The sequence below is a fragment of the Orcinus orca genome, chromosome 12 (assembly GCF_937001465.1).
Source record: "Orcinus orca chromosome 12, mOrcOrc1.1, whole genome shotgun sequence".
Taxonomy (NCBI): domain Eukaryota; kingdom Metazoa; phylum Chordata; class Mammalia; order Artiodactyla; family Delphinidae; genus Orcinus; species Orcinus orca.
The window spans coordinates 48,085,635-48,373,992 of record NC_064570.1 but is presented as its reverse complement, the minus strand read 5'-3'; the positions used below and the strand labels follow the sequence as shown (position 1 = coordinate 48,373,992).

General features: G+C 39.2%; 2 protein-coding genes, 1 non-coding gene and 2 pseudogenes across 5 annotated transcripts; 3 read left to right on the top strand and 2 right to left on the bottom strand.

Annotated features, from left to right (window-relative positions):
- The first annotated feature begins 2,305 nt into the window (after window positions 1-2,305).
- Window positions 2,306-2,670, top strand: LOC117199349 (V-type proton ATPase subunit e 1-like; annotated as a pseudogene).
- An 8,344-nt stretch (window positions 2,671-11,014) lies between these two features.
- LOC117199400 (U6 spliceosomal RNA) lies at window positions 11,015-11,119 on the top strand. Its single transcript, XR_004480637.1, has one exon. It is a non-coding gene; the product is annotated as a U6 spliceosomal RNA (small nuclear RNA).
- A 55,177-nt stretch (window positions 11,120-66,296) lies between these two features.
- Window positions 66,297-67,159, bottom strand: LOC101282275 (D-aminoacyl-tRNA deacylase 2-like; annotated as a pseudogene).
- A 39,470-nt stretch (window positions 67,160-106,629) lies between these two features.
- On the bottom strand, window positions 106,630-286,370 carry CDK19 (cyclin dependent kinase 19). Of its 3 annotated transcripts, XM_033418654.2 has the most exons (15): window positions 285,991-286,100; window positions 249,518-249,582; window positions 249,106-249,167; window positions 224,310-224,385; window positions 156,304-156,414; window positions 154,702-154,842; window positions 130,202-130,259; window positions 124,512-124,643; window positions 120,415-120,558; window positions 120,177-120,246; window positions 116,382-116,454; window positions 115,890-115,987; window positions 115,046-115,124; window positions 114,166-114,432; window positions 106,630-110,950 (listed from the first exon to the last, which is right to left on the bottom strand). In XM_033418654.2, the coding sequence occupies exons 1-15, from the start codon at window positions 285,992-285,994 to the stop codon at window positions 110,819-110,821; spliced, it is 1,512 nt and encodes a 503-aa protein (XP_033274545.1). In that variant the 5' UTR covers window positions 285,995-286,100; the 3' UTR covers window positions 106,630-110,818. The 3 variants fall into 3 exon arrangements, with proteins under 3 accessions (XP_033274545.1, XP_033274546.1, XP_004264771.1); XM_033418655.2 differs by lacking the exon at window positions 249,518-249,582 and having other exon boundaries at window positions 285,991-286,131; XM_004264723.3 differs by lacking the exons at window positions 249,106-249,167; window positions 249,518-249,582 and having other exon boundaries at window positions 285,991-286,370.
- On the top strand, window positions 142,180-142,662 carry LOC105748958 (proteasome maturation protein-like). Its single transcript, XM_033418658.1, has one exon. It carries the CDS (start codon window positions 142,180-142,182, stop codon window positions 142,627-142,629), a length of 450 nt encoding a protein of 149 aa, XP_033274549.1. The 3' UTR covers window positions 142,630-142,662.
- Window positions 286,371-288,358: the final 1,988 nt, after the last annotated feature.

Sequence of the window (288,358 nt, the reverse complement as noted above, 5' to 3'; positions counted from 1 at the left end):
TACTAGAGAATGGACTTGAGGCTATGGGGAGGGGGAAGGGTAAACGGTGACAAAGCGATAAAGAGGCATGGACATATATACACTACCAAACGTAAGGTAGATAGCTAGTGGGAAGCAGCCACATAGCACAGGGAGATCAGCTCGGTGCTTTGTGACCGCCTGGAGGGTTGGGATAGGGAGGGTGGGAGGGAGGGAGACGCAAGCGGGAAGAGATATGGGAACATATGTATATATATAACTGATTCATTTTGTTGTGAAGCTGAAACTAACATACCATTGTAAAGCAATTATACTCCAATAAAGATGTTAAAATAAATAAAAATAAATAATAAAAAAAAAGGTAAAATCATGACTCGCATACAAATATACAATGAACACATCAATGATTTTATTTTATTTTTAAAATTTATTTTATTTATTTTTGGCTGCGTTGGGTCTTTGTTGCTGTGTGTGGGCTTTCTCTAGTTGTGGCGAGTGGGGGCTACTCTTTTTTTTTTTTTTTTGCGGTACGTGGGCCTCTCACTGTTGTGGCCTCTCCCGTTGCAGAGCACAGGCTCCGGACGCACAGGCTCAGCGGCCCTTGCTCACGGGCCTAGCCGCTCCGCGGCAATGTGAGATCTTCCCGGACCGGGGCACGAACCTGCATCCCCTGCATCAGCAGGCGGACTCTCAACCACTGCGCCACGAGGGAAGCCCGGGGGCTACTCTTTTGTTGCGGTGTGTGGGCTTCTCATTGCAGTGGCTTCTCTTGTTGCGGAGCATGGGCTCTAGGCGTGTGGGCTTCAGTAGTTGTGGCTCGTGGGCTCTAGAGCGCAGGCTCAGCAGTTGTGGTGCACGGGCTTAGTTGCTCCGCGGCATGTGGGATCTTCCCAGACCAGGGCCCGAACCCGTGTCCCCTGCATTGGCAGGCGGATTCTTAACCACTGAGCCACCAGAGAAGCCCCTCTTTTAATCATTAATTAATGAGGGAACTAATAAGATGTTACAATCAGTTCAAAGAAGAATTCAATGAAGCCCAAGTATTAAAGCAATAAAGAATGCTAGAACAGATTTACAAATAGATGCAGAACTGGTCTATCCACAGGGTAATTGCATTCCACCAGCGCAATCAGTTGCATTCCACAGGATGCAATTCATTTCTGTGGACAAGAATCATTGGTTATGATCAGTTTTCCACAACTTAAAAAGTTATAAAATAGCTCAAAGACAATGAAAGATGAAGATAACCCTAAAGGGTATACTAGACAGACATTCTATTTGGCAGGTGGGGGCGGGGGGGGCGCTCATTTCAAAATCTTTCACAGTGTTTACTGGCACCACAATATCATATTGTCCTTCTTGAAACATCTTCCTTTGCTTCTGTGCCAGCCCCGTCTCTTGATTTTCCTCTTACTTTGCCACTTTCTGTATCTCAGTCTCTTCGATCCTCCTCTTCCTCCCATTTTCTCTATATGTTGGAGTGCCCCAGGGCTCTGAGCTCTCTCTTCTCTTTTTACACTCTCCCTAGTAGCATCATGTAGCCCAAGAGTTAGTAAACTACAGTCCATGGGCCAAATCTGGCCTGCCACTTGCTTCTACAAATAAAGTTTTATTGGGACATAGTCATGCTCATTCATTCATCGATTACCTACAGCTGCTTTCATACTACAGTGGCAGACTTAAGTAACTATGACCGACTGTATGACCCACAAAGCCTAAAATATTTACTATCTGGACCTTCTGTTTGCCCTTCTGCTGGCAAACAGAAAACAGCATACCAACCAGTGATCTAGTCCTATGGCTTTCAAAACTTACATTAATAACTCCCAAATTTTTATGTCCAAGCTGACCTCACCCCAGCACTCCAGACTTGTTAATACCACTACCTTCTCCATGTCTCCATCACCTATCTAAAAGCCACCTCAAACTTACCATGGCCACCCTCAATCCTGCTTCTCTCCAGAACTTCCCACCTCAGTAAATGGCACTACTTTCACCCAGTTGCTTAGGCCAAAACCCTTGGTATCTTCTTTTACTCCTCTCCCGTTTTCACACTCCACATCCTTTTTCATCAGAAAATTCTAGTTGCTCTGCCTTTATAATAGAGCTTGATTCTGAACACTTCTCTCCACCTCCACTGCTAACCTCTTTATCCAAACCATCATCCCTTGCTAGATTATGCAACATCCTCCTAACTGATCCCCTTGCTTCCTCCCTCGCCCCACACAGCAGGCAAGCATTTCTGAAAAATATAATTCAAGTTGACACTTCCGGATGGGACCAAAGTGAAGTGGCGGGGCAGGGGCTGACACCTCCCGCAGCAACCATGGCGTATACTGGCTTCACAGTGCCTCTCCTCGTGATGAGTGTGTTCTAGGGCTTCCTTGGCTTCTTGGTGCCCTGGGTTCATCCCTAAGGGTCCCAACTGGGGAGTTATCATCATTATCATCACCATCTTGGTGACCTGTTCAGTTTGCTGCTATCTCTTTTGGCTGATTGCAGTTCTGGCCCAACTTAACCCTCTCTTTGGACCACAGTTGAAAAATGAAACCATCTGGTGGGTACCTCAAACATCATTGGCCTTGAGGAAGAAGACCTGCTCGCCAGGGCTCAGTCATTGAGGTCACGAAGAGAACTCCTCTAGATGCAAAAGCACCTCCATACCCAGACCACCTTCCCTGACTTGCCCACTTTGGCCTTAAACATTCACACCACATTTGAATATCTTATTCTAGAATGCAGTATTTTTTCCTGTCTCCTTCTTTACATTTTGATGAATGATGTGTCTATTTAATCTAAACTGTGCTGCCTCCACAAAATGTTTATGTACTCTTCCGAGATAGAAAGTACCATCCTTCTGAGAAATAATGTTACTGTGTCTCCTGCCTGCTCACAACATGAGAATGAGGGAAGCGTTTGAAAACTGTTATACACGGTAAGACTGCAGTGGGGCAGTCAGTAGGAGAACATGTTCAGAGGGAAAATCTGTCTCACCAGAATTATACCAAAAATATATACCAAAGTATATTTTCAGGATGAATTTCTTATTTCTGCCATCTTTTGGAATAAATAATTTTTCTGCTTTCTATGGGAAAAATATATATATATATAAATAAAATTCAGATCACGACACTCCCTTGCTCAGCAGCTTCCTAGCACACTTAGAATAAAATCAAAGTCCTTCCATGACCCTGGCTGCTTCTCTGACTCATCTCCTGCCTCTCTTTCTCAACCACTCTTCACTCCGGCCACACTGGCCTCCTAGCTCATTCCTCTAACACAGCAAACACATCCCGGTCCCTGCACTTTACACTTGCTATTCCCTCGACTTCAGAACTTCTTTTTTTTTTTTTTTTTCACTTTGACTTTCTTTTTATTTTTCAATTTAAGATTATGTCCCAAATAAAACAGCCACAACAATAAAACCAAACAGGGAATTCCCTGGTGGTCCAGTGGTTAGGACTCCACACTCTCACTGCCAAAGGCCTGGGTTTGATTCCTGGTTGGGGAACTAAAATCCCACAAGCCGCAAAGCACGGCCAAAACCAAAACCAAAACAACAAGAGAAAAAAAAAAAAAACCACGCCCCGCCTGCCACAGTCTGGAAACTTTCCTGTAACTTTTATTTTCCCTGCTTTACTGAGATATAATTGACATATAACGTTGTGTAATTTTAAGGTGTACAATGTGATGACTTGATATATGTATAAATGGCAAAATTATTACTGTAGTAAGGTTAGGAAACACATCCATCACCTCACATAATTTTTTGGTGAAAACTTTTAAGATCTACTCTCTTAGCAACTTTCAAGTATACAATACAGTATTGTTAACTGTATTCATCATGCTGTACATTAGATCCCCATAATTTATTCATCTTGTAACTGGTAATTTTACCCTTTGACCAGCTTCACCCATTTTCCCTACCCCTACCCCCACCCCCTGCCCCTGGTAACCACAAATCTAGTCTCTGTTTCTGAGTTCAATTTCCTCTACCTGAGACCTCTTTCCCCAAGAACCATATGGCCACTTCCTTACTTCAGTCAGGTCACTGTTCAAATGTTGCCTCTTCTGAGAAGATTCCTCTGCTCCTCCTCAAGTATCAGTCTTCATCACTCTCTAGCCCCTTACCATGCCACCTTGTTTTATTTTTCTTCAACCTTATATATATATATATATATATATATATATAACTACTATATTATATATATATATATATATTATCACTACTATAGAATATAATCTCCATGACGGCAGGAACTTTGACATATAGCAGGTGTGTTGAATGACTGAATACAGTCAGTATGTATTGAATGACTGAATGGACATAATCCAAATATAGGGAATAATGAAACAAAATTTAAGCAGTTTCCTAAGGGCACCAGTTTCTCCACAAATGAATGGAAGAAAACTAAAAGGGCCTGGCTCAAACATTACCCACCACTCAGACAAGTCTTGGGTTTTCCTAAAGAGGAGCCCACTAACAGCACACTTTCCATCTTAGAAATACAATGAGGTTATTTTAACACAAATACAGTGCAGATGTATTTCTGCCAGTGGGTGGAAGGGACATGGGCAGATAGGGAGGGGATAAAGGAAGGGGCCTAAGAGAAAACAGTGTTCGTGCATCCTTCTAAATCTAAGAGTAGTTGTTAGATTGGGTGACTTAGGGTCCCTGGCATGTGAGAAAATATTCTGATGTCCTGTGGTCCCACAGCCTCCAGATCCCAGCCCTCATCCCAATGTGGACCGTCTTGTTCAATGTGGACCATCAACCATGCAAAGATAGATGGTTTCTGGGCTTCCCTGGTGGTGCAGTGGTTGAGAGTCCGCCTGCCGATGCAGGGGACACGGGTTCGTGCCCCGGTCCGGGAAGATCCCACATGCCGCGGAGTGGCTGGGCCCGTGAGCCGTGGCCGCTGAGCCTGTGCATCCGGAGCCTGTGCTCCGCAACAGTGAGAGGCCTGCATACCGCAAAAAAAGAAAAAAAAAAAAAAAAAAGATAGATGATTTCTGTTCTCATCACCTACCTATAGACTCCCCCAGCCCACTGCTCTCCCATAGCTCTAGCCCCTTATCCCAGCTCTCTACTGGACAACTCCACCCATCACGCCTCAGATTACCAGAATGACCTCTCTAAAATTCCCATGTAAATAGACCATGCCATCAGTAAAATCCTTCCATGGCCCCCTGGCTTTCAGAATTGTTTCATCTCCTCAGCATGGCCTCCAAGGCCTTCCAGGACTGGATCCCTGCTTACCTCTCAAGCATCACTTCCAGTCATGTCCCTCTTCTCCAGAATTGTAAGTTTCCATTGGATCCTGTGATGAGGGATGTTCATTCACACCACCATCCCTTTGCTCATGCTGTTCTTTCAGCCTAGAAATCCCCCCCCACCTCCCCAACTTACTGGCTAAATCAATTAATTCTTCGGGACACAGCTCAGGTGCTGCTTGATGTCTGATCCTTGATGACAATCAAATGAAGTTCCAAGTCCTTTCTCCAGTTTAAAAAAGGTGGAGTCAGAACAATCACTTAGTACCTGCGTGATCCTGGGCAAGTCATTTAACCTCTCAAAGTTTTCTCTTGTAGGTAATAATAGTGCCAACTTGGTTATGAGGGTTAAATGAGATCCGTGTCTCCTCAACTTTAGTATCCAGCCATGGGTGATCATCTTCATGGTAATTTCCATATCTATATATCATGTTTATAAATATATTTTAAAATAAACTTTAAATTGACTAACATTTTAAAACTAATTTTAATATGCTGTTTTAAATATATTATATGTATTAAGCAGAAGTTAGTGCTGGAAACAGAAACCTCTCTAGGTATTTCAAGAAGAGAGGGATACAATAAAAGGGATTATATGCTTTCAATATTGTTGGAAGGGCTGGAGGAGGAGTCAGGGGCCACAGCTTGAATATTTGTTTCAAGGTCACACCACCATAGTTGCAGCCCAGAAGTCAGCAGGCTGCTGCAACTGCAGGTGCAGCTGCTGCCACCACTGTAGCACGACCGTCTCATGCCCACTTATAGGAAGAGGATTGAACTGGTAATGCTGCACAATTCCAAAAGATAATGGAGCCTATGTCATTGGCTACCTCACCTGATGTCCACTGAGAGAAGACAAATAAGGGATGAAGGAAGGGGTGGTCTAAGGAACAAAAATAATTCTGGTTTTTGATTACCTTCGCTGCTCTTATGATACTCTTTTTAAGATTTTTGTTTTGATGTGGACCATTTTTAAAGTCTTTATTGAATTTGTTGCAATATTGCTTCTGTTTTATGTTTTGCTTTTTTGGCCACAAGGCATGTGGGATCTTAGCTCCCTGACCAGGGATCGAACCCACACCCTCTGTGTTGGAAGGTGAGTCTTAACCACTGGACAACCAGGGAAGTCCCAGTACTCTTCCTTGAAAGGGGCTTTTATTTCCTGACCCCCATCTTCCCTCTTCCTTCCCACCCCCCCACCTCTCTCCTGCTGCTTCCAACTGTCTTTCATTTCCTCAAGCAGCTGTAATTGGTCACTTGCTATAGAAGCCTGGGAGAAGGTTTAAGGGAGTGGATATTTGTAAGACTGGTCCTTCGCTTAATAAATACATGTTTTACTTGTGTCTGCTCTGTATGAGGAGGCAACATGAGTAGAAGCTATGATCCCTTACATAAAAACTTTAGATAGATAGACAGATAGATAGATAGAGATATATGCTATATGCCAGATAGTATGCTAAGGCCTTAACGTTAGTTATCTCATTTACTTCTCACAGCTCTCTAAATCAATGCTCTTCTCATCTCCGTACTCAGATAAGAAAAATGAAACACCCAGAGAACAAGCAATCTGTTTAAGGTTGCCGAAGCTTGAGAGTTACAGAGCCAGGTTCCAGCCCAGCCCTGTACACTCTAAAGCTACCACTCATGACCACAACACTGGCGCTGCTTGCTACAAAACGTGTGGGTTTTGCAGAGTTACCGTTGAAATGACTGGAGCGGAAATCTGGTGACTTCAAACCACAAGTCCCCTCAACCTCCATAAGAAATGCCCACAAGTTACTGTGCAGTAAGCCCCAGAAGACACTCATTTGGCCCTGTGTTCAAGTCAAAGTCTTTAAAACTCAAAGGAGGAAGTAATTTCTTCTGGGTGAGGCCTTTGAGGACAGGCCTCCAGAAGGATTTGACATTTGATTTCAGATTTGAAGGCTCAGTATATATGGCCGGGCAGAGGTGGGGTAGGGAGCATGCTCAGGTGGAGAAGATAGCCTGAGTAAAGATCCAGATGTAAAAAGTCAGGACCTGCGTGAGGCCATAGTGTGCAGCACATGAGCAGATGGGATGGGAGCAGGCGTGTGTTGCACTCAGCCTCCTACCTGGCACACAGGAAATACTGGGCATGTCTTCCTGAAGGGCCTTAGAACACACCGTAAGAGCTCTGTAGTCGGACGCCTGGTCGTAAATATCTCCGCAATAAAAGCTGCGAGACCCTGGGAAAGTCACATCTCTCTAGTGTCACTGCCTCATCAAAATGATTGAAAGTGACAGTCCTACTTCACCGGGCCATGGTAAGGGTCTAATGAGCTAAGTCCTGTAAAGTGCTCCAGTCATCGTTTCAGTTGCAAATAACAGCAAACCTAACTCAGAAAAGCTTAAGTAAGGAACGGACTTTTTGACTCATTATGGTAAAAGGCCGGACATATAACTAGCTGCCTGCGTGGTGGGATCCAGAGGGACAATGTCATCAGGTTTCCCCCTCTCTCATTCTCCATCTCTTCTCCTCTCTGCTCTTCTCTGCTTTTCTGTGTAGATTTCAACCCCAGAAGAAGAGAGAAACCCACTCTCTCTCGTACCTTTAAGTCAAATTTCCTACAGCTGGGCTTGGAGATGGGGGAGAGTAGAATGCTCTGATTGGCTGGCCTGCGGCTTGGGGTGGAAGAATGCTCTGATTGGCTGGTCTGTGTCACATGCTCAGCTCTCGTTAATGGCCACCCGACGGGATCTCACTAACGGGGGGACAAACACCTTTCCTGGAAAGAGATTCCAACTAGACAAACAACATTTAGAAGCTTTTAACAGCGTGCCTGGCCCTTGGTAAGTGTTTACTAATAGCTAATGCTATGAAGCTAGGCCAAAAAGAATAAGTTAGGGCCACATGCATGGGGCCTTGAATTTTAGGCTAAAACTAGCGAGCTTTAGTTAAACGTCTGTGGGGAGCCGCCAAGGCTTTGTCCAATGTGGTGGACAAAGTATGTTTTAGGAAGATTGGTCTGATAATGGGAGTGTGACAGAGGGTAGAGAATTTGGTGGTAGGAAGGTCAGCGGGAAGCTGATAAATTGGTCCGCTGGGAGGCTGATATACTCCGAGCTCAGTGTTCAGGATCCCGGTTAAAGATGTGATAGTAAAAACAGAATGAAGGAGATTATCACTTAAAAGGCAGAGAAGGAAGAATGGCAGGCTTTGGCAACTGGCTGCCTGGGGAGGGCACATAAATGTGAAGAGGTGAGAAGTCCCTGAGGTTACAAACCTGGCTGACTGGGAAGGTGGTGGCCTGGCCCCTCGGGCTCCTCTCTTTCCTCCTTCCTCTTTTTCATCTTCACCCTCCCTCCCACTCTCTTTCGTGAACTATGCAATTTTCTCTTATCCTAGACAGCACAATCTTTCTCTCGTGCATTTCACTTGCACACCCAACCAAGGGATCTACCTGGAGCAGCTTTAAAAGGATTGACTTATAAACAAATGCAATGTGTTAAGAAAGACTCAGGTGAATGCAGTGTTCCCCCATTACCGTAAAAGAAAACAAGCAAACAAGAGGGAATTTGTAAAATGGACAAAAGATTTGGAATAACTTAGGTCTCTTTTAAGAACATGAAATGAATTAGAGTTTTGGCTAGGAGCCCTGATCTGTATCTGTGTCAGAAATGTAAAGAGTGTAGCAGAAGATGGATTTCACCCACTTCAGGAGAGAGGTACAAGAGGTCTGTATATATGTGTGTGTGTGTGTGTCTGTCTGTCTGTCTGTCTGTAAGTGAGCTAAATGAGAACCACTGACATGTCAGAGACAGATGTATGTCAGAGTGATACTGACCCAAGTGGTCAAAAATTGAGGAGCAAACGTGAGGAAGGGAAGAGAGAGACTTCCTAGTTCTACTTCCAAAGTGTGTTTCTGGGATGTTAAGGGGAGGCTTGCACAATGCGGTGTCTCAAAGCCAACTGGTAGCAACCTGTCCCGTTCCAGGAGCCCTCACCCATGACTCCAGCTGGCCCAGGCAGTAGCCTTGATGGATTTCTTCTTTTAATCAATGATGAAAATTTTGTCTTTGTCCTTCACTTGTAACCTGGGTGTGTTACTGAGTCTTGTGAAAACTTCAAGGGCGATTCCAATCCCCTACTCCATAATCTGGGAAGTAAAACTAAGTATAAAACAACTGAAGAAGTTATGGCGTGGTCGGTTATTTGTCTGTCACTTTTCATCTTCTTTCATAATATAGCCCCTTTAATAAAGGACCATATAGGGATGGTAGAGGAGCCAGTCAGAAGGAGCCTAGGACCCCAACAATCTGGCACAGACCTGAACAAGGGAATGACAAATGATGTTATCCAAAAGAGGTTGAAAGGCCCCTCTGCCCCAAAGTTTCTCTCTGACAATCTGCTGCAGACAACTCACTGCACCTTGCGTCCCACTTTAAGGTGAAGTCTTTTCTCCTGAGAGCACTGGCCCTCCCTTTCTTTATGCCAAACACCTGCTCATCCTTCCTAGTTCAACTTCAGCGATGTGCCTCTCCTGTGAAGCTTTAGCTGATCCCCACTCCCAACTCTCCATCCTCCCATCTATCTCTCTCTCCAGCATGGAGCTGACCATGTGGCTAGGTACTTATCTTCTCCAATGGCTGCCAGACCCCAAGAGGGCAGGAGCCTCATCTTTTCAATTTTGTATCCCAGCACCGTACACTGTAGTAGGGGCTCAAAAGATGAAGAAACGAATATGATGTGGAAAGGTCACTGAACCTGGACTTAATGATCGTGTCAAACAGGCTCCTTGCCTGATGATCTTGGACAAGAGACCCAACTCTTTCGAGCCTCAGTTTCCTCATCCGACAAGTAAGAAAAACAATCCCCTCTCCCCTTGTCACACATCCCAGTTTTTCCATGGAACAAACGAAATAAGGTATTTAGCAGAGCAGTATTTAGGAAGAAAATCTGAGGCGACACTGGTCCAGCCCACTCATTTTACAGATGATAAAACTGGGCCTTAAAACTTTGTTTTTTACCGAAATTTACTATCCTTAGTCCCATTCCTCTAGGAGCTTGCTCTTGGAATCTGACCTGGAGGTAGGAACCTAATAAACTCATTTTTTCAGGCGGAGTTAATAATGGTTGTTCAGAGTGTGAGAGTACCTCTCTTAGAAATATTTGCATTTCTCTTAAGAGGTTTACAGTAGTAGGATTTCTTTCAGGTCTTTGAACAGACTAGTAGAGAGGTATTTTGTATGGGATGGTTTCCAAGTCTTTCCCAATTTGCATGATATAAATAACTGTCTCTGTATACTATGTCTTGCACTGATCATTGGAGAAAAACTACATTAATGTTGATCTCCCACAAGTGTCCCATGCCCCAAAGTCTGGAGGACTCTTTTTAAAGAGTCCTTTTTAAATATGAAAACTAGAAATCTTAGACCCCTGAAGTCACAAAAGCAGTAAACATCTTCAAAGAGATGAAAAAATAATCATGACACATTGTAAAGAATCTTTAAATAGAAGTAAGGAAATCTGAGGCCCAGGTCTCACCCTAGCAAGTTATGTGAACTTGGTTAACTCAGGCTTTTTGAGCATTCCCCCCTCTTCAATATTTTAATACTATTTAGTGTGTGTGTGTGTACATAGGTCAAAATTCAAAAGGTATTGTGGGGGACTTCCCTGGCGGTCCAGTGGTTAAGACTTTGCCTTCCAATTCAGGGGGTGCAGGTTCGATCCCTGGTCGGGGAGCTAAGATCCCACATGCCTCACGGCCAAAAAAAACCCAAAACATAAAAAACAGAAGCAGTGCTCGCTTCAGCAGCACATAGACCCAAATTGGAACAATACAGAGAAGATTAGCATGGCCCCTGCACAAGGATGACACAAATTCATGAAGCGTTCCATGTTTTTTCTTCCTTCCCCAGGTGATGGTATAATTCAGTAACGGGTGCAAAGGCAAAACTGCTGCGGTCCTTGTAGACCATTCAGGGCCTAGACTGGCCCTTTGTGCTGCCCTTTGGACCTTGTGAGGATTGGGGCGGGGGTCCTTTCCTTACCCCCTAGAAGTGATGAATTTCAATTCTGTCTCCGTCGTCAGCCTCAGGTGTGACCTTTCTGTACAATCATTTCCTCTGAGGTTTGAGGATAAAAATAAGTTAAGGAGAAAGGGGGTTTTAATCTTCAGGAAATTAAGAGTTAAATACAGCAGAAGCTGGAAGGAAAATATTAGGGAAGTAGAGATAAAACCGTACATTTTTTGAAAAGCACCAGGTAATTCAGCATATTCCTAGTCCTTTATTATTAGTGTATATAAGATCGTTTGTGTGCATAATTAATATATAATCAATTTGACATATTTTTCAAAATAGAGGGTTTGAGATGTATAGTAATGGGCAAGAATCATCCATAAACTATTGGGACCTGAATGGGGTTTGTCATGTGCATGAAATGTTGTTAAATGCTTATGAGAAGTGTTGCTATTTTATTCACCAATTCAATCAGTGAGTGACTTGATCAGCCAGTTCTAAAACCCATGTGAGCTGGGTGCTGGCGAGATGTGGAGAATTCAGATGTTACTCTTCGGTTCTTTACCTTTGTTTAAGGGGTTTAGTTCCTTCCCCATGGGCTGAAAATCTTCAAGGGGGCATCTTGGCAGACTTCTCTGTTTCCTCCTTTTTGCAGTCTCTGTTTTTTCAGCAGGCAAACTACTTTAAGCCATTTCAAGATAATGAACATTAAGTATGTCAGTTTTTCTGCTTTGTCTCATTTGGATCTCACTGTTTTGTTAAAATGCAATGTTTTACCAGGGTAGTTCATTTTTTCTCTTTACACTTTCTGGTGGAAAGTGCCTTGAAATAAATAAAATGTGAGAATATTCTGGTAAAAAAAAAAAAAAAGAAGAAGAAGCAATATTGTAACAAATTCAACAGAGACTTTAAAAATGGTCCACATCAAAAAAAATTTAAAAAGAAAAGGTATTGTGATATTATAGGAAATATATATTTGGTCTTTGTGTCCCCCTCCATGCCCTTCTTGATACAGAACTCCTAAAACCCTTGGAATTTTCTGAGTGACAGAGTGTCTTTTGTTATCCATAACAAGCCCCTTTCAACCGTGTCTGAGTTCGTGCTAATGAGGTGATTCTTGGTGGACCTCTAGATAGCTTCAGGATCAGGAGTGGTCTCCAAAAAGACCAAGCCTTGATTAGAGGGTTGGAACTTTCAGTCCCACCCCCCAACCACTGGGGAGGGGTGAGGAGAGGGGATAGAGATGGTGTTGAATCACCAATGGCCAGTGATTTGATCAGTCATACCCTTGCAATGAAGTCTCCATAAACATCCCTAAACAGGGTTTGGAGAGCTTCCAGGTTGGTGAGCACATCCACATGCTGGAAGGATGAAGCGCCCCAGCTCCACAGGGACAGATGCTTTTGCACTCAGGACCCTTCTGGACCTCTCCTATGTGCCTCTTCATTTGGCTGTTCATTTGCCTCTTTTATACTTAACCAGTAAATGTTTTCCTGAGTTCTGCGGGCCATTTTAGCAAATTATCGTACCTGAGGAAGCGTCATGGGAACCCCCAATTTATAGCTGGTTGGTCAGAATTACTGGTGGCCCAGGAGTTGTGATTGGCATCTGAAGTGGGGGCAGCCTTGTGGGACTGAGCCCTTTCACTTGTGGGATCTGACACTAACTCCAGGTAGATAGTATCAGAATTGAATCAAATTGTTGGACATCCAGCTGCTGTTGGGGAATTACAGAGGTATAAAGAGCAAACAGTGAAAAACCACCTTTACTGTCCTATCCCCTAGCTCCTGTTTCCCTCCTTGGGCCAAGAGACAGCTGCTATTATCAGTTACTTAGTGCTATGGACTGAATTGTATCCCCCCCCACCAAAATTCATATGTTGAAGCCTTAAGTCCCCCCACCCCAATGGGATGGTACATGAGATGGAGCCCTTGGGAGGTAGTTAGGTTTTGATGAGGTCATAAGAGTAGAGCCCCCATAATGGGATTAGATTAGTGCCCTTATAAGAAGAGATACCAGAGAGCTTACTCCCTCTCCACCATGTGAGCACACAGGGAGAAGAGAGCCATCTTCAGCCAGGAAGAGAGTCCTCGCCAGGACGTGAGCATGCTAACACCCTGATCCCAGACTTCCAGCCTCCAGAACAGTGAGAAAATTCATTTTTCTTTAAGCTATCTAGTCTGTGGCATCTAATCTAGTTGCAGACTGACCTAAGATACTGGGGATCCACTCAGAAATACTTTATGAATAAACAAGCAAAGCTAAATATATTTCTATTAATTTCCTTTTTTCACACAAATGGTTCTGCACCTTGCCGTACTCTATCTTGAAGAATAATCCAAGTCACTACATCTCTTTTTTCAATAGTTGCATGACATTTTTTCCATTGGATGAATATACAGTAGTTCATTTAACCAAACTTCTGTTGCTGAACATGTAGATTGTTTCCAGTATTTTGTAATTACAAATTATACTACAATGAATAACTTTGCACGTATACCATTTGCACATATGAGAGCTATTTGTTGGCTAATTTCCTAGAAATGATTGCTGGGTCGAAGTATATTCATATCTATAATCTTAATAGATATTGCCAAAATGCCCTTCAGAGTCATTGTGCCAATTTACACTCCATTCAGTATGTGTAATAATGTTTATTTTTCCCTCACTTTCACTTGCATAGTATGTTAGCAAACTTATGAGATTTGCCAAATTGATATATAAAATGTTCTTTTTAGTTGTTCTTCTTTTTTTGCATTTCCTTATTATGAGATTGAGTATCTTTCCATATATTTAAGAGCCTTCTGTGTTTTCTTCAACAGTACATCCTTATTTATTTATTTTTAACATCTTTATTGGAGTATAATTGCTTTACAATGGTGTGTTAGTTTCTGCTTTATAACAAAGTGAATCAGTTATACATATACATATGTTCCCATATCTCTTCCCTCTTGCGTCTCCCTCCCTCCCACCCTCCCTATCCCACCCCTCTAGGTGGTCACAAAGCACCGAGCTGATCTCCCTGTGCCATGCAGCTGCTTCCCATTGGCTATCTATTTTACGTTTGGTAGTGTATATATGTCCATGCCACTCTCTTACTTTGTCACAGCTTACCCTTCCCCCTCCCCATATCCTCAAGTCCATTCTCTAGTAGGTCTGTGTCTTTATTCCCATCTTACCCCTAGGTTCTTAATGACATTTTTTTTTCTTTTTTCCTTAGATTCAATATATATGTATTAGGATACGGTATTTGTTTTTCTCTTTCTGACTTACTTCACTCTGTATGACAGACTCTAGGTCCATCCACCTCACTACAAATAACTCAATTTCGTTTCTTTTTATGGCTGAGTAATATTCCATTGTATATACGTGCCACAACTTCTTTATCCATTCATCAGATGATGGACACTTAGGTTGCTTCCATGACCTGGCTATTGTAAATAGAGCTGCAATGAATATTTTGGTACATGACTCTTTTTGAATTATGGTTTTCTCAGGGTATATGCCCAGTAGTGGGATTGCTGGGTCATATGGTAGTTCTATTTGTAGTTTTTTAAGGAACCTCCATACTGTTCTCCATAGTGGCTGTACCAATTCACATTCCCACCAGCAGTGCAAGAGGGTTCCCTTTCTCCACACCCTCTCCAGCATTTATTGTTTCTAGATTTTTTGATGATGGCCATTCTGACCGGTGTGAGATGATATCTCATTGTAGTTTTGATTTGCATTTCTCTACTGATTAATGATGTTGAGCATTCCTTCATGTGTTTGTTGGCAGTCTGTATATCTTCTTTGGAGAAATGTCTATTTAGGCCTTCTGCCCATTTTTGGATTGGGTTGTTTTTTTTTTTGTTATTGAGCTGCATGAGCTGCTTGTAAATTTTGGAAATTAATCCTTTGTCAGTTGATTCATTTGCAAATATTTTCTCCCATTCTGAGGGTTGTCTTTTGGTCTTGTTTATGGTTTCCTTTGCTGTGCAAAAGCTTTGAAGTTCAATTAGGTCCCATTTGTTTATTTCTGTTTTTATTTCCATTTCTCTAGGAGGTGAGTCAAAAAGGATCTTGCTGTGATTTATGTCATAGAGTGTTCTGCCTATGTTTTCCTCTAAGAGTTTGATAGTTCCTGGCCTTACATTTAGACCTCTAATCCATTTTGAGCTTATTTTTGTGTATGGTGTTAGGGAGTGTTCTAATCTCATACTTTTACATGTACCTGTCCAGTTTTCCCAGCACCACTTATTGAAGAGGGTATCCTTTCTCCACTGTACAGTCCTGCCTCCTTTATCAAAGATAAGGTGACCATATGTGCGTGGGTTTATCTCTGGGCTTTCTATCCTGTTCCATTGATCTATATTTCTGTTTTTTGTGCCAGTACCATACTGTCTCGATTACTGCAGCTTTGTAGTATTGTCTGAAGTCAGGGAGCCTGATTCCTCCAGCTCCAGTTTTCATTGTCAAGATTGCTTTGGCTATTCGGGGTCTTTTGTGTTTCCATACAAATTGTGAAATTTTTTGTTCTATTTCTGTGAAAAATGCCAGTGGTAGTTTGATAGGGATTGTATTGAATCTGTAGATTGCTTTGGGTGGAAGAGTCATTTTCACAATGTTGATTCTTCCAATCCAAGAACATGGTATATCTCTCCACCTGTTTGTATCATCTTTAATTTCTTTCATCAGTGTTTTGTAATTTTCTGCATATAGGTCTTTTGTCTCCTTAGGTAGGTTTATTCCTAGATATTTTATTCTTTTTGTTGCAATGGTAAATGGGAGTGTTTTCTTGATTTCATTTTCAGATTTTTCATCATTAGTGTATAGGAATACCAGAGATTTCTGTGCATTAATTTTGTATCCTGCTACTTTACCAGATTCATTGATTAATTCTAATAGTTTTCTGGTAGCATCTTTGGGATTCTCTATGTACAGTACCATGTCATCTGCAAACAGTGACAGCTTTACTTCTTCTTTTCCCATTTGGATTCCTTTTATTTCCTTTTCTTCTCTGATTGCTGTGGCTAAAACTTCCAAAACTATGTTGAATAATAGTGGTGAGAGTGGGCAACCTTGTCTTATTCCTGATCTAAGTGGAAATGGTTTCAGTTTTTCACCATTGAGGGCAGTGTTGGATGTGGGTTTGTCATATATGGCCTTTATTATGTTGAGGAAAGTTCCCTCTATGCCTACTTTCTGCAGGGTTTTTAAAATAAATGGGTGTTGAATTTTGTCGAAAGCTTTCTCTGCATCTATTGAGATGATCATATGGTTTTTCTCCTTCAATTTGTTAATATGGTGTATCACATTGATTGTTTTGCATATATTGAAGAATCCTTGCATTCCTGGAATAAACCCCACTTGATCATGGTGTATGATCCTTTTAATGTGCTGTTGGATTCTGTTTGCTAGTATTTTGTTGATGATTTTTGCATCTATGTTCATCAGTGATACTGGCCTGTAGTTTTCTTTCTTTGTGACATCTTTGTCTGGTTTTGGTATCAGGGTGATGATGGCCTCGTAGAATGAGTTTGGGAGTGTTCCTCCCTCTGCTATATTTTGGAAGAGTTTGAGAAGGATAGGTGTTAGCTCTCCTCTAAATGTTTGATAGAATTCGCCTGTGAAGCCATCTGGTCCTGGGCTTTTGTTTGTTGGAAGATTTTTAATCACAATCTCAATTTCAGTGCTTGTGATTGGTCTGTTCATATTTTCTCTTTCTTCCTGGTTCAGTCTTGGCAGGTTGTGCATTTCTAAGTATTTGTCCATTTCTTCCAGGTTGTCCATTTTATTGGTATAGAGTTGCTTGTAGTAATCTCTCATGATCTTTTGTATTTCTGCAGTGTCAGTTGTTACTTCTCCTTTTTCATTTCTAATTCTATTGATTTGAGTCTGCTCCCTTTTTTTCCTGATGAGTCTGGCTAATGGTTTATCAATTTTGTTTATCTTCTCAAAGAACCAGCTTTTAGTTTTATTGATCTTTGCTGTTGTTTCCTTCATTTCTTTTTCATTTATTTCTGATCTGATCTTTATGATTTCTTTCCTTCTGCTAACTTTAGGTTTTTTTTGTTCTTCTTTCTCTAATTGCTTTAGGTGGAAGGTTAGGTTGTTTATTTGAGATGTTTCTTGTTTCTTAAGGTAGGATTGTATTGCTATAAACTTCCCTCTTAGAACTGCTTTTGCTGCATCCCATAGGTTTTGGGTCATCATGTCTCCACTGTCATTTGTTTCTAGGTATTTTTTGATTTCATCTTTGATTTCTTCAGTGGTCACTTCATTATTAAGTAGTGTATTGTTTAGCCTCCATGTGTTTGTATTTTTTACAGGTCTTTTCCTGTAATTGATATCTAGTCACATAGCATTGTAGTCAGAAAAGATACTTGATACAATTTTAATTTTCTTAAATTGACCAAGGCTTGATTTGTGACCCAAGATATGATCTATCCTTGAGACTGTTCCATGAGCACTTGAGAAGAAAGTATATTCTGTTGTTTTTGGATGAAATGTCCTATAAATATCAATTAAGTGCATCTTGTTTAATGTATCATTTAAAGCTTGTGTTTCCTTATTTATTTTCATTTTGGATGATCTGTCCATTGGTGAAAGTGGGGTGTTAAAGTCCCCTACTATGAATGTGTTACTGTCGATTTCCCCTTTTATGGCTGTTAGTATTTGACTTATGTATTGAGGTGCTCCTATGTTGGGTGCATAAATATTTACAATTGTTATATCTTCTTGGATTGATCCCTCGATCATTATGTGGTGTCCTTCCTTGTCTCTTGTAACATTCTTTATTTTAAAGTCTATTTTGTCTGATATGAAAATTGCTACTCCAGCTTTCTTTTGATTTCCATTTGCATGGAATATCTTTTTCCATCCCCTCACTTTCAGTCCGTATGTGTCCCTAGGTCTGAAGTGGGTCTCTTGTAGACAGCATATATATGGGTCTTGTTTTTGTATGTATTCAGCCAGTCTGTGTCTTTTGGTGGGAGCATTTAATCCATTTACATTTAAGGTAATTATCGATTTGTATGTTCCTATTACCATTTTCTTAATTGTTTTGGGTTTGTTATTGTAGGTCCTTTCCTTCTCTTGTGTTTCTTGCCTAGAGAAGGTTCTTTAGCATTTGTTGTAAAGCTGGTTTGGTGGTGCTGAACTCTCAACTTTTGTCTGTAAAGGTTTTAATTTCTCCATCAAATCTGAATGAGATCCTTTCCGGGTAGAGTAATCTTGGTTGTAGGTTTTCCTCCTTCATCATTTTAAATACGTCCTGCCACTCCCTTCTGGCTTGCAGAGTTTCTGCTGAAAGATCAGCTGTTAACCTTATGGGGATTCCCTTGTGTGTTATTTTTTGTTTTTCCCTTGCTGCTTTTAATATGTTTTCTTTGTATTTAATTTTTGACAGTTTGATTAATATGTGTCTTGGCGTATTTCTCCTTGGATTTATCTTGTATGGGACTCTCTGTGCTTCCTGGACTTGATTAGCTATTTCCTTTCCCATATTAGGGAAGTTTTCAACTATAATCTCTTCAGATATTTTCTCAGTCCCTTTCTTTTTCTTTTCTTCTTCTGGGACCCCTATAATTCGAATGTTGGTGCGTTTAACGTTGTCCCAGAGGTCTCTGAGACTGTCCTCAATTCTTTTCATTCTTTTTTCTTTATTCTGGTCTTCAGTAGTTATTTCCACGATTTTATCTTCCAGGTCACTTATCCGTTCTTCTGCCTCAGTTATTCTGCTATTGATCCCTTCTAGAGTATTTTTAATTTCATTTATTGTGTTGTTCATCGTTGCCTGTTTCCTCTTTAGTTCTTCTAGGTCCTTGTTAAATGTTTCTTGCATTTCCTCTATTCTATTTTCAAGATCTTGGATCATCTTTACTATCACTATTCTGAATTGTTTTTCAGGTAGACTGCCTATTTCCTCTTCATTTGTTAGGTTTGGTTGGTTTTTATCTTGCTCCTTCATCTGCTGTTTTTCTGTCTTCTCATTTTGCTTATCTTACTGTGTTTGGTCTCCTTTTTGCAGGCTGCAGGTTTGTAGTTCCCATTGTTTTTGGTGTCTGTCCCTAGTGGCTAAAGTTGGTTCAGTGGGTTGTGTAGGCTTCCTGGTGCAGGGGACTAGTGACTGTGTTCTGGTGGATGAGGCTGGATCTTGTCTTTCTGGTGGGCAGGTCCACGTCTGGTGGTGTGTTTTGGTGTGTCTGTGGGCTTATTATGATTTTAGGCAGCCTCTCTGCTAATGGGTGGGGTTGTGTTCCTGTCTTGCTAGTTGTTTGGCAATAGGGTGTCCAGCACTGTAGCTTGCTGGTCGTTGAGTGAAGCTGGGTGTTGGTGTTGAGACGGAGATCTCTGGGAGATTTTTGCCATTTGATATTACGTGGAGCTGGGAGGTCTCTTGTGGACCAGTGTCCTGATGGTGGCTCTCCCAGCTCAGAGACACAGCACTGACTCCTGGCGGCAGCACCAAAGGCCTTTCATCCACATGGCTCAGAATAAAAGAGAGAAAAAGAAGGAAGGAAGGAAGGAAGAAAGAAAGAAGTTATTAAAATAAAAAATAATTATTAAGAAAAAACTTTTTTTAAGTAAAAACAAAACAAAAGAAAACGAACGGACAGAACCCTAGGACAAATGATGAAAGCAAAGCTATACAGGCAAAATCTCACACAGAAGCATACACATACACACTTACAAAAAGAGGAAAAGGGGAAAAAATAATATATCTTGCTCTCAAAGTCCACCGCCTCAATTTGGGATGATTCGTTGTCTATTCATGTATTCCACAGATGCAGGGTACATCAAGTTGATTGAGGAGATTTAATCTGCTGCTTTTGAGGCTGCTGGGAGAGATTTCCCTTTCTCTTCTTTGTTCGCACAGCTCCCGGGGTTCAGCTTTGGATTTGGCCCCGCCTCTGCATGTAGGTCGCTGGAGGGCGTCTGTTCTTCGCTGAGACAGGACGGGGTTAAAGGAACCGCTGATTCGGGGGCTCTGGCTCACTCAGGCCGGGGGGGAGGGAGGGGCACGGAGTGCGGGGCGAGCCTGCGGCGGCAGAGACCGGCGTGACGATGCACCAGCCTGAGGCGCACCGTGCGTTCTCCCGGCGAGATTGTCCCTGTATTACAGGACCCTGGCAGTGGCGGGCTGCACAGGCTCCCCGGGAGGGGGGTGTGGATTGTGACCTGTGCTCACACACAGGCTTCTCGGTGGCGGAAGCAGCAGCCTTAGCGTCTCATGCCCCTCTGTGGGGTCCGCGCTGTTAGCCGCGGCTCGCGCCCGTCTCTGGAGCTCCTTTAAGCAGTGCTCTTAATCCCCTCTCCTCGCACACCAGGAAACAAAGAGGGAAGAAAAAGTCTCTTGCCTCTTCGGCAGGTCCAGACTTTTTCCCGGACTCCCTCCCAGCTAGCCGTGGTGCACTAACCCCTTCGGGCTGTGTTCACGCCACCAGTCCTCTCCCTGCAATCCGACCGAAGCCCGAGCCTCAGCTTCCAGCACCCCCTCCCGCCCCAGCGGGTGAGCAGACAAGCGTCTCGGGCTGGTGAGTGCCGGTCGGCACCAATCCTCTGTGCGGGAATCTCTCCGCTTTGCCCCCTGCACCGCTGTGGCTGCGCTCTCCTCAGCAGCTCCGAAGCTTTCCCCCTCCGCCACTCGCAGTCTCCGCCCGCGAAGGGGCGTCCTCGTGTGTGGAGACCTTTCCTCCTTAACAGCTTCCTCCCATTGTTGCAGGTGCCGTCTCTATTCTTTTGTCTCTGTTTATTCTTTTTCTTTTTTCTTTTGCCCTACCCAGGTACGTGGGGAGTTTCTTGCCTTTGGGGAGGTCTGAGGTCTTCTGCCAGCATTCAGTGGGTTTTCTGTAGGAGTTGTTCCACGTGTAGATGTATTTCTGATGTATCTGATGTATCTTCCTGTGAGAGGAAGTTGATCTCCGCTTCTTACTCTTCCTCCATCTTCCCCCTCTCCCGTTCACATCCTGTTTTAGTTGTAGGTATTTTTCTTATTGTTTTGTAGGAGCTCTTTATTATAACAGGAAAATAAAACTTATGCGTGATAAGAATTGCAAATTCCCCCCAGTTTATTTGTATTTTGACTTTCCTTATGGTAATATTTTTCATACTGAACTTTTTCATTTTTATATAGTTCAATTTATCAAACTTCTTTTCAAGCCTTCCAGGTTTCATATCATACTTAGAAAATTCTCCTACTCCAAGATGAAAATATCTCCATACTCCTTTCTACTTCTCTTTACTTCTTATAGTTAAGTCTTTGACCCACCTGAAATTTATTTGGTGTAAGGTATGAAGTATGGGTCCAACGTAGTTTATTTCCAGAGAGTTACCCAATTTGTCCCAATGCCATTGACTGATAAATTTATTTTTCCTCCTCTTATTTGAAATGCACCTTTATCATATACCAGAACAACAGTAAATGTCATATACTATGTCATATATAAGTTTTGGGGTCGAGTCCAGGACTTTATACTCTGTTCCACTGAGCTGCTTATCATATGCCAACACTGCACTGTGTAAATTGTTTTGACTTTAAATGTTTTAATAACTGGGTTGGTTTTCCCCTGTTATTTTTTATAATTATCCTGGCTCTTCTTGCCCATTTATTTTTCATATTAACTTGAGAGGTATCTTAATTGGTCTCAAAAAAGTTCCTTACAGTATTTTTACTGAGGTTGCCTTAAAGTAAGGAAAGGTTTTTGTTTGTTTGTTTTTTAAACCTTTTGTTTTTTTGTCTTTTTTAAAAATAAATTTATTTATTTTTGGCTGCATTGGGTCTTTGTTGATACACGTGGGCTTTCTCTAGTTGTGGCGAGCGGGGGCTACTCTTTGTTGTGGTGCACGGGCTTCTCATTGCGGTGGCTTCTCTTGTTGTGGAGCATGGGCTCTAGGAGCGCGGGCTTCAGTAGTTGTGGCACACGGGCTCAGTAGTTGTGGCTCGCGGGCTCTGAAGCGCAGGCTTAGTAGTTGTGGCGTACGGGCTTAGTTGATCTGCAGCATGTGGGATCTTCCTGGACCAGGGCTCGAACCCATGTCCCCTGCATTGGCAGGTGGATTCTTAACCACTGCGCCACCAGGGAAGGCCAAGTAAGGAAAGTTTACATGACTCCAATGTTGAGTCTTTTTACTCAAAAGCAGAATATGCCTTTCCATTTGTCCACATTCTCTTTTGTATCCCTCAGTGGTGTTTTAAGTTTTTCTTTAATTAGAACTTCCGTATTTCTTTTCAGCTTATTTTTTCAGTTACAATGCAAGTAAGGTCTTCCGTTACATCCTGTAATTGATTATTGTTTTTTATTTAAAAGACTGGTTTTTCAAAATAAATTTATTTACTTATTTATTTATTTTCAGCTGTGTTGGGTCTTTGTTGCTGTGCATGGGCTTTCTCTAGTGGCAAGTGGGGACTACTCTTCTTTGCAGTGCATGGACTGCATTTCTCATTGCGGTAGCTTCTCTTTGTCGCAGAGCATGGGCCCTAGGCACGCAGGCTTCAGTAGTTGTGGCTAGCAGGCTCAGTAGTTGTGGCACACGGGCTTAGCTGCTCCGTGGCATGTGGGATCTTCTCGGACCAGGGATCGAATCCTTGTCCCCTGCATTGACAGGTGGATTCTTAACCACTGCATCACCAGGAAAGTCCCAAAGGACTGTTTCATTCTGTTGGGTTTTTTGTTTTTGTTTTTTACCAAGCCAAATTACTTCCCATATTGTTTGACATCATTTTTCATGTGACTCAGACTTTCTAGGTATAGCATTACCTCATCTGCAGATAGTGACTGTTAGCTCTTCTTTTAAAAAATATATATATATATATACCTCTGGTTTCTCTCTTTTATCTAACTGAATTAGTAAGTACCTGCAGAATAATGTTAAATAATTGCAGTGTTACTAGACATCCTTGCCTTGTTTCCGATTTTAATGGAAATGTGTATTGTTTCTCCATTAAGCTCAGTTCTGGCTCTTAGACTGTGATAGATATATTTAACCATTTTAAGAAAGTATCCACCTATTGCTAGTTTACTGCATCTTTACCAAGAATGGATATTGAATTTTATCAAATGCCTTCTTAGTTCCTGTTGGAAAGATAATATTAATTTTCTCCTATCATAATAATAGATTCCCAAATATTGAATGGTCCTTGCATTCCTGGAATTCCTAATTGTTAGTGTTGTTCTTTTAATGTGCTACTGAAATCTGTTTGCTAATATTTATGTTGGATTGCTGTATTGATATTCATAAGTGAGACTGCTCTATAGTTTTCTTGTACAATAATTGTATATTTTTATCAGTGTTATCTTAGCTTCATTTAAATAATTTGGATGCTTTATTTCTCTCTCTTTATTCTGGAACAGTTTAAATAGCATTAGAGTCATCTGAATCTTTCATAAAATTCCTCTTTTTTTTTTCGATTCCTTGCTTTACCAACTTTTTCAGTTAATCAACCATCTGTTGGTCACAGCTGCCTCAGAAAAAAATGTTTTTAGGGCTTCCCTGGTGGCGCAGTGGTTGAGAGTCCGCCTGCCCATGCAGGGACGCGGGTTCGTGCCCCGGTCCGGGAGGATCCCACATGCTGCAGAGCGGCTGGGCCCATGAGCCATGGCCGCTGAGCCTGTGCATCCGGAACCCGTGGTCCGCAGCGGGAAAGGCCACAACAGTGAGAGGCCCATGTACTGCAAAAAAAAAAAAAAAAAAAAAGTTTTTATTATTTCTAAGTTTTATAAACACACATTACCCTCATAAACATAAGGATATAAAAATATCATTAAAATAAGGAAATAACCATAGAAATGTGAAAATGTCTATATGCAAAATTTTTCAATACAGTGTTACTTATAATACAGGCAAAAGATGAAGCAACTTAAAGGCTAAATGTTCACAGGGGACTGGTTAAATTATGGTGTTCTCTACATAGTAAAATACGCTGCAGCTATTAAAAATGATGTTTTGGTATGGGAAAATAAGACTTTCTTTTTTTATTGATGTATAGTTGATTTACAATATTTTATTTGTTTCAGATGTGTAACATAGTGATTCAGTTATTTTATTTTTGCAGATTATGTTTCATTATGGGTTATTACAAGGTATTGAATATAATTCCCTGTGCTATACAATAAATTCTTGTTGCTTATCTATTTTACGTGTAGTAGTTTTTATCTGTTAACACCATGCCTGTAATTTGTCCCTCCCCCACCCTTTGGCAACCATAAATTTGTTTTCTATGTCTGTGAGTTTGTTTCTGTTTTGTATATAGATTCATTTCTATTACTTGTTAGATTCTACATATAAGTGATATCATATGATATTTGTCTTTCTCTGTCTGACTTCACTTAGTATGATAATCTTTAGGTCCATCCATGTTGCTGCATGGCAATATTCCATTCTTTTTATGGCTGAGTAATATTCCATTGTATATAAATACCACATCTTATTAAGCCTGTTGTCTCTTGATAAGCACTTGGGTCGCTTCTATGTCTTCGCTTTTCTCAGTAATGCTGCTGTGAACATCAGGGCACATGTATCTTTTTGAATTAGCGTTTTTGTTCTTCCTGGATACATACCCAGGAGTGTATTGCTGGATTATATGGTAGCTCTAATTTTATTTTTTTAAGGAACCTCCATATTGTTTTCCATAGTGACTGTACCAATTTACATTCCCAGTATAAGAGGGCTCCCTTTTCTCCACACCCTGTCCAGCATTTATTATTTGTAGACTTTTTGATGATGGCTATTCTGACAGGTGTGAGGTGATAACTCGTAGTTTTGATTTGCATTTCTCTAATAATTACTGATGTTGAACATCTTTTCATATGCCTATTAGCCATCTGTATGTCTTCTTTGGAGAAATGTCTTTTTAGCTCTTCTGCCCATTTTTTGATTGGGTTGTTTGTTTTTTCAATATTGATTTGTATGAGCTGTTTGTATATTTTGTATTTTAATCCCATGTCAGTCACATTGCTTGCAAATATTTTCTCCCAGTTTGTAGGTTGTCTTTTCATTTTGTTCATGGTTTCCTTTGCTATGCAAAAGCTTTTAAGTTTGATTAGGTCCCATTTGTTTATTTTTCCTTTTATTTCTTTTGCCTTGGGAGACTGATCTAAGAAAATCTTGCTACAATTTATGTCACAGAATGTTTTGCCTATGTTCTCTTCCAGGATTTTTATGGTATCATGTCTTATAGTTAAGTCTTTAAGCCATTTTGAGTTTATTTTTGTATATGGTGTGAGGAAGTGTTCTAATTTCATTGATTTACATGAAGTTGTCCAGCTTTCCCACTTGTTGAAGAGACTGCCTTTTCTCCATTGTATATTCTTGCATCCTTTGTTCTAGATTAATTGACCATAGATGTGTGGGTTTATTTCTGGGCTCTCTATTCTGTTCCATTGATCTATATGTTTTTGTGCCAATACCATGCTGTTTTGATTATTGTAGCTTTGTAGTGTAGTCTGAAGTCTAGAAGGGTCATGCCTCCAGCTTTGTTCTTTTTCCTCAGGATAAGACTTTCTTTTTTATATGTTCCTGATTGTCTGAAGCTTTTACAGTAAGAAATTGTTACTTTTATAATCAATAATATATCATTTTAAAATTAAAATTAAAATGATGGCATAATTGTGTATTTATTAACATGGAAAAATGTTCACAATAGATGGTGATGCATGTTTCAGAGCAATATGATCTCATTTTTGTAATCTGTGTTTCTATAGTTGTCAAAAAAACATTTGGAAGTGGTTTTCTTGGGCTAATTGAATTTTGGATGTTTTTCATTTTTGTTTACATCTATTTTCCAGTTTTTCTAGGGTACTTATGAATTATAGCTGAATGGCTGGGCAAATAGATAAATAGATGGATGAAAAGCCATATTTCAGGATTAAACAAGAATCTTTTTATAATTAACTGGATGGAAGGTCAGGAATGCTACCTGGCTCCAGTCCACCCAAATAAGAAGTCTCCCAGTACAAACCACTGGTGAAAAGAAGAAAGTATTGTCTAGTCCCCCTCCATACTTCAGGCCAGAGATTAAAAATTGTGCACCCACCATCTGGCTGGGCTGCCTAGTATCACAGACTTGAGTTTCCTGGCCTGCGTCAGTACGATGTGGTGCAGGGAGAGAAGAGGTGTCTTTAGGGACAAGAATATGTAAACCACATCCTACATAATGGCCACAAACCTTAAATGTCCTCCACCCTTCAAGGGAAGGGTCAACTAAGTGGGTGAATGCTGTAAACCATTGGTTCTCTAAGTTTGGTCCCGGACCAGCAGCACCAGCATCACCTGGAAACTTGTGGGAAATGCACATTCTCAGGCCCCACCCTAGACTAGCTGAACTATAAGCTCTGAGAGTGCATACCAGCAATCTGTGTTTAATAGACCCCCAGGTGATTCTGAGGCCTTCCAACCACTTCTGTAAATATTCCCAATCCAAGATGATTTCTGAGGCAGGGTGATGTAACTGCTGAGGGGAAAGAAAAGTCTCCTCCTTTCTAAAATATCTTGGAGAACATTACTTGTTCCCAGAAAATTTCCAGAAAAGTTTAAAGTCAATACATTCACAATACGTTGAAGAAGATTCCTGAGTTTCATGGAACTATTTCCCGTGTTAATCAAGTCTTTAACATTTGTCTGAGTATATATAGAGTAGGATCCTAGAATAACAGAATGTCACAACTGCTTAGACCTCAGAGATCGTTCTGGAACAGCCCCCTTGTTTTCACAAATGAAGATGCTGTGCTGAGAGAGGTGACTTGGCAAACGGCAAAGTACAAAAGATAAATGCAGGCTTGTTTGGATTTGTTCCCAATAGACCCTAAGAAACCCAAAACTCTGGTTATTTAATAATGTACCAAAGTGTCACTCATAACTGACAAATGAAGAAGTTCTGGAAGAAGCCACAGATGCTGCAGGAATAAGATATTCCCCTCTCCAGAGCAGTGACAACAATCTCTAGACAAAACTGACAAAATTCATTCTCACAAACTTTCTCACTGAGGATGAATTTCAGTTAACGACAAAACAACATGAATCCCAAATCTCTCCTGGAAGTGCTAGGGTGAACAGTATAACTCAAATATTTCCTTCCTGAGTAATTTCACATTAACTCTTTCCTAAAATGCATTTTTCTAGAGCAACCTCTAAAGTAAACGTATGCTGGGGAATTCCCTGGTGGTCCAGTGGTTAAGACCACATTTCCAGTACAGGGGGTGAGGGTTCAATTCCTGGTCAGGGAACTAAGATCCCACATGCCGCGAAGCACGGACAAAAATTTTAATAAATAAAAAATAAAAATAAATAAAATAAACATATGCTCTTCAAGGATGCTAGAAAGCACTGGGTTACATTTAATACTTCTCGAATTTATAAGAATCTTATCTCAGGCAAGGTTTCTTACTTTATTTAAAGCTGTATTTCAACAAATACCAGAGACATAGCCGATAGATAATTATTCAAAACGAGTAGGTCCATGGACAAGGCTTAGGTCATTGTGTTGTTCTATAAAAATGTTTTGCTATTGTTATAATAGTATTTCTATATGGGGTTTTTTGAATTTATGGTTTAACTCCTCTGTGGAGCTTGGACTTTTGTGTATGTTCAAATAAAAAGAAAGTATAATCATTTTGGAATCAGAGTACTGGAAAGAAGCATTAGTAAGTCAGTATGTTTTTACATACAAATTACTTTGCTGATCACTGGAAGTACAGCCAGACAAGGTTTTAACACATAGTCCCTGCTTTTAAATAGCTTCATTACCAACAAAACATTTATCAGACTCATATAGGCAGAACTGAAAGCTAAGAAAGTTGAAATTAGGGACTTCTCTGGTGGTCCAGTGGTTAAGAGTCCACGATTCCACTGCAGGGGGTGTGGGTTCGATCCCTGGTCGGGGAACTGAGATCCTGCATGCTGCGTGGTGCACCCCAAAATTTTTTTTTTTTAAAAAAAAAGGAAGTTGAAAACAGATTTAAAACTTTAGTGGTCATGTTTTTGTCATTAGATGTCCTTTCACCCTCATTTTAATAACATATTTTCTTCTGAGAGCAACCTTCTATCCTCTCCAGCAGGGACAGATCCAGGTTTTGTGAAGCTTGAAGTTTATGCAATTTGCAGAAACCACTTTAGAGGATAAAAATTATGAATACAAAATTACTTAGAGTAAGAAAAGATATGACAATACCTTACGATTTTCAAAAAGCTGACTAATACAGGACTTCCCCAGTGGTCCAGTGGTTAAGAATCCGCCTGCCAATGCAGGGGACATGGGTTCTATCCCTGGTCCAGGAAGATCCCACATGCTACAGAGCAACTAAGCCCATGTGCCACAACCATTGAGCCCACACTCTAGAGCCCACAAGCCACAACTACTGAGCCCACACACCACAACTACTGAAGCCCATGCACTCTGGGGACTATGTGCCGCAACTACTGAGCCCACGTGCTGCAACTGCTGAAGCCCGTGCGCCTAGAGCCTGTGCTCCGCAACAAGAGAAGCCACTGCAATGAGAGGCCCGTGCACCGCGACGAAGAGTAGCCCCCACTTGCTGCAACTAGAGAAAGCCCGTGCACAGCAAAGAAGACCCAGCACAGCCAAAAAATTAAAAATATAAAAATTAAAAATTTTTTAAAATAAATAAATAAAGCTAATTAAAAAAAAACTCACAAAATCTGGAAACCAACCTAATGTTTTTTCCTGAATGTTCTGACACTCTCTAAAATTCTTTTCATGACATTGTTTGCGGGACCAAACCTTACCTGAAGCCAACTACCTCTGGACTTTTCTGTTACATAAACTGACATTTCTCTTTATTGTTTAAGCTACTTTGAGTTATTTGCAACATAGAATCCAGAATCCTAATTCATACAAAGATATTTGGAAAGCTCATAATAAGCTTTAAGGATAGATGGACCTCAGCTGAGGAAGAAAAGCACTGGAGGATTTATCCCAGCTTGCAAGATATAGAAGGTTTGGGCAGTCACAAAGAAATTCCCTGTGTCGACTGAAAAAAAATGCACAACCTGAAAGTTGAGAATTATGTTTTATTTGGCAGACTTTCTGAGGACTTCAAGCCCAGGAGGCAGCCTCTGAGAATAGCTCTGAGGGAACTGCTCTGAAGAGGTAAAGGAGGAGCCAGGATATATAGGGGGTTTTGCCAGGAAGACCAGGTAGTTGGTACATCAAAATATTACCATTAATTAAAGAAAACTAGAAATCTCAAGTTAATGAATTTAGTATTTTTCTATATATGGGAAGATGCAAGAGTCTGGGCTCACTGAAATCATTCCTTTGATATGCATTTACCTGTCTAGGCCAGTATCCTGTTCTTTCCCATCCTGAGTCCCCTCAAGGTGCACCGTTGGGGGTGGCTGCAGTGGCTGAGGCGATAGGCAGCCCATTTGTCTCCTTCTTGAGTTCCCTCACGGCTCACTGTCAGGGCGGCTGTAGTGGCTTGATGGCTGCAACATCCTTTGTTTACTGATATGGCCGGTAACATCTTTCACTCACACCTCCAATTGCAGAAGGAACTTAGAATCGCTTAATTTTTAGCACTGTGTGATAAATATAATTGAGTCACAGAAGAATATGGGAAAATAAAAACATTTGTTAGGTCAGAATAAAACAAAAAGATTATTACTGCCTTTACTAAGTGTTCAGCAATTAGCCCTGAATGGGAAATGGTTACACGGCTCCTTTGATGTGATTGCCTAAAATTAATCATTACCTAGAACTTCTTTGTTTCCAGTAGAATAAAGAAATAATTAACCTGTATAAAGATGAAAAAAGGTGGAGCAAAGTTTAATTAGCTAAAAACTGTATTTACTTAAAATCCATTAAGAGAGGGCATTTGAAAGAAGTAAATGGAAATCGTAGCATGCAATAAACATCAAGTGATGTAGCTTTGAGACGTAAACGTGCCATGGGAAAACAACAATAGATCTGAGATAGAAAATTCTGTACAACTTTCTGTAGTGTGGAGAAACAAATGGTCATTTTGAAAGTGTGTGAGCTCAGTGTGGTTCTCTTTGGAATAATGACAGAAAGAAGCCAAAACAATAATTGCATTTGGAACAGAATTGATTTAGAACAGAATCCTGCTATGATTGATTGTTTTATTTTTGCCAGCTAAGGAGCAGAAAAGGCCAAGCCCACTATGCTTTAGCGTATCTTTTGCAATTGTGGTTTATTCAATGATGACCTCTCAGGATTTATCTGGAACCATAAGAGAGGAAAGAGGCAGGATGACTTTGATCTTGGGGGTGGGCCGCAGTGTATGGTGGCTTGAAGTGGGCTCTAAGCTCCCTGAGTGGGAATTGAACCTGGACCATGGCGGTGAGAGCACCAAATCCTCACCATTAGACCACCCAGGGACTAGTGGCTAGAAGCAGGGCCCTGGCTCTTGTCTTCTTTGAAAAAAAAGAATTTTAGCAAAGAGACAGAGAATAGTGAAACCGGTAAAGTGTTTATTAAGAGACAGGTGCATGCAGATAGGCACAAAGGCAGGCTCGGAGAGAGAGTTGCACCTTTCGGGTGGCTTAAATCACATATGTGGAGGCAGTTTCCCAGGGTTCCTCTGACCAGTCATCTTGCTTTGTCTGGCTCTGGGTCCATATTTAGTCTGACTAAGGGCCTTTCCCTGTGTGCACGTGCGTCTTTTAGCCAAGATGGATTCCAGTCTCTGAGAGTTTGGCAGAACATATTGTGGGCTAGCACCCCCCCCCCAAGGAATCTTGCTGCACATGTACAGTCTGGGAGGTCTTCTTGACCCCAAGAATGAGAACTATGTGGCCTCTTTATCTTTTACCTAAGCAGGGCTTAGCCCATCTCTGTTCCTGCCATTTCCATTATCTTGAATTGTCCGCAGGAGACAAAGTCAAGCTGCTTATCCTATTCCTGTTATTATCTTTGTCTCAAAGCGCAAACAGGAGGCAAATTGTAAATGTCTAACCTGAGGCCCATCTATCTCCTTCCTCAAATTGAGAGGCTTACAAAAACAGTTAATATTTTGGATGGATTTTCATTATAGTTTGACAAAACACCTTCCCTTTGCTACGGAAAAATAGTTTCCGTGACAGAATCATGGCACTGTTGCTGGGGCCTCAGAGAACAACTCATCCAGGATACTTTTGCCCATAAATTAAGAGACTTGTTGAAGACCACACCATCAAGCTGATGGCAGGGTGGGCAGCAACTAACTCTGCGTAACAGGTAAAAAGGAGAGCCGAGTCTAAGGAGGAATGTTTGTGTCTGTTCCGAGTTGTAAAATGTATGCCTCCCATCGCCCTGCCTTTGCATTCGTCAGTTCTCACAACCTTCCTTCTCTGCACCTACTCTCACTAGATACCTGAGACCATCCCTTTGTCCCCCATTTACTTCATTGCTAAAATTGAGACTTATTCTTACAGAAAATTATACTTCCATAGGTTATATGATCCATGAGGGATCTCTTCCACAATCACATCCTGACCTCCTGGTCTGGTGTGGGCTCTCAGTCAGTGTTTGTTGAATGAATTCAGTGCCACAGAAGGTAACAATTGCTCAGTAAAGGCCCACCCCACATCTCCCCACCCCTCCACCCGCTGCTCAGCTGTCCTTAAACTGCTTTGGTTTTCTAAGACGGCTTACCAGCCTGCCTGGTCGGTAGGCATGATGGTCTTGCAAATTCACTTCTCTTTAATGGCACAATTTGACCAGCTGTCCTCCATTATAGGCAAAAGTTCTCCGTCACCTCTTGTGTGACTGCCTTCAAGCAACCAGCCCTCAGTCTCAGCTCTTACTCTTATTGCACTGAGAACATAGCAGAGAAAAATTAGAGAACTTTCACCCACGGCACCACATCTAACCTCTCTTCCGCTTTTACCCCTGCTTTTCCACCATGTGAAAGATAAACTGTTCTAACTCAGGCAGCCCAGCAATGTGTGTGTTGGGTGCCCATCTCCTCTCACCTACTCAGGAACATCAATCATGCAGTTACCTCCTCTCTCTTCTGCATTCCCCTCTCTTCTTGGGATCTCCCACTGGCATACAAGAAGGTTGTGATATCTTGATATTAGCATCCTCACTTGATTCCATATCCCTTCAGGTTAATGTCCCTTTTTTCCTCCTCCCTTTTAAGGCAAAATTCCTCAAAAGACTGATTATAAAATCAGTCTTCAATTCTTCTCCTCCCATTCTCTCTTAATACCAGTCCTGTCAGGCTTTTGCCCACATCAGAGAGCTCCACACTGTCAATTCCTATAGTCGATTGTAAGTCTTTATGTTACTATTGGATCTGTCAGCAGCATTTATCAAACTGGAAACCAGGTCTCCTTCTGTCTTGATGGCTATATCTTCTCGGTATCCTTCTCTGGATCTTATTCCTTTTTCCACTTTCTAATGCTGGAATGCTCTAAGAAGAGCCATGAACCCCATCGGTCTCTGCACTCACTCCCTCTTGGTCTCATGGTTTTAGATACCATCCTTATGCTGATGACTCCTAAGTCAGTATCTCTGGCACTGAGCTTTTCCCTGAACTCCAGTTTCTTGACATCTCCACTGGGAAGTCTGATGGGCACTTAACCTTAATATTTCCAAAACAGATTTCATGATATTGATCTTGTCCCTAAAGCTGCTCATCCCCCAGTGACCCGTATCTTAGTGAATGGTACCTTTAATCTCTCAGTTGTTTAGGCCCCAAACTTTGGAATCTTCTTTGACTCTTCTCTTCCCCTCACATGCTATGTGTAAGCATTGGCAGGTCATGTTACCTTTACCTCCGAAATGTATCTCATTTCAAACACTTGTCACCACTATCCTTGCCACCACTAAACCACTTAACCCCTCGTCTGGACTATTTCAGTGGCCTCCCAACCAGTCTCCCTGCTTTTGTTCTTGCTCCCTAACCCAAGTCTACTCTCAACACAACAGCCAATATTATCCTTTGAAAATATGAGAACTGCTACCTTCGAGAAACTCTCACAAGAGGACATGGGCTAGAAATTTTATTGTTTGTAATAGAGAAAAATTGGAAACAACCTGTCAAGGGATAAAGAAATTTTGGTCATGAGTATATGTATGCATGCACACACATAGGCACACACATACTTATATATGTATGTTTTCTTCTGGCATTTTAAGGTTTGCTGGTTGGTTTGTGTTTTTCTCTTATATACAAAGCTTCATTGGAAATTTTCATCAGTATAAAGAGTGAGATAAGGATACTACATTCTTCCAAATGATTGACAATTGTCTCAAACCTATCTACTGGCTAATCCACTTTTTCTCCACTGATCAAGTGCTACCTTTATTATATACAACATTTCTACTGTTACTATTTTAATTATTAACCCCGTCAGCAAGTTTTTAAAACCCAAGTTAATTACTAGTTCAAATTTTTTTCCTTGGATTTGTGCTACACACTTATAAAAAACTTATTGGCCCAAACACACTTATAAAAAAAATTATTGGCCCAAACCAAACCATATGTATATACAATGCATCAATTATGTATTAATTTGTTTTAATAAAAAATGTGTCCCAAACTGTAAAGATATTTGAGCGTAAATATTGGCCTTTTCCTTAAAAAAAAAAAAAAATGCAGGGGAGATCCTCTATTTCTTTGATAGATAGCCATGTTATTAATCCTAGAAACTGTGCCCACCCTGCTTATTGCTGCCTACATGCTTTCCACCCAGCACTGTGGGTATATAATCCTGTGTTTAACAAGCACTCATCTGGATTTATAGTCATCTTGTATGAAACTGCCTCAGAACCAGCATGTGGTTAGGATTGTTCATCTCCCATTTAAATGCTGCTGCATATAGCACTGCCCAGCTGGGAGCTAGGCTTACTGCTCACAAGAGGTACATTTAAGGGTTGAAAAGGACTTGGAAAATTTCAGGTTTATTGAGTTCTGAGCACTTCTCTTCTTCCCCAATATATTCAGAAGGCGAAGTCTTCCTTCATTTCTTCCACCTCTCCAAGTAGGAAAGTTCTATCTATGTTCTGTGGTGCAATTGCACTGCAGAGAAACAATTTGTACATTCCATACAATTAATTTATAACTCTAATGGTAACAGGAAGAGGTTAGTGGCAATCCTGGGATAAAAAATAACTGCAGACTTCTGTTTCTGGTAGTATTGCAGACTTGATTCCCTGGACAACCCTCCCCCTACAAAACAACTAAAAATGCTAAATGAAATTATTTAAATGTTTTAATTTATCTAAATTTAAATGTATAACAAAATGTTAAATTCGAAGTTTGAGTAAGATGCCAAGATATAACTATCAGACATATAAAGCAAGTTATGAGACAGACCAAGATGAAGATGTTCAACACAGCGGGCCAAGAATACAACCCACACTGAAGGCATAAAACAGTCCAGTGACTTTCCACCTGGAACTCCACTGACTGGGCTGGTGGATAGGGTTCCTTGTCAAGAGTGGCTACTACGTTGAGAGGGGCAATGGCACCTTCTCACAACCCTAGTAAGAGGAGCTTCCAGGAAACCTCGCAGAGAGCTTGATATGGGTTCCCTGAAATTGTGAGACACAGAGGCAAGTAATATAGGGCTGGGGAAGCTCCAGGCAGAGGCTGTGGTTTTTGGTGCGGGACAGGGCATACTGATGAACCTGCTTTCTAAAGTTTATATGGAAATGCAAAGCACCTAGAAGAGCCAAATTCTTTGCAAAAAAAAAAAGAAAAAGAAGAAAGTTGGAGGAGTTGCAACTTTCTTTAAGAATTATTTATATAGCTACAGGAATTTAATAATTATTATATAGCTACAGTAATTAAGACAGTGTACATTGGTTTAAAGGTAGACAGACAGAGCAACTGAACAGAAAGTTCAGAAATAGACTCACATATATATGGTCAGATGTCTTTTGACAAAGATCCCAGGGCAATTCAGTGGACAGAGGATGATATTTTCAACAACTGGTGTTAGAATAGTTGGATTAGTCATATGAAAAAAAAGAAAAGAAAAAGAAAAAGAAAGACCTTTACCTTACACCATCTATAAAAATTAACTTCAAATAGATTAAAGACCTAAACATGAGAGTTAAAATTATAAAACTTCTAAAAGATAACTGTACTATTTATCTATTGCAGAGTAACAATATTACTACCAACTTAGTGACTTAAAATAACACACATTTTGTTTCTGACTCAGAATAACAAAATGTGGTCAGGAGTCCAGGAGTGGGTAGGTGACATCTCAGCTTAGGGTCTCACAAGGCTGCAGTCAAGATGTCAGCCAGGCTGTGGTCTCATTCGTGGCTTCACTGGGGACATTTATTGACAGAATTCAGTTTCTTGTAGGACTGAGGATTTCATATCTCGCTAGCTATTGGCCAGAGGCCACCCTCAGCTTCTAGATGCTGCCCATAGTTCCTTACCACATGGGGTTTCACAACATGACCATTTGCTTCCTCAAAGCCAGAAAGAGACCCTAGCAAAATGGATGCTAAAGTCTTAAGTAACATAGTCATATAATCACACATACTCGTGAACATCCCATCAGCTTTGCCATATTCTATTGGTTAGAAGCAAGCTGCAGGTCCTGCCCGCACTCAAGGCCAAAAGCAATAGCAAAAGCAATTGAAGAATGTACATAGCTTTTCTGCATTGATGGGGAAAAATGTACACGACCATACAGATCCTTTGTTTGTTTAAAAAATAGTTCTACATAGATACTCCTTGTATACTGCATTGTATGGTGGCTTCTTTTCCATGTATGTTTTTAATCCCTTATTTAGGCCATAAATTCCTGAAGAATGGAGAGTATCTTACACTTTATAAGTCCCAGGGAGCCTGGCAAGCAGTGTCTCGCATGTATTAAGTACTCAAGAAAAATTTGGCTAGAGAGTCAAGTTGGCACAATGGGAAACGTGCAGGCTTATGGAATCAGGGGAAGATTAATTCAAATCCCAGCTCTGCCATTTACTAACTGGATAAACACAAACAGTTACTTAATATCTCCAAGCCTCTGTTTCCCTATATAACCTCATAGTTTTGAGTCAAAATGAGGTAATGTGTACAAACTGCCTGCCACGTTTGCTAAATGATAGCAGTTACTGTTGTTTGTAGATGTGGATAACTATAAAATGTTAAAAGTGAAAAAAGTTTAATATCAAAATTTAAACTCAGGTTTCTGTGATGAATATTTCTTTGCATCTGTGAAAACATTGGGGTTCCTTTCAGCTGCTGCTCCCCTTGTGTAAGGACAGTCTCACCCAGATGTACATGCTCTCAAGTGCCCTAGAAATGACTCTTTTTGCCAAACACCTTCTGTAAACCATCTTTTCCCTTGAACAAACTTTCCCAAATGTATCTGATCATTACTATATAAAATACAGCAGGGTGTGTCTTCTAAGTTCTAGTTGTAATAATACTTTTGCCACAAGAGGGCACAGTGTGACTGTGTATACTGCACAAAACAATTTACAATCCTAAAAGTTAATATTACAAGGCAGGATAAACTGTGCTCCAGTAACTTTTCATTTGAAGACTGTTTTTTTGTATATTTGAATTAATTTTATTCTTTAAAGCAAGAATAATTGAAAGCAGGAAATTTCCACCATTTCCTTCTGGAAGATCTTTTCCAAGGCTATAACTGGTTAAGCACAAACTTAGCATCATTCTTCTCTGTTTAAAATACTGCAATTCATCTCCTTTCTGGGAGTCATTTCCTGTAGGTCCTTAAGAGGCCTTCTAGCTCCAAATTACTGTACATTCCCAGTTCTTGGTATGTTTCCTGCAGGCCATCAAGTTCACGGGTTTTATTATAGCCTTGCAAATTAGTAGAAAAATATTTACTAGCCCATAAACATTTTATCAACCTTACTTGCTCCTGGGGTCAGATTGGTAACAAAATAACTGAAAGCACTGTTATGAATAACTTACTCAGCTATGAAACTAATCATTGTCATGCAAACAGTTTCTAGCTATTTATTTTCTCCTGGCGAAGAGTGTGCATGTACACTGGATGTGGGCATAAATGTAACGAAGTAAACCTGTTGTGCAACACCACATGCAACCTGTGGCATGCATGGCAAGCATGACACACACAGGCAGATTTCACTGACAGATGGAAGTCACCCACCTGTGAGAAGTTGCACTGGCCCCTGCTCAAGTGAATTACTGGCCAGAATGTGCTTGTTCCCTCCTCCTTCTTGCCCCTCTGCTCTCCCTGACCTCCCCTGGATGCCCAGTGGGAGAGTGGGCAGAACGTTGGCACATGATCTTACAAAGGCTTCTGATGTCTGGACTGAAACGGATGCCTCCGCACTCAGGAAGTTGGTGCCTGTGTGGCGTGATGCAGTGGTCCAAGTCACTGTCTACTTTTCCCCCTTTGCAGAGTCACATGTGTTTCTTTGTGGTTGCCAGGCCCATTTCAATTTAGACTTCATGTTCCATGCCAGCCTAATGTGGCTAAGGGTAAATGCCCTTACCCCTATATTTTGGGAATGCCTGCCCCTTTCTGTAAGTGTAGCTGTGGTTCATCATCCTTCTCTTTCATACCAATTATGGCTCTGCCCACCACATAGAACAAGGTGGCAGATAGACCACGCAATTACTAATAATGGAAGCAGGTACACCACAAAAGAGAAGCAGCCCGCAGTAAGCAAGAGGGCAGGTGAGGACAGCAATGCAGAAGGAGCAGATTCTTTATCAGCCACTGGCACTTCTCCCCTCTCAGTTCAAGCCTCTGAGAAGTCAATGGGAATCTGACTGACACCATTATTGGGTGTTTGCTTCTTATTTGAACCCTGCCCCATAAGCAAAGGGAGTTGGTGAGGTCAGTGGAGAGGTGGCAGCAGGAGGATAGGGTGGCTGAAATCAGGATTCCTGGTGGTTCCTAGGCCTGGGCTGCCAAGCAGAATGTGAGGATGCCAGCAACGTGAACTTCACGACAGATTTCAGAACCAGTTTTTCCCAGTGGAGGTACTGAGAGAGCTTAAGAGTTGTCCCGTGAAAATAGAGTTTCATAAAGTTTCCTTAGTACAGGACTTCTCAGAGTCTTTAATATATCAAACTTTATCTCCCAAAGAGGGATATTATTTATTACAAATCCTGTTTTTGAAATAATGTCATACAAACCTAGGGTTTGGAGTTATATACATGGGAACTGGTTTTCTAATCATCTAATTTGGACCAATTATTCTAAAAGAAAAAATCCTAATGTGTTATTCCTTATTAAATAAGAGCAAATATTTAATTTTATGTGACAAAAAGTAAGATTGAGGAGTAACTTTAGGGGATTATTAGGGGATTGGAGGTAACAGTATCATTGTAGATTTGCAAATACCTAGGGTCCAAGTGAAGGATACAAAGATTGTCTTTCATCCAGGTGCGTCTTTATTTCAACAAGCTTACAATGCTTTGCAGATGTCACCTTGTAAGAATTCCTGAGTTCTAGACACTGGGTTAGAGGTAGCATGGCCCGTGGTGTGATGAATGAATAAATGAAGGAGCTCAGTGTTCATTAGGCAGGATTTAAATATCTGATATCTCAGAGAGATATACCCAGCAACTGTCTATTCTTGGTGAGGTATAGGATGCTACCCTTTCCAAACATCGTAGGCTAGACTATTCTCCTGCACAGAATCAATACAAGTTGATGACCTGAAGAAGCTAAACTGATTAAAAGGAAGCAGGCTGTGGGCAAATAAAACCCCAGGAAAACCTGAAATAACATGTAACTTGATGTTGTTACCATTGTCTTATGTGAAAAGAATTGCTATGGTAACACATGAGATGAGGATGCAAGAAGACGTTTTGACTGAGTCCCTTTGCAGGCCAGGGTGTGTTTTTCTCTCATCTACAAAACTTCCCCCTGCTGATCTTGCTTTGCTCTGGACAGTGGGGGTGATGATGAATGACGGTGACCTTAGAGCATGTCCAAAGAAGTGGGGATTGGCAGGAATTATCTTCTGAATTACAAATAGTGGAAACCACCCATCAACGTTTAGGGGTGAAGAACAGATGACAGTCACTGAGTCAATAACTAATTCTGTTCATGTGATTTCGCCACAAACGATCAACACTTTGCACCTAAAGAAACTTCCTTTAGAGTGTCTGCTGTGAGTACTTGTGTCAAGTTGGTCCAAAAGTTGACCTGCAGCGTTCTGACCTGATACCAAACTCAGCCATCTATCCTGAGAAACCCAAGTCTGAATTTAAAACAAGAAAACCAGACACAAGAAAAAAAGGGGGAAAAAAACCCCATAAAACCTTAATCTCCTCCAGAAACCTAGGGAGAGAGAGGAGGTGCATACCAATACTTGTGGCCACACGGAGAGAAGACTTAAATGGCCCGAGAAAAAATGTGCCATTCTAAGTGGAGAAGAAAACAGCTATTGTCTAACACTTAAATAAAAAATACTGTATAAACAGCTAACAGCTGTTTTTCAGCCTTTGCTTTTTAGAGCAAAAGCCAATAAAAGAAAAGACATACTCTTTTAAATGTGGTTTTTGTTCAGAGCCCAGATTTTTTCTTCAATTAATTCCCAGCCCAGAAGCAGGCCCTGTTTCAGATCATTCTGTTTTGAAGGCTACAAAGTTCAGTAGAGAGCTGCAGATCTGGGCAGAGCCAGAGCCAGACAGACTTTGCTGTACCAGGGGGGAAGGTGTATACACATCAGAGGGGATTTTAGTGATAAAAACCGAAACCAGTCCTCTCAAAACCTTCTTCAATAAGTGGATATTGAAAGGAAGAAAACGTTAACTTTGCATGCAGAAGTAGAAAATAAGATGCATCTCTTTGAGCTATTGTTTGATTTCAGCACCCTTCACTACAAGATCATTAAGGAGAGTAAATGACATGGTCCATCCGTTCGTTGTCCAGGGATAAAAGCCACCTGATAAGGCCAGGAGGACTCTAATGAGCACCCATCTTGTAAATAAGGAAATTATAGAGGACTTTCAAAAGGGATATTCATTTGAAAATTACTAGCTAAGTCATAATTATGAAGCCAAAGGGATAAAATAACAGTAAGGCAAGGCCTGGTTTATAAACAGAGACTCAAAGATAAGGTCTTACTGATTCCCTCTTGGTGCCTCTGTTTACTCCTCTCTGAATACCAGTTGCTGTTCCTTAAAGCCTAATACTTAACTTCACGTATCAGCTCTTCACCCATCTCTTTTTTATTATATATATAAAAATATATGTGTGTGTTATACATATATGCATGTATACACATACATACATATATATAAAGAGAGGCAGAGAGAGCTTTGAAATTTTCTCTAATTATTTCTTATATCTTTATCTTAAAATTTTGAAGTACAGGCTAGGCCTCCTTCTGCATGTGCATATATTGCTGTTGTGTCCAAATGCCTTGAACCTTATGAACACGTGACATCCATTCCCAGCATTACAGCAGAGCCGATCATCTGAAGACCCTCCTGCCACAATTCAATTAGATCCTGGATACAGCGTGGTTTTTAATGCGTGCTGCTGGGCTTGCAGATAGCAAAGAAACCCTCCAGAGTCCAAAGAAACAAGCAGTGAGCTGCAATCCAAGCAGGAGGTGGGAAGCGCAGACCAAACTAGAACACTAAACCCTGGGCCCATTGCAAGGGACAAAGGCTAAACTAAGTCTCCCGCTTTAAGCCGTGACACTTGAAGGGGGCTACATTGGCCCTCTGGGTCCTGGAGGAAGCAAAGGGAGACCTCCGCTGAAGTAAACACCTCCAAGTGAGACCTTCAGGATTCCCACAGATGGAGCAAAGTGAGCTCAGAATCAAAGATCGCCAAAGAGCAAGAAAATAAGCCACCACAGGTAAGAGAAAGCAGAAACGACAAGCAATGCATTTATACTCCCAGGACTTCGGTACTGGAATTATTAAATACAGAGTTTAAAATATTGCATATGAACTATTTAAAGAAATCCACGATGGAATCATAAGTGTGTGCACGTACGGAGAGACTCTGGAATATGGCAGATTTGAAACAGAGCCAAGTAAAACATTTATAAATGAAAAATATAATTGTTGAAATTAGGAACTCAATGGCTAGATTAAACAGTAAATAAGACACAGTTGAAAAGAGAATCAGTTAACTAGTGTGTCTGAAGAAATTACCCAGAATACAGTACAGAGAGACAAGAAGATAGAAAATATGAAAGAGTGACTAAGACATGGAGGATAAAGTGAGGTTTAGTATACTGATCATAGGAGTCCCAGAAAAGACTGGAGAGAATAGGTGAAAAGGCAATATTCAAAGAGATAATGGATGAGAATGTCCGGCACTGCTGAGCAATTTGAATCCACAGATACAGAAAGCATCATATATGTATACCTTGCAGGATAAATGTTTGAAAATCTACACCCAGACACGTTGAAGTAAAACTGCAGCATGCTAAGCTCAGAAAGGAAGATCTTAAAGGCAAGAAACAGAAAAAGAGGCAGATGTCCTACAAAGAAACAATTAGGTTGTCAGCCAACACCTTTGTACAGCAATAGAAACCAGAAAACTAGAATAATATCTTCAAAGTGATAAGAGAAAATAACTGGGAAAACATGTGCAGCAAAACTACTTTTAAGAATGAGTTGAAATAATCTTCAGATAAACATTATATTTGAACAAAAAAATGAACAATATGATGAGTGCTATGCTTAAGCTCCTTTTTGGGCACCATACCAGGAATGCTTTTTTGTGAAGAAAAAGAAAGATTTAAGTATGAGATTAACATTTACTTAGTTGAGTGACAAAGAGGGTTTTTCGTGTTCCCTGACTCTCTGGGAATTCAGGAAACAATTGAGTTATTGGTGGTTTAAAATGTCAGAGAGGGCTTCCGTGGTGGCGCAGTGGTTGAGAGTCTGCCTGCCGATGCAGGGGACACGGGTTCGTACCCCGGTCCGGGAAGATCCCACATACCGCGGAGCGGCTGGGCCTGTGAGCCATGGCCACTGAGCCTGCACGTCCAGGAGCCTGTGCTCCGCAGTGGGAGAGGCCACAACAGTGAGAGGCCCGTGTACCGCAAAAAAAAAAATGTCAGAGAGCAGTAACCACAATATGCTTCCCACTCAATTACTTCAAGCATTGTCAGATTTTGAGGCTATTCTTGAGAACTAAAATGTTTTTCTAGTATATATTGCGTAGTTTCCACGCTCTCAGTATGACTAATGCATTAGTCACAAGTTACAATATGAGAGACCCAAGAAAAGACAGTCTTGGTCTCTGGAATGACTTTCTTCCCAGTGCTTCCCACTCCAACCAGTTATTGCCCCTGGTCACTGAGACCGGTTCTGTTCCTGGGAGGAGTTACTTCCTGAGTAGAATCTGCTGCTTCTTGAAGACTTTACTTCAGTAAAAGCTTCATCCTCCTTCTTGGGCAGACATTCCCCCTGTATTTCTCATCCCTTTTCCTATAATCTGTTGTCTACCAGTGGCAACATGTGTGAGCCCAGCTGTTAGAGAAGTCAGAAAGGGAGAGACAAGAGGAAAAATCACATGAGGCTGATGCAACTTGCACAAAGATATTTCAAGCTGTGCTTTTTGTAACATGGAAAAGCAGGAACCAACCCAAGTATCCCATGATCAAGAACTAGCTAAACAAATTTTAGCATATAGAAAAATGGAATATTATATTGCCATGAGTGATGATAAACGCAAGACTATGTGGACAGTGGCTACATGTGGATTATGGGACTACATCAAACTGTTTAAACTGATGTCAAACTGGTAAACATAGAGCACAGACTCAGTTGTGCACAAGGGTTGCAATCATGTAAGAATCATGCGGGTATAGAGCTAAGGGTTGAAAGAAGACACAGAGCCTTCTAACTTATTAGTAAATGTATTATTTAAGCATTGGTATTTACTGTGCAGGTGTTTTTATGTTCTTATGTTGTTTTTGTTTCTTCCATGATTCTTAAAGGAGGCTACATTTTTATTTTAAATGGTGGACTAAAAAATATAGTGAATGTATTAGTTAAGAGTCCAAACAGGAGACAGAAACCACACAGTAATTTCTACAAGGAAAGTTAACTCTAAAGAATTACTGAGGGAATTCCCTGGTGGTCCAGTGGTTAGGACTTGGCACTTTCACTGCAAGGGCCTGGGTTCAGTCCCTGGTTGGGGAATTAAGATCTCACAAGCCGTGCTGCATGGCAAAAAAAAAAAAAAGAATCTTTGAAAGGGAATTAGAGTACGTGAGTTTGGCTAGTAAGTGGTAAAGATAGCACTAAAGAAAAACAGGAATAGCAAACACAGAGAGCAGCTATCACTCCTAGGGCTGAGATAGAGCATTCACGAAGAGGCCATCTCCTCCCAGGGCTGAGATCTAGACCTCATTGGAGAGGTTATGGCCATGGCTCTCTGGATGGTAGAAAAGTTCATAGGGGACCAGACTGGTGAAACGTTGCAGAACCTACTCTCTGGAGTGCTGAGGAAGCCATCCATAGAGTGGGATACCAGGCCCCAGAATTCACTGCGAAGCTACCCAGTGGGGTGCCAAGGAAGCCATCCACCCATTTTGGTGCTCTACTATGAAGCCTCCTGTGGGGATTGCCCCAGAAGTCATTCACAGGGAGGTGCCCAGGGAAGCTACCCACAGAGGGCACCACTGCTGCTGGCTACCTGGCACTGCAGGAAGAGCTATGCCCACTGCAGGAGCCTGATGAGCAAGGCCACTGGAACCACGAAGAGAAGCCCCTTCTTCTCACGGTGTCCCTTCAGGACCCTCTACTGACAAAACTTAACACCACACTAGCTGTCAAAGAGAACTGCTTTTCCGTTATTGCCAAGCAGGTAATGAAGGGTCAATGTGGCGCCAAGAGGTAACAAAATGATAAATGTCATAATGAATTAAGCAGACGGGTGGAGCTTGAGCTATACCCATGTTCATTCCAGGTCAGAAGTCCCAGATTTTCCTGTCAGAGAGCTAAGCTCATGCCAGAAGCTTGAGCTGCTGATCAGACAGCTGAGTGAGCTGGTCTTCACCTTCTTGGGTGCAATATCTTTTATGCAAGCCCACTGGCTTTCCATAGTAATCATCATGTCTTGTCTGCCCCAAGGCAGGCTGGGCCACATGGGTCTGCTGGGTCTTATGATTTAAAATATGCATCTTACAATACAAAAATGTCGTTCAGGTATATTAAGGTAGATCATGAGTTAAGAATACTGCATATATGTATAGTAGCTAAATAAATGCCAATCATGGTTTAAAAATTTCTGCAACTTCCTCTTTGACGATATAGTGACCAAGGACCTGGGCTCGGAGCCATTTACTGACTGTTTAACCTTGGTGACAAATCATGTCACCTCTCTGTGTCTCAATTTCCCCATCTGTAAAGTGCAGATAATGAGAGTACCTGCTTCAGAGGATTGTTGGGAGGATTAAGTGAGTTACTACATGTAAAGCTCTTAAGACAGGATAGCACATAGCACATAGTAAGCACTGTATATATTAGGTATTATTATTAATATTTGAGGACAGTAACACCTAGACTCATTTATGCTAGACTCTTCAGTACCCTACAATGTCTCCCACGCTCCTTCCTTAGAATTTTGACCTTCCTCACAAATGCTGCTCCTAAGGGGCACATGAGCATGGTACAACAGCTGAATCCTGCTGGGTAGCCCATCAGTTCCACTGGTCAGTAGGACACAAGCTTCCTCTTCTATCATCAACGCTGGACAGAAAGGCTGAAAGCCAAAACAAGTAAACCTGCCCCCACATAACTGATCCAAACAGCTTGGGGCCTGGCAGTACCAGTGGAAGAGCTTGAAAAGAAAAACAACCAAAAACAACGCACAGACTTGTCTTTGTCATGGCTGACCCAGCTCGCAGCCAGGCACGGAAACAGAGCGGCTTTATGAGAAAATGCCTTTCTTTCCACGCGGTAATTGAATCCAGTTGTGGATTGAGGTTGTACATTAGTGGGGTTTAAGAAAGGTTTGCTTCTTAGATACATCTACTCCAGCTAAACAATCATTCATTTCTGTTAAATTCTTGTTAATCAGGGTGCTAAAGCATCCATGAGCAATATAATCCTCTGGAATCTGGCTCTCACAACTCATCCTACAGATATGCTGGGAATCTTTTAGGCTCTTCAAAAACTAAAACCTCTTGGGTGGAGTCCAAGACAGCCCCTCTGGACGGTGAATTCTACTTTGTAGCATACAGCGTTTGCAGCAGTTTTAAGGCAGCTGATTGTTCGGGTCACTTTAGATTGACTTCACCATAATTCCTCTTCAAGGGGGCTCTCCTTGTGTGATTCCCATCTTTCTCCTGGAGAACCCGTAAAGGGGAAGAGTTTGCCTGTGGCTAGAGCAAGATGGATCAGAGTCAGATTTGGTTGCATCTTGTACCGTGGCTATTGCTGCCTGCTGAGAGCATACTTCACTGTGATAATGAAATTAAACAGTCCCTGTTCTAACAACTGCCACCCACGTCAGGACACCAAGGCTTACACCACCCAGCTGGAGTCCCGCCCTGGAGCCTTCAGGGGCACAGATTCAAAGGCCTTAGCCAGCAGCTCTTCAGTAAAGCATGGTTTTAAAAAAAATTTTAAATTACTTTGGTAGTTTTGTAATGATGAAACGCTCCATGTGGGAAGTGGAGTGGGATATGGGTTAAGTTAAATAGAGTTAAGTTTCTGCTATAGATGTAAAAACAAAAGACGTTACTGGGCATCCACTGTGTGTGTGGGACTCCAGAGTGCAAGGCTATCATATGTGGCACAGGTACTTTATGAGCTTCTGCTTTCCAGCTTTTCCCTGGGAAAGGCTTTTCCACCATATATATCAGCTTGCTCGGCAGGGAATAAATGGCTCATTCAAACACAGAGGAAAGTTGACTTAAAGGGACAGTCATCTCTCCCTGGTTGTTAAGCGCCCACCCCTCAGTGAGGCCCTCTCTGTCACTGGAATTTGGAAGGATTGGGATGTCTAAGCAACTAATACGCATAACATTTATGAGGGGAAGGCCTGTCTCCAGGCCTCCGCAGGGCGCCATCCTTCGCCACCTGCCGCCCAGCTCGATCGCAGGCCCCCAGGTCGCTTGGCCTGTGCAGATGAGCATGAGGTGTAAGATCCCAGGAGAGGTTCCCCCTAGAAGCCCCTGGGGACCATGCTGGCGCCACTGTCACAGCTCAAAAGATGAAAGGTGGAAGAGAAAGACATCAGGACTGTGAGATCTTTGTTGATTTTTCTAAAATTGAGAGGGAATGAGAAAAGAAAAAGTGAAGACAAAGGAAAATGATTTCTGTGAGTGAAATTCTCTTCTGTTTATTTAAGCCCCAAATTTCTAAACGAATCACTGAGCACCTAGCTGTGGTCTCCCTGGGCTCGGCACAGAACACTAAGATGCCTGAGACACAGCCCCAGGTCTGTTTCAGGACCTCAGACTGTGGCCAAATGCCTTCCCCACCCCTGTATAGTTTTCTAGGCTGCATAACAAATAATCACAGACCCGGTGGCTTAATATAATAGATATGTATTCTATCATGTCTGGAGGGCGGAAGTCTGAGATTAAGCTGCGGGCAGGGCCATGCTGCCTCGAGGAGTTGTAGGGAAGACTCCTTCGTTGCCTCTTCCAGGCATTCCTTGGCTGTAGCTGCATCACTGCCGTCTCTGCCTTTGTCTTCACATGGCCTTCTCCTATTCTCCCTGTGTCTTCTCTTCTGTCTCTTATAAAGGCACTTGTCATTGGATTAGGATGCACTGGATAATCCAGATGAACTCAAGACCCCCTAATTACACCTGCAAAGACTCTCTTTCCAAATAAGGTCACATTCATTGTTCCGGGGTTGGGACATAGACATATCTTTTGGGACATCACCACTCAACCCACTACATGCCCTCCCCCCAGCCCATCTTCATTCTCTCCCTGCCTCTGGATCCTCACACTGAATCTAGAAACATGTTCACGCTGCCTCTTCAAAAGAAAAATAAATTCTTTGTATCTCATTAACCTTATCAAGCATTGCCATCCATCCTTTTGTTCCTTCACTCAGCTATCAGACTCTTCTGTATTTGCTACCTCCATTTCTGACTTACCACTTAATTTTTTCTCCACTTACTTTTTTAAAAAATAAATTTATTTATTTATTTGGCTGCACTAGGTCTCGTTGCTGCGTAGGCTTACCCAGGCTTTCTCTAGCTGTGGCGAGAAAGCTACTCTGCACTGCAGTGCATGGGCTTCTCATTGCAGTGGTTTCTCTCTGTTGCGGAGCACTGGCTCTAGGCACGCAGGCTCTAGTAGTTGCGGCACGTGGGCTCAGTAGTTGTGGCTCGCGGGCTCTAGAGCGCAGGCTCAATAGTTGTGGTGCACGGGCTTAGTTGCTCCACGGCATGCGGGATCTTCCCGGACCAGGGATCGAACCCGTGTCCCCTGCATTAGCAGGCGAATTCATAACCACTGCACCACCAGGGAAGTCCCTCCACTTACTTTTTAAAGCAATTTATTATGATGTATTTCAAGCGTAGGAAAAGTGTAGAGAGCGATATGACTTTTGAGATGTTTAAATTTTTCTCCCACTTTTTTTGTGGTAAAATATGACAAAGTTTGCCATTTTAACCATATTTAAATGTACTTTTAAATTTAATTTTAATTTCTGTTTGGTACAGTAAATACTTAGAAATTATTTATTTAATTAATTTAATTTAAATATTATATTTAAATATACATTATACTATTACAGTGACATTAAGTACGCCCACATACTTTTCAGTGCTTTATAATTTGGCTTTGACCCTCACCACTGTCCTTAATGATTCTCTCAAAGATCACCAGCTTCCATCCTCCACCTTCTCAGCCCCTTTACCAAAGTGGATACTACTGACCACCTCCTTCTTAAAACTCTTTCCTCAGCTTCCCAGACCCCTGCTCTCTTCCTGTTCAACTGTTTCTCTAACCCCTTCTCCCCCTGTTCCCGAAGTCAGGATTCTTCAAGGACCTGCCTGGTACCCCTTAGTTTTGATTGCTCCCTTGGAAACCTCCCATGTTCTCATCCAGTGTTATGGCTTCAACAAACTCAATTCAGATGACTCATTTAAGCTGAAGCTTGGACCAAAAGCTTAGCTAATAGCTTAAGCCTCCAAGGCTTTGTTGTCTTCTGATCTCCACCTACATGTCCCATTAACCCCTCAAACTCAGTATGTCCCAAAAGGGGACTCATGGTCTCTTCTTTCAAACTTGTGCTTCCCTTGCCCCATGTTCTCCCCAGATCTCTACATGGCACCACCATCCTCCCACTCACCCAGTGCCTTCCATAGCCACTCTGACCCTGTAACTTTTATCTCTACAGTAGCTCTACCACCTCACCTCACCCCTGTGACATCTTTTCCATCCGACATTCTCCTGCTCCCCTTCTTCAGCCTGGGAGACTGTAGTGGACGTCTCTTGGGTTTCCCTGTACCCACTCTCTATCTTCCACTCCATTTCACACATTGTTTATACATTATTCTCCCTAAAACACAGTTCTTATCAAAAACCCTCAGTAACTTCCACTACTTTGAGAAAAAAGCCTAAACTCCTCAGCTGAGCCTTCAAGACCCTCCCTGAACTGGCGCTGACCCTCTCCTGACCGTCACATACCCTTTGCTCCAGCCAAAGGTATGAACTGTCTGTCCTCTGGACACATCCCACGCTTCCTTTCTTACCTTTTCCCATTCGAAATATGGGTTTCATAGTCTTCTAAAAGACCTCTTTTCTTTCTGTTAAAATATGAGTAACAAAATAAGAGATACTGACCAAAGAGATGATTGCCAAATTCCACAAAGTGGAATCACCCACCTCTCATTTCCTGTACCAAAGAGAAAACACACTGCAGATTATTCTTATCTGACAGGGTTACAAACAGAGCTTTGTTTGCTCATGAAATTCACCAGCTTGGAGTTGAACCATCACCTTTTGGGAACTCAAACATTTTCTTGGTAACTCTCCTGTTGGGGAAAGCATCAACTTTCCTGCTCTGAATTTCTGTAACAGAAAAGGGGCTCTGGTAGCAGATAAGGTGGTAACAAAAGCTATCACTTCAAACCTGAAATCTTGTGACTGAGAGTTCCAGGAAGTCAAACTGTGCTAAAGATGTGATGCAAAAATTAAAAGGAAACTTCAGCCTGTAGAAATCATTGGAGGCACAGAGAGGATACACTGTAAGGTACTTGTTTCTCATGTATTTCAGTTCCCAAGCCCTTGGCCATACCAGGAGATGGCATCAGAATGCTTCTGAGTAGCCCACACATGCACCTCACCAGTCCCAGCATGCCAAAAGGAAATAGCTCTTTTGGAAAACCTAAGTGTGGCATCCTTTAACCCATTTGAAAAGACCCAAGTAGTATATCTTTCTATCTATGCAATATCTGAAACTTTAGTCTCTTCTTTTGGACTTCTTCTGCCATTTAGTGCTACTCTGCCCCTGTGGCCATTGAGATGTTCAAAAGCAAACTGAAGCTGCAGCTTCTGAAGGCACAAAAGCACTCTGGGCACTAAAAGCCCTCAGAAATTCAACTGAACACAAGTTTAAGGAACTTTATGTTTTCTTATCAGAGAAAGAGGTGCTGGTATATACAACCTGGGTTTGAATCAATTGGTGGGAGCTACTAGTTGTATCACCTGGGAAAGTTATTTAACCTCCCTCAGCCTCAGTTTCCTCATCTATAAAATGGGATTAGTAAGATTACCTTGCAGAGTTGTTGTAAGGATTAAAAATAATAATATTTTTATTATTATAATAATAAAAGCACACACGCTTTAGGGCCTGTGCTCCACAACAAGAGAGGCCACCACAATGAGAAGCACGTGCACCACAACGAAGAGTAGCCCCCGCTCGCCACAGCTAGAGAAAGCCCGCGTGTAGCAATGCAACCAAAAATAAATAAATAAATTTATAAGAAAAAAAGAAGATTTGCCCCTATGTTTAAAATAAATAAATAAAAAGATATTCTTAAACAAAAATTAAAAAAATAAAAAGCTCAAGACCTGGAATGAAAAAGTTCTCATTAATAGTAAAATTATTTTTAATGCTGTAAATTTGGGTGAAAAGGAAGACTGGGTTGTTCTTCAAGTAGAATCCTTTTTGTGTTTACAAGAGACATGAGAGATTTTTTTTTTAAGAAACAAAAAAAGCCCTGTAGTATTAGATAAGCTACCGTGTACCCTTCAGACTTGTGTCCGTTTAATATTCTTATTTATTTAGTATTCTTTTCAGTCACTCTTTAGACATGACTCTAGCACTTATTACATTTAAAAGCAAAATAAAATGCAAGGAGCATTTCACTATTTCCTAAGATAGATGTTCCCAGCATAGAGCTAGATTCCCAGAACAGAGCTTGATTTTCATCTAAGGGTCTCCCTCCCCCACTTTTAGTTCCTGTGGGCTGGGTGAGGCTTCACCCCAACTCCAGGGCTGCAGCAAGTGGCCCAGATATAACCAATAAAAACATCATATTCTTCAGCCACAGTCACTGGTTCAGAGGTGAGCATGTGACCTATGTCAATCCAATGAGAGGTTCACAGAGGAATTAAGGGAGCCACTGGAAAAGACACTCACTCTTCCCTGCAGGTCTATGTAGACCCAAAAGGATGTAAAGCTGAGGTTGCTGCGGCCATGTTGTCACCACATGGCACTTGGCCAGGAAGCCAGCACAAAGGCAGGCAGGTTGAGCAATGGAGAGAGCTCAAAGCCCAAAAACAGAATGGGATTTGAGCACAGAGAGGAAAAAGTCCAGAGCTGAAATGGCAGAAGGGGCAAAGGATGAAGGAATTAAAGGGTGAAAGGGGAGAGAGAGAAGAGGGGAGCCTGGAGAGGGGAAGGGTGGATACAATAGGTAAACAGGAGGAAAGGACAGGGCAGCTTCTCTAACCTATGGGGTCCAGCTTCTCCTGTTCCTCTACCTTCTTCTCAAGGTCCTCCTCTATCACAGAAATCCAGTTACTTGTGTAGAGGAGGAAAAATCATTTTCCCTCTACCCTTCTAGGTTCTTGGCTGAGAACCCCTGTAATAAAGGAGAGATTAACGAGAAAAACTAATTTAATTATGTACATATATACTAACGTGAGCCCGGCAAAGATATGAGACTCAAAGACTTGACCAAAGCAGGAAGCTTTTATACCTTTTAGACAAAGAAACAATAAATTTGTGACCAATTAACAAGACAAAGGGATTTGAGCTTGGGATAGTAAGTTGGTGATGAAGTAACGAGGTTTGTTTATATAGCCTTCTCAGTCCTAAATTCCCCATCTCAGTTGACAAGAATGTTTTCTACCTTCCTGGTCAGGGGAGGTACCTTTCACATGGGAGATTTATCTCCTGCTTTCAGGAGGACAAAGGAGGGTCAGAGTGTCCTTCTTGTCCTGGCTGTTCCTCAAGTTCCTTTAATTCAAAATAATCAATATGCCAAAGTGGTATATTTTGGGGTGACATATTCTGAGCCACCACTACACTACCTGTTAAAACACTACCTATTAAAATACTACCTATTAAAAATGCACAGCCTCCTTGGTACAGCTTTCTTCTTGGAATTTATTCAAAGGAAATTATAAAGAATATGTACAAAGATTTGTGTGCAAGGGTGTTCATTGGACATTATTTAAGCGAACAGAAGGTTGTGAAGAATATAAATGCCCCACAATATATGTGCATAATATTTATCCATTTTCTGTTTGTGTGCCTGTATATATATATTATATATACATATATACTATATTATATATATATATATATATATATATTTCATACACTCACCCAATCTGAGAGGAGATACTCAAAAATGTTAGTAACTATTTGGTGATGAGATTATGGGAGGTTGTTCATTCACTTACCTGTATGTTCTAATTTATTCCATTAAGAACATGTATTACTTGTGGAGTGAAAAAGAAAGAAAATAACCAAGTGTCAAGGTTTCAACCAGGGTAGGGCTCAGCTGCTGCTGACTTGTTGCCAAGAGCTCTTCCCAGGAGAGCCAGGTAGGATGTCCCCGTCCCATCCTCAGGCAGAGACAACACCTGTGGCCTTCCTATGGGACCAACCTGGACTGCAACTGCAGAGCTGAGCTTGGCCCCAGAAATCATCCCTCTGCTGAAAAGGGACACATAGCTCCTGAGGCTTTTACTCACTGGGCCAGGTCATCACTCTCTCCTGTTTTCCTTCCAGTCAAATAGACCACGGCCCAAAGACCAGATGTGCTGGGAGTGAGCTCACCAGGAACAGGGTGGTGACAGTGGGGGGCTCTCCTGAGTGCCTCCCTGGCCTCATTAGCACCTCACTCACTTCTGGGGATCAGAGCACTAAGATGAAAAGCATCTTCACAGAAGTAATTGTACCTGTGGGGGAAAGACAGTTTTGTTTTTTTGTTTTTTTAAGACATAAAAGCTTTTTATTTTTCTTAAACACTCTTCCCAAATGTACTATACCAAGTCTACCTTCTCCAATGGTTAGTAGCTCTCTTAATGGCATCTTAGGCAGATCCATAACTTTCCAGTTGTTTTCAGATACTAAGTCTCAGTGCAGTTGAAAACATCAATTCCAAACTTGATTCTATTCTCACTTCCTTCCCTCTCCCGCCCTAAGTAATGTAAGCTTGAACCTAGACCCTGAGTGATTGGAGGTGTATTTCCAGGAGCCCCTGTCGCTACTCTACCTTTCCAGTGCTGGTTCCTCTAGTTGGGCTACGAGGTAGGACAGGGAAGGGGCAGCAGGCCTTATAATTGCTATGCCTGGTAGTAGCTGCTGCTTCTCTGGCCAGCCTGGACTGACTGCAGATGCTCTCTGGAAGGCAAGCACCCGAATGCTGGCTTCCTCTGGGTGATACATGTAGGTTCTTTAGAAGGACTTACAGAGCAGAGATATGGCAACTCCAGGTTCAGCCCATCCATGCCCCCTTAGCTCCTGTCACCTGTGGATGTATACTCTACAAATTCTTTCGGCTTAAGCTTCCTGGGGAGGAGGGGAGAACTGTCTTAGGATGGGGATGGCACAAATCCAACTACTTTCTAAGCAGCACGCATTTGAACCACAGGGAACTCCTTCTCCAGCCTTGACAAACTGGGTGCGTTCAGACTACCTTCTGCAACCCTTCTTTCTCCCTTCTTTTCTTTCTTCAAGATTCTTCTCTGCTCCTAATGATGTACTGGTAAATCAAAAAACCCTTTTCCTAATTAAATGTCCAAATGGGGAACTAATTTACACCCTATCTTTATGAATGATTTTCTTAGAACCCCCTCACCAGAGACCAAGTATGGCTACTCCCATTTCCCATCCCCACAGGAAGGGGAGGAATAGCATCACCTCATAATCATTACACTCCAGACTTTTAGACTGATTTCTCTCTCTCCTTCTCTCCTTCCTAGTCTTGTTAGGTAGAAGATGGTGGTTGGTGGAACATCGATCTCCTCGTATGAATGCTTGGTTCTCTGGTTCCTATGGATGTCAGCTCAGGTATAGAGAACTTCTCTGTCTTTACTCTTTGTGTGTGTGTGTGTAGCCGTGCCGCATGGCTTGTGGAATCATAGTTCTGAACCAGGGATTGAACCTGGCCCCAGGCAGTGAAAGCAATGAGTCCTAACCACTGGACCACCAGGGAATTCCCCTCTGTCTTTACTCTTGAGTCCTAGTAGTCAAGCCCAACACAACAAAAAGAGTCCCACTCAATAGCTTGTAATGTGTTTAAAGTAAATAAAATTCCATTTCCGGAGCTCTTCATTCCTTTGTGTCAATCCAGAATTTTATTTGGTATCATTTTTCTTCTGCCTGAAGGACTTTCCTTCTTTCATTTTTTTTAAAATTGAAATATAGTCGATCTACAATATTGTGTGTGTTTCAGGTACACAGCATAGTGATTTAGTATTTTTGCAGATTATACTCCATTACAGGTTATCACAAGATAATGGATATAATTCCCTGTGCTATATCCTTGTTGCTTATCTATTTTATACATAGTGGTTTGTATCTGTTAATCCTATACCCCTAATTTGTCCCTCCCCACTTCCTTCTCCCCTTTGGCAAACATAAGTTTGTTTTCTGTATCTGTGAGTCTGTTTCTGTTTTACATATACATTCATCTGTATTTTTTTTTTAGATTCCACATATAAGTGATATCATACAGCATTTGTCTTTCTCTGTCTGACTTATTTCTCTAAGCATAATATTCTCTAGGTCCATCCACATTGCTGCAAATGGCAGTATTTCATTCTTTTTAATGGCTGAGTGATATTCCACACATATACATACACATGTACCACATCTTCTTAACCCAGTAGTCTGTTGATGGGCACTTGGGTTGCTTCCATGTCCTGGCTGTTGTAAATAGTGCTGCTGTGAACACTGGGATGCACATATCTTTTCAAATTAGTGTTTTTGTTTTTTCCGGGTATATCCCAGGAGTGGAATTGGTGGATCATATGGTAGTTCTGTGTTTAGTTTTTTAAGGAACTTCCATACTGTTTTCCATAGTGGCTATACCAATTTACATTCCCACCAATAGTGTATGAGGGTTCCCTTTTCTCCACATTCTCTTCAACATTTGTTATTTATAGATTTTTTGATGATAGCCATTCTGACAGGTGTGAGGTGATACCTCATTGTGGTTTTGATTTACATTTCTCTAATAATTAGTGATGTTGATGTTGAACATCTTTTCATGTGCCTGTTAGCCATCTGTATGTCTTTGGAAAAATGTCTATTTAGGTCTTCTGCTCATTTTTTGATTGGGTTGTTTGGTCTTTTTTTTTTTTGTTTTTGATATTGAGTTGTGTGAGCTGTTTGTGTATTTTGGATATTAACCCCTTGTCAGTCACATCATTTGCAAATATTTCCTTCCATTCTGTAGATTGTCTTTTTGTTTTGTTGATGGTTTCCTTTGCTGTGCAAAAGCTTTTAAGTCTGATTAGGTCCCATTTGTTTATTTTTGCTTTTATCTCTTTTGCCTTAGGAGACTGATCCAAGAAAATATTGCTATGATTTATGTCAAACTGAAGGACTTTCTTTAACATTTCTTATAGTACAGGTCTACCAGGGATCAGTTATTTCAGTTTTTGTATGTCTGCAAAAGTCTTTCTTTTGCATTCATTTTTGAAAGATATTTTGCTGGGTATAGAATTCTAGATTGACAATATTTTTCTTTACGTACTTCAAAGATTATTGTTCCTCTGTCTTGTCACTTGCTTTGTTTCTGACAAGAACTCTGATATAATCCTTATCTTTGTTCCTCTTTTCATGTCATAACTTTTTTCTCTACTTTTAGATTCTCTCTTTATCACTGGTTTTGAGAAATATGATTATGATGTGCCTTAGTATTTTTTTCATATTTCTCTAGTTTGAATTTTACCTTGTTCAATATTTTTAAAATATTCTTGTGTGTTGTTCTGGGCATCATAAGTTACTTGGAAATAGTTTGATCCCTTCAAGACTTGCTTTTAAGCTTTGTTAGGAAGGACCAGAACAGCTTTTAGTCTAAGGCCCCACAACTGAAACAATGCCCTTGTGAGTACTCTACTCAATGCCCCATGAATTATAAGATCTTCAACTCTGGTTTGGTGGGAATGGGGTCTATTCCCTGTCCTGTGTGATCTCCAGGGATTGTTTTCTCTAATCCTTTTGGGTGACTCTTTCCCTGACCTCATGCAGTTCCCTCATTTGCATGCACTGATCAGTATTCATCTGAAAACTCAAAGGCGTTCTGTAGAACTCCAGAGTTCTCTCTCTGTGTAGCCCTCTCTTCTCCAGTATTCTCTTCTGTTAATTCTAGCTTCATTGGTCTCTCTGGGATCCCAGCACCATCTTCTCTATGAAGGAATACTGCTGGGGTCCACCCATATTCCCTTTCCCAATGCTATGGCCTGTAAGTTCTCTCCAGGCAGTAAGCTGGGGGCAATCATAAGACTCACCTCATTTTTTCCCCCCACTCTCAGGAATCACTGTCATGCACTACTGTGGTCCAATGTCTGAAAATCGTTGGTTCAAGTACTTGGTCTGGTTTTTCACTTGATTCAGAATCCTGGTTTTAGTGTGCATTTCCTGGAATTCCTGGAATCATGGATGTTAGCTCTTAGGTGAGCTTTTTAGAAATCATCTAAGTCCATACCTCCCATTTGCCAGGGAAGAAACTGAATGGGAGAAGGGAGCAGGCTGAGTTTGTGGCAGACTCTGAACTGGGCCAGGTCTCCTGACTTCTGATGGAAGTTGTTTTCAAAGAAGTAAGCTCGTGGGAGAAAAGGGGAACTTCAAATAAAGACTCCTTTGTGTCAAAGAGAAAGTAGAGTTAGTTGCTCTCAGTGTCTCACTGTCTTCCTCATTTCAACATTTGCCATTTTTTGTGCCTTCAGTGTTGGCCCCTTACCTCAATTTCTGCATTGATAATGTAGAGGCTTCCATTCCCTCCAGATGTTCTCTATCAAGTCAATCTCCTAGAAAAATTGCAAGATATTATGGAATCTCAGAACCAGGAAGGAGGCAGGTAGCAGAACTGGAATTTAAGCTCATATCCCAAAGACTTCCCAGGGGAGCCTGAAGAGCATCTGGGCCAACATATCATCTTATAAACAAGGAAACTGGGATAAGATAGGTTCACTGGTGCACCCAGACAGGGCTAAGGTCTTGGTTTTGCACTCAGATGCCCACCTCTGAAAGATGATGTGCTTAAGTGTTAAACAGTCAGCTCTTAATGGTGTTGAATTTATAATATACATTCAGCTCACTACATCATTTACCCACAAGAACTACTCCAAACCCAGCTGGAATTTTGTATCAGAAACTTTTCCAAGTCTTTTTGTCCATGTTTTCAGAGGACATATGATAGTTTGTTTTGCTTGTTCATCCACGCAGCAGGGTGAGAATTCCCAACAGGAACCTGGGGTCACTATGAGAGGAAGTTTTTGGAAAGGCAGACAAGTGTCCCAGAGAAGGAGGAGGAAGAAGGAAGGAAACAATGAAAGCAATAGCCCATTTTTCAGGTCATTTAAAAAGCCTCCAACTTGGACACAGCAGATAAGTAGCTATTTTTCTTTGCTTTAAGTACTTTTAAAGGAAATGCCCCCTCCCCATTTACTTGAACACAATACTAAGCACACACTTCTCAGCACGTAAAAAGGCAGGACGTTCCAGGTTTTGATGCACAAGGCAACCTTGGCTTTGCCTTGTTGATTAGTCATTACAATGGGGGCCTTTCACTGCAGGACCACATGGTTCCGGGCAACGTGACCCAAGGTCTGGCAAAGGCTCCAGGCAGCACAAAGGAACGGAACTTGTCTTTGTGCTGTGAGTTCAGTGTTGGTGTTTGGAGTTATTTGCGATTGCTCCTGGGTTCAGAGCTCAGTTGCACTTTTTTACCTCTCTCCTACACCTGCAGTTCCTCAGTGGCCAGAGCTAAGCCCGGCTCCCAGGGCAGAGGAGGAGGCGGGGCCAGGACGAGGCCCACCTGGGGAAACACACAATATGTGCATATAAAGATATTTGATAGCAGTCCAAAAACACCCCTCTTTACATACCTTGGTAATTGTTTTAACTTCTTTTGTGAACTTGTAAATTTTTCGAGATTGTTGAATTAAACACAGTCTGAAAGTAGAGGATTTTCACATAGATAAAACCGTGGGAAAATGAAATCGTTTACTCAGGAAGAACCTCATGGCAAAATACACCTTGCATCCAACTAAAGGAAGAACGATTTCAACCATTGTCTTTAAGGCAGATTCACTGTGTGTTACTTAATACTCCCCACACTGCCCGTACAACCTGAGGTGATGCCTCCAGAGAATTTTTATCTCAATCCAGCGGTCCCCAATCTTTTTGGCACCAGGGACCGGTTTCGCAGAAGACAAGTTATCCATGGACTCGGGGGTGGGGGGATAGCTCAGGAGGTAATGTGAGCGACGGAGAGCGATGGGGAGCGGCAGATGAAGCTTTGCTCCCTTGTCCGCTGCTCGCCTCCTGCCGTGCGGCCCGGTTCCTAACAGGCTGTGGGACCGGACCCCTGTCTCAGTCCATAGGAAAAGCCTTCAATTTTGGCAGGAAGGAGGGAGCAGGGTACAGCTGGGCTGGCGTGGCATTCTGTCCATTGATTAGTCTTCGCCTCTTCATGAGGGCAGTAGAATGCTACCCAGACGTTTTAAAACAGCAACCCCAGAGTATGGGAAGGTCGTGATGTGCTTTCCAAACCACGAACAATTCCTTATGTTCAGCACACTTTTGGGGGCTAAGTGAAAATGGTACTCATCGTATGGAGTCTATTGAACTATGTGTACTCCGGACACACTGCTATCCTCCATTATCACAGTTTCACTGAGGACCAGTCACCAAAAAAATCTAGAAAGCCATGAGAATATTAATGATAAGATAAACCATGTTTGTCAAATTCTTATTCTGTTCTCGGCTCTTCACACATACAGTGTCTCATTTAATGCTGAAAACAATACCCTGAGGAGGGGACCAAGCACATCCCCTACCTTACAGAGGAGGAAACAGGCTCAGCAATGTTAATGAAGTGGCCCAAGATCGCAGGATGAAGACCCAGGATTCAAAGCCAGGCGATGTGGACCCACAGACCATGCACTTATCCACCAGCTGTTGTGGGTATAGTCAGGGAACAGAACAGGAGGCAGAAAAAGGAGAGGCATAGCAGGTAGGGTTGGATAACATGCCCCGTGAATCTCCCGAAGCCGGGGTGGAGAATTCCAGTCCACTTCTACAGACTGAGAAAATGCAGAGAAAATTAAAAAAAACAAAAAACCTGCTCCAAAGGAGGGGAGAGAAGAATACGGATGTAAAATATCAATGAGATGCTGTGGTTTATGCTCTTTGTCTTTTCTCTCTGGCTCCCCTAGCAACAGTGAAGTAGCATCAGTGTTAACGCAAGTAACGTGCTGACTTTGTTCCTCCAGGCAGCATCGCTGCTAAACAGAAACGCATGCTGATTTCCGCTCTGTTAAGCAAGGGAAACATCATCAGAGTCCACCCAGTGGAAAAAGACAAAAAGCAGACAGAAAGATGTTTAAATTTCAAAGTTATGCAAGAACAGAGGAGAAAGAACAGATTGTAAATTAGTTTTTGAAATAGTAAGCTACTAACAAGATCCTAACCCCAATACAGAGAGCAGAGGAAGTTAAGGCGGAGGAGAGTCGTGACTGAGGCTGTTTTGCCACGGCATATTGCTGCTGCCACATTTTTCTCGAGTGTCTGAAAATATCAGGCTTTAAAATACACATGCATTAGTTTTTGAGACGTGTGTGACTATAGCCTCAGGGTTGAAAAACAACTCTATTGCCCTGAGCTCACGCTGGAGTTGGTGTAAATTGTTTCGCCTCCTTATGTATAATGTTTCTAATTAGGACAATTACGGAGGATGAGCTTTGTGTGCTGTTGAATTGGCTCTTTGTGCTAATTGCGGAGGGCTCTGTACCGGCCTGTGCTCAGCTGACCTGCTTCTCAGAGGCATCACTAGATGGGGAGGGTGACCTCCGATCCCGCTCTCTGACGTCCCATATTGAGAAACACCCGAGGGGGTGTTGTCTCATCCCCTCACCACACCTGTCATTAAAACAAGACATCTTTCCAAGATACATGAATAGACAATGACTGGTATCTAGTTTGCCCTTTTACTCCTATAAGACCTTTATGTTATGATGTGATTTCTTTTGCATTGTGATTCCTACTCATCTTGTGCAAAACATAGGATTTAAGCTACATTAAGTAGTTCAAAATGGAGTCACAGTGGCCAGCGTGAACTTGCATGTTAGTTGTTTTGAAACGTCTGCTGTAGGACTGCTAGCATCTTTGATAAGCTAAGAGTGTTACTTTAGGTAAGGAATTTATTTGGTAACATTTGCAGAAAGATTTCACTGGAACAGAAGGAGCAACTGATAGAGATAAGACCCTGGGGTGTATCCATTACACCCTACTGGCAGACTCCTTAAAAAGAGACCACTGAGGACTTCCCTGGCGGTCCAGTGGTTAAGACTCCACACTTCCAATGCAGGGGGTGCAGGTTCGATCCCTGGTCTGGGGATTAAGATCCCACATGCCGCATGGCCCGGCCAAAAAATAAAAAGCGAGAGACCACTGAGCCTAGAGATTGGAAGCCTCTTCACTGGAGGACCCAACTCCATGATGCTGAGAGCCATTGGAGGGGACACTAGCGAGGCTCTGCTGGAGCCGAGGGAGACTTCTTCCCACTCACACTTATCATGGACCCGCTGCCAGGCTGGGGCTGCTGAGACACCTCCTTCCCGGACTTCTCCTTGGAGTGGTCGTTTTCCTCTTTTCTGTTTCCCCTACTTTGACAATCCTGTGTTGTGTGCTAATTGTGTACAAGAAACCGAGTGACTTGTGAATTGAATGTTGGCTACATTTCTTGGCATCTCCGGTTCTGGGATTCTCACCTGGCCTCACTGCTGGGCCCTATGACAAACACTTTAATTAACAAAAGTCCAATTTGAGATCATTTCTGTAAGAGGGAACGACTTACCTAAAAGGAATAAGGTCAACAATAAACCCTGGCTCCTCCCTCTGCATTGAGTACTTGGGAAATGTCCCTCTTCACCGTTTGTGGCGTGAAAGTGGGCTAGGCCTCCGCTCTCCGAAACGCTAAGGCCTTGGAGCAGGGGGTGACCCAGAGGGTATGGGCCTCCCTGGCTGGCACTCTCCTACTCCCCACTTGTGACATGCTTGTCTGTGCAGGTCAGAGACACTAGGGAAATCAGTCCTCAACCACCTGAGGAGCTGGTTGTGAGCAGGTGACTTCCTTCCACAGGTCAGCCTCAGTCATCCTTTTAAGAACAGCCTCATTGATGCCAGGCCCTCTGCCCTTGCTGGGTCTGGCTGTGGTGGGAGAGGCAGAAAAACAGCATTGACTTGGCTCAGAGGTTTCCACATCCTGGGTCTCAGAAGATCAAGTAAAGGTCCCTTGTTGATCTAAAAACACATTTCCACTGTGGAACCTGGAGACACCATAGTACCCAGGGGGTGTCGGGATTTCATGGAGGGTGGGGGCCGGTGCTGAAAGTCTCCCCCGGGGATTCTGCTAAGCTCAGACGGGGTGATGGCAGAGGCCTCAGGCAGGCTTCCCACATCTCAGGCTGCTTGTATCACTGCCTTGTCCAGGCCTGCGGCGTCAGAAGAGCCCAGCTCACAGAGCGAAAGCCACATTGGAAGAAGCCCAAGATGGGGCCTGAGAGCCTGACACTGCCAGAAAAAAGCCCTGTCATGGAGGCCCCAAGGCAAACCTCAGACAATAGGCAGAGCCTTCTGCCCGCTTGCCCGTTGGCAGCTCCCGGGGGACTGGAAATGGACTAGGGCGGTAAGGCTCCAGAGCCAGCAGGACACAGGGTCGTGGATGTCTGGCTGCACACCAGACAAGGGGGTGGCAGTGGACTGTTGCTCTGAACCACAGAAGCACTCGTGCCTTATGCCTGGTGGTTTCCCAAGACCCATCTGGATGCCCTATCCATGACCTAGTTTTCTAACCTAAGCTGAAATGAGAAAAACAAGCATAGCATAGTAAGTTTTTCACTAAGCAAATTTGCTGAATTTTAAAGAACTGCCATTTGCTCTGGTACTGTGTCCTTTCTACTTTTTTGGTAGAAGAAAAGTATTTTTAAGAAACAGATTGAAGATGTTAAAAAAAAAAAGAAACAGATTGGATAATATACTACATGATAACATTTTTGGTTTTGCTTTTTCATATTCCTGTTTATCAAAATAAAATATGACAGTACTATGTTATTCCTCCATTTTGTTTGTGTGTTTGTGTGTGTGTGTGTAGTAGATTAATGATGGTCACAAATTCTTTGGTGCTTCTCCCCCTGAGAGGTGCATCTAATTTTCTTCCCCTTGAATCTGGGAGGATCTTAGAGACTTACTTGGCTAAAAATATACATAAAGTAATAAACTTACTTTATTAAAAATGTGATCAGTGTGACATTCTAGAACTTCTGAAACGAGGTCATAGGAAGCTTTGCAGCTTCCTCCCGGGCCTCTTGGAACCCAACTGACATGCTGTTAGGAAGCCCAAGCAGCCATGAGAAGAAGCCCATAGAGAGACGAAGCAAGGCCCAGGCCAATAGCACTGGATGAGCTCGTAGCTGATAGCCAGCACCAACTTGCCAGTCACTGAGTGAACCCTTCTGGAAGTGGATCCTACAGCCCCAGTTGAACTGCCACAGCTGATACGACATGGAGCAAAGATGACTCCCCACTAAGCCTTGCCCAAATTACAGGTTTGTGAGGGAAATAAATGATTTCTGTTTTTTTTTTTATTTCTGTTGTTTTAAGCCACTAAATTTGAGGATGATTTTGTTACACAGAAATAGATAACCAGACAGCTTGTTTGTTTAAATGGTTTGTGAAATTCAAAAGTCAGAGAAATGCTGACTCGCATTGTTTATTTAACATCTGTATTAGGCAAAATAATGCACCCCCTCCAAAGATATCCAAGTCCTGATCTCCAGAATCTGTGAATATGTTATGTTACATGGCAAAAGGGAATTACGATTACAGATAGAATTACAGATAGAATTGCCAATCAGATGACCTTGAAATAGGAAGATTTTCTTGGATTCTCTGGGTGGAGCCAGTGTAATCACAAGAGTCCATAAATGCGGAAGAGGGAGGCAGAAAAAGAGGACAGAACGATGCAATGTGAGAAGAACTTGACCTGCTCTTGCTGGCTTTGAAGACAGAGGAAGGGGGCCACCAGCCAAGGAATGCGGATGGCCCCTAGAAGCTGGAAGAGGCAAGAAAACAGATTCTCCCGTAAAACATCTAGAAAGGAACATAGCCCTGCCGACACATTGATTGTAGCCCAGTGAGACCTGTGCCAGACTTCTGACCTCCAGACTGTAAGAAAATAAATTTGTATTGTTTTAAGCCACTAAATTTGTAGTCATTTGTTGACAGGCATAGAAAACCAGTACAGCACCTAGCCTACTCTGCTATATACTATTGACTTTTAGAGTCAGAATTGATGGTTAAAGCTGTCTAAGAGCTTGTATGGTGTGAATTTTAAAGATGGGAACATGTAAGTCCATAGATTCCAAGGTCAAACAGCTAATTTGTAATATATACAGGAGTAAAACTTAGGTCTTCTAAAATTTAAACTCCATGAGGAAAGGAAATTTGAGGCAGCATCTGTTTTGTTCACCATTGTATCCCCAATATCTAGAACAGTGCCTGGCACATGGTAGGTATTTGTTGAATGAAAAAAAAGAAAACTAATTCCTAACTTCTGGTTTAATCACTTGCTCTAGTAAGGTTACCAAAGGACAAAAACTACAGCTTTTTTAAAGGCCAGAAAAAATTACCATTGTATCTTACAATTTACATCCGATTATTTGGCTTTTAACAATGTTCTTTTTTTTTTTTTTGCGGTACGCGGGCCTCTCATTGTTGTGGCCTCTCCCGTTGCTGAGCACAGGCTCCGGACGCGCAGGCTCAGCGGCCATGACTCACGGGCCCAGCCGCTCCGTGGCACATGGGATCCTCCCGGACCAGGGCACGAACCTGTGTCCCCTGCATCGGCAGGCGGACTCTCAACCACTGCGCCACCAGGGAAGCCCTAACAATGTTCTGTTTTAAAATCTCACCATTTGTTTTATTTTAATTATAAATTATTATATTTGTATACAGATACATGGTACAGATTCAATGATACAGATACAAGTTCAAAAAGTATGAAAGAAGACAATGAAAAATAACTTCTATTTTCATCCCAGCCACCCAGAGGTAACCACAGTTACCGCTTTCTTGTGCATACTCCCAAAGATATAAAGCATTTCTTTGAGAGTTGAGAGTGTGAACAGTTTTAAATATGTCTAATGTAGTCATTGGATTTTTACACTCCCCTCAGCACCTCTGTCATGATTCATCACTCTGGGCTTCAAGGCACTGTAAGAGTCTGAAATATTCCACATAAATGCTCAGGACCCATCCAACAAGGCTCACCCCACCTGCTGCAGAGGTCAAGGTCTCCTCAGGCGCCAGCCTCAAGGGAGTCAGGGCCTCACTGACACAATCAGCCTCAGGGGAAACTGCTGACACTCAGGCACACAGGTGACCCCAGGCCCTGCCCTCAGTGGGCTTCTGCAGCCTCCTCTAAGGCCAATCCTCATCTACCTGTCCCAGGCTGCCCTCAGCCACCCCGCACACTCTCCCCTAGCCCAGGGCCTCTCTCACCTCTGATTCTTGTCCTGTAAATGGACTGCTCTCACCCTCAATTTCTGTCTCATGTCCTCTTCCCAGTCAGCCAACCTCCAGCCTCCTGCTGTACTTGTCGGAAGCTCGCAGCCCAGTAGCAGCATCCTTCATAGAATTATTCCTCCTGATAAATCAGGCCTGGCACCTTCTCCTTTTGATTCGAGATACACTGTGTGTGTGGTGCTTCTGGCACTTTGTTGTGTGCCCTGAATGAGAGCTGCAATTTGGTAATTATTTGTATGAAGTCAGCCATGTTGCATCATAGAATTCTTGGTTATGTTATTTAGCTCAGAGACCCCAAGGATCCAAAGCTGTGCTTTGACAAGAATATAGAGGCAGTTTTCAGGTCTGGTGGAGAGATGGCTTCCAAACATGGGCAAAATCCTGTGGGAAGAATCCTCCATTCCTCCTTTCAGGGACCTTGAACTCTCAGCAGTCAGCTCTCTGACACAGCTCTCTATCAGTCGTTTGCATTTTAGTTTGAATATCAGCCCATGGTTGTCCTTTCCTACAGTTATTAGCATTTTGGACCTTCTGTCTCTAGTGTAAATGCTCTTTTTAAAGGAATTTGGGGCATTGTCAAATACGTGGGGAGGTTTTTGGGGCCCAAGTAGAGAGGGATCCCACGCATCTCAGGCCCAGGCAGGCCCAAGGGTAGAACCCTGCTCCGTCGCAGCACTGGTACCAGCTCAGTGGGTCTGCCTCAACTGTCTCAAGATTTAGTCTCCAAATGTGCCACTCTGGTCCAAACTGAGGGAGAAGAAGTTGTGTCACCAGAGCTGTGAACCAGAGCTTCGGGGAAAGTGGGAGATTGATACGGAGAGAAATTGCTCTGTTTATCAACCACTGTTTCCTTCTGCAAACTGCAAAACGAAATATAAAATGAAATAAAATTACATTTTAAATCTCCGCCGGTGCTTTCAGAGGTAGGCCAGTTCTGGTCTCCCATCAGCAGAGACCAAATGCACAATAACCTCATTCAGTACCTGGTGCTAGAGCAACTGTTTACTTATAATAATGTTCAAGTTCCCAGCTAAGAACAGGGAATGAATTAATACTTAGGAATTTCTCTTTTCTGCACATGACATGCCATTTTAAAAAACTGCCACTTTGAGGACTTTGTCATCACATTTCCTTCAAAGAGGAGCTAAGTGCCATGCAAATTACAAAGCCTGATTCATGTTCACATGCAAAAGCCCCCATCGTGCAGGGAAGGGCTTGGGGGCTGAGGCCCCTGGTTTTCACTAAGAACTCTGCTTGACTCCTGCTTGTTTGTAGGAAAGGGGAGGGGGCATCACATATGTAAACATTTACTATTTTTTTGTTTCATGCTTTCATTTCATCTTTTACTTTGTAGAAAGTGAGAAATGTTTTTACTTTGTGACTCTTTCACCCAAATCAGTGTTTCTTCCACTTCCTATATACTCCAGGAAACACTGGAGGAAAATTCTTTGTATTTCTTTAAAATAATAATATTTAAATTCTTTTTTTCCCCTTTTTATTCCTTTTATAGCAATCTAAACCAACAAGAAAGGAACTTCCTAAAAAAATTTATGAACATTAATTTAATGAAACAGTAACTTTTAAAAACCAAAGACAAAATGCAACACACATTGCTTTGGTAAAAAACTGAGAAACAGAATATTAAGCCATTAGTATTAAGCCATTAGTATATTAAATAAAAACAACTTTTAGTCCCCCATACCTTATTGCTATATCAACTAAAGATTCTTAAAATAATTTAAAGCACTTGGATGTCCTTGGAAAATAATATTAAAATGTACAATAACATTTTTGTATTACATTTTCATAGATATTATTAGAAGGAATAGTAAATTGCATATTTCATTCAAAATATGGAAATCTGAAATACTAAAACAAAATTGACAAAATTATAATTGTAACCGTAACACAAATAGTGATTTTTACTACATATTACATACATTTGAGGGTATAAGAAACATATTTTTCTTGATTTTGCAAAATGCTTAAATACAGCTCTCTAAGAACATTTCCATGTTCTTATCAATGACCATAAAGCAAATACAAGGCATTTTTCAAAATTTTGAGTGTGAGTTTAGGGGAAAGCAGGATGGAAGGTGACTGAGATCCAGTGTTTAGGTGACGTGGCGAGGTCGTCCAAGTAGCAGGCTGCAGAGGTATGGATGGGACCCAGGATTTTCTTGTCTAAAAATGCTGCAGATTAGTGTACTCAAGCAGAAGGGGAAGAGAATCTAATTACAACTGTAGCAACTTATAATTTTTCAAAACTCAGTTAGGTGTGTGTATGGTCCATTGGTGTCGAGCTTTAACACCTGTTGCCGTAAGTACCATGTTCCACCACAACCCCAGCTTCGGCACACTTGCTGTTAGCAGCTAATTCTTTTTTGGAGAGTCACAAATTGGGAATAAAGTTCTAACCCCTCTTCTTTTCCAGAGTTAGAGTGATACTGCATGCTTCTTCCTTTTACTCTCCCCCCAAGGGTGGCTTGAGGGATGATAAGAATGTTGCCAGGTAGATCCAATACAGAGACACGCTTGCCATTTTCTGTTTCACTTAATTTCACATTTAACAGTGTATTAACCATTTTGGGAAGAAGCTCTTTATCAGCTCCCTTGAAAAAGCACAGGTGGATCACTAATCCTCTCTGGACCTCCACCCACTGGGCCGCGGCGTCCCCTTCGGCGGGGCGTACTTGCAGCCGGGCGTGCAGGCACTGCTGCAGGAGGGCCCGGGCCTGAGGTGCCCGGCCACTTTCAGCCATGGCTCAAACCCGCGCGGATATCCCCCAGGTTCCAGCCACGCGCCGCACAGGCCCGCCCCCGGCGCTCAGGGAGCGTTGGGCGGGGCGGGAGGCCTTAAATTCTTGTTGAAGAACTAAGCTATGTTCATTATTGAAAATTTAGAGGAAAACAAACTACCCATAATCCCAGGATCCAGAGACAATTATTATTTATAATTTTGATTCCCAGCATAAAACCCACTAGGTTGTGATGTATTATCCTTTTATATATCCTGTTGGATTTGATTTGCTAATGTTTTGTTAAGGATTTTTGCACATACATTCATGAGGAATTTGAGTCTGTAGTTTTATTTTTTGTAATATCTTTTTCTAGTTTTGTTACCAACCCTCTCAAGTTGGTCTCCAACAAGGGTCCTTCTGCCCGGTGTCCTTTGTGCCAATAGAACGAGACCGAGTTTGGTTCAGAAGCAAAGGAAAGCTTTACTCTTTGGTCAAAGACAGGAGAGGCGCGAGCTTGCGCTCTAGAGCACGCATGCTCCTCACAGGCTGTGGGTGGGGCTCCTTAATAGGGTTCTCCTTAATTGGGAAGGGGGCAGAATTCTCACGGAGCCTGCGCAGCTGCTCACGTTCTAGATCGCAGTGCCGGGCTGGAGCAGCGTCTCTGCACACGGCCCGTGGAGCTGAGGTGTTGGCTGCAGGCATTTCGCAGGAACCCTGGTCTGATGTGCTGGGTGCAAGGCCTCTGCATGCGGCACCCTGTGAGCGAGTGAAACTAGAGAAGCCCAAGGAAAAGAAAGAGACAGGTTAGACTTTATTTTATTTCCCAGCTTCTATTTTTATTTCCCAGGAATTGTTAATTGGCTTTGCTGGTGAGAGTTTTGGTATCAGGGTAATGCTGCCCTAATAAATTGAGTTGGGATGTGTTTCCTCCTCTTCTTTATTCTGGAAAAGATTGTGTAGAATTGGTATTATTTCTTCCTTAAATGTTAGTAGAATTCACCAGTGAAATTATTTGTTTGTTTATGCAACTTAAAACAAAACTCCTTTGCTAACTCCCAGTTCTGTAGGCCAAACATCTGGGCATGGCATGGCGGGGTTCCCTGCTCAGGTTCTTATAAGGCTGAAGTCTAGGTGTCCTCATCTGGATCCTGAGCTTCTCTTCTGAGCTCAATTGACTGAGTCAGAATTCAGTTCCTTGCAGCTATAGGATGGAGCTCCGTTTCCTTGATGGCTGTCAGCTGGAGGCCACTTTCCATACTCCTCGTCACATGACCCTCACAGTCTTCAAAACATGAAGTGGAGAATATTTCTGTAGTAGTCTGCTAGGGCTGTCACTACAAAACACCACAAACTGGGTTGCCGAAACAGAGGAAATTTATTTTCTCACAGGTCTGAAGTCCACAAGTCCAAGATCAAGGTGCTTTCTGAATTGGTTTCTGGTGAGAGCCTCTCTTCGTGGATTGTAGATGTCTGCTTTCTTGCTGTGGCCTCACATGGCCTTTTCTCTTGAGTGTGCAGAGAGGGGGTGGTCTCTGGTGTCTCTTCTTCTTATAAAGACGCTAGTTATAGCACATTAAGGCCCCAGACTTATGATCTCACTTAATTTTTATTACTTTCTTATGGGCCCTGTCTCCAAATATAGTCACATCGAGGTTAGTGTTTCAACAAAGGCGTTTTGGGGAGACACAGTTCAGTCTGTAATACTTCCTTATGTCAAATTCCTCTCATGCTTCAAAACTCTCTCACCAGGGAAAGTCTATCATCGTTTAAGGGCCCATATGGTTAGATCAGACCCACTGAGAATATCTCCCTATCTTAAAGTCAACTGATTTGGGATCTTAATTACATCTGGAAAGCCCCCTCACAGCAGTACCTAGACTAGGTTGTTTTGGATTTGTTTTTTAGTTGAAGTATAGTTGATCTACAATATTATATAAGTTACAGGTATACAATACAGTGATTCACAGTTTTTAAAGGTTATAATCCATTTATAGTTATACCAGTGAAATAATTTACTAGAGTTTACTGAAAGGTTTAAACATCAATAGTTACTTTACTTGTTATAGATTTATACAGAATTTCTATTTCTTCTTGAGTAAGTTTTGGTAATTTGTGTCTTTTATGTTATTGCCATAAAATTCTTTTAATTTTTATCAGATTGGTAGTGATGTCCCCTCTTTTCATTGTTGATTTTGATAATTTGTGTCTTCTCTCTTATTCAGTCTAGCTAAAGGTTTTTCTTTTTTTTAATCTTTTCAAAATACATACTTTTGGTTTAATAGAATTGATTTTGTTTTATTTTTGTTTTTTTGTTTTATTGATTTCTACACTGATCTTTGTTGTTTCCTTTCTTCTGCTTAATTAAGGTTTAATTTATTCTTTTTCTAACTCTTAATGTGAACATATGTAACTGACTTGTAATATTTCTTTTTTAATATAGCTATTCAGTGTTATGAATTACCCCCAACCACTGCTTTAGCTGCGTCTCATAAATTTTGATATATTTTGTTCTGTTGATTTTAAATTCATGTTTTTAAATTTCCTTTTTGATTTCTTTTTTTGTCCATGAGTTATTTAGAAGTGCATTGTTTAACTTCCAAATATTTGGAGATTTCCCAAGTTTCTTTATGTTGATCTCTAGTTTAACTCCATTGTGGTTAAAGAACATCTTTTAAATAATTTCAGTCATTTAAAATTTATTTAGATTTGGCTTTTGGCCTAGCATATGATCAATCCTGGAGAATGTTTCATATGCACTTTAAAAGAATGTGTATTCTCCTCAATTTAAGTCTTCTCTACCATTATTCATTTTCTGTCCAGTTATTCCGTCAATTATCAAAAGTTGGGTATTGGAATCTCTATAGTTACAGAATTGTCAATTTTTTTTCAATTCTGTCAACTTTTGCTTCATGTATTTGGGGCCTCTGTTGTTAGATGGGTATACACTTGTAATTATTATATCTTTTGGATGTATTGACATTTTCATCATTATGAAATACCTCTTTGTCTCCAGTGTATCTCTTGTTTTAAAGTCTATATATCCTGATATTAATATAGACATTTCAGCTCTCTTATGGTTATTGCTTACATAGCAAATATTTTTCCATTCTTTTACTGTCCGTCTATTTTTATCTTTGAGTTGTGTTTTATAGCCAGTGTGAGAATTTCTGCCTTTTCATTGAATGATTAATAATGTAATGAAATTATTGATAGGATTGGATTACGTCTATCATTTTGCTCTTTAATTCCTATATATTGCAGATTTGTTTTGTTCTTGTTGCCCTTTTACTCTCTTCTTTTGTGTTAAATATTTTAAGTGTAACATCTTTATTGCTGATTTTTGTCTGCTTTCTTTTCAAAGTTGTTTTAGTTATTCTAAGTCTTTTTCATTTCCATATAAATTTCAGAATCAGGTCATCAATTTATTTTTTTAAAACCTGTTGGGATTTTAACTGGGATAGTAAATCAATTTCAGGAGGATTGATGCTTTAACAATCTCAGGTCTTTTGTTCCATGAACATGATATATCTCTCCATCTTTCTAGGTCTTCTTTAATTCCTTTCACCAATGTTTTCTAGTTATCATTATATAGTTATTGTACATCTTTTGTCAAATTTATTTCTATTTCATATTTTTATGCTATTGTAAATGGTATTGCTTTTATAATTTTGGATGGAATGTCCTATAAATATCAATTAACTCCATCTCGTTTAATGTATCATTTAAAGCTTGTGTTTCCTTATTTATTTTCATTTTGGATGATCTGTCCATTGGTGAAAGTGGGGTGTTAAAGTCCCCTACTATGAATGTGTTACTGTCGATTTCCCCTTTTATGGTTGTCAGTATTTGCCTTACGTATTGAGGTGCACCTATGTTGGGTGCATAAATATTTACAATTGTTATATCTTCCTCTTGGATCGATCCCTTGATCATTATGTAGTGTCCTTCTTTGTCTCTTCTAATAGTCTTTGTTTTAAAGTCTATTTTGTCTGATATGAGAATTGCTACTCCAGCTTTCTTTTGGTTTCCATTTGCATGAAATACCTTTTTCCATCCCCTTACTTTCAGTCTGTATGTGTCTCTAGGTCTGAAGTGGGTCTCTTGTAGACAGCAAATATATGGGTCTTGTTTTTGTATCCATTCAGCCAATCTGTGTCTTTTGGTGGGAGCATTTAGTCCATTTACATTTAAGGTAATTATCGATATGTGTGTTCCTATTCCCATTTTCTTAATTGTTTTGGGTTCGTTATTGTAGGTCCTTTCCTTCTTTTGTGTTTCTTGCCTAGAGAAGTTCCTTTAGCAGTTGTTGTAGAGCTGGTTTGGTGGTGCTGAACTCTCTCAGCTTTTGCTTGTCTGTAAAGGTTTTAATTTCTCAGTCCCTTTCTTTTTCTCTTCTTCTTCTGGAACCCCTATAATTCGAATGTTGGTGCGTTTAATGTTGTCCCAGAGGTCTCTGAGACTGTCCTCAGTTCTTTTCATTCTTTTTTCTTTATTCTGCTCTGCAGTAGTTATTTCCACTATTTTATCTTCCAGGTCACTTATCCGTTCTTCTGCCTCAGTTATTCTGCTATTGATCCCATCTAGAGTACTTTTAATTTCATTTATTGTGTTGTTCATCGTTGCTTGTTTCATCTTTAGTTCTTCTAGGTCCTTGTTAACTGATTCTTGCAATTTGTCCATTCTATTGTCCATTCTATCTCCAAGATTTCGGATCAACCTTACTATCATTATTCTGAATTCTTTTTCAGGTAGACTGCCTATTTCCTCTTCATTTGTTAGGTCTGGTGGGTTTTTATCTTGCTCCTTCATCTGCTGTGTGTTTTTCTGTCTTTTCATTTTGCTTATCTTACTGTGTTTGGGGTCTCCTTTTTTTTTTTTTTGCAGGCTGAAGGTTCGTAGTTCCTGTTGTTTTTTGTGTCTGTCCCCAGTGGCTAAGGTTGGTTCAGTGGGTTGTGTAGGCTTCCTGGTGGAGGGTACTAGTGCCTGTGTTCTGGTGTATGAGGCTGGATCTTGTCTTTCTGGTGGGCAGGTCCACGTCTGGTGGTGTGTTTTGGGGTGTCTGTAGACTTATTATGATTTTGGGCAGCCTCTCTGCTAATGGGTGGGGTTGTGTTCCTGTCTTGCTAGTTGTTTGGCATAGGATGTCCAGCACTGTAGCTTGCTGGTCGTTGAGTGAAGCTGGGTGCTGGCGTTGAGATGGAGATCTCTCAGAGATTTTTGCTGTCTGATATTATGTGCAGCTGGGAGGCCTCTTGTGGACCAGTGTCCTGAAGTTGGCTCTCCCACCTCAGAGGCACAGCACTGAGTCCTGGCTGCAGCACCAAGAGCCTTTCATCCACAGGGCTCCTTAATTTGGGATGATTCGTTGTCTATTCAGGTATTCCACAGATGCAGGGTATATCAAGTTGATTGTGGAGCTTTAATCTGCTGCTTCTGAGGCTGCTGGGAGAGATTTCCCTTTCTCTTCTTTGTTCTCACAGTTCCCAGGGGCTCAGCTTTGGATTTGGCCCCGCCTGTGCGTGTAGGTCGCCGGAGGGCGTCTGTTCTTTGCTCAGATAGGACGGGGTTAAAGGAGCCGCTGATTCGGAGGCTCTGGCTCACCCAGGCCGGGGGGTAGGGAGGGTCACGGAGTGCGGGGCGGCCTGCAGCGGCAGAGGCTGGCGTGACGCTGCAGCCTGAGGCGCGCTGTGCGCTCTCCCGGGGGAGCCGTCCCTGGATCCCGGGACCCTGGCAGTGGCGGGCTGCACAGGCTCCCCGGAAGGGCGTGTGGCTAGTGACCTGTGTTCGCACACAGGCCTCCTGGCGGCGGCAGCAGCGGCCTTAGCGTCCCATGTCCGTCTCTGGTCTCCGCACTCCTAGCCGCGGCTCGCGCCCGTCCCTGGAGCTCTCTCAAGCAGCGTTCTTAATCCCCTCTCCTCGTGCACCAGGAAACAAAAAGGGACGTAAAAGTCTCTTGCCTCTTCGGCAGGTCCAGACCCCTCCCCGGACTCTCTCCCGGCCAGCCGCGGCGCACCAACGCCCTGCAGGCTGTGTTCACGCCGCCAACCTCAGTCCTCTCCCGGCGCTCCGACAAAAGCCGGAGCCTCAGCTCCCAGTCCCGCCCGCCCAGGCGGGCGAGCAGACAAGCCTCTCGGCTGGTGAGTGCCGGTCGGCCCGATCCTCTGTGCTGGAATCTGTCCGCTTTGCCCTCCGCACCCCTGTTGCTGTGCTCTCCTCCGCGGCTCCCAAGCTCCCCCACTCCGCCTCCCGAAGTCTCCACCCGCGAAGGGGCTTCCTAGTGTGTGGACACTTTTCCTCCTTCACAGCTCTCTCCCGCTATTGCAGGACCCGTCCCTATCCTTTTGTCTCTGTTTAGTTTTTTCTTTTGCCCTAACCAGGTACGTGGGGGGTTCCTTGCCTTTTGGGAGGTCTGAGGTCTTCTGCCAGCGTTCAGTAGGTGCTCCGTAGGAGTTGTTCCACGCGTAGATGTATTTCTGGTGTATCTGTGGAGAGGAAGGTGATCTCCGCGTCTTACTTTTCCGCCATCTTCCCGGAAGTCCTCCTATATCTGTTCATCATTTCTATGTGTTTTCTATTGCTGATTTTTAAACTATTTTTAAAATGTATTTTATTAATGATTGCTCTAGGGATTAAAATATACCTCTTACCTTGTCACAATCTAGTTCAATCTTAATTCCAGTAAAATACAGCAACTTTGCTCCAATATAACTCCATTTCAACCCTTCCTTTATGCTACTATTGTTTATATATATATGTATAATAAGCTTAAATATAGTGTTATAATTACAGCTTTACAAACCATTATGGTTTTTAAAGAAATTAAGAGAAGAAAATAAATATATTTATAAGAACTTTATATTTACTGACGTATTTACCATTTCCTGTGTTCGTCATTCCTTCTTTGGATTCAAGTTACGATCTGGTGTCAGTTCCTTTCAGCCTGAAGAACTTCCTTTAGTATTTCTTGTAAAGCTGGTCAGCTAGCAACAAATTCTCTCAGTCTTTATCTGGAAATATCTTTATTTCATTTTAATTATTAAAGAATAGTTTTACTAAATAAAGAACTCTTGGTTGACAGGTGTTTTTCTTTCAGCAATTTGAATATGTGATTCTACTCTCTTTTGGCCTTCGTGGTTTCTGACAAGAAGTTGATTATTAATCATATTGTTCTCTTGTACATGATGAGTCATCTTCTCTAAGTGGTTTCAAGATTTTCTCTTGTCTTTGCCTTCCAGTAATTTGACTATGATGTGTCTAGATGTGGATCTCTTTTTATTTATTCTCCTTGGGGTTTGTTGAGTTTCTGTGGTCTGTAGATTGTTGTTTTCATCAAATCTGAGAAATTTTCAGCCATATGTCATTAAATATTTTTCTGCCGCTTTCTCTTTTAGCCTTCAGGGACTCCAATGACATGTATGTTGACATGCTCATTGTTGTCCCACCAGTCTCTGAGGCTCAGTTTATTTTTCCTTAATCTTTTTCCTTTCTGTTCTTCAGATTGAATGATTTCTAATGAGCTACTGGGCTGGCCAAAAAGTTCGTTCGGGTTTGGTCTGTCAAATGTTATGGTAAAAGCCCGAACGAACTTTTTGGCCAACCCAATATGTTCAAGTTCACTGACTCTTCTATGACCTCCTCTCATAGATTATTAAATTTCGGCTATATATATTTCAACTCAATTTCCGTTAGGTTCTTCCTTTATAATGTCTGTTTCTTTGTTGAGATTCTGTTTGTTGAGTCATTGCCATTACCCAGTGCTTTAATTCTTAAGCATGGTTTCCTTTAGTTCTTTGAACCTATTTATAATAGCTGCTTTAAAACCTTTACTTGCTAAATCTAAGTTCTGGGCCCTCTCAGAGTTAGTTTCTGTTGTTTGCTTTTTCCCTGAGCATGGGCCATATTTATTTCGGAGTATGAATCAGATTTTCTGTTTCTTCACATCTCATAATTTTTGTTGAAATCTTGATATTTTAGATAATATACTGTAGCAACTCTGGACTCTGATTTATTTTCCTGAGGTGGTTATTATTGTTTTTATTAACTTGCTTGTACTTAATCAGCAGAATCTGTGTCTCTGCAGTGTGATGCTGAAAACTTGGCCTCTGTGAACTGGTGCCAAATTGAATCTTGGAGACAGAGTTTTGGGTGAAGTAGAAAAGAACAGCTTTATTGCTTTGACAGGCAAATGGGGACACAGCAGGCTCGTGCCCTTAAAAACTGTGTGTCCTAACTTAGGGGGATTTGGTGAGGAGTTTTATAGCAATGGTTCAAGGGTGGGGTTGTTGATAAGGATCAGGGTTTGTGCAGGGCCTGCATCCCTTTAATTAGGCCTCAGATGGTCTCCTGATGAGCTGTGGTTCTCAAGATTATCAAACTGTGACCTTCTCTCTGGAATGAAGAATGCTTCATCAAGGAGTTAACATCTTCCATTTCTTGGGGGTTTTAGTTCTGCAGAAGAGCTCAAAGATATTGTTACGTGTGTCCCTTGAGGGGGAACCAGGATCCTGTCCCAAGGCTGCACTGTTGTTTCTTGACTGCTCCTCCCTTGTCTCTGCATCCCCTCCCTTCCCTGATTAACAACCATTTGAACCTGCCCTTTGGAACTCAGGGAAGGTCTAGAAAGGGGGACCCAGAAAGGCTTTCATGCCCAGGAGCCCCACAGGGTCCTGCTCGGTTTCAAGTGTATGGCCACTAATGTCTCTGCTCAGTTGTTTTGTTTGTTTGTTTTAAGTTCTTATATTTAATTTTTAGCCTGGCTGCCTAGGGGTTGTCCCCTGTGTCTGCATAGTTTAGTGGTCAGCCAATGATTAGGCAGAGACTGTGCTCAAACACCATAAGTTTATAAGATCCATCCTCTGCTGATGGACATGTGTGTGGGTTAAGGAATTCATTCAGAGTTCAGTCAGTTTTCAAGGCTGCCTGACTTGTACTTTCTTCCAGGCTCTCTTGACTCTCCCTTGCATAGACATATGCATAGTTTCCTGGTCAGCCAGGGATGCATGGAGAGATTATATAGCTTTTCTATGGCTCTCTCATTTCTAGGATTTCCCCTTTACATTTCTGGCTCGTCAGAGGCTCACTTCAACCAGGACTGCAATTTCAGGCTAGGAGAGCTGTGAGTTTTCCTTTTCAATTCCTACTAAGTTTGCTACTTTTACTGACAACACTGCTGGTTGTGGATTTTCACCTTCCATTCCAAATCAAATCCACCCCACCTCTGATAGTGAGGCTGCTGGTTTTCACAGCCAGTATTGCCCTGGTAAAATCATCAGGCTAAATGTGCTAGGGGCACAGGGGAGAGAGCAGCTCCAGGCAGGAAAGCCACAGACTCATCATTCTTTCATAAAATTTTATGCAGCTTTTCATGACTAAATGTTTCTCAATTTGTTATTTCCCTTTGGTTGATTTCCAAAGCCTTGAAATTGTTTCTTATAATTTTGCCCAGTTTTATATTTTATTTTTGGGGGTGAGAATTTGCCAACCTCTTCATTCTCCCACAGCCAGAAGTCTTACCCAATATATAGTTTTAAAATGCAATCACACTGCACATCCTGTTTTCTACACTGAAAAGTCTAACTATTCTAGATTTTTAGTTTGATTTGTGCATTTGATAATTTGGCTTCTTTTTATTGATTTTTTAAATTCCCAAATTGGACTTTTGGGATCATTCCCTCCTTTGACCCAGAATCCCTTTAAAAATTCAAAGAAATCTTAAATGATCATGTAGTCAGGAGATTCCTAACTTGGGCACCTTAAACCCTAAGGGTGGGAGAAAGTAGTAACAGAGACAGGGAGGAGCAATCAATACATTATTTTCAATGTTTGAAAAACTCCCCAGGGAAATTATACAATTATCAGAGATAAGGCTAAGCTAACCACAATGTCCCATTTCTAAGTTTTGGGCTGAAATTACTTCAACTCAAAATAAGAATTCTGGTAATCTTATGCTGATCAGAGGTTTTTGTTGGTAGTTATAAATAGCACCGGTTGCACCGGTTAACAAAAGTGGGATGGTAAGCCAATTATTACCTAATAAAGCAGTTTATTTTAAACTTGGGTGTGGGTCCAAGGGAACAAAGTAACAATCAAAGGGATCCTTGGAGATAAAATAGGTGGAAACCTATGATGTGGCAGAGACCCGCCCTGGTACAGATGAGGGAAGCTGAAGCCAGTCCAGTAGGCAAGTTGATGGCAGGACCCAAACCTACATCTATGGGCAACTCAACTTACCCTTTAAGCCTGCAAACATATTACGGCACACAGTACCCGACCACTGTCAATTAAGTCCTATGATTTAAATAATATAAACCATAGACCAGTGCTGTCTAACAGCACTTTCTGCAATCATGGAAATGTTCATATTGTACTATCCAAAATAGTAGCCACGAGTCACATGTGGCTGTTGAGTACTTGAAATATGGCTAGTGAAATTGAGGAACAGAATTGAATTTCTAAATTTAATTTAATTACAGTGGCTAATGTTTTGGAGAATAAAGATATAGACATATGTGTCATTCATAAAACTAAATTCCTCCTCTAAGCTATTCCAAGTATAAAGCATTTATTTTCAAACTTTAAATCACAGAATCCCTTCTTAAAAAATAAAAGTATATATATATATAGTTCCCAAACCAATTCAGAATGTAAAGTAACAGGGCTAACATGGGGGTGGGCACCTCCTCAGAACCCCCAAGACTGCACTGAGCACAGTGTGAAAATCAACAAAAAATGCAGGAGACTAGAGCAGCAGCAGGTATTTCCCTAACAAATATTTACTGAGCAGCAGCTGGCACCAGACACTGGTCTAGAGGTTGTAGGAGGAACCTACACAGGAAATATGACCCCTGCCATGAAGAAACCAAAAAGACAACAATGTTTATCAATAACATCTCAGCCAGGTGCTGACCCCACCTTATCTCATTTAGTCATCATATCAGTCCTATGAAGTAAGTGTTATGATCCTCATTTCACAGCTTAGTACACAAGGCTCTGAGAGAAATTATTCACCCGAGGGCACACACACAACTGGTCAGGAGGAGTTGGGACCCACGTCGGCCTGACCCAAACCTGCGTTATGCCCCTCCAGAGCTCATCATCCAGGTGGGGAGGTTGTCTGTGCCTGGAGGCTCAAGTGAGCTCTCTTGGGAACTGGAAATGTGAGAAATAATATTACTCTATGGGGGTTAAACTGTCAATGGATCAAAGAGGAGATATTTACAAAATAGGTCCCAGGCCCAGAAGCTTCTTTGGAATATATTCAATGTCCAATAAATAAAGTCAGGTGGGGCTAGGGGTGGGTCAGCCATGAAAGAACAGAAAAGGAGAGGCCAAGATAGATTAAAAAACAAGACAGACACAGGCATAGTCAGGGACCAGAACTTGGCCGAGGAGTTGAGTATTTCTAACCCAGACACAGGCTCCCAGGGCATCCAACTGTGAGATGAATACATCAGTGTGATATTGTGATGTAATAAATATATATTTGGTCTTCATTCTCAGTTCCTGGCACAGAGCTCCTAAAACCCTTGTAGTTTTCTGAGTGATAGGGGCAATAGTAACATCTTTTGTTATCATACTTGGTCTTAGTCCCTGGTTCCTGAAACAAGAGCTTCTAAGAACCTTGGAATCTCAAGAGTGATGAGTATCTTTTCGTATGGTATGAGGTGACAGATGGCTGGGGGCCCTTAGATAGTTTCAGGTTAGGGGCTGGTCACCAGAAAGACCGAGGCATGATTTCTGCCCCACTCTCCAACTTCTGGGGAGGGGAAAGAGCCTGGAAATTGAGTTAATCACCAAATGTCAATGATTTAATCAATCGTGCCTACATAATGGAACCTTCATAAAAACTGAGCAGGAGGGGCTTCCCTGGTGGTGCAGTGGTTGAGAGTCCGCCTGCCGATGCAAGGGACACAGGTTCGTGCCCCGGTCCGGGAAGATCCCACATGCCGCGGAGCAGCTGGGCCCGTGAGCCATGGCCGCTGAGCCTGCATGTCCGGAGCCTATGCTCCACAATGGGAGAGGCCACAACAGTGAGAGGCCCGCGTACTGCAAAAAAAAAAAAAAAAAAAAACTGAGCAGGGTTTGGAGAGCTTCTGGGTTGGGGAACACACCAAGGTGTTGGGAAGATGAGGTGCTCAGAGAGGGCATAGAAGCTGCACAGCCACCACTGCTCCTGCGCCAACATACCTTGCTCAGTGCTGCTTTTCTGTTTGGCTGTTCCTGTGTTGTATCCTTTATAATAAACTGGTAGTAGTAAATAACAGTTCTGTGAGCTGTTCTATCATATTATCAAACCTGAGCCCAGACATTCAACCGGCTCTGAAGTGGGGACAGTCTTGTGGGATTGAGCCCTCAAACTGTGGGGACCTCACTAACTCTAGGTAGTTACTGTCAGAATTGAATTAAATTGTAGAACACCCAGTTTGTGTCTGCAGAAAATTGAAGAATGGCTTGGTGTCAAAAACCTCCCATTTGGTGTCAGAAGTGTTTTGAGTAGAAATGGATCATAGTTTCCAGCCTCTTGAGCTTGAAGTCAGGGAATCCTCTGTGTCCAGGCTCACTGTACCCTCTCTCATGGGCCACCTGCAAGAGGAGGAAGTGCCAGAGAGGGGACACCTTCTTTCCTCCTTGGGGATGCTGTCATTGCAGTTCTTCCGGAAGACCCTGACCGCTGACTCAGGCTACTCAGCCGTGGTTCACACGTCCTTCTCCCTCTAGAGCCCTCTCTCCTTGGCCGTTCCAACCCCAGAGGAGAATGGGAATTGATAAGTAAGGCCTTAGCCTGAGAGGTTTCTATCCTTGGAGAGGGAGTTCTCATGGTGAATTTTAAAGGTAGCTACTTACAATGACATGGTTTCCCTTGAAGTTTTGACCACAGGGAGCAAATATCCTGATTGAACATTGAGATGTGAGATTCAGGTTTGGGTAGTTGCCAGAGCTCATTGACTCTGAGTGGGCCCAGAAGTTAGCAAAGACTTCAAAGCACCTATTACGAATATGTTCAAAGAATTAAAGGAAACTATGATGATAGCGATTCAGTACATAGTGAGTCTCAATAAAGCAGTAGAAATCATAAACAAGAACCAAATGGGACATTCACTTATGGCATGGAGTGAGGAGGTCAACACATCTTCTCTCAGAAATTATAAATCTGGAAAAAAACCTGTCAAAACATATATAACATTAACTTCCTAAAACTAAGGAACCCTTTGTTCAAACAGAAGAATACATGGAACTCACCTGGTAAATGGAACAAATGGAAAACACCTGAGAAAGAAGCAGACCGACCACCCTCGACTGTGCCCCAGGCCCCGACTTGCTGCCTTCTTTGATTGGTCTGCAGCTCCCCCTTGAGAACCATGGGGTGAACCAGTAAACTGGCATCATGGGGTTAACTCAGGCTCTCAGGGCCTTTAAAGCTGAGGGTAAGATTCTGGATTATCCAATAATAATCCCATCTTCAGCTGGCCTTGGTTTAGCTCAGCAGATCTCACTAGAACCAATACCTCCCAGAGGGCTTTTGAGAAATTTGTGGGGATTTTAGGGGTTATCTAATGATTGGGGCTTATTGCTGGCCTGCAGTGGATAAGAGCCAGAGTTGTTGTCCTGCTAAAATGTGCAGGACTGTGCCCCACAATGAAGAATTGTCCTGCATCCCTTGCAACTTTTGAATATCCTTTCAGTCATTCATAAGGTGAAAAACCTGTTTATAATTATTTGAACTTAGAACTAAACTTACTTTACATATAAACAGAAAGTATTTTTGCATAGTTTTAATACATGCTGAATTGCTAGGATTGAGCCTACCACATACATCAAGGTAGGTTGTGTTTTGGCTTTTTGTTTTTTAACTTCAGCAAATTTTGTTCATCCTCTCAGAAAGTCACATCACTAATAGCACCATGATGTGTGGTATTTGAGTTGTAAGACATCTTGTATCAGTCTGCATTTTCTCCATAATTCATTGTGGCTTCTAACACAATGCAATCATGTCAGTCATTTACATATTGAAATAGATATTACTTTATCATAAGTTACTTTCCTATTTTCTTTTAAACTACAGCTAGGGCATTGTATTGATATATTTTGAAACTATATGTGTAGGTCAGTTACCTTATCTATGAATTTCATAGATAAATGGCATTACAAAAGTATTTCATATAAAAAGGGGGTGTTGGGTCTGACAGTTGAGAACCATCAACTTAGACAATATTCTTATCACTTCTACCTTCTCTCTATTACTTTTTATTCAACAGAGGGGCCCAGATAAAATATTAACTAATAAGAGAAACTATGGGGTGAGTACAATTAAATGCCAAAGTAAATGGTTCAGACTGGGCATCTAGGAAGAATTCTTTGAGAAGGTTGCTTAGTGGAGGCTGCAGGAATTAGGGAGGTTTCACAGAAATGAGACTCAAATAGGACTTTCATGGGGGAGTAAGGCTTGGAGGACAGGGGAGGGGAACCTCACCCAGAGCTTTGCACACAGGGAGGACTCTACGCAAATGTGTTGAACACAAAGGGGAGAACAGTCTTAGCCCTCACGTGGTGCAGCACACACCAGGCCACCACAGAGAGACACGGGGCTGTTGTGCACGTTCTGCTCCCTAAGAGGCTCTGAGGGATTTCATCGGTTGGTTATGGATTTCGTTGTTGCAGCACTTCCATGATTAATTATCATCATAGCCCATTGCGGTTGCTAAGGAATAAATGTTTAATTTTCTAATTTAGTGACACTAAAAATGTTGATATTAGAGTCATTCATTTAAATATAAAGATTTCAAATCCCAGTAATAATGGTAGGAGTTACTTAATTTGAAATAAGCTACTGCTTTTCAACAATTAGCATTTCCAAACACATACTTTGAATGCTCTGTACTTGTGCCAGTGGTATTAAGGTTCTGACTTAGGTTTAGACCCCCATATACCTGGATGATTTTAACTGCAAGTATATTAAAACAAACAAACAAAGTGACTTAAAATAAGGACATTTATAATGTCCCAGAAGAGAATTCCGAAGATAGGACAGTTGCAGAGCCGGTAAAATCAGTGATTCGATCCACTCGAGGATTCTGGCTCTTTCCATCTTCTCAGTGATCTTGGGTGTTTCAGCGTGCCTCTGAAGCTGGCTCTCTCCATGGTCCCATTGGTGGTCACAGTTGCCAACTCATATACAGAAGTCCAGACAGAGAAAATGGAATGTTAGTGTCTTAGTTTTTGGTTTTTTTTTAGTTTGAAACAAATCCTCCTAGAAAACTCCCCAAAAGGTTTTCCCTCAAATTTTATCAGCCGGAATTGCATGACATGCTCATGCTTGAACCAAAGGGAATGAGATCAAATGTGTTGGTTTTGGTCTCATCACTGTCCATCCTCTGGAGCTGAGGAGGGACCCAGCCTCTATGGAAGGCTAGAATGAACCAAACAGGCTTCTGACAGCAAGGAGAAAGCAGGGGAAGGTTGTGGAGGAGGCCCGTAGTGTGTCACTACTAGGGATTTCCAAATTGTTTTCTATAGAGCATTCTTCGGAGGTGCAGGAAAAAGGAGTTCTTTGGTCAAATAAGCATGGAAAAGGGTGCACTATATCAGTTCCTGAAAATTCACAACGTCTTCAGCATATGAAAGCCTCTGAGAAAGGCTGTACTTTGTGTTTCGTTTTTTTTTCTTTTCTGCTGTTTCCCCAATATTTGGGCAACGAATTAAGTAACCTGTGTGTATGGGCAGGCTTCTCAAGATGGCTGTTCTCTTGCTCTCTGTACATCCCCTGCCTGACCAGTGCCTGTTTCACCTAAACCTTATACACAACTGATCTTCCTTTGTTCTTGTCCCAGGCCCCAGCTGGTGACTGTTCTTATCAAAGGGGCGGTGAGGGGCGTGCCATTCCACTGGTTTCCCTCGTAACTAATGAGCCCACCTGACATCAATTCCCCTATAACTGGTAATCTTCCCTCCCCCGCTCACCAAGCAAGACTGTCACCATGTCCTGCCCACCGTCAGCTGCACACAGTGGGGTGTCACTCCAGGACTTTGCTTCAGACATGTAAGATTCCTCTATCCATCAAACCATTGATGTCTCTGCTTCTGACTCTGGCTCTTTCTTCAGTCTTAAAGCTGGACAAGTGCAGGCCTTGCAGGCCTGTAGCGTGCAGCCCAACAATGTGAGTAGGCATCAAGAGCCCCTTTCACAAAGAAGAAACACCTGGCCTCAAGTGGGTAAAGGGCCTTGACCTCAGCTGGTGATGGGAGGAGCCACAGTGTATCACCCACCACTCCACCATTCTCCTTCCTTTCCCCACTTACCCAAAGTTTTCCCTGTATACCTAGAATCAGGAGGCTGCAGGATGGCTGAGAGCCTTTCCTTTGGTGGCTAAAGGTGGGGCACCAGTGACTAAAGCCCTGAAATTGAACTCCAGGCGTGCACCCACGTTCAGCAAATCTAGGAGGTAAAAATTTAACTTTGCATTGGCTTTTAATGGCTTCGTTAACCCAGGATTTAACCAGGTCTGCTGCTTTTGTTTTTAAGTCTTTACTTTGGGTTTTTCCAGTGATTGTTTCCCTTTATGATGGGAGAACGGTAGAAAATAAGGATAACAATCCAGTTTATGAAAGAATCACATCAGCAAGCGAATTTTCTAGCATCGCGTTTGCAATCACTCCTAAGAATGCATCTGCCAGATGAAAGGCTAGCGGGCTGGGGTGGGCGCGGAGCAAAGCCTCGGCAGCATCTAGGTAACCCGTTCCATGGCTCTCTAGCGCTCTGCGCCGGGGGTTCCTCCCCTCCTCCCGCTGGTGCAGCACGGAGACGCGCCCCCAGGTAGCTCCGAGCGGCCGTGCCTGGCCCTGGGGGTTATGTAGACCCCCCCACCAAGTGCAGCCTCAGCTGGGGAGGATGGGGTTAGGGGCTCCCGCGCAGCGCCAGGCGGAGAACCAGGTACTTAGGGGAGACAGGGAAGGGTGCTGGTGTTCAGGGAGAAGCGCCCGAGTGTTTTCCAAGCATTTGGCCATCAGATCGTGCACTCAGCCAGTGTATAAAATCGTAACGTGGGGCGGCGCTTGTATCCCCATCTTGGCTGAGGATGTGGCGGCTGTCTAGGCGCTGTTGTTCAATGCAGGCCGCTCCTCCCGCCCGGAAGCCCAGCGCCGGTATCCCAGCCACGGCCCGGCTGGCCTAGCGCAGAAGCTGCTTGCAGAGGGCAGCGCCAGCTGTACTTTGTGTTTAACCTAGAATTTTTCAGTGTATTTGACCACGTACGGACATGTTTTGTTTGTGAAAATCTACGAAGTAGTGTTCCATGAAACACTGTTTGTGAGACACTGAGTTGAATACTGGCCGTTCATTTGGCTTTTGTAACTATTTTAAGTTAGGTGTCAGTAAGTTTTATGTGCAGGTACATTTAGAAGAAGAATTTTAGACAGTTTTAATTTGGAGCGTTTTGCTACCTTTTTTAAGAGCATAAAAACGTTGCAGAATTCATTTGTTCCCTTCTCTGAATTAGAAAGGGTATGGCGACCGGGGCAGGCTGGAGACTGACTTGTTTGCTGAAACTAGATCTGGTGAAAAGATCTAGATTCTAGGTCCGTTGTTTTCATTCCTTAGCCTTTGGAGCAAACAAAAGTTAATTCTGTTGGCCAGGGTGAGTTCCAGATAAGATGTCCAGCCTTTCTATTATTTTGTTTTCCCACAGGACACAGGGACAGGAACAATCCAAAGAGACTATCCAAGTCATACGGATTAAACCACCCTAAGGGCAATGTAATGGTTAATAATGTCCAACAATAAGGGTATGTGGCCTCACTTAGGTCACTAACCAATTTTAAAAGTTTCCACTTAGGAAGTTATTCCATGTGCCCAACCTGAATCTTCCATAGCTCACTAACAGTGAAATTGGACATTCCTTATATTGACAAGGCCCTGGGAGATTCAAAGATGAACAAAATCAGAAATGTGGTCCTTGCTTTAACAAGCGCTATTTAGCTGGTGTCAAGATACAAGTCCAAATGTTAAAATGATAATAGGATAGCAAAATGATGTAGGGAAATTTTAGAAGAAAGTCACCAGATAGTATTAAGGCTGCATGAGACAGACACACCCTGAATTTCTGCTTTTAAAAACTGATTTTCCTTTGTCCAACCCTCACTAGAAAAAAAGAACATGTTACAAACAATCATACAAGAACCGTTCACGTAATTTAGTTGGCAGGAGCCCGTACTTAACTGGTGGTTCTCTTTTGGATTATCTTCTTCAATGAAAGTTCCTATGAATTGCAAATAAGTAATTATACACACACATATATTACAATCAAAGCTAAGCTCCTTGTTCATGACAAAAGAGCTTTTATATACATAGTGTGAGTGGAGAAGCAAATATAAATCTATTCCTTATACAGAAAAATGTATGGAACTTTTAAAACCAATGGTACATCAAGAAGGTGGGTATTTTAAAAAAGATTTTTAGATACGTGAGTGGAATTGAAATGCTCGTCGTTTAAAAAGCTTAAGTTTCGGGCTTCCCTGGTGGCGCAGTGGTTGAGAGTCCGCCTGCCGGTGCAGGGGACACGGGTTCGTGCCCTGGTCCGGGAGGATCCCACATGCCGCGGAGCGGCTGGACCCGTGAGCCATGGCCGCTGAGCCTGCACGTCCAGAGCCTGCGCTCCGCAACGGGAGAGGCCACAACAGTGAGAGGCCCACGTACCGCAAACAAAACAAAACAAAACAAAACTTAAGTTTCTACAAATAGGTTAGGGAGAAAAAATTACTTTGGATTTTCTGGACCCACCTCTCCTGCTCCCTCCCGTTTTCATTTGGACCTGCTCTTTCCTTTGGCCTTGCTGCCCCTGCCTTGTTCAATTTGGATGATGCTTCCAGCAGTTCCTCCTAAGTGCAGGAGTTTTTGGAAGGGAACTTTGTTTTATTGGTTTGGAGCTTGGGCCCAGACTGCTCCAACTCCATCAGCCCTTTTCGCAATGGCACTCACTGGCAGGCTGGAGTTCTGGAATGGCCAGACTCACCCACTATGGGCTGCTCTTCTCAGAGGGACTCCTTGTGTGGTCACAAAGAGAGGATCTCTTTCTCTTTATTTCTCCCCTCCTCCCCCCTTAGTGGGCCGGACCTTCCAAACCTAGCCTATAGGGGCTAAAAGGCAAAACTTAGGAGTTATTTTTGTTCCTGGAGATGTTTCACATGTGAATGGTACGAAAGTATTGGTAGTTGAGTTTTGCCCATTTCTGGACCATGTCTTTATGAGATTTGATCACTCGGGAGTTGGAAGTACAGGTGGTAATTTTTGAGAACCACAGTGGAGAAATGGAGGAATTATGTACTCTTTGGATCCAGACTGGGTGGGTGGCTTCTGCTTCATGTTGCAATTGCTTGTCCAGAAATGAGAGTTGCTCTCATTCGTATAACTACAGCTATAAATGGTATGGAAACACAATTTAATGAACTTCTTGTTGAGGTAGAAAAAAAAAAAGAGGTGATGGGTGAAGCTACCAAAACACAAGGAAGGAGTCCCTCATTTTTTGATAGAGTTTCATTAAAGAAGCTAAACCCTGGTGCCCATTACATAACCCTCTGCTTGTAAGAGCGCTCCTTGGCATGAAGGGTGGTGTCCTTCTTGACCTGCAAGTGGCCGACCTAGTAGTCTGCACAGATGTAGATGTCATCTGTCAAAAGAGAGATCATCAAAGGGTATTAAACATATCGTTTACACTAGAAACACATTCAAGCACAGAGAAATTGCAGAGGAAAGAGAAAACCAATGGCATCCATTTATTGAGTGTCTCCTATGGGCAAGGCTTTCTGCTGGGCACAACACATATTATCTTATTTAATCCTTAAACTGTGAGATAGGTGCTATTTTTGGCACTTTATAGATAATAAAACAGGATCAAAGAGGTTCAGTAACTTATCCAAGGCCACACATCTCAGAGGCAGAAGGGCTGGGTTTCAAGCCTAAGTCTGTCTCCAAAATCCATGTTTTTTCTGTTACGCTGTGTTGATATGGCTGATGTGGAGGTGAATATTACAACTCAATAATTATTAGGGACCATAGTGGGATTAGCCCTGTGAGATTTAACCAGCTCAACGTCTATGTGCTTTTCTGCAATGTGGTGAAAATATAATGGGAAACACCATGAAATCAATTCATGGGAACCCTTGTTAACCAAGGGTTTTCTGCTCTTGGACATTAGAAAGGTATCCTCTCTCAAAAAAAATCTTGAGATTGGGGATTAGGTCCCCCAAACACTTTTGAAGCTATCACTTGGGGTGACTACAGATCTTTGCTGCTCCTGTATCATCCCCACTGCTGCTCAGCACACTGGCACCATGATGCAAAGTATTAATTTACTTCCTATTTGCTTCTCCCTACTCCCAAAGAATGAGGTCGACTTAGGACTCAAGCTAAGCACCACATGGTTGCCTGGCAAGGTCAGAACTGTTAGGGTTGATAACCCCCCAAAATGGAAGGTCAGTAGAGCCAGAAGCCATGCAGAAGAAAGGAAGCCCAAGCAGAACAGGAGAAGGGGCAGAACCTGTCTCTCTCATTGGAAGGAGGATTGAAATACTTTTTTAAAGAGACAAGATACTACTCTTTGTCTATCAGACTGGTGTATAAAGATTGCTCACAGTGAGGTTGGTAAGGCCGAGGGATATGGACACTCTCATTCACTACTGGTAGAAATAAATTAATAGCCTTTTCGGAAGGTAATTTGGGAATATGTGTGAGAAGAGTATGGTATAAGTCAGTGGTTCTCAAACTTTTGCATGCATCAGAATCACATGGAGGCTCATTAAAACACAAATTGCTGAGCACCACCCCCAGAGTTTCTGGTATTGTGATATGGGGTGGAGTCTGAGAATTTGCATTTCTAACAAGTTCCCAGAAGATGCTGATGATGCTGGTCCAGGGAGTACATTTTGAGAAGCACTGGTGTAAGTGGTTAGGAGCTTAGCTCTGATGTTTATCAGCTGTGTGACTCATACAAGTTACTTAACCTCTCTGTCTCACCTGATTTTCATTAATTAGAAATGGGGACAATAATAATACCCACCTCATACAGTTGTTGTGAGAATTAAATGAGTTAATATATGCAAAGTGTATATAGCAATGCTCACTAAATGTTAGCTCAATAAATGTTGTCATAATTTAAAACACTCATTCCTTTTGACTTGACAGTTCCATGTGTAAGTATACATCTTAAGAGAAATAGTTACAACTTAGATGAAATAAATTCATTGAAAAATACAACTTAAAACTGACTCAAGAAGAAATAGAAAATCTGCACAGCTCTGTATCCTTTAAAGTAATCAAACTTGGGATTTAGCTGGTGGTCCAATGGTTAAGACTTTGCCTTCCAATGCAGGGGGTGCGTTGTTTGATCTCTGGTCAGGGAGGTAAAGATCCCACATGCCTCACGGCCAAAAAACCAAAACATAAAACAGAAGCAATATTGTAACAAATTCAATAAAGACTTTCAAAAAATGATCCACATAAAAAAAAAATCTTAAAAAAAAAAAGTAATCAAGTTTATACTTAAAATTCTTCTCATAAAGAAAATTCCAGGCCTCAGGCCTCACTAATTTCTTCTACCAAATATTTAAGGAAGAAATAATACAAATATTGTACAAAGTCTTTCAGATAACAGAGGAAGAGAGAACATTTCCTAAATAATTTTATGAGTCCTGCATAACCCTGATACCAAACCTGACAAAGACATCACAAGAAAATTATAGACCACTATCTTTCATAAATATAGATACCAAAATTCTTAACAAAATATTAGCAAATAAAACCCAGCAAATTATAAAAATGATAATACATCATGAACAAAATCTATAATAGTTTCCTATGATTGCTATAACAAATTATCACAAACTCAGTGGCTTAAAACAACAAGAATTTATTCTCTCTCAGTTCTGGAGGCCAGAAGTCTGAATTAAGATGTCAGCAAGGTCACATCCCCTCCAGATGCTCTAGAGGAAATTTTATTCCTTTCTTCTTCTAGTTTCTGGTGGCTGACAGCATTCCTTAGCTTGTGGCTGCATCACTCCAATCTCTGCCCTCATCTTCACATTGCCTTCTCTTCTGTGTGTATCCCAGAAGTGCAAGGTGGTTTTAACATCAAAAATCAATCAACGTAGGCCCCAATGTACACACCTTGTATAATTCCCTCACTTGAGCAGGACTTGTGAATATGATGGAATAATCATATCTGTGATTACATTATATAAAACTCCATTGTAGCAGACTAGAGAGAAATTTTCCTGATGGCCTTGAATAAGCCAACTACCATGTTGTTGAGAGGGCAAGATGGCAAGGTACAGTGGGCAGCCTCTAATAGCCCTCCACTCACTGCAAGCAATTCTACAACAACAGGAGCTGAATTATACCAACAATTAATGATCTTGGAAGAGGACCCCAAGCCTTAGACAAGACTGAAGTTCCAATTACTGCCTTGAGATCTGGTGAGACCCTGAACAGAGGATCCAGTCAACCCACATGACCACACTCTTGACCCACAGAAACTGTGAGATAATGAATTTGTGTTGCTTAAAGCCAAAACAACAACAACAACAATAACAAAAAACAATGTTACTCATTACATTAACAACACAAAGGGAATAAATCATATAATCATCTCATATACAGAAAAGTCATTTAACAAAATTCAGCACCTGTTCATGATTAAACTTGTCAAAATAGGAACAGAAGGAACCTTCTTCTATTTGATAAAGGGCAACTATGAAAAATTGTATCTAACACCTTTATCTAATACTTTCTCTCCAAGATTGAGAACGTTGTGAGGTATTCACTCACACCAGTTTTATTCAACATTGTATTGGAAGTGCTAATCCATGCATTTAGGCAAGAAAAAGAAATGAGAGTTAATCAGATTAGAAAGGAAGATGTTCAACTCTCTTATTCACAGATGACATGATTGTATATGTAGAAAATCTAAAGGAATCCTCCCCACCCCCTGCCCCAAACAAAAACTACTAGAACAGTGAATTTGGCAAGGTTGCAAAATATAAAGGCAATATGCAAAAACCAACTGTATTTCTATATACTGGCAATGAATAATTAGAAAATGAAAAATTTAAGGTGCTATCTATACTAGCAAAAAAAAATTTAACAGAGATGTTCAGTTTCTACACTGAAATTTGCAAAACATTGCTAAGAAATGTTAAGAAGACAAAAAGACCTAAATAAGTGTAAAGGTATATCATGTTCATGGGCCAGAAGACTCAAGATACTGACTCATCCCAAATTGATTTATAGATTCAGTGCAATTACAATTAAACCCAGCAGGTTTTGTAGAAATTGACAAGCTAATTCTAAAATGTATATGGAAATGTATAGAATCTAGAGTAGCCAAAACAATCTTGCAAATAAGAACAAAGTTATAAGGTTTCTGCTACCTCATTTCAAGATTTATTATAAAACTCTAGGAATTAAGATAGTGTGGTATTGGCTAGGACAGACAATAGTTAAATGGAACAGAATGAGGAGTCCCGAAATAGATCCATATATGCACAGTCAATTGATTTTTTTGACTAAGACACAAATGCAGTTCAGTGAGGGCAAGAAATTTCTTTTTATCAGATGGTACCTGAATAACCAGATATTTTATTAAAAAAAAAAAGATCCTTGACCTCTACCTCACATCTTACACAAAAATTATTTTGAGATGGATCACAGACCTAAAAATAAAAGCTAAAACTAAAATCTATTAGAAGAAAATAAAGGTGACTATCTTCACACCTTGGGGTAATCAAGGGTTTCTTAGGATATATATATATACACACACTAAAAATGGAAAAATTGGAGCTCATCAAAATTAAAAATTAAAACAAAAAGTATTTGTGATGCATGTATCTGACAATGGATTTATATTCAGACTATATAAAGAAGGCATAAAACAACTTAAAAGTGGAAAGAAGTCTTAGACACTACACAAAAAGATGATACTAATGATCTTTCATGTATTAATAAGCACATGAAAAAATGTTCAACATCATTGGTTAGCTTGGAAATGCAAATGAAAGCCATGTGAGATACCATTGCATATATATTAGAATTGCTAAAATTTTTTAAAAGATTGACAATATTTTAAATATATGTTAATTGAAGTATAGTTTATTTACAATGTTGTATTAATTATTGCTGTACAGCAAAGTGATTCAGTTATACATATATAATATATATGCATTCTTTTTTCTATATTCTTTTCCATTATGGTTTATCATAGGATATTGAATATAGTTCTCGTTCTATAGAGTAGGACCTTGTTGTTTATCCATTCTGTATATAAAAGCTTATATCTGCTAACACCAACATCCCACTCCACTCCTCCCCCAACCCCCATCCCCCTTGGCAACCACCAGTCTATTCTCTATGTCCGTGTTTCTGTTTCATAGATAGGTTCATTTGTGTCATATTTTAGATTCCACATATAAGTGATATCACATAGTATTTGTCTTTCTCTTTCTGACTTACTTCACTTAGTATGATAATCTCTAGGTCCATCCATGTTGCTGCAAATGGCATCATTTCTTTTTTTTAATGACTGACTAGTAGTAGTCCATTGCATATATGTACCACATCTTCTCTATCCATTCATCTGTCAATGGACATTTTTATGTTGTTTCCATGTCTCGGCTATTGTGAACAGTACTGTTATGAACATAGGAGTGCATGTATCTTTTTGAATTATAGTTTTGTCTGGATATATTCCCAGGAGTGGGATTGCTGGATCATATGGTAATTCTATTTTTAGTTTTCTGAGAAACCTCCATACTGTTCTCCATAGTAGCTGCGCCAACTTACATTCCCACCAACAGTATAAGAGGGTTCCCTTTCCTCCACACCCTCTCCAGCATTTGTTAGTTGTAGACTTTTTAATGATGGCCATTCTGACTGGTGTGAGGTGGTACCTCATTGTAGTTCTGATTTGCATTTCTCTAATAATTAGTGATATTGAGCATCTTTTCATATGCATATCGGCCATCTGTATGTCTTCTTTGGAGAAATGTCTATTTAGGTCTTCTGCCCATTTTTTTAAAGCTAGTTAAGATTTATTTAAGCATTTCATGAGTAAAATCAAATTTAGTCATACCTTGAGAAGAGGGCATGGTATTTGTTTTTGTTTTTTAAAATTTTTATTGGAGTATAGTTTATTTATAATGTTGTGTTAGTTTCAGGTGCACAGCAAAGTGAATCAGTTATACATATACATATATCCACTTATTAAGATTCTTTTCCCATATAGGCCATTACAGAATATTGAGTAGACTTCCCTGTGCTATACAGTAGGTCCTTATTAGTTATTTGTTTTATTTATAGTAGTGTGAATATGTCAATCCCAATCTCCCAATTTATACCTCCTCCCCTTACCCCCTGGTAACCATAAGTTTGTTTTCTACATCTGTAACTCTATTTCTGTTTTGTAGATGAGTTCGTTTGTACACTTTTTTTAGATTCCACATATAAGTGGTATCATATATTTGTCTTTCTCTGTCTGACTTATTCACTCAGTATGACACTCTCTAGGTCCATCCATGTTGCTGCAAATGGCATTATTTCGTTCTTTTTTATGGCTGAGTAATATTCCATTGTATATATGTACCACAACTTCTTTATCCTTCTTCTGTTGATGGACATTTAGGTTGCTTCCATGTCCTGGCTATGGTAAATAGTGCTGCAGTGATCATTGGGGTGCATGTATCTTTTCGAATTATGGTTTTCTCCAGATATATGTACAGGAGTGGGATTGCTGGATCATATGGTAGCTCTATTTTTAGTTTTTTAAGGAACTTCCATACTGTTCTCCACAGTGGCTATACCGATTTACATTGCCCCCAACAGTGTAGGAGGGTTCCCTTTCCTCTACACCCTCTCCAGCATTTACTGTTGTAGATTTTTTGTTGATGGCCATTTTGACCAGTGTGATATCATATCTCATTGTAGTTTTAATTTGCATTTCTCTGATAATTAGTGCTGTTGAGCATCTTTTCACATGCCTATTGGACATCTGTAAGTCGTCTTTGGAGAAATGTCTATTTAGGACTTCTGTCCATTTTTTGATAGGGTTGTTTGTCTTTTTGTTGTTGAGTTGTGTGAACTGTTTGTATATTTTGGAAATTAATCCCTGTTGGTCTCATCATTTGCAAATATTTTCTCCCATTCTATATAGGTTGTCTTTTCGTTTTGTTTATGGTTTCCTTTGCTGTGTAAAAGCTTGTAAGTTTGATTAGGTCCCATTTGTTTATTTTTGTTCTAATTTTATTGACTTGGGAGGCTGACCTAAGAGAACATTGGTACAATTTATGAAAAGATTGACAATATTAAATGTTACTGAAAATGTAAAGCAACTGGAATTCTCATGCACTACTCACAGAGTAGAAAATGATACAAAATTAGAAGACTCTTCAGCAGTTTCTTTTAAAGAGAAAACCTATCCTATGACCTAACAATTCCATTTCTAAGTATACCCATGAGAAATGAAAATGTATGTCCACAACAAAACTTCTACAAAAATATGAGTAGCTTTACTCATAATAACCACAAAGAGAAAACCACCCAAATGTCCATCAACAGACAAATTACTAAATAAATTATGGTATATTTATACAGTGGAATATTATTCAGCAATAAAAAGAAACAAATTAGTGATATATCAAATATGGGTGATTCTTAAAAACATTATGTAGTGTCAAAGAATCCAGACACAAAAGAGTACAAACTGTATGATTCCATTTAAATGAAATTCTAAAAAGACAAAACTAATACTTGTTGATAGAACAGTGGTTGCCTCTGTGAGTGTGGGGTATTGACTGGAAAGGAGAATGAGGGAATTTTCTGTAGTGATGGAAATGTTCTGTTTCTTGATTTGGGTTTTGTTACATAGATACATACAGTTCTCAAAGTTCGTTGAACTATACACTTAAGATCTCTGCATTTTACTGCTTACAAATTATGCCAGTAGAGATTTAATCATGCATTTTCAACTCAGATATGGCACCTGCAGCTGAAGTCAGTCAAATCTTGAACATCTTGTTTATAATTTAAGATCTATAGGTTTCAATTAATTTAGGTTGATCTTGCAACCAAAAGAAAAAGCTTGGTACATGACAGCATTTTCTTGGAGGACCAGATCTTTCAAAGGTGGGTGACCAGGACCAACCAATGCATGTAAGAAAATGAATGCAGAGGACAAGACCAGAGGAAGACAAAAGTCTGAAAATTTTTTTTAATTTATTTATCTTATGCAGATTTTAATTTATAATATGTAATTAAGTTATAGAAATACAGTAACAAGTACACAGGCATAAATTGGTTCTGAAACAAGCATGACTTTCAGAGAGTATTCTCTACTTCCTTGGTCTGAGTTACGTGCCCTTCTCTATATTTATTTATTGTTGGTTGCGTCGGGTCTTGTGGCACACGGGATCTTTTGTGGTGGCACATGGGCTCCAGAGCACATGGGCTGTGTAGTTGCGGCACATGGGCTCAGTTGCCCTGCAGCATGTGGGATCTTAGCTCCCCAACCAGGGATTGAACCTGTGTCCCGTGCCTTGGAAGGCAGATTCTTAACCACTGGGGAAGTCCCCGAAGTGTTTAAGGTGCGTCTTCTTCCACCTCAGTATGCCTTCCAACATGCTTTCTGTGTGTTGGACCTACCCAGTCCATCTTCCCCACCACCGCAAAGGAGAGCTTTTTTTTTTTTTAACATCTTTATTGGGGTATAATTGTTTTACAATGGTGTGTTAGTTTCTGCTTTATAACAAAGTGAATCAGTTATACATATACATGTTCCCATATCTCTTCCCTCTTGCGTCTCCCTCCCTCCCACCCTCCCTATCCCACCCCTCCAGGTGGTCACAAAGCACCGAGCTGATATCCTTGTGCTATGTGGCTGCTTCCCACTAGCTATCTACCTTACGTTTGGTAGTGTATATATGTCCATGCCTCTCTCTCGCTTTGTCACAGCTCACCCTTCCCCCCGACCTTATCCTCAAGTCTGTTCTCCAGTAGGTCTGTGTCTTTATTCCTGTCTTACCCCTAGGTTCTTCATGACATTTTTTCTTAAATTCCATATATATTTGTTAGCATACGGTATTTGTCTTTCTCTTTCTGACTTACTTCACTCTGTATGACAGACTCTAGGTCTATCCACCTCATTACAAATAGCTCAATTTCGTTTCTTTTTATGGCTGAGTAATATTCCATTGTATATATGTGCCACATCTTCTTTATCCATTCATCCGATGATGGGCACTTAGGTTCTTTCCATCTCCGGGCTATTGTAAATAGAGCTGCAATGAACATTTTGGTACATGACTGTTTTTGAATTATGGTTTTCTCAGGGTATATGCCCAGTAGTGGGATTGCTGGGTCATATGGTGGTTCTATTTGTAGTTTTTTAAGGAACCTCCATACTGTTCTCCATAGTGGCTGTACCAATTCACATTCCCACCAGCAGTGCAGGAGTGTTCCCTTTTCTCCACACCCTCTCCAGCATTTATTGTTTCTAGATTTTTTTTTTTAACATCTTTATTGGGGTATAATTGTTTTACAATGGTGTGTTAGTTTCTGCTTTATAACAAAGTGAATCAGTTATACATATACATGTTCCCATATCTCTTCCCTCTTGCGTCTCCCTCCCTCCCACCCTCCCTATCCCATCCCTCCAGGCTGTCACAAAGCACTGAGCCAATATCCCTGTGCCATGCGGCTGCTTCCCACTAGCTATCTACCTTACTACGTTTGTTAGTGTGTATATGTCCATGACTCTCTCTCGCCCTGTCACAGCTCACCCTTCCCCCTCCCCATAACCTCAAGTCCGTTCTCTAGGAGGTCTGCGTCTTTATTCCTGCCTTACCCCTAGGTTCTTCATGACATTTTTTTTTCTTAAATTTCATATATATGTGTTAGCATACGGTATTTGTCTTTTTCTTTCTGACTTACTTCACTCTGTATGACAGACTCTAGGTCTATCCACCTCATTACAAATAGCTCAATTTCGTTTCTTTTTATGGCTGAGTAATATTCCATTGTATATATGTGCCACATCTTCTTTATCCATTCATCCGATGATGGGCACTTAGGTTCTTTCCATCTCCGGGCTATTGTAAATAGAGCTGCAATGAACATTTTGGTACATGACTCTTTTTGAATTATGGTTTTCTCAGGGTATATGCCCAGTAGTGGGATTGCTGGGTCATATGGTAGTACTATTTGTAGTTTTTTAAGGAACCTCCATACTGTTCTCCATAGTGGCTGAACCAATTCACATTCCCACCAGCAGTGCCAGAGTGTTCCCTTTTCTCCACACCCTCTCCAGCATTTATTGTTTCTAGATTTTTGATAATGGCCATTCTGACTGGTGTGAGATGATATCTCATTGTAGTTTTGATTTGCATTTCCCTAATGATTAATGATGTTGAGCATTCTTTCATGTGTTTGTTGGCAGTCTGTATATCTTCTTTGGAGAAATGTCTATTTAGGTCTTCTGCCCATTTTTGGATTGGGTTGTTGGTTTTTTGTTATTGAGCTGCATGAGCTGCTTGTAAATTTTGGAAATTAATCCTTTGTCAGTTGATTCATTTGCAAATATTTTCTCCCATTCTGAGGGTTGTCTTTTGGTCTCGTTTATGGTTTCCTTTGCTGTGCAAAAGCTTTGAAGTTTCATTAGGTCCCATTTGTTTACTTTTGTTTTTATTTCCATTTCTCTAGGAGGTGGGTCAAAAAGGATCTTGCTGTGATTTATGTCATAGAGTGTTCAGCCTATGTTTTCCTCTAAGATTTGATAGTGTCTGGCCTTACATTTAGGTCTTTAATCCATTTTGAGCTTAGTTTTGTGTATGGTGTTAAGGAGTGATCTAATCTCATACTTTTATATGTACCTGTCCAGTTTTCCCAGCACCACTTATTGAAGAGGCTGTCCTTTCTCCACTGTACATTCCTGCCTCCTTTATCAAAGATAAGGTGACCATATGTGCATGGGTTTATCTCTGGGCTTTCTATCCTGTTCCATTGATCTTTCTGTTTTTGTGCCAGTACCATACTGTCTTGATTACTGTAGCTTTGTAGTATAGTCTGAAGTCAGGGAGCCTAATTCCTCCAGCTCCGTTTTTCATTCTCAAGATTGCTTTGGCTATTTGGGGTCTTTTTTGTTTCCATACAAATTGTGAAATTTTTTGTTCTAGCTCTGTGAAAAATGCCAGTGGTAGTTTGATAGGGATTGCATTGAATCTGTAGATTGCTTTGGGTAGTAGAGTCATTTTCACAATGTTGATTCTTCCAATCCAAAAACATGGTATATCTCTCCATCTATTTGTATCATCTTTAATTTCTTTCATCAGTGTCTTATAATTTTCTGCATACAGGTCTTTTGTCTCCTTAGGTAGGTTTATTCCTAGATATTTTATTCTTTTTGTTGCAGTGGTAAATGGGAGTGTTTTCTTGATTTCACTTTCAGATATTTCATCATTAGTGTATAGGAATGCAAGAGATTTCTGTGCATTAATTTTGTATCCTGCTACCTTACGAAATTCATTGATTAGCTCTAGTAGTTTTCTGGTATCATCTTTAGGATTCTCTATGTATAGTATCATGTCATCTGCAAACAGTGACAGCTTTACTTCTTCTTTTCCGATTTGGATTCCTTTTATTTCCTTTTCTTCTCTGAATGCTGTGGCTAAAACTTCCAAAGCTATATTGAATAAGAGTGGTGAGAGCGGGCAACCTTGTCTTGTTCCTGATCTTAGTGGAAATGCTTTCAGTTTTTCACCATTGAGGACAGTGTTGGCTGTGGGTTTGTCATGTATGGCCTTTATTATGTTGAGGAAAGTTCCCTCTATGCCTACTTTCTGCAAGGTTTTTATCATAAATGGGTGTTGAATTTTGTCAAAAGCTTTCTCTGCATCTACTGAGATGATCATATGGTTTTTCTCCTTCAATTTGTTAATATGGTTTATCACATTGATAGATTTGCGTATATTGAAGAATCCTTGCATTCCTGGAATAAACCCCACTTGATCATGGTGTATGATCCTTTTAATGTGCTGTTGGATTCTGTTTGCTAGTATTTTGTTGAGGATTTTTGCATCTATGTTCATCAGTGATATTGGCCTGTAGTTTTCTTTCTTTGTGACATCCTTGTCTGGTTTTGGTATCAAGGTGATGGTGGCCTCGTAGAATGAATTTGGGAGTGTTCCTCCCTCTGCTGTATTTTGGAAGAGTTTGAGAAGGATAGGTGTTAGCTCTTCTCTAAATGTTTGATAGAATTCGACTGTGAAGCCATCTGGTCCTGGGCTTTTGTTTGTTGGAAGATTTTTAATCACAGTTTCAATTTCAGTGCTTGTGATTCGTCTGTTCATATTTTCTATTTCTTCCTGGTTCAGTCTTGACACGTTGTGCATTTCTAAGTATTTGTCCATTTCTTCCAGGTTGTCCATTTTATTGGCATAGAGTTGCTTGTAGTAATCTCTCATGATCTTTTGTATTTCTGCAGTGTCAGTTGTTACTTCTTCTTTTTCATTTCTATTTATTGATTTGAGTCTTCTCCCTTTTTTTCTTGATGAGTCTGGCTAATGGTTTATCAATTTTGTTTATCTTCTCAAAGAACCAGCTTTTAGTTTTATTGATCTTTGCTATTGTTTCCTTCATTTCTTTTTCGTTTATTTCTGATCTGATTTTTATGATTTCTTTCCTTCTGCTAACTTTGGGGTTTTTTTGTTCTTCTTTCTCTAATTGCTTGAGGTGCAAGGTTAGGTTGTTTATTTAAGATGTTTCCTGTTTCTTAAGGTAGGCTTGTATTGCTATAAACTTCCCTCTTAGAACTGCTTTTGCTGCATCCCATGGGTTTTGGGTCATCGTGCCTCCATTGTCATTTGTTTCTAGGTATTTTTTTATTTCCTCTTTGATTTCTTCAGTGATCACTTCATTATTAAGTAGTGTATTGTTTAGCCTCCATGTGTTTGTATTTTTTACAGATCTTTTCCTGTAATTGATATCTAGTCTTATGGCATTGTGGTCGGAAAAGATACTTGATACAATTTCAATTTTCTTAAATTTACCAAGGCTTCGTTTGTGACCCAAGATATGATCTATCCTGGAGAATGTTCCATGAGCAATTGAGAAAAATGTGTATTATGTTGTTTTTGGATGGAGTGTCCTATAAATGTCAAGGAAGTCCATCTCGTTTAATGTATCATTTAAAGCTTGTGTTTCCTTATTTATTTTCATTTTGGATGATCTGTCCATGGGTGAAAGTGGGGTGTTAAAGTCCCCTACTATGAATGTGTTACTGTCGATTTCCCCTTTTATGGCTGTTAGTATTTGCCTTATGTATTGAGGTGCTCCTATGTTGGGTGCATAAATATTTACAATTGTTATATCTTCTTCTTGGATCGATCCCTTGATCATTATGTAGTGTCCTTCTTTGTCCCTTTTAATAGTCCTTATTTTAAAGTCTATTTTGTCTGATATGAGAATTGCTACTCCAGCTTTCTTTTGGTTTCCATTTGCATGGAATATCTTTTTCCATCCCCTTACTTTCAGTCTGTATGTGTCTCTCGGTCTGAAGTGGGTCTCTTGTAGACAGCATATATATGGGTCTTGTTTTTGTATCCATTCAGCCAATCTGTGTCTTTTGGTGGAAGCATTTAGTCCATTTACATTTAAGGTAATTATCGATATGTATGTTCCTATTCCCATTTTCTTAATTGTTTTGGGTTCGTTATTGTAGGTCTTTTCCTTCTCTTGTGTTTCTTGCCTAGAGAAGTTCCTTTAGCATTTGTTGTAGAGCTGGTTTGGTGGTGCTGAACTCTCTCAGCTTTTGCTTGTCTGTAAAGGTTTTAATTTCTCCATCAAATTTGAATGAGATCCTTGCTGGGTAGAGTAGTCTTGGCTGCAGGTTTTTCTCCTTCATCACTTTCAGTATGTCCTGCCACTCCCTTCTGGCTTGTAGGGTTTCTGCTGAGAGATCAGCTGTTAACCTTATGGGGATTCCCTTATGTGTTATTTGTTGTTTTTCCCTTGCTGCTTTTAATATGCTTTCTTTGTATTTAATTTTTGACAGTTTGATTAATATGTGTCTTGGCGTATTTCTCCTTGTATTTATCCTGTATGGGACTCTCTGTGCTTCCTGGACTTGATTAACTATTTCCTTTCCCATATTAGGGAAGTTTTCAACTATAATCTCTTCAAATATTTTCTCAGTCCCTTTCTTTTTCTCTTCTTCTTCTGGAACCCCTATGATTCGAATGTTGGTGCATTTAATGTTGTTCCAGAGGTCTCTGAGACTGTCCTCAGTTCTTTTCATTCTTTTTTCTTTATTCTGTTCTGCAGCGGTGAATTCCACCATTCCAGGTCACTTATCCGTTCCTCTGCCTCAGTTATTCTGCTATTGTTCCCTTCTAGAGTTTTTAATTTCATTTATTGTGTTGTTCATTGTTGTTTGTTTCATCTTTAGTTCTTCTAGGTCCTTGTTAAATGTTTCTTGCATTTTGTCTATTCTGTTTCCAAGATTTTGGATCATCTAAAGATTTACTATCATTATTCTGAATTGTTTTTCAGTTAGACTGCCTATTTCCTCTTCATTTGTTAGGTCTGGTGCTTTTTTATCTTGCTCCTTCATCTGCTGTGTGTTTTTCTGTCTTCTCATTTTGCTAATCTTACTGTGTTTGGGGTCTCCTTTTTGTAGGCTGCAGGTTCGTAGTTCCTGTTGTTTTTGATGTCTGTCCCCAGTGGCTAAGGTTGGTTCAGTGGGTTGTGTAGGCTTTCTGGTGGAGGGGACTAGTGCCTGTGTTCTGGTCGATGAGGCTGGATCTTGTCTTTCTGGTGGGCAGGTCCACGTCTGGTGGTGTGTTTTGGGGTGTCTGTGGCCTTATTATGATTTTAGGCAGCCTCTCTGCTAATGGGTGAGGTTGTGTTCCTGTCTTGCTAGTTGTTTGTCATAGGTTGTCCAGCACTGTAGCTTGCTGGTCGTTGAGTGAAGCTGGGTGCTGGTGTTGAGATGGAGATCGCTGGGAGATTTTCGCCGTTTGATATTATGTGGAGCTGGGAGGTCTCTTGTGGACCAGTGTCCTGAAGGTGGCTCTCCCACCTCAGAGGCACAGCACTGACTCCTGGCTGTAGCACCAAGAGCCTTTCATCCACATGCTCTGAATAAATGGGAGACAAAGTAGAGAGAAAGAATTAGTAGAAGTAGGAATAAAGAAAGAAAGAAAGAAAGGGAAGGAAGGAAGGAAGAAAGAAAAAAGAAAAGAAGGAAAAGAAGGGAGGGAGGGAGGGAGGGATGGAGGGATGGTGGGAGGAAGGAAGGAAGGAAGAAAGGAGGGAAGGAAGGAAAAAAGAAAGAAAGGAGGAAGATAAAGTAAAATAAAATAAAATATAATAAAGTTACTAAATTAAAAAAGTTAAGAAAAAAATTTTTTAAAAAAACGGACAGATAGAACCTTAGGACAAATGGTGGAAGCAATGCTATACAGACAAAATCTCACACAGAAGCATACACATACACACTCACAAAAAGAGGAAAAGGGGAAAAACTCATAAATCTTGCTCTCAAAGTCCACCTCCTCAATTTGGGATTATTCATTGTCTAAAGGAGGAAAGGAAGGAAAGAAAAAAAGAAAGAAAGAAGGAAAGTAAGATAAAGTAAAGTAAAATAAAGTTATTAAAATTATTAAGAAAAAAAATTTTAAAAAAAAGGACGGATAGAACCCTAGGACAAATGGTGGAAGCTAAGCTATACAGACAAAATCTCACACAGAAGCATACACATACACACTCACAAAAAGAGGAGAAGGGGAAAAAATCATAAATCTTGCTCTCAAAGTCCACCTCCTTAATTTGGGATGATTCGTTGTCTATTCATGTATTCCACAGATGCAGGGTACCTCAAGTTGATTGTGGAGCTTTAATCCGCTGCTTCTGAGGCTGCTGGGAGAGATTTCCCTTTCTCTTCTTTGTTCTCACAGCTCCCAGGGGCTCAGCTTTGGATTGGGCCCCGCCTCTGCGTGTAGGTCGCTGGAGGGCGTCTGTTCTTCGGTCAGACAGGACGGGGTTAAAGGAGCCGCTGATGCGGGGGCTCTGGCTCACTCAGGGCGGGGAGAGGGAGGGGCGCGGAGTACGGGGCGACCCTGCGGTGGCAGAGGCCGGTGTGACATCGCACCAGCCTGAGGCCCGCCGTGCGTTCTCCCGGGTAAGTTGTCCCTGGATCCCGGGAACCTGGCAGTGGCGGGCTGCACAGACTCCCCGGAAGAGGGGTGTGGATAGTGACCTGTGCTCGCATACAGGCCCCTTGGTGGTGGCAGCAGCAGCCTTAGCGTCTCCCGCCCGTCTCTGGGGTCCGCACTTTTAGCCGCGGCTCACGCCCGTCTCTGGCGCTCCTTTAAGCAGCGCTCTTAATCCCCTCTCCTCGTGCACCAGGAAACAAAGAGGGTAGAAAAAGTCTCTTGCCTCTTCGACAGCTCCAGACCTTTTCCCGGACTCCCTCCCGGCTAGCCGTGGTGCACTAACCCCTTCAGGCTGTGTTCTCGCAGCCAAACCCAGTCCTCTCCCTGCGCTCCCAAAGCCCAAGCCTCAGCTTGCAGCCCCGCCTGCCCTGGCGGGTGAGCAGACAAGCTTGTCGGAGTGCCGGTCGGCAACGATCCTCCGTGCGGGAATCTCTCCGCTTTGCCCCCCGCACCCATTGCTGTGCTCTCCTCCGCGGTCCGAAGCTCCCCCCTCCGCCACCTGCAGTCTCCCCCCACGAAGGGGCTTCCTAGTGTGTGGAAACGTTTCCTCCTTCACAGCTCCCTCCCACTGGTGCAGGTCCCGTCCCTATTCTTTTGTCTGTTTTTTCTTTTGCCCTACCCAGGTACCTGGGGAGTTTCTTGCCTTTTGGGAGGTCTGAGGTCTTCTGCCAGCATTCAGTAGGTGTTCTGTAGGAGTTGTTCCACGTATAGATGTATTTCTGGTGTATCTGTGGGGAGGAAGGTGATCTCCGCGTCCTACTCTTCCGCCAACTTCCCCTCCGCCCAAAGAGAGATCTTTTAAGAGCAATTTCGTTGCTCAAAATTTCTCCCTCCTACAAAACACTAGAGCACAGTTCAGCTAAGTTCTTTGCCACTTTGTAACAAGGATTGCCTTTTCTCCAGTTTCCAATGACCTGTTTCTCATTTTCATCTGAGAGCTCAGCAGAATGTCATTTAATGTCCATGTTTCTACCAACATTCTGTTCATGATTATTTATGTTCTTTATCCTAAGAAGATGGAAGTTTTCTCTCCAGCTGTCTTTTCTTTCTGAATTGCCTTTTTTGTGTGTTTTTTTTGCGGTACGCGGGCCTCTCACTGTTGTGACCCCTCTCCCGTTGCGGAGCACAGGCTCCGGACGTGCAGGCCCAGCGGCCATGGCTCATGGGCCCAGCCGCTCCGTGGCACGTGGAATCCTCCCAGACCGGGGCACGAATCCACGTCCCCTGCATCGGCAGGCGGACTCCCAACCACTGCACCACCAGGGAAGCCCCCTGAATTGCCTTTAACACTTTATATTTCTAGCATGCACATCTTTCAGCTTCTACCCACTACCCAGTTCCCAGGCCCCTTCTACATTTTTAGGTGTTTGTTACTGCAGCACCCTACTTCTTAGTCCAAAATATGTATTAGTCTGCTCAGGTTCCTATAACAAAATACCATAGACTAGATGGCTTAAATAACAGAAATTTGTTTTCTCACAGTTCTGGAGGCTGTGAAGTCCAAGATCAGTCTGGCAGGGTTCAGTTTCTGGTGAAGACTGTCTTCCTGGCTTGCAGATGCCACCTTCTTGCTGTGTCCTCACATGGTGGGGAGGGGTGGGGTTGGGGGGAGAGAGAGGGAGAGAGAGGAGGGAAGAAAAAGAAGGGGAGAGAGAAAGAGTAGGGAGAAGGGAGTGGGGAGAACGAAGGGAGAGCATGAGCACATTCTCTTGTGTCTCCTCTTACTGGGACACTAATGTTATTGGATCAGGGCCCTACCCTTGTGACCTCAAACATGGACCTCATGTTTATGTCTATAAACATCCCATCTCCAAAATAGCCACACTGGGGATAAGGCCTTCAACATAAGAATTGGGGGGAAGACACAAACATCTAGTCCTTAATAGCATCTTTGTGTGACAAAAATCCAGCAGTACTTTGCACAAGTCTGAAGAGCAGAAAGTGTGAAAAATCAGGAGGAATGTGCTAAATATATATTAATGTTTTAAGTCAGTATTTTCATTTCTTTCCCCTATATTCTCTCATTTAGATCAAATGAACAAATTTTCCTGTTATGTTTGTGTGTTGCTTGTCCAAGCTGGCTTTCCACTGCCTGCTAGATAAATGCTATGCGAGGCTTTAAGATGCCCTCCTCTAGGAGGACCAAAGGAAAGATGGCATCTAAAGAAGAGGGCAAGTCTGACTAACTTGGCCTAATCTTTTATTCAAATGCAGTTTGAATTGTTTGTTCCTCTGGGGTGATACTTTATTATGACTTTGCAGCCAAAAAATATAAGAAATGAACCTATTTTAAGAAAGTAATGCCCCAAGGGAACCCTATACACTAAATTGGTGCAGCCACTGAGGAAAACAGTATGGAGGTCCCTCAAAAAGCTAAAAAATAGAACTACCTTATGATCCAGCAATCCCACTCCTGTGTATATATCCAAAGAAAATAAAAATGCTAATTCAAAAAGATACATGCACCCCAATGTTCATAGCAGCATTATTTACAATAGTCAAGATATGGAAGCAACCTAAGTGTCCATCAACAGATGAATGGATAAAGAAGATGTGATATATATACACACACATATATATCCCATTATATATATATATATATAAAAAAATATATATAAATAATGGGATACTACTACTTTCTCTCAGCCATAGAAAAAAATGAAATTTTGCCATTTGCAGCAAAATGGATAGGCTTGAAGGGTATTATGCTTAGTGAGACAAGTCAGACAAAGACAAATTATGTTATCACTTACATGTGGACTCTAAAAAAAATACAACTAGTGAATATAACAAAAAAGGAAGAAACTGACTCACAGATATAGAGAACTAGTGGTTACTAATGGGGAGAGGACAGGGAAGGGGAGAGGCAGGGAAGTGGCGAGGGGCAAGACAGAGGTAGGAGATTAAGAGGTACAAACTACTCTGTATAAAATAAATAAGCTACAAGGATATATTGTACAACATAGGGAATATAGCCAATATTTTATAATAACTATATAAATAGAGTATAACCTTTAAAAATTATGAATCACTATGTGGTACATCTGAAACATATAATATTATACATCAACTATACCTCAACAATAAATAAATAAATTTTTAAAAAGAAAAAAAATAAAGTAATGCCTATTTCTAGCATTTTCATTATTCATGGAACAAAAATATATTGGTTCATCCCTGTCCATATACAAATACAGCATATCAAGGAATTCTGTGCCAATGTACAAAACTGATGCTAATGACTCGCCATGTTAATCGTCTGCTCTGTGTTGGGCATCATGCCAGGTGCTAGGAGTGCAGGAGGAATAAAATCCAGACCCTTCACAAAGAATTTACAGTTGGCTAGGGAGACAGACCCATACTTTCAAGCTATTTTCCCAGGAGTGGTAAGGGGTTTGTGCAGTCGTCTGCTTTCTCTTACCCAGGTGGCTGCTTAGAAAGGCAGCTGTGGTCAAAGAGGTTTTCCAAGAGAAGCTCTACCCTGTAAGTATCACAGTATTAAACATACAATCTGTGTCAAGCAGTGAAGCATGTGGACACGTGCAATATCTATTTCAAATAGAAATGAAGTTTTGTGTTTATGTCACTTAAACATTCTTCAGTTCACTCCATGATGCCTTTAACCATTGGAATAACCATAGAAGATTCATCAAGTAAGTTGTAAGAAGAGGCAGCCAGGTACCACAGAATGTCCTTATAAAAGGAGAAACTCCCATTGCCATTCTACCCACAAAATGCTGCCTATTTGTTTTTTCTAAAACACTCTAATTTTCTTTTTTTTTAAATTAATTAATTTTTGGCTGTGTTGGGTCTTCATTGCTGCACGTGGGCTTTCTCTAGTTGCGGCGAGCAGGGGCTACTCTTCATTGCGGTGTGTGGGCTTCTCATTGCTGTGGCTTCTCTTGTTGCGGAGCATGGGCTCTAGGCGCACGGGCTTCAGTAGTTCTGGCACACGGGCTTAGTTACTCCGCGGCATGTGGGATCTTCCCGGACCAGGGCTCGAACCCCTGTCCCCTGCATTGGCAGGCGGATTCTTAACCACTGCGCCACCAGGGAAGCCCCCCCCCCCTTTTTTTTAAAGGATATTTCCCCTAGAGATGTTTTAAAAAACTGTCATTTTGCTTCTGAGGTATTTGCAAGCCTTGCCTCTTCGGTTTTTTGATGTCATAAGCATCCTGAATAAAATGACATACTGCAGCTCACAGGGAGACTTTGCATCTCTGCAGGACAAGTGTAATCTGAAAAGCTTCGAGGCACACACATAAAAATTTAACATTAAAAGTTGTTGTAGCAAGAGTTTTTCCTATATTTAAAAAATTCACACTGAAACAAGTCAATTAAATTTTATTACAACCAAGAATATAAAATAAATGCAATGTAATTTATTTTTGTCTTAACAGTCATTTCAGGAAGGATGTCAGGACAACTCAAAAGCGGGAAACACTCGGCTCCAAAGCAGCAGCTCATCCTGCACCCCGCGGAGCAAGCCTCGCTGGAAGGCAGGGTGCAGGGGCGGGGGGCAGCTGGCTCTGAGTGCACACCTCGCAGCAGTGTGTGGAAAGCACACACAGTCATGTCTATAATCGTATAAAGAGGGACGCGTGCAGAAAATGACTGAAAAAAGAGACGACGACAGGTACACTTCACAATAGGAATTATGGGAAATACAAACTAGGCAGTTTAGAGAGGATATACTACATAACATATATAAAAAGTACTTTAAATTGTTAAAAAGGACATCTTCAGTCCAGATTTTGTGTAATACTTTTAGTGTCTACACAGACAAATCTTTAAAAAAATTAAATAGTATTAATTTACTAAATATTTAAGAGATAACAGTGCATTAAGGATTTTTTTTTTCATATAATACATACATATCACTCCTTTGCAGTGATAGCACAGAAGAGTAAGTATGGCCTTAGGTAGAACACATTTTAAAAAAATCCTAAAACAATGAACTTTGCTTTATGATATTTGTGACTATTCTTGAAGATTAAGGAAACCTAAACAGCTATGTTTTATATAAAATATTATTTATACTTGAATCCTTCAAGCCTCCTTTAGTCTAACTGCCATTTCACTGCCTTTCTCCATTCCCCAGAAAGATAACACCATAGAGGTTAGGATTCATAATTTTCATAGAATATTCCTTCATTGTATAGTTTCTGTTACATACAATTATTCAAAGCAGATTAAGCTGCAAGTCTTATTGTCCAACTATTTTTTCTTTTATCTTTAGCAGAGAAAACAGCATCCTTTTAGAGGCATACAACTAGCAGTTGCTTCACCAGGAATGAGGCAGTGAACACGTAAGCAAATGCCATCCCTTTCCATTCTTAAATGTAAATTGCGTTTACAAGAGCAAAGAGTAGTGCAGAAGTTCAAAGTTCTAAGTACTAAAGTTTTAAAACCACACAGATATAAAAATATACATGTCCTTGGTTTTTGTATGTTACTGCATGATCTACTTCATCATAAGGATTGTTTCAGCCTCATAGTATCAGTCCTGCCACCAGGCTACCTTACCCTTGACTCAGCTGTCCTGAAACGCTAGAGTCCCTTTTCCCAAACACACAACTTACCAGAAAGCTAACTCGGAAACTGATTTGTACTGTGGAGTGCAGAAGACCTTCACTTTGCTTCCTTCCTTCCTTCCCATAACCTCCCCTGGTTTGGAAGTCCACCCTGCATTCTCAGGGACATTGATGGTAATAAATTTTTAAAGAGGAATGGGGTCATTTGGGGACCAAAAAGGTAAATTTTAACCTCAAAAAGCTTCACAGGTCTCCTTCGAGGTCCCCCAGTTTTAGGGCCCATAAGTATGTTAAAGGCTTTGTTCCCTTTACAAGGAAAAGGAAATTATGAACCAAAATTATTTCAAAGGGTAATGAGCACCAGTGGGCATCACCAACTCTCAGGCAAGAGCACAGGAGGAAAGGGCCAGTACCAGTGCAGTGACCAGAAACCCAGTCACACGTGTAATTGGCGTATCTGGCTAGATCCTGTGTGGAGAACACCGGGAGCAACTGAGAACATCCCCTCACGGTTTCTGTATCAGTTCTGCCACTAAAATTCACTACAAACAAGGAAAGCAGGGTAGTCCCATGATCATATAAGCACATATCACAAGGATTTATATCAAAGTTGCTTATAAAGTATTAAGGGGCATGATAGTTTGGTTCATGCACATATTTGGGTTCGTCTTTTACTAAATGTAAGCTCTCCTTGAGGGCAGGAACAGAGCTTCTATTTTCACTGTAATTTCCTACAAACACTTAGTTGTGTTCTGCCTACAAGGGCCACCCAACTGTTGTTGAAAGGCTGCTGTGAACATTTCAAATATATATTAATGCCTGTGGTGATATTAATTGCTGGCTTTCTTGAAGGTAGACAAACATAGAAAACTCTCCATGACACTTGTTTATTACAGAGCAAAATTTGGAATAATAACTCTCTCCAAGTGGGTTTAGAAGTAAACGAATAGACCTGCACGTTCTAAGATGGTTTCATTTATGAGCCTGTCATCCCAGGAAAGCGTCCTGTCATGGAATCAATCATAAGCTCTTCAAGGACAGGAAGTAGGTCTTGCCCTTTGTGTCTCACCCCCCAGCATAATGCTGGGCACGAGGTAAGGGTGCAGTGAGCATCTGATGACAGTGAGGCTTCAGGTCACAGGACAGAACTTTACTTGGGTAGCTACGTTATGCAGAGGGCTACTAATTTCTCATTTGCAAAAATGGAAGGGGTAAATTACTATGGAGACAATCAGAAATTCCTTCCAGTGGAGCATGTCAACAGTTTCATCTTCAGTGTTGATGAGTGTCACTGTATAGTCTTTGTTATTAACAAGCATTATTATGCTGAGATCAGTAAGGTCCTTGCTGGCTACAGGATCACATCAATAGTGCAAAATGTATACTGGCTTCTGTCTAAAACTTATTTTACTTGTATATGGACCCAGAGTATCATAACCAGGTAGATAAGTTCACAAAGAAGAGTTAAAAAATGCATATAACTTGCATATACAATAATCAGCTATTTCTTCTAGCTCAAGAAAACATTAAAACGAGGCTGGTGCTGCTAGTAGCATTTAGAAGAACACAAGTTTCTTGCCCCTTACATTACAACGGGAGCTCTAAGTCTTTACATTTCCTTGTGACTCTGCTGAGCGTGCTTACGCTGGCTAAGAAAGAGCTCAGTCTCTAAGTCATAGATCATAGAAATGCAAATAGCACTTATCTAATAGGTCGTATACTATCTGCCCATAGTTTAGGCACAATTATTAAGTTTTCTCCTAGGGGCAAAAGAAAGCATTCAGTGCAATGAAAAGATTCTTGATAGAATTAAGTTTCAGTAATAACAGCAAAATTATGCATACATAATACATACTTTAAACATGAACAAAACCTAAATTTTTAACATGCTTTAAAAATAGTCACTCTATGTCTAATGCAAATACGAATGGAGAACACTGCTCTTTATTTTAAAAGCAGATTAATTTGCAGGCTTCTATTTGAGTACCCTTGATTATGTAAGAAAGTTACTCAAACTGACCCAGATGTGAAGAAACCAACAGTTCTTTAGAGAAGCCAACTTTATGTACAATACACACTAAAAGCTTTTCCTTCCCTTTGATCAACATTACTCCTTAAAGAAATCCTAGTGCAGTTAATATTCTCTTCAGTTTTCTGGTGTGGGTCACCAGAGGACTGTGTTTCATCAAAGCTCTTGAAACCCTTTTTAAAGTAGACGTAAGCTACATGAAGGTTAAAATTATAATTCTTAATTACTGGATACTATTCAGAATAAGATGATTCTGGGAACTAAGTTCCATATGAATGGTTATATAAAAATTACCACGTACTTTAGTTCTTCATAGCATAAAGCATAGTAACTGCAAAGATCTAGGCTGTTTTTGGTTGCAGGTTCCCTCTGTACCACCATTTGTCTTTTTATTAGACCTTCCCTGAAACTAGAGAAATAAAAACGTAATAGTAAAGTACTGTGGGACAGTAACAGTTCCCATTTAAGACTTCCATGAGCAAAAGAGTTATATTCTGTGAAAACAACATAGTGCTTTAAAAGGTGCATATTTACCTGTGTTGCTAGATCAGTTCATGAAGTACAAAACTATACACCACTGGAATCCTGTTTCTAAAACATTAAAATCCTAGTAAAAGAGCTTTGAAAAGATAAATCATAGAGATTGCTACAGCATGAGAAAGGTGCACCAGGAAATCCTCCCCCAAAATGCTGAAGGTGACAGAAGTTAAGTGCTGGGATTAGATCAGATGCTTTATCAGAGAAGTCACAATGGAACACATGCAGGGAAAGGGTGCTGGGGAAACCACAAAAATCTTCTTTAAGTCAATAAAGACATCAGTCAGTCCTGCAAAATGCTCAGTAAATAGTTTTCCTCCTAAGTGGATGAGTTTTAAACAGCATCAGAGTTTGCATTTTTGGTTCTCTTCAATGCAGACGTCATATTGCTGGAGTCTGTGCTCTGGCTGTAGCGGGTCAGTAGCGGTGGGCCTGGTGAGATGGGTGGTACTGTGCGCTCTGCTGAGATGAGGAGGAATAGCCTAGTGAGCTCTGGGACTGAGAGGATCCCTGAACACTGCTTTGGTAATTCAGGCGCGAACTGGAGTGCTAGGAGAAGGAAACAGGAAAAGGGAGTGACTGATGGAGGAAGGGAACAGCTCAAGATGCTAATCACAACAGGACGGAGAGATGAGCCATTCTCATCAGAGGCTCCCGGTTCTGACCCATCGTAGCGACAGTTAATTTAGTTTGTTAATACATTTTGCTGACTTGACATCACAGGCTGCCACCACTGTTCTGGCATGCACGAAAGTTGGCTGGATTTCTTTGGGAGATAAGCTACACTGGCAACGAAAGGTAGAGGGGAAACTTAGGCTACTTCTGGTTAGTTTCTCTTTGCATAACAGATTTGCAAACAGGAATAATCAGTTTGGCATATTGAATCGGTGGTGTTCATAATGTATACTGATGTGCTGTTAGTTTTCTCATTATAAATAACAAAGTTGTTGTGATTAAGAAATCGTCTTTTAGAGAAAAGAGTTTTCAGAGGGAGAGGCTAGAGTGGCTTCAGCAGCTTCACCTACATGACAGAGCCAGGCAAGGCTGGGCAGGGGTGGCAGCAATAAGTGCTTTTTATAAACTTCAGGTGACATTTATTTTTTTTAATTAATTATTTATTTATTTGGCTGCACAGGGTCTTAGTTGCGGCACCCAGGATCTTTAGTTGTGGCATGAGGGATCTAGTTCCCTGACCAGGGATCGAACCCAGGCCCCCTGCATTGGGAGCGCGGAGTCTTAGCCACTGGACCACCAGAGAAGTCCTTCAGGTAACATTTAGAATTTTAAAAAATTTCATATGTGAAAATTCTCTCAAGAGAAGGCTGAGACAAATGTATTTCAGTTCAATGTATTTTTATTACCTTAAGTGAAACATTCATCTTCATAGTACCAAGGGCAAATATGAAAAAAATATGTAAAAGAAAAATTCACCTATAGAATAAGAACAGGGTGCCTGGTTAAATATAAGCATAGCTGGAACCAGTGTCTTTGGCTATGCCCAGAAGGCTGGTTCTTCCTGTGAGCGAAGTGGGAAAGATCATATGTAATAAAGCTATTACTTGGAGTTAAAAATGTAAATGACCTTGAGGTGGCACTGGCGGTTTGCGGAAGGACAAATAAGCAAGCGTGCCCCACTCAGCGCACAAGAGGCAGCCAAGCTGGACTTGCAACATCGGGTCCAAGACAACAGAGCAATAAGATAGTCTTGGTTAAAAATAATCTCGCTTAACTCCTTCCTGTGTTACACAACTCTGACGAGTTGTGTTGTTGTAAGAAGCCTTTCCAGATTCTAACTATGTTTTATTGTCAGTTTATTATGGAAAAAAAAATGTCCTTTCCATTCACAAGGCCTACAGTTGCTGAGCTGGCTACGACTGCTTTCACTTTAGCTGATTAGACTCAGCATAATAGCACCTCCGTACTGGATAAAGAACAAATGTGTCGATAATATGAGAGTTGCAGACAGGTGCAATGGGACTCCCTCACCCCTCATGCTAGTCTTTCCAACTAACTAGCTGAGAAAGCTACCCATTTCACAGATATGCTATTTTATTTTTAAGTAGACAGCTCAGTATGGACAAAGAAAAGCATTTGAAGAACTCCTGGATTTGAAAGGAATAAATACAATAGCTAAGTAATCTGTCCATGATCGACTATAATCAGGTTAATATAACACAATCAGAGACACAAAGATGAGCCAGTATATAGTAAAGGTTTGTTGCTCGTATAATAAGAATAAACTAATGTTAGGGGGAAAACTGACTTTATAGTAAAATTCAAATATGTTCATGACTACTACCCAAATAGCAAGCTGTTTTTAGCAGATCGAACTGATGCCTTGATTACTTTAATTGGAACCAATGGAAGTGCTATTATATACTCCTCTGCTTGCAGGGAATCTTCCAAGATAAGTTCTCAAAGTAGTTGTGCTGAGATATTCAGAATGTAAAGCCAGTTAGACAGCTATTTATTATGTCTTTCTTGTTAATGTTTCTCTTGTTTCCAGTTCCTAATCAGTGAGTTTATGTCTTCCTTGCCCACGGTTTTGTTTTCTGTTATCTATCTCCTGTGTGCTTCTTCTCCACCAGTTCCCTGAGGGACTGTGGTTCTAAACCTTTTTTTTTAACCTTTAAATTCCTTTCCCTTCTTAGATCTTTTCTTACCTTGTTACTACCTTGAAAACTTTTTTTTCTCCCAAGAATCCCTACAGTTTTCACCAGTATTTTTACCTCTCTCTCCAAATACCAATCCTTAGACTTTTTTCCTTTAATTTCCTGAATTGGTAATACCTTTAATTTCCTGAATTGGTAATACAATTGTAGTTTTCTTTTAAATCTTAATAACAAAATGTATTTTCTAGCCTCAAAATTATTTCTAGTGAGATTTAACAGTTATTCCCGAGAAGTCTCAATCTTAGTTCCTTTCTCTTCTATGTTTATGTGGCTACTTACTGATTATTTCCTCCCAGTGATGGCAGATCCTTCTGAAGTATGCTGCTTACTTTTTTCAAAATAAGCCGCCATTCCTCTCCCTTTTCAATTGCTTATCTATCTAGGTATCTTTTTCTGACTCAAACCTGATAGGCAGCTGTAAGGGTAAGATGAGACATTTTCTTTGAGGAGGAGCTGCCTGCCTCACCTTCCCTCCTCAGGGTTTTAGGATAATCAAATCAAGAAACAAAATATCTTGCAATTACATGAAATGACAAAAATCTTCATTTTCATATAACGCCCTAGAAACAGGATTGTACAGTTTGTATAGTCAAGCTTTAGAGTTAAGTACCACTTAATTCTAAAAGGATCTACTATAGTCTGCTTCCCATTTTATAAAATGTATTGTTAAAAAAGAGACGACAGGCTCAAAATGGAGTCACTTGTGCTAAGCCCACATCACCAAACTGAGACAGTGCCTAACCTAACTGCAGTATCAGCCCCTCCCAGGAATGTACTCCTCCCCAGTCAGTCTGGAATCTCCTAGTCAGCATTAGAGAAGTAATCTACTTGGTAGACTCCTGTAGTCCCCAAAGGAAGGTTCCCCGGGCCTGAAACAATCATCTCTCTGTTAGTGTCCTTGTCCCACCTCCTTCTGCCGATAAACGTCTTCCATTTTGTACAGCTCTTCAGAGCTTCTCTGTATTTGCTAGGGGAGATGCTACCTGACACATGAATCACTGAATATAGCCAATAAGACCTTTAAAATTTACTGTTGCATTTAGTTTTTTAACAGTATATGAAAATTAAAAAGTACAAAATTCAGGGGAGTACCTGATAATCTGACGGCATTACAGGCCCGCCTGAGTTTGTGCCTGAAGGCCCTAGCCGCGGTTTCTTGTTTGGAGGCACCTGATTAAGGCCGGAGTCCTGACTGTGCTGCAGCCCTGCTCCGGCGGCCCCGGGCCCCGCCCCGGCCCCTCCTGCAGTCCCGTTGGCCTGGGTGCTGTTCTGCTGCTGCGGGGCTGCCTGTGGAGGGGCTGCTGCCTGCTGCGGCGGGGCTGCGGGCTGCGGATGTTGGTTCTGCTGCTGTTGCTGATTCTTGTAGAGAGGGAAAAAAAGCAAGCTTGCTGTGGAACTAAATTACATCTTCCATGACACGATATGCACATGAGACTGCTGACCAACCTGGGGAGGGACCTCTGTGGGACACCAAAGTGACTGGAATGACCAGAGAATGGAGCAGCCAGGGAATACAGCAGCTCCAGAAGTCAAAGTACTGAGCCCCGAACAGGACCCGTTCTCTGAAGTTCATTTAGATTTGCACAGTAACCCTCCAAGTCAGTCACAGACATCCCACTGAAGAGCACAGGCACGCAGGAAATAGCAACTCATTAAAACAGCTATAATAGTCTTTTCAATCAATTTGGAAAAGTAGGGCTGTGTGGGGAGGAGTCAACTGCAATCAAAGAATAGAGCGATGCTTTAAAAGCAGCCTGCATAAAGTGACGGCAATGACATGAACAAACAAAAAGCAAGAATTAAGGATCAGGGAATAAAACAGGCAATAGAACGAATCAGGAAGTTCATTTATCTGTGAATGCATATTTCAAATCGCAAAGTACATCTACAATAAAGTAAGTACATAATTAAATAAAAGGCAGTTAAATATATGGGAATTATTAAATTATCCATTCCTAAGTGCAGTATATACCTTGTCACCTTTCTCTTCAGGTTCATCTTCATTAAGGAATTCTCGTTTGGGATATGGAATCTGGCAGCCAGCAAACACACTAAAAACCATGAAAAGGAAAAAAAAAGAATTCATGTCATGACGTAAAACCTACAATATCACTGACCTTGTTCATTTAAAATTCCACTATTTTTTCTTAAAAAAAATTCCCCTTTTTTTCCCTACTCTTCATCTGTGGCTGGTTATGCCTCTCAACACAATTTAAGCAATAAGAAAAGAACAATTTGTCATCTAAGTTTTACATGAATTGCCACTTTCAATAACAAATCTTAACTGTGGTTATAGCTAGTTGACATATATGACACAGAAATTTCTCCACACAAACTTCATCAGCACTAAGAACAACTGAATGTGTGTTTGCTTCAACAGTGAAAATAATTTTCTCAAGAAAAGCTGCACCTCTAATAAATCCAAGCACAATTTATATATGTGGGTGTAACAAGGATGGGGAAGTGGAGGAGTCTGGTTGTACAGTAGACACACAGAATTTTAAAATCTCAGTTCCCTACTGATTTGGTGTGAACTGTTCTGGCTGACCGATCTATAAAAGTCTCCTCTGTTCTCAGCTTTAGTTTTCATCTGTAAAACGGATTAATGGTCATTCCTAAAATACTTGTTTTCATTCACACCTCTCTATAGCTTTGCCTGTTTCAAAATACAGGACCTCCCTCTTGACTAGTTTTTCTCTGCAGCAGTATTAACAAAGAAAGTAAAATACTTCAGTAACAAGTGCTTCTCTTGCTTTCAGCCACCATCCAACATCCTCAGCCTGGAGCAAAGCACACAGAAAAGGAAGGATACATACTCTAATGTCGGCAAGGGGTCCTCCTGAAAATAGGGATCCTGCAGAGCCTGCTCTGAGGTAATTCTCTTGGTTGGATCCATAGTAAGGAGTTTCTGAAGCTTGAATAACACATAAGAAATTGACAGCACATGAAAAGTTTGTTTCCAGGTCAATGTTTTGACTTTTGTGTTGATGTCTAATAGAATATCAAATGCCATTTTGTATAGCTCACCACAATATTAATACACTAGACACATTTATGTGAGACTAGCAGAAATCATTAGCATTAGAGCCCTTTTAGAATTTAAATTTTTCTCTGCTGATAAACCACTGGACAAGGCTAAAAGTCAAGGGTGACATCTCAAAAGAGAAAGATTTAATTTTGCCCCAGCATCCACCAATTTCCTTTCTTTCTAAAGAGGAGGAAAAGCTGGGACAATTCCGTGGTAAGCAGGGTGGGGTGAGGGCTGTGCTAAAGGATCCAAGTTCCCAGTCTGGGAGAGATGCACCTACCAAGAGGAACACTTTGCTGTCAGGCTTGACCTTGTGTTTCTCCATGTACTTTATGAGGCTACTGTTGGCGTACCTGTAGACATGAGAATCACACACTATTAAGAACACTCACACAATTTACAATTTTTAATGGAAAGTTCCAAGATTGGTTTTCCTATATGGTATGTGTTAAGTTAAGCCATTGTTTTTTCTAATTAAAAAGGAACACATAACCAAATGTTGGTAAATGTGTGAAGAAATAAGAATTGTTACACACAGCATGTAGGAGTTTATATTGTTACAATTACTTTGTAAGATAATGACTCATGAACTGTAAGAGTTGAAAATTTGAGTATCCTGTGACCCAGCAATTCCTTTCCTAGGTACATACTCTATATCAGGATATCAACCCCTCAGGCTGAAGGGTGAGTAAATGGGTATTATTCATTTTATTATTCTAAATAGACTACATATTTTCATCATATATATTCTTTCCTATATATGAAATACTTCAAATTAAAAAGGTCAAAAAATAGGTGATCTATGTTCATGGTAGAAAATTTAGAGAATATAGAAAAGCATAAAGAAAAAAATTGAAATCACTCATAATCAACCTAGCAGCAATAAAAAAACACTGTCATCAAGATTTTGATAATTTTCTTTTGTCCTTTTTTCATGCATATATATGATACAAACACAGGCATTTTTGTCTGTATAAAATTAGAATCATACTATATAAATTGTGCTTTTTTCACTTAATATTGTTTCATAAACATTTTTCCTTGCCAAATGCTCTTTAAACTTATTATTTGTACTGAATGTATATTTTCTACTGTTACTAACGATGTTTGTTTCACAACAGTTGTAAAACGCAGGTTCTTGAAGGTCAATCTAGTACACATGTAGGGAGACAATACTGCATGGCAGGTGAGAATCAGAGACCCCTACCAGACCCTGGCACAATCATTTACCAATTGTGTGATCTTGGGCAGTTAGTTAACCTCTAGGAAAGCCTTAGGTGCCTCATCTTAGCTATGTGTGGCTGCTTTGACTGCCTTCTCAGGATAAATTCTTAGAATTATTAGGTCAAAGGGTATGTACATTTCAAAGCCTTCTTGCTACACAAACCTGGCCCTCAGACCAGAAGCATGGGCACCAGAGAGCCTGCAGTAGGAATGCATGTACTCAGGCCCTATCCCAGATTCTGAATCACAATCCGCATTTTTAACAAGGTCTCCATGTGATTTGTAGGTACATTAAAGTTTGAGAAGTATTCATTCTCACCAGTAGCATATAAGTAAGCGTGCCCATTTATTATATTACCCTTGCCAACACTAGGTATTTTTATTTTAAAAAATCTTTGCCATGTATATTAATTTAACAATTATTTGCCTCCAATACCAGGAACATTTTTATTGGCAAGGTAGCCATTAAGTTTGGTAATGGAAAGAAACTTTAAAGTTTATGTAGAAATGGAATCTGTCAACATGGCTTTAGTCTTTATGTTGAATCAACTGATTTCTTGGGTTAACTCCAGATTCTAGGTTATTTGTTTCTATCATAATATAAAAGGTCTTGAAGTTGAGAAATCCTATTGCTCAATTCCCATTGTGGTTTCTTATTTTTCCTAGTATTAAAGCTAAGATAAATTCTTTGTCATTTTCTGAATTATCCTCTTCCAGATTTGCTACAGTTTAAGAGCTGAACAGTTTTCAAAGTGACTCAAACTTTTTATATACATTATAAAGCATTTTATCAGACCATGTTTATTCAAACATTCAATTTTTAAAGTCAACTTACTTATTTCCTTTTAATTCTATTTTCACCTTGCCTTCTAATGAGCTAATAAGAGCTGACAGCTGATATTGGAAAGTTTACAGCAACTTCTGTTGTTATCCTTCACAATTCACTTTAAGGGTAATTTTTTTGGTTCTTTTTATCTAATATAAACAAGTTATTATTCGTTTACTTTTTATGTCATCTGATATAACATTTTCTGGAATTTTTTTCTTTATTATACTTTGACATGTATGTATTGTATTAGATTTAGCTAATTTTTAATAAATTCCTTCTTGTCTTATGCATCAGTAGCCTGATTTTATGTGGATAAAATTGTCTGCTTAGGAAGTATGGCTCTTATCTCTGAACTTTTCCTATTACCTTTCTAACTGAATTTCAGTTATCTTTTAAAATTTCTCTCCTTTTATCTCTGGTTATTGTAAATACTATCATTTTATGTAAAATTCTTCCTCTGGCCTTTAAATACTAAGATAAAATGTTAAATGCCTTCATTAATTTTCTCTATCTTTTATATTACTAGTGTATCTTCAATTACTTGAACCACTTTCTTTTCTTTTTTTTTTTTTTGCGGTACGCAGGCCTCTCACTGTTGTGGCCTCTCCCGTTGCGGAGCACAGGCTCCGGACGCCCAGGCTCAGCAGCCATGGCTCACAGGCCCAGCCGCTCTGCGGCATGTGGGATCTTCCCGGACCGGGGCATGAACCCGTGTCCCCTGCATCGGCAGGCAGACTCTCAACCACTGTGCCACCAGGGAAGCCTGAACCACTTTCATTTAATACCCATTTGACAAGTAACTAATGAGACTGCACTATGTACCAGGCCCTGGGGATACCTATAATGGTGTATAAAATAGGCACCATCCATATTCTAGAGGGAAAGATGGTAACTGTTCAAAAGCCAACTGCAGAGCAAAGTGATCAGTGCCAAGAGAAGCAGCACAGGATATGCTATGGGAGTACAGAGGGGAAGCACCTAACTCAGACTAGCAGGTCAAGGGGAAATCTCGTCAGGATAGAAAGGATAAATAAAGGAGTTAATCGGATGAAATAGGTGGGAGGAAAGTATATCCCAGACTGAAGGAACAGCATGTGTAAAAATCCAGAGGTCAAAGAAAACTTAGGGGTTTTGAGGCTCTTAAAGAAATTCATGATGTCTAGGCTATAGAGTACAAAGTGGACAGAGGTTTAGGAGATGAACTTGGTGATGTAGAAACCAAGGCTCTGTAAGCTATATTAAGAAATTGAGAGCAATGGTGAATTAAGAGCAACTTGAAGACTGACATGATCAAATGTGCTTCTGGCAATGACTTTTATCTCTGGTTATTGTAAATACTATCATTTTACGTAAAATTCTTCCTCTGGCCTTTAAATACTAAGATAAAATGTTAAGTGCCTTCATTAATTTTCTCTATCTTTTAAAAAGAGGCAAGGACCCTACCAAGGACTGTGTAAAAGAGAGGCCCAAAATGATTAATGCCACTCCCTGCTTCTCTTTATGATGTCTGCTTTTGTTCCTACAAGCCATCCAGTCCTGAAATTTTTCTGTTAAGTTGCCCAAGAGAGAACCTTTTCCTCTAGGTGTGCACATTTATAACAAACTTCTCTCACTTCTACTCAGCATACATGTCCCCACCAGTTTGTTTTACTCAGATCCCAGGCCATGTGTTCTTCCTCCTGCCACCCTTCCTGGTTGCCTAGCCCAGCATTTCAGTCACCAGTCATTAGTTAGATAAAGACAAAATCATAGTTGTGGCCTTGAACTGAGCCTTTATCAAGCTAAAACAGAAGAGACATTTAAACTATCCACTGACCCTTAAATTCTTAAAAGTTTTTAAATACTACAGCCTAAGCCTGGCATATATGTTAACAACATCTGGAATATCTTCTTTAAATCATAAATGTAATTAATACACTAAAATCTAAGTTTCTGGTTGAAATAATCTCTTATCTTTTTAAAAAAGGATTAATTTAAATATTCCCATTGAATATTACTTATATGTAATATGGAATTACTTACGTTGTTCTTCTAAAGTCTTTTTGAAGTGTGGGGTATTCTGGCATCTTTCTAATATCTTCCCAGTCTTTATCTTACAAAAAATATTGAATATTGTTATAGGAAATAGTGTTACTTATCAAAAGTCTAGTTATTTTAGCTTAAAAATACATATTAAAACTAAATATACATTAAAATATGCTTTTCAAAAAGAATGTTTTTGAAATATGACTCATTATTTTGAAATAAATAAATAAATTACCTGCAGGAAACCCCATGACACTAAATATCCGATCTAGTTGATCATGATGAAAGGGATTGCTTGTTTTTATATCTTCCTGACGACAGTGAAAAATAGGTTCTGAAGTCAACAATTCAGCAAATATGCAACCTATTGCCCATATGTCTATAAAGGAAGAAAAACGAGTTTTTGCACACATTTATTATATTTCTTTGGTTATAATTTCTGGGTATAATCACAACCTACATATAAAAATACTTTTGGGGGTAGGGGGATGGACGAAATAGGTAAAAGGGATTAAGAGGTACAAACTTCCAGCTATAAAAAAGTCAGAGGAATGTAATGTACACATAGGGAATACAGTCGATGATACTGTAACAACTTTGTATGGTGACAGATGGTAACTGGACTTATTGTGATTATTTTATAATGTATAAAAATATCAAATCACTATGTTGTACATGTTAAACTAATATAACATTGTATATCAAGTATAACTTTTATAAAGTAAAGAATCCCCAAAATAAAATTTTTTAAACTTTTCAGTGAAGCAATACACAAAATACAACAAGTATATTAAGAAAACATATATCACATGAAATAGCTGTATCATCACATAACATACTGAAAGCCAAATAAAAAACATTTTCTTGTAAATTTCCTGATCAAGATAAGCTTGGGAAACTCAATTTAGCAAGCAATGAATTTACATTTAGGCAAAAGCCTTTCAAACCACTATCAATAATTTAATCGCCAAAGGAGTCAACTGATAACCTACTACAAGGCATAATACTCAAGATCTGACAGACTGAAATAATATCATCATCAGGTGCGGTGATACATTTCTTTAAAGCAATCAAATGCATGACAGAGCAGAATTTCTGAGCTGTCAGTCTAGACAGACAGTACAGATCGCACAAGATGATTTGGAAAAACTCAACTTTTGTCTGAAAGACACCAACTTCAGTTTTTTCAACAAACAGTGAGCTCGAGAAGCTGATAAATACAAGTATATATAGACACTGCACGACACCAGTAGAGGTAGATGTGATCCGAACATATTCACTTAGATGGTGCCCCAACTCTCCAATGTGCCAAGATAAAATTAGGCATCTTTCAAAGTTTTATTAACTATTTCAAATAACCAGTTATGGATTATTCTATTTGGATTTTATACATTGAAAGACTATAATATAGTTTTAATTTAGATTCTAAGAGTATAATGTTATAGTCACAATGTTTTGCCAAATGTACATGTGAATTTTTGTAAGATGTATGTTCATACTCGCCCACTTAAATAAATGCTGTTTAATAAGTATTTTAAGTATTTTATTTATTTTTTTAAATAAATGCTGTTTAATAAGTATTTTTTTTTAAAAAACAACACACAGGACTTCCCTGGTGGCACGGTGGTTAAGAATCCACCTGCCACTGCAGGGGACACGGGTTCGATCCCTGGTCTGGGAAGATCCCACATGCTGCGGAGCAACTAAGCCCATGCACCACAACTACTGAGCCTGCGCTCTGGAGCCCGTGAGCCACAACTACGGAGCCCACGTGCCATAACTACTGACACTCGTGCGCCTAGAGCCCATGCTCCGCAACAAGACAAGCCACCACAATGAGAAGTCCTCGCGCCACAATGAAGAGTAGCCCCCGCTCGCCACAACTAGAGAAAGTCCACGAGCAGCAACAAAGACCCAATGCAGCCATTAATTAATTAATTTAAAAAAAAAAGAATGAGGGAATGTGTGTGTATTTATTACATCTGCTATGAATACACTTCAAGCCTAAAGATAACTAATGTGGGGATTACTCTTCTTCTATGTCTTAGCTTTTTTCTTAACTTCTATCCAGAATAAGTAATTGGGACTTGACTAAAATTAGAAATTAGCAATTATGTTTTTATCTTTAATTCGTAAATCTTATTTTTACTGAGCAAGTAAGTCGCAAGCTAGTTAAAATTCAATTTCAGTTCTCTTTACCCTGAGGAAATAAGAAATATAGTTGGTTTCCAATTCATACCCAATTACCTTTATTTCCAAAAAACACATCTATTTTTTATTCCAACAGTAGAGCAGTTAATCAGAAAATATTCATAAAACTATGCTTCTGAAAGTGTGGGGACCACATACAACAGAATCACCAGTGGTACCTGTTAAACAGAGGCCTCACTACCATGGGTTTGCTAAGAATCTCAGAGTGAGACAGATTTTGGTGCGGCATCATTTAGTTTAACAAGGTTTTTGGCTGAACCTGCCTTTTCTTCCTGGAAATCTCCCTTCTAGACGTAGACTGCATAGTGCTTGGTAAGAGCCCAATGCACATGGGTGTCTGCTGTTGTCACATCCTGTACTCCCACCCTATGCCCTGGGTCATCTCACCATCAGTCCTGTTCTAAGGCACCCCTTCCAACTGACACTCCCCTTCTCTCTGGCTTACATTTGGTTTCTTCCTATCCTCTGGTACCTTCTGAGATTGTCTAGATTTTACTGTTCTCAATAGAGAGACCTAATAACAGAAAAAGCAAACATAATTCTAAATGTCTCAAAAATATAGCCCCTCAGTAAAAGTCATTCATTGGAATGTAAATAGAGTCAGGGTCTGATTTTCACTCCTCATTCTAAGGACCGCTCCATCCCTTCCACTTGCTTTTTGTAGTTCTCCTTTATTCAAAGACAGCTGCCACTGTCCTTGGCAGACAGAGTGGCAGCCTCTGGTAAGGGGCCTTATTACTATAAGCTCAACTGCCAGGGGACAGGTCTAAGGTCAGTCTCACACTCCTCTACTATCAAACACAAACTGGTTTTCCTCACAGTGCTGTGGCTACTCATAGCCTTTTTCACTAATTTAACAAAATCCTTTAGCAGTATTTACGAAGAATTATAATGTTCCGCACTGTGCTAGTGTCTCAATCCCTAGACAAAGAAAGTATAAATGTGTTCTGGGTATCTGAGTTTTGCAGAAATCAGACCTCCTGACGAATGAGGACATTACTATATTTTTGTTTCCCTTTTTACCCATGAATAGGTTAATTATGAGTCTAATCTTTTCAAACGTGAGAACTTCATTTATAGTTCTTTGGCTGCCAGCAGGTTTTTCATAAGCTTAACAGAAAAAGGATTGAGCTGACTTGTCTATTTTTAATAATTTTACAGCTTAAGTGCCTTTATCAAATAGAACTCAACAAAAGCGGCTAAATGTAGTCAAAACAGATATTAGTCTAATACAAGTAAACAGAAAATTCAAGAAAAGGAAAATTTAAAGAAACACACTTAGAGCAAATTTAAGTACCTTACAGAACTAGCCCTTCACATTAACAGTACTATTTACTCCCTCCCTCCCCTCTCTTTTTACCTCCTTTAAAGCAATATCTAGGTCTGAGGACAGCTCTCTCTTCCTGACTCCCTCAATTAGCAGCTGGGACCTCTGAGGACACTGTAATGACAGGTAGCAAAATCTCTGATGCCTCTGTTCTGAAGGAGACTTAAAATTTTACAGAGTATGTTTATAACAGGTTTTCTTACTCAGTTTTTTCACTTGGTGAGATGGCAAGATGCTGAGCACAGCTAATCTACCCAGGCTCTATTTCCTACCTTAATGGAGAAACTGCCATTCTGAAAACTGTAATGGCAAGAGAGAAAGATTAGTCATATTGTTTCTTGCTTAGGAAAGGACTGACTGACTAACTTTTCCCCAAATAGAAGGGGCTCTCTCCAATAACTACACTACTCCCGTTTTTCTGTTTTTTTCTTTTTGTGAAGAAAACAAGTCTAAACCTCTCTCCAGTTCTTCTGATTGATAGTAAGTAAAAAATAACATTTGCATGTTATTGTTTCTATAGCAACTCAACAAGATCAGATACTTCTATCCTCTGAAAGAAAATTTCTTTTTTTAAAGGAATCATATTCTCCTATACAGTTAAAAATCCAAATCTACCAGATTACAAAATCTGGGAATATAAACAACAGGACTTTTACAAAGAAATTTAAAGTGGTTTTTACAAAGCAGCTTTATTATTATACCATTTAGTATTTATGATAATGCAATATCATATGATAATGATATGATAATGTAATACTTACCAACTATAAGTAAATCATTTTAGACTAACTTACCAATGGCCTTTGTATAATGCCTTGCACCAAGCAAAAGTTCTGGAGCCCGATACCAAAAAGTCACAACTACTGGATCCAAATCTGCTAGTGGCTTTAGAGGAGAATTGAATAATCTGGCAAAACCCATGTCAGCTAAAAAATAAAATAATAAGAAATCAGGTTGGCATGCTCTTATAACCATGCAAGGTTGATGACAATAGCCACTAACCTTATAAAGCAATCCTTTTTCCTCTCTTTTCAACCAGTGGTCTGTACCAGGCACCAAATCTCCCCTTCTGAGGTAGATACTACTATTGTGCCTATTTTACTGATGAAGAAACTGAGGCTTAGAGATATTCTGACTTGTCCAAGGTCATAGAACTAGTAACTACAGAGTCAGAATTAGAATCCAGGTCTGACTTCAGATTCCTGGCTTTCAGAGACAGAATAATATTCTTAAATATTTTAAAAATAGAAAATAGTCTAAAAGTTTCCATGATTGATTATGACTTCTGTATGCCTATATATCGAAAAAACCTGACTATATCTTAGTTCAGTGTGTGCTAGAGTTGGTTGGCTCTCATGGACCCAGCAGAGCCAATTCATACACATCTTTTGAACTCTGTTCAGTAACGTCATGTTTGTGGCTTGAAATTGGCTATGGTGGGAGTATTTACATCATGGAAAACAGCAAATGCTACAAATTGGGGTTTTTCCCCCCAGAGAGCCAGTTGTTGTATAGTTATCAGCACATCACATACATGGTTCCAAGAACACAGAACACATAAGAGAGAATGTTATAATTCAGCATTTAACAAAGGTCTATACCAAAGATAACTAAAATATTAGAGGTGCACAAAAGTAGTAAAAAGACTATTACTATAATAAGGTGTTGGTGACTAATTTTCTTAAGATTTCCTAAAGAATAAATACCTTATACCTATAAAGCACTTCAGAGTTTACAAATGGTTTTCACATACATCATACATCACTTCGTCTAATCCTCATAAGAATGCTGGTTTAATAAGTACTGCCCTTGCCACACTTCTGTGATGAAGAATCTAAGGCCCAAAGCAGTTCAATGACTTGCCCAAAGTCACAGGGATAGGAAGTGAAAATGCCAGTTTACGAACAAAAAGCATGTTATAATTTAGCAGCTACATTCTTAACCATGGAACTGATATCCAGTAGATTACACATATGATAACTGCATGTCACAAAGGCAAAAATCACAAAAATGATAAACCTCTATAATATGAAATAGATTCACAGTAAGTATATTTTGACTGTATAAGGGTCCCTAGTGTACTATACAATGCAAAATAGTACAGTAAAGTTTCAACTACAGAGTATCATTTAATCTAAAACCAATATACTATGATATACATTAAATTTTTAATTTACAGTGACTTTGTTTCTTTAGAGTTTGAATAATTTACAAGACTTTCTGAGAATGCTTTGGAGGACCCAGGTCTTAAAAAATAAAGCTACCCAAAGATGCCTATGCTGATGCCTACACTTTCTTAAGCAAATTTCCCTATAGTAAACGCAAATATTCAAAACCATTCTACCAATATTACACCTACCTCAAAGCACTGCTCTATATATTTAGTAGATGCTGATTGTTGTTGATGGCAAAGTAATATGATGGAATACTCTTTCATACATAGAAAATCATGCTATTTTTAAGTAAAGGCTAAAGCCAGTATTTCTCCCCTTATTCTCCACCTTCTAAGTTTTATATAAGCCACATCTATTCACTGAAAAATGAAATCAAGGCCAGACGAAACAATAAATATTCTTAAAAACAATTCCCATCTATTGTATGAACTTTAAAGGAGTTTCAAACCATTTTTCAAATAATTACTAATTTAGACAAAAGGTAATTAGCCTAAACATTCCTAACACCTATTTTCCTAATAGGTGTTTCCTAATAGATATGAGTGAGTTTATGATATAAACACCTAATAGGTGTTTCCTAATAGATATGAGTGAAATTGTTCAATTCAACAGACAGGGGTAGTAAAATTCTGGTGTGGGTGCTAATTAGACAGTATCAAATGATAGAAAAGCAGCAGAAGGCAGTGTCTACTGCCAAGGAGCTTACATGAAGGTGAGATGACAAAATACATGGAGTAGATAAAAATAAAAAGGATAAGTACTGTAAGACTAAAGGAGAGTTGCTGCTGGTTTCTACTAGACTTGAAGTCCCTTGAGGGAAGGGGTTATGTCTCCTTCACAGTTTTATCTGGAACAATGTCTGATAAACATTTGTAGGAGTGGACTAAATCGAAAGTGGAACTTGAGCTGGATTCTGAAGGATGGATCATTGTGAACAGTAAAGGCGGCGATGAGCATTTTAGGTAAGGCCTGGAAGTCTTCAGGTTGCTGGGGAGGGGAAGCCTCAGAGACAGGGAAGGGCACAGTATGTTTTCCATGTGACTATGCTTTCTTTCCCTTTCAGTCAAAAAAGAACTGTTATAAAGTGTGAAGCATAGACATCAGAGCATTACTGATTTTTTTAAAAAATAATGTGCTATTAAAACAAAATTTAAAAACAATTTAATCAACTAGATTAATCGTTCACTAGACCTTTAATACCAATTATTGCTTACTTTTAACCCTGATTTTATCTTTAATCTTGGATAGAATTATAATCCTAAAACTCTTAACAATAAGGCAATTAACTGGCCTGGCTAGAATACAGACTTTATGTTGAGGAGTAGTAGGGCTATTTGGGAGAATAAGGAGAAGACATTAAGTTTGGTGACTGGCATAAATGTGATGACTGGTACCGCATGGGAAAGTATAGGATGATGATGATGAATTTGGTTTGGAATTAATGCAATATAGGCTGCCAGCAGAACACCCAAATAGAGATAAACATTTCATCTAGGGTGAGAGAACAGAATCTGAGATGCAGATCTCAGAATCATTTTCATAGAACCCAAGCTTTTGAGGCCACAACGTATCAATTCCCTAAAGAAGTCATTGTGGAGGGAGGCCGTGTCCCAAGCCAGTACCTAGGCTGTCTTGAAACAAAAGGGTAATAGGAATAAGAGGCAAAAATGAATAAAATACAGAAGTAACAGCAAAAGTAGTAGATAGAAAAATAGAATTACATGATGTCATATAGACCAAAGGAAAAGACGGTCACAAGGCCAGACTAGCCAGAAGAACAAATAACAAGACAGTAAAGGAAAACAACAACTAAACACAGGCCATTAGATTTGGTAAGACAGAGATCATAGATGGCCTTTTAGAGAGCAGTTTCAATAGAGGGGCAGAATTAAGACATCAGATAATAACAAATTAGGGTAAGTGAAAACAATGCGTAAACATCATGTATTTTAGAAGTAGAGGAACAAGGGGAAAAATTGAACAAATTGTAAAGAAAACAAAATGGATATGAGAAAATTTATGTTAAACTGGGGTGAGGACTATGGAGAACAGTATGGAGGTTCCTTAAAAAACTAAAAGTAGAACTACCATACGACCCAGCAATCCCACTACTGGGCATATACCCTGAGAAAACCATAATTCAAAAAGAGTCATGTACTACAGTGTTCATTGCAGCACTATTTACAATAGCCAGGACATGGAAGCAACCTAAGTGTCCATCGACAGATGAATGGATAAAGAAGATGTGGCACATATATACAATGGAATATTACTCAGCCATAAAAAGAAACGAAATTGAGTTATTTGTAGTGAGGTGGATGGACCTAGAGACTGTCATATAGAGGGATGTAAGTCAGAAAAACAAATACTGTATGCTAACATATATATATATATACAGAGAATCTAAAAAAAAAAAAGGTTCTGAAGAACCTAGGGGCAGGACAGGAATAAAGACGCAGACATAGGGAATGGACTTGAGGACAGGGGGAGGCGGAAGGGTAAGCTGGGACGAAGTGAGAGAGTAGCACTGACACACACACACTACCAAATGTAAAATAGATAGCTAGTGGGAAGCAGCTGCATAGCACAGGGAGATCAGCTCGGTGCTTTGTGACCACCTAGAGGGGTGGGATAGGGAGGGTGGGAGGGGATGCAAGAGGGAGGGGATATGGGGATATATGTACACGTATAGCTGATTCACTTTGTTATACAGAAGAAACTAACACAACAATGTGAAGCAATTATACTCCAATAAAGATGTTAAAAAAAATTGGGGTGAGGATTATGAATGTTTAAAGGTGAAGAGGAGAAACTTGAGAAGGAGAGAATGGAGATACTGTAATAAGAAGGGCTCAAGTACAGCAGGAAGATATTTAGAAGCTAGGAAGGACATCAGATAGGACTTAGGAGAAAGAGACACTCTTTCTCTGAGACTGTTTCAAAGGCAGAGCTGTGCTGACAAAAAGTGGTCAGTGAGGTCATACCAGATAACTCCGATATCACTAGGCAGCAGTGTTTGGAGGGAAAGAGACCCCAGACTTGGAATTCAAGTCCTTCCTTTGAAAGGCTGAGTAAGCTACAGTCTCTCTAAATCCAGCTTTCCTTATCTGCAGTATCTACCATAGAGGGTGGTTGTGTAAAGCAAATGAGATAACGTTTGAAAGTATCTATCTTAGTGTCCCCCATAGAAGAACCATCCTTTATTTCCCTTTCACGAGGGTCTAGAAAAACTAGGTACTCAATAAATGCCTCCAAGTAAAAGTGTGAGAGTGAAACAGAAAAGTGAGGAGCGGTAGAAAGGGGATGGGAGGGAGGAGGAAGGAAAGTGGAAAGGGAAGGAAAGCAGCCACCTGGTTCTTAACTAACAACAACAGAATTTTTTTATGACTCAATCTCAGTAAAGTCAGAGTAGAGGTTTAACGAAAGAAAAGTTGGTTTAGAACAGCTTCTTCAGGAACTGGGCTAGTGAATTAATTGAAGAAGTAGAAAACCAAGCAGCAGGGCACGCTTGGTTGAAGCAGGACAGAATGAATTTGTAGTATGTCAAGTTAGCACAATTCCGCACCACTTCGACCATGATATATTCTAACAGCAAAGAAAGCAGGTTGCTGAAACAAAATTTACTTTAAGATCTTTCTAAAAAGCATTGGACATTCAATAAATGTTAAGTTCTATTATAAGAAATTAGAACAAAGCATTTCTTAGCTCATTTTCTCCCCAAATATGTCATAGGTATAAATGATGGCAATTTCTTTCAGAACTTTCAAGTTGCAAAGAAATTTTTAATACAGAGACAAGACTTCTGCCAGTGCCTTAATCTAAGACTGGCAAGCAAGAGAGTCTATAAATATATACATTCATTTGGAAAAGATATGTTGGTACCTGGCACAGGACATGTGGTGGAGGGAGGGGAGGGCAGGGGGAGGTATCTGTGAAGATCTGTATGTACTAGGTCAGGGTGAGAGGGATGTATTCCGGGAAACATTTGGTAAAGCTGAGACAAAAGTAAGATTCAGAGATTATGTTTAGGGTGACTGTGCAGGACAGTAATAGTAGCATAAACACACACTTGGGGTATTGTATGGGAATGAATTTTTTGCTTGCTTCAGCTTAGAATTATAGAACCTTATTTTGGGAATAAATCTGAGGGATTTTACAAACTATCTATCTACATTTCCCAACATCTTTTCTACAAATATTATGAGGAATTAATTTTTAAATTAACTACTTAAATAAGAGTATTAAAAAGGGAAACCATCTTTGCAGTCACTTCAGTTTCTTAGTAAATTATTTTAGAAATAATTACCTACCTATTTTGACTCTCCCCCTCTCAGGACCTTCTCCCATTACTAGGATATTTGCTGGTTTCTAGAAATAAAAATAGAGCATTCAAATTACTATATTTATTCTTTTGACATGCTCTAAAATGGAAAAAAGTTCTTATAATATGAAAATATCACTTTTGGATTTTCATCAAAACTATAATTGAATATCAAGTACCCTCTATATAGTTAAAGCATTTGACATACTTGAAGTTAGCACTAACTTTCCAAAAACATCCTTGCTATAGAAACATCTTATTTTCAAAATCATATCATACAAAAAATCACAAAGGAATTAAAGCTGTCATTTCTATTTACCCCACAAAAGTAATGAGTAAGAATAATTCTTAAACCTGCACAAATTATAAGCTGTCCTATTGCTGCCCACAATAAAGGGCTTTTGTGGTTGAAAATTTTTACATAAAATTTCCAGCCACAATATAACTACCTTCATTTAAATGAATCAAGTGGAATATTCCTTGCTAAATATTTCTAAGCTACTACTATAGGAAAACATGGTCAACATTCAGCAGACTCCATTAAAATTCATACACATTTTCAGCCATAGTTCATGTAAAAGTGAGAAATTCCAAATATAATCTCAAGATGTAGGAAAATAAAAGCCAAGGCTAATACAGAGCTATATAAAGAAAAGAGTAGGCTGCAAATGTACCCAGCGTCTTTTAAGTCATCCTTTTTTGTAGACATTTGGAAACAGAGAAACTGTGAAGATACACACTTTTGGGCAAGTAAGTCTCCTCTGTAAACTCTTTGGAGAGAAAAATTTATGATTCATTTATTTAATCAATGAATATATTTTTAGTGTCTTCTAGGGAGAAAGAACCATACTAACCATACAAAGAATTAAGAGGAAAAATAAAGGCACAGTAAACCAAGTTCCTAACCTCCAGATGCTCACTACATAAGTAGAAAGAAATATCAGAAGTTTTGTATAATTCTAGAAGGTAATGCTAATTATGAGTTATGGAGAGGACTGAGATCTTGGGTTAGAGGCTAAACTAGATTACTTTTAAGATCTCTTCCAATTTTCCAGCTCTTTTTAAAGTTCCAATGAAAACAATAAGCATTAAAGAAAAAAAAAGTTCAAAGAAGGAATTGATTAACAAGAGCTTCCATTGTTAAGGGAAATGTTCACTGGAGGTGGGGCAGCGGCTATGTCCATTATCCAGATCCTGAAAAATGAACAGAAGCTAGAATGGCAGAGCAGAAGAAAGGTAAGGGCTGGGCTTCCCTGGTGGCGCAGTGGTTGAAAGTCCGCCTGCCAATGCAGGGGACACGGGTTCGTGCCCCGGTCCGGGAAGACCCCACATGCCGCGGAGCGGCTGGGCCCGTGAGCCATGGCCGCTGGGCCTGCGCGTCCGGAGCCTGTGCTCCGCAACGGGAGAGGCTGCAACACTGAGAGTCACGCGTACCAAAAAAAAAGAAAGAAAGGTAAGGGCTATGCACGAAGCAAGCTTAGGAGAGAGTAATAAGTCTGACTTGACAGAAGGCAGAGGACTCATGTTGGAGGTGGTAAAATGAACCTAGACCCTGCAGAGTCTTAATTGCCAGGTGAAGTAATCGGACCTTTGTACACATTACAGGCAGTGAGATTACAGGAAAGAGGGAGGTATCAGAACTGGGTGTAAGGTGATAAGCGCTTCATCCAAGGACTTCTCAGCTGAAATGACGAGGGAGTTATGGAGCTGAGGAACATTTTAAAGGAGAAATTAACAGGACTTTGTGACTAGTTGAAGGCAGAAGATTAAGACAAAGGGTGATAAAGATTTCATTAAGGTTTTGAGGTTATGTGACTGGAAGAATGGTGCCCTTGTGATAGAAAATTTATGAGAGGTACTGATTTGGGAGGGGGAACAACAAAGAGAAGGAGACGGCACATTGAGTTTGAGTGATATGAGAGGCCTAGTTGTACTAGCCAGGGGAGTGGAAATAGGAAGATTTAGATTTTTTTAAAAAATAAATTTATATTTTATTTATTTATTTTTGGCTGCGCTGGGTCTTTACTGCTGCATGCGGGCATTCTCTAGTTGCGGTGCGGGGGCTACTCTTCATTGCAGTGCGCGGCCTTCTCATTGTGGTGGCTTCTCTTATTGCAGAGCACGGGCCCTAGGTGCATGGGCTTCAGTAGTTGCAGCACGCAGGCTCAGTAGTTGTGGCTCATGGGCTCCAGAGCGCAGGATCAGTAGTTGTGGCGCATGGGCTTAGTTGCTCCATAGCATGTGGGATCTTCCTGGACCAGGGCTCAAACCTGTGTCTCCTGCATTGGCAGGCAGATTCTTAACCACTGTGCCACCAGGGAAACCCAAAGATTTAGATTTGAAAGTTATTGTCACTGGAGTGTGATAATTGAAGACATGAGACAAGATTAGTTTACTGTAGCAGAAAGAGAAAAATGCATCAGACAAAAAACCAAACCTTCAAAATGCAAGTTTAACAACTATTTATCAAAGATCCCTTATGTATAAAATACTGTCCTGCAGACTTTCAGGAAACAAAGAGAAATAAAACATGAAGCCCTTGACTTCAAGGAGTTTAATATCTAGTAGGGAAAGACAGACAGATTACTTTTTAGAGTACAAGGCAGATTACAGAAAGTACCAAAACAGCAAAATAAATTGCCAGGAATAGATGATTCTTCTCAGTGAATATCAGGATAGTCTTTAGGAAGGAGATGACTTTAGATGAATTTAAGAGTGCCTAAGATTTTGATAAGCATAAACAGAAGAATGACTTTTCAGGCTTAGAGAACCCTAAAAGTAAGAGCCTGGTCACAAAGAAAACCCAGGGACATGACATACTGGGAGAGCCTACAAGTATTTTGATTTTGAGTAGAGCATAGAATGCTCAGTGTAGAGCATTCCTAAGGCTAGGAACTATGCTGGAAATTAAACGTCACATTAAAGAAACTACAATTTATGCTATAGGCTAAGCCGACACAAGACAGTGAGACAATCAGATCTATATTTAGGAAAAAACTCTGGTAGCACTGTGAAGGATGAACTGAGAAGGAAAGGTGGACCACAAAGTAGAGACAGAGACCAGTTGGAAGTGGTTACAATAGTCAAGGGAAAAGTAAGGGGTCCCTAACTTGTGACAATGGTCATGGAGCAACACATAAGAGCATTTCAAGGGAAAAGTTCAAGATTTGGCATTGCTTTTTTGCACCACCTTCACTTCCCTCCATAGTCACTCATTCAACAAATACTGACTGAGTATCTAGCAGTGATTTAGATGCTAGAGATACAGTAGTAAACAAAACCAGGCAAGATCCTTGACCTCATGGAGCTTACATTCTAGTGGGAAGAGAAGGGCAATAAATAACAAATGTACAGTACATCAGTATTGATAAGTACTGTGGATAAAAATTAAATAAGGAGAACACAAAGAGATTTCCGCATCTGGTATTATGGCTGAGTAGGTGCTCTAGGAGACCCTGCCATTACAGAACAACAATATATATGCTGCCTAAGAAACATTCCTTGAAGGATCCTTGATCTCACAAGAGATAAGGCAGGGGTCCCCAACCCCCGGGCCGCAAACCAGTACCAGTCCGGCCGCACAGCAGGAGGTGAGCGGCAGGCAAGTGAGCGAAGCTTCATCTGCCGCTCCCCATCGATCCCCATCGCTCGCATTACCGCCTGCACCATCCTCCCCACTCCAATTCATGGAAAAACTGTCTTCCATGAAACTGGTCCCTGGTGCCAAAACGTCTGGGGAACCACTGAGATAAGGATATCTACAACAACCCCAGCCCCACCCCCAAATAAGGGCTAGAGAAGGAAGGAAAGGCAGGATGGACCTGGGAGCAGATGCCAGTAACACACTTCACTGGGGACACTGAACCCTGGACCACCAGCAAGGTGAAGAAACTGAGCCTGTTCTCTGACAATCAGTCAAGACTCCCATGGGGACTAAAGTAAACCAGAAGAAGCAAAAAGAAACCCTTTCTGTAGGAAAAACTTCCTAGCTTAGGCCTAAGGACTAAAACAATACATTTTCCTGCTAAAAACATACTTTAATCCATTCACATACTATTTACAAGAGATCCATCTGAGTGGAAGGACCATAAAAGCTGAAAGTAAAAGCCTATTAAAAGAGCAGGCAAACTGCTAAAAGAATCAACTATAGTAATGTCAGACAAAATAGCTTTTAAGACAAAAGCATTATTAGGAGTAGAGATGGTCACCATGTAATGATACAAGATTCAATTCACCAGGAAGAGAGAACACTCCTAACACTCATTATGTACTTGAAATATATATGTATTTGATATAATTTCAGGGAGGGAAAAGACCAAGGATAACAAACGTTTCTCAATAATTGATATGTCAAGCAGACAAAAGATTAGTAAGATATAGACCATCCAAAGGACACAATTAACAAAGTTGATCTAACAGGCATATACACAACTTTTTAATTAGAGAGTACACATTTTTTTTTTCAATCATACATGGAACATTTACAAATGTTGTTAGTGTACTAGCAGGTCTCAAGAAATTTCAAGGAATTGTTATCAAACAGACTATGTTCTCTGACCACAATGAAATTAAGTTAAAAGTCAATTACAGGGACTTCCCTGGTGGTGCAGTGGTTAAGAATCAGCCTGCCAATGCAGGGGACACAGGTTCGATCCCTGGTCCTAGAAGATCCCACTTGCCGTGGAGCAACTAAGTCTGTGCGCCACAACTGCTGAGCCTGCGCTCTACAACTACTGAAGCCCATGTGCTGCAACTACTGAAGCTCACACGCCTAGAACCCATGCTCCGCAACAAGAGAAGCCACCGCAATGAAAAGCCCACACTCGTCGCAACTAGAGAAAGCCCACGCACAGCAATGAAGACCCAATGCAGCCCCCCCGCAAAAGTCAATTACAAAAGTATAAATCTAAAACTCCATATATTTGGAAATGTAAAAATACCTCTAAATTATTCAAAGGTAAAAGGAGAAAGTATGAAGAAATTTAAAATACTCAGAAATGGAATAATGATAGTATGACCTATCAAAACCTGTGGAACTTACAAGGGAAATGTATAGCCTTAAATATTTACGTTAGGAAGAAAGGCTCAAAATAATTATGTGCCTAAGTTAAGAAGTTAAAACAAAACAAAATTCAACAGACTAAAACAAAAGAAAGTAGAAGTATAAAGGTAAGGACAGGAATTTATGAACAAGAAAGGATTTATGAAGCCTTTAGGACAACTACATCAAAAGGAGAGAAAGTGCAAATAGATGATATTACAAATTTTAAAAAGAAACATAACTATAGATTCAGTGGAGGTTAGAAAGATAAAAGAACCCTATTAAAAAACTATATCTATTAATTTAAAAATATATACAAAATAGGCAAATTCAAGAAACTGTAACCTACAAATTGACTCAAAATGAATTAGAAAACCTGAAGAAACCAAGAAGTAGTAAATAAAGTAAAACTGGACTTAAAAATCTTGCTACCAAAGGGTAAGCTGGGACGAAGTGAGAGAGTGGTATGGACTTATATACACTACCAAATGTAAAACAGATAGCTAGTGGGAAGCAGCCGCATAGCACAGGGAGATCAGCTCGGTGCTCTGTGACCACCTAGAGGGGTGGGATAGGGAGGGTGGGAGGGAGACGCAAGAGGGAGGAGATATGGGGATGTATGTATATGTATAGCTGATTCACTTTGTTTAAAGCAAAAACTAACACACCATTGTAAAGCAATTATACTCCAATAAAGATGTTAAAAAGAAAAATCTTGCTACCAAGAAAACAGATGATCACAGAGGCAAGTTCTCCAAATTTTCAATGAACAGATTGTTTCAATTTTATTCAAACGTTTTCAGAGAATAGAAGAAGAGGGAATACTCCCAACACATTCTAGAAAGCCAGTATAACCTTGACAGAAAAACCAAAAAAGGATAAGAAAGAAAAACTTCAGGCCAACTCCACTCAAAAATATTAAACAAAATAGTAATAAGCCAAATCCAGAAAAAGGAATGCCAGGATGGCTTAATATAAGAAAATCTATATAAGTCCATCACCACAGTGACAGATTAAAGAAGAAAGATGATTTAATTATCTTGATAGAGGCTGAAAAAGCAGCTCATAAAATTTAACACCCAGTCATGATAAAAACTCACAGCAAGTTAGACTAGAAAAAACTTCCTTAACCTGATAATGGGTATATATCAAAAACTAAGAAAGAAACATTGAAATCATTTCCTTTAAAATCAGGAATAATGTAAGAATACCCACTATTAACACTTCTAAAATCAACACTGTACTATAAGTCTATTACTATAAAACAATAATTAAAGACATATATATTAGAAAGGCAAAAATAAAACTATTGTTATTTTCAGATAATATAATTATCTACATAGAAAGCCCAGAGTATTTACAGGCAAATTATTAGCAAAAGTAAGAGAGTTTAGACCGTCTGGCTACTTGAACAATATGAACAAGTCAACTGTATTTCTGTATATCAGGAAAAAAAAGCTAGGAAATATAATTTTTCAAAGACAGCATTTCTATAGCAACAACAACAAAAAAGTATAAGGTGCCTAGGAATAAATATATCAAAAGATTTACAAGATTTTTAAACAGAACACCTTGAAACCTTGTTTTAAACGATATTAAGAAGTTCTAAATAAATTAAGAGCTCATGTTAATAGATAAGAAGGCTCAATATAGTAAAGACATCAATTCTCCCAATACTTCTCTGTATATTCAATGCAATTTCAATCAAAATTCCATCAGAGTTTCCTTGTGGAACTTGAAAAGCTGATTTTAAAATGTATGTGAAAGAGCAAAGAGCTAAGAATAGCCAAGATATTCACAAAGTGTTAGGGGTAGGGGATGAGGAGAGGAATCTGGCTCAAAACATTATATCAAGATTTATTTTAAAGCTATAGTGATTAAACAGTGTGGTTCTAGTACAGGGATAGACAAACTGATCAATGGGAGAGAATGGAGAACCCAGATGGAACCAAAATACTGAGAGAGAACTTCAGATCAGTGGAGAAAGGAAGAACTAATCAATAAGTGGTGCTGGCACAACAGGTTATCTAAGTGGGAAAAAAATAAGTAAAATGAATCCTCACCTCATATCATATAAACAACAATTTCAGGAGGATTAAGGAATTAAATGTGAAAAGCAAAACTTTAAAACTCTGGAGGAAAAAAAACTGGAGAATATCTTTCTGAGGTGAGGAAGAATTTCTTAAACAAGATACAAAGAATAACCATAAGAGAAAAGACATAAATTTGTCTATTAAAATAACTTCCAATCATCAAAGATAAGGAAAATAAAAAGACAAAGCACAGACAGGCAGAAGTATTTGCAACACTTATCAGTAACAAAGGTTTAGTATCCAGAATAAAGAACTCCTACAAATCAATATGAAAAACAAGCTAACAGAAAAATGGACAAAACGTCCAAACAGGGATTTAACAAAAAGAAGAAAATGTTTAACCACTAAGCATATGAAAAGATGATGCTATACCTCATCAATAATGGGGAAAATGCAAATTAAAATCACAGTGAGATACCATTTTACACCTAGTAAATTGGTTAAAAATTAAGAACAGTTGAGTAGGAAGTACCTCAGGGGAGCTCCAATACATTGCTGGTGGGAGAATAAATTGGTACAACTTTTCTGGAAAACAATTTGGCATCATCTTGCAAAACTGAACAATTGCATACCCTTTGACTCAGTAATTCCATTTTTAGAAACACCAAAGAATGTTCATAGCAGCACAGTTTGTAATAAAAAAAAAAAATCTGGACGCAACCCAAATTTCTAGCCAATAGGAAAATGGAGAAATTAATCGTGGTAGAGTCACACAATGAATTTTAAAACAGCAGTGAAAATCACTGAATTACAGACAAAAGTAAAAAATGTTCAGATCTTGGAAGCATTATGTTGAGAGAAAAAAAGCAAGTTTTAGAAGACTATATACACAGGATGCCATTTTCATAAAACTTAAAACCGAGCAAAGCTAAAAAATGTTCTGTTCAGGCATATATACAAATGTGATAAACCTATTTTTTAAAAGGAGTGAATAATAGGTTCAAAATTCAGGATATTTGTTACCTCTTGGGAGGAGACAAGAGGACAGGATGAGGGAAAAAACATAAATAGAAGCAAGCTATTGGTAATATTCCAGTTATTGAGTTAAAGGATAGGCTCTTGACTGTTATGCTTTGTAAGATAATATATAAAGCAAGGAATGGGGATAGGTACTGTTGGGAGTGGGATGACAGGGTGTTATTTCCAACATCATTTAAGCATAATTTTAAATTACTTACATAATGCCTCTCTGAGAAGGTAACATCTGGGATAAGACGTGAAGAAAGTGCAGTAATAAGGGAAGAGCAACTTGAAAGGCTTGAGGCACAGGTAAAGCAGAGACACGTTACGGAGAACAGTGGGCATCGGGGAGAACAGAGTGGTAAGGCACTGATGATTCTAAAGAGAAGGAAACCCTAGGTAGTGCTTGCTTGCTGTTTGCAGTGGTTCTGCTCTTGGCACAAGTCATTTGGGTAGCAGAACTGGATGGGTTTCTGTTTTTGTGTGTGTGTGTTTGTGGTACGCGGGCCTCTCACCATTGTGGTGTCTCCCGCCGCGGAGCACAGGCTCCGGACGCGCAGGCTCAGCGGCCATGGCTCACGGTCCCAGCCGCTCCACGGCATGTGGGATATTCCCGGACCGGGGCACGAACCCGTGTCCCCTGCATCGGCAGGCAGACTCTCAACCACTGCGCTACCAGGGAAGCCCCTGGATGGGTTCTTGAGCACTGTCTAGCCTGTGCTCTGAGAGTTGATGAGGGCTGCCACGAGATCTGCAGCAGAGCAAGATCATGGTGTTCGGAGCAGTGAGGAAAAACCTTGGTGAGCTGGCAGGGTGACTCACTGGAGAAAGAGCAAGGTCAGTGCGGTTGCAGTCAACGTGAGAGGAGGGGAGTTAGCCCAGGGGCAGCAGAGGAGGGGTGGAGCAAAGGTTAGGGAGGGGTGCCGGTCAGACAGAATGACGTGGGGGCTCGGAAAGACTAGGTTTTTCATGACTAGAATTAGCATCGTTTTGTTATATTATCCATCTTACCCATAATTTTTACAAATTGCATAATTTATTTTATATATATCCTGCCCAATCTCTGATAGCAGGGTTTGGAGAGATTACCATTTTCTACTACATTATATATTTCCATAATGTTTGATTTTGTATATTTTGGTATTGTTTACAAGTAGATAAATGGTATTTTTAAAATATAAGAAAAAAATAATGCTGAGAGGAATAAAGGGTAGAAGAATAAGAGCCAGTGAAAGAACTGGTGAAAGAGCATCCAAGGTAAGAAAATGGTCAGCATAGGGTTCTAGAAGCTAAGAGTTTAAAAAGGAAGAGGTAGCCTTCAGGTGCAACAGAATGAAAGCTGAGAAGAGGCAACTTTGGGACAATTAGAAGGTCACTGGTGACACAGAAAAAATAATTTCTGTGCATTTACAGAAGCTAGACACAATAAATGAGACCCAAATAAGTGGAAAAAAGGTAAAGGCAGATTTAGAGTACATTTTTCAAGGCCTTAGTGAGAATGGGAATCTCTGGGATATAACAATTTTTTAAATTGTAAAATCATCAAATAAACCATTTTATGTACCATTTGTTACACTGTTTGCAATTCCTAAATTTTGGATTTAGGAATTAAATCCTTTTAAAATAAATATATAAGATAAAAACACAAAGCATGATATAAGGGAACAAAAATTGCTTCGTATAAGAAATGAAAATAGATTATGAGCTGCTGAATGGGAGAAAAGCAGGAAGTTCATCTTGGATCACTGTTAGCTCTTATTAGAAGTTCCTGCAGTCACACCATATGGAAACAGAGAATATGAATATGAGCACAACCACAATGGAATGAGGAGAGAGAGAGAGAGAAAGAGAAAAGAGGATCTAGCTAGTTCTGAAGACAGTAGAGAATACCTTTGACGTGATCTACTTGAAGCCCATGGAAGCTCTAAGAGTGAGGCCTGAGATGAGGGCAGAAGTGGTGACATGGTTTAGGGGAGCAGCGACTGTGAGCTCTTTTGTACAGTCTGAGAAAGGAACCTAGAGCTTGGGCAGTATCCATAGAGAAGGGTTCCTGTAGTCAAGTAAAAATCTTGAATCACAGAGGGAATCTTTTTTTTTTTTTTTGCGGTACGCGGGCCTCTCACTGTTGTGGCCTCTCCCGTTGCGGAGCACAGGCTCCGGACGCGCAGGCTCAGAGGCCATGGCTCACGGGCCAAGCCGCTCCGCGGCACGTGGGATCTTCCCTGACCGGGGCACAAACCCGTGTCCCCTGCATCGGCAGGCGGACTCCCAACCACTGCGCCACCAGGGAAGCCCGGGAATCATTTTTTAATGCACACCTCTTAACTGGGATTTATCTGTCCCCTTCAGGACGAGTGAATGTGTTATGGTCATAAGATACTCGATGTTTCAAAATAACAACAATAACAGCAAAATAAATAACATGATCACCATGAAAATGCATTTAACTTAGGGAACTATATTCAATATCCTGTAATAAATCATAATGGAAAATAAAATTTTAAAAAATGCATTTAACTTTTCAAAGCATTTTCACATCGATTTTCTTCTTCTTAAGGGAAATACTCAAGGACCTACAGGGCTAGGGGCAAGTCTCTGAACAACTCCATATAACCCTCAAGATTCCACACTGAGTTGTGTTTACAGATATTATGCTGAATTTTCAAAAGACTAACTTTGACAGTGATTAATTAAGTGAAGGTATATGCTATTAAAAAACAAAGGAAACTGCAGCTCATGCACACACACCCACACACACACGTACAAACCTAAAAGAATGAAAAAAGGATACCAAAATTGTTCTGACCTAGTTACATCCCAGTTAACACAGACTATGCTTTACTAAAACCCCTCTTCTTACTGTGAACACAAAATGCCAGCTGTGAAAGAAAGTGATACTGCTGGGTTTGCACACTTTAGTTACCATAGAAACAGTAGAAATGGCAGGAGTTGGATGTCTCATATTCAAGTTATCAGCAATAAAATTGGACAGACAAATCAAGGCTGCAGGGTTCGTTTTAGTTAAATTTTATTTTAAAGGCAAAAGTCAGGGAATTAATGTGATAAACAGTATGGTTACTCAGAAATTATTCTTGAAATATCTATATTTTAGCAGAATTTAGTTAATTCTTGAATGTACATTCATGATGTTTTGCATGTATTCTAGATTTGCTTTTTCCTTTTATAGAATCAATTTTTTTCACAGGGTTACATTTATTTCAGTTAATTGGCACATCATAAATAGAACAGCCTAAAGATATACAATTATCCTACTACATTTGCTTTACACTTCCTACACCAGGACATTTGGAACAAAAATATGAAACCCACAAGATGACTCTCATCAGCACCAGTAAAGAAGACAGAAAAACAAACACAACTGTCTACAATCCTGAATAATAGGAAAAAACCAATCAGACATCAACTGGACTAGTTTCTGAACAATGAACAGTGCTAGCCTAATATTAATGGCTACAACTATTCTTTTCTTTAAATACAGAAGTGGCATGACTCTCGTCACATTTCATACAGAAGTACATTCCCAGGAGAAAATTTTCAGTTTATGTTCCTTTCTTTACACTGTTCTCCATTGTTCACCTTGAACAAATAAGATTCTGTATTGTAACAAACAGGACAAAGAACTAAGAGTGAGAGACATGCTTTTTTTCTTAAGCACAATAGTCATTTGCTAGTAGCATCAGTCTATCATAACTTTACCTCTTAAAATAACTTCATTGACAGTAAAGGATTTAAAAATATAAAGAATCTGATTATTGTGACTGCAACCTCCTAAAGGGCAGGGAAGATATTTCTATCACCACTTTATGTATCTGCTGAAATCCAGGCATACAGCGTTTAATAAATATTTGTTGAATGGGTTCGCAGAGCGAGTTGAAGGTGAATGCCAGAGGACTTGGATCTCAGCTAAAGGACAGTATTCCAGTTACTGAACTTTCAGCAAGTGGACCTTTTGCAAGTCATGATCTTCTTCGAAAAGATTTTTCTTGTGTGAAAAATGAACTTTTGCCCAGTCATCCTCTTGAATTAACAGAAAAAAATTTCCAGCTCAACCAAGATAAAATGAACTTTTCCACACTGAGAAACATCCAGGGTCTATTTGCTCCACTAAAACTACAAATGGAATTCAAGGCAGTGCAGCAGGTTCAGTGTCTTCCATTTCTTCGCAGCTCAAACTTTTCATTGGATATCTTGCGGGGTAATGATGAGACTATTGGACTTGAAGATATTCTTAATGACCCGTCACAAAATGAAATAATGGGAGAACCACATTTGATGGTTGAATATAAGCTCGGTTTACTGTAATGCAGTGTGCTGTTCATGGAAATAGAGGGGCTGCATCTTTATAGTCATTTTTTACTATAATTTGATGTGCACAACATTAAAAGTACTGACACATGAGAATTTTTGCCTAAATAGTATCTGTGATCATTTGAAATTATTTGGGTCTTTGCTTTATGTGATAATTGAAAGCACTAAAGGGAGATGGTTTTAAAACTTCTAATTTATATTAAAACAATAGCTTTCTATATCTTTAAAAAAATGTTGCTAATTAATATCATAAAACTATCCACAGGTTCCAATTCAGCCTGTTTTCTAGTTATTCCATAAATTTACTTTTACATAACGATTATCAGTATTTGAGTCTGCAAACTTCATAGTAGCATCTTTCAGAATAAACATCTGTTCAGTGGCAGCATTTCAAAGTAAGTACAAAATAAAAGTATTATATTTTACCTTCTTTCAGTATAGTCCATTAATACTCATAAGAATAACACTTGCTTTATTGATGCTACTTTAGAATTATAACTATATTCTGATTCTTTCAGGTTGAAAAGTATAAGTTCAGAGGTTTTGATTTTGGTCTTGTTTTTAAAGTGAAAAATTAAATAAAACAATCAGCAGACGTCAATTAAAAAAACAGATTTGTTGAATGAATGAACAATTAAATGAATGAATGAAAATTGCCAATGCTCAGTATTCATCGTCCTTTGGTAGGCAAGTTCTCAATTTTGAAAGAAATTGTTAAGAAACCAGAGTGAGCACTTACCATGAAATATGCCAAGCTCACTTCTGAATATAGATTTTTTAAAGACCTAATTTTAATTCAGTCCGGGGTTTCAACAATCACTCATATGCCAATGACTCCAAAATCTATACCTCTAGGTCTCTAAGCTTCTATATATCTAGAGGTATGTCAACTGTATGCTGGCTATCTCCACAATCATCTCAAATTCAACTTGTTCAAACTGAATCTTCACTGTCTCTCTTTCTGATAGTATTCCCTTCTCAGTCACTCAATCAACGAAAGCAGAAGTCTGAACACCTGTCCTTTATTCCTAAAATCTAACCAATCCTCAGGCCCGATTATCTTACCTCCTAAAGATTTATCTGCTATCTCCCCCCCCCATCTTGATTACCTCTGACCTGATTCAGGCCTTCATCATTTCTCAACCAGCTCATTACAACAGCCTGAGAAAGCTGCTATCCCTGCACCCTCAAACCAATTCTCCACATCCCTGTCTCAGTAGTGTTTCTCAAGCAAAAACCTGACCAGCTCAGCTCTGACTGACCACAGGAAAAACCCATGCTTCTAAACGTGACAATTAAGATCCACTGTAATCTGGTCCCTACTTCTTTCTTCTTCCTCTTCTTTCACTACTTTTTTGCTTTGCCCCAGTAATATCAAAGCGCTCACAGTTTCTTACCCCATTCCCTTATTCATGCTGTCCCCTCTGCCTGGAATGTTCTCCCCACCCACGTCCCCCAAGTCATTCTTATAAATTTCTACTCATCCTTTCAGATTCAGCTCAGTCCTCCAAGAGAGCCCCATCCCAACTGGTTAGGTATGCTTCTGTACTCTCAGTACCTTATGCATAGCTAATCCCTGAACATACTTTACAGTTTCTCTTTTGAACCTTACTATTTTGATTATCAATTTATGTGGCTCTTCCCCACCACGCATTCATTAGGAAAGGGACTGTATTTTACCTATCCCTGTATTTCCAGTGCCCAGCATACTGTCTGGAACACCTTAGAAGGACGAAATATGTTTATAAAGCAAACATTCTAGGTCTAAAAACCAGTACTTCCCCCACAGAAATCCAGAAAAATGGACATTAGGTTCCATAGTTCTATTAGTGTCATACTTTAGGTGTACTGTGGGTTAAATAGGCCTTTGTATTCAGAGAACCTAACCACTATTTAAAGTGCTCTTTCTCAGCGAAAATTCCTTCCCAGTTAGAAATTATGTATCAATAACTAGATGTAGGCTGTCTTAAAATGAGCAGTCTATAATACTAAAGGCTGTGATTAATTTCATTTTACCTTAAAATGGTCTAGAGGTATCTGTAACGGGTACTTATGTTAATTAAACCTCGGTATTCATGGTAAACAGCTGCCAGCCCAGCTCTGCACAACAGTTAACAATGCACTTCTTTGTCTTTGCCTTTTAGGAGTGGTTACAGGCCTGAACTGCAGAGATAAGGTTTTCTTTTCTCTAACAAGAACCAATAAAAAGCAGCCTTTATAAAAAGCTTTATGCAAGACAAACACATGTATCTAGAAGGCAATTTACCTAACAAACTTCAAGGTCACCAACAGTATAATCAAGATATATTCCACACTGACAGCAAGGCCAGGAAACAAGGCTACAAAGGTATTCACAGATGCTATCCTGTTCATTAACTAGTACAATCCATCTGCAGAGAAGCAACACTGGTAGAAAGTAGTTTTCCATTTACATTTGTGACAGTCACATTCAAATCAAATAATTCATTCTTATTATCATGAGAAATTAAGAATGCCAGAGGTAGAAGTTATCAAACAGCCCTCTCATTTTACTCATGAAGAAACACAAAAAACCTATAACCTCAACTAAGTCCACTGTCCACAGTGGCAGACCCAGGCTTAGAACCTAAGTCTCTCAGAGATGCACCCCAGGCCAGGGTTATGAGAACAAAAGCACACTTGGCAAATAAACAATACTTAATTGACTTATAGTCCTCACCAACAGAAGACTTCTACCCAGATGTGTGCTTAGTTGAAAATATGATCACACAAAATAACCATCATAAATAATCTCCCAGTGAAACGAATCATCAGTCCTTAAATGCAAGGTCCCCTCTTGACGAAGACACCATCATTCTCAGTAAGGGATCTTGAATCATCCTACGGTGTTGGTCAAATAGAATGCCTGTGGTAGCATACACATTTGTCCTAATTCATCAATTTGTAATTAAAATGGATATATTTTATTGTACATAAATTCTACTTCAATAAAATTAATTTAATAAAATAGTATGTCTGAATTGATTCTTCAGTTCTAAACATAGGCCTCAAAGTACTGGGGCTCCTTCTGTAAGCCTTCACTCCTAACCAGTTTCTGCCATTGCTGTCACTGTGGAGTATTTCTTGACTATATACCCTTTTAGGGACTATGAAGTTAACTTGGCAAATAGCCTTCTAGAAATGTGTTTGTCAGTACAGGCTAAGAGAACTATACTAAAGTCAGGATCATCAAAAGAGCCCTGTCGCCGAGCTGAACCTTCAGAGGCCTCATAAGCCACTGTGAGTCAAACCACGTCCCCTTTGAAGCTGGCCCTCTTAGAAGTGTGATTCTTAGTGTGTATCACCTGCCTGTCAAACAGATGGTAGAGCACTATGCTCTAACTCAAACCAGCAGATGTGCAGGGCTCTGCTGCAAGCTCCGGTTACTGGGCTATGGTGTGGATGATGGAAAAACTGACATGCCAGAAAGAATCACAGCCCCGTATCTAGAACACACCTCAATAATACCTTCTTACATTTGTAAGCTGTGTGTCACAGTATCCAGAGCATTGTAAGAAACATTACCATATCTATCTTTACAAGGCCTTGTATAGAAGCAGTAGAAGCATCTGTACACAGATGACATGACTACCATCAAAGGCCTTCAGGCTGCCATCACGAGCAGCTGAGCCACAGACTGTGGAGGACCAGCTCTAAGGAACTAGTTAGGAACCAAAGGTCACCAGCAAAAGCCCTAGTGTGATTCTTCAGCATGACAAGATCTGTAATTGTCCAAAATCACCTAAAATTGAAGGTTAGAAGATAACCAGGCCATACTTAACTTTTTTCATTGTTAGCTCTGCATTCTGAAAGAAATTAGGGTGACTAAATCATATTAAAATAAATGCTGCTTTCTGTCACAATTTGTCAAGTGAAACGTTAATAAATCAAATGAAAAATAATAGTCATTTGATTAGCATGGAATTGTTAGAATGAAAAGTGAAACACTAACTTTGATCTATTTAAGCCAGTTTTTTTAAACTTTTTAAAATATAAAATATTTAGCAATATTTAAATATAAACTGGATGAAACATGGCCTACTTTTTTTTTTTTAAACACCAAGAAGCATGTTTCACATATTTACAGTAGGGCTCTACTCTGTAAAGCATAAGTGGCTAGGAGGAGTATCAGGCTACAGGAATTCTGGGGAAGCAAGTGGTTAAAAGAAAGGGCATCGCTGCACTGCTGATGATATTCAGAAGAATGGACAGAAGCTTCTACAGAAAGGAAATCAGGAGGAATTCAGGAACTCTGGAGCTAAGACAATGGAATCAACAACAATATAAAGCACCTATCATTATTGCCATTTTACAAATGAGTAAACTGAGGCTTAAGTAGCAAGATTAACTATCTTGGAAATATTTTTTTTTTAATTTGTTTTTGGCTGTGTTGGGTTTTTGTTGCTGCACGTGGGCTTTCTCTAGTTGTGGCGAGCAGGGGCTACTCTTCGTTGCGGTGCGCGGGCTTCTCATTGCAGTGGCTTCTCTTGTTGCGGAGCACAGGCTCTAGGTGCGTGGGCTTCAGTAGCTGTGGCCCGTGGGCTCAGTAGTTGTAGCTCGCAGGCTCTAGAGTGCAGGCTCAGTAGTTGTGGCGCACGGGCTTAGTTGCTCCGTGGCATGTGGGATCTTCCCGGACCAGGGCTCGAACCCGTGTCCCCTGCATTGGCAGGCGGATTCTTAACCACTGCACCACCAGAGAAGTCCAGAAATAATTTTTTTTAAAATCTAGGATCTCAAAGCTCCCATATCATAAGAACTAAGCAAAGCTAAAACTCTAAAACATTATGAAAATGCTTGCAAAATGCTGCCATGATGGCTACAGTAAGATTTTAAGGGTTTCTTTGAATTATAAACATTTGCCTTATCAGGCCCTGTTTAGCATAGACAAAATTAAAGACTTGATGCATCTCCTAGTCACACAAGTTATGAAGAGAAGCTGTGAGGCAAAGAGAGATTTCTAGACAATTCTCCAACAACCAAGCATTTATTTTAATCAAACTTTCACAAAGAAGAACAGCACAGCACTTTTTTTCCAGCTGAGTAGAAAACAGAGGGCCATCTTTGACTTCATATATTGGATTTTCATACTGTGCTGTTCCTAAAAAGTCTTCAAATGCTCTTTTTGGCTAAAGGACTATATTTCATGCTGTCCTTTCACTGCTTGTCAGCTAGCTGTTACAACTCAGCAGCATTACCAAACTTGGAAAACAAAGGTTTTGCTATCATTTAAAGTTTCCTTTGCATTTTTACTTTTGCTTTACACAAATGTGTGAAAAAGAAAAATAGAAATAAAAAAGTACTAATATTAGTGATAAGCATATGCCTCAGACTGCATAACAAAGAAAGAACCTCTAGGTATGTTCAAAGTGAAAAATCCTGGATCTCAATTGAACACACCCTCCAGATTTAAGTGGATTAAACTTGTGGTTCAATGCAGGGTGGGAAAGGAGGGAGGGAAGAGAAGAGGAGGGGAAAAGTAAGGAACATATACCAAATTCTGGGAATAAGTCACTGAAGAACGTAAAAGGGAAGGAATAATTGGTACATTATAATGTTTTTTCACTCTCTAGAACTATCCCGAAACTCTTACTACACAAGCAATTTTTATACATGGAAAAAATTATATATGAAAGGAGGGAGCTTCCTGCATTTTCTATACTATATTATAACTAAATTAAAAGGACAATAACAGGATCCAAACATCATTTAAAAGCCTCTCAGACTCTATGGTACGCAGCTTCAGACACGGTTTCCAATCATGCCCATCCCCAGTATACACACTCTTACGTAACTACTCCTCTTGAGTGTAGGCTATACCTAGTGACTTCTAATGAACAGAATACGGCAAAAGTAATGAGGCGTCACTTCCATGATTAACTTACAGAAGACTGTGACTTCCATCTTGCTAACACACATTCTCTCTCTCTCGCCCTCAAGTTTGCCACTCTGGTAAAGAAAACTGCCATGTTTTGAGATGCTCTATGGAGAGGCCAACGTAACAAGGAAACAAGGAGGCCTCCACCCATCAGCCTGTGAGGAAATGAATCCTGCAAATAACCACGTGAGTGAACTAGAAGTGGACTCTTCCCAATCAAGACTTGAGTTGACTGCAACCTTTCAAAGAGACTCTGAAACAGAGAATCCAAGTAAGCCACACCTGGATTCCTGACCCATAGAATCTGTGAGATGATAAATGTTGTTTAGACTTGGGACTTGCTGATTAAATAAAATGAAGCAACAGACATTCTAGCTCCAGAGAAATGTGTAATAAATGACTCTGGGTGATTTTGGCATATTAACTGGCAAAACTACATAGTTTTGGTTTGGCGATTTTTTTTTTCTTCCTTATGACACACCGTTGGTTCAGGCAGAATTTTTACTGGATTTTCAACAGCGCTGTAGGCTGTTTATGACATGTTGGCTATGTATATTTTACATGTCTATTAATAACAAATTGCCCCCACATGTAGTATCTTTATTTTTTAATTAATTAATTGTTTATTTTTGGCTGTGTTGGGTCTTTGTTGCTGTGCACGGGTTTTCCCTAGTTGAGGCGAGCGGGGGCTACTCTTTGTTACAGTGGGTGGGCTTCTCATTGTGATGGATTCTCTTGTTGCAGAGCACGGGCTCTAGGCATGCGGGCTTCAGTAGTCGTGGAACGCGGGCTCAGTAGTTGTGGCTCACGGGCTCTAGAGTTCAGGCTCAGTAGTTGTGGCGCACTGGCTTAGTTGCTCCGAGGCATGTGGGCTCTTCCCGGACCAGGGCTCTAACCCGTGTCCCCAGCATTGGCAGGCGGATTCTTAACCACTGCACCACCAGAGAAGCCCAAGAAGCTCATAATTTTGAAAAAGAGATAAACTATATCTTGGCATTCTTCCAACCTACCAGAATAGTAATCCCATAAAAATGAGTCATCCTGTATTTCATCTTCTTACTCTTAGCTATATCCTGCTGTAAAATTAAAATACATCTTTCCTCCCTTGGTGTTTACAAGTTCCAAATATTTATAAACTTATGTCTCAACTGTCTCTCTGCTAAGATGAATATATTTAGCTCCTTTTCTCCTTTCCTTTTAAAGCAATTCCTCAATATAAGTCATCTTTTTGGTGACTTTATTTAAATTCTCTATTTCTGTATTAAATTCTAGTATTCAAATGACATAATTAAAATACTGTTCTAGATATGAAATCAATCACAATGAAAAACACCAACCTCACTGATGATGTAATGCTTCTTTGTGTGAAGTCCAAAACACCGGTTTTTATTTACTTTTTAAATTTGTTAGGTTATACTATTACTGCAAATTTATATTTACTCTAACACCTTTAATTGTATGGATTTTCTAGGTTTCTCACACCAAATTAAAATTTAGAGATGGTATGCACTCTGAAACAGTTGTGACTAACAAATAGTGTAAAGCCAGATTCCCTATCATAATAAGAAATGAAGCATTTAAAAACCCTAACCCATTGACTAAAAATGCAACTCTACTCTTCACCTCACATACAAAATAATAATTTTTCAAATGTCTCCAACATACCCCTTTTAACCATATTCATACTTGATATACTCTTTCTGTATCTACCACTGAATATATCTATAAAGTAAACATACAGTTTAAATCTTCTACTCCTGAAAATACTTTGGCAAAACCATGACAATATGGTCCAGATAGCAGGCCTCATGATCAGAGAAAGAATTGAGTAGGCTATCACAGACTATATTCCTACTGGCTTAAAGTTTTAAATCTTATTAGAGTTACTTAAGCAGTAGAGGCACTAGGGGAATGTATAGGTAAAATACAAACAAGTGTTATACTAGGTCAGAACCACCTTCAGAACACATCTTCAATATTGTGTCCATGCTAATACAGACGGCCAATAGGCACATGAAAAGAGGCTCCACCTTCCCTGTTGGCACAGTGGTTAAGAATCCTCCAATGCAGGGGACACGGGTTCAAGCCCTGGTCCGGGAAGATCCCACGTGCCGCGGAGCAACTAAACCTGTGCGCCACAACTACTGAGCCTGCATTCTACAGCCCGCGAGCCACAACTACTGAGCCCGCACGCCACAACTACTGAAGCCCACATGCCACAACTACTGAAGCCCACATGCCTAGAGCTCATGCTCTGCAACAAGAGAAGCCACCACAATGAGAAGCCCACATACCACAATGAAAAGTAGCCCCCGCTTGCCACAACTAGAGAAAGCCCAAACGCATCAACGAAGACCCAACACAGCCAAAAATTAATTAATTAACTTTTTAAAAAAAGAGGCTCCACATCACTAATTATTAGAGAAATGCAAATCAAAACTACAATGAGGTGCCACCAGTCAGAATGGCCATCATTAAAAAGTCTACAACTAACAAATGCTGGAGAGGGTGTGGAGGAAAGGGAACACTCTTATACTGTTGGTGGGAATGTAAGTTGGTGCAGCTACTATGGAAAACAGTATGGAGTTTCCTTAAAAAATTAATAATAGAGTTACCATATGATCCAGCAATCCCACTCCTGGGAACATATCCAGACAAAACCATAATTCACAAAGATACGTTCACTCTTACATTCATAGCAACACTATTCACAACAGCCAAGACGTGGAAACAACCTAAATGTCCATCAACAGATGAATGGATAAAGATGTGGTACGTATATAAAATAGAATACTACTCAGCCATAAAAAAGAATGAAATAATGCCATTTGCAGCAACATAGATGCAACTAGAGATTATCATACCAAGTGAAGCAAGTCAGAAAGAGAAAGACAAATACCATATGATCACTTATATGTGGAATCTAAAGTATGGCACAAATGAACCTATCTATGAAACAGAAACAGAATCACAGACATAGGGAACAGACTGGTGGTTGCAAGGGGGAGGGGGTTGGCGGAGGGATGGAGTGGGAGGTTGAGGTTAGCAGATGTAAGCTATTATATATAGAATGGATAAACAACAAGGTCCTACTATATAACACAGGGAACTATATTCAATATCCTATGAGAAACCATAACGGAAAAGAATATTTTTAAAAAGTGTGTGTGTGTGTGTGTGTGTGTGTGTGTGTATAAATAAATATAACTGAATCACTTTGCTGTACAACAGAAATTAACACAATGTTGTAAATCAACTATACTTCAATTAAAAACATACATATTGTGTCCATGCTATGGATGAAGTAATAATAATCAATGGTGGCTTCTTTAATGGAGAAAAATAATTTCATTTGGGAAAAAAAAACTTCATTCTGTTGCTCACAAACTTTTAGCACTTAAAAACAAACAAACTCCCTAGCCTGATATTAGGGCCTTCCTCGATCAGGCTCCAACCCATATCTTCCTAGTCTTACTTCATACTACCCTAATTCAGCTTATCCATTTTTGAGCCAGACAGAACTACACACTCTTTCTGGGATAATTCAAGTGCTTTCTCACCTCAGAAATGTTACATCCAACACTTCATTAGGTTACCCTCGTCTCTCAAATCTCTATTTAAATTCTACTCATCCTTCAATGTCCAGCTCAAATGGCACCTCTCTGAAGCTTGTCCTTATTCCCCCACTCAGAACCTCTTCTAACCCTGAATAGCATTTAGTCTGTACTTCTCACATTGCCATGTTCACATTCTCTCTCGTCTATCGGATAGTAAAATTGTTTGTGTACATGTCATTATTTCTTCTCTCAGACTAAACTCCTGAGAAGGTCTTGATACAGTCATGTTTGTACTGTCCTCACCCTTTCATGCTTTGCACATACAAGGAAATAATAAAAATTTATTTGAGAAGTGTGCTGAATACATATGTTACCTGATCCAAAAACATTCCGTAGTAATTAATATTCTTACTGATATTCATTCACTAAGGAAATATTTACTCAGTACCTATTGTGTACTGGAGCAGTAGTGTACCAAAATGAGTCATAGATCCCACTCTCTCAATAAGTTTATGGTCTAGAACATCTTCTAGGCATCTACATAAATTACTATAGTACTAATAGACAAATGCCAGAAGAGAAGTAAAGATGAAGTACAACAGCAACCAACAAGGAGGAGAGATTATTTCTAAGTAATGATGGATATGAGGATAAGTTTTAACATTTGTGCAGGTCCTGAAAGACAGGTAATATTTGAATATGTAGAGACGGGGTAAGGAGTTTTAGCAGGAGAAATAAAGGCCACTGAGGCAGGAACTCTCAGGAGGATCCAGGGAACAATCAATAGTTAAACAGTACAGTGTAAGTAAAAGATTACAGGGATACAGAAGAAAATTTTTAAAGGCAGTTGGAGCTATACCTGAGAAGACCTCAAAAGCCAAAAAAGGAACTATAGCTTTAGTCTGTAAGCGATGAGGAACTGTTTCAAAGTTCTTAAGCAGGGGCTGAGTAATTATTCAGAAGATCTAAAGTGGACTGAAAGGGAAAGAGATTGTTGATAAGGAGACAATTTAAGAGGCTAGCACCATACTACAAGAAAAAGATAATAAAGGCCTGAACTAGGAATGAGGCACTAGGAATGGAAACAGATGAATGGAAGAGATATTTTAGAGGTGAAACTGACAGGATTAGGCAAGTTCTGGATGTGGAGTACAAGGGTCTGCAAGTGGTAAAAGAAGTTTCTAGGCTAGGAGGAGGGTGCTGCCATAACCAAAATAGAGGACACTAAAGCAGCAGCAAGTCTGGATGGGAGAAAACTGAATCCTGGTTATATTAGGTTTTAGTACCACTGGATATTCAGGCAGTGACATCACAAATAAAATGTGTTAATCTATGCTATGTAGAACAAAATATACAATTTTGTGACAAAAAGAGAAGAGTTGAGATCAGTTAATCTTCAGTAAAGGATTCTGATCAATGATTCAAACATGAATATGACCTCAAAAATATAACTCACATAGGCTATGTTATATACAGCAAATTAAAATCTAAAAACATTTATGAAGGAAGGTTTGACCTAGAACAACTTCAGGTACCCAAGGATCATTTTAAAACATGCTGATTCACAGTTAATAGTAACGTGGATAAGTGGAAGGCTTTGAGAACCTTAGTTTAAAATTATGAGGTGAAATGCTTCTATTGAAATGGTAAATGCATTTTTGTGGTCCCTGTCATTTGGCCCCAATGTAACTTCAATGCCACATCAAGAGATGCTCAAGCCAGAAGACTAGGCCTGACTGACAAGGTAGCAAGGGGTACTATCTAGATCCCCTTATGTATTCATTCCTTTCTATAATAAATACTTCTCCTCAATTAAAAAAATTGAGTCGACCTAGATCTATCCCTACTATATCCCTAGAATCTGCAAAAGCCTAAGCAAAATAAAACTTGCAACTATAAACTCAGTGGTATTACAGCTATTAAGTACCCATATTTCTTAAGAACAAAAAATCTCATCAACATAAACTAAAATGATAGCAATGAAAAGATGAATAAAATAACTTGACATTAATAAATGTTTGTTATATGTGTACTGAGTAAAAAAGTAAAACCAAACATCAAACATTTGAATTATGGATAATATGCCTAATAAGTATTGATATATTTCCCCTGTTAGTTACTTATTTACTTATTGTTAATACTAATAACATTCTATTTACTGGAGGCAGTGTCATTATTTCAGTTTAGCTTTGAAAACAATGTGAACTCAGTCTTTAATTATTAAACTGTTTACTAATGGTGAGCAAAATTACGAAAAACAAAATGAATCAAAAGGTACTTGTTTCGCATATGACCATCCCATTAAGATTACGCTCATCGTAAATCAACTATACTCCAGTAAAAATTAAAAAAAAAAAAGATTATGCCAATCATTTGTTGAAAATCACAATGACATTTTATAGCTGTGCGTAAATGTAAGGGAAGAATATACACCAAAAGTTAATAATGGTAATCTTTTGATCATAGGCTTATAGCGATTTTTATTTCCTTCTTTTTTGCTTATGTGTATTTTCAAATTTTTCTATAATTCATGTTCATCGTAACTGTACCAAGAAGAAAAGATATTTCTGAAAAGAGAAAGACACATATTGAGCGATTTAAAAGAAACATACTTACCAGATCTCTGTGAAGCACCCAATTTGCATGGAGGTAATGGATACCATCAAGAATCTGGTAAAGTAATGATTTAACCATAGATCTTGGCAACTGCATGGGCTTTTTATTTGCTTTTGATGCACGATGAAACTTAATAATATGCTAAAAATTAAAATATATATATTATAATAACATAGTCTTTGCCTGTGTCAATAAAACACAATCAAGGCTGCAATAAATTCTCTACATTTTAAGATTACTTATTAAAGGCCAATAATGACACAAAGAAAAATAATTTGAATAATAAGATCAAACCAAAACAATCTATATTGAGAGTAAATATGACAGTATTAATGTGGTTATAATGACTACATTTACTGAAACCATTAAGATTTTCATTAAATAAAACCAAGAAGTAAAAAGGGTTGGTATTTAAAAACCTGCCTAAAAAATTGTATTAGTTGTATTCCCTACTGACAGAGTAAACAAAAGGAAAAAAACCCTGTAAATCTTTCCTATTCTATAAAAAGTTGGTGCATTTGGGTAATATCACTGGCTATATGTATTATTAGAATTATTGGAAAGTTCACCTTCTTTGGCACATAATGAAATTAGGATATATTCTTAATAGTCAATATTAAATAGCAAATCACAACTAGAAAGGAGCAGGGAGAGAAAAAAGAAGAATTCAGTCCCATTGAAATAAATACAACCAGATCATCATATTCAAATTTTTATGTACACATGTTACATTGTGGGTTATAAAACTTTGTAATGAAGGGGAAGAAATTCTACCTGCGCCCACCCCTCACATCCACCTCTATGTCCACTCCACCCTTGTCCAAAACATGCCAAAATGGGTACTAAATATCCATGGCAGAGGAGATTGTTGTCAATATCTGCTATAAAAGCATAAACTGAAATCTCCTTCAAGACCTATGAGTTTGCTAAAGTTATTCCTAAAAAGATTTATAATTTTTATAGATGACAAACCACACTATATTGAATCAAAATTTAATTATCCAAAATTTGAACTTACTGCCAAATTGGAATTTTTTTACTTTTGGCAACTCCTGGGATAAAATGTTTAAATGCCCTGATTCCTAACTTTAAACATTTGGAATTAAAAATTTTGGCTTCTTTTATATATTGATAAAAACAACCCTAATATTTGCAAAACCGTAGGTACTCTTCCATTTGGTGGAGTCCATTTTAAATAGCAAAATGCTGCAAATTGACCTTAATGTAGAGAGAGAAACTATTCACAGGTACATAACTGGTTAAATTTGAACTACTGTGTGGACCACAAAAGAAAGCAATTTTCACTACACATATTAGTAAACTGCCATTTAATTACCTGGCTAAAATTACAATTTCCCACTCAGTAAGATTTTTTGAAGTGAAATTTCTGAATGTTACAAATACTATCTTCTCAGTAAAACAGGATGCTAATGTTTATTGCTCTAATTCTTTTAAATCAAAATTTACATTTAGTATATTTATTTTGAACTATGGTCAACAGAGCAAGTTTTCCTTTCTGTGCATTAGCAGTATGGAACACATACATTTATTTCTTCATACCTATATAAAATTACCCTAAAAACAAAGTGAGTTTAGACTTACCCATAAATCATGCTCGGCATAATCAAACAGCAGCCACACCTTCCTGTCACTGTGAGAAAGGAACACCTTCTGCAGGGCGATCACATTAGGGTGCTTCAATTCTCGCAAAAGCTGAATGCAAGAGGAAGAGAGGGGTCACTATCCTGTTAGCAAGGGGAGGGGGGATGATGCATACTGGCATGCTAGTTTTGCCTTAACTCCCATAACTTCAAAATGAAATTTTTGAAAATTTAGACAATCCAGATAAGCAACATTAAACACACACACACACACACATGCACACCCAAATACCGCTACTCAGAGATAAGCTTTGTTAACATCTCGGTGCATTTCTTTCCAATCCTTTTTCTATGTGTATGTGTGTGTTTTTAAAATGGGATCCTTTTACATGGTAAAATGTAAAATAGTAAAAGCAAAAGTAATATCATATTGCTAAATAATTAAATATATTTTACATGTGCGTATTTTTTTTTTAACTAGAGGAAAAACTTGGGAAGCAGAAATACTCTTTGTATCCACTCCAGCACAGTATGTGCTCAATAAATATTAGACAAAAGAAGGAAAGATATTTAACAATCCCTAACTTATCCATGCCTAGAGCATGAGACTGAGGTTTTTTAGAAGAGTAATGAGCATAAGGCAATGATTCTCAAACCCACTGATAAAAATTGGTGTGGAGAAGAGGTCCTGTAAATAGGGAAAAGAATAGGCCTACACAAAGCAGAAAGCTTCAAGCTGGACTCTGATAATAAGAAGGAAAGATAGACCAGATCAGCAAGTGAAAACTTAGTACTTGGCACATAACAGGCAGTTGCTTGATAAAATATTTAGCAACAATAACGTTAGCTGCTCAAGGTGAAAGCCTTATAAATATGCCTGCCTCATGCTGTCCTTAACCAGGGTTCAGACTTAATAGGTAGAAACATACTCAGTTTGATAAATATTTCAAATGCCTTTTAAATGTAAAGCTCTGTGGAAGATACAAAAAGGGAGAGTTTATAAATTGTCTTTCTCACACTTAATCCTCCTAACAACACTGTGATGCACACAGAAGCTGGGGTTCAGTGTAATAAAAATAACTTGAGCAAAGTTCAACATTAGAAAGAGAAGAGGTTTGGATTTAAATAGATCTGCCTGATTCCAAAGTCCATGCTTTTTCCAGTTCAGCTAAAGTCCTTGTCTTCAATTCCTACAATGTGGTAGGGAAGACAGACATGCAAATAGATCAATGAGGCAGAGAGAAATAAATCACTTAGTCATCTTAATAACTTTAAATGAGTAGCGCATACCTTGAATGCTTGTGTTGGAATCATGTCAAAGTCATCTGAACTCCACCTCTGCAACTTTTATAGGCCACTTCCCAGTTGTGTATTTCTTCACTACTTTCAATGACAGATTTCTCAATTCTCTCATTTTGCCTCTGTCACTCAGCTCTTTCTCTTCACCTACACCTTGACAACCTTGCTGGAAAGTGCTCTACCAGCTATAACTTGGGCATGATTCCCAGATGTGACTCCCTGGGTTCTCCCTCCAAACCATATGCCCTGGAACACAGCTAAGAAATAAAAGTAGGATGGGCTGAGCTGCCCCTAGCAGGTCTTTACTTCTCACAGCCTGCCTCAGGATTCTACCTGTATTTCCTGTTGGATGTAGGTGGGAAAGAAGGAGCTGGAAGAAAAATGACCAGAGAAGATACAACAGTCCTACTCCCATGCTGAGGGGTAGGGTTGGGGGTGCAGAATTAGGTGGGTGCTCAGCTATCAGCTACTGTCTCTGCTCCCATGGCCTAAGAAATCTTAAGCAGTCCTGCTTCTGGCTTCAGATGCAAATGTTACACATCATATGTTCCTAATTAATGATGGAATCAGAGAAAGCGGCATTTTAGATTAATGCAGAGCTATATTCAGACAGTTTCCTGCTTTTTGAATGCTTTAGGCTCCTAGACTCAGTCAAATAATGTGTTTAATGATGACCTCACTTGCCATGGTCAACCTTGCTATTGATGAACTTAGAGAATTTGATTTTATTAAGTGTCTACCCAGAATATATGTTCTCTTTCCTGCTTGCAGGGGAAGGAAAGGTGAAACTCACTTCTGCATCTAAACCAGGCTCTTGAAACACCAAACACTGGCACAGACTCCTGAACCCTGGACCCCACTTGTCTGGGAGAGGGCACGTCACATGTAGCAATATTTAATCAATACCTCTAAAAAAATTATGTTTTTTGTGACTACAAATTACTGATCACTCTACAATGAATCTACCTTAAGTCCTATGTTATTTTGTTTTGTTTTTGTTTGTTCGTTTGTTTTTTGCAGTACGCGGGCCTCTCACTGTTGTGGCCTCTCCCGTTGCGGAGCACAGGCTCCGGACGCGCAGGCTTAGCGGTCATGGCTCACGGGCCCAGCCGCTCCGCGGCATGTGGGATCTTCCCGGACCGAGGCACGAACCCGTGTCCCCTGCATCGGCAGGCGGACTCTCAACCACTGCGCCACCAGGGAAGCCCTTAAGTCCTATGTTTGGACATTATTTTGAATAGGTTATACATCTATATAGTTCAAAAATCAGAAGTACATAAAAGGAGATACATTGAGATGTCTCATTATCACTCCTGCTTCCAGTGACCACAGGCCCTCTTGCCTCCTAGAAGTAACAACTTTTATTAGTTACTTGTTAATCTTTCCAGTGTTTGTTTACGCAAATAAAAGCAAATATGATATTTACACAAAAGATAGCACCTATTTATTTTTAACTTTATCCTGTAAATCTCACATTACCAGTACAATATTAGTTTACAGAAATCCTTCTGTTCTTTCTTACAGCTCCATGGTATTTCCAGGTCACTTTTTTTGTGGTAAAATATATATAACATAAAATTTACCATTTTAACTATTTTTAAGTATGCAGTTCAGTGGCATTAAGTACATTCATATTGTTGTGTAAGAACCACCACTGTATCCTTTCTTCAGAATGTTTTCACAAACTGAAACTCTGTGCCAGTATGCATCTCCCATTCCCAGCCCCTGGTATCTGCTATTCTATTTTCTGTCTCTATGAATTTAACTACTCCAGGTACCTCATATAAATGGATCTGTTCAATATTTGTTCTTTTGTGTCTGGCTTTTTTCACTTAACATGTCTTCAAGATTCATCCATGTTGTAGCATGTATCAGGATTTCCTTCTGTTTTAAGGCTAAGTAGTATTTCATCGTATGTACACACCACATTTGCTTATTCATTCATCCCTCCCATCATCCCATGGACATTTGGGTTGATTCTACCTTTTGGCTATTATGAATAATGCTGCCTTGAAGACTGATGTACAAATATCTGTTTGAGTCCTTGCTTTCAATTCTTTTATATACTCAGAAGTAGAATTGCTGGACCCTACAGTAATTCTATGTTTGATTTTTTTGAGGAATTGCCATTCATTGAGGTTACCTTTTAATATGACATACAGGAGGGAAGAGGGTAAAGTTTGCAACTGCATGCATTTACTAGAAAATTTCCCCTTATCTCCAAAACTGCATTATATAGAAACATACACTTTCCATTTCTGCATACCTACTATGCCTTTTCTACCCTACAGGTCTTTTTGCTTTTCGGCCACACCACACGGCATGTGGGATCTTAGTTCCCCAACCAGGAATCAAACCCGTGCCCCCTGCAGTGGAAATGCAGAGTACTGACCACTGGACCACCAGGGAATTCCAACCCTTCAAGTCTTTATAAGTCACTAAATATCAATGTGAAGGCAGGCTGAGGCTAATAAATAGCAAACTATGTCTGTTTCATTCCCTCTCCTAATTCATTTTTCACTCTATAACCAGAGTGGTGTTTAAAAAATACAGAGTTGCAGCCATAAAAAAAGAAGGAAATTTTGCCATTTGCAGCAACATGGATGGACCTGGAGGGTATTATGCTAAGTGAAATAGGTCAGACACAGAAAGACAAATACTGTCTTACATGTGGAATACACTTACATGTGGAATCTAAAAAATACAACAAACTAGTGACCACAACAAAAAAGAAGCAGACTCACAGATACAGAGAACAAACTAATGGTCACCAGTGCAGAGAAGTGGGGAGGGGCAATATAGGGATAGGGGATTAAGAGGTACAAACTATTATGCATAACATAAGCTACAAAGACATATTGTACAACACAGGGAATACAGCCAATATTTTATAATAACTATAAATAGAGAATAACCTTTAAAACTGTGAAAGACTAATATTATACGCCTGTAACATATAATATTGTACATCAGCTATACTTCAATTAAACAAAAAGAAATCGATCACCTCTGTCACTAGGGACAGAACTGAGGAAGTAAAGCAAGAGATAAGGCAAAGGGCAAATAATAAGGAGGCTTGTAAGCCATGCAGAAGTGTCACCAGCGAGGTTCTCCAATATCACTAGAAACATGCTGGGTACGGTGGGTTAGTGGAGAAGTCAGCTGATATACAAGGTACCACGCTGTGACTTTCTTCCGTGCATGTCTCATGGTTGGGCCACTGAATGTGTGACTTTGGGGGTGATGGAGTTTAGGATGACTCAGATTTGACTTCCCTGAATCATCTGTACTTGATATGTATTTATATTAGTAGACTTGATATGTATTTATCTTAGTATACTTGATATGTATTTGTATTAGTATACTTTTATACAGTATTAACTGTTTACATCCACCTCCTCTAGCAGACCATAGGCTTTTTGAGGACAAACACAATTTTAAATATATCTCTACAGGGACTAGCACAATGTGTGGCATGTAGAAGTGATCTCATCCAGTTTGGAGGCTTTAAATGTCACCTGTAAATATTAACTCCCAAATGTTTATTTCTAGCCCACACAGATTCCCTGAAGTGCAGCTACGCATGTATATATAACTGCCTCAACATCTCTACTTGAATGGCTAAAAGCCGATACTGAGGCTGTGATCTCCACCTCCCCTGCCCTCTTCTCCAACTGCTCTTCTCCAATCTCAGTTAGAAGCAACTCCATCATTCCAGTTACTCAGGCAAAAAAAATCTCATCTACTTTAGCTCAATCCTCAATATCACCTCCTCAAGTCTTCTACAGTCCTTCTATTTAAAATGATAACCACCCCTCCGCATCTTTATTTTTCTGCAAAGTACTATCACTATCAAATATACTATAGTTCTATATCCCTTATCTATAATTCTAGAGAGCTCAGAAAACCAAAAGCTTTCTAGTAACTCAGGTAAGAGAAAAAATTTACACTTCAGTGGAAAAGTGCATTGTCAAAGGCACATCATTTCAGGTTATCTGATTCTGATTCTATGGAAGCTATTTTACAACTCTGTACATTATAGATAACTGACAATGATGCAGAATAAGTCATGTCTATCTACACGCAAATTCTGTCCTGTCCAGTAGATGTTCGTTGACTTCCCTCTCCCATTGTGGGAGATGCTAGTTTTGCCTTAATTTGCACATCATTTCAATATTCCTGATCTATAAATGTGTCTGTCCTATGAATTCTTCTTTGAATGGGTTATAACATCTACTTGGTTCCTTCATTTAATAAGTTAAATAAAATATTTAAAATGTGTTCATTTTACATCTGGATCACAGTCATAATTTTACCTATTTTGAAAACTCCCCTTTAATACTCATTTTATAGAAGTATCTCATTTGCACTAACATGAAGTGGCTATAGTCTTTATTTAGTCCATTGAGTGTGAATGCTTATACTTTTATTATAAAAGAAATAATAATAGGTTTGGTTACTGCATCAGAATTCCCCCTGGGTGTTAGGTAATACATGATATATGTACCACATTATCTTCCTAACAATAATTTACTTTATGTTGTTTATTGTCTGTTTCTCTCCATTAACATATAAACTCCATGAAGGCAAAGTTTCCACTGGTTTTATAACCCCAGTGCTTAAAGTGGTACCTAGCACACAGTAAGTACTCAATAAATATTTGTCAAAAGAATTAAATATACTGAACTTACCTGGTTCTTACAAAATCAACCAGTAAATAGCTTGGAATATTATAAAACGTTGCTATCCTTTCAAAAGGCGTTTTGAGAGATTTTGTTTTTAATAAATTGAATAGACTGTGTCTAAAATAGTTCTTCTAGGGACTCTAACTTTCCACAAGCTCCATTTACTTTAGGCTTAAAAAGGAATTTTTCTCTCAACTAGCACCCACTCTAGCAAAAGTATGAGTGCTGGCTTGATGTAAAGAGCAGAAACATAGCTCTTAATAGCTCAGGGTGAGATATTTAACCTGGTACAGAACCGAAAGAGCCCCTAAGGGGTACTATGAGGGTGTTCCTTGAAAGGACTGTGAATGCAATAAATGCTACAAAATCCTGAAGAAAATGATACATAGGGGGCTTCCCTGGTGGCACAGTGGTTGAGAGTCCGCCTGCCAATGCAGGGCACACGGGTTCGTGCCCCAGTCCGGGAAGATCCCACATGCCGCGGAGCGGCTGGGCCCGTGAGCCATGACCGCTAAGCCTGCGCATCTGGAGCCTGTGTTCCGCAATGGGAGAGGCCACAACAGTGAGGGGCCCGCGTACCGCAAAAAAAAAAAAGATACATAGGAACAGAGAACAAAGGGAGACACACTGAGGAACTAATAAAGCACAGATTAATCAAATCACTGTTTACTTTCAACGCTAGCAAAAATAAATATCCTAGGTCCTAGACAAACGCCACATGAAAGTGTATTCTGTCTCTATTTACTGAAACAAACAAAAAACTAAATTTCTCTACTGCTATTTACTGAAGAAACAAATGAGCAAAAACAGTAAACAACACAAATGGCCAGCCAATAGTCAGAAAACTGATAATTATGCTATATCCACGTATCACAGTCTCAAATATATATGCCAAAAGTTTTTAAATACATGAGAAAAGACTTCTGCTCTAATGTTATAATAAAAGGCTGTGTGGTGATCGTTTTGTAATGTACAGAAATATCGAATTACTATGTTGTGTACCTGGAACAAAGATAGTATTGTAGGTCAATTATACTTCAATTTTTAAAAATCAGAGAAAGGGAAAAAATGTGTTTTTTTCCCTAGCCAGGCACACTGGTACAGAATTTCCCATTTATTTGCCTTCATCAGATTTAAATTTCATCTTTTATTTTGGAGGAGGGTGAAGGGGATCAGAATATGCCACTCCAAAATATGACACTTTGGCATAAGAATGATTTTGAGCTGAAGGCATTTGACATTCAACAGATGCAGAAAGGAGCCTTCCTGCAGCCTCCCTTATCTGACTAAAAGTAGAAACTCTAAGAATTGAGGACTGCCATAAATCCCCTCTCCCAGGGAAGTTTTATGACCATGAGGAAGACATAAAGTCAGCATTGCCTTGGACCGGCACAAACAAGCCATGCTAAGACAGCCCTTATCTTCCATTGGTTTCCCCTATACATTTACCTTCCCACAGTTTGCAGCCCCTAGAAGTCTAAAAACCCTTTCCTTTGTCTTGTAATGTCTCTGAAATTTATTGCTCTTTGTTAAAAATGACATCAGGTCTCAGGCCTACCCATTTCTTGGCATCTTCATTTCTTTTCTAGGAAAGCCCCTGTGTCACACAAAACTTAACATCAAATAAAATTTGTATGCTTTTCTCTTGTTAAAAAATAAATTAAAATAAATAAAGGCTGCAAAATATAAAATATGTTTATAAACCAGGAAATATATCAAAACATCAACATAGTTATCTCTGGGTAGTGGGATTATGTGTGATTTTTCTTTCTTCCTATTTTTCTACTTTACAAGTTTTCTAAATGAGCGTTACTCTTATAATGTACACATACACGTGAGCGCACGCACGCTCACAGACACACACACACACACACACACACACACACACACACAGAAAAGAAAGCTCTTTCTCTCCAGAAATCTACCTGCTAAGATATCAATACTATCATGCTAGCTAAGCTTCTTACACAGTTGATCTGAGAAGGGATAAAAGAAAGGAGATGATCATGCTTGTACTTTCCTGAATTCTTGGCAAAATCAGATTTTACCAACGGAGTTTAATCTCTTGTCACACAAATACTTGTTCAACATGACATCATACAACTACAAATATGCTTTAATCACATAAAGAGCAGTTAAGTGTAGCATGATTTTCCTGTGAAAATCCCACACTAAGTGATAACATCCCCTGTGCCAGACACTTACAGAGTACTAACGTGATCCAAAAGGAGCCTAATGAAGAATGTGCAGTGGCATGCCAAGACTTTTATCTGATCCCCCTTCCAGGGCATCTAAGTGACTATTTAAAGTGTCTACTCTTCACTATCCCAAACATAAAACAATCTAAAGCTATAATCCTAAACTTTTTTCTCTAAAGCACTATTTAGGATCCTGACTCCATTGAGCCTTGTGCTAAATTAACATTTACAGAATCCATTTGTATTTTTATCCACACATCTTTCTTCCTCTTTCATCCGTACTTTCTGTTCTCCAAGTCTCTGATGCCCCCAGGGCTTCTAGGTTTTTCTTTTTCAGGGTATCTCATTGGAAAGGGTCCTCTTATACTTCAATAACTCACTTATCTCAAAGTAAATCCAATTTTTTATTCTTATTTGATCTGTTATAAGTAATGGTATGATTCATTTGACCATTGATCTTTATTTTTAGAAAACTTTATTTTAGAGACTTCCCTGGGGGCGCAGTGGTTAAGAATCCGCCTGCCAATGCAGGCGACACAGGTTGGATCCCTCGTCCAGGAAGATCTCACATGCCGCGGAGCAACTAAGCCCATGTGCCACAATGACTGAGCCTGCGCTCTAGAGCCCATGTGCCACAACTACTGAAGCCCGCGCGCCTAGAGCCCGTGCTCCTTAACAAGAGAAGCCACCGCAATGAGAAGCCCGCGCACCGTAACAAAGAGTGGCCCCTGCTCGCCGCAACTAGAGAAAAGCCCGCGCGCAGCAACGAAGACCCAACACAGCCATAAATAAATAAATAATATTTTTTTTAAAGAAAACTTTATTTTAGAAAGCACCCATGGAGTGTATCTTTTTTTTTTAATGTGTAACCCTCCCCTCTCTGCAAAAAAAAAAAAATGACGATAAATGAGGCAATGTACTTTATGGCAAATAGGAGATTCACCTAACTTCAAAATGCCCCAGCATTCCTAAACTGAAATTTAAAAACTTACATTTTGAAACCTGACACTTTCACACCTGTGACAACCTTTTTGGAAGGACTTTACAAGCACGTAGATACATTATAACCTTCCAGCAGGTGGCACTCATATGCTGAAGAGGGGTCTATAAAACAGTTAACCAGCCCTGGTTCAAGGCGGCCCTAAATTTTCTGCTTTATTTTACTCTAGTGACACTGCTTAGGTACCAGTCAGAAGCTTCAAGGAGGTCAATGTTCCCCATCGCCACCCGACAGAAGTAATAGTGAGGTAGCAGGTATAATGCAAAAAGTACAGATTTTAGAATTCAGAGACCTGAGTTTAAGCCCTGACCCAGCTCTATGACATAAAGCAAGTTGCTTAACCCCTCTAAGCGTTATGGAGGAATAAAAATATTTACTGACAAACATACAGTTTCTGTAAGGATTTTAAAAAATGTACATTAACTACATAATACAATGATTAGAAAATATTAAATACTTGACAAATTATAGTTATTACTCTTATACCTACCACTATTGGCAAGAACGTTGTGAGGACTAAATGAGATAACAGATGTAGAATGCCTGGCATGCTACAAGTTCTTGACAAACAATAGCTGTTACTTATGCTGTACATAAGTGAGAAAGGTTAAGCACTCCAGGCAGTCAGAGATACTTGTTTGAGAGACGCTGCAATGGGAAATGCCATCTCATCTCCTTCCCAAAGTGCCTAAAACACTCCTCTAGTAGATTCTATAATAATAGTATAGCTATAGGAAAGTTATTTCGCTTTCCATTTGCAACAAACAATCTAGTTTCCTCTTCTCTGACTTCAAGTACTACATGTACTTGGTCTGAGAAAGATATTTGAAACCAAGTGCAGTCTGTAAGAAATAAGTTTACATCCCCTTGACTACAAGAGCATATATGTTCTTTAAAAATATGAGTATTTAATCTTTTATGTAACATATTCCATATGAGAAAATTGGATACACTTCTTGGATACAGGAAACTGGTTGAATAAATTAAGGTCCATCCCTACAGTAGAATATTATATAGCCATTAAAAAGAATGCAGTAAGAATAAGATAGACCTGTATTTTTGGTTTGGAATGATTAGTAAGATATAGTACTAAGTGATAAAGATGGAACAGAATATATAGCATCCCTTGGTATTTTTAAAAGATATACATACATGCTGGTATATGCTTAAAAAGCACTGGTAAGGCCAGAGGTCAGCTACAGTAGTTACTTTTCAATGGCACTCTGAGTATATAAACTTTAAATACAAAAAATAAAACAGATACAAATCAAAATAAAGAGTTTACAAAGTAAAACCTAAATTACCTGGAATTCTCAGGGGCATTTTGATTCATTGAGGGGTAATAAGAAAATCTTTCCTTGCTTCAATGATCCTTGCTGTAAACCTTCCCTACCTTCACAATTATCAAAACTAAATTTATCTTTGACTTTAGGCATATTTTTAGTGTTTTGGGGTTTCAGTAAATATGAACTCCTAACAAATGTTTATTTCCTCCTCATTTATCCTTTTTTCTCCTTGAAGTAAAATGAGGAGAAAAAAAAACTAACTTAAAACTCCTTATTTAGATCCTGCCTTCAAAAGAAAAAAAGTATTTTCTTATTCCCCTGTCTCTAGTCCTCTTTTCCTTCTCCTCTATTCTGCAGTCTCTTTTGATACCTTACCCATGTGTCCGAGGTTTAGCTACTACTTGTATTGAGAATCTCAAACCTCATTCTTTACCCCTAATCTCACCCCTAAACTCTGACATCAGTTTCCAACTGTGCATTCTATACATCCATATGGAAATCCCACTGTACCTCAAAACCCACAGATCCAAAATTGAACATCACTTGCCCACCTCCACCCAAAAATAGTGGGTCCACTATTCTTGCAATCACACCAGTATGTCCCAATCACCAAGGCAAATTCAAAACCTTAAAACCAATCAGTGTTCAGTTACTGAAGAAGTGCTATATACTCCACCTTTTAAATATCACTCATGAATTCTCACCTTGACAATTAAAATAAACCTTTAACTGGTATTTATACATGTGCTCTTGTCTCTGCCTGGAAACATCTTCCCTACCCTCTTCACCTGATTAACGCCTACTTGCTTTTTAGAAAGGACTAATTTATCACTGCCTCTAAAAAGCCTTCCCTGAAACTCCTAGTCCAAGTGGGTGCCTCTCTCCTGTGTTTCCTTCCATCCTGTATTTCTCTTAACATGCCACTAATTAAATAAAATTATAATGTAGTTTAATTATCTATCTCCCCTAACAGACTGTAAGGTTCTAGAATGCAGGAACTATGTCTTCCATCTCTACATTTCCATTGTCTACAAGCCTGACACAGGGTTGGTATTTAATAAATGGTGGCTGAATTAATTAGTGATGATCTATCACCTATCTTTTCATGCATTGACATGCATATCGCCTACATCTCATGCACTGACATCAAGATATCTTCCTAAAATGAAGAGTCTAATAATGTTAATTCTCCCATCCTAAAATCTTAAATGGCTTCAAAGGTAAAACTCCCAAATAAAACATTCAAAACCATCCACTCCAAAGGCTAAATCTATTTTTCCTACAAATAATTTATTGGCGGGGGGAGACTGAGATTCAAGATAAAACTGCACTGTAAAGATTTTAACCAGGGCTTCCCTGGTGGCACAGTGGTTGAGAGTCTGCCTGCCGATGCAGGGGATACGGGTTCGTGCCCTGGTCCGGGAAGATCCCACATGCCGTGGAGCGGCTGGGCCCGTGAGTCATGGCCCCTGAGCCTGCGCATCCGGAGCCTGTGCTCCGCAACGGGAGAGGCCACAACAGTGAGAGGCCCACGTACCGCAAAAAAAAAAAAAAAAATTTAACCAGCAATGAGGCAGGTAGATAAGATCCAACTTAAGGACCAGTGAGCTTTGCCCTGATAAAGGGAATGTCATAACTGGCATAAGTTGTGGCCTTCACCTTTGGGATACTCCCTTTACAATCATCATGAATGGGCTCCCAAGGTCTCCACTGCACAGAATTCTACCCATTACCTATTGTCTCTTGTAAAGCCTTGCCCTGGGACATGGGGATGACGCAGAAACATGATGGAAAGTACCCATCAGGTAGCAATGACATAAAAAAGTCAAAATTCATTAATAAATATTTAAGTGCCCAGCAAATTTCAGGCACAGGGAGCCTCAGGGAGTTTATGGCCTAATAGAGACCAAAGAGAAGGCAGATAAAGCAAATAATTTTAAAACTATAATTATGATGAGGCTATTAAGAAAAATACAGAATATGCATATACAGCAAACATAACCTAGTCTGGAAAGTCAGAGAAGGTACTCCTAATGAAGTATGCTTGTTGGAAAGAGGGAACTGAGAATTACAGAGACTCAACCAGCAAGAAAAGTGTACTAGCAGATATTCTCATCATGTCATGAATATACTGAATCTAAGAACTCCTTCATTACTCATCTTCTAGGAGTAAATATTAAATGAAATCCCTACTTTATTCTAAATTTGCTATGGCAGACTTCTATCATATGTAATAGAGCATAGCTCTCTTCTTTCCAGATGAATATTTATAAAACCACTTATAGCACAGGACCTGGCACAAAGTAGGCACTCAACAAGTTTTCTTGAATAAGAAAATGAAAGCAATGGTACATGAATTGGTTTTTGAACACGTTGGTTAGATGCCATTTATCCCACATTGCGAGAATATTGTTTTCAAAACTGCCATTATCAATAAGAAACTGACAAACAGAATTAAGAATGTTCAAAAAAGTTAATGTCTGAAAAATAACTTGAAATTGGTAATTAATTAATTCAGCAAAATAATGTAGTAGTAGTTTTATCTTAGATACCCATAATAAACCTTATTTTTATCTCAGTGCACTCTCAAGCTATCTGGTTTTATATCTAACCCATATCTTTATAACTTGGTTGGCCAAAAAGTTCGTTCGGGTTTTCCATTAAGATGTTATAGAAAAACCTGAATGGACTTTTTGGCCAACCCAATACATTTCTAAAATGCACAGTTTACATTTTCTTTAGTAAAAACAGGCAGCCAAGTAGCCCTGGAATTCATCTCTTCCCCCGCACCGCCCCCCAGTTCCTAGACAGTACTGGCTGAGGATGTATAGGGAGAGGGTAAGGCTTTTGCTTTCTGAAGGAACTTGTCTAACGTGTGTTAGATGTTCCACTTTTCAGAATGACTGGTCTGACAACCCACCCCAGATGCTACAACGAAATGTACTAACATTTACAATTTATAGCTAAGGGTTTTAATTATTAATGGCTAAATTATCAGTACCAATAATCCAATGTATTTCATATCACTGTGCTTCTAGAGAAGATAAATGCAGTGAAGTCAAGGCTCAAATAAATTAATCATTTGTAGTTCCTGAAGACCTCACAGGAATTTTAACAGTAGTAATAAGGAAAGCTACTAAATGATCTAACCAAAATATAATCCAGGAAATGTCTACTGTATTGTTTCCATTAAATAGAAAATCTACTTCCTTCCTACTCTGCTAAGAAATCTTTATACGCATTATGAGAAAACACAGAGGGGGATGAGTTTCCACAATGAAATAAATTACTTCTTTCTTTTAAAATTATTTCTTTTATTATTTTGTTTTAAACATCTACTAGATTTAATCAATAAATTCTATTTCTACTGAGTGTTAACTTTAATTTTTTTTAAATAACTACAATGTGACATATGTGGTTTTTATGAAAATATGTTAAACACTGTTTAGGAAAAAACTAGAAATCACCATAATAATTAAAATAGTTCAGGGCTTCCCTGGTGGCTCAGTGGTTAGGAATCCGCCTGCCAGTGCGGGGGACACTGGTCCAGGAAGATCCCACATGCCGCGGAGCAGCTAAGCCTGTGTGCCAGAATTACTGAAGCCCACGTGCCTGGAGCCCGTGCTCCGCAACAAGAGAAGCCACCGCCACGAGCAGCCCACGCACCGCAGCGAAGACCCAACGCAGCCAAAAACAAAAACAATAGTTCACAACACTATAACTTTCCATAATTTTGTGTTTATCAGAGCACATATGCAAAAAGGACAACATTTAAGTAAGCTTTCTGTGAATGATTTTGGAGCTTTGAAATTTAATATCTACTCAAGGCTGTTTGCAATGTACATATAAAATGTCAAATCTCACTAGACTGTCCTCTTTGAAATGTTATTCTCCAACATAAGTTCTGATCACACTCTTTAAACTTAAAAGAAACAAACATCCACTCTGGGGAAAGCTCCTTTTAAATAAAATCCACAGGGAAAAGGTGGATTAATTTGACTACAAAACTATCTTTCACAGAAAATATATTCTAAACAAAGGCTAACAACAAACTTGGAGAACATCACCAAATTGTAAGACATTAGAGGGAATTTGCTTGATTTATAGAGCTTATAAAAAATCATTAAGAAAAAAAGAAAAACACTTCAACAGTGGGTAGGGAATACGAATAGACATTTCAAAAAATAGATACAAATTTAAATAGTCAAAAATTATATGAAAATATGGCTATCTCACTTAATTTAAGAATACAAATTGAAGCAATGGAGACATATTTTTCATCTATCAGACTGGGGAATTTTTTAAAAGCTTAATAATATCTAAGTGGTATCAACAGGAAACTGATTGAATAAATTAAGGTCTATCCCTACAGTAGAATATTAAATAGCCATTAAAAAGAATGCAGTAAGAATAAGATAGATCTGTATTTTTGGTGATATTAAGTGATAAAGATGGAACAGAATGTATAGCATCCCTTGCTGTTTTTAAAAGATATACATGTGCTAGCATATGCATAAAAAGCATTGGTAAGGCCAGAAGAAGTCATCTATAGTAGTTACTTTTGTGCAGGAGGACTAGGTTGAGGAAAGTAGAAGTGTAAAATTTTTCATTTTAAGTCTTTCTATATCTTTTGAATTCTTATTATGTTTATATATTCTTATCACTCATATTTTTCTTTAATATTTCTGAAATGTCAACAGGAGTTACCTAGAGGAACAAATTATGAATAATTTTGATTTGCTACCCTATAATGTTCTACAATTTTTAAAAATTAATTTTTAGAAAAATCTACTCTAAGATATTGTCAAACTGCAACTTATAACCCATTAGTGGATTATGAAATCAGTTTAGTGAGTTGCAAACAGCATTCCCCACCCCGACTCCCCAAGTGAAATCATTGAACTGGACTGGAGTAGAAAATAATTGAAAACACCAGTGCACATCATAGGTTATGAGCAAGAGAGAGCGCCAGAGCAAGAGTGGATCACAGTCAAAAAGTTTGAAAACCACTGCTCCAGGATATTATGTTAAAAAGTATTTTGAATAGAGCATTCAGGAAAAATCTTAACAACCTTATAATTTCCATTTCAAAACCAAGAATTGTTTTATATTAAACTGAGTTTTTATGTGTCAATTCTTACTTTTAGTATGACCAACTTGAAAAACAGTACTAGTTGAAATGGTAATGAAGAAAAAATATAATTTTCAAAAGTCACAGAGAAAACTCTAAAAAGAGGAAAAAGATGTATTAATAAGACAGATGACATACGCTAAGACTTGAATGATTTCTAAGAAATGAACCTATATACATATATTTGGAATGCCCCCCCATTGTAACTTATACATATTAATAATCTCTGGAATTGACAAGATTGAAATTAAAAGTTTAGTTAAGATTGTTTATAAAGAGATAACCAAAATAACAGATTTTTGAAAATGCTAGGCTATCTCAGAATTTTAGAATATTGACAAAAGACCACATAGCTCAGATACACGTACAACAGATCATGAGGGCATGTATTTTAAGTTGTTTTTTTGGTGTCAAAGGATGTGTTTGTTCTGGTTACAAACACAATCTATTGCCTAATTGCCTGTTTGATAAGAGCAGATAACTACAAAATGACTAGCCAGGATTAGGAACATAGTCCAGTCCCTAAATTAAAGGACTACAGGGCAATGAAATCAAAAGACTTTGGTTACCAAAGGGGAAAGGTGGGGGGGAGGATAAATTAGGAGTTTGGGATTAACATATAAACACTATTACTTATAAAATAGATGATCAATAAGGACCTACTGTATAGCATGGGGAACTCTATTCAATACTCTGTAATAACCTATATGGGAAAAGAATCTGAAAAAGAATGGATATAATGTATATGTATAACTGAATCACTCTGCTGTACACCTGAAACTAACACAACATTGGAAATCAAGTATACTCCAATATAAAATAAAAATTAAATTTAAAAAAAAGATTTTGTTTTCACTAACATGGCAACCACACCATGTATTTTAGGCAGCCAGAGCATCCACAGAAAGCTTGTTTTTTAATTTTACTAACTTCCGTTTCATGTATCTTTATGACTTACCTTACGTTATCTTTTGCTCCCTTTTATCCACTCCCGATCCTTCACTAGCCTTGCCAGCTGTCTACTTCCTTTGTTCCTTTCCATTCATTAAGGACTTTAACAATCTCATGCCCTTCAAAACCCCTATGGCAATTATATGTACCACTCATTTGGAATTTAACAAATGGCCTCTTGAATTATTTATATTTTTATACATATCCTAATGTTTTTATATATAGATATATACCTATATAAACTACTTGGTAAACTCTATGGTCATTCCATATATGAGTATAGTCAGTATCAGTAAATCCTTTTAGTTATATTTTTAAGTTCTCATATAACCTAGAAGTCAAAAGTTGTTCAAGGCATAGGTTCCATGACTAAATAAATTTAGATAATTTATATATGCCCCAGGAGTGTGGGAGCATAGGCCAAGGCTAATGCTGGAAGTGATGAGGCCAATAGGTCTAAACGAGAGAGGGAGGGAGGATAGCACCTGACATGGATAACAGCAGTAAGGATAGAAAGATGGATAAAAAGAGGGCAGGACAGAATCAGTAGGATTTAGTAACTGATAGGCTGATGGCAAATGATCTAGGATGCTATAAGCAAGTGAATAGATAATGTTACAAATTTCAGAAAAAGCATTACAGCTTTGAGGTGGAGAGAAATGTTGACTTTAGAACCAGACCTAATGAGTTTGAGATGTCCATGGGGCATAAGGATGGTGGTCTTGGATATGGATCTGGAACTCAGCAGACAGCACTCAACTGGAGGCAAAAAAACGGGAGTCATTAGCACAGAGATGAAGTTGCCCAGGAAGTGTTTTCATGAGAAGGTCAACTAGCAGAGAGCTCTTTTGAGGCAAACACACACACACACATTTAAGGGACTGAAAAAGAGGCATTTAAGAGAAAGAGGATCACACAAAGACTCAGAATATGTGCTCAAGAAGTAGAAGTCTCCTTCTCTGAGGAGAGAAAAATGTACTGTTATAAAATCCATGAAGAATTTCCTTCCTCTCAGAAGGGAGAACAGATAATGATTTCAAATGTTGAGAGAAGTGTCTACTGGATTTGTCAACCTGTGTCGGAGGCATGGAGGAAGCTTAAAAAGAATAGTTTTCTCCACTGAAACTATAAATTCCATGAGGATAGATACCATGCTTGTCTTACTCATCGTTATTTATTTCAAGGAGAACAAGGCAAGTCATGTGGTGGGCACTCAATAAATACTTTTTTTTTTTTTTTTCCCGGTACGTGGGCCTCTCACTGTTGTGGCCTCTCCCATTGCGGAGCACAGGCTCCGGATGTACAGGCTCAGTGGCCATGGCTCCCGGGTCCAGCCGCTCCACGGCATGTGGGATCTTCCCGGACCAGGGCACGAACCCGTGTCCCCTGCATCGGCAGGCGGACTCTCAACCACTGCGCCACCAGGGAAGGCCCTCAATACTTTTTGAACCAAGGTGGAAGGTGGAAACAAATCCAGATTACAACAAAAGCTAGGCTGCCCTTGATAGTTAATGGTGAGGAGAAACCACTTGGTTATGAATGGAGGGGCACTAAGGGCTCAGAGAGGTGGTTTTATACTGTTTTGCTCTGTTACTATAGGAGAGACTTCAACATTTTTTAAATATATAGAGAGAAAAATCCATAGAGAAGAAAAAGTAAACATCTGCTCAGATGTTTGCACATGACCATTTCCAGAATTATTTGCTAATGTTAGCCTAAATGAATATCTAACTGGTTGAATATTTGGATTTAAAAAAAAAAAAAAAGAGTAGAAGAAAAACAAATCAAGGGCTCCCCTGGTGGCACAGTGGTTAAGAATCCGCCTGCCAATGTAGGGGACACAGGTTCGAACCCTGGTCCAGGAAGATCCCACATGACGCAGAGCAACTAAGCCCGTGCACCACAGCCACTGAGCTTATGCTCTAGAGCCTGTGAGCCACAACTACTGAGCCCACATGCTGCAACTACTGAAGCCCGCACGCCTAGAGCCCGTGTTCCGCAACAAGAGAAGCCACTGCAACGAGAAGCCTACGCACTGCAACAAAGAGTAGCGCCCGCTCACTGCAACTAGAGAAAGCCCGCGCACAGCAACGAAGACCCAACGCAGCCAAAAATAAATAAATAAAATAAAATTTTTTAAAAAATCAAGCAACATAGGATTATGATACAGAACAGCCTCCTTATGATCGAGTGAGTATGGTGAAATCAACTATTAAACCACTATATCTTTTCCCAGCTTCCTCCCTTCCTTTACTTGTAAACTCACAAATTCTTTAAAGATGTCCCTATAACAGTGGCAACAAGACCTTGTAAAAGTCGTTGGTTGGTAAGGCTGAGGTGGTGAGGAGGGGGCAGAACTAAGGGAAAAGGGAAGGAAGAAGAAGGAGCTGAAAAATCCTTCGGGAAGGATATTCTTAAGTCAGGAACTACTACTAACATAGTCTCAGTTGTCAATATAGTGATATGGTAAGATCCACACCATATAAAAAACAAAAAACATGATCTCACATAAACTCCCATGGTTCAGAACACCTCAATTTTAAATCTATGCAATCTATTAAATGTGAGCACTTTCTTGAAAAATCTGATCAAACAAAATAATGCTACTTTGTCAGCAGTTGCTCTTATCCTAAAAATATTCCTGAAAATATCAACACTGAAGCTCCTTGACAATCCTGATTCGCCCGCTTTCTCACTGACTGGCCTCTTGCTTGCATCCTACCTCGGCCACACCACACCGCCTCTAGGCTACCTGATGCACCATGCTGCCTCATACCACAGCTCCTTCCTTGCCAGAAAGTAATTTACCCCAACCTGCAAACACTCAGACACTCACTTTCAAGAGTCAACTCAAGCATCCTGTCTTTTTTTTTAATTTTTATTTATTTATTTACACAGCATGTTCTTATTAGTCATCAATTTTATACACATCAGTGTATACATGTCAATCCCAATCTCCCAATCCATCACACCACCACCTCCACCCCCCCGCGGCTTTCCCCGCTTGGTGTCCATACGCTTGTTCTCTACATCTGTGTCTCAATTTCTGCCCTGAAAACTGGTTCGTCTGTACCATTTTTCTAGGTTCCACATATATGTGTTAATATACAATATTTCTTTTTCTCTTTCTGACTTACTTCACTCTGTATGACACTCTCTAGATCCATCCATGTCTCAACAAATGACCCAATTCCATTCCTTTATATGGCTGAGTAATATTCCATTGTATATATGTACCACAACTTCTTTATCCATTCATCTGTTGATGGGCATTTAGGTTGCTTCCATGACCTGGCTATTGTAAATAGTGCTGCAGTAAACAGTGGGGTGCATGCGTCTTTTTGAATTATGGCTTTCTTGGGTATATGCCCAGTAGTAGGATTGCTGGATCATATGGTAATTCTATTTTTAGTTTTTTAAGGAACCTCCATACTGTTCTCCATAGTGGCTGTATCAATTTACATTCCCACCAACGGTGCAAGAGGGTTCCCTTTTCTCCACACCCTCTCCAGCATTTGTTGTTTGTAGATTTTCTGATGATGCACATTCTAACTGATGTGAGGTGATACCTCATTGTAGTTTTCATTTGCATTTCTCTAATAATTAGTGATGTTGAGCAGCCTTTCATGTGCTTCTTGGCCATCTGTATGTCTTCTCTGGAGAAATGTCTATTTAAGTCTTCTGCGCATTTTTGGATTGGGTTGTTTGTTTTTTTAATATTGAGCTGTTTATATATTTTGGAGATTGATCCTTTGTCGGTTGATTCGTTTGTAAATATTTTCTCCCATTCTGAGTGTTGTCTTTTCTTCTTGTTTATGGTTTCCTTTGCTGTGCAAAAGCTTTGAAGTTTCATTAGGTCCCATTTGTTTGTTTTTATTTCCATTACTCTAGGAGGTGGATCAAAAAAGATCTTGCTGTAATTTAAGTCAAAGAGTGTTCTTCCTATGTTTTCTTGTAACAGTTTTATAGTGTCCGGTCTTACATTTAGGTCTCGAATCCATTTTGAGTTTATTTTTGTGTACGGTGTTAGGGAGTGTCTAATTTCATTCTTTTACATGTAGCTGTCCAGTTTCCCCAGCACGACTTATTGAAGAGACTGTCTTTTCTCCATTGTATATCCTTGCCTCCTTTGTCATAGATTAATTGACCATAGGTGTGTGGGTTTATCTCTGGGCTTTCTATCTTGTTCCCATGATCTATGTTTCTGTTTTTGTGCCAGTACCATATTGTCTTGATTACTGTAGCTTTGTAATATAGTCTGAACTCAGCAAGTCTGATTCCTCCAGCTCCATTTTTTCCCCTTAAGACTGCTTTGGCTATTTGGGGTCTTTTGTGTCTCCATACAAATTTTAAGATTTTTTGTTCTAGTTCTGTAAAAAATGCCACTGGTAATTTGATAGGGATTGAATTGAATCTGTAGATTGCTTTGGGTAGTATAGTCATTTTCACAATATTGATTCTTCCAATCCAAGAACATGGTATATCTCTCCATCTGTTTGTGTCATCTTTAAGTTCTTTCATCAGTGTCTTATAGTTTTCTGCATACAGGTCTTTTGTCTCCCTAGGTAGGTTACTTCCTAGGTACTTTATTCTTTTCGCTGCAATGGTAAATGGAAGTTTTTCCTTAATTTCTCTTTCAGATTTTTCATCATTAGTGTATAGGAATGCAAGAGATTTCTGTGCATTAATTGTGTATCCTGCAACTTTACCAAATTCATTAATTAGCTCTAGTAGTTTTCTGGTGGCATCTTTAGGATTCTCTATGTATAGTATCATGTCATCTGCAAACAGTGACAGTGTTACGTCTTCTTTTCCAAATTGTATTCCTTTTATTTCTTTTTCTTCTCTGATTGCCGTGGCTAGGCCTTCCAAAACTATGTTGAATAATAGTGGTGAGAGTGGACATCCTTGTCTTGTTCCTGATCTGAGAGGAAATGCTTTCAGTTTTTCACCATTGAGAATGACGTTTGCTGTGGGTTTGTCATATATATGGCCTTTATTATGTTGAGGTAGGTTCCCTCTACGCTGACTTTCTGGAGAGTTTTTATCATAAATGGGTGTTGAATTTTGTCAAAAGCTTTTTCTGCATCTATTGAGATGATCATATGGTTTTTATTCTTCAATTTATTAATATGGTGTATCACACTGATTAATTTGCATATAATGAAGAATCCTTGCATCCCTGGGATAAATCCCACTTGACCATGGTGTATGATCCTTTTAATGTGTTGTTGGATTCTGTTTCCTAGTATTTTGTTGAGGAGTTTTGCATCTATATTCATCAGTGATACTGGTCTGTAATTTCCTTTTTTTGTAGTACCTTTGTTTGATTTCGGTATCAGGGTGATGATGGCCTCATAGAATGAGTTTGGGAGTGTTCCTTCCTCTGCAATTTTTTGGAAGAGTTTGAGAAGGATGGGTGTTAGCTCTTCTCTAAATGTTTGATAGAATTCACCTATGAAGCCGTCTGGTCCTTGACTTTTGTTCGCTGGAAGATTTTTAATCACAGTTTCAATTTCATCACTTGTGATTGGTCTGTTCATATTTTCTATTTCTTCCTGGTTCAGTCTTAGAAGGTTATACCTTTCTAAGAATTTGTCCATTTCTTCCAGGTTGTCCATTTTATTGGCACAGAGTTGCTTGTAGTAGTCTCTTAGGATGCTTTGTAATTCTGGGGTGTCTGTTGTAACTTCTGCTTTTTCATTTCTAATTTTATTGATTTGAGTTCTCTTCCTCATTTTCTTGAGTCTGGCTAATGGTTTATCAATTTTGTTTATCTGCTCAAAGAACCAGCTTTTAGTTTTATTGATCTTTGCTACTGTTTTCTTTGTTTCTATTTCATTTATTTCTGCTCTGATCTTTATGATTTCTTTCCTTCTGCTAACTTTGGGTTTTGTTTGTTCTTCTTTTTCTAGTTCCTTTAGGTGTAAGGTTAGATTGTTTATTTGAGATGTTTCTTGTTTCTTGAGGTAGGCTTTTATTGCTATAAACTTATCTCTTAGAACTGCTTTTGCTGCATCCCATAGGTTTTGGATCGTCGTGTTTTCATTGTCATTTGTCTCTAGGTATTTTTTGATTTCCTCTGTGATTTCTTCAGTGATCCCTTGGTTATTTAGTAACGTAGTGTTCAGCCTCCATGTGTATGTGTTTTTTACCTTTTTTCCCCTGTAATTCATTTCTAATCTCACAGCACTGTGGTCAGAAAAGATGCTTGATATGATTTCAGTTTTCTTAAATTTACTGAGGCTTGATTTGTGACACAAGATGTGATCTATCCTGGAGAATGTTCTGTGTGCACTTGAGAATAAAGTGTAATCTGCTGTTTTTGGATGGAATGTCCTATAAAGATCAATTAAATCTATCTGGTCTATTCTGTCATTTAAAGCTTGTGTTTCCTTATTTATTTTCATTTTGGATGATCTGTCCATTGGTGTAAGTGAGGTGTTAAAGTCCCTCACTATTATTGTGTTACTGTCGATTTCCTCTTTTACAGCTGTTAGCAGTTGCCTTATGTATTGAGGTGCTCCTATGCTGGGCGCATATATATTTAAAATTGTTATATCTTCTTCTTGGATTGATCCCTTGATCATTATGTAGTGTCCTTCCTTGTCTCTTGTAACATTCTTTATTTTAAAGTCTATTTTATCTGATATGAGTATTGCTACTCCAGCTTTCTTTTGATTTCCATTTGCATGGAATATCTTTTTCCATCCCCTCACTTTCAGTCTGTATGTGTCCCTAGGTCTGAAGTGGGTCTCTTGTAGACAGCATGTATATGGGTCTTGTTTTTGTATCCATTCAGCAAGCCTGTGTCTTTTGGTTGGAACATTTAATCCATTCACGTTTAAGGTAATTATCGATATGTATGTTCCTATGACCATTTTCTTAATTGTTTTGGGTTTGTTTTTGTAGGTCCTTTTCTTCTCTTGTGTTTCCCACTTAGAGAAGTTCCTTTAGCATTTGTTGTAGAGCTGGTTTCGTGGTGCTGAATTCTCTTAGCTTGTGCTTGTCTGTAAAGCTTTTGATTTCTCCATCAAATCTGAATGAGATCCTTGCCGGGTAGAGTAATCTTGGCTCTAGGTTCTTCCCTTTCATCACTTTAAATATGTCATGCCACTCCATTCTGGCTTGTAGAGTTTCTGCTGAGAAATCAGCTGTTAACCTTATGGGAGTTCCCTTGTATGTTATTTGTCGTTTTCTCCTTGCTGCTTTCAATAATTTTTCTTTGTCTTTAATTTTTGCCAGTTTGATTACTATGTGTCTCGGCGTGTTTCTCCTTGGGTTTATCCTGTATGGGACTTGCTGTGCTTTCTGGACTTGGGTGGCTATTTCCTTTCCCATGTTAGGGAAGTTTTCGACTATATTTCTTCAAATATTTTCTTGGGTCCTTCCACTCTCTCTTCTCCTTCTGGGACCCCTATAATGCGAATGTTGTTGCGTTTAATGTTGTCCCAGAGGTCTCTTAGGCTGTCTTCATTTCTTTTCATTCTCTTTTCTTTATTCTGTTCCACAGCAGTGAATTCCACCATTCTGTCTTCCAGGTCACTTATCTGTTCTTCTGCCTCAGTTATTCTGCTATTGATTCCTTCTAGTGTAGTTTTCATTTCAGTTATTGTATTGTTCATCTCTGTTTGTTTGTTTTTTAATTCTTCTAGGTCTTTGTTAAACATGTCTTGCATCTTCTCGATCTTTGCCTCCACTGTTTTTCCGAGGTCCTGGATCATCTTCACTATTATTATTCTGAATTCTTTCTCTGGAAGGCTGCCTATCTCCACTTCATTTAGTTGTTTCTCTGGGGTGCTATCTTGTTCTTTCATCTGGTACATAGCCCTCTGCCTTTTCATCTTGTCTATCTTTCTGTGAATGAGGTTTTTGTTCCACAGGATGCAGGATTGTAGTTCTTCTTGCTTCTGCTGTCTGCCCTCTGGTGGATGAGGCTATCTCATCCTGTCCTTTTTGAAGCCTTTATTGATGGCCCCTTTTTATCTTTCTCTGCCCACCACCCACCCTCTCTCAAAATACAACTGGACACGCTTCACTGGTACCAAACTGAAACAGAGTCACTTATGTCAGGGATAAACTGGAGATGGTCAACCCAGGTGCATAAAGGAAACTAACCTAATCTTACAGGAATTTAGAGCTCCTATCAGAAATCAACAGAGGACACCAGCCAATCCCCAAATGCCAAGTCTTTCATGTCACCTCTGGACTTACTTGTTCACATGACTCAGGCAACCATCCAAAGTCAAGAAAGAAGACCACTAGGCAATCAATCAGCTGAAAAAGCCAAATAACTGCCATATCTATCCCATAAAATTTCCTTAGTCTGTGAGCGACTCAGAACTCATTGCTCCTGTAGCCTTGAGTTTCCCAGCTTACAAGTTGAAGCCTCCCAATAAACTCATCTTTCTGCTTTGTTTTATTGAGTATGCAGAGTTTGTCTTTTGACATACCCCATTATTCTCACTTACCTCTATCATACCACTTATAACATCTGATTGTTTTATAGCACCTGACCAGACAGTCACCTGCCACTTTTCCAGGCTGGAACAATCCATTTTCATTCATCTTATTCCCCAAAGCCTATGACAGAACTTGACATATAACATGGCTAGGCAAAGTGAAATACAAAAGATTACTGCCCAAAGCTTTGGAAATACAAAATTCAAGACTATCCACCAAAGCAACACCCTAACTAGATATCTATAGCTTTGCCAACAATCCACATCACCATTAGACCTACTGAATCTGAACCCTAGAAATAAGCAATAACAAAACAGAACCATTTCCAAATAGAAATAAATGTACTATTTTTGCCCTGATTATGAAGGATGTAAGTTAAAACATAACTCAGTGTATACTATATTTCTTCCCAGATGTAAATGGGATTAAAACTATAATTCTACATGCAGAAATGTGTTTCAATTATATTGCTATGTTTCCATCGGCCTTAATTTTACAGATTTTCTATAGCCACAAAAATGGCTGTTGCAGTTCTGAAAAGAGTGATGAAATCTATATTAGAAGTCATAAATCTTTCATTCGTCTACCATGAGTCATTTTTGCTTAATTGGTATATCTTATGTTAATGACTTAGGGTAGGGACATAGAGAGTTTTAAACATTTTTACGTTGTAAAAGTAATACATGCTCAATTGAAAAATCTGAATCAGAAGACACAGAAAAGCACAAAGAAGAAAATGTACATCATTGGTAATCCTACCAACCAAAGACAACTTGTTAATATTTTGATATGTATCTCCTAAACTTTCTCCTATGCACATATACATATGATAATAATAACAATCACCATGACCATGAAAAGGCTGCCATTTTTTATGATCACAGAATAATACAGGAACCATACTAAGCAATTCAGCCACATTATTTCATTTAATCTTCAAAAAAACCAAATGAGATAGGTACTGTTTCTAGCTCTCTTTCAGAGCAGAAAAACTAAGGAGGCTTAGAGGCTGAACAACTTGCACAAAGTCACAAAGCTAATAAATGGCAGAATAAGAATTAAGATAAATCTTTTGATGCCTAGGTTCCAGATCCTATCTGTCTATCTATGTACATGTGTATGTACACTCACATACACACACATAATATTTTCAAATATGTACACCAAAATATAGGAACACACTAACCACAGTTCTGTAACCGGCCTTTTTTCACTTAACATATTGGAAACAACTTTTCTGTCAATAAATGTCTGTATCAGCAGTTTTGATGGCTGCATAGCATTCCACTGTCTGGTTACGAAATAGACTGCTTTAAATAGTACATTTGTGTTATTCCAATATTATATATGCTTTTAATAGTATAAATAATAATATTATAAAAATTATGATTATAATTATTAAAACTATAATTTATAAAAATTATAAATATAAATAAGCATTTATCAATGCTGTGATAAATAGCTTTGTACATTTGTCTAATTAACTCCTTAAGATAAAAATAACCAAAAGAGAAAAGCTCTTTTTTAAGGCTTTTGGTACTTAATTCAGTTCCTAGCTACATTTCAAGTGCTCAGAAGTCCTACAACTAGTGGCTACAGTATTGAACAGCACAGCTACTTCCCTCATTGCAGAGTTCCACTTGACAGCGCTGGTCTAGATTGTTCTAGATCATGCAGATCATTGTTCAATTTTTAAATAGTGCACAGCTTCCCCTCTCGACATGAAGCTGGTTAGGGTAGGAAGTCCCTCTATATACACATACACCTGGAGACCACCCTCTGCTCTGACCCTACAGCTGCATCACATAGGATGTGCTCTAGAGCAGCGGTCCCCAACCTTTTTGGCACAAAGGACCGGTTTCGTGGAAGACAATTTTTCCATGGACTAGGGGTGGGGGGGTGGGGGGGTCAGGGATGATTCAAGTGCATTACATTTATTGTGCACTTTGTTTCTATTATTATTACATTGTAATATATAATGAAATAATTATACAACTCACCACACTGCAGAATCAGTGGGAGCCCTGAGCTTGTTTTCACTTGCCACTCACTGATAGGGTTTTTTGTTTTTTGTTTTTTTTTAAATTTTTATTTTTATTTTTTGGCTGTGTTGGGTCTTCGTTTCTGTGCAAGGGCTTTCTGTAGTTGTGGTGAGCAGGGGCCACTCTTCATCGCGGTGTGCAGGCCTCTCACTGTCGCGGCCTCTCTTGTTGCGGAGCACAGGCTCCAGACGCGCAGGCTCAGTAGTTGTGGCTCACGGGCCCAGTTGCTCCGTGGCATGTGGGATCTTCCCAGACCAGGGCTCGAACCCGTGTCCCCTGCATTAGCAGGCGGATTCTCAACCACTGCGCCACCAGGGAAGCCCACTGATAGGGTTTTGATATGAGTCTGCAAGCAATTGACTTATTATGGTCTCTGTGAAGTCAAACCTCTCTGCTAATGATAGTCTGTATTTGCAGCCGCTCCCCAGCGCTAGCATCACTGACTCAGCTCCACCTCAGATCATCAGGCTTTAGAGTCTCATAAGGAGCGCGCAACCTAGATCCCTCGCGTGCATAGTTCACAGTAGGGTTCATGCTCCTATGAGACTCTAATGCCACCGCTGATCTGACAGGAGGCGGAGCTCAGGCGGTAATGTGAGCAACAGGGAGCAGCTGTAAATACAGATGAAGCTTTGCTCCCTTGACTGCTGCGCACCTCCTGCTGTGCAGCCTGGTTCCTAACAGGTCACAGACTGGTACCAGTCCGTGGCCCAGGGGCTGGGGCCCCCTGCTCTAGAGTGTCAGCTCCCTCCTCCTGCAGCTCCACCGAGGCTAGGAGATCGAGATTTTACCTACTGATATTACTGTTCCTATTCTTGTCTCCAGCCCTGGCTCCCAGCCTGAACATGTTACTAGATTTACACGGAGGAGCAGGCTTTCTGACCAACCTTAGTAAGTTTCCCTTGAACGTGCTGGCTGGCAACTGGCAAGTGTGCCCTCACTCTACTCTTACCTTTACTGTTTCCTACCAAAGCTCTTCAATATGATGACACTGGGAATGAGACGCTTTTTTAATTTTCCAAGAGTGAAATAAATTCTTCTGAATTCTACCATTTAGGTTCTTTCAACAGAAAACTGGTAAGAGGGTGAAAGGTGAATCACTACCTTGAACTCAGAAATTAAATCTTTTAAAATACATAGATATTAAAACAGTTTTCAATAACAACTTGGTATCTAAACTGGCTCTCTTTACTCTTCCATTTAAAATCTACTTAAGAAATCAGTACCTGGAAAAGGTTTCCCTTAGTAAAGTGTCAGAATATAACAAGCAAGAAACAGCAAATTGTCACAAATTTATTTTGTAAACAGCAACCGGACTCTACATAGTATCATTACTCATGGAAATGCAATTTCCTTGAGGTAGAAAGGAAAGAGGTATTGTCCAATTTTCTACATAAGAAAATAAATATCAGCTCCCATGTAATTACAGAATGAAAGAGCAAAGACAAAAAAATAGAAATTCTGGGAATGTAAATTGATACAGCCACTATGGAAAAGAGTATGGAGGTTCCTTAAAAAACTAAAAATAGAACTACCATATGACCCAGCAATCCCACTACTGGGCATATACCCAGAGGAGACCATAATTCAAAAAAACACATGAACCCCAATGTTCACAGCAGCACTATTCACAGTACCCAGGACATGGAAGCAACCTAAATGTCCATCAACAGAGGAATAGATAAAGAAGATGTGGTACATATATACAGTGGAATATTACTCAGCCATAAAAAGGAATGAAATTGGGTCATTTGTAGAGACGTGGATGGACCTAGAGCATGTCATACAGAGTGCAGTAAGTCAGAAAGACAAAAGCAAATATCGTATAATAACACATATATGTGGAATCTAGGAAAATGGTGTAGATGATCTTATTTGCAAAGCAGAAATAGAGACACAGAGAACAAATGTATGGATACCAAGGGGGAAAGGGGTGGGGTGGGAGGAATTGGGAGGCTGGTATTGACACATATACATTATTGATACTATGTATAAAATAGACAACTGATGGGACCATACTGTATAGCACAGGGAACTCTACCTAATGCACTGTGGTAACCTAGGAGGGAGGGGATATCTGTATACGTGTGGCTGATTCATTTTGTTGTGCAATGGGGGCTAACACAACATTGTAAAGCAACCATACTCCAATAAAATTTTTTTAAAAAACAGAAATTCAAATTCTAATTCACAATCATACCAGGAAGCCCATTTTAAGAAGCTGTATTATTCTTGAAAATTTTATACACCATCAAAAATATATATGAGTACAATCTGACCAAAATTAATATTAAAGATAAAACCTCTTATGTGCTATCACGTTATTTGTTAGCGATATACAACTGTACTGCATGACATTACTGTTTTGCGAAGCAGACAAATAGGATTTTGACTTAAGGAATTCATCATCACAAAAAAGATTACAGTATCAATTCTTACTTCATGCTCAAACTCACTCTAATTCAGTCAACAAAATACGTACAGAGTTGAAAATATTATGACATACAAAGTAGATCACATATAACAATGCAAAGTACATACTAGACACCATTTAAGAAGAAAGGATGCTTGTGACCAGAAAAAGCAAAAAACAATAGAAAGAAATTAATTTCTAAACAAAAAAACAAAACTAGTCTTCAAGCCAACTCAAACAAAAACTGTTTTGTTATATAAGCTTTCACTTCATGCTTTGTCTAAGTGCCAAGACTGTCTTGTGAGGGAAGATCTGTTCTGTCTTCTCAGCAACTCACCTGGGAGTCATTTTACCTCATCTGGGAGAAGCTCTGAAACCACCATGTTCTATGACTGCCAGACCTGGCTGACTTGTACATAGGATCAGGAGCCAACCACACAGAAACAACTCTGAACAGTACCCTGGGGCAACAGTCAAAAGATAGAGCAGGTCTGAATAGAAATATAACACACCCCTAAAACACACAACAAGAATCTAATCCACAATGCTACAGACTTCACTTCCCATTAGATTCAAGTACTACATCCAAAAAACAAAAAAGAGGCAAGCCACAACTGATCTAATCTCATCCTGTCTATATAATAAGAGCTTCAAAATAATTTACAGCTATTAGGGGTGTCCCTTATAAAGTTCTCAAAAGCAAGAAAGGCAATGTAAGAAATGAGAGCCATTTTATACAGAAAAGAAATTCAAGTACATGAAAAAGCTAATGCTTTTTCAACCTAAAATCCGACACCAATTAAACCTGATGAAAAGAGAAAAAATGACACCTACTATAGGTTTCTTAGGGATATACTGTGATACATAATATTAGTGTCTACATATTTATATGTTAATAATAGATAAACACTGAATGCCAGCTATTTGCTGTAGGGAAGTATTAACAAAGTAATGAATTGTGCCTATTTATTAATTATACCTTCTACATCCAAGGCTAATTACTTTTTTAAGGAAGCGCTTGTCTTTTTTTTTTTTTTTGGTACGCCGGCCTCTCACCGCCGTGGCCTCTCCCGTTGCGGAGCACAGGCTCCGGACGCGCAGGCCCAGCGGCCATGGCTCCCGGGCCTAGCCGCTCCGCGGCATATGGGATCTTCCCGGACCGGGGCACGAACCCGTGTCCCCTGCATCGGCAGGCGGACTCCCAACCACTGCGCCACCAGGGAAGCCCAAGGAAGGGCTTGTCTTGACAAAAGTGCTTAGTAAATGAAAACATGATTTGGATTTCAAAAGGGTGTTTGAATTATACAAGTCTTACATTTTATATCGGGCTCAACAGATTTTTTATGTACTACAGCTTTAACAGAGGTAAGCAAATTTCATCATCAATTAAAACTGGGAAAGTCCTAGTGCTTTATCCATCCCTCAAAAAAAGATTTTGGTATGATTAAGTAAGAAGGAGCAAGAAAATCACTGAAAGACAACAATCTGACACTTGTAAGTAAAAGGAAAGAAAGTGAGATTTATCTTAATGGAGAATTTATAGGCTAACTAAATACATATATTGGATTACCCAAATAGTTTGCTCGTGTTTTTCTGTAACATCTTAACAGGAAAACCCGAATGAACTTTTTGGCCAATACAAGACAATAAGTTTATTAAATAGATCATATGAACCGCAGGTATTTTTTGGTACTAGCTGGTAAGAGTAGCTACCTTTTTCTTTTCTTTTTTTTTCTTTTTTACTGCAGTTGTACAAATTCGCCATGCTCTGAGATAGTGTCTCCTCGACTGATGTTATGTAAGACTTCAATAGCTGTGCTCTCCCCTCTCTCCCCTGCCAAAAAAGTTCTGGGCTCAAGTAAGTTTGGAAATCCTGAGTTGAACAGGTTTCTTGATTACATCTCAGAGCCCTTAGCATGCTAAGGTATGCTATGGCCCTCCAGCAACCTTTCCTAAATATATTTGACCATGGAATCCTCCCCCTTCCAAAGCAGAGCTTCCAGTAATATTTGCAGGTACAAGTATTCTGTGCAACATGATTTGGGAAAGAAATACTACTCTCAAGACAGCCTACATGTTCTATGTTGAACAGACACATACATTTACTAGATAAGCTGTACAATAAACATTAAACAACATTGGATCTTTTGAAATAGCAGGCTTATATGGAACCACAGTGCTAACGTCTACGGACAATTTCTCTTCTAACAGATTTCACAAAGAAGACAGGGCCTTTGCTTTATTAGCTCTCATTCTCCCCTCCTCCTTATCCCTGTCTTTAGGGTTCTTGCTATCCAGGTTTCCTTGGTAAGGCAGAGGAAGCAAGGATGATGAAACATAAAAGGATCTATGTAAGTGAACAGGACCATGGGGAAGCAGGATAAACAAGATGTTTATCCACAGTGGCTGGAAACTGTCACTAGAGGAGTAGGTTAGTTAAAGAAAGGGAGCTAGGGCTTCCCTGGTGGCACAGTGGTTGAGAGTCTGCCTGCTGATGCAGGGGACACGGGTTCGTACCCCGGTCCGGGAAGATCCCACATGCCGCGGAGCGGCTGGGCCCGTGAGCCATGGCCGCTGAGCCTGCGCGTCCGGAGCCTGTGCTCCGCAACAGGAGAGGCCACAACAGTGAGAGGCCCGCGTACCGCAAAAAAAAAAAAAAAAAAAAAAAGGGGAGCTAGATTAGTGCTAATCAAGGAGAATATAGTTTCACCTCAGAAAGGCATGCATGAAGCTCACAACAGCAGGAAGTCAAGCAGATCTAGAGTAAGATAGCAAGGGAAAGTGTAAAAGGTCGCGAGACACTGTTCATGACTGAAAAGAGAGCCGGCTAGTTAAAAAGCAACGTACTAGCCACAATACGCTGCATGAGACTGCCTTGTAGTGCTTTATTCTAAGGTTCTTTGTACCTAACAAAATTCCTTTGAATGAGGCCTAAAACAGACATATCTTTAATCAAAACCTCTAAAGAATGTTAATTTGACTTCATATACATTTTCACCCATGTTTTATAATTTTTATAAGTACAAAATAACAATGTTGAAATAAAGTTTCCTTTGATTTTAAAATTTTTACTTTGGTAATATTTTACTAAGAAAAGGATTATAATCATACTGCATATTCTTTTTTTTTCTGGGATAAAATTTATATAACACAAACTTTACCATTTTAAAGAATATAATTCGGTGACTTCAAGTACATTCATTCATAATGTTGTGCAACCATCACCACTATCTAATTCCAGAATATTTTCATCATCCCAAAAGAAATCCCATACCCATTAAGCAGTTACTCCCCACTCCTCCCTCATCCCAGCCCCTGGCAACCATTAACCTGCTTTCTGTCTCTATGGATTTGCCTACTCTGGACTTTTCATAAAATGGAATCATCTAATATGTGGCTTTTTGTGTCTAGCTTCTTTCACTTAATGTTATTAAGGTTCATCCATACTGCAGCAAGTATCAGTACTTTACTCATTCTCATAGGTGAATAATATTCAATATATAGATACACCACCTTTTGTTTATCCATTAATCAGCTGGTAGACATGTGAGTTGTTTCCACATTTTGGCTATTATGAATAATGCTACTATAAACATTTGTGTACAAGTTTTTGTTTGAACACCTGTTTTCAGTCCTCTTGGGTATATACATAGGAGTGGAATTGCTGGGTTGCACGGTAATTCTATGTTTAACTTTTTGAAGAACCACCAAAATATTTTCCACAGCATCTACACTATTTTACATTCCCACCAGCAGTGTATGAGGGTTCCAACCTCCACATCTTCACCAACAGTTATTATTTTCCTTTTATTATTATTGTTGTTGTTGTTGTTATCATTCTAGTGGATATGAAATGGTATCTCACTGCGGCTTTGATTTCATAATATCTAACTTATCAAATAGTAGCTTACTAAGTGAGACTCAACATTATGTTAGTAGGTTAACGGGGTCAAAATTAACTTGGTCATTTAAACTCAGCCAATATTTTTTGAACATTCTTATATACAAGACAGTGTAAGCTTTAACTACTTAATTAAAAGTTAACGAATCTTTAATGTCTTTACAATGGTGCTATCATTCATTTTGTGTGTTCAGCTCCTTGGCAAAAACTTTATTTAAATGATCATCAAATCTCTGAACCTTGAAATGTCATGCAATTTGCTTTTCATAGCATTTTTATATGATTAAGTAATAAACCAAAAACAATGGAACATCTTTCTTTCATAAGAATAATTTTAAAGTATTTTTGGATTGTAAATATTTTTATATTACCATCCTAAAATAGTTGGCACTACTCAGTGACATTCTTCATGAACAAAAGCATATTACATTTATTAAGAAAGCATACATTTTCTCTATGGAAGGAAGTGTAACAATACTAATTGTGTTTTTAATCCACGGGGACCATTAAGTTGAGTTACATAAATAATATTGTAACTTCTCTTCTGAGCTTGGGATAGGCAGATAATGAAAAATATATATAAGGTAATTAATTTACAGATGTAAAATGTTTCCTTAATTCCACATCTAACACTTAACTTTTAAGAATTTTTTAAAAATTTAAATAATACTAAAGTAAATTTGTGATTACAAATTTACCAACATATTTATCATTTTTATCAGAGTATTTAACATATTACAGCACAGAATTAATAAGCACTCTTTCTGTATAAAAAAATAAGCCAAGCCATAAAACTCATACTTCATCTATTTATAAAAAGTATCCATCACTGGACCATCTGCGAGTTCAAGCATTTTGTTAAACTTTAATTTGAAAATCATGACAAAGAAGAATATCTAATGAATGACATGGGAACAGTGTGCACTGTGTAATCCCAGGTAATGCTGGTGCTGAGGATTCAGTAAACACACTGTGAGAACCACTACCTTAGATCACTGCAAAGAGTCTTCCTACAGAAAGATCCATTTAGAGAAGTATAAAATAATCTTTCTAGAATATTTAGTCAGACATGCCTAGGATAGTCGCAGGCTTTGACAGACTCCTCAAGATAAAACAGGAAACAGGGGCTCAAGTGTATCACTCCACAAAGTCTACATATTTCTCAAAACAACACTTTAAATCCTCTGGTGGAATAAAGCAGACCATCAATCAATGAGAACTTAGAGCTCTGTACATATTATACACTTCAACTAACATTTACAACAGCACTCTGGAAATCTGAGATGGAGAAATAAATCTTGTTTCAAGTCTTTGATTCCATTAGAAAATAACTCTTGTTTTCAAGACTCTCATTTTTTGATTCTTCCTGTTGAACACATTTTAAACATTGAATATGAAGAGACAAAAAAGGAAGATTCCCAGGTGCCAGGAACAAAGAGAGAAACTGAATCAGAGCCAAAAGAAGGAGCTGATATGAAAAGCCCATGGGGATTTGAACCTGGAAACAGGTCCTAGAAGCTGGGGTTCTAAATTCGTACTCAAAAACAGAAGATGATGTCTTAGCTGTGTATGGTTGAGGCACTGGAACGAGCCTCCTCCACAGAGCCCAGAGCCTATGGGGAACAACAGTGAGAAGTTGGTGAAAAGAGGACTAGAGAAACTCTATCCAATGGCCTAATGAAGCAGTAAGAAGTGTGCTGCATGTCCTGGGCCTTGTGTTGTGCAGTATGTAGAACACATGCAAGGCAAAGAGAAACCTTAAAATCAGAGAGAAAACAGATTTCCTAGAAAGGCAAGGCTATTACACTGACAGCAGACATCACATCAGCAGTAAACAAGGCCAGAGGACCATGAATCTTCAAAGTGCTGAAAAAACTAACTTCTAATTCTATATCCAGCTAAATTCTATTTCAAAAATGAGGGCAAAATAGACATTTTTGGTCAAAGTCCCCCAAAAAAATTGTCGTTAAACAAGCCCTTGATGAAAAAAACACTAAAAATATACCTCAATAAGGAGTGTGCACAAAAAAGAATTATGTAAGTAAATCTAAATAAGCCCTGACTGTAAAGAAACTAAAAATATACAAAGTTGGGGGGGGGCGGTGGTTAAATTAAAAAACGGTAGAACTAAAATAATAGAGAGAAATAACAGGAGGGAGAGAGCTAAGTTAAAGAGTTCTAAAGTTCTTGTACTACTTGGAGGAAGCTGGAAAAACTTGAGAATTTAAGTCAAATATGTATGTAAAAATGCAAGAATAATTATAATTACTAAATCAGAAAGAATATGTTATTTCCAAATCAGAAGTCTAGAAAAAAAGGAAACAAGGAAAACTCGATCCATACTTCAGAAGTCAGAAAAGAAGGGGGAAAAAATCAAAGCATGGGACATAGAAAACATGAGAATAAGACAGAAATAAATCTAAATATACAAATAAGCACATTAATGTAAACAGATTAAATTCTCCCAACTCAAAAAGGATGCCTAGATTAGAAAGGATATTAAATTTAAAAGAGAATTAAAAATAATTCCACTTTAAAATTCGTGAATCACTATATTATACACCTGAAATTTATATAATATTGTACATCAACTCTACCTCAATAAAAAAAAAAAAAGCAATTTTTTAAAATTATAGTTCCACAAAAATCAATTTCAATTAGAAGGGTGTTACTGCTTCTCGGGAATAAAGAGCTAGAATAGTAAGCAGAATGGTTTTTTAACATGCCAGTGGTTTAACAATCTGATAGATTACAAGTGTTCTGAAAATCCTGATTCATGAAGCTATGTAGCAGCAAATGGAATCAGCATCCCCCAGTGCTTTGAGACTTGTACTTTGGAGAATCAATGAACTTCTCTGCAATAGAAAACAACCTTACATTGCACTGCCATTTCAAAAGAAGCTTTTGACAAGGCAGTGATTCAGGGCCCTGACTGGGATAAAGTGTGACTTTCAAGACACTGGACAAGACTTCTTTCAGGATCTTTGGCAGAGTCTCTGATGCTAATGTAAAAGCAATGATGCATAGAGACCTATGGAGCATCTTCCTTCACCAAAACAGCAAAACCAGATGTGTTACCAGGTACCCCATCAGCTTTGATGGCAAGCCACTTTTCACTGTTTTCTCTCTCAATGGTCTTTCCAGTTCCCAAAATGAGTTCACAAAACAAGAATTCTTGTTGGCATCAGCATGCTCTTAAAGGACAAAAAAGAGAAACTAGCTTCACTAAGTATCATCAGAACTCATTCGGTTACATGCTGGAAGAAAATAGCATAAGTGCTGACTCTTTTAAAAGCTTGTTTGAGGGACTACCAGGAAAAAAATGTCCATGATTCTAGAAGAGGCCCTCGTTGTTCTGCTCTTGCCCACAAACCATCCAGAGTTCAGAGGGCTTCACCCAGGCCTCCCCAATCTTACTGCTACTTTAGCTGACAAGATTTTTAAGATAAGGCTTTTGTGTTGGGGCAAATCCAAATTTAGGTAAGGTTCCAACCTTTTCAAATTAAGCCACCTTCTTGTCAAAACAATTTCACACTGTCCAGTAAGCTTTCTATCTGGGCAGACATAGGGGCCTCTTCAGCTTTGCAGGCTTCCAGCTTCCATTAGCAAGAACCTTGCCAGATGAGAGAAAGCTCAGCTCTGTATCCCTGCACCCTCAATCTTTTAGAGTAAGACCAAAAGACACACAAGTTTTGCCCTACTTTCTTTTTCTTTTCTCTACTTTTTCCCTTTTTTTCCTGTAGTATTTTTTTTCCATTTAAACTAGACTCTGCATAAATACAGATGACATAGTAAAGTTTCATTGATTCTTGTCAATGGGAAACTGTTCAATATAGTCGCCTATAAATGAAGCAACAATGAAAACTACACATAATCTAAATGGAAACACTAATGAACCCTGTACTTGTGTAAAGTAAGGGAAGGGAAAAAAATACCTATACAGTTTTGACTTAAGGAGAAATAAAGCTTTAGAAAGGCAATTTTCAAAGTAACAGAAAAATGTATTTTTAAAACCCTTTTTTTGTTTGTTTTCAACCTTCAGTTCACAAACTCCTAAAGTCCTAAAATCCATTCATGGATAAAGAATTCCTGATCTCTTACCTTTAAAGTCATAAAATATGGATTTGCAACCAAAAAAAATACTGGCAAATATTGGACTTGACTACAATAGGCAGAATGTATTTTCCAAAGATGGCCACGACAGTAACTCTGGTACTACATGCTCTTCTAGAACTTGCCGCTCTCCCAGCAAGAGATGACATCTATCTGGGTATGCATATGATCACTTGTAACCACCAATGCAGTGAGTGAAAGTGACAATGCATAGCTTTTGAGGTTACCATGTTGTGCAGAAGCAAGGCCACATGTAGGCACTGTGGTCAACAGTCCTAGCCTCTTCAAGTGCTCCCAGACCAAGTGCCAGACATGGTGGTGAACAAACCTTCAAATTATCAAATAATTTTTCAAATTATTCCAGCCCGGGACTTCCCTGGTGGTCCAATGGTTAAGACCCTGTGCTTCCACTGCAGGGGGCTCGGGTTTGATCCCTGGTCAGGGAACTAAGAGCCTGCATGCCTCGCAGCCAAAAAAAAACAAAAAACAAATTATTCCAGCCCCAGCAGTTGATCCCAACCTTCAAGTCTTCCCAACTGAAACCCCAGCCATCATACAACTGAGAAAACCATCCCTACTGCGCCCTTTTGGAGTCCCCAACTCACAGAATCCATGTACATAATAAAAACGGTTTTTATGCCACTAAGTTTTGGAATGGGTGTTAAGTAGCAATACTAACTGGAATAGCTATCTCAGGGGGGAAAAGTTAATCCAATCTCTAAAACTGCATGTTTTTTTAGCCTAAACAAAGTTAGTCTCCCTGTCTTCCAACAAAAGATTGATAAAATTATATATGGGCTTTCTCTTGGGTCTACCACCCAAAATTTTTAAATAACTAAATCAAACTTATACTAGCGACTCCTGATTTTCACAACTGACATTAAAGGCCTTTTATACTCTTTTTTTACACACTTTTTTTTTTTTTTTTTTGGCTGCGCTGCACGGCTTGTGGGATCTTAGTTCCCCAACCAGGGATTGAACCCAGGCCCTCGGCAGGGAAAGTGCCGAGTCCTAACCACTGGACCGCCAGGGAATTCCTATACTTCAACTCTTAAATAAGTCCCACAGAAATTATATGAACAAAGTCATGGCCACTGGCTCATGCTAGCTAAATTGCTCATATAAATTGTGATACTTCCCCCTGCTGAGTATTAGAGAAATATTATCTCCCCATTATTTAGAAATGATTAACAAAGTCCAATAACTCCTAATATGTCTTTTTTACATAGTCAACATTTGATGGTAATCATTTCTTGCAAAAGCTAAGAGACTAGAAAATATACAAACATTCTGAACAAACCAATTTTAAAAGGAAATAATAAAAAACTAGCCATTATAAATGCAACAAAGTACATGAAATCTTACTAAAGTGCAATCATTGACTCAAGGCAATAGAAACTGGTTCTGAAATACCCTCTCTAGCACTATTATTCAGAAGATCCCTTTTGTCTATTCCAGTATCTGGAAAAAGAGAAGAAAAAACACATATCAACAAAACAAGTACATAACCTTGTGAGAGGTGAAAATGTATGACTGACCACTGCCCACTTATCCATCCTCCAAGGGACAACAAGGTTGGGTAGCCTAGCACCACTTCCTTACCAAATCTTAGTGTAATGGTTCTCATTCTAGCTGGAAACATTCTGGAGCAGAGGAGTGATACAATCATATTTATAGTTTAAGAAGATTAATTCAGTGGCTATATTTAGGATAGGGTGGTAGAAAGGCAAGAACAGACTACTACTGCTAAAGTTTAGGCACAGAGAGATAAGGGCTTAGATAAAGGCAGTAAAAGTAAAATTGGAAAAACTAAGGATGAAATACTTCTTGAATAAAAAATTAACAAGATTTGGAAATCAAGTTGGGTAAATCTGGAACTATTACATAAAAGACTCCTTTCAATAGATGAGAGAAGATATATAGGTAGATAAGATTAATTTTTAGTTTCTGTGCCTGAATTAAATATGAAACTATAGTGCAACATCAGGAAATATTAATATACAGGCCCTTTCCTAGCTGGAAAATAAAATATACACAATCACCTAGACTTCTAAATTATACAGAATGAGGATGGTATCAGCCAGCGGAGTCTTTGAAAATGGCACTGTGAATATAGAGATGAATAGAGCCAAGTAAGCAAATGCAAAGGGTCTTGACAAAAGCATCCAAAACAGTTAAATCTCCAGCTGATATCCATCCACTAAGTAAGCTACGTTAGGACAGAATTATTATTGTCTGTGTTTTTTTCACTACTGTATCTCCAGCATCTGGAATTTATTGAATGAGCCAGTAAAGTACATCAAATACAACCTCCATAAAATATAATCTATGATAGCTTCAAAGGATTTCTTATGGATCCGTAGCTTTCAAAAATTCCAGCAAGAGAATGGAAACAAAAGAGAATGGTGGCCAAACTAGAACATATGGAATTAGTTCATGCTTTTAGAACCTTGAAAAAGCCAACAAGTCTGAGTTAACAGAAAATTAAACCAAATTTAGAGGGAGAATACTAAAGTAAATAGAAGAGGAAAACATAGGATTAATAAGCTTACTTATAAACATAATGTCTTTCCCAAACCCTCTTGAAAAAATAATGAATTAAATGCTGAGATGAAATGTAATATTACTAAAGATCAATAGTATTGTAATAGTGATAGTAAGAAGAGCTTAAAATGGATAATATAATTTATACAATTTAAATGTAAAAAGATTTAAAATATCTTGACATTGATTTTACAAAATTGGTAGACCAAATACATAAATAAATCAGAGGAACAGATCCTGAACAAAATCCATCATGCAGCCTAAGAGGTTAGAACATCATTATAAGAGTGTTATGGGCTTGCTCTAACAGTCTCATAAGCAGCCTATAAACTTCGGGATACAGGTATTATATTTAAATAGAACTTAAGAATTATTTAACTGAAATCTGGCAGGATTTAAATTTTCTATTTAAACTGTTCAAGTCTAATTAAAAGGGGAAAAATATTGATTTAATACAAATTCAAAAATGAACTTCTACATAAGCAAGAAACTCACTGGGAAGCTCACTTTACATCAACGTGTAAAATCCTTGGTTACAGTCTGCTTAAAAATGCTTTTTAAAAAATAAACTGTTGGGCTTCCCTGGTGGCGCAGTGGTTGAGAGTCTGCCTGCCGATGCAGGGGACACGGGTTCGTGCGCCGGTCCGGGAAGATCCCACATGCCATGGAGCGGCTAGGCCCGTGAGCCATCGCTGCTAAGCCTGCGCGTCCGGAGCCTGTGCTCTGCAACGGGAGAGGCCACAACAGTGAGAGGCCCGCGTACCGCAAAAAAATTAAAAATAAACTGTTAAGTTCCATTGGCTTGATTTTATAAATAAACTCTTTCAGGAAGCATTTCTGTTTTTCAACCCAACTTGTAAAAGATGTAGTTTTTGCCATAAGAAATCGGTAGGGTGTTGCTATGGGAACAATATTTTAATATCATTTTAAAACACCAGTAGCTTCAAAGAACAATGAGGTAAAGAAAAGAGAGGGGGAGAAGTATTTCACAATACTATTGTATTCCTAGTATTTCACAATACAACCATTATAATCATGCTGCAACAGAGCTTCACATACTTTTTTCATTCTGTACTTTAGAGAGAAAGTATTAGGAGATACTTTAGGAGCTAACAGGAGAATATTAGCAAAGGCAAATTAACACCAGCTGTTTTGAGACAGAATAAAGAATAAACAGATGTAATGAGGTCCTTCTCTCAAAAGTTAAAGAAAGGAAAGGATTCTGATGTGAGGTAGAACTACTGAAGGACTATCCCCACTGATAATCCTGGAAAGCCCTCAGAATCAAAAAATGTGTTCTTTCAACTCAAGCCTGGAGAAAATGGGGAAGGGGGAATTGACTAAAGGAGGTAAGGCCCGAAAATGTTTCCCACTTATTGTTATAATGGTTTCCTCTCCCCTCCTCACTTACTTATCCTTTAAAGCCCACCTTAACTATTTTCTTACCTATGAAACTTTGAGAACACCTGTCCAAAGTGGCCTCACTCCACTTACTGTACTACTCTTTCAGAATGTATTCAATCACATCACCATAGTACTAATCACACTTGAAAATGTGTCTTAGCTCTCTGACCAACATATAAGCTCTGTGATGGCGCTTCCCTGGTGGTGCAGTGGTTAAGAATCCACCTGCCAATGCAGGGAACATGGGTTCGAGCCCTGGTCCGGGAAGATCCCACATGCCACAGAGCAACTAAGCCCGTGCACCACAACTACTGAGGCTGCGCTCTAGAGCCCGCGAGCCACAACTACTGAGACCATGCACCACAACTACTGAAGCCTGCGCACCTAGAGCCCATGCTCCGCAACAAGAGAAGCCACTGCGATGAGAGGCCCGTGCACTGCAACGAGGGGTGGCCCCTGCTCGCCACAACTAGAGAAAGCCCGCGTGCGCAGAAACAAAGACCCAACGCAGCCCAAAATAAAATAAATAAAATAAATAAATTTTTTTTAATAAATAAATTTTTTTTAAAAAGCTCTGTGAGGGAAAGAACTATATTATTTGCACAATCTGTTGTACATCATTTTCACCATCCAGATCATCATTGTCTCCTCTCCCTCCTCCTCCTCTTAGATGTCTCTAGGCATCTCAAATTCAACATGTTGAAAAAGAAAAATCCATCCCTCTGCTCTCCAACCTAGCTCTCTGCTAGAATTCCCCTCTCAAAAAGAGCCATCACCATCTACTAAACTAGCTACCAGAGCCAGAGAAATCTAGAAATTCTTGCCACCTACCTCTTCCTCACTACCTGTAGGCAATTCAACAATTTCTATCAGTTTGACCTGATAGAAATATCTCTCAATTTTTTCCACTTCTTTCTATCTCTCCTAAGCTGAATTTCTGCAATAATTTTCTAACTACCCTCCCTATATCTTCTTCCTCATCTCCACTCTCATCTATTGACACTAGATGAGAGTAGTAATTTAAAAAAACAATCTGGGAATCCCTGGTGGTCCAGTGGGTAAGATTCCATGCTCCCACTGCACAGGACCTGGGTTCAATCCCTAGTCAGGGAACTAGATCCCGCATGCTGTAACTAAGACCCGGCACAGCCAAATAAATAAATAAATATTTTTTTTTAAAAATCTGATCATGCCCCAAATCTTTCCTACAGCCTACACAGTTCCAAGTGCTGGCCCTGTTTTTTTCTCTTAGGTCATTTTCATCCTCACTTGTCATTCCAGACACACTGGCATCCTCTGTACCCTCAAATGTGCCATGCTACCTCATACTTCTACACAATGTTCCCTCTACTCTGCCTAGTCAGTGCTTATTCATCCTTCAAATCCCTGCACAAGCATTACTTCCTTGGGGAAATCCTCCTTGATGCCCTAACTTCAGCTGATATTCTCTTGTTATTCTGTCATGTACTTTTCCTTAGCTCTTGTCAAACTATACAAATACTTGTTTATGTAAACATTTGCTTATTAACTATGTTCCCCAACAGGCTTACACGGCCTAGCACATAGAATAGCCAAAATATACTTACTAAACGAATAATAATAATAGAATCAAATATTTAATGAACCCTATATACCAGACACTATGCTAAATCTTCCATAAATTAGCTCACTTCATCTTCCAAATCCTTATTAGATAAATAATATTATTATCCCTATTTTTTACAGACAAAGAGAGATTAGTAATTTATCCAAGATCACAGGGCCATTAAGTATTAAAAGCTAAGACGGGAACCTCAATCTCTCAAATACAAAAACTCATCCTTTTTACCATTAATTGAATTTGCCTCCCTCAAACCACTGCCTATAGGACTAAATAAATACTTGTTGATTATTTTAAATGTCTACTCAAACTAAACAGATAGATATTAAGACACTTTCACACTAAGATAAAGAGTAATGGCAAAAAATATTTAACCAGAATTTCTTTTAATTTGGAGATATTAATTCACTGAGTTAACCAACATAGCAGGGTTACTAGCTGGGTCCCAGAAATAAAGAGGTAGTTGTCCTGGAACTAAATAGCTGGGGAGACAGGCCTCTGCTGATGTGGAGCAAGGCTCTGTGCTAGTGTAACATGAGCCTTGCTATAGGCAACTCAGCCCCTACTTCTGACTTCACTAGGAGTCAACAACCAAATCCAAGGACCCTTCATGGGATTTATTATACCCCAATTAACTGGAGATTAGGGAAGAATCTTAATGAATTCTCAAAATGTTTTTCTGTGTTCAGCTTAACCGGGCTAACTTACCAAAGGAGGTAGCAATCATGGTTGTTTTACTTCCTGGCAAACCTAGTCAACCCAAAGACAGTACAAGGAAACCCAGGTCTACCCAGAACTGGATGGACAGAGAACTTGATTTGAGTTTGTCAATAATCTACTAATATGAAATTTGTAAAAAAGCTTCTTTCAGAAAGAAGTCAGAGCTGAGTATTGGAAAATGTTTAAACAAGAACAGAGTCATACTTACAGAACAAGCTATAATTCAGCTTTCTTAACTTTGATTTCACTAACCTAATTATGGGTACAAATAGGGCCATAATTAAGCGGCCTCATACATGCAAACAGTCAGGATGTACAGAGAAATCACTTTCAAAGATAACTGACAAAGAAACACTACTAAGTAATCTCAGTATATTAGAATATTTCCCCTAGATTCGAGCCAGCTGCTATTTAATAATTCACTTACATTTAGAGTTCAATTTCTTCTGATTGAGACATCTTTGAGCCTTACTACTCAAAGTGACATCTTTGGACCAGCAATATAAGCATTCTTTGAGAGCTTGTTAGAAATTCAGAACATCCGGTTCCACCCTAGACTTACTGAGTGAGAATCTGCATTTTAACAAGATCCCCAGGTGATATGTAGGCTCATGAAGTTTGAGAATCTCTGGATTACAGAATGACCAGCTGTGATAATGCTGTAGACAGCAAATATAAAAAGAATATAGGAAAAAAAAAAGAATATAGGATAACCGATTCATTTGCTGTGCATCTGAAACTAACACAACATCGTAAATCAACTAAATGCCAATAAAAATTTTTAAAAAAAGAATATAGGATAATTGATTCACTTTGCTGTACATCTGAAACTAACACAACATTGTAAATCAACTAAATCCCAATAAAAATTAAAAAAAAAAAGAATATAGGAAAATCCATAAAGACAGAAGGCAGATTACTGGCAGCCAGGGGCTGAGGGGAAGGGGGAAAGGGAAATGTGTCACTACTCGGTACAAAGTTTCTTTCTGGGGTGATGAAAATGTTCTAGAATTAGACAGTAGTGACCATTGCACAACTGTGTGAACCAATGAACTGTATACTATAAAAGGATGAATTTTATGGTATATGAATTATATCTCAATTTTTAGAAAAGAAGAATATAATAGCACTGGGCCCTTTGCAGTCTCCCCCCATGAAGGAGTCTAACTGGTTATTTCAATACTTTATGGTTGGCTGGTTTCAATACTAGCTGTTGGCTATTAAAATTAAATATGGAGGGAGGACCTTCAAGATGGCAGAGGAGTAAGACGTGGAGATCACCTTCCTCCCCACAAATACATCAAAAATACATCTACATGTGGAACAACTCCTACAGAACACCTACTGAATGCTGGCAGAAGACCTCAGACTTCCCAAAAGGCTAGAAAATCCCCACGTACCTGGGTGGGGCAAAAGAAGAAAGAAATAACAGAGACAAAAGAACACGGTGGACCTGCACCTCTGGGAGGCAGCTGTGAAGGAGGAAACGTTTCCACACACTAGGAAGACCCTTCACTGGCGGAGGCGGGGGGTGGGTGGGGGGAAGCTTCGGAGTCACGGAGCAGAGCGCAGCAACAGGGGTGCGGAGGGCAAAGCGGAGAGATTCCCGCGCAGAGGATCGGAGCCGACCAGCGCTCACCAGCCCGAGAGGCTTGTCTGCTCACCCGTCGGAGCGGGCGGGGGCTGGGAGCTGAGGCTTGGGCTTCGGTCGGATCCCAGGGAGAGGACTGGGGTTGGCTGCGTGAACACAGCCTGAAAGGGGCTAGTGCGCCACAGCTAGCCGGGAGGGAATACAAGAAAAATTCTGGACCTGCCTAAGAGGCAAGAGACCATTGTTTCAGGGTGCGCGAGGAGAGGGGATTCAGAGCACCGCCTAAATGAGCTCCAGAGATGGGCGCGAGCGGCGGCTATCAGCGCGGACCCCAGAGACGGGCATGAAACGCTAAGGCTGCTGCTACAGCCACCAAGAAGCCTGTGTGCAAGCACAGGTCACTGTCCACACCTCCCCTCCCGGGAGCCTGTGCAGCCCGCCACTGTCAGGGTCCCAAGATCCAGGGACAACTTCCCCGGGAGAACACACGGCACGCCTCAGGCTTCTGCAGCATCACGCCAGCCTCTGCCACCGCAGGCTCGCCCCGCATTCCAATTACAACTACCGTACCCCTCCCTGCCCCCGGCCTGAATGAGCAAGAGTCCCCTAATCAGTTACTGCTTTAACCCCATCCAGTCTGGGCGTGGAACAGACGCCCTCAGGCAACCTACATGCAGAGGCGGGGCCAAATCCAAAGCTGAACCCCAGCATTTGTACGAACAAAGAAGAGAAAGGGAAATCTCTCCCAGCAGTCTCAGGAGCAGTGGATTAAATCTCCACAATCAACTTGATGTACCCTGCATCTGTGGAATACCTGAATAGATAATGAATCATCCCAAAATTGAGGCAGTGGACTTTGGGAGCAACTGTAGACTTGGGGTTTGCTGTCTGAGACTGATTTGTTTCTGATTTTTATGTTTATCTTAGTATAGTTCTCAGCACTTGTTATTGGTGGATTTGTTTATTGGTTTGGTTGTGCTCTTACTTTTTTATTTTATTTAATAATTTTTTTTCTTTCTTTTTTTTCTCCCTTTTCTTCTGAGCTGTGTGGCTGACAGGGTCTTCGTGCTCTGGCCTGCTGTCAGGCCTGAGCCTCTGAGGTGGGAGAGCTCAGTTCAGGACATTGGTGCCCAAGAGACCTCCTGGCCCTACATAATATCCATCGGCGAGAGCTCTCCCAGAGATCTCCTTCTGAACGCTAAGACCCAGCTCCACCCAACAGCCAGCAAGCTCCAGTGCTGCAGGTCCCATGCCAAACAACTAGCAACACAGGAACACAACCCCACCCATTAGCAGAGAGGCTGCCTAAAATCATACTAAGTTCACAGACAGCCCAAAACACACCACCAGATCCGGCCCACCCAGCAAAACGACAAGATACAGCCCCACCCACCAGAACACAGGCACCAGTCCCCTCCACCAGGAAGCCTACATAAGCCACTGAACCAACCTCACCCACTGGGGGCAAACACCAAAAACAATGGGAACTACAAACCTGCAGCCTGCGAAAGGGGGCCCCCAAACACAGTAAGTTTAACAAAATGAGAAGACAGAGAAATATGCAGCAGATGAAGGAACAAGGTAAAAACCCACCAAATGAAACATATGAAGAGGAAGGAGGCAGTCTACCTGAAAAAGAATTCAGAGTCATGATAGTAAAGATGATCCAAAATCTTGGAAACAGAATGGAGAAAACATAAGAAACATTTAACAAGGATCTAGAAGAACTAAAGAGCAAACAAACAATGATGAACAACACAATAAATGTAATTAAAAACTCTCTAGAAGGAATCAATAGCAGAATAACTGAGGCAGAAGAACAGATAAGTGACCTGGAAAATAAAATAGTAGAAATAACTATCACAGAGCAGAATAAAGAAAAAAGAATGAAAAGAATTGAGGACAGTCTCAGAGACCTCTGGGACAACATTAAACGCACCAACATTCGAATTATAGGGGTCCCAGAAGAAAAAGAGAAAAAGAAAGGGTCTGAGAAAATATTTGAAGACATTATATTGCAAACTTCCCTAACATGGGAAGGGAAATAGTCAATCAAGTCCAAGAAGCACGGAGAGACCCATACAAAATAAATCCAGGGAGAAATATGCCAAGACACATATTAATCAAACTATCAAAAATAAAATACAAAGAAAAAATACTAAAAGCAGCAAATGAAAAGCAACAAATAACATACAAGGGAATCCCCATAAGGTTAACAGCTGATCTTTCAGCAGAAACTCTACAAGCCAGAAGGGAGTGGCAGGACATATTTAAAGTCCTGCTTTAAAGATGAAAGGGAAAAACCTACAACCAAGACTACTCTACCCAGCAAGGATCTCAGTCAGATTCGACGGAGAAATTAAAAACTTTACAGACAAGCAGAAGTTAAGAGAATTCAGCACCACCAAACCAGTTTTACAACAAATGCTAAAAGAACTTCTCTAGGCAGGAAACACTAGAGAAGAAAAAGACCTACAATAACAAACCCAAAACAATTAAGAAAATGGTAATAGCAACATACATATCAATAATTACCTTAAATGTAAATGGATTAAATGCTCCAACCAAAAGACACAGACTGGCTGAATGGTTACAAAAACAAGACCCTTATATTTGCCATCTACAACAGACCCACTCCAGACCTAGGGACACATACAGACTGAAAGTGTGGGGATGGACAAAGATACTCCATGCAAATGGAAATCAAAAGAAAGCTGGAGTAGCAATTCTCATATCAGACAAAACAGACTTTAAGATAGAAGACTATTAGGAGAGACAAAGAAGGACACTACATAATGATCAAGAGGTCAATCCAAGAAGATATGAGATAGACCATATCTTGGGTCACAAATCAAGCCTTGGTAAATTTAAGAAAATTGAAATCGTTATCAAGTATCTTTTCCGACCACAATGCTATGAGACTAGATATCAATTACAAGAAAAAATCTGTAAAAAATACAAACACATGGAGGCTAACAATATGCTACTAAAAAACGAAGAGAGCATTGAAGAAATCAAAGAGCAAATCAAAAAATACCTAGAGACAAATGACAATGAAAACACGACGATCCAAAACCTATGGGATGCAGCAAAAGCAGTTCTAAGAGGGAAGTTTATACCAATACAACCCTACGTCAAGAAACAAGAAAAATCTCAAATAAACAACCTAACCTTACATGTAAAGCAATTAGAGAAAGAAGAACAAAAAAACCCCAAGATTAGCAGAAGGAAAGAAATCATAAAGGTCAGATCAGAAATAAATGAAAAAGAAATGAAGGAAATGATAGCAAAGATCAATAAAACTAAAAGCTGGTCCTTTGAGAAGATAAACAAAATTGATAAACCATTAGCCAGACTCATCAAGAAAAAAAGGGAGAAGACGGAAATCAACAGAATTAGAAATGAAAAAGGAGAAGTAACAACTGACACTGCAGAAATACAAAGGATCATGAGAGATTACTACAAGCAGCTATAAAATAGACAACCTGGAAGAAATGGACAAATTCTTAGAAAGGTATAACTTTCCAAGACTGAACCAGGAAGAAATAGAAAATAGAAACAGACCAATCACAAGTAATGAAATTGAAACTGTGATTAAAAATCTTCCAACAAACAAAAGCCCAGGACCAGATGGCTTCACAGGCGAATTCTATCAAACATTTTGAGAAGAGCTAAGGCCTAACCTTCTCAAATTCTTCCAAAATATAGCAGAAGGAGGAACTCTCCCAAACTCATTCTATGAGTCCACAATCACCCTTATACCAAAACCAGACAAAGATGTCACAAAAAAAGAAAACTACAGGCCAATAGATGCAAAAATCCTCAACAAAATAGTAGCAAACAGAATCCAACAACACATTCAAAGGATCATACACCATGATCAAGTGGGGTTTACCGTAGTAAGGTAGATAGCTAGTGGGAAGCAGCCGCATGGCACAGGGATATTGGCTCGGTGCTTTTTGACCGCCTGGAGGGGTGGGATAGGGAGGGTGGGAGGGAGGGAGACGCAAGAGGGAAGACATATGGGAACATATGTATATGTATAACTGATTCACTTTGTTATAAAACAGAAACTAACACACCATTGTAAAGCAATTATACCCCAATAAAGATGTTAAAAAAAAAAAAAAAAAGAGGACTTGTTCTAGGGCTTCCCTGGTGGCGCAGTGGTTGAGAGTCTGCCTGCTGATGCAGGGGACACAGGTTCGTGCCCCGGTCCGGGAGGATCCCACATGCCACGGAGCGGCTGGGCCCGTGAGCCATGGCCGCTGAGCCTGCACGTCCGGAGCCTGTGCTCCGCAACAGGAGAGGCCACAACAGTGAGAGGCCCGTGTACCGCAAAAAAAAAAAAAAAAGTCCACAAACAATAAATGCTGGAGAGGGTGTGGAGAAAAGGGAACCCTCTTGCACTGTTGGTGGGAATGTAAATTTATATAGCCACTATGGAGAACAATATGGAGGTTGCTTAAAAAACTGAAAATAGAACTACCATACGACCCAGCAATCCCACTACTGGGCATATACCCTGAGAAAACCATAATTCAAAAGAGTCATGTACCACAATGTTCATTGCAGCACTACTTACAATAGGCAGAACATGGGAGCAACCTAAGTGTCCATCGACAGATGAACGGATAAAGAAGATGTGGCACACATATACAATGGAATATTACTCAGCCATAAAAAGAAATGAAAGTTATTTGTAGTGAGGTGGATGGACCTAGAGTCTGTCATACAGAGTGAAGTAAGTCAGAAAGAGAAAAACAAATACTGTATGCTAACACATATATATGGAATCTAAAAAAACAAAAAAAGGTTCTGACGAACCTAGGGGCAGGACAGGAATAAAGATTCATACGTAGAGAATGGACTTGAGGACACAGGGAGGGGAAAGGGTAAGCTGGGACGAAGTGAGAGAGTAGCATGGACATATATACACTACCAAATGTAAAATAGATAGCTAGTGGGAAGCAGCTGCATAGCACAGGGAGATCAGCTTGGTGCTTTGCAACCACCTAGAGGGGTGGGACAAGGAGGGTGGGAGGGAGATGCAAGAGGGAGGGGATATGGGGATATATGTATACGTATAGCTGATTTACTTTGTTATACAGAAGAAACTGACATAACATTGTAAAGCAATTATACTCCAATAAAGATGTTAAAAAAAATTAAATATGGAGAGTTACAATGTAAACCACTCTCAAATAAAATCACCCAACTTTCTCTTTCCTACTGTGTAAACTATCCAATGTTCAGTAGCTGTACTATGCACAGCCTATGAATGGCAAATCATCTAGCTCTTCATAAAGACAGAAGAAGGGGTAATGAATAGCTTGAACAGAAATAAATATATAATGATTATATTGTAAAAAATCCTTGAAATTTTACAGTATTATATTTCTTATTATAATATTACTCTTATACGATATTCTATATATTTCCCCAAACAATTAAGCAATCAAGTCTGAAATTCAGTTCACCATCCTCACCTAACTACCCCCTCGTGCCCAACTCTCCTCTTTTGCTCAGTAAACTGGACCATCATCTAACTAGCTGATCAAGAGAGAAACATTGTGTTCAACCTTATCTTCTCTCTCATTCACCATCACTAAATGTCTCCTTCCTCCAACCTCTCTGCTACGATCTAATACAAACCACTATCATCTTTCATTTTGGCTTCAGCAAAAACTTTTTAACAGGTCTTCCTACATCCATTCTTGCCCCTCTCCAACCCACTCAGAAGGCAAAGATCGTTTTAAAATTCAAACTTAATATTATCCCTCTTAAAAATCTGCAATGGCTTCCTGATGTTCTTAGGATAACCCTTGGTAATTTACGAAGTCATTCAAGATGGCTCCAGCCTATCACTTCATATTTCTACTCCCAACTCTTCTTCTCAAGCCAACCATATTAGAGTTCTTTCGTTCCTTTGATGCACCAAGCTCTCTAGTTTTTACTTTGTATTTTTTATACCACTAGTACTTTATTAAGTTACAATTTATATACAGTAAAATGCATAAATCTTAAGTGATGAGCTTGAATTTCGACAAACTTATACACCTATGCAACCACCAACCAGATGAAGGCTTAACATTTCCATCATCCCTTTAAGTTCCTATGTGCCCCTTTCCACTCAACCCTTCCCCCCACTCCAGGGAACTATTCTGATTTCTATCATAGTAGAGATTCTGCTGTTCTTGAATTTCATATAAGTGAGATCATGCCCATATGTATTCTTTTGAGTCCAGCTTCTTTTGCTCAACTTAATGTTTCTGAGATGCATCCATGTTAGTGTACGTATCAGTTTTCTTTTTTAGAGTTGAGTAGTAATTTTTCTTATAGGTATACCATGAATTGTTTATCCATTCTATTGATGGACACTTGGATTGCTTCCTGTTTGGGGTTATGAATAAAGCTGCTATGAACATTCTTTACAAGTTTTCTGTGGGCATATGTGTTAATTTTTCTTGGATAAATGTACATAGAAATTGAATTGCTGGATCATACAACAGATATGTGTATAAATTCATCAGAAACTGCCAAACTTTTTGAAAAAGTAGCTGTACATTTTTATGCTTCCACCAGCACGTTACTCCATACCCTTACCAACAATGGTGTAATCAGTCTTCTTAATTTTAGCCATTCTAGTGGATGTACAGTATTTTTAAATTTAGTTTAATTTTTTATTAAAATAATATATTTATACTGTTAAAAAATAACATAGCAGAGATTATACAGTAAGTCCCCTACATACGAACGAGTGCCATTTGGAGAGAGCGTTCGTAAGTCCAATTTGGTCGTAAGTCCAACAAAGTTACCCTAGGTACCCAACTAACACAATATGTACTGTATTGTAATAGGTTTATAATACTTTTCACACAAATAATACATAAAAAAACAAACACAAACTAAAGAAAACATTTTTAATCCTACAGTACAGTACCTTGAAAAGTACAGTAGTACCATACAACAGCTGGCGTAGAGGGGCTGGCACTGAGTGAACAGGCAAGAAGAGTTACTGACTGGAGGAGGGAGAGGAGGTTGGATATGGTAGAAATGAAGGATCGTCAGCAACAGGAGACAGAAGGCAAGCTGCAATTTCACTCACGCCTGACACTGATGGCACAGGTTTTGGTTACTTGCTGGAACCAGATGCATGTTCGCATCTTTGAAAGTTCACAATTTGAAGGTTCGTGTGTAGAGGACTTACTATAATTAAATAATCCTCTGGTCCATCCCTCCCCTTCCCTATATACAACTACTTTAAACTTTACTGTTTTGGGTTCCTCTGATTATTTCATATCTCTAAGTAAATATTTATATAACTATTCTTGACTCACCAACTTTAAACATTATTGATTTTCTGATATAATAGATGAAACTATAGCTCATTCACCAACCCCCATCTCCATCTTCTTATATTCATATGATCATTTTCAGTTTATCTACTGTTTACTTTAAAAATTATTCTTAACACCAATTTTTTGTTTCAACTTTGGACAATGCCTCTATTATTCACACATTAGTGAAGGTAATCCTAGCTGCTGCAGTACATAAATACCCAATTTCAGTTGCTTAACACAACAGAAATTTACATATTGTTGCTGTAATAACTAAATAATTTGGTAAGCTTGAAAGGACTTAAACCAGCACACTCCTCCATAGTTGTTCATAAAACTAAGAGTACCCATGCTCTCTCTCACTTCTGGGCCTTCCTACATGTGTTTCCTCGGGCCACACGCTCTCCCCCACTTCCTTCCTTCTCCTTCACCCAGCCAACTCCTATTTGTCTTTCAGACTTGTGGTACCTCAAAACGCCCAAGGAGTCCTCCCAGACTCCCAGGAATGGGCTAGCTGCTCCTCTAGCACTCTGTGCTTATCTCTTGTCTTGGCCTTGATTATAGTGTTGAAATTGGTGTTTTCTTGTATGTCTCCTCCAAAACTATAAACTTCTTCAGGGAAAAATTTTGTTCACTACTGTATCCTTAGCATTTAACACAATGCCTGGATTATAACAGATACTCAAATATTTCATGAAAAAATCAACTTCTTTGAATAATTATTCATATAAATATTATTTCCACCAGTTATTCATTAAATCATACATGGTTATGGGAATCAGAACGGATCCAAAATTTTAGATAATGAAAACAGTTCACAAAGTTTAATATTAGATTTCAAATAATAATTTGCCCAAACAGAAAGTTTAAAATCTAGCATTGAAAAAACTTCAGCCTTTAATTGTTAATATTGTTAAAATAACAAATTCAAATAAACTGTTGCATTTATTCAATAATTAATTAAGAGCCCACTTTGTTCCAAGCACAGTGTTAGACAGATTCCAAGGATTCAAGAGTGAATATATCAGACACAATCCCTGACCTAAATTTTATGAAGGCAGAGTGAATCCACACTAAAAATATTTTTTAAATGCTAATGTATGAACAAAAACAAAAAACCTACAACAATGGAAATCTCAATTCCATAAAGCCCACTGGACTGTTAACTTTTGTTTTAGAGAAAAATGAAAGCATTTCAAATTGTGAATTAATAACTTAGTTGAGCAATTTTTTATGTAATAAAAAATTTCCTTATGCTTCTGGGGAAATTCTGCTATAAAGCTACCTACCATCTGAGTATGAACCTACATACCATGCATAACTGAATAGATAGGAAGACAGTCCCAGATAAGAAGAAAAACAGATAACACAAGTACAGACATTCTTTGTGGAATTACAAACAGCTACAGTGATGGAACAGACCTACTTTTGGCAAATGGTAGAAAAAAAAGACAGAAAATACATAAGACGTAAGAAACAAGAAGAGAACAAACAGGATAAGCAATTAGAGAAAAAGAAGTGAAATGAAAAATCAAACGACGAGATAAAGATATTACTTAGCATACTAATAAGCTTCACACTGTTTTGAATTCAAGGTAAGAATTTGGGGAACAATTAGAATTTCTTTTCCAAATCTCCTACTGACTTGTGAAGCCCACAAGCTCATCAATTCACCTATACCACAGTACAGATTTAGCACAACACACACAAAAAAATGATAATGCAACACTACCCAAACCACACACTGAGTGTCAACTCGATTACATGTTCCACAATTAGGTATGCATCTATGACCTGATTAGCATTTAGATATTATAATTAAAATGTCTGATTCTTACATATTTAAACATGTTATTTCATTATAAATTATTACCTTTTTATTTTTTATAATATATTAAGGGATTATGGTGATTTTTTAAATTATCCATATCATCTATGAATTTCAGTTCAGGATAGTAAAGGGGACTAGGGATTAATTATTATAAAATGGGAGATTGGGTCCATTGGGGCTGAGAAGCACTGCTACAGCATAGATATCTAGGAGTGAAGTTGTTTGGTAAAAAGGTATGTGTATCTTAACTTTGCTAGACAAACAAACTGTTTTCCTCAGTGTTGCAATATAATAATTTACAATTCCACTAATACTACATGCCAGTTCCAGTATTCTACATCATTGCAAATACTTGATACTGTTTACCAATCTGGAGGGCAAAAAAGTATATCTTACTATGGTTTTATATTTCTCTGATCATTAATATAATTGAGCATCTTTTTTATTTATTGGCTATTAATGTTTCAATTTTTTAAAAGTTCCTGTTTAACTCTTTAGCCTGTTTTTCTACTGGATTAAAACAACCTAACTTTAAGAATTCTTTCTGAGGAGAAATAAAGTATAAATACCATGCCAGCAACATCCAAAGACCAAAACCACAAATAAAGTTAAGCTTATTAATCAGACTAATTTAACATAAGATGGCAAAATTCAGAAAGGCTGGCAATCCAGAAGAAAAAAAAAAGCTTCTTTTTAAAATTAGAATTTACTTAGAGAAAAAAGGTGACAAAACAGCTTGTACCCATAAATCAACTATACTTCGATAAAATAATTTTTTTAAAAAACAGCTTGTACCTAAACCTTAGTTACTTACTACTCTGCAAATAAGAGTTTCAAATATCTTTTTCTTTTCTAATATTATTTTACTATATAAATACCAGGCGGGCTTCCCTGGTGGCAGAGTGGTTGGGAATCCGCCTGCCAATGCAGGGGACAGGGGACAGGGGTTCAAGCCGTGGTCCAGGAGGTTCCCACACACCGCGGAGCAATGAAGCCCGTGCACCACAACTGCTGAGCCTGCGCTCCAGAGCCCGCGAGCCACAACTACGGACGCCCACGTGCCTAGAGCCCGTGCTCCGCAACAGGAGAAGCCACCGCAGTGGGAGGCCCGTGCACTGCAGCGAAGAGTAGCCCCCACTTGCCACAGCTGGAGAGGGCACGCACACAGCGAGAAAGACCCAGCGCAGTCAAAAATAAATAAATAAAATTAATTAATTAATTAAAAAAAAAGAATACCTAACATTATCTTAAGCAAACTGTAATCTGCTGGCAGTCATTTTGTTTTAAATGCTGATTTTCTTCAACTATTTGAATGCTATATTATCTAATAACATCACTACAATCTAAAAACTGTAAAATTTCCAATTAATTAGAACAATCTTCTAAGAAAAATAGTCCATTCAAGCTTTGAAATTACTGAGCTGCTGAGTATACTAAGAAGCTTGTAAACCAATACAGTAAGTCCTTCTACATACAAACAAGTTACATTCTGAGAGCGCATTTGTAAGTCCAATTTGTTAGTAAGTTCAACAAAGTTAGCCCAGGTACCCAACTAATACAATCGGCTATATGGTACTGAACTGTAATAGGTTTATAATACTTTTCACACAAATAATACATAAAAAACAAACAAACATAAAAAATAAAGAAAACATTTTTAATCTTACAGTACAGTACCTTGAAACGTACAGCAGTACCAGCTACATCACCGCTGCTTTTACACTTGGTTCCAGACATCCTGGGCTTGAAATAAAGATACTGTACTACTGTACTCTATACAGTACTGTACAGTAAAGTACACAAAAGCACAACACTTGGGCTTCCCTGGTGGCGCAGTGGTTGAGAGTCTGCCTGCCGATGCAGGGGACGCGGGTTCATGCCCCGGTCCGGGAAGATCCCACATGCCGCGGAGCGGCTGGGCCTGTGAGCCATGGCCGCTGAGCCTGCGCGTCCGGAGCCTGTGCTCTGCAGCGGGAGAGGCCGCAACAGTGAGAGGCCCGCGTACCGCAAAAACAAACAAACAAAAAAAAAGCACAACACTTGTAGAGGATGCATGCATGTCAGACCCGTGAACTAACTTAACGTGATTGGACACGCGAACACAGGTTCACATCTTTGAAAGTCTGCAACTTGAAGGTTCATATGTAGGGAACTTACTGTATCTATGTTTTATCAGTTTATCTCATTCCCATTATAATAATATATAACTGTCCATTATAATAAAATACAATTATCTGGTTTTGAACTATAATCTTCATCCTTTCCAAATGCAGTCTATTAACTCTAGTTTGTATCTGTTAAAGTTCTACTTCATCTTGACTTTGCACTGTTCTGATTGGTTACTGTTTGTTTGTTCGTTATTTTATTTATTTATTTATTATTTGTTTGGCTGTGTTGGGTCTTCGTTGCTGCATGCGGGCTTTCTCTAGTTACGGCGAGCAGGGGCTACTCTTCGTTGTGGTGCATGGGCTTCTCATAGCAGTGGATTCTCTTGTTTCGCAACATGGGCTCTACGTGCGTGGGCTTCAGTAGTTGTGGCACGCAGGCTCAGTAGTTGTGGCTTGCAGGCTCTAGAGTGCAGGCTCAGATGTTGTGGCACACGGGCTTAGTTGCTCCATGGCATGTGGGATCTTCCCGGACCAGGGATCGAACCCATGTCCCCTGCACTGGCAGGCGGATTCTTAACCACTGCACCACCCGTTCGTTCATTATTTAAGTCAAAGATCTATATTAAAAATGTGAACAGCTTATATCACCAGAAGTCATATAAGGCCAAAGTAAGAGAAGAATAATATGTGAGACTATGTCATTATGATAATCTACTGGTACCTGAAGTAACTAAACTCCTTTTCCCAAATAATCTAAATTTTTTGTTAAAATGTGTTATTGTACCAAAATCCTAATTACGGCCTTTCCCTATTTGTGATCCCTATCACTTTAGACTTCCCTGTCCACTAGCTCTCTCCACTGACTCAAGATGGCTACTGATCGGTCAAGTGCCTCCATTCCTCGTTTTCCTGGTTACTACCTGAAACCCTACCAGCTGCCTAACAGGTCCCCCAGCCTGCCTTAACTCCCTCATTATCTACTCCCTACTCTTTTTCTCCCAGGTGAAGAACTATCCCCCAAACCCGCTGCTTGGATAATACAATTTCCATTCCATACTTCTGGGTGCCATAAAACCACCTATCCTCTGACACTATGGCTTATCTCCCCCAGTCCCTACTCTAATTTCTAATGCCTTGAATTCTTGGCCAGTGACCTGAACCTGAAGAACCTGTTCCCATTTAAAAAACTATGACAAGGCAAGATGTATCCTGGCATGTAAGATTTTAATTCTGAATGTGTTCTCCATAGAAACAATGTTATAAGTAGCCCTCAAGTACTACAGTACTAGAGTACCATAATTCAGCTACCCATAGGCCAAACAGGTTTTGGTGGCAGAGACCAGTAACCTGGGCATCATTTATGTCAATGTTTCCTGAGGGAAAAGACATTTCACATTCCCAAAAACTGATTTAAAAAGACTGCCACCTTCCTGAAAATACTGCTCTGTATTCTCTCAGCAAGCAACACTATGTGTTCCAAAGAGTAGTGATCAATATCTGTTAACTGACTGATATATTTGAGGAAGGGGCACAACTGTATCTGCCGCTGAAGTACATTTTAAATATAACTTAGCATTCAGAGACCACAACAAAGTGACTGAATTTTTAAAAGACATTTACCGGCCCCCTATTTATTATTACTGATCTAAGCTAAGGCCACCCACAATTTACTTTTCCATCACACTAACAAATTCAACTTAAAAGAAAATGGGAAAGCTAACCTTCACTGGGAACTGAAGGTTATGAGCCAAAAGGCTTACATACTTTAATTTATCCTTAGTACAATTCTGTGAGATTAGGTACTATTAATCTAATTTTAGACATGAAGAAACTAAGGTTAACAGAAATCAGATATGTTGATAGTTGGTTTATAGGATTAATAATTTTTATTAGGCCAAAAAAAGAAAAAGAGAGACTGCACAGACTGAGAAAGATGTTTAATTCCAAATCCAGATAAATCAAAGTAGTCTGAAAGATGAACTAGAAATAAGAGTGGAAATTAGCCATATTTTAACCCAAGAACTTAGATGCAGTATGTACCACTAACATACATGCAAGGCTCAGACTCTCTCCTCTCACATGCAACTCCTCCCTCCTAAGAACTTACATGATTCTTGAACATATTTGAAAAGAAGTGTTTTGTCAAAATATTTATGAGATTTAGTTGATAGTCTGGTTATAAGGTGAAGCTGAGGATGATCTGGAACATCAGCAAGTTAAGAGGCTCAGCGATTCTGAGAATCCGAGCAACCTGTGGACTGCTGCATGGCCTGCTTCCTTGGCACTGCCAGCCCTCGAAGCAAATCAGGTACAACCTGATTCTCCCTGAAAACACCTTCATTTCTACAGCCACCTAGAAAATGGGTCCTTGCTCAAGATATAGAGAAGTAATGGTGAAGTCCAGATACAACCTCAAGTCTATCTGATACCAAAGTCCATATTCTCTCCCCCTTTACAATCTGAAACCTAAGGCATATTTTTTTTTCAAATAAATACTTTGTTTTCCCACTTCAGTCTCTTATTTTGAATGTAGAATTACCAAGTTTGTTAAATTTTATAATTCAGTATCTTCTATAATAATAAACTTTAAAAATTAAATGTGTAGTTCCTTAAAAATAATTTACTTTGACCACAGAAAACAATTTTAACTAAAAGTGATGTTTTTTTAGTCAGAGTTTAAATAGGAAAAAGTTACTATCAATAATAATAATAAAACAACCATTGACACACACACACGAGAAACTGGTGAGCAAGACCAGTATTATCTCTTCTCAAACTGTTCCTTCTCACATTTGTCACCTTTATACAAAACCCCAGAAACTTATATGGCCCACCTCTTTTCTACCACTGGCAACAATAGGTATTTAAATCTGCTGCTGAGAATACAAAGATTGGTCACTTAGTCTTCTCAGAGGAAACATAAAGCAGCTTGAAACATACTCCAAAAGGTGCATGCATGCACACACACGTACACGTACACACACACACACACACACACACACATAATAATAACTTTGAAGAGACTCATGACCTAATATCTACAATAAGGTAGACAGATACACGAAAGGACTGGAGAATCTATCTTGCTTGCTGACTCCTTCTACCCGCCCCCTTGCACTTTTTCAGCTTTTGAAAGGATTTATTTTCTATCCTATGATGATTCCTCCCTTTGTGCTGACCCTATATCCATCTCCCAGACTCATCCTAAAATAATCCCAAACCCTACTCCCCAACTCATACAAGGCTTCATTTTTCATTACAAGAGTCAGCAAGAATATATTTATTTAAATGCCAAACAAACTAAATATATTATCTTCATGAGAAAAGTAGTAACTATCACTATCCAATGCAAGGGGAAAAAAAAAATCCCCACATTTTAAAGAAGAAAAAAATCTATGCTGAGTCTTCAATCCCAAAAGTAAACTTCTGTTTGTCTCTAAGGAGAACACAAAGATCATACCAAAGAACAGATTTTGCTCCAAGATGATTTCATACATGATTAATTTAGTTCTAGTCTCCCAAATCATGCCAAACTTTTTATGAAAATAATTATTACAGAAGACCATGTTAAAAGTCTACTGAAAAAAGAAAACTTTTTATACCTTTAGTATTTTTCACAAAAATCTTAATACTATATTTTGATTTTGTCCCTTGCATAGAAAGGGTAAAGTACCTGAATCACAGATTTATTTCCACAAATCTATACTCTTAGAAAGTTGGACACATATTTAAGAAAAAATCTGCACTCAGTGCAACATAAAAGCAATTGAGATACAATTAAATAATCTTAATGAAAATAAACAGACATTTCTCAACTTTCAATTCATAAAATTTAACAAAACAGTTTTAAGATTGATAAAAATAAATGTATTAGTAAGAATTAGAGCTTTGAGACTTCCCTGGTGGCACAGTGGTTAAGAATCCACCTGTCAATGCAGGGGACACAGGTTCGAGCCCTGGTCCGGGAAGATCCCACATCCTGTGGAACAACTAAGCCCATGCACCACAACTACTGAGCTTGCACTCTAGAGCCCGCAAGCCACAACTACTGAGCCCGCATGCCACAACTACTGAAGCCCACGTGCCTAGAGCCCATGCTCCACAACAAGGGAAGCCACCACAATGAGAAGCTCGTGCACCGCAGCAAAGAGAAGGCCCCGCTTGCCACAATTAGAGAAAGTCCGCGTGCAGCAACGAAGACCCAACAGAGCCAAAAATAAAATAAATAAAAATAAAAAAAGAATTAAAGTTCTCAAGGAATCCACAGCAAACACACATTTTACCATTTCCATTTCATAAAAAAAAAAAAACAAGGGCTAATTCCTTGAAGACAAGGGAAAGTTCTAAGCATTCCATTTAAGTTCACATAGCGGCCTGCTACGCCACCAAGGTGGCAAGACAGGGAAAAAAAATAGTAGCAAATAATGTTTTAACTGCCACTCCACCCTGCCTGCTTTGTGCTATGCAGAAAAACGGCAAGCAACAATCCATTACAACTGATCCCACCTGTCACCATGGGAGCATCGATTCTGGGATGCTGGCAGATACATACACTGGGCAAAACTGAGCAGAGGTGACTGAGGAAGTGGCTTCTCAGCAACACAAGGCAAAACTGAGGAAGACGCAATCTGACATGAAGTCAGGTTTTCTCTATTCCTCTTCCCTCCTCAACCTATGCCCTCCATCCTTCTTCCCTTGACTAATTTTCCTTCCAGTCTGTCTTCACTTTCTTTGGGACCATCTCAATTTTTTGAAGAGTAGTCCAGAGTTATAATTTTTCTTATATCCCACAGAACTAGCATATTTTTTTTTTTTTTTTTGCGGTATGCGGGCCTCTCACTGTTGTGGCCTCTCCCGGACCGGGGCATGAACCCGCGTCCCCTGCATCGGCAGGCGGACTCTCAACCACTGCGCCATCAGGCAAGCCCACAATTATTATTTTGATAGTTAAAATTTTACCTTTGTATTACCCCAGATGAAATTACATTTTATAAAAAATTGATGGACTCCTCACTCTTATGGGAAAAAAATCCTCTGTATTTTTGCAAAGAAAAAAGTCTAGAAGACTATACACAAAATATTAATACTGATTATTTCTAAGTGTTAGTGTTAACAGATGCTCTTAACATGATTCTTCCACACTCTCTGAGAATTTTTTTTTTTTTTTTTTTTTTGCGGTATGCGGGCCTCTCAGTGTTGTGGCCTCTCCCATTGCAGAGCACAGGCTCCGGACGCACAGGCTCAGCGGCCATGGCTCACGGGCCCAGCCGCTCTGCGGCATGTGGGATCTTCCCGGACCGGGGCACGAACCCGTGTCCCCTGCATTGGCAGGTGGACTCTCAACCACTGTGCCAGCAGGGAAGCCCTCTGAGAATTTTATAATAAACACTTTTGAATTTCATAACCAGGAAACAAATTAATAGGATCTGAATTAATGGTGTTTATCACTTTTTCAACCTAGCAACCTTGTGATTACACAGGCCACAAAGGTAAAAAAAAACTTTACATTAGAACTCCCCTGTAACCTCAAGCTAAAAGGGCTCATGTTCACGTGTTCCTAGTATGTTCATCACCCAGAATTATTCCCTGTTACGGCATATTGTAAACTGTAAAGCACTGTACAAAGATATGGGGTTATAATTCACCTGTGATCAATAAGGTTCAAATGAAATTAAAATGTGATACGATTTTCTTTATTGGTGACACTTGAGGTAGTGATGCATCTTAGTTCTTAAACTTCTTCCCATCCTGTACACATTCTTCCAAGTTCACTCCATGGCTACAAGTTCTTTGACTTCTTTTCTCATCATTCAACCCTGCTCTCAGAAGGTGTCCTGCAGTCACAGTCCCATTCTTTTAGAGTAATGAGTGAAACTGTTCCTAATTTTCTCCAAATCAAAAGCCTCCTACCTATGTGTCTATATATGAACGAGAAAATGCCAGGAGGTAGATAATATTATGGGATACAGAAGGAAAAAGGCAAAGAACAAGTTCTATCTGCTTTTTCATTTATGATGTTGTCTACATTCTCCCCAACCTATCAGTCCCTCCTAACCTCTCTGACTCTCTACCACCTTACATTTCCTGTCCTACTGCATCAGTCAAAAAAAATTCGAATTCTCCCTTCTTACACTGGGCTTATAATGAAGAAAACAGTACAGTCATGCAGACTGGTGCCATGACTGGTCTCCTACTTTAGGTGGACTGTAACACTTCTATAACCTTATTTTTGATCAGCACATTTTCACATAGCCTTCAATAACTTAAAACATTCACCACATTAACATTCACACACACACAAAAAGAGGCACACAAGAATGTAACTACCTCATCATCTCCCTAGCAAACTGACATATGTTGACACCATCCTTTCTTCTGTCACTGTAGGTTCACAGGATGAACTATCTGTTCCATTTCCTATTCAAGGCCAATCCCTCCAGTTTTGCTTGTGATCCATTGATTCTTACAAATTCCTCTTTCACAGACCCTTGATCCACTAATAATCCCATATGCCTTTACTGATTTCCCCCTGAATTTACTGAGCTATAAGTGCATACCATTTTCGAGTTTTATTGATACAAACCCATGAAACCATCATGACAATCACAATGATGAAGACTTACATCATCCCCAAGAGACTCCTCATGCTCCTTTGTAATATATCCCTGTTTCTATTCCTATCCCCACACAGTCAATGATCTACTATCCACCACTACAGATTAGTTTTCATTTTCTAGAATTGAAACTAGGTAATAAAGACTGTAACCATGCCAATATGCAAAGCTGTGGGTATGTCCAGGAAATATCCGAAAAGACTCTAATCTCACATCTCTTAATGCCATACAAGCAGGACTTAAAGGCTAAAGCAGAGTTTCATTAAACAACAAGATACCACTACACACCTATTAGAATGGCTAAATCCAGAACACTGACAACAACAAATATTGGTGAGGATGTGGAGCAACAGGAACTCTCATCCACTGGTAGTGAGAATGCAAAATGGCACAGCCACTTTGTAAGACAGTTTGGTGGTTTCTTACTAAACTAAACATACTCTTACCATGCAGTCCAGCAACTGTGCTGATATTTGCCCAAAGGAATTGAAAAGTTATGTCCACAAAAAACCCTACACACAATGTTTACAGCAGCTTTACTCATAATTACCAAAACTTGGAAGCAACCAAGATGTACTTTGGTAGATGAATGTGTAAACAAACTGTAATACATCCAGACGATGGAATATTATTCAGCACTAAAAAGAAATGAGCTATCAAGCCATGACAGATATGGAGGAATTTTAAATGCATATTATTAAGTGAAAGACGCCAATCTCAAAAGGCTACATACGGTATGATTCCATCTATATGACATTCTGGAAAAGGCAAAATTATGTAAACAGTAAAAAGATCTGTGATTATGGGGAAGGGGGGTGGGGAATGGGTTTAGGATGAACAGGTGGGGCACAGAAGATTTTTAGGGCAGTGGAACTACTCCGTGTGATACCATAATGGTGGATACATGTCATTAGACATCTGTCCAAACCCATAAAATATACAACACCAAGAGTGAACCCTAATGTAAACTATGGTCTTTGAGTATCAGCATAGGTTCATCAGTTGTAACAAATGTACTACTCTGGTGGAGGATGTTGATAATAGGTTAGGCTATGCATGTGTGGGGGTAGGGAGTATATGGGAAATCTCTAGAACTTTCATTCAATTTTGCTGTAAACTTAATACTGCTCTAAAAAGTAAAGTCTATTTAAAAAAAGAAGAAGAACCATACAGCAATTTTGGAATCAAAAAGTAAAATAACTACAATGAAAATTTCACTAGAGGGGGGCTTAGCAGCAAATTCAAGCTGGCAGAAGAAAGAATCATTAAACTTGAAGATAGGCAATTGAAAACATCCTGTCTGAGCAATAAATAGAAAAAGAGAATTAGAAAAAAATCAACAGAGCCTCAGTGACCTTTGGGAGACCATCAAGCCTATAAATATACTCATAATGGCAGTCTCAGGAGGAGAGGAGAGAAAGAAAAGGGCAGAAAGAATATCTAAAGAAATGATGGCTGAAAACTTCCCAACTCTGATTAAAAAAAAAAATTAATCTCTACATCCAAGAAACTCAACGAATTCAAAGTAGGTTCCACACCTACACATACAATCAAACTTTCAAAAGACAAAGACAAAGAGAGAATCTTGAAAGTAGCAAGAAAATAACTCCTAATGTTCAAGAGATTTTCATGCATTAACAGCTGACTTCTCATCAGAAACCATGGAGGCCAAAAGGCAGTGAGATAACATAGTCAAGGTGAAGAAAGAAAAAGACTGTCATTCAAGAATTCTATATCCGTCAAAACTATGCTGCAAAAAACAAAGGAGAAATAGGTGATAAAGGAAAAAAAGAAGAAATTAAGATAGTCCCAAATACAAAAACTGAGAAAATTCATTCCTAGAAGATCTGCTCTACAAAAAAATACTAAAGGGAGACCTTCAGTTAAAATCAAAGAACTATATATATGACAGTAACCCATATCTACACAAAAAATAAAGAGCACTGGTAAAGGTAACAACATGGGTAAATAGAAAAGACAGCATAAATGTATTTTTGTTCTTAACTCTTTTTTCTTCTATGTGATTTAAAAGACAACTGCATAGCACATATATACAATGGAATATTACTCGGCCATAAAAAGAAAGGAAATTGAGCTATTTGTAATAAGGTGGATGGACCTAGAGTCTGTCATACAGAGTGAAGTAAGTCAGAAAGAGAAAGACAAACACTGTATGCTAACACATATATATGGAATTTAAGAAAAAAAATGACATGAAGAACCTAGGGGTAAGACAGGAATAAAGACACAGACCTACTAGAGAATGGACTTAATGATATGGGGAGGGGGAAGTGTAAGCTGTGACAAAGCGAGAGAGTGGCATAGACATATACACTACCAAACGTAAAACAGATAGCTAGCGGGAAGCAGCCGCATAGCACAGGGAGATCAGCTCGGTAGTTTGTGACCACCTACAGGGGTGGGATAGGGAGGGTGGGAGGGAGGGAGATGCAAGAGGGAAGAGATATGGGAACATATGTATATGTATAACTGATTCACTTTGTTATAAAGCAGAAACTAACTAACCATTGTAAAGCAATTATACTCCAATAAAGATGTAAAAAAAAAAAAAGACAACTGTATAAAGCAATAATTATAAAACTGTGCCCGTGAGCTTATAATTTACAAAGTATGCACTTAGCCACTATGCAATAACATACATGCTAACTCTCTGTCAAAATCCCTATCATGTTGCAGTTAAGTCATTCAGGAAATGATAAAAAAAATTACTCAATCCAGAAACTCTGCATACTTCCTAAAGTTCTATTAGGCAAACCCTCAATAAAAATATAGAGACTGTGAATGAGTTTTCCAGCTTCTGCACAACAAAAGAAGCAATCAACAAAATGAAAAGGCAACCTACAGAGTAGAAGATATTTGCAAACTATTTATCTGATAAGTGGTTAATATCTAAAATATATCAGGAAAGCATACAACTCAATTGCAAAAATCATCATCAACATCATCATCCAATTAAAAAATGGGCAGAGGGACTGAACAGATATTTTTCCAAAGAATAAAATATACAGATGGCCAGCAGGTCCATGAAAAGGTGCTCAACATGACTAATCATCAAGGAAATGCAAATCAAAACCACAGTAGGATATCACCTCACACCTGTTAAAATGGCTACTATCATAAAACAAGACATGACAAATGCTAGTCAGGATGCTGAGAAAACGGAACCCATGTATTCCTCAGAAGATGTCTCTGTTTCAAAAAGAACATCTAGAATTGGGTTTTCATTTCCTAATAATCAATATCTTAAATTGCAGCTATTAACCCAATTAACTCACGGAAGTTGAATTAATGCTATACTAAATTATGGTACTCTAAAATAGCAAAATTGCACACCAGTAATATTCATATTGATTGAAATAATAATGTTTATGACTTTCAGGGAGTTAAAAATCACATATCAAATGCTTATTCTGGTAGGGCATTATAAACACCAATTTACAGTTAATGGAAAACTGCCAAAATGAACATTTTAAATAATAAATTTATATTCTAAAGCAAACTTAGGATCATATAGAACTTTTTTGTTCTGTTTATTTATTGATTTATTCAAAAAACATTTATGGGGCACCTGCTATGTGCCAGGTAGTTATGCTAGGAACTAGGGATAAAAAGACAAGGTCCCTGCCCTTCAAACTGTGCACAGTCTACTGAGAAGCTCCCATTCTGAAATCAAAGAATTTATGACTAGAAAGGACCTTATAATTCCCTTATTTCACAAATAAGGAAACTGAGACTCATGGCTAGCTTAGCCACTAAGGCAGACACTCAGTTGTAAATAAATCCTGCCTCATGTGTTCTTTGCATCATTCTTTTTCTTATGATTAAGAGTGATGATGTAGTGCTTCCATGTGAGTGAAGTAGAAATATGGAACCGTGGGCAATATATGTAATAATTACCAAATGAGAGACAGAAATATCTAATGGATATGGACAATATATTTAATAATTTAGAGACAGAAATCCCTTATAGATGTGATATCATGATAAAGCCCCAATAAGAAACTAAAACACTAAAATAAGAAACTGAAGAACTATAATAAGGGAACATAATATTAAGACTTCTAAGCCATAATTATGATTTTGCCTCTGTTTACTGATCTGTAAAATGGGGATATTAAAAGTACTTATTTCATGATTGTGAAAATTAAATTAATTAATACTTTAAAGCACTTAGTAAGCCTGGTACCTGGTAAATACTCAGGAAATGTTAGGTATTCTTATGGACAATCATTTCTTAAATGTACAAGTATGCCATATAAAGACAAAAAAAATGATCTTTCTTTAAGGAATTCTCCTATTATTATGATACTCTTATTTTTCTAGCAACTAGTAAAATGTAACACCAAAACACTTATTTCAGAAAAAGTATTTTATATGCATAGTATCTAACAGTATCACCCTCTTCTCTATAAAGACATATATCACTCCTAAAACTACAGAAAAGACAGATATTAATTAAATTACTAATTTAAATTAATAATTATACTCAATCATAATTCAAATTAATTAAATAATCATTTAGCTCAGTATTCCTAAGATTATAAATCCTAAATATCATTAAGACAATGTTCAACGATGACTTTCAAGTAATCAAAAAGTTTATGCAACTTTTCTCATCTTATATAAAATATCCTTAAACTAATTAACATCTTTGAAATAACATGCATTCTATATATTAGTGAAGCTTTTATATTAATATCAATCACCATCCAATATCATAACAAAATAAATAATGTATTTATGTCCACTTACTGCAATCTCTCTACAAGCCGACATGGATATTCCTGTGCCTTCAATTTGCTTCAATGCATATTCCTTTTCATCTTTTCTGCATATGAACAAAAAAAATTATTTTTTTCTACAAGTTATTTTCAAATTCAAAACTGTAACTACAAAAACAATGAAATGCACAACTCTCAGTAATATGTAAACACCCTCACTATGCATGCATTGCTTATTATTTCTGATAATATTTCCATTACAATAATGTGAAATACCAAACAAATTCATGTCACAATGAAAACACTAGACAGAGCCAAAACACGAAGTACAAAATTGAAACAGAACAGGATACTAAACACAGCACTAGTTTCAAAAAGTAAACAAGCATAAATATAAACTCAAGCATATTGTAAGATAATTCTACTGTCTTAATTATCTGGAGTCCATGAAAGCATTCTGTTATAAACATTAATTACAAAAATAAATGACAGATGTAAACTTCTACATTTGTTTAAAGTAATTTCACAGTATAAGACCCACTTAATAAATGGGGGAGTTATAGAAGAATGTTTACCCACTAAGACACGCTAGTTTTCACCTAGGACAGGGGACATTCAAAATCCCTAAGACCTCAACCAAAAGCCTTGGAAACACTTCAAAATTGGCCACCAACACCTCATTCTCAAGATATCTAGGAAAAACTCAGTAGTTACAGTGAATTTTCCAATTAATGGAGGTAGAATTAAGGAATTCTGGGAAACCCCGCTAGTTACCAGGGTGCTTAACCAAGGGAAGACAACAGATCAATAATGGTGATAGGTCCATAAAAACAGTAATAGTATCAGATGAGTGTCTAGTGCAACACTGTATCCTCAGGGTACTGACACCAGAACCAGCCACAGCAAGGCCCCAGCTGAATGTCACAAATGTGATTCCTACCACTGGTTATTCTGACAAGAGGAGTATAATCCATGCCCTCTGAGTTTTGCCTTTTGACTATATTAGAGCCTCAACAGGGTATCACCATGTCATGAAGGTTTTGTCAAATGATAGTACCTAAGTAGTGCTGCATCTGTCCTACTTACGTATTCCTCATTTTCCCCATTCTGTGTTTACTAGCAGATAAAGCAGTTTAAGAGGTTACTCATAATATGCATTTTAAAACATCATTTTACGTGCATTTTGAAGATTTTCACAATCGTCTGTTTTGAGCAAATAATTGAGTTATGGTTACTTTTTCCCACAGTCTGAAAATTATATCCATTTTTCTTCCAATATATGACATTCAGGAAACAATTAAGCAGCATTTTGATAAACAGAAATTGTACCACATATGTCAACAGGATAGACTGTTACGCAATTATTAAAATGATAATCATGGAGATCATTGGAAACATGGAAAATGTTTACCATATGTTGCTGAGAAAATACATAAATCATACCGTATAAAAATATGTACATTTAGACATATGTTGAAGGTGATATAAAAAAAGAAAAAGTTGTGTTAAGATGTAGAAAGTTATGTTAACTACCTTAATGCCAATATTACGTTGTCTTTTAAATTAGAATTAGAGGGAAAAAGAAAAAATACAAAATAATTTGATACTCTGAAAACAGTCACCTATTAAAACAATCTTTAGTATTTTCAAAGTGATATCTTAGGCATGTTTTAAAGAGCAAAGTGTTCCTTTTTCTCCATCCTGTTTCCTCCAAACATAAAACTACACGTTTTTCAGACCACCCAGAGGCCACTAAGAAGTACAAGCAGCAGGTGAAGGTGACTGAATGTAATTAAAGCCAAATATCCCCCATACCTTGAAAGTATGTATGGGTATGTGTGTGAAAGCATTTGTGCCTGAGATGCTTAACACAATGCTTACAATGTAAATTTCATACAAGTAATAATTAAATTAACTACCAGGTATCTACTACTAAATGTTTAATTGAATAAATTCTTAAAGTTATACATGCTTTCTGACAAAACTTTCATATGGAATTATAATTTTCTTTTAAACAGAAATATTTCAATCCCCAGTTCCCCTAAATGAAGTGCTCCAAAAGCTCATGTAATTGCATAGTTTTATTTTTAATACTGTAAAGAATATTACACAATCTGGATAGGTTATTGTTGCTATGGAAACTATAAGATTTTTGCAGTAAGTCAAAAAGTGCAAAATTAACACATCACATTAATGACTTTTGAATTTCACATCCAAGCTGTCAAAAGAATTTGAAAGCCTGAGCAGAATAGACTGAAGCATAGGCCTCTTACTCTGAATTATATGGATAGGATCTAGGAACAAACCCAGTAATTATTTCACTTAATAAGTTTAAATATAACTTCCATCTGCTAAATTAATAAAATACTCAAAAATCTGCAAACTTAAGATTTATCTGCAGCTTTTGCACTGAGAATGAAATAAAGTGCATATATCATCACCAGTTCGCTTGTATATTAACTGTTGGATGATAAGCAATGATGTAGCACCTCTGAGGTTCACCATATGAAGAAGTGGCAGAATCCCAGCGGGCATATGGACTCACTTTCATCACTGTGCTATTTCAATGCTAATCTGTGGTCAGATGCCAATACCTTAGTTATGAAAACTAAAGATTTGTCCTTTCCCACAATGCCCACAAATATTTCAGTGACTGGCACATGGGGCAGAGAAGCCTTATTGCTCTCGTCCCATGTGAGAGCCCTTCTCCGGGAGCTCGTGTGAAAATTCATACCCCATGGCTTATATGTTTCAGGCACACATAATATTAAGTATCATAAAGGTATAATTTGTTCTTTTACCCGACAAGGCTGAAAAGGAGGTGAACCTGGCCTCCATGGCTGTGATAACCTGGCTTTTAGAGGCAGCCCAGTTCTTCCCTAAAACTATTTTATTTCTAAATTACTTTTATCTAAATAAAAGAAGTTTATTATTTACTGTAATAAAGACAGAGCAATTCCAAAGCCTTCAGGGAAACTGCTTTCTAAATTTTAGTGCATATTAGATACTACCGTTAGAGCAACTGCACATTGAAAATAATTAAAGGAGTTTACTAAATAAATCCAGGTGAATTAAAAATAAATTTATAGTATAAACATGGATTTATTTAATACAGAATATTTTGAATTTAAAGACATTTCTCCTATACATCTGTAATATGTATCAAAACCATGCCAGCTTCCCTCTCAGCATTCATCACAAAGAAAAACAAGTGTTCAATGGGAACATTATATAACTACAAAATAGAAAAATTAATTTGGCAGAGACTGGGATTCTATTACATTTTCCATCTGAGACACTATGTTCTGGAAAACTCTTGATGCAAGCAATTCTATAGATAGTACAAAAAATAAGCACATATTTGTGCAAATTGTAGAAATCACTGCCTTAAAATGAAAGCATTATCTCAGGCAGAAAACTAGGCTCAGTGGTAGAATTTAAATGTAATTCAGGGAAGAATTTCTCAAGCCTAAAGATGCAGTTTCAGTAGGAACAACTTTTGAATGAACTATTAGGAACTGGTCTGATGAAAAAAATAGTCTTATACCTTTCAAAAATGTCCAAGTTTGATGACCAGCCTCCAGTCACGTTTAGCAAGGTGAAGCACCATTCAGCAGCTCGTATGCACAAGTGTAGTTAAGGTATGGTCAAACCCCACTCGTTACAATCATAATTAGACAGGTCCAAGGCTTTTTGGCTCCTATTAATACTACTACCAGGTGTCCAGATCAGCCCTGGGCCATCTTTGGTCCCAAGGACCTATGACAGACAAAAAATTTAGAAGAATCTTTTAAGAAAAGATGAAGGAATTCAAGCTCAAGCAAAATCAAGGGAAAAATTTTAGTCTTCAAACTAACAGGGTTAAAATCCTTTTTTGTTTCTAAGGAAAACAGAGGCTCCTTACTGTTTTATTTTACATCAAGCAACAAACAAACACAGAGTCAATATTTTATGTTCCAATACTGTGCCAAACTCTGAGGATGAACAAAATTAAAGACTAGCTACCCTAGATATCAGAGTTCACAATCCACCTGGAAAGAGGTTCTGAGTGGGAAATATAAACAGATAACTCTGATATGACCCCCTCTGCATCCAAGACGTATGCATAACAGGCACAGAGAGAATGAGATTAGTATTTCTTCTCAGAGCTTTAAGGAAGATAACTACATAGTGATGCCTTTGAGGGAGGAGTTTCCCAGGCAGAAAAGGGATGAGAGGGTCAGAGAACTCCAGGTAGAAGTAGAGCATGAAAGAAATAAACAGGAAACCTCTGTTATTCAGTATGGCTGGAAGCTGGGGGCATGATGACAAGGTGCAAGAGATGAGGTTAGGTTAGAAAAGTAAAGGGAGGGGCTTCCCTGGTGGCGCAGTGGTTGAGAGTCCGCCTGCCGATGCAGGGGACACGGGTTCGTGCCCCGGTCCGGGAAGATCCCACATGCCGCGGAGCGGCTGGGCCCGTGAGCCATGGCCGCTGAGCCTGCGCATCCGGAGCCTGTGCCCCGCAACGGGAGAGGCCACAACAGTGAGAGGCCCGCGTACCGCAAAAAAAAAAAAAAAAAAAGAAAGAAAAGTAAAGGGAAGGGACCAAATGAGTTCTGCAAAGAAACTTGTACTTCATATATAAACAGTGTGGAGCAAAAGGTTTTGAGAACAGAGAAGATACATAACAGATCTTTGCTCAGAGAGATAAATCTGGTAACTACAAACTGGTGGTAGAGCAAACATCTGGGAGGTTGCTCAAACGTCCAAAGAGAAGATGAGGACTAGATTAGAATAGGCAGAGGAGAACAAATATGGACTCAAAAGACATTCCTAAAAAAAAAAAAAAAAGACATTCCTGCGTCAGAAGTGATATAATTTAGTAACCAATTTGATTCTGTAGGTGAAGGAAAGGAAGGCTGTGAAGATGGGTGAAGCTTCCACTTTGCCTAATCGTGCCAATGATAACGATTAAGCAGAGAAATGATGACATGAATAAATGGAGACCAGGAAATATAAGATTTTATCCTAAAGGCAATGAAAGTTACATATGAAGACTAATCTTATTAGGAAGGACTGAGATTAGAGGTGTGAAAAACAATTAGGAGTCACTGCAATGAAAGGGTGAGAAGGAAAGACCCTGGATTAGTATAACAGAATGTTAGCTTCCAAAAGGGGCTCACGACAATCCTGTTACAACCTCCTCATGAAGATGAAGAAGTTAGGCCATCAGCCAGAAGCAGAGCTCAGATGAAATCTTCCAAATGCAACATTCTCCATAACAGAATGGTAACTAACAATAAGACTGGAGAAAAGAAGAAATACTTGTGACAGTCATTTTTAAAGAGGAATTGGCAGGACCAAATGAACAAATAAGGAAAATCAAGAAGGCTGAATCAAAGATAAGTCTGGGGTTCTGGCCTGGTTGATGGGGAGGATGATACCATTGAGAACAAAACTCAGGCCACATCTCAGAAGGTTCTTCAGCTTGTAAATGATTCCTTCAGATAGAAAGAAACTCTAACCAAAAATATCTGAGAAGTTCAAAAAGAAGATGCCCTGAAGATGTTACCAGGCTTATTGTGGTGATCATTTCACAATACATACAAATATTGAATCATTACAATTTTTTACACCTGAAACTAATATAATATTATATGTCAATTACACCTTGATTTAAAAAAAAAAAAAGATGTTTACTGAGGGCCTGCCATAGGAGTTTCAGATTTAAAGGACTTGAGCTTACAAACATGATATTGGATTGGAGGAAGTAGCACGTAGATAAATAACTTTTTTGGTGCCCAGGAAAGAAGTTGAGGCAACATGGGAAGGAGGAAAGGAGAACAAGAGAGAGGGAAGAAAAGAAGAAAGACAGAACAATTTCTGAACACTTCTCTCTCACATCCCTTAGGAAGACAAACAATTCTATGAATTCGTCCTTTAAGTTTTCTTTTCCAAACCTTAAGACTAGAATTCAAATTAATGGAATCATCAGAAATATAGTACTCAAGATGGCACAGTATGACCATCTACAGATTTTATAACCAGGTGTTACCAATAAGACTTTATTCAAACAATATGACACCTGAGTCTTGTCAACTTTTTTTTTTTTGCAGTTTTTTAAAATTGAAGTACAGCTGATTTACAGTGTGTCAGGTGTACAGCAAAGAGATACAGTTATGCACATATATAATCTTTTTCAGATTCCTTTCCGTTATAGGTTATTACAAGATACTGAATATAGTTCCCTGTGCTATAACAGTAGGTCCTTGTTCTTTATCAATTTTATATATAGTAGTATCTGTTACTCCCAAATCCCTAACTTATCCGTCCCCCCTTTATGTCTGTGAGTCTATCTCTGTTTTGTAATCGTATGGTATTTGTCTTTCTCTGACATACTTCACTTAGTATGATAATCTCTAGGTACATTCATTTTGTTGCAAATGGCATTATTTCATTCTTTTTTATGGCTGAGTAATATTCCACTGTGTATATATACCACATCTTCTTTATCCATTCACCTGTTGATGGACATTTAGGTTGCTTCCATGTCTTGGCTACTGTAAATAGTGCTATGAATATTGGGGTACATATATCTTTTCAAATTAGAGTTTTCTCCAGATATATGCCCAAGAGGGGGACTGCAGGATCATGTGCCAACTCTATTTTTAGTTTTTCAAGGAACCTCCATACTGTTCTCCATAGTGGCTGCACCAATTTACATTCCCACACCAACAGTGTACGAGGTTTCCTTTTTCTCCACACCCTCTCCAGCATTTGTTATTTATAGACATTTTTTTTTTTTTTTGGCTATGCTGCACAGCATGTAAGTTCTTAGCTCCCCAATCAGGGATCGAACCCATGGCCCCTGCAGTGAGTGGAAGCATGGAGTCCTAACCACTGGACTGCCAGGGAATTCCTGTAGGCTTTTTAATGACAGCCATTCTGCCCAGTGTGAGATGATACCTCATTATAGTTTCAACTTGCATTTCTCTAATAATTAGTGATACTGAGCATCTTTTCATGTGCCTGTTGGCCATCTGTATGTCTTCTTTGCAGAAATGTCTATTTAGGATTTCTGCCCATTTTTTTATTGAGTTGCTTCTATTTTTTTATATTAAGTTGCATGAGCTATTTGTATATTTTGGAAATTAATCCCTTGTCAGTATCACTGTTTGCAAATATTTTCTCTCAGTCTGAAGGCTGTCTTTTCATTTTGTTTATGGTTTCTTTTGCTTTGCAAATGCTTTTAAGTTTAACTAGGTCCCATTTGTTTATTTTTTGGGTTTGTTTTCCATTACTCTCAGAGATGGATCTAACAAAATATTGCTGTGATTTACATCAAAGAGTGTTCTGCCTTTGTTTTCCTCTAGGAGTTTTATAGTGTCCAGTCTTACATTGAAGTCTATAATCCATTTTGAGTTTATTTTGGTATATGGTATTAGAGAATGTTTTAATTTTATTCTTTTACATCTAGCTGTCCAGTTTTCCCAGCACCACTTACTGAAGAGACTGTCTTTTCTCCATTCTATGTTCTTGCCTCCTTTGTCATAGATTAATTGACCACAAGTGCGTGGGTTTATTTCTGTTCTTTCTATCCCGTTCCATTGAGCTATGTGTCTGCTTTTGTGCCAGTACCATCCTGATTTGATTACTGCAGCTTTGTAGTACAGTCCGAAGTCAGGGAACGTGATTCCTCCAGCTCTGTTCTTTCTTCTAAAGATTGTTTTTGCTATTCGGGGTCTTTTGTGTTTCCACACAAATTTAAAAAATTTTTGTTCCAGTTCTGTGAAAAATGTCACTGGTAATTTGAAAGGGACTGCATTGAATCCGTAGACTACTTTGGGTAGTATAGTCATTTTCACAATATTGATTCTTCTAATCTAAGAACATGGTATATCTCTCCATCTGTTTGTGTCATCTTCAATTTCTTTCATCAGTGTCTTACAGTTTTCAGAGTACAGGTCTTTTGCCTCCTTAGGTAGGTTTACTCCTAGGTATTTTATTCTTTTTGATGTGATAGTAAATGGGATTGTTTCCTTAATTTCTCTTTCTGATATGTTGTTGTTAGTATATAGAAATGCAACAGATTTTTGTGTATTTATTTTGTATCCAGCAACGTGACTGAATCCATTGATGAGCTCAAGTAGTTTTCTGGTGGCATCTTTAGGATTTTCTATGTCTAGTATCATGTCATCTGCAAACAGTGACAGTTTTACTTCTTCCTTTCCAACTTGGATTTCTTTTATTTCTTTTTCTTTTCAGATTGCTGTGCTTAGGACTTCCAAAACCACGTTGAGTAAACATGGCGACAGTGGGCATCCTTGTCTTATTCCTGATCTTAGAGGGAATGCTTTCAGCTTTTCACCACTGAGTATGATGTTAGCTGTGGGTTTGTCAATAATTGTTTTCTTCAAGAAAAATGCTGCCATAAATCAATGTTATATCACTTTTGCTTAATATATGATGATTTCCCTTAGCAGATTAAGAGGCTTCCATATCACATAGAAAATAAGAAAAAAACATTCTTGGGGGTGAGGCTAATGGCGGACTCTGGGAAGGCTCACCCCAAGGAGTACTTCCAGGAGCTTCTGCTGCCAGTGTTCTTGTCCTCACAGTAAGCCACAGCCAACCCCCCCTCCTGCCTCTGCAGGAGACCCTCCAATACTAGCAGTTTTTCAGGGGAGAAAAAGCACATATTTGAAAATGAAGCACAGATATCTTCAGCTTCTCCAGTGAACAGAGCAACTGAAATCAGATATTCTAATAAGAGTACTCTTAAAATCATAACAGGTATTCTGATAGAGGTAAAAAGATAAATATAGCCTGGGTCAGAAGATCTTTGTAAAATTTACACAATTCTTCCACAAATGTTCTTCATACCAAAAGAAAAGAAATTTTCCGACCAGATAACAGACAGCAGAAGCAAGAAGAACTACAATCCTGCAGCCTGTGGAACAAAAACCACATTCACAGGAAGAGAGACAAGATGAAAATGCAGAGGGCTATGTACCAGATGAAAGAACAAGATAGAACCCCAGAGAAACAACTAAATGGAGATAGGCAACCTTCCAGAAAAAGAATTCAGAATAATGATAGTGAAGATGATCCAGGACCTCAGAAAAAGAATGGAGGCAAAGATCGAGAAGATGCAAGAAATGTTTAACAAAGACCTAGAAGAATTAAAGAACAAACAAACAGAGAGGAATGATACAATAACTGAAATGAAAACTACACAAGAAAGAATCAATAGCAAAATAACTGAGGCAGAAGAACGGATAAGTGACCTGGAAGACAGAATGGTGGAATTCACTGCTGTGGAACAGAATAAAGAAAAATGAATGAAAAGAAATGAAGACAGCCTAAGAGACCTCTGGGACAACATTAAACGCAACAACATTCGCTTTATAGGGGTCCCAGAAGGAGAAGAGAGAGCGGAAGGACCCAAGAAAATATTTGAAGAAATATAGTCGAAAACTTCCCTAACATGGGAAAGGAAATAGCCACCCAAGTCCAGGAAGCGCAGAGAGTCCCATATAGGATAAACCCAAGGAGAAACATATCAAGACAATAGTAACCAAATTGGCAAAAATTAAAGACAAAGAAAAATTATTGAAAGCAGCAAGGCAAAAACAAAAAATAACATACAAGGGAACTCCCATAAGGTTAACAGCTGATTTCTCAGCAGAAACTCTACAAGCTAGAATGGAGTGGCATGACATATTTAAAGTGATGAAAGGTAAGAACCTAAAACCAAGATTACTCTACCCAGCAAGGATCTCATTCAGATTCGATGGAGAAATCAAAAGCTTCACAGACAAGCACAAGCTAAGAGAATTCAGCACCACCAAATCAGCTCTACAACAAATACTAAAGGAACTTCTCTAAGTGGGAAACACAAGAGAAGAAAAGGACCTACAAAAACAAACCCAAAACAATTAAGAAAATGGTCATAGGAACATACATATCGATAATTATCTTAAACGTGAATGGATTAAATGCTCCAACCAAAAGACACAGGCTTGCTGAATGGATACAAAAACAAGACCCATATACATGCTGTCTACAAGAGACCCACTTCAGACCTAGGGACACATACAGACTGAAAGTGAGGGGATGGAAAAAGATATTCCATGCAAATGGAAATCAAAAGAAAGCTGGAGTAGGAATACTCAAATCGGATAAAATGACTTTAAAATAAAGAATGTTACAAGAGACAAGGAAGGACACTACATAATGATCAAGGGATCAATCCAAGAAGAAGATATAACAATTTTAAATATATATGCACCCAACATAGGACCACCTCAATACATAAGGCAACTGCTAACAGCTATAAAAGAGGAAATCGATAGCAACACAATAATAGTGGGGGACTTTAACACCTCACTTACACCAATAAACAGATCATCCAAAATGAAAATAAATAAGGAAAGAGAAGTTTTAAATGACACAATAGACCGGATAGATTTAATTCATCTTTACAGCACATATTATCCAAAAACAGCAGATTACACTTTCTTCTCAAGTGCGCATAGAACATTCTCCAGGATAGATCACATCTTGGGTCACAAACCAAACCTCAGTAAATTTAAGAAAACTGAAATCATATCAAGCATCTTTTCTGACCACAACGCTATGAGATTAGAAATGAATTACAGGGGAAAAAACATAAAAAACACAAACACATGGCAGCTAAACAATGTTACTAAATAACCAAGAGATCACTGAAGAAATCAAAGAGGAAATCAAAAAATACCTAGAGACAAATGACAATGAAAACACAACGATCCAAAACCTATGGGATGTGGCAAAAGCAGTTCTAAGAGGGAAGTTTATAGCAATACAAGCCTACCTCAAGAAACAAGAAACATCTCAAATAAACAAATTAATCTTACACCTAAAGGAACTACAGAAAGCAGAACAAACAAAACCCAAAGTTAGCAGAAGATATCATAAAGATCACAGCAAAAATAAATGAAATAGAAACAAAGAAAACAATAACAAAGATCAATAAAACTAAAACCTGGTTCTTTGGGAAAATAAACAAAATTGATAAACCAATAGCCAGACTCATCAAGAAAAAGATTTGAGAGAACTCAAATCAATATAATTAGAAATGAAAAAGGAGAAGTTACAACAGACACCCCAGAATTACAAAGCATCCTAAGAGACTACTACAAGCAACTTTGTGCCAATAAAATGGACAACCTGGAAGAAATGGACAAATTCTTAGAAAGGTATAACTTTCCAGGACTGAACCAGGAAGAAATAGAAAATATGAACAGACCACTCACAAGTAAGGAAATTGAAACTGTGATTAAAAATCTTCCAACAAACAAAAGTCCAGGACCAGATGGCTTCACAGGTGAATTCTATCAAACATTTAGAGAAGAGCTAACACCCATCCTCCTCAAACTCTTCCAAAGAATTGCAGAGAAAGGAATATTCCCAAACACGTTTTCTGAGGCCACCATCACCCTGATACCAAAAGACAAAGATACTACAAAAAAAGAAAATTACAGACCAATATCACTGATGAACATAGATGCAAAAATCCTCAACAAAATGCTAGCCATTAAAAGGATCATACACCATGATCAAGTGGGATTTATCCCAGGGATGCAAGGATTCTTCAATATATGCAAATCAATCAACGTGAGACACCATATTAACAAATTGAAGAATAAAAACCATATGATCATCTCAATAGATGCAGAAAAAGCTTCTGACAAAATTCGACACCCATTTATGACAAAAGAACTCCAGAAAGTGGGCGTAGAGGGAACCTACCCCAACATAATAAAGGCCATATACGACAAACCCACAGCAAACATCATTCTCATTGGTGAAACTGAAAGCATTTCCTCTAAGATCAAGAACAAGACAAGGATGTCCACTCTCACCACTACTGTTCAACATAGTTTTGGAAGGCCTAGCCACGGCAATCAGAGAAGAAAAAGAAATAAAAGGAATATAATTTGGAAAAGAAGATGTAACACTGTCACTGTTTGCAGATGACATGATACTATACATAGAGAATCCTAAAGATGCCACCAGAAAACTACTAGAGCTAATCAATGAATTTGGTAAAGTTGCAGGATACAAAATTAATGCACAGATATCTCTTGCATTCCTAAACACTAGTGATGAAAAATCTGAAAGAGAAATTAAGGAAACACTCCCATTTACCACTGCAACAAAAAGAATAAAATACCTAGGAATAAACCTACCTAGGGAGACAAAAGACCTGTATGCAGAAAACTTATTATAAGACACTGATGAAAGAAATTAAAGATGATACCAACAGATGGAGAGATATACAATGTTCTTGGATTGGAAGAATCAATATTGTGAAAATGACTATACTACCCAAAGCAATCTACAGATTCAATGCAATCCCTATCAAACTACCAATGGCATTTCTTACAGAACTAGAACAAAAATCTTAAACTTTGTATGGAGACACAAAAGACCCCAAATAGCCAAAGCTGTCTTGAGGGTAAAAAACGGAGCTGGAGGAATCGGACTCCCTGACTTCAGACTATACTACAAAGCTACAGTAATCAAGACAATATGGTACTGGCACAAAATCAGAAACATAGATCAATGGAACAGGATAGAAAGCCCAGAGATAAACCCACACACCTATGGTCAACTAATCTATGACAAAGGAGGCAAGGATATACAATGGAGAAAAGACAGCCTCTTCATTAAGTGGTGCTGGGAAAACTGGACAGCTACATGTAAAAGAATGAAATTAGAACACTCCCTAACACTATACACAAAAATAAACTCAAAATGGATTCGAGACCTAAATGTAAGACCGGACACAATAAAGCTCTTAGAGGAAACCACAGGAAGAACACTCTTTGACAGAAATCACAGCAAGATCTTTTTTGATCCACCTCCTACAGTAATGGAAATTAAAACAAAAATAAACAAATGGGACCTAATGAAACTTAAAAGCTTTTGCACAGCAAAGGAAACCATAAACAAGATGAAAAGACAACACTCAGATGGGAGAAAATATTTGCAAACGAATCAACAGACAAAGGATTAATCTCTAAAATATATAAACAGCTCATGAAGCTCAATATTAGAAAAACAAACAACCCAATCCAAAAATGGGCAGAAGACCTAAATAGACATTTCTCCAAAGAAGACATACAGATGGCCAAGAAGCACATGAAAGGCTGCTCAACATCATTAATTATTAGAGAAATGCAAATTAAAACTACAATGAGGTATCACCTCACACCAGTTACAATGTGCATCACCAGAAAACCTACAAACAACAAATGCTGGAGAGGGTGTGGAGAAAAGGGAACCCTCTTGCACTGTTGGTGGGAATGCAAATTGATACAGCCACTATGGAGAGCCGTATGGAGGTTACTTAAAAAACTGAAAATAGAATTACCATATGATCCAGCAATCCCACTACTGGGCATATACCCAGAGAAAACCATAATTCAAAAAGACACATGCACCCCAATGTTCATTGCTGCACTGTTTACAATAGCCAGGTCATGGAAGCAACCTAAATGCCCATCGATAGACGAATGGATAAAGAAGTTGTGGTACATATATACAATGGAATATTACTCAGCTATAAAAAGGAATGAAATTGGGTCATTTGTAGAGACATGGATGAATCTAGAGACTGTAATACAGAGTGAAGTAAGTCAGAAAGAGAAAAACAAATATTGTATATTAACGCATATATGTGGAACCTAGAAAAATGGTACAGATGAACCAGCCTGCAGGGCAGAAATTGAGACATAAATGTAAAGAACAAACGCATAGACACCAAGGGGGGAAAGTGGCGGGGGGTGTGATGAATCGGGAGATTGGGATTGACATATATACACTAATATGTATAAAATGGATAATAAGAACCTGCTGCATAAAAAAATAAATTCAAAAATTCAAATTTCTAAAAAAAGGAAAAAAAAGAATAAAATATGCAATAAAATTTTTGAAAAACAAAAACCAAAAATATCATTTAGTTTTACATTGGTAATTCTGAATTATTCAATATCATGAACTCTATATTCACTCAGCCTAGCAGCAATGATTCCTTATTTGGGGACTCTTTCCTTTATTATACAATACCATAATGTTTTTAATTTATCATGAAATTTTCCAAAAATGAACAAACAAAAAATCAAAATAAATGACAGTGATACTCTATGTAACTCTCACACAGCTTCAACAATTATCAATACGTGGCCAATCTTATTTCTACTGCCTCCACTTTTCTTGATTATTTTGAAACAAAACCCAGACATCCTATCATTTGCCATAACAATTCAATACCATAGCATTTTTAATTAGCACGATTTTTTCATTTAAATGACAATAGTCCTTTAAAAATAATTCTGAAATATTGAAAATCTTGTACCAGAGGATACTGTTATTATTTTGTATTCCCCTTATTAACGAATAATGTCAAATAACACTAGCACCTTCTTTATGCTTTCATGTACCATATATTTCATCTACTCGTTCTCTAAGTATCACCAAAGTACAGTAATAGTCTCTCTTATTCAAGCTCAGTATTTCCCTGCAACATGGAAATCTGACAGTTTATCTTTTTGCCTTCATTCTTTAGAAAGACTGCTTTTTATTTAGTCTCTTTTCTTAAAAACTAATTTATTAATATATCTCTTTCTCTAAAAAACAATCTTCATTTTATAATATTTCTTTTATTCAGAATTCTAATTCAGATAAACATTTACTGTTTTAAAAGCTCTAAAATAATAAAATTCCAGAGACTCCTATTATGGCAAATTCTTATTGCTCAGAAGTGATTTTAATTAAAACAAACATATCTGCAGTAATGCTTTAAGAATTCAGGTATCAAAAGTGTTAAGTTTAGGGCTTCCCTGGTGGCGCAGTGGTTGAGAGTCCGCCTGCCGATGTAGGGGACATGGGTTCGTGCCCCGGTCCGGGAAAATCCCACATGCCGCGAAGCGGCTGCGCCCGTGAGCCACGGCCGCTGAGCCTGCGCGTCCGGAGCCTGTTGCTCCGCAGCGGGAGAGGCCACAGCAGTGAGAGGCCCGCGTACCGCAAAAAAAAAAAAATCCATGCTACATTCAAGAAATTAGCAGAAGACAAGTATAGCTAGAACACAGAGATGAAGTAATACATAAAAAGAGTAAAGAAGATGGAATTACCATAGTCTTGTATGGTATGCTAAAAAAGCTGGCATTTTTCCTGTATAATGGGAAGCCATCACAGGTTTTCAAGCAAGAGAAATATATGATCAAACAAGTATTCTCAATTAGCAGATAGTATGCAGGATGAATCAGAAGGTTTAAAGCCAGAGGTAGGCAGACCATTGTAAAAGTTCTGGGAAGGACTGCTGAAGGTCAAAATTAGAGTAAATAAGGTAAGAATGGAGGGAATGCATTCAAGAGGCCATCCAGATATAGACTTATCTACTGTGGTCAAATATATATATAGAAACACTGTGGGCATTAAAGAAGTATTTGATGAATAAATGTGTATGCACATATGTGTACATGTAAATAAGAGAGTGCTAAGCAGACAGCCAGAGAAACAGCTGAAGATGACTGAGGTTTCCAGTGAGTGAAAGCAAGGCTATTTACACCACACCTTCTACTACCCCTGCCCAAGAAAAGAATAATACTGACAATGAGCCAGCTAGCAAGTAAAGAATAAATTCATTTTGGATGTGTAGATTTTGAAGTGACTACTGGATAGCCAGGAGAAGATGAACAAAAGGAAATAAAGTGCAATTTAGAAAAGAAAACATCACTACACAGGCAACTGTTAAAGTCACAGAAGTAAACGTGATCAAAAAGAGAGCACAGAAGAGCTGAAGATGGTAGCCTAGGCTCTTTCATCATGGCACCTACTTAATGTTAACATTTATATTGCTTACCAGAGTCAACTGACAGTGCTCATGGGCTGCCACTGCCCCAAACTCCACCAGTGGCTGAAGAACTTAGAGGATTAGTAATAGGACCCATAACCTATTCACAGTAGCCGTGCCACAGGGATTGGGAAGCCCTTCTCTGCTGAATGCCACTACCTTCAACAGGCTGCAGGAGAAACATTTAAAGGTCCTTGATAATAGGTAAATCTAGATGTGAGACACTACAAGAAAATTGGTCTGACTTCTAAAAAAAAAAAAAAAGAAGAAAAGACTCATAAAAAAGGTAGGGTTGGGGGATAGTCTACTCAAGACATGTAACAACTAAATATTATGCACAAAAACCTTATAGATTGTAGTTTATAAAAAAACAGCTACAGGGCTTCCCTGGTGGTGCGGTGGTTGAGAGTCCGCCTGCCGATGCAGGGGACATGGGTTCATGCCCCAGTCCGGGAAGACCCCACATGCCACGGAGCGGCTGGGCCCGTGAGCCATGGCCGCTGAGCCTGCGCGTCCGGAGCCTGTGCTCCACAATGGGAAAGGCCACAACAGTGAGAGGCCCGCATACCGCAAAAAAAAAAAAAAGTTCACCAGAAAGCAACGATCTCCTTCTAGAAGGGAAGGAGAAAAATATAAATATTTTGTCATTCTCTAGTCTAGCACTATCAAATCAGATAGAACTAGATCATCAACCTGCTCCTTTAGGTACACTTTCAGATTTCAGTCTTCATGAAATCATCTCAAATCATAAGTATCAATGAGAAAACAAACACTCAAAAAAGAAATCCACAAGTCAAGATATCAAAATCAACACTTAAAATTTAAATATATACTAGTTTTTCACCATACTCCTGAAAGTTCAGCCAAACTGCTGTGGCCTCTCCCGTTGCGGAGCACAGGCTCTGGACGCGCAGGCTCAGCGGCCATGGCTCACGGGCGCAGCCGCTCCCCGGCATGTGGGATCCTCCCGGACTGGGGCATGAACCCGCGTCCCCTGCATCGGCAGGCGGACTCTCAACCACTGCGCCACCAGGGAAGCCCAGGAACCTTCTTTCGATAAAGTTTAAGCTATTACATGTTTTTCTTGGCTGATCTTAAGTACTATGATAACAGAGAATGTGATACTGTGATATAATAAGAAAACATATCGTGGGGTCTTCCTCAGGGGTTCCTCGCTCACAACTCCTAAAATCCTTGCAATTTCCTAAGTGATTAGAGCATATGAGCATCTTTTCTTATAATATTTGGTTTTTATTCCTAGAATAGCTTCAGAAGGATAAAAATAAAAGAAGCTCTTTTGTTATTCATAACAAGCCCCTTTCAACCACACCTGAGTTTATGTTAATGAAGTGACTTTTGGAAAGTCCTTAGAGAACCACTTGATGGGGACTGGTTGCCTGGGGAACAAACCAAGTAATCAGAACTTTCAGCATGCCCACCACCACCCCAACCCCAAATGGGGCCCTGGGGATTTAATTATTCACCAATGGTCAAGGATTTAATCAATCACGCCTACATAATGAAGCCTCCATAAAAATCCCTAAAGTACAGAATTCAGAGAGCTTCTGGGTTGGTGAACAAGAACACATCCACTTGCTGGGATGGTGGTACACCCCAAAACTCCACAGGGACAGAAGCTCTTGTGTTTGGGACCCTTCTGGACATAGACCTAGCCCTATATATTCTTCAGCTGACTGTTCATTTGTATCCTTTAATATATCCTTTGTAATAAACCAGTAATCTAGTAAGTAAACTGTTTTCCTGAGTTCTATGAGCCATTCTAGTAAATGACTGAACCTGAGGAAGGGATCATGGGAACCTTCAATTTGTAGCTGAGTCAGAGGTTGTGGGCAACCTGGGGGACCCAACACTTGCCACTGGCATCTGAAGTGAGGGGCAGTCTTGTGGGACTGAGCCTTTAACCTGTGGGGTCGAAACTGAGTTAAATTGTAGGATACCCAGCTGGTGTCGGAGAACTGGCCAGTATGGGGAAAAAACCTGCACATCTCTGGTGTCAGAAGTAATTTGGGAAGTGTTGGGTGTAAGGGGAGTTGTGAATAGAGAGATAAACAGAGTTTTTCCTTTCAGATAGTCTATTTCCTAATACAGTAAGTATCCGTGCTAGAATCCGAACCATTTGAACCATTATAATCCACAATCACTGAAAAACACTTGAAAAAGCAAATTCCTTTAAATGACTTTACTTGAAACTTTAATCAACATGACATATATCATAAAGTAAAAAGTCAGCTATTAGCTATAAAGAATTAATTTTTTTTAGAAGTTTCCATATAGGTTAACCTGGATTAGTCTGTATAAAAATTCAGGTAAACCTAATGTTGTCAGATGATCCATTTCATAGGAATATCAACCTAAGATCAAATTCTAGTCACTAAAAAGCTAAAAAACAAGAAGTTAGGAAAATAAAGCTGTTGCCCAGACAAGAACAAAGATAAATACCAATAATAGGGACTTCCCTGGTGGCACAGTGGTTAAGAATCCGCCTGCCAATGCAGGGGACACAGGTTTGAGCCCTGGTCCGGGAAGATCCCACATGCTGCCGAGCAACTAAGCCCGTGCACCACAACTACTGAGTCTGCGCTCTAGAGCCCGCGGTACAACTACTGAGCCTGCACTCTAGAGCCTGTATGCCACAACTACTGAAGCCCGTGCACCTACAGCCCGTGCTCCGCAACAAGAGAAGCCACTGCAATGAGAAGCTCGCACACCGCAACAAAGAGTAGCCCCTGCTCGCCGCAACTAGAGAAAGCCCGCATGCAGCAATGAAGACCCAATGAAGCCAAAAATAAATAAAATAAATAAATTTATTAAAAAACAATAATAATGAATCAAGTCATAATTTATGAGAAAAAAAGCATTTTTCTTTTATCATTAAATCACCTTTAAAACATAAAAATTTATGCTATCCAGTACCACAACACATTTATAATAAGAGTTATAAAAATAGCTACATTTATATAGTACTTAGTATAAGGTAGGTATCGTTCTTTGAGCCTCAACCACATTAACTCTTTTAATCCTCACAACGTGCTAGGAAGCAAGTACTATACTCTCTCCATTGTACAGATGAGGACACTAAAAGCAGAGAGGTTAGATCACTCTAGGTCACACAGCTAGTTAAGGGGCAGATCCAAGATTCACCAGGATCTAGGAAGCCTGGCTCCAGAGTCTGTGCTTTTGGTCACTACAGCTTCACTTCTTCTTATCCCCCTTCTGCAAAAGGGAATAGCACGTGTCAAGGCTCAGAGGCAAAAGAGAACGATGAATTTGAAGTTTGGTAAAGCTGGTTTAGAATAGGGGAAAGCAAGTTAAAGCTGAATGAAAAGAAGGCAGGGCCAGTTCAAACAGGAACAGGTAAGCCACATTAAGGAAACTGGACTTCATCCCAAGCAGAAAAGGATTTTAATCAATCTGTGTTTTTGTGAATAGTTTGGAGGTGAAGAGGGAACAAGGAGACTAACATTAAAAGGCCTTTGCAGTAATTTAAGAGATGACTACAGTCTAAATTAGAATGGTGGCAGAAGAACTAAAAAGTAGATGGAACTGAAAGATAATTAGGAAACAGTATCAACAGAACATGCGGTTAAGAAACAAGAGAAAGTAAAGTAAAAGTAAAGCAAAAATGATTCTCACTTTTTGACTTGGACAACTGGGTGACAGTGGTGCCATTCACTGAGCTAAAAAGAACAGACTGGGGAAGTTTTTGTTGTTGAGAGGACTTGTTTAAATGGAGATGTCAAAAAGGCATTTGGATAAACCTAGAGCTTAGAAGGAAGATGTGGGCTAGAGACAGAGAGTGAAAAATTTAGAAATGAAACTCATGACAATAGCAGAGAGGACAGAACCCTGAAGAACATCATTTAAGGAGAAGAACCTCCACAGTATTAACAGTGTATACTACACTACATGATGCTTAACACTGCTCAGTGGTTTCTAATTATGTTACTTTACTCTGGTCTTCCCAACTAACACAAACGTCACTGAAAGCAAGGACTCCTTCTATTAGGGCTTTGCAACTCCACAGCTTTTAACATATCAATGGCTAGTTGTGGGGTACTTAACCAACTGAGATATGCGAAAGGGATACATAAAATATAATTGACTTTAGGAAGCTCCTTTTTTTAGGGTTCCTCTGATCTTTCAATTTGCCCCAGGCTTTTGCTCCCCTCCACACTTGCTGCACTGATTGCTCTAAGTCAGCAAAGAAGTTGTTGGTAATTGATGATGTGGGACTTACACAATGGTTCTGTGGTAGACTCTCTCGTTCTCAACACCTATAAGCAAATCCAGTTGAAATTAAGAGAAAAATGGAGGCGTTCTTATTTAAGATAATAGACACAGTTTGTTCTATTGCATTTTACTACAACAGTAGAAATTTTTATATTTTTGTATTATACTGTCAAATCACAAAATACTTGTTGTGTTTGGCCCTCGGTCTTTTCCACACTGATTGATCTTCCTGATCTCTCTTTCCTTTATTCTTCTCTACATCAGACAAGGTTGACCTTTCCAGAAATTTTGTGAACACTCTACTCTAGCCTGAGGTCAAAGCTCTCTGCTCTGCATTCACCAAGCACATTTCTGTACTATACACATGACATGCATCATATACCACTTCGTAAGGTAACTTTTCCACAGTATGTGATTTAAAGAGCTTAGATGATGGAATTATACACCTATTGATGCTAAGTCACACAGCTAAGAAATTACTTATACCCTCATAGTACCAGTTTTTGCACCTGTTAATTAAGAATAATACTAACATTGCACAATTTTCAAGATAAATGAGATCACATATGTAAAATACCTAGCACAGTGTTATAGCTGAGATATAGTCTTTGCCCTACAGAAGTTCACCAGAGAGTAGAGGACGTAAGTGATGTGCACAGTTACTAAATGTAAGGTATTATGTGAAAAAGTGCCTGAATCCCATCATTTAAAATATTTTTATAAGCATCAATTTAATCCTATCTTTCTCAAAGAAGTTTAGGTGAGGGAAAGGGACTGCAGGGTGGGAGAAGAGTCCTCTTATGACCTGATATGAGCAATACTTCACATCTTTTATATCACTAATTAGGATAATCTATTGAGATTATCATAGGTCATGAAAAGAAACTAGATGGTTTCCCCGATAAGATCAGGAACAAGGCAAGAATATCTGCTCTCTCTACTCCTGTTCAAAATCATACTGGAAGTCCTAGCCAATACAATAAAATGTGGAAAGGAAATAAAAAGTACACAGATTAAGGAAGAAATAAAATTGTATTTGTATAACTGTCTGGAGAAAATCCAAAGACCAAGAGAACTCCTGGAACAAGTAAACAATGATAGCAAGGTTGCAGGATACAAGGTTAATATACAAAAGCAATTGCTTTCTTATATACCAGCAATGAAAAGTTGGAATTGAAAATTAAATACACAATAATATTTACAATAGCACCCAAAAAAATGAATTACTTAGGTATAAACCTAACAAAACATGTATAAGATCTATACAAGGAAAACTATAAAACTGAAGAATCAAAAAATACCTAAATAAAGGGAGAGATATTCCATGTACATGACTAAGAAAACCTAATACTGTCAAGATGTAAATTCTTCTCAATTTGATCTATAGATTCAACATAATCCCAATCAAAATCCCAGCCAGTTATTTTGTGGACACTGACACACTGACACTCAAGTTGATATGGTATAATCACATTGGAAGACAGTTTGGCAGCTTCTTACAAAACTAAACATACTCTTATCATACAATCCAGCAGCTGCACTCCTTGATATTTACCAAAATGAACTGAAAACTTCAGTCCCCACAAAAATCTGCACACAAATGTTTATAGCAACTTTATTCATAACTGCCAAAACTTAGAAGCAGCCAAGATATCTTTCAGTAGGTGAATGAATAGATTAACTGTGGTATATCCAGATGGTGCGATATAATTCAACACTAAAAAGAAATGAGCTATCAAGCCATGAAAAGGCATGGAGGAAGCTTAATGCTTATTACTAAGTGAAAAAAGCTAAACTGGGGCTTCCCTGGTGGCGCAGTGGTTGAGAGTCCGCCTGCCGATGCAGGGGACACGGGTTCGTGCCCCGGTCCGGGAAGATCCCACATGCCGTGGAGCGGCTGGGCCCGGGAGCCATGGCCGCTGAGCCTGTACATCCGGAGCCTGTGCTCAGCAACGGGAGAGGCCACAAGAGTGAGAGGCCCGCGTACAGCAAAAAAAAAAAAAAAAAAAAAAAAAGCTAAACTGAAAAGGTTACGTACTGTATGATTACAATTATGACATTCTGGAAAGGGAAAACTATATAGACAAAAAAAAGATCTGTGCTTGCCAGGGGCTCAAAGGAAGGGAGGCAGGGATAAATGGATGGAGCACAGGTGAGAGACAGGAGGGAAGGGAGCAGGGCAGAACCATTAAAAGAATGACACAGCTGTTGAGGATATGGCAAATACTGGTTAGAACAAACTAGGCCCAAGATGGAGGAAGAATCTACTTCCAGTAGATCCTGAGCCTCATTATACGCTCATTGTAATACACCCACAGGTGCCATGACAGTTCCAAGGCTGACCCTAAAAGGCCAAAAAGTGGGCAGTGGCCCAATTCCTAGAAATCCCCACCCCTTCTCCAAGATAGTTAGAATATTCTTCCCACTTGTTAGCCTATGAAATTACCCAGCCCATAATAACTAACCACCCCACAGCACGGGGCCACTCTTGCCTTTGGAGACATCTGCATTGTGCCTATGGAATGTGTATCTCTCTGAATAAACTTGCTTTCACTTTACTATGGCTTGCTCTTGAATTTTGCCCTGCACGAAGCCAAGAACCCTCACTTGGCTGCCCGTCCCAGGAACTCGCCCAAGACCTGTGACATGACCAACCTCTTGTGCCCCATTCTCCTGCAACAGGGGATATGTTTAGAGCAGTAAAATTATTCTGTATGATACTGTAATGGTGGATACATGTGATTATGCATTTTGTCAAACCCACAGAATATACAACACAAAGAGTGACCCTTAAGGTAAACTACGGATTTAGTTAATAACAATGAATAATAATGGCTCATCAATTGTAGCAAACATACCACTAAAGCAAGATGTTAATCATAGGGAGATGGGGGTGGGGAGGATAGGGTTGAGGCAGTAAAAGGGTATATAGGAACTCTCTGTACTTTCCACTCAATTTTTCTGTAAACCTAAAGCTGCTCTAGGGACTTCCCTGGTGGCGCAGTGGTTAAGAATCCGCCTGCCAACGCAGGGGACATGGGTTCAAGCCCTGGTCCGGGAAGATCCCACATGCCGCGGAGCAACTAAGCCCATGCGCCCCAACTACTGAGCCTGCACTCTAGAGCCTGCGAGCTACAACTACTGAGCCCACGGGCCACAGCTACTGAAGCCCCCGCGCCTAGAGCCTGTGCTCTGCGACAAGAGAAGCCACCACAATGAAAAGCCTGCACACCTCAACGAAGAGCAGGCCCCGCTCGCCAGAACTAGAGAAAGCCCGCGCGCAGCAACAAAGACCCAACGCAGCCAAAATAAATTAATTAATTAAAGAAAGAAAGAAAGAAATTACTTCCAATCTATTGTTGGTAAATAGAAAATATCCTCCAACTGGCCAGTGAAAAAACCAAAAGAGGGACTTCCCTGGCGGTCCAGTGGTTAAGACTCCGTGCTTCCAATGCAGGGGGGTGCAGGTTCGATCCCTGCTTGGGGAACTAAGATCCCACAGGCCGCGTAGCGTGGCCAAAAAATTTTAAAAAAAAAGAAAAAAAGAGAGAAAGGAGAAAGGGCGTAGGAGGTAAAATTGCAGCTAACTCAATAAAAAGCCTGAAACTCCTCTAGTTAAGAAGAGCAGCTCCTCTGAATAGAAGGAAAGTGAAAGAAATAGTGAAATTGGGTTGATCGTAAAATGGAGTGATCCTGTGCAGGGCACAGAGTAGAAACTTAATAAATATATACTCCCCTAACTTCACATAGGTGTATATCCTTAATATACAGTATAATATGCAGCCACTTGATATCAATACAAATATAATTTCCAGAAGACATAAGAAAACCATTCCTCTACTTCCCATTCAGAATCTATCTGAAAACTAGCCATGTTATTAACTTTAAGAATACAACACTGTTAGCTGCTATAGGTCTTAAAAAAAAAAAAACCCTACTCAAGTATCATCTGAAGAAAGTTCATAAATGGTTTCATAAATTCAAAGAAAGTAATATCTGTGATATCTGACACCTAAATGGCAACATATTTGTATTTTTTTTAAAAATCAAAGAAGTATTACCCAGGAAAGTTATGTCATATTATTTTCTGAAAAATAACTCATTAAGAAAGTCTCTATAAAAACATATTTTACAAATGTGTGGGATCTGTCTGTTTCTCTACTGAAACAAGAACTAACTTGAGAGAAGAGCATATTAACAAGTTCTGAAGAGAGAGGTAATTAGCATATTGGAAACTCAGATTTTTGGCACATGGGTCGTCCTCCAGTCATGAGTCATGGACTAGGCTGCCTATTTATTGTGAAGCAATCTTTCAGTAAAAGGGGCAGCAAGGAAGAATACAACATGAATAATGACTTGGATAACTTCTGAGGAAGAAATCATAGTGAAATTAGGTCTGAGAAAGTTAGATAGCATATACTATACATTATGCTAATGCTCTTTTCCTTTTACTCTTACTGTTTAGTTAACAGCAGAGAAACTGAAATTTAGTCCTTAGTTCTATTTAAAGTTTTCCATTTTTTATGGATTTTAGTAATACTGAATAAAATTATTCAAGTATTAGCTTGGCTTTACGTTTTGTGAAATGCACCATTATAAATTATTTTGTGAAAACATTTGTGAAAACCTCTCACCTGTCACATACCCACCCCAGCACACACACACAATGACACCAGAAGGCAACACTCTGCTTTACCTTCTGCTGAAAAGTCTGCTACCTCCAACGCTTGAGGTCCATACACGAAGCCCTCCTGGAATCTATGAACACAGCAGAGGCAAAAGGCAGAGAAGTTTATGTAGATTTAAAGTTACACTGCCCAAAACATAAAATGCCAAACGCCTACCACAAGTCTACATATCTGACAAGGATATCAGATTCTGGATTTGACAATGAGTAAATCAACACTATACTGGTATCATTCAGAGTTCATTATACATTATGCAGCTAATTACCTGAAAAAAACAAAAGTTGAGCCTTAACTAATATATATTCTCACCAATATAGGTGATTTACACTATCAGAAATGCTAATAACAAATTTTTAAAATCATGTGAGAGAGCCAATACATATATAAGGAATATATAAGAAATTAAGTAGAAAAATATACTTCACATAATGAAGTGTGATAGACTCTACAGCTCAAGGTACATTCTTTCTTAGGACCGGAGACTGCTGGGAATATAGGAGAAAAACAATTAGAAACAGACATGCATAGGGGAAAGGGAAAAGTAGAACTGTAAAGATATTCTAATGCCAAGATTTAATTTAAGTCTGACAGCAATGTTGAAATGAGTCAGATATTACATATGCTAAGCAGTATGGGGGAAATCTACCTTGTTCGAATCATATAAAATATAAGCATGAAACATGAAATGCTTTTCAGAAAACATTCATGTAAAAAAATTAAGAATTTAGGGACTTCCCTGGCAGTCCAGTGGTTAAAACTCTGCGCTCCCAATGCAGGGGGGCAAGTGTTCAATCCCTGGTCAGGGAACTAAGATCCCGCATGCCCCACAGTGCAGCAAAAAAAAAAAAAAATTAAGAATTTAATCAGGTGTATAGCTGATTCACTTTGTTATAAAGCAGAAACTAACACACCATTGTAAAGCAATTATACTCCAATAAAGATGTTAAAAAAAAAGAATGAGATACAAACAAATTACACTATATAGCAAAAAAAAAAGAATTTAATCAGGTAAAACATTTAGATCTCAGATTTCATTTCATTCTTTGCTGATGTTGGGCTTAAAGACTACAAAATGCAGCTAGTATATGAGAAAAGAAGTCAGATAAATTTTACTAGCTATTAAATTTAAAAGAGGGAGGCATGCTATCTTTACGTAATATCGAGAAATCCTTAAAAATACCATCAAACAATTAGGAAAGAACGAACGAAGCATTGTCTTAAAGCATGATGATATGTCGGGCTTCCCTGGTGGCGCAGTGGTTGAGAGTCCGCCTGCCGATGCAGGCGACACGGGTTCGTGCCCCGGTCGGGGAAGATCCCACATGCCGCGGAGCGGCTGGGCCCGTGAGCCATGGCCACTGAGTATGCGCGTCCGGAGCCTGTGCTCCGCAACGGGAGAGGCCACAACAGTGAGAGACCCGCGTACCGCAAAAAAAAAAAAAAAAAAAAATCCGCCTGCCAATGCAGGGGACTCGGGTTCGAGCCCTGGTCTGGGAAGATCCCACATGCCCATGCGCCACAACTACGGAGCCTGCACTCTAGAGCCTGCAAGCCACAACTACTGAGCCCACGCACCACAACTACTGAAGCCCTCACACCTAGAGCCCGTGCTCCGCAACAAAGAGAAGCCACCACAACGAGAAACCCACACACCACAACGAAGAGTAGCCCCCGCTCACCACAACCAGAGAAAGCCTGCGCTCAGCTATGAGGGTCCAACACAGCCAAAAATAAACTTATTTTAAAAATAGTAATAATCACAGAATGTTATATTTTGCAAAAATTTAAATCAGTGCATTTGACATAAATTAACAATTTAATAAAAGTTGTTAACTAAGAAACACAGGGAATATAGAGTGCCGAGCCAAAAAATTTGGGGAGGAAGCCCAAAGAAGCAAAGCAAAAGGCTGAGCTGGTCAAAAGAGCCTAGAGTAACAGACAGGGCTAAATGGCAGCCAGTAGGTCACAGTCTCCAAGAGATGGTTGTATCATGTTACTAATTTAGCAGTTTGCCCAGTACTCTCTGCCTTGGGTGTATCTTAATTCCCAAAACAACCTTATAGACTACACCCTCCTCTAACACAGTGCTTGTGACATTTTAAGCTAAGGACCTGATACACAGTAACTACTTTCATATTGCATATATTTTTAAAAACCTGAGATAAGATCCCACCTAATAAAACAATAATGGAGCAAAAGCTTATCTAGTATATATGATGTGCCAGGCACAGTTCTAAAGCTCTACAAGTACTAGCTCACTTGGTCTTTACAACTCTGAGATAAGTTCTGTTATTATCCTCACTTTACAGATGAAAAACTGAGACACAGGGAGCTTAAGAAACTTGCCTAGGGACTCCCCTGGTGGTCCAGTGGGTGAGACTCCACGTTGCCAAAGCAGGGGGCCCGGGTTCGATCCGTGGTCAGAGAACTAGTTGCATGCTGCAACTAAGTTCGCATGCCACAACTAAAAGATCCCGCATGCTGCAACAAAGATCCCGCATGCTGCAACTAAGACCCGGTGCAGGCTAAATAATTAATTTAAAAGGAAAAAAAAAAACTTGCCTAAATGCACAAAGCCTTAAATGGCAGACCTGCGATTCAAATCCAGACTGTCTACTTCTAGACCACACTCTTAGTCACTATATCATCCAGACTATGGAATTAAAATCACACAAACCAAGCACTTAACTATAGGTAAAAAGTTAAACAATTAAAAACTGTTCTTAAGTATTCAATCATGTTATATATATTCTTCAGCATTTGCGACATTTCCTTGGAAAATTAAAATTCAAATGATTGTTGTACAAAATATGTTAAAAAATGAGAAATGCTTACAATACAAAACCAAAAGAAAAAACTTAAAAACAAAAAAAGGCCTAAAAAAGACTAAAGAACATATATCCAAATAACATTCAAATAATATTGGTGTTAGAGTAGCAAAATTGAGTGATTCCATTTCCATTTATTAAAACTTGTCGTCATATGATTACACAACTCACTAAGACATTTTTAAACCTTCAAAAAAATTCAACACAATGGATACTACCACATACCAATTAGGATGGCTACTATCAAAAAAAAATTTTTTTAAGGAAAAAAACAACAAGCGTTGGCAAGGCTGTGGAAAAGTTGGGACCCCTATATACTGTTGGTGAGAATGTAAAATGGTGCAGTTGCTATAGAAAATACTATGGCAGTTCTTCAAAAGATTAATAATAGAATTACTACATTATTCAGCAATTCCACTTCTGGGTATATAGCCAAAGGAGTTCAAAGCAGGGATTCTCAAAGAAATATCTGTACACCCATGTTCACAGCAGCCTTATTCATAACAGCCAAAAGGTGGAAGCCACCCAAGTCTCCATCAATGGATGAATGGATAAACAAAATGTGCTATATACATACAATGGAATAGTATTCAGCCTTGAAAAAGAAGAAAATGCCTGCACATACTACAACATGGCCTAACCTTGAGGACATTACGCTAGATAAAATAAATAAGTCCCAAAAGGACAAATACTGATGATTCTTCTTATATGAGGTACCAGAGTCATCAAATTCATAGAGATAAAAAGTAGGATGGTGGTTGCCAGGGGCTGGGAGAAGGGGAAAAATGGGAAGTTATTCTTTAATAGGTACAGGGTATCAGTTTTACAAAATGAAAAGGATTTTGTGAATAGATGGTGGTGATGGTGGCACAAAAACATTAATGTATTCGATGTCGCTGAACTGTACACTTAAAAATGATTAAAATGGTAAATTTTATTTTATGTGTACATATGTTGTCACAATTCTTTAAAAAAGTAATAGGTGTTAAGTGTATAACATACAAAAAGGTATGTATAAAAAAAGATAAAGAAAATTATGTTATTTCATCTTCCAGAAAAAGTACTATAAATCCTTTTTTAAAATTTCTTTCTTTTATTTATTTATTTTTGGCTGCATTGGGTCTTCGTTGCTGTGCACGGGCTTTCTCTAATTGTGGTGAGTAGGGGCTACTCTTCGTTGCAGTGCGCGGGCTTCTCATTGCAGTGGCTTCTCTTGCTGCAGAGCACGAGCTCTGGGCTCGTGGGCTCTAGAGCGCAGGCTCAGTAGTTGTGGCACTTGGGCTTAGTTGCTCCACGGCATGTGGAATCTTCCCAGACCAGGGCTCGAACCTGTGTCCCCTAAATTGGCAGGCGGATTCTTAACCACTGCCCCACCAGGGAAGCCCTATAAATCTCTTTTTAATGTATATTGTTACATGGTTGAAACAAGTATACTATATACTTTTTTTAAAAAAAGTAATTACTATCAATGCTATGCTTACCAATGTCAATCCTCCTTAGTACTGAAATATTTAATTTTACTAAACATTTAATTGGAAAAAAAAATTTTTTAACTCAAAAGTTAAAATAATTAAAGCATTAATTTTGCGCCAAGAACTTAAAGAGCATAATATCAAAATAATAGTTTAAATTTTCTAGGTTTCCCAGCAGAACAGCTTCTCTACTCAGAGTTACCAAAGTTACATTCTTGTATTTTAAGACTTTCAATCAAATCTCTTTTGTAAGAGATTACACATGTATTATTACTACTTAGGCTATATTGGTCTCCCTACCTCCATTCTCAATCCCTTTTGCAGCAGACATACTGGCGGCCTACCATATATCCATTCTCCCTTTCTTGCTTAGTAACAGACCCTAGTTTTACTCTGGGCAGCATACCCACATAAGAGTGTACACTTCCTAGCCTTCCTTGCTGCTAGGACTGGTGAATGAGCTAGAAGTGGAAGTCATTGGATGGGACTTCCAGGAAAGCTACTGAAAGGGGATGATTTGGCTGTGTGTCTGTCTGCAACTTGGACACGATGAATGGCACTCCAGCAGTCATTCTGGACCATGAGGTAACAGAATTTATGCCAAAGGACAGTGAGGCAGACAGAAGGAACTCAGGTCCTTGATGAACTCAGATCCTAGAGTCACCATACAAAGCTTCAGTGTGAGAAATATACCTCTATCTTGTTGAGATCACTTGTTTTGTATCTAGGTAAACCAGAATCTAATTAAATAACTCACTTTTATGCTGCTATTAGTGATCTTTCTAAAATGTAAATCATAATTATCAAAATCCTTATCTTGCCACATAGGTCCTTCCATGACTTCTTTGGCCTCTGCTTATTTCTGCAGCCTTACCTTAACCTTAAGCTCCAGCCATAAAGAACCACATGTAGGATGGTGACCGCAGTTAACAATACTGTATTGCATGTTTGAAAGTTGCTAAGGGAATAGATCTTAAAAGTTCTCATCACAAGAAAAAAGAATTTTGTAACTACGTATGGTGACATACTAAAAAGAAATAGGGAGAGAATATGTATTCTGCACCCAGGATATGGTGTACAATCTATGCCATTAGGTCAATTTTATTAACTGTGTTACCTAAATTGTCAAAGTCCTAAAGATTCCTAACTGTACTGTTGTATCATTTACTATGAAACGTATATTTAAATTTTTACTCTGGAAAAAATAAGAGAAGAAATTCACATGTGATTCATTTCAAATCACAAAAATTCTGATATTAAGGAATATATTAGAAGACATCAGGATTCTAAGCCAGTTGATAATACTTAATTTCGTTAACTATAAAATATCATTTCTCTTCCCAAACAAACTAAGTATCCTGAGTGGATAAATAAATCTTTTTTTTTTCAGTACAACTTTTGAGGTCTTGAGGAGAAAAAGGCAACAGAGAACATTTTCTCTCTTGCAAGACATCCTTACAACAAATATTCACTGAGTATCATTTATGTGCCAAGCATTGTACTGGGCAGTTAAATACAGAATAATGAGCTCTTTGAAAAAGCACCAAGGTACTAAGAGCGTATTTATCCTCATCTACGTGAGATGAGAAAGCTTAGAGGAGATGGCATTTAAATTGTTTTAACGGGAAAATGAAACTTAAGAAAAAGAGGGATTTAATTTTCCACTTTTTATGAGCTCCATTTGTTTTCAGGTACAATAGGAGGAGCCAGTGTCTTTTTAGTGCCCACTATGTAGCCCGGTACCAGGTTCTTTACACAGGTTCTTTACATTTAATTATCTCAATTAAGCCTCATAAAATTTCTGTGAGATACTTCTTAACCTCATTTTAAAGGCTAAGAAATATAATACATAATTTGTTAAACAGCTAGGATCTGAGCTCGGAAATCTCTGCCTCTAACAACTGATACTCATTACACATTAGCTCTTAAAGTTTTAGATATAAACATAAAATATAGGGGCCAAGAGAAAGTTATCAATAAATAACTCACCAATTAACTTAGCTTCCATATGCTTCATCACTAACTACAACAGTTTAGCTGGGTATAAGGAAGCCACTTTTTAAGTGACGAGGAAAAAACTGACTTTAAAGAGCACAACTGATAGAATCAAATTCAAACTTTCTGAAGTAAGCTTTAAAGCATAAATAAAAACCAACAGCAAAACTTCAGAATAAATCTTTCTCATTACAATCGTCTTTCATTCCCTCCAGTATTAAGTAGGAGAATACATTGCAAGAGATAACGTCTCTCCTAAATTCTATGTATGTTTTACAATCCCAATCGATGACCCTGAGAGAAAGCCTATTTCTCACCACATAATACTGATATTTAGAATAATACCTCAGATGAGTAACTACATCCATTAAAAGTTTAGTAAAAATACTAATAATAATAGAGTCCAAACAAGAAAATAACTCTAGGGAAAAAATTAATTTAATGCTACGACTGTTGTGATTCAACAATCCTTATCCAGATCTCCTCAAGCCTCAAAAGAGATGTATTATTACAACAGTGCATGTATCCAGGCAACTCTTTATAAGAGGTTCAGGAAAGGATATAACCTAAAACGAAATAAGAAGTCCCCCGAAATGGTGGCACAAGACATTTCAGATAGGTAGAATAAAGTGTCCCAACAGTGAGGATGGTTCAATGCAATGGTGAATAACCAAAAAAGCTTTAAATTTTCTCCTATGCGAATATTTTAAAATTCAGAAAATTTTATCTATATGAAAGTTCATGTTTAATCCTATCTGAAAACAAAAGAGGTTGGCATCAGCAACCTAAGTCTTTCTCACCCAGGAACAAATGCCTTAGCCCCGTAACCCCCAGCCATTAACCAACCAATCATATTTTAGTCACCTGGTTACTGAGGATCTTCCACTGGGTCCCAGAACTCAGAGTCCACATCAATAATGCCTTGTTATGCATATTTTTACACAACTTAGAACAGAGGTTTCACACTGCGAATTTTACAGCCCTGTTCCCCATGGTGAGAAACACAGCAGAACCTGATGAAAGTAAGATCCTACTCAGAGACCCAAATAACCCTTAATTCAGAGTCAAAGAACCTCTGCCAACAACTTGCCCAGGTGCCTCTCCCACCGCACTCTGATCCCAATTCTTCAGAATAAAAATTTAAAGATTCCAACAGGAAATTTGTGAAATATAAAAACTAATGCTGGGACTTTCCTGGTGGTGCAGTGGTTAAGAATCCGTCTGCCAACGCAGGGGATGCGGGTTCAAGCCCTGGTCCGGGAAGATCCCACATGCCATGGAGCAACTAAGTCTGTGCACCACAACTACTGAGCCTGCGCTCTAGAGCCCACAAGCCACAACTACTGAGCCTGTGCTCTAGAGCCCACAAGCCACAACTACTGAGTCCGCATGCCACAACTACTGAGCCTGCGCTCTAGAGCCCGTGAGCCACAACTACTGAGCCCGCGTGCCACAACTACTGAGCCTGCGTGCCACAACTACTGAAGCCCGCACGCCTAGAGTCCGTGCTCTGCAACAAGAGAAGCCACCGCAATGAGAAGCCCGCGCACCACAACAAAGAGCAGCCCCTGCTTGCCACGAGAGAAAGCCTGCATGCAGCAACAAAGGCCCAACGCAGCCAAAAATAAATTAATTATTTTTTAAAAACCACTAATGCTACAGTTACACACCAAAACAGAAGCAACTTCTCAAAGGAACCTGCTATCCTCAACTAATTCGAGGGAGAAACACAATTAGTAAGAGAAAAGGACATGATATAACAGTTCTTACCTGTCAAAACAGAACTGAATTCTTACTTTTATACTACCTGTCTAAATAAACCTGGAAATACAGGAAGAAAATAAGAACAAAGGATACACTTTCCACTCTGTAATTATGCAGTTGGTAAAACTGCTATTTTTCCTTTTATGCCACCTCACTGACCCCACAATTTGGACCCAGGTCCTGGGCAACCCACTCAGCTACCTTCCTGGCCTTTTTCAGAGCTGCAGGAGCAGGCTCTTCACCCCACTCATCCAACTGGTCACTGAATCCCACTTATCGCCTAAATATCTTTTGACCTTCCTCCCAGCTTTGCCCCTTTTCTTTCTTTTTAAAAAATTTTCAATTTATATCGGACTATAATTGATTTACAATGTTGTGTTAGTTTCAGGTGTACAGCAAAGTAATTCAGTTATACATATACATATATCTATTCTTTTTCAAATTATTTTCCCATTTATGTTATTACAGAATATTGAGCCGAGTTCCCTGTGCTATACAGGAGGTCCTTGTTGGTTATCTATTTTAAATATAGTAGTGTGTATATGTCAATCCCAAACTCCCAGTTTATCCCTCCCCCCCCACCCCTGCAACCTTTCCCCTTTGGTAACCATATATTTGTTTTCTAAGTCTGTGAGCCTGTTTCTGTTTTGCAAATAAGTTCATTTGTATCATTTTTTAGATTCCACATATAGGCGATATCACATGGTATTTGTCTTTCTCTGTCTGTCTGACTCACTTCACTTAGTATGATAATCTCCAGGTCCATCCATGTTGCTACAAATGTAGCTTTGCCCCTTTTCTACCCCCAACAGCTGCCACTAAGAAACAGGTCCTCCTCATTTCTCACCTGGACCTCTCTAACAGCCTCCTGCTCCACTCTCCTCCCTCTCTGGTCCACTCCACCATCCACACTGCTGCAAAACTGATCATGAAATTCCACTCTGTGAGGTTACACACCCAACTGTTAGCAGTAGTTATCTCTAGTGAATGCCTACATTTCTGGTGTTACTTGTTTGCACTTTATAACAAGCATGTGTCCCTTTTACAATCAGAAAAGAATGTTTACTATTTCCATTCTGGGAACTATTAGAATCTATTCCATTTGAAATCTATTACCCCATTTCATCAGGTTAAAGGTCACATTCTTTATCCAGGCACACGATGATCATGCTCTGCCTTTCTCAGACATATTTCTAATCTCCATCCCCAGTACTTACCTTAGCCATACTGAATTACCTGCTATTGTGTTTCTTGATATCCTAATTTTATTTTTTTAACATCTTTATTGGAATATAATTGCTTTACAATGGTGTGTCAGTTTCTGCTGTATAACAAAGTGAATCAGCTATATGTATACATATATCCCCATATCCCCTCCCTCTTGTGTCTCCCTCCCTATCCCACCCCTCTAGGTGGTCACAAAACACCGAGCTGATCTCCCTGTGCTATGCGGCTGCTTCCCACTAGCTAGCTATTTTACGTTTGGTAGTGTATATATGTCCATGCCATTCTCTCACTTTGTTCCAGCTTACCCTTCCCCCTCCCCATGTCCTCAAGTCCATTCTCTACATCTGCATCTTTATTCCTGTCCTGTCCCTAGGTTCTTCAGAACCATTTATTTTTTTTAGATTCTATGTATATGTTAGCATACAGTATTTGTTTTTCTTTCTGACTTACTTCACTCTGTATAACAGACTCTAGGTCCATCGGCCTCACTGCAAATAACTCAATTTTGTTTCTTTTTATGGCTGAGTAATATTCCATTGTATATATGTGCCACATCTTCTTCATTCATTCATCTTTCGATGGACACTTAGGTTGCTTCCATGTCCTGGCTATTGTAAATAGTGCTGCAATGAACATTGTGGTACATGACTCTTTTTGAATCATGGTATTGTCTGGGTATATGCCCAGTAGTGGGATTGCTGGGTCGTATGGTAGTTCTATTTGTACTTTTTTAAGGAACCTCCATACTGTTCTCCATAGTGGCTGTATCAATTTACATTCCCACCAGCAGTGCAAGAGGGTTCCCTTTTCTCCACACCCTCTCCAACATTTATTGTTTCTAGATTTTTTGATGATGGCCATCCTGATGGGTGTGAGATGATATCTCATTGTAGTTTTGATTTGCATTTCTCTAATGATTAGTGATTTTGAGCATCCTTTCATGTGTTTGTTGGCAATCTGTATATCTTCTTTGGAGAAATGTTTATTTAGGTCTTCTGCCCATTTTTGGATTGGGTTGTTTGTTTCTTTAATACTGAGCTGCTTGTAAATTTTGCAGATTAATCCTTTGTCAGTTTCTTCGTTTGCAAATATTTTCTCCCATTCTGAGGGTTGTCTTTCATCTTGTTTATGGTTTCCTTTGCTGTGCAAAAGCTTTTAAGGTTCATTAGGTCCCATTTGTTTATTTTTGGTTTTATTTCCATTTCTCTAGGAGGTGGGTCAAAAAGGATCTTGCTGTGATTTATGTCATAGAGTGTTCTGCCCATGTTTTCCTCTAAGAGTTTGATAGTGTCTGGCCTTACATTTAGGTCTTTAATCCATTTTGAGTTTATATTTGTGTATGGTGTTAGGGAGTGTTCTAATTTCATTCTTTTTACATGTAGCTGTCCAGTTTTCCCAGCACCACTTACTGAAGAGGCTGTCCTTTCTCCATTGTATATTCTTGCCTTCTTTATCAAAGATAAGGTGACCATATGTGCGTGGGTTTATCTCTGGGCTTTCTATCGATATCCTAATTTTGTACATTTTGCTTCCCCTGTGTAGAACACAGAAATGTAACAATAATCTTGAGTCTGTTCCTAATAATCAACCTACCTCCCACTAATAGCTATGTCATTAATCTAAGAAAAATAGACTTATCTCACCTAGCAGCACATTATGTCTAATTGTAGCCCACAGTACCACAGTCGTACCAACATACTAAATTCTTTCCTTCTAACCAGGGAGGAACTGGTGTTTTTAAAAGGATAAATTAAGAAGGCACTCTGCATCCATAGCCAAAGAGATGATATGGGAAGAGGCACAATGCAGAGCGCTCAATTTGGGTGGGGGATTGAAGAGTAGAGCAAAATAGGGCAAGTACCCTGGATAAATTTGCAGCACAACTTCTCACTGAGTGGAACAGCTTTATCTGAAGTGTTATAAATTTTCATCAAGTAAAAGTATAATAAAGTTAAACTGGAAATAGTACGAATATTTATATTACTTTCCCTTCTTTTAGCATGAAAATTTAAAAGTTGGCCACTTTTTCAAAGCACATCATTGGTTTCACCTTCCTTCAGTTTCTTCTGCTACGTAAACAAGTACAAACAACCATATGGAAATTACAGAGACTATGTGTAACTTAATGAAATCTCTTCTTCTGATTATAAATTACACACAATTCTCTCTTTCAAACCATGTTAAATACAGAAACAAAACCAAGATCTTTACAACTACAAACCAAACACATGAAAATAAGTCAAAACATTCCTTTCATTTGATTGTGTAACTGGGTAAAATAAAACCAGCAAATTGCATTGCCCAATACAGATTTCTACCTAAAGAAATAAATCAAGAAAAAGATAGGGCTTCCCTGGTGGCGCAGTGGTTGGGGGTCCACCTGCCGGTGCAGGGGACACGGATTTGTGCCCCGGTCCCGGGGGATCCCACATGCCGCGGAGCGGCTGGGCCCGTGAGCCATGGCCGCTGAGCCTGCGCGTCTGGAGCCTGTGCTCCGCAACGGGAGAGGCCACAACAGTGAGAGGCCCGCGTACCGCAAAAAAAGAAAAACAATCCGCCTGCCAATGCAGGGGACACAGGTTCAAGCCCTGGTCTGGGAAGATCCCACATGCCGCGGAGCAACTAAGCCCGTGCACCACAACTACTAAGCCTGCGCTCTACAGCCCGCGAGCCACAACTACTGAGCCCGTGTGCCACAACTACTGAAGCCCACGCACCTATAGCCCGTGCTCTGCAACGAGAAGCCACTGCAATGAGAAGCCCGCGCACCACAACAAAGAGTAGCCCCTGCTCGCCACAACTAGAGAAAGCCCGCGCGCAGCAACGAAGACCCAATGCAGCAAAACATAAATAAATAAATTTATTTTTTTAAAAAAAGAAAAAAAAAGGGAAAGAGGGATGGGGACAAGGACAGTTCAATAGGTTACAATGGCTGAGAAGCAAATCTAAGGATTTTCATACTTTTTGTGCTACATTATATAATCTTCATTCTATTAAAAGAACAAAATTACCATGTTCTTACCTGTAATAATGGTATTATGGTTACGCAGGAGAATGTGTTTATTTTTAGGAGAGGCATGCTGAAATATTAAAGGCTATAGTGCCATGATGATTGCAACTTAGTTTCAAGTGGCTCAGAAAGTATATATACGTATGTACAAACATATTTACAGACAAAGCAAATATAGCAATCTGTTAACTATTTAATCTGGACCTGAGGATGGCAAACTACACCCCAAGCCAAATCCAGCTGAGCCTGTTTTTGTAAATAAACTTTTACTAGAACACTGCCATGCCCTTTCATTAACCTGTTGTCTACAGCTGCTTTCTCTCTACAACTCCAGAAGTAATAGTTGTAACAGAGACCATATGGCCTCCAAAGCCTAAAATATTTACTGGCCCTTTACATAAGTACAGAAAATATCTGGCCCTTTACGGAAGAAATTTTGCTAACTCCTATGTAGACAGTGGATATATAGGTGATCATAGAACCAAGTCTTTAAGCTTTTCTGTATGTTTGAATTTTTTTACAATAAAAAGTTGGAAATACATACACTTTTATACACAAATCTTTTGATTTCTTCAGAATACAGACAAATACAGAAACAGATCATTGAAAAAGAGAGCTTGGACACAATCATAATACTGGTATGATACTAAAAAGAGTTATGCAGTTTTTAGTGCAATTGGAACAACTTTTTAGGACAGAAATTTGGAGATATCTAATTTTAAACACTCCTACCCTATACCTATCCTACAAAAATACACAAGTGTGAAAAGATTAGTAGCAGTGCTTGTTATCTGTCAGACCCTTCACATGTCATGCAATCCTCACAACAACCCTATGAGGTAAGTAAGGACCACTATTCTCCCCATTTTACATACGAGGAAACTAAGACATAGAGTTAATTTACCCAAGTCACACAGCTAATGGTATCACTGGGATTATGAATTCAGATAAAACTTCAAAGCTCAATCGTAATCACCATACAACACTGCCTGTTGAAAAAAAGGACAAAGGAAGTAAATGCAAAATAACCAAAAGATGAATACATAGAACCAATACACAATGCAGACATTCAACCTCCCTGGTAATAAAATAATAATAATATAAATGAAAGCAAAATATCATCTGCCTGTCAGCTTAGATAAGCAGAAAAAATCTAATGTGGGCAAGAGTAAGGAGAAAGAAGCAGCACCGTGCCCTTTTGATAGACGTGTAAGTAAAGTCAACCTACTTGGAGAAAAGAGTGTGGCAATATGTTCCTAAATTCTAAATGGGCATATCCTGTGATCCAACAATTCTGCTTCTAAGAATTTATTCTAAAGGGATAATCAGACAAGTGGGCAAACATAATAAGCATTATTTGCTACAGTAAAACCAAAATAAAAACCCAGAAACAACATAAATGTTTATTAATAGAAAAATACAGACAATGGAATACCATAAAGCAGTTCAAAATGATTATATAAATCTCTTACTAACAGAAAGATACCAACATATAGCATTTAGATATTTAAAAAGAACAGATTAAAACCACATACGGAGGATGATCCTACTTCTGTAATTTTTTTTTTAAAGGTGAGTATGTTTGTATACAGACCACAAATGGATGAAAAGATGTCAGGAAGGAAATGCACCAAAATATTAAGTAATTATCTCTAGATGGTGGGATTTTGAGTGTTTCTTACTTCCTCCCTTATTTCTTTTCTTATTATCTAATTACTTTTGCACATTGTATAACTTTTATAATTATTTTTAAAAACCAATTTTAAATATTTGCTTTTTACAGCTCAATAATTACTATTTCCTTATTTATAACATGCAGTATATATTAAGGAGTTCAGAACAATTTCTTAAGGACTTAATGACACTCTAGAAATAAAGAGATACTAAATAGCCAATGATCACCAAAATTTCATGTTAAAAAATTAATGGTAATAGGATTAACACTTTTTTTTTTTTTGGCCTCTCACTGTTGTGGCCTCTCCCGTTGCGGAGCACAGGCTCCGGACGCGCAGGCTCAGCGGCCACGGCTCACGGGCCCAGCCGTTCCACGGCATGTGGGATCGTCCCGGACCGGGGCACGAACCCATGTCCCCTGCATCAGCAGGCGGACTCTCAACCACTGCGCCACCAGGGAAGCCTCATATATTTTTGATAGTATAAAAGCATCATCTCCTTTATTCCTCACAACTCATTCCCCATTTTTACATACTTCTCTTTTCAGACCCTAATCCTTTCCAGTTCTTCCCAAAGTATTAAAAACACTTTTTATACACGTTTAGAATTTATCTTGCCCAAACACCTCCAGATCTCTGAGTTTATTATTTCTTTTACCTCTACACTATGTATTTACCACTCATCCTACTAAACTAAATATCACTTCTCTGTCTGGCTCACTCTTCATCCTTCAAAACTCAGCTCTCATAGGCTTTCCCTGCTCTTGGAAGCTTTCCAAATCACCCGCACAGTCCTGGGTCAGTTCAGTGTCCCTCCTGGTTACCCCCACAGCATCCTGTGCACACCTGTAAAACAGAATTTATAGCCCTGTATTGTAATCTATTTCATTCTCTCACTAGATTGTAAGAAAAGGAACTGTCTTCTATCCTTACACTCCTAATTCCTGCATAGGGTTATTCAGTAAGAGTCAAATAAATGAGTGAATGATATTGCTTGTTATCTTTTTTCACTGTATATTTTTAATTTAGCCCAATATACTATAAATCCTTAAAGGATGGAACTTTGTCACATGTGTCTTTGCTTTAAAAAAATTTTTTTAATTGGAAAAAAAATACTATCAGACTTAAATGTAAGACCTAAAACTACAGAACTCTTAGAAGAAAACAAAAAAGTAAATCTTTGCAACCTTAGATCAAGCAGCAGTTTCGTAGTACAAGCAACAAAAGAAAAAAAGACATAAAGTGGACATCATCAAAATTAAAACCTTTTGTGCTTCAAAGGACACCATCAAGAAAGTGAAAAGGCAATCCACAAAATGAGAGAAAATATTTGCAAATCATAAATCAGATAAGGGCCTAGCATCCAGAATATATAAAGAACTCTTTCAATTCAACAACAACAAAGAATAAAAAGACAGCCCAATTTAAAAAATGAGAAAGGGATTTGAACAGACATTTCTCCAAAGACTATACACAAATGGCCAAAAAGCACGTGAAAAGATGCTCAATATCATTAGTTATTAGGGAAATACAAATCAAAACCACAATGAGATACCATTTCATACTCACTAGGATGGCTAAAATAGAAAAGACAGACAATACCAAATGCTAACAAAGGAATTGGAACCCTCACACATTGCATTTCGGAATGTAAGATGGTACAGCGGCTTTGCAAAACAGTCTGGTAGTTCATCAAAAGGTTAAATATAGAGTTAGCATACAACCTTAGGTTCCACTCTTAGCAATTCCACTCTTAGGTATAGGCCCAACAATTTAAAACATATGGTCAAAAAAACATTCTACATAAATGTTCATAGCAGCATTATTTACAACAGCCAAAAAGGGGAAGCAACCCAAATAACCATCAACTGATGAATGCATAAACAAAATATGGTATATCCACACAATGGGATAATCTTCGGCCACTTACAAGACTGAGGTACTCATACATTCTACAACATGAATGAACTCTGAAAACATTATGCTAAGTGAAAGAAGTCAGAAATAAATCACATACAGTATGATTTCAATTATATGAAATGTCCAGATTAGACAAATCCATAGAGAGAGAAGTAGATTAATGGTTGCCAGGAGCTAGGAGAATGGGGAAATAGGGAATATTGCTAATGGGTAAAGGGCTTCTTTTGGGGGTGATGAAATGTTCTAAAATTAGATACTGATAATGATTACACAACTCTGTGAATATACTAAAACCACTAGGTTGTCAAAAAATAAATTAAAAGCCTCTGCTATGATGGCCCTAAATAAATATTTTACTGACGAAAAATACAGTAACTTATCAATCAATCAATCAGTATCTTAGAAAGTTTATGGAAAAGTGCACCCTGACAACTGACAATAAATAATTTGCCTTCATCAATCTCTTCAATAATCATCATGGATGCTCCATAGGCAAATAGTTCTCATTACATTTATATTAGACATCTTGTTACAGATAAGAATGCTGGGGTGGGAATTAGAAAAGGACACCAATATATTAGAAACTGAAACATACTATGTGATCTTAAGGGAGTTATTTAGTGTTTCTGGACTTCTTTTAAGGCAAGCGATTTAACAAGATATAAGATTCCATGATTTTTTTTTTTTTTTTTTTTGACTGTGCAACATGTGGGATCTTAGTTCCCCGACCAGGGCTTGAACCTGTGCCCCTGCACTGGAAGCACAGAGTCTTAACTGCAATCACTACCTTTAAGTACATCTGGAAAGAGATTTTTAAGTTTTTAATTAAATTATGTTCTTAAAACACCAACTTTATGCAGATCAATATAGTAATACTAGGCAATACTAGGAAACACCAGTTCACTTTGAAGCTCCTAATCATAATCTCCACTTTAAAGTCAAATATTGTTGAGCATAGTTTGATTTATGTACTCTCTCTTTTCACTTTATATTTTTCACTTTAGAAATTCCCTCTCTCAGGGACTTCCCTGGTGGCGCAGTGGTTAAGAATCCACCTGCCAATGCAGGGAACACGAGTTCAAGCCCTGGTGTGGGAAGATCCCACATGCCACAGAGCAACTAAACCCGTGTGCCACAACTACTGAGCCTACGAGCCACAACTACCGAAGCCTGCAGGCCTAGAGCCTGTGCTCCACAACAAATAGAAGCCACCACAATGAGAAGCCCGCACACTGCAATGAAGAGTAGCCCCTGCTCTCACAACTAGAGAAAGCCCATGCATAGCAACAAAGACCCAACACAGCCAAAAATTAATTAATTAATTAATTAATTATTTTTTAAAAAAGAAATTCCCTCTCTCAGAAAAACAAAGTTTTAACTAAATATCTGTTGATCACGGTGCTACATGTAATAATAAAAAGTTACAACCTAAGCATCAATCAACAAAGTAAACTGGTTAAACAACAAATAATGGCACATGTACATGGAGAAAGTCATTAAAAACATAGAACAGTGACTTTCTGAGGAAAGAAGGTCAGAAAACAGACTTTTAACCCAAACCCTCAAGAGTAACTGCATATAATTGATGCTATTATTGATGGAAGGTTTGTATATGGGAATGGTATAGATTTTCTTGAAAAGAAAACCACTGCTGAAAAAGAACATTTCATGAATTGAGACAATATCCATTACATATTGTTAAACAGAAAACACAAGTTACCAAAAATCATGTAGAATATGATCACATTCTTGAGAAAATAAAAGCATATATTTGCTCAGAAAAACATGTATAAAAATATATACTACACCATTCATAGTGTTCATCTATGAATTATTTGAATCCTTTTGCTTATCTTTATCTTTTTCCAGCTTTGAGAATTATATAAATTTAAGGTGTACAATGTGATGATTTATGTGTATATACTGCTGATTATCACAATAGGGTAGTTAACACATCCATCATCTCACAGTTAACAATTTGTGTGTGTGTACTTATCTTTGTTTAATTTTTCTTAAACATGTTCTATTTATAAGAAGAAAATTTTAATTAAAAAAAATAAGACTCTCCTCTTTCATTTATAGGCTTAAAGTAAAATAGCCCATCATGGAATCCATTTTTCTTTCCTAATATAATAAAGTTTCTTATAACAATTAATTGTAGATGGGGAAAAAAAATTCTATCTTCCTACTGAACCTAATAAGGTTAATCCTCATTTTCAAAACTACAAGGTGACTATAATTTTTACTCAATACCTACCCTTTCTTTTTATTTGCTAATTTAAGCCTCAGGGAAATTTACTGAGGAAACCCCCTTATATTTTTGGAGAAAAAATAAACCAATACTTTGGTGGGGACTTTTATACTCCTCATAGCAACCACATGAGATGGTAATTTATCATCATATAAATTTTACAGGTGGAGAAACTGAGATTGAGATATATTTTACCAAAATACCACAGCTAGAGAGTATTAGCCCAGATTTGAAATAAGTTTCCAGTTCCAAGGTTTCCTTATACCACAAGTGTATCTTTATATTTTTATCTTTAATTGAGAATCAGAAGTAAAAATCCCTCTCTGAGAAAGGAAAATTCAAGTGGTTCTTTAAGAAGGAATAAACTTTATTTAAATCATTTGAACCCAAAAGTACTTTGTTTATTTAAAGGCCTTTGCGATTGGAAAATGTCTTTCTGATAAAGGCACTGAATTTACAACCTCAATAAACTGGACCAAAAAGCTTAGTCAGTTGGTGTGGAGCAAGGGTCACATGTAAAATTTAATATGTCTAACTCCTGTTCTCTTACAAGCACCAAATTTCTCTGTTGTGTTTTCCTTTCATTTGTACAAAACAGATAAGGAGCCCCATAATGCAATATGGCTTTATTTAAAAGCCCATCTTTACCCATCTAAATTTTAAACCTTTATATTTACATGGATTTAAAGGTCTACAAAATTTGTATTGGTTAATTATGTAAAGTCTTTACATACTGTGAGAGACAGTGATACTTCATTAACTGTATTTATCATTAAGCACTTTGGTAATAAGGCCCAAAATAGAGTCACTTATGCTAAGCCCCACACTAACAAACCTTGACTTAATTACAATTTTGCCCCCCCAACCCAGAAATGGAATCTTAAAATGAGTCAATCAGGAATCACCTGATCGGCACTAGTTAGGTAATCTGCCTGAGAGACCCCTGCCATCCCCTAAAGGAAAGCGACCTTGCCATAACCAATCTGCTTATGTGCCTAGTATAACGTCCTTGTTCCTGCTGCCTTCTGCTTATAAAAGTCTTTCATTTTGTACAGCTCCTTAGAGCTCCTTTCTGTTAAGATTGAATGCTGTCCAATTCATGAATCATTGAATAAATCCAATAAGATTTTTTAAATATACTCAGTTGAATTTTGTTTTTAAACAAGTTTGGTGGCAGTGATGGGATCCAAAGGAGACTTCTTTTTTTTTTTTTTTAAACAATTTTTATCTATCTATCTATTTATTTATTTATTTATTTATGGCCGTGTTGGGTCTTCGTTTCTGTGCGAGGGCTTTCTCTAGTTGTGGCAAGCGGGGGCCACTCTTCATCGCGGTGCGTGGGCCTCTCACTATCGCGGGCTCTCTTGTTGCAGAGCACAGGCTCCAGACGCTCAAGCTCAGTAATTATGGCTCACGGGGCTTAGTTGCTCCGCGGCATGTGGGATCCTCCCAGACCAGGGCTCGAACCCGTGTCCCCTGCATTGGCAGGCAGACTCTCAACCACTGCGCCACCAGGGAAGCCCCAAAGGAGACTTCTGATGACTTCGTGGATGAGAAACACAGGCATTGGTACTGTGAACCCTTTGAGTTCCGTGTCTTTCCAAGAGCCATTGGTAAGCTCCTCTTGGTTCTGAGCTCTCTTCTCTGTGTTGAGCTCCCAATCTAACTGGCTTCCCAGTCCAAGGCTTAGAGGGTCAGCTTGAGCTGCCAGACAGTTCCACCTGGAACCCGAGTCCCTAGCCCTTGGTTAGTCCACAGTGCCCATTTGTTGGCATCTACTGGTTCAGTCCAAAATTCTACTTTAGAAACTACCGACAGTTGCACTTAGAAACATCTAAGGCCTTCTCTTGGCAAGTCCACAATACCATCTCTTTGGTTACTGCTGGTGTCCACAGTTCCATTTCCTTGGCTACTGTTGGGTTCTGTTACTATGCACATGAGGTAAAGGAATAATAGATCTACTGTGAATGGGAATCTCAGAAGCCAAAGTGACAACACTGATGGGTACAGGTCGGGTACTTAAAAGTTGTTAGAGTACTCACTGCTCTAAGACACCCATGCTAGAATAAGTTGGTCATGGAACAGGTTAGATTTAACACTAGGTCACCCACCAACCTCAAGAAAATTTCTGTGCAACAAGATACCCTGTAAAACATCACAAAATCCCCAACCAAGCAGCACATCCCTATTAGGTATTAATTTGCTCCGAGAGACCCAAAGTATAGGTAAAGAAATAGGATCCTCAAGTTTCAAAGGATTGAGCACATCACCTTCTGATACAACTGCTTATTTTAATTCTAAGAACTATGGTCCTGGAAGCTGTTGATATCTATAAAAATGGCAAAATCTTACTAAGACAACCTAGAATTATAATGGTCATTAAGGGGAACATTCCAACTAACCAAGATCAATCATTTAAAAAGTGCAGGGGCTTCCCTGGTGGCTCAGTGGTTGAGAGTCCGTCTGCCGATACAGGGGACACGAGTTCGTGCCCCAGTCCGGGAAGATCCCACATGCCGCGGAGCGGCTGGGCCCGTGAGCCATGGCCGCACTAAGCCTGCGCGTCTGGAGCCTGTGCTCTGCAACAGGAGAGGCCACAACAGTGAGAGGCCCGCGTACAGAAAAAAAAAAAAAAAAAAGTGCAGTTGAAAGCAAGGACTCCAAAGCAAACAAACAGAATGGGATACCTATTTTAATTAACATGCAGAAGCTTCCAAAAGGCTTCAAGATTCTAAAATAGCTTGGGACTTCCCTGATGGTCCAGTGGCTAAGACTCCACACTCCCAATGCAGGAAGCCCTGGGTTCAATCCCTGGTCAGGGAACTAGATCCCACATGCTGCAACTAAGGAGCTTGCAGGCCACAACTAAAAAATCCCGTGTGCTGCAACTAAAGATCCTGCAGGCCACAACTAAGACCCAATGCAGCCAAATAAACAAATACATAAATGAATAAATATTTTAAAATAAGTAAAATAGCTTCATTGAAAGACTTATAGTAAAATGCTAATGAAAAATTAAAGACACAAGAGGTACCTAAAACAGGACTACAAGACCTACGTGAGTCCTACTACTCCCCTCTATCCTACTTTACTTGAGCACTTATTCTACTAATTCTCTGTCTGAATCATCTTTCCACTCTGAAGAGACTACAAGACCATAAACAAAAGTCTCCCAATTAGTGGCCTTACAGACACCCCCATATTTACCCTCAAAGGTGGGCCCCCATGTGGGCCTCTCTCAGGGTTGACAAGATTCTGGGGGATTTTCTGGTTATTCCCTTAAACCACCAATGGGAAACTAAAATTAAAATTAATGGAAAATCTTGCCAAATTCTGGTAGATACCAAAGGTACACTCTCTACTTTAACCCCCACTCTGAAGTCTGCAGATGGGATCCTGGGAAAATCGTCAGAACCTGGCAAAGGATGAGAATCTTACCAGAGTCAGCTCTCCTGAATATATGCTTGTAGTGCCAGAGAGAGAGGTAAAATTTCATGTTGTCCCTTCCTTTCCAAATCCACACCCGCTGGTTATTAATCCTTTCTCTCCTAGAGACACCTATTGCCTTCTTGTGTGTCTCTTTTTTGTCCTGAGAATTGCCTAAGTCTTTCTTTCTTCCGGGTATCTTTGAGAGTGACTCAGGCTCTTGAAAAGGTAGTATATTTTGCACCCTCTTTGGAGATGCCTCTTGAGTCCAAGGGGTTGTCCAACACTGCCAGGAATATTTACTGTTAGTCCCAATTGAAACCTGATAAGATATTTGAAAGGATTTTTTTAAAGTAGCTCTGGGTCAGAAGTTGGCCAAATTGTAAGCGATATTCAAAGCCTGACAGGAACTTTCTTTTAGGCCTTCTCCCCTAAGCTGAAATGAAAGGAAACTATGTCCCCAGAGTGGGGAAAACTACTCCAAAGACAAATAGGTCTAGATCTAGAACACAGGAATCTTTTGATTTCTATCTTAGTTGAAGATCTTCTCCCTGACATAAAGAAGCAAACTGAAAATAATGCAGTCAGATGGGAGGGTCAGCCCTTTGAAGTCATTTTGGTTGCAACTCAATTCTTCAAGGAATTAAAAATAACTGTCCTCGTCTTATAAATGCAGCTCTAGAAGAAATTCAAAACCTACCTATCCTTTTTAACCAATCCCAAAACCTCCCCTATTCATCTCAAAAGGTTTATAGGTATTATTAACATTCTGGCCTTAGGAAACAAAAGTCCTTCTAGGAGGAACTTTCATTCTTTCTCTGTGCCTTCAAGATATAAATGTTCTGCCTGGTCTTCCCTAGAAACTGAAGGCCCTATCTTTGAAATGCGAACTTCAGGGAGGCAGTTCTTATCAGAAGGAAAGAAAAAAAGGGGGTGAAATGTTATCTGGAAACTAGGTGAATGAAAAATCATAAGTGTCTTCTCCACAAATATTAGTGAAAAGTTCAAGCATCTGAGCAGGTAACCTTAACTTATTCCATCTGCCAGAAACACAATTTGGACCCAACTGTTCTTTTATAATCTACTGATTTTTGCATATCATACCTATCTAATAGCTAAAATGTTGGAATGGAAGCTACAAGATCTGTTTGCAGTCTGAATGTTTATGAATGTCCACGCATGTATGTTATAGATGGGTGATATTTTCCTACCTTCAGATGATACTGCCAGAATTAATTTGTAAAAAGCTCTATTTAATTGGCTTAAAAACAAACAAGTGCTATGCAAATCAAGTATGCGTTCAGAAATTTAAAAACCCACTTTTTTCAAGTTCATGTGATCTAGAATAAATCTTTAGTAAATAAAAGCCAGTGTAAGTTTGTTGGTTTAATTAGAATAGGCAAGTCCTTAGAGTTATCAACATTAAATATAAAACTTACTCTACAAAAAAAAAAAAAAAAAACTTACTCTACAAAGGTGTACCAAAAGTCAAGCTCATGTTATCTGTTACAGAATTTGTCAGCAAGAAAGGTAACTTAAGATGACAGTTAGCTGTTAATGTCTCATGAAATTCTCATGAGTAATCTAAACTTAATTGTTAAGAACAAGTGACATAAATAGATGTAAGTTTGTAAATAAACTTCAAAAATAATTGTGCTTTATGGTATATGTACTTAAAAATAGTTTCCAAAATCTTTTCAGTAACTAACACATTGTAAAGCAACTATACTTCAATAAAAATTAATATAAATAAATAAATAAAAATCTCTTTGGTTACTTGAAACCTTAAAGATATACTGAGATAAGTTAAATGATGGAGATTCATTGAATAGCTAGACCATTTCCAAATAAGATAAAATACTAAAACATTAGTTATTGAACATAGGTTTACCAAATTTGGGCTTCCTTTCATAGAGGAACTAAAAATATTTGGGTCTTTTATTAAAAATATTTTGTGTTACATTGTAAAATTTAATATGAGGAGGAATATGCTTAAGAAATTATGAAATGTATTCATAAATTTGCCAGTAACAGTTCACAATTGTTTACTTCTTAATTTTCACTGGAAATCAGGTTTTTAAGGATTAAAAATTCTAATATAAGTAATTAAAATAACTAGAAATAATAAGGGAAACATCTCTGTATGCAAGGAAAGTAGGATGTGTGTTTTCAAAAAGAAAATGTATGAGAAAAGGAGATGTATTTTGGTTAAAAGAAGGTAATGTTGTCCTAAAGTATAGATGGTTATTTCAGAATGGGAAAGAAAAGAAAAAGGGACAAATTATGGACACAAAAAGTTGAGGAGAGAGGGAGACAGACAAAGAGAGAGAACAGGAATCTTGTGTGGTCAAACTGGCTAAAAATTGAATTATTATTATAACAGTTTTTAAAATAAGCTTTAATACCTATACTGTACTTATATAAAACAAAAACTTAATTTTCTTTCATCTGCTAAAATTTTCTTTCATCTGCCTAGAAAGTAACAATTTTGTGTTTTATCAAAATAATTTCCTGTGCTTCGTGTTATCTTTATCACCAGGTCTTTGATTACTTGAAAAAACCTAGTTTTCTCAATATTAAAGTTTTGCTCAGAACTATGTAGTCTTCTGTATTTGCCTTTGAAATCCTTAATTGTCACTTTGGTTAAATGGATAATTAATTATTGTTTCATAATGATCTGTGATCTTTTTTAGTCAAGTGTTCAAAACCTTTTGATATTTTGACAAACTTCCCAATATTGAATTCTAAATGAAGTCTTTTTGACCTCCAACTAACTTTGGGATTTTCGAGAGGGCCCCTGGAAATTTGTTCTCTCTCCTCATAAAAAGAGAGATATTAAACTAGTTAGGCTTATTTGATATGTTAAATTACATGGGAAGCATTGTCAAGTAAGAAGTAATGCTAAACTTTGTATCAAGATACATGTTCTAGAAATTGTATGAAATTCCTAGAAACCTGATATGCCCTGGTAGAATATTATTAGTCGTAAGATTATAATTCTAGTTATAATCTTAAAATGTTTTGTGTCACAGAAATAACCAAATTTCCTTGTCAATAATGAACTCTCATCAGATCTTTAGCAATGGACATTTTTAAGTCTTTTGTCATTTACAGACAGTTATTGTTTTACTCTGATGCTTTTGCAAAAGTGAGACTCACGGAAAGGACGCTACCAAGAACTCTTTACCACTGACACCACTGTAAATTATAAGGTGTAAAACCTTGGGTACATATTTTACAACTGAAGAAGGTTCCACATGACACCTTGTCCTGTGCAAATGCTGGAGGCTTCGAAATCAAAATGACTAGGGAACGAAGTAGCCAACATCTACGTAGACTGCTTCCTCCTAAAATGTCAGATCAGGAAAGTTTCTTTCCATTCCTCCTTCCCTCTCTGACCATACTTTTCCTAATTCTTACACCATGAAGGTGTTTATGATTCTTTTGTACACTTCTTACCATGCTCTGGCCTGGAAATAAAATGCCATTGTCTACATACCCCAGGCCACTGCAATCCAACCTCCAAATGACTGTTGAATTTGCCATGATTCTGGTGATCCTATAGTTCTGCTTGTCACAAAATTCTCCCTGATGTCCAATGCCTCACTTTCTTGGAACAAACTCAGTCCCCCTCTATCACGTCATACTCCCTAAATTTGGGGGTTTATTTCCCTGTCTCTGGTTAAACCCCCCCTTTGTAAAGAGCCTAAATACAGGGAAACCTGTATTTAGGCTCTTTACAAAGAAAGGGACACAAGGGAAGGTAATCAGAATAAAAATGCCTGTGTGGTCTACAGAAACCTTAAATTTTAAATTATCAGGAGGCATTCATGATTCAAATTCGCTTCCTTTGGCAGATCCCTCCTCCCTTGGCTAGGGAGTAAGTGCAAATGAGGCTATGATCAAGAACCTCTCCTTAACTGTTAAAGATACTGCAAAAACTACTGCTAAAGCAACAGCGGCCCAACAAAAATCTCTAGACTCTCTGGCCAGGTTGTTCCTGATAACAGGATAACCCTTGATTATCTTTTTTTTTTTTTTTTTAAATATGAATTTTATTTCACACTCCCATTTCTTTCCAATTAATTCTTTTTTTTTTTTTTTTTTTTTTGCATTACGCGGGCCTCCCACTGTTGTGGCTTCTCCCGTTGAGGAGCACAGGCTCTGGACGCGCAGGCCCAGCGGCCATGGCTCAGAGGGCCCAGCCGCTCTGCGGCACGTGGGATCCTCCCACACCGGGGCACGAACCCATGTCCCCTGCATCGGCAGGCGGACTCTCAACCACTGCGCCACCAGGGAAGCCCCCCTTGATTATCTTTTAACTGAGGAAGGAGGTATCTATGACATGGCCAAACACCACTTACTGGACTTGGATTGACACTTCTGGGAAAACTGAGACCCAGCTACATAAGATCACTAAACAAGCCAGTTGTCTTAAGAAAGTTACTTATTTAACAGAGTCTTTCTTTGACTTATTTGATTCTGATTGGTTTGGGTCTTGGAGACGATGGGTCTGAAGTACACTCCAGACATTGGGAATTATCCTGCTTATATAAATAACTATAGTAGTCTCCCTGGAACACTGTATTCTCTCAAAAGTTTTAAATACATGTTTGCAGCCACTACAGCAAGTAAATGATCTCCTTAGCTAAGACCAGAATGTCAGAAAAGGAACAAAGAGGGAATTCCCTGGTGGTCCAGTGGTTAGGACTCCGCACTTTCACTGCTGAGGGCCTGGGTTCAATCCCTGGTGAGGGAACTAAGATCCTACAAGCCGCAAGGCACGGCCATGGAAAAAGAAAAGTGTTAGTCTTTGCTAACTGACATTTCTAATGGTCCCTTTCCCCTTTCAGCGATCCCTTATACTAGTGCATCTGCCTATCCTGACTGACCTCTGTTGTGCCCTTCTTGATAGCTGTTTGAGTAAGAACATTTTTAAAGAATTATAACCAGCTTTTACAAATTTAGGAAAGTGTAAACCAGAGATTTTGTTTCAATCCTTCCAACTATATTATAAACACAGGGGCCTCAAATTTGCAGCTAGCACAGCATCAGACACAAAGTAGAATTCAGTAAGTTATTATATTGATTATAATTCCCTACACATTGATAAGTAAAATATAATTTCTCTATGAGTGAAAACAGAAAATGTTCCCATTGTCTCGGTCTAGCACTCAGATTATAAGAAAAAGAAGGAAAAGCTAAAAATAGCAAAAAGAACCAAAAAATCACTAAAGAACTGCTTATAATGGTGAAACATCAGAAACAACCTAAATATATATAGGGAATTTATTTATTTTATTAAAACAATGCCTTGTTGAATTCAGGCAGACTCCTGAATCCATTTCTTCCTGAATAAAAGAATAGCAACCCCAACTAAAGACCAAATTGGTAATCTAGAAAATTAAATAAAAGAAATCATCCAGAATGGAGATGGGAAGGAGTTGAAAATTTTGAGAATGAATTTGAGACAGGGAATATAGTGCATAAAAAGGTCAACATTTCTTAATAAGCAACCTGAAGAAGAGAACAAAAGAGGTAACAGAAGAAGAACTAAATAACAGGAGATAAAAATCGCCCTAAACCAAAGACAAAAGAAAGGGCCCACTTAAAAGATCCATAAGAAACTGGCAGGATTGGAAATGGGAAGTGAAGGCATGAAGGTAGGAGGAATGCTACTAAAGCTATTGAATACCACCTTTTAACTTTTGAAGTTGAAGTTATGTTCATAGATCATCTATTCAAAAAATAAATAATGTATAAAAGACACAAGAAACAAAGCTAGATAAATGAAGGGAAAAAAAAAAAGACTTACACTTTCAAGACAGACTTTGGTGAAACTTTAGAATGCACGGATCAAGTGAAAACTCCTAAGAGTTCCACAGAGGAAAAAAACAAGTTTCCAGAAAGAAACTTCCAATGAGCAACAAGAAATGCCAGAAGCCATGAAGCAATAGTTTTGGGTTCTGAGAAAAAATATATTCTTAATATAGAATTCTATATTCAGCCCAACTATCAATCAAGTATGAGGACAAAAAACACTATCAGACATGCAAGAACTCAGAAAATCTACACATCCTATATGAAAAAGCTACTTGAAAAGATATCCTCAACTAACCAACGAGAATAAAAAAGAATCCAAGTAAAACCAACCATGGGATATAAAGAAATCTGCTAGCTGAGTATGACCCAGAAGACTTGAAAAAAGGGCAAAATAAAGAAAATCCATTGGGCATTAATACCTGGAGGACTGTTTCAAGCAGCACTTATTTGGTACACAAGCCTACATTTCCTTCTCTATGGGTCTCGATATACTAATTCATTCAGCAATAAATAATTTCATAATCGTAATATTTTAAAGCTGCTGAATGGCTTCCAGTGTTCACTTTTTTAAATCAACCCATAGACAAAAAGCAATGGATAAACTAGAAAGCTATAAAAATTATACTTTAAAAATCAGGAGATAGAGAAAAAGAACAGGAAAAAACTTTGTTACTTTCCTTAACATTCACACGAGGAAGACCACAGATAATATCTGAATTGACAAACCAAGAAAAAGAAATTTAAGTTTATAGCTTAAAGTCATAAAAGTAATCACCACCAAAAAAATTTAAATAACAAAGATAAAAAATTTGAAGGTTGAGATGGGAAAACGGAAAACAGGGGATAGTGAAATCTCTCAAAATTGCTCAGCTCTTCTAATGGAAAGTCAACAGAAACTGCCTAAAGTTGATAAGACAGAAGTATACGTATGCTACTTAAAGTTATAATGGTAAGCAGCAGCAAAACTTAAAACGGAAACAGTTAACACTGGTTATCTCTGAGAAGTGAAGGGGGCTTGGGAGTGGGCAGTGAGAAGGAAGTACTGTTGGAGTTTTTTAATCATGTGCAACTATTATTTGATAAATTTTTATTTATTTATTTATTTTTGGCTGCATTGGGTCTTCATTGCTGTATGCAGGCTTTCTCTAGTTATGGCGAGCAGGAGCTACTCTTCATTGCAGTGGCTTCTCTTGTGGCGGAGCACGGGCTCTGGGAGCACAGACTTCAGCAGTTGTGGCACGACGGCTCAGTAGTTGTGGCTCGCGGGTTCTAGAGTACAGGCTCATTAGTTGTAGCGCACGGACTTAGTTGCTCTGCGGCATGTGGGCTCTTCCCGGACCAGGGATCAAACCCATGTCCCCTGCCTTGGCAGGTGGATTCTTAACCACTGTACCACCAGGGAGTCCAATTTGATAAATATTAATAGCATAAAAATAAAAATATTTCCACTTTGATACAAATTATAAAGATGAAAAGATTGCTGAGAACTTAGTTAATAGAACTTTGGATTTCTAAATTACACAAGCTCAAATTACATATAAATTTCCAGAAGAATGGAAGGTCACAAACAGTTTTATAATTTGCACCAAAATCCAAAACAATAGGATTCACTCAGGTTTAAGTCACTCTTAAAATGCAAATATAATTAGGGACTTCCCTGGTGGCACAGTGGTTAAGAATCCACCTGCCAATACAGGGGACACGGGTTCGGTCCTGGTCCAGGAAGATCCCACATGCCGTGGAGCAAATAAGCCCATGTGCCACAACTACTGAGCCTGTGCTCTAAAACCCGCGAGCTACAACTGCTAAGCCAGCATGTCACAACTGAAGCCTGCATGCCTAGAGCTCATGCTCTGCAACAAGAGAAGTCACCGCAGTGTGAAGCCCATGCATCACAAGGAAGAGTAGCCCCCGCTCGCTGCAACTAGAGAAAGCCTGCACGCAGCAACAAAGACCCAATGCAGCCAAAAATAAGTTACTTAATTAATTTTTTTTAATGCAAATATAATTGTAAAAGGGAAAGGGGAAAAGGAAACTAACTTTTGTAAAAAGCAACAATAGTTTGTGCCTCAAACTGCTTAGGTCTCTCACCAATGAGCTTATTTAACAATCATAACTAAAATAACTTTTCTACAGAAAGATGCAACTAACCCACCTATGAGGTGAAAGTTTTACCTTATTTTTCCAGCAGCCATAGACTTACCTTTCTGTCCAAATGTAAATATCTATAGATATCTGCAAAAGTTTGCCATGACAGGGCTTTGGTCTGTGATCACAGAACAAAACAAAGTTAGCTGGCCTACCTGGTAATTAAATCCATATGCTGATCACGTTCATCTTAGTAACTGAGATCAACCACAAAGTCTCACTGAAATAATATTTTTTTTTGAAATAATATTTTTAAATAGAAAATATACAAGTTCAAAGCCTCTGTAAGGAGGGTATATTTTTCCTTTAGAAAGGCTGACTCAATTAGAAATTAAAAGTATTTTATAAGGACATAAATTATTTGAGGACTTTACAGGTTATTTCTCTTCGATCCATCACCCACTTCTGTATAAGAACTCACACCCTCAATAAAAAACTACTGCTGCACACTTGTATCTTGAATTACATCCTGTCCTCTCTCTCGAGATTCTTTTATCCTGCACAATGCATGCTCAAAATGGCTATTACAGGAAGTGTTGGACTATCAGCTATTTATAAATGGACAAAAATCTTTAAATAGCTCTGTTAGCTACCTCTTTATGGTTCTAGACCTTAAAAACTACCTGTTTTCAAAGACATAGTCATGCTGGTAATTCAAAATGTTCAAAGTGTCCTTTTATTTTGGAATCCAAAGCTGCACTAAATTATATAGTCACAATATCACAAGATAACAAACAAGCTGATCTTTAAAAACACATTAGTCGAATACTCTTAGTCTAATCATTTACCACCAAGAAAATTCCAAATCGCAATATATTGCCTTCAAGCCTTCTATATTGATGTCTAACCCACACTACACTACTGCAGAATTTTGCAAAAGACACAATTTAACACCACATATTAACTTTTTATCCAGTATATCCAGTTCAAAAATATAGTACACAAAAGTAAAAATTCTTAATTCATCAATATTGATATCCATTGTACTGAAAAAAAAACCCTTTCCATTGATCTACTTTTTTCCTATCTAAAACTGACATGTCTTTCCCATGCTGCTAAAACAGTAACTTGCATTTCCTATGCAAACTAATAATTTAGAACTCATTTTGTATGTATTAATAATTATTATTTTTAAAGTCTTAACATTTCTCTTCCTTACTCTCAGCCCTCCTGTCTCCAGTCTTTAGAGATTTATATCGGGTACATCATCATATTTACAGATCATTTCAAGGCATTACTTCCAAAAGTAAGCAGCTTTTAGAAACTTAACTTACAGGGATACTAATATGCACAAAATACTGTACCTACTAAGGATATTCACCACAGTGTACTTGCAAAAGACTGGAGACAGCCTAAATGTCCATCAAGAGGGATAGTTAAATGTATGTAAGTCAATACAATGTAATATAATGAAACTATTATAAGGAACTAGGCATCTCTGTACATAACATATGTAATGATCTTCAAGGTTATATACAAGGTTAAAAAATATACAGCAGGAACAGTACAGCACACTACCATTTATCATTAAACACACACACCTCCAAGAAAATCTCTCTAAAAAGGAAAACCAAGAATGGTTGCCTCTAGAAAGGGAAAAGGGTGACTGGGAAAGGGAAGGCTTACAGTATGTTGTATAATCTTTTTTTTTTTTTTTTTTTTTTTTGCCATTGAAGAATTTATTGAAGCATCAGAATACTCAGAACAAACACATTGAATGTATCACAAATTACAGATTTGGCAAAACATGGAGGGTGGCAACCAGATTATATAAGCTTTTTTATGCACACACATTTACTACTTACTAAACACATATGCTCTTTTTATAAAATGAAGTACTTTTTTTTGAATAGTAATCAAATATCCTTGATAGATTCCATTCACAAATTGACAGCTTTTCAGTTCAAGTATTAGCAAACTAATACTCAAATTTTCTATTACTTGAAAGAAAAAATACAAACTTTCCTATTTCATTTGTCCACACCATCAGTTATACGTTTTTATTAAAAGGTCACTTCATGGATTTACGAATTGTGTTGCTAAGCCGCTTGTTCCAAAAAACTCTAAACCTGAGAAGTCCAACATCACAGCTACTAGCCAGTTTCTCGGTCACACTAACTGCATTCCTTGAGCCACACGTGGCTAGTGGCTGCCATACTGGACAGCACAGATGCATTTTCATCATTGCAGAAAGTCCTACTGGACATCACTGCACTAGACTAAGGGCTGGCAAACTAAAGCCTGTGAGCCAAGTACAGCCCACCACCTTTTTTTTTTTTTTCCTCCTGGAACACATTCTAATTTGTATTCATTTATACATTGTCTGTGGATACTTTGGCACTACTATGACAGATTCAAGTAATTGTGACATAGATGGTAGGTATGGCCCACAAAACCTGAAATATTTTGTTTCTGCCTCTTTACAGAAAAAGTTTGTCAGCCAGTGCTCTAGACAATCAGATTTCATTGAAAAGAACATTCCCCTGGGCTCCAAAAACAAAGTTCTGAAGGCTTGCAGTGCATAAAGAACCAATTAAACAAGCTGATGTCCACTTGATTTACTAAGTGATAAAAGTATTTAGTTTTTTTAACATGAATCCATAATACCAGAAAATTTCCTAAAATATGTTTGAATGCTGACGTTTTCTAAGCATCTCTATAACATCGCTAGTAAAGCACAGAAGACAGATTACTATAGTCTAGCAATTTTAGAAGAACTGGCCTAAGAAGAAAAAAAAGTGCTTAATAATTCAAAAAATTACCCATGTTACTTATCAAACTATTACAAGAAGTGTATCAACTGTCTTGAAAAGCAGCACATTATTTCTTACAGAAAAAATTACACTAGACCTAGTTAATGTTACATAAATATTTACATTGAACTGCTTATCTCATATAGCATCCCCATATTTCAGGCTTTCAAAACAATTACTGAAAACACCAGTTAAGTATGTTTACCAGAACAAATATATATATGTTTTCCAATTTAGGGCATTTTTTTTTAATTTAATACAATTTTTGAGTGTGCTTACATACCCAACCCTGTACAAGTTGCTGGAAACAGGATGATGATGATCCATTTGTAGTTAATAGTTTATGGAGCAGACTAGTATCACAGTGATATTATACACATAAGAACAAGAGGGGCAGAAGCACAGATAATGAGTACACTGGGTAACTAAGGGAAGACTTCTAGAAGAAAAGCTATTTGAATTGGATATTGAAGTGGGAGCAGGACTTCCCCAGGTTTGTGGGAGGGGGAAGGAAGAAAGGAATGGCAGAGCAACACCATTCTGGTTTGAGTGCAGAAAAAGAAAATGAGACATGAAAAGGACTTAGCAAATCCTAGGAAAAAAATGAGCAGTTGAATGCTACAGAAGCATATGGCTTGAACACACTGGGAAAAAAGGAGGGAGGTGGTGGCAGGCGTAAAGGCTGTAAAGACTAAAGACTTTAAGATCCAAATGCAAATGGCTTTACACGCCAAACTAGGGAATTAAGATCTGATGTAACCGTATGAGCCACAGAGAATATACAGCTTTACAAGAAGAGATATGACATGATTGATTTTATTTTGTTAACACTGGCAGCAACTTGGATCTTGGACTTCAGTGAGGGAAGACTAATGGCAGAGACCAATTCGGCTATTATGCAAATCAGAGATGATGGCCAAAAGTAATGAGACTGAAGATGAAGAGAAACCAGATAAAGAGAAGCAACTGCATGTGGTAGAATCTCCAGGCCTGAACTCCTACATTTTTAAAATGCCCCTGATATGTGATACTTTCCCTTTTCCATATTTTTCGGTACAGATGTAGTACCCTTTGCATGGAAGAAGTTTATACAATAAGATTGTCAAAAGTGGAAGCAATGTGGTCTTTTTTGTTTTTTCTCCCAAGGTATTAGGAGGGAAAACACATTAGGAAGTACAAGAGCTCAAGAGATCTGGATTACAGGCTTGTCTTTGCCAAGACTATGGGCATGACAACCTCTAAAAGCTCTGGTTTTCTAATTTGTAAAAAGAAGAAATTAGACTAGATGATCTGAAACTCTTGAAAGCTCTAAAATACTATGATCACAGTGATACATCTTTAATCTTTGGGAGGTCTCCAAAAAACTGCAAATACAATTATCTATTTTAACTACGAACAAAATGTGAAAAACCTGTTAAAATCATACTACACTTATTGTGAAGGATTCATGACAGACATTAAAACATGTAGTTACCAACGACTTCTCATCTGAAACCCTAAGGCAAAACTGAAACTCAGTAAGGTAACTCTGTCAGCCATTTCACTTTCAATTACTATATTTCAAAATAACTCCAAAAAGCAGCATTCTTTTATTGGAGTGGTTCAAAAGACTAAATGAATGTCTGCAAAGTTGAATGGTAGTATTGTTGGGTACAACAGTTTTCAGACATAACACTAGTCTATGGAATCATGTTTGCTTGAACCTCTTATTCACAAAAGAACTTTTTAACAATATTCCTTTATCAATCAAAACAAGAAGTGTTTCAAACTTGATAAATATGGTCTTGAGATTTGTAACCACACTGTTATGTGACTTTTTCCTAATGTTGAAAACTGTATTACAAATTCTTGCTCATAAAAAGTCTAGAAATATTCTAAACTGGTTTCTCTTCAAGAATAACTTCTAAGCCTGATTTTTTATTTTAAAAAAAAGGATAGCTGGGTCAAAAGACCCCCTTCCTTCAAAACAAAAAGATGGAACAAATAACATTGCTATTAAAGGTGAAAAACCCAGATGTAAATCTTGCATTTCCAGTCCATTATAAATTTATGTAGCATAATTAATACAGCCTAAGTTAAAGTCATATTTCAAGGGAAACAATATTCTAAGGTTCTGTGAACTCTAGTATTAAACTATAAGCAGAGGCTTTTCTAATGATGTTTTATGTTACATTACTTCTTCCAGTGTTTCTTCTAGAGACCTGAACAATTTTGGGATTATATGCTACATTACATACACCAGAATAGTTCCTCTTTAAGGTACTCACGTGATTTCTCTCTTGCTCCCTAAAATAGCATTATACATCTGAGTTAACCAAAATAAATTCTGGAAAGAGCTATACTGTAATTTACTATGATCTGAGTGTAAAATCCTTTACTATGCGAATCTGTATCAGTTTAGAACCATCACTAAAAACTTTCTGTTCTTTCAAATCACCGGTATCAATGAACATAAAACTAATCCTGCTACCAACCCACAAGAGACGTGGGTGTTTACTATAAAGCCTTAAATCTCAACTAGACTCTTGGTCCAAGAAAAAAAACTTTATACTGATTTTTCTTACATGTAATTTAGTGATTTAAAGTAATGCTTTCATATCCTGAAAGTTTTTTTTAAAAGCATATATTTTGAAGATATACAAACTGATCTTACTCTACTAAAGAAGCTTTATTAATTCTAATTAAACAAATTTCACTCAAGAAGGAAGTGTATTCAAATCAAGAATTTTATAAGAGGGGAAAATATTCAAAGAACAAATATAAGCGGCAATTAAATTATCTGTTCTTTGTTGTAGCCCGTGCTATCCAAATACAATTCAGAAGCAGAATTTAGCTTTTCTTAAAAGCTGCTTGCTAAAAAACAAAAAACTTTTTTTAAAAACAGAATTAAAATACATTTTTAAAATTCCAGTCCAAATATATTATAAAGTTAGCATGAGGAGTATGAAAAACACCGCCTCTGGTTTGTTTTGTAATGCCACTGCCGAAATAGGAAAGCTAGATGTGCTTTCTCCAAATATATCTGATAAGATTCCCACAGGAACACCAATATAACAAGTAGAGTGGATATTCCAAAGATAAAACACAAGTTAATTACAGTACTTCACATTCCAAGACACTCATCCAAGGACACCTGGCAATTAACTAAGGAATTATGAGAAAAGTTTACAAACAACTGAGTACTATGGTGTCCGTTCACTTACAACGAGAAGAAATTATTTGCAATAATAATAATCCTTTACACTTGTAAAGTACCTTGTAGTTTTCACCATGCGCGCGCACGCGCGCGCGCACACATACACAAACCCCCCTACCTACTTTGGTCCTAGAGTTCATCAATCAACCCAGAGAGTGTGCAGAACGATAAGCAGCACTTCAGGTCTTACTAATATCACTGTGGCTGATATTCAATTCATTCAGAAATGTTTCGCTATGATCCTAAAAACTCATCCACATAGTTTGATCGTCTTTAAAGTTTAAGCGGGATACGCAGATGTTCCCGGGCTCCCTAACTCTGGGGAAGGGGAACTCCTGCCAAGATGGGCCCTGAGGTGACAAATGGTTTTAACCCACCCTTCGCAGGCAGAGAACTGGTTCCACCTGTCCTGGAGTACGAGCCGTGTGCCCTCCAGTACGAAGGATAGGCATTCTCAATACAACGTCCAGCTCTCCTTCTCCTATGAGAACAATCAGTAAGGGCTTCCTAAGGGGTTCCTACGATTCTCCCTCAACTCCCAGGAAGACAAAGGTTCAGACCCACTGTGTTACTCGAATTCCGTTCTGGATAATCTAGGTGCCCCATAAACCTCAGCACGCAGTCATTTGGCAGAGGATGGAGGGGAGGACCTAAGAATACCCAAGGTGCGGGGAAAGGAGCTACCAGAGCAAACTCTGAAGTTCTGCGAGCAAAACGCGGTTAACCTCTCAGAAGGTCCTACATTCGAGGGAAGGTGCGGAACTGAGAACGTGAGAAATCGAAATCGGAGGCAGGCGAAGCGGCGTGGAGAAGTGGCCGGGTATACGACTGGGACTGAGGGACTGCGCGGAGGGGCCATCGGGTTGGCTGGCCCCAAGGGCGAAGGTGCCCAACAGCTCAGATCCGTGAGGCTGGCGAGGACCCAGACGCACGGCCGGCCGACGGACTCCTCGGCTAGGTTTCAAACCGCCGCCCCCGGGAGGCGCTCAGCCGATTGGAAGTTCCACCACGACCGTCACCAGCCCAAGGCCGGAGCGGCAACTCCTCGGCGGAGCTCTCCCAGCCCTCCGCGTTTCCCCTGGAGACCAGACACCCACAAACTCCACCTCCCACCGAGGTCCCAACTCGAGTCCCGCCGCCAGCTCCATGCACGCAGAGGGCGCCCCGCAGGACCGGACCTACGCCCCCCGACCGGGCTGCGCCGCGGGAGTTCAAGGGGTGCGACGGGGCCGCGCGGGGGGCGAGCAGAACCCACGTCCCTCAGAGTCTGCCCCGGACGCGGCCCCGCGACCACCTCCGCCTCGCCCCCCGGGCACGGCCCGACCCGGCTCCGACCCACCCATCCCGCGCGGTCGCGGGCAGAGCTAGGACCCGAGCAAGCCTACTCCCCCCCGCCCCTGCTCTTACCCATCTTTTCGCCTCGCCTTGTAGACGTGCCCGTAGGTGCCGCGTCCCACTTTGCACCCTTCGTACTCAAACAAATCCTCCACCCGCTCCCGCTCCGCCGCCAGCTTCGCCTTGAAATCATAATCCATTGTCTGCTTTCCCCATAGAGGCACCGGAACGCGGGGGCCGCCGCCGCTCAGTCCCTCCTCCTCCTCCCCCCGCGACCGCCGCTCCACTTCTCGGGCCACCTCTCGGGCGCGCGCGCGCGCCGCCCGCCGCCCTGCAATCCGCCTTCAGCAAGGGACTCCTCGGCGGCCGCGGCAACCACCTCCTCCACCTCCTCCTCCTCCGCGGCAGCGGCGGCGGCAGCTCCCGCAGGAACCCCCAGTCCCGCCTCCCCCCTTCATTTCCTTGTTTTGGAACCTGGTGGGCCGCGCCGCGGCTTCCTCGAGCTCATTAACGAACCAGCCCGCCCGCCCCGAGATCGCGGAGACTCCTGGGAAATGTAGTTCCTCGGGCCTCAGGAATGGCTTGAGTTTTGCGGCTGAAGGAAATACAACTCCCAGGCTGCCGTGGGCCACTACAGCCCCACCTTCACAAGGCGTGCACGCCTGCGCACTGAGACCGCCCCCCCTCTGGTAGCGTTGGACTACCACCAGTTCTTGTTAAGGTAGAAAGCGCAAAGTTGTGGTGTGCTTTCTGCGAGTTTGTGGGAGCTGGTGGAAAGAAGGCGCTTGTTCTGGTGCAAGGAAGATACTCTATTATAATTGCCCCCGTGCGAGAAGGAGAGTGGAAAGTGTTTAACAAGCGCCTTGCCCAGGAGCTTGCTCCAGTGGTTTACGAGGGAAGGACTGTGGTTAGGGCAGTTGTACTGAAGATTGTTGTTTGTTTTTTTGTAGCAATTGTCCCGCCTCTTACCCCGCCCCCATCCAGCCGCTCATTGGCGGAGAAGAGAGAATGACGTCCTCGTTGGTGCGTGGGTATCCCCAGGCTTTGGCTTCTTTCCGACTCTTGATTGGTAATTGGATGTGCTAGGTTCTTCCTGATAGGATAATCTTTTTTCTTTACGATGCAAAAACCGTATTTCAAAAGCTGAACATTCAGCGGTTTCCTACTTCTAGCATCGGCCAGAGAACATGTAACTTCTGCGCCCTAGTCAGCCAATCATCCTTTTCTTGGCGCTCTAGTCATGGTCTCCTCTTACCATATGTGATTCCCACAGCCAAGCTTTTGGCCATCTGTCTAAGGACAATTAAGGTGCCTGCGGAACGCAGCGTTTTGAAAACAATCATTTGGGTTGGATTGTAAAGGGATTTTTACGGTTTATGCATAATGGTGTCGTTGTCCTAGAATGTTTAAGAAAGTCTCCTTTATCAAGGTGAACGTTGATTCATTATTGCATGCATAAAACGTAGCAAATGTTTGGGATGCAATCTTAAACATGGTGCTAGGATGGGACTTACACACCACATTCAGTGGGAGCATTGAGCAGGAAATAGTCAATTCTACCTGAAGTGGTAAGGAAAGTTAATAGTAGTGACCCGCCTGCTAGGTTTTGGAAGAAACCTGGAAAACTAGAGAGAGGCGTGGGGGTGGGGTGGGGGGAATTGTTTACTTACTACAACAATGTTTCCTGGGAAACTTCCTCAGATCTTGAAGTAAATCATGAAGTATCTGAGTTTCTGTTATTTCCAAGCACTATGATAAGTGCTGGAGATACCAGATGAAAATTGGTCTTTTCCATCAGGGACTAAAATGTATTGAAAAAATAAACATGCAAACAAATTAAAAACTATGTGGGTACAAAGAGCAATAGTAGAATAGGAGGACTTCCAGAAGAGTCAGGGTAGGCATCATTAAGGGGGTAGTTTTCAGCCAAAATTTAAATAGTCTTATTTGAAGGACAAGTGGGGAAGTAGAAAAGAATTATTTCTGGCAGAATGGCATGTGTATATATCATTGACAGAACCTGATATATTCTGACAAATGCAAATAGCTTGAACATTACAGATTAAGACAGGAAAAGATGATGGCTAAGAAGAGACTGGAGAGATAAGCAGAGGTCAGAATATGAAGACCTATATATGTCAAGCAGAAGCTTTAGATTTCCTCATTCTATAGGCAATAAAAAGCCGTTGAAGACTTTTGAGCCAAGAAGTAATCAATATTGTGTATTCAAAAAAATACTTCTGGACTTCCCTGGTGGCACAGTGGTTAACAATCCGCCCGTCAACGCAGGGGACGCGGGTTCAATCCCTGGTCCAGGAAGATACCACATGCCGCGGAGCAACTAAGCATGTGTGCCACGACTACTGAGCATGCATGCCACAACTATGAAGCCTGCGCACCTAGAGCCCGTGCTCTGCAACAAGAGAAGCCACCACAGTGA

Excerpts from the sequence above, each read along its gene's own strand:
- LOC105748958 (XM_033418658.1), top strand. The coding sequence starts at position 142,180 with ATGGGTTCGCAGAGCGAGTTGAAGGTGAATGCCAGAGGACTTGGATCT.
- CDK19 (XM_033418654.2), bottom strand. Across the intron at positions 120,559-124,511 it reads GCATTATACAAAGGCCATTG|ACATATGGGCAATAGGTTGC; the intron begins GTAAGTTAGTCT and ends CTTCCTTTATAG. Across the intron at positions 120,247-120,414 it reads TGTCATGGGGTTTCCTGCAG|ATAAAGACTGGGAAGATATT; the intron begins GTAATTTATTTA and ends ATTTTTTGTAAG.